At 37.7% G+C, this 263723-nt stretch overlaps 24 protein-coding genes and 2 long non-coding RNA genes across 45 annotated transcripts; 15 read left to right on the plus strand and 11 right to left on the minus strand.

Annotated features, from left to right (window-relative positions):
• Positions 1-19776: 19776 nt before the first annotated feature.
• LOC118435062 lies at positions 19777-21516 on the plus strand. The gene is made up of 2 exons (XR_004834465.1): positions 19777-20115; positions 20199-21516. It is a non-coding gene; the product is annotated as an uncharacterized LOC118435062 (long non-coding RNA).
• LOC110863178 lies at positions 21309-27456 on the minus strand. Of its 2 annotated transcripts, none has more exons than XM_022112428.2 (10): positions 26952-27456; positions 26775-26874; positions 23341-23423; positions 23117-23260; positions 22643-22773; positions 22336-22561; positions 22122-22273; positions 21919-22054; positions 21708-21849; positions 21309-21625 (listed from the first exon to the last, which is right to left on the minus strand). In XM_022112428.2, exons 1-10 carry the CDS (start codon positions 27206-27208, stop codon positions 21566-21568), a joined length of 1431 nt encoding a protein of 476 aa, XP_021968120.1. In that variant the 5' UTR covers positions 27209-27456; the 3' UTR covers positions 21309-21565. The 2 variants fall into 2 exon arrangements, with proteins under 2 accessions (XP_021968120.1, XP_021968118.1); XM_022112426.2 differs by having other exon boundaries at positions 22336-22576.
• Positions 27457-29199: 1743 nt separating this feature from the next.
• Positions 29200-34618, minus strand: LOC110860275 (apoptotic chromatin condensation inducer in the nucleus). Of its 5 annotated transcripts, XR_002548938.2 has the most exons (17): positions 34149-34617; positions 34001-34085; positions 33393-33473; positions 33190-33301; positions 32633-33104; positions 32466-32530; positions 32084-32372; positions 31990-32006; positions 31709-31895; positions 31186-31408; positions 30898-31095; positions 30622-30810; positions 30345-30515; positions 30111-30270; positions 29891-30009; positions 29466-29821; positions 29200-29377 (listed from the first exon to the last, which is right to left on the minus strand). XR_002548938.2 is itself a non-coding variant. In XM_022109334.2 (16 exons), the coding sequence occupies exons 1-16, from the start codon at positions 34196-34198 to the stop codon at positions 29735-29737; spliced, it is 2502 nt and encodes an 833-aa protein (XP_021965026.1). In that variant the 5' UTR covers positions 34199-34618; the 3' UTR covers positions 29200-29734. The 5 variants fall into 5 exon arrangements, 4 of the variants coding, with proteins under 4 accessions (XP_021965026.1, XP_035706065.1, XP_021965022.1 ...); XM_022109334.2 differs by having other exon boundaries at positions 29200-29821; positions 32633-33101; positions 34149-34618; XM_035850172.1 differs by having other exon boundaries at positions 29200-29821; positions 30916-31095; positions 34149-34618.
• Positions 34619-35984: 1366 nt separating this feature from the next.
• On the plus strand, positions 35985-44506 carry LOC110853850 (oxysterol-binding protein-related protein 6). 3 transcript variants are annotated; one of them, XM_022102199.2, is made up of 19 exons: positions 35985-36231; positions 36421-37716; positions 38223-38462; positions 38571-38669; positions 38922-39267; positions 39345-39541; positions 39612-39771; positions 39965-40165; positions 40281-40373; positions 40442-40483; positions 42405-42526; positions 42607-42634; positions 42708-42781; positions 42850-43029; positions 43133-43215; positions 43287-43348; positions 43417-43525; positions 43604-43744; positions 43839-44506. In XM_022102199.2, the coding sequence occupies exons 2-19, from the start codon at positions 37666-37668 to the stop codon at positions 43942-43944; spliced, it is 2334 nt and encodes a 777-aa protein (XP_021957891.1). In that variant the 5' UTR covers positions 35985-36231; positions 36421-37665; the 3' UTR covers positions 43945-44506. The 3 variants fall into 3 exon arrangements, with proteins under 3 accessions (XP_021957891.1, XP_035704226.1, XP_035704228.1); XM_035848333.1 differs by having other exon boundaries at positions 40052-40165; XM_035848335.1 differs by having other exon boundaries at positions 35986-36231; positions 36421-37224.
• On the minus strand, positions 40478-42266 carry LOC118434553. The gene is made up of 4 exons (XM_035848338.1): positions 42246-42266; positions 42009-42177; positions 41348-41955; positions 40478-41281 (listed from the first exon to the last, which is right to left on the minus strand). The coding sequence occupies exons 1-4, from the start codon at positions 42249-42251 to the stop codon at positions 40547-40549; spliced, it is 1518 nt and encodes a 505-aa protein (XP_035704231.1). The 5' UTR covers positions 42252-42266; the 3' UTR covers positions 40478-40546.
• LOC110853861 (39S ribosomal protein L14, mitochondrial) lies at positions 44411-45540 on the minus strand. Its single transcript, XM_022102211.2, has 3 exons — positions 45392-45540; positions 44884-45105; positions 44411-44807 (listed from the first exon to the last, which is right to left on the minus strand). The coding sequence occupies exons 2-3, from the start codon at positions 45098-45100 to the stop codon at positions 44554-44556; spliced, it is 471 nt and encodes a 156-aa protein (XP_021957903.1). The 5' UTR covers positions 45101-45105; positions 45392-45540; the 3' UTR covers positions 44411-44553.
• LOC110859650 (ATP synthase subunit delta, mitochondrial) lies at positions 45541-46520 on the plus strand. The gene is made up of 3 exons (XM_022108622.2): positions 45541-45747; positions 45835-46027; positions 46139-46520. Exons 1-3 carry the CDS (start codon positions 45634-45636, stop codon positions 46309-46311), a joined length of 480 nt encoding a protein of 159 aa, XP_021964314.1. The 5' UTR covers positions 45541-45633; the 3' UTR covers positions 46312-46520.
• A 1085-nt stretch (positions 46521-47605) lies between these two features.
• On the plus strand, positions 47606-48863 carry LOC110842508 (protein C8orf37-like). The gene is made up of 4 exons (XM_022088264.2): positions 47606-47801; positions 47914-48000; positions 48105-48421; positions 48490-48863. The coding sequence occupies exons 2-4, from the start codon at positions 47941-47943 to the stop codon at positions 48770-48772; spliced, it is 660 nt and encodes a 219-aa protein (XP_021943956.1). The 5' UTR covers positions 47606-47801; positions 47914-47940; the 3' UTR covers positions 48773-48863.
• Positions 48864-49203: 340 nt separating this feature from the next.
• Positions 49204-52936, plus strand: LOC110863264 (tRNA(His) guanylyltransferase). Of its 3 annotated transcripts, XM_022112524.2 has the most exons (8): positions 49206-49418; positions 49646-49965; positions 50040-50634; positions 50705-51721; positions 51828-51994; positions 52096-52258; positions 52317-52414; positions 52491-52936. In XM_022112524.2, the coding sequence occupies exons 4-8, from the start codon at positions 51517-51519 to the stop codon at positions 52848-52850; spliced, it is 993 nt and encodes a 330-aa protein (XP_021968216.1). In that variant the 5' UTR covers positions 49206-49418; positions 49646-49965; positions 50040-50634; positions 50705-51516; the 3' UTR covers positions 52851-52936. The 3 variants fall into 3 exon arrangements, with proteins under 3 accessions (XP_021968215.1, XP_021968216.1, XP_035702808.1); XM_022112523.2 differs by lacking the exons at positions 51828-51994; positions 52096-52258; positions 52317-52414; positions 52491-52936 and having other exon boundaries at positions 49204-49418; positions 50705-51307; XM_035846915.1 differs by lacking the exons at positions 49206-49418; positions 51828-51994; positions 52096-52258; positions 52317-52414; positions 52491-52936 and having other exon boundaries at positions 49624-49965; positions 50705-51307.
• A 275-nt stretch (positions 52937-53211) lies between these two features.
• LOC110842361 (actin-related protein 3) lies at positions 53212-56276 on the plus strand. The gene is made up of 12 exons (XM_022088094.2): positions 53212-53372; positions 53454-53665; positions 53744-53889; positions 53997-54031; positions 54095-54251; positions 54351-54450; positions 54533-54590; positions 54667-54769; positions 54992-55134; positions 55217-55507; positions 55583-55666; positions 55751-56276. Exons 2-12 carry the CDS (start codon positions 53622-53624, stop codon positions 55844-55846), a joined length of 1257 nt encoding a protein of 418 aa, XP_021943786.1. The 5' UTR covers positions 53212-53372; positions 53454-53621; the 3' UTR covers positions 55847-56276.
• An 8-nt stretch (positions 56277-56284) lies between these two features.
• LOC110842360 (probable Na(+)/H(+) antiporter nhx-9) lies at positions 56285-70757 on the minus strand. 3 transcript variants are annotated; one of them, XM_022088092.2, is made up of 22 exons: positions 69868-70757; positions 68072-68743; positions 63052-63315; positions 62741-62937; positions 61911-62167; positions 61470-61621; positions 61319-61384; positions 61033-61247; positions 60752-60828; positions 60622-60634; positions 59977-60047; positions 59682-59888; positions 59398-59563; positions 59245-59319; positions 59113-59172; positions 58984-59026; positions 58793-58897; positions 58073-58300; positions 57692-57730; positions 57470-57616; positions 57317-57398; positions 56285-57240 (listed from the first exon to the last, which is right to left on the minus strand). In XM_022088092.2, exons 2-22 carry the CDS (start codon positions 68424-68426, stop codon positions 56877-56879), a joined length of 3183 nt encoding a protein of 1060 aa, XP_021943784.1. In that variant the 5' UTR covers positions 68427-68743; positions 69868-70757; the 3' UTR covers positions 56285-56876. The 3 variants fall into 3 exon arrangements, with proteins under 3 accessions (XP_021943784.1, XP_035702799.1, XP_021943785.1); XM_035846906.1 differs by lacking the exon at positions 69868-70757 and adding an exon at positions 68998-69159; XM_022088093.2 differs by lacking the exon at positions 58073-58300 and having other exon boundaries at positions 69868-70756.
• Positions 70758-75486: 4729 nt separating this feature from the next.
• LOC110852329 (kelch-like protein diablo) lies at positions 75487-80865 on the minus strand. Of its 2 annotated transcripts, none has more exons than XM_022100372.2 (15): positions 80182-80865; positions 79455-79730; positions 79215-79377; positions 79027-79141; positions 78914-78944; positions 78570-78841; positions 78230-78493; positions 77913-78129; positions 77755-77825; positions 77592-77684; positions 77418-77529; positions 77217-77332; positions 77053-77123; positions 76824-76985; positions 75487-76750 (listed from the first exon to the last, which is right to left on the minus strand). In XM_022100372.2, the coding sequence occupies exons 2-15, from the start codon at positions 79588-79590 to the stop codon at positions 76648-76650; spliced, it is 1926 nt and encodes a 641-aa protein (XP_021956064.1). In that variant the 5' UTR covers positions 79591-79730; positions 80182-80865; the 3' UTR covers positions 75487-76647. The 2 variants fall into 2 exon arrangements, with proteins under 2 accessions (XP_021956064.1, XP_021956071.1); XM_022100379.2 differs by lacking the exon at positions 80182-80865 and adding an exon at positions 79788-80078.
• A 921-nt stretch (positions 80866-81786) lies between these two features.
• Positions 81787-92812, plus strand: LOC110841833 (motile sperm domain-containing protein 2). Its single transcript, XM_022087530.2, has 13 exons — positions 81787-84417; positions 84858-84979; positions 85041-85062; positions 86991-87168; positions 87990-88059; positions 88132-88191; positions 88307-88340; positions 90064-90293; positions 90894-91008; positions 91129-91253; positions 91338-91565; positions 92103-92255; positions 92420-92812. Exons 1-13 carry the CDS (start codon positions 84333-84335, stop codon positions 92636-92638), a joined length of 1641 nt encoding a protein of 546 aa, XP_021943222.1. The 5' UTR covers positions 81787-84332; the 3' UTR covers positions 92639-92812.
• A 676-nt stretch (positions 92813-93488) lies between these two features.
• Positions 93489-122599, minus strand: LOC110863116 (Krueppel-like factor 6). Its single transcript, XM_022112358.2, has 7 exons — positions 118764-122599; positions 103023-103380; positions 102669-102893; positions 102538-102597; positions 99957-99986; positions 99810-99869; positions 93489-99675 (listed from the first exon to the last, which is right to left on the minus strand). The coding sequence occupies exons 1-7, from the start codon at positions 118863-118865 to the stop codon at positions 99584-99586; spliced, it is 927 nt and encodes a 308-aa protein (XP_021968050.1). The 5' UTR covers positions 118866-122599; the 3' UTR covers positions 93489-99583.
• Positions 122600-125776: 3177 nt separating this feature from the next.
• LOC110862404 (neuroguidin) lies at positions 125777-127379 on the plus strand. Its single transcript, XM_022111605.2, has 6 exons — positions 125777-126136; positions 126217-126331; positions 126416-126570; positions 126642-126732; positions 126798-126972; positions 127062-127379. Exons 1-6 carry the CDS (start codon positions 125942-125944, stop codon positions 127267-127269), a joined length of 939 nt encoding a protein of 312 aa, XP_021967297.1. The 5' UTR covers positions 125777-125941; the 3' UTR covers positions 127270-127379.
• Positions 127300-130553, minus strand: LOC110862393. Its single transcript, XM_022111597.2, has 9 exons — positions 130360-130553; positions 129789-130271; positions 129210-129718; positions 128895-129113; positions 128662-128806; positions 128448-128571; positions 128187-128370; positions 127871-128086; positions 127300-127777 (listed from the first exon to the last, which is right to left on the minus strand). Exons 1-9 carry the CDS (start codon positions 130403-130405, stop codon positions 127439-127441), a joined length of 2265 nt encoding a protein of 754 aa, XP_021967289.1. The 5' UTR covers positions 130406-130553; the 3' UTR covers positions 127300-127438.
• Positions 130554-130676: 123 nt separating this feature from the next.
• LOC110863678 (zinc finger protein 665) lies at positions 130677-134880 on the plus strand. Of its 2 annotated transcripts, none has more exons than XM_022113040.2 (12): positions 130677-130896; positions 130975-132058; positions 132147-132390; positions 132479-132534; positions 132619-132789; positions 132886-133238; positions 133323-133476; positions 133552-133785; positions 133879-134094; positions 134160-134258; positions 134337-134440; positions 134523-134880. In XM_022113040.2, the coding sequence occupies exons 2-12, from the start codon at positions 131264-131266 to the stop codon at positions 134623-134625; spliced, it is 2529 nt and encodes an 842-aa protein (XP_021968732.1). In that variant the 5' UTR covers positions 130677-130896; positions 130975-131263; the 3' UTR covers positions 134626-134880. The 2 variants fall into 2 exon arrangements, with proteins under 2 accessions (XP_021968732.1, XP_021968733.1); XM_022113041.2 differs by having other exon boundaries at positions 130677-130892.
• Positions 134881-136678: 1798 nt separating this feature from the next.
• LOC110846787 (venom dipeptidyl peptidase 4) lies at positions 136679-140339 on the minus strand. The gene is made up of 16 exons (XM_022093631.2): positions 140203-140339; positions 139912-140134; positions 139734-139840; positions 139395-139519; positions 139099-139310; positions 138862-139013; positions 138704-138795; positions 138518-138635; positions 138248-138456; positions 137994-138180; positions 137736-137917; positions 137402-137667; positions 137229-137324; positions 136996-137166; positions 136900-136934; positions 136679-136830 (listed from the first exon to the last, which is right to left on the minus strand). Exons 1-16 carry the CDS (start codon positions 140224-140226, stop codon positions 136738-136740), a joined length of 2292 nt encoding a protein of 763 aa, XP_021949323.2. The 5' UTR covers positions 140227-140339; the 3' UTR covers positions 136679-136737.
• A 138-nt stretch (positions 140340-140477) lies between these two features.
• On the plus strand, positions 140478-155001 carry LOC110842517 (transient receptor potential cation channel subfamily A member 1). 2 transcript variants are annotated; one of them, XM_035853517.1, is made up of 34 exons: positions 140478-141570; positions 141723-141970; positions 142046-142176; positions 142238-142285; positions 142528-142544; positions 142860-142952; positions 143046-143112; positions 143227-143256; positions 144492-144514; positions 144621-144740; positions 144923-145039; positions 145265-145316; positions 145436-145584; positions 146512-146667; positions 146746-146840; positions 146905-147017; positions 147085-147118; positions 147194-147223; positions 148995-149097; positions 149192-149254; positions 149353-149459; positions 149537-149681; positions 149753-149860; positions 149958-150017; positions 150095-150304; positions 150384-150535; positions 150664-150798; positions 150877-151003; positions 151094-151147; positions 151226-151391; positions 151537-151670; positions 151809-151959; positions 154295-154425; positions 154596-155001. In XM_035853517.1, exons 1-34 carry the CDS (start codon positions 141430-141432, stop codon positions 154758-154760), a joined length of 3675 nt encoding a protein of 1224 aa, XP_035709410.1. In that variant the 5' UTR covers positions 140478-141429; the 3' UTR covers positions 154761-155001. The 2 variants fall into 2 exon arrangements, with proteins under 2 accessions (XP_035709410.1, XP_035709414.1); XM_035853521.1 differs by having other exon boundaries at positions 146596-146667.
• Positions 154990-166882, minus strand: LOC110857288 (neuroligin-4, X-linked). The gene is made up of 16 exons (XM_022105909.2): positions 166216-166882; positions 165932-166069; positions 163923-164067; positions 162210-162344; positions 161948-161998; positions 161669-161754; positions 161271-161375; positions 158953-159106; positions 157334-157407; positions 157136-157249; positions 156968-157060; positions 156802-156818; positions 156618-156652; positions 155643-155775; positions 155292-155417; positions 154990-155110 (listed from the first exon to the last, which is right to left on the minus strand). The coding sequence occupies exons 1-16, from the start codon at positions 166423-166425 to the stop codon at positions 155059-155061; spliced, it is 1668 nt and encodes a 555-aa protein (XP_021961601.1). The 5' UTR covers positions 166426-166882; the 3' UTR covers positions 154990-155058.
• A 3161-nt stretch (positions 166883-170043) lies between these two features.
• On the plus strand, positions 170044-184261 carry LOC110860543. The gene is made up of 12 exons (XM_022109606.2): positions 170044-171774; positions 174243-174419; positions 174550-174596; positions 175463-175518; positions 175798-175826; positions 176123-176185; positions 177614-177736; positions 179111-179158; positions 179734-179850; positions 180089-180246; positions 180338-180410; positions 181125-184261. Exons 1-11 carry the CDS (start codon positions 171660-171662, stop codon positions 180386-180388), a joined length of 984 nt encoding a protein of 327 aa, XP_021965298.2. The 5' UTR covers positions 170044-171659; the 3' UTR covers positions 180389-180410; positions 181125-184261.
• Positions 184262-184560: 299 nt separating this feature from the next.
• Positions 184561-193387, plus strand: LOC110848343 (solute carrier family 15 member 2). 3 transcript variants are annotated; one of them, XM_035846355.1, is made up of 25 exons: positions 184561-184963; positions 185334-185383; positions 186694-186772; positions 188782-188923; positions 188985-189071; positions 189168-189201; positions 189420-189440; positions 189507-189528; positions 189602-189739; positions 189816-189845; positions 189917-189946; positions 190339-190421; positions 190798-190945; positions 191010-191035; positions 191110-191121; positions 191186-191251; positions 191323-191346; positions 191442-191490; positions 191575-191672; positions 191743-192086; positions 192167-192298; positions 192376-192567; positions 192625-192703; positions 192835-192942; positions 193013-193387. In XM_035846355.1, exons 1-25 carry the CDS (start codon positions 184894-184896, stop codon positions 193196-193198), a joined length of 2250 nt encoding a protein of 749 aa, XP_035702248.1. In that variant the 5' UTR covers positions 184561-184893; the 3' UTR covers positions 193199-193387. The 3 variants fall into 3 exon arrangements, with proteins under 3 accessions (XP_035702248.1, XP_035702244.1, XP_021951230.1); XM_035846351.1 differs by lacking the exon at positions 190339-190421 and adding an exon at positions 190013-190095 and having other exon boundaries at positions 184563-184963; XM_022095538.2 differs by lacking the exons at positions 184561-184963; positions 185334-185383; positions 190339-190421 and adding exons at positions 186146-186576; positions 190013-190095.
• Positions 193388-193762: 375 nt separating this feature from the next.
• On the plus strand, positions 193763-198357 carry LOC110848335 (peptide transporter family 1). 2 transcript variants are annotated; one of them, XM_022095525.2, is made up of 18 exons: positions 193770-194223; positions 194305-194500; positions 194579-194608; positions 195181-195289; positions 195358-195421; positions 195508-195616; positions 195690-195788; positions 195873-195955; positions 196040-196141; positions 196228-196290; positions 196357-196440; positions 196498-196668; positions 196734-197095; positions 197171-197326; positions 197395-197551; positions 197610-197735; positions 197799-197906; positions 197971-198357. In XM_022095525.2, the coding sequence occupies exons 1-18, from the start codon at positions 194164-194166 to the stop codon at positions 198100-198102; spliced, it is 2211 nt and encodes a 736-aa protein (XP_021951217.1). In that variant the 5' UTR covers positions 193770-194163; the 3' UTR covers positions 198103-198357. The 2 variants fall into 2 exon arrangements, with proteins under 2 accessions (XP_035702259.1, XP_021951217.1); XM_035846366.1 differs by lacking the exons at positions 197799-197906; positions 197971-198357 and having other exon boundaries at positions 193763-194223; positions 197381-197551; positions 197610-197730.
• A 325-nt stretch (positions 198358-198682) lies between these two features.
• On the plus strand, positions 198683-200454 carry LOC118433902. Of its 2 annotated transcripts, none has more exons than XM_035846381.1 (6): positions 198683-198837; positions 198924-199097; positions 199166-199201; positions 199273-199324; positions 199810-199875; positions 199939-200454. In XM_035846381.1, the coding sequence occupies exons 1-6, from the start codon at positions 198787-198789 to the stop codon at positions 200295-200297; spliced, it is 738 nt and encodes a 245-aa protein (XP_035702274.1). In that variant the 5' UTR covers positions 198683-198786; the 3' UTR covers positions 200298-200454. The 2 variants fall into 2 exon arrangements, with proteins under 2 accessions (XP_035702274.1, XP_035702276.1); XM_035846383.1 differs by having other exon boundaries at positions 199944-200454.
• LOC110857937 (Krueppel homolog 1) lies at positions 200349-215993 on the minus strand. Of its 2 annotated transcripts, none has more exons than XM_022106547.2 (9): positions 215098-215993; positions 204536-205543; positions 204118-204452; positions 203663-203770; positions 203393-203563; positions 203286-203300; positions 203153-203198; positions 202983-203076; positions 200349-202903 (listed from the first exon to the last, which is right to left on the minus strand). In XM_022106547.2, exons 2-9 carry the CDS (start codon positions 205450-205452, stop codon positions 202661-202663), a joined length of 1929 nt encoding a protein of 642 aa, XP_021962239.1. In that variant the 5' UTR covers positions 205453-205543; positions 215098-215993; the 3' UTR covers positions 200349-202660. The 2 variants fall into 2 exon arrangements, with proteins under 2 accessions (XP_021962239.1, XP_021962243.1); XM_022106551.2 differs by lacking the exon at positions 215098-215993 and adding an exon at positions 210646-211072.
• Positions 215994-216016: 23 nt separating this feature from the next.
• Positions 216017-217566, plus strand: LOC118433904. Its single transcript, XR_004833661.1, has 2 exons — positions 216017-217196; positions 217318-217566. It is a non-coding gene; the product is annotated as an uncharacterized LOC118433904 (long non-coding RNA).
• The last annotated feature ends 46157 nt before the right edge of the window (positions 217567-263723 follow it).

Genomic DNA, 263723 nt, shown 5'->3' on the forward strand with positions numbered 1-263723 from the left:
AAGGCGATGTGCAGCGTGCAGCGTGGGTGAATTGCCATAATCAGCAGACAAATGCCAAGAATTTTTAGTTTGTTAGAAAACGGGTGTAATAATTAGCTAACTTGTAGATAAAATTATTAGCGATGAGGAAAAATGACACGAAATAGGTAGAAGTCTGCGGAAATTAATGCGATTTATTCTGCAAAAGATCCATTTACTTCCTCTAAAACTAAACCATTGCATGCATGCAAGAAAATTTGGACAATAAGTTAGTAAATAAAGAAATTGCATTTCCTCAGCACCAATAAATTCCCGTGCATTTGTTTTGTTGACAGTTCCTAAAAGTCCCAAAGGTTGTTTCAGTCCTGTTAGCTCAATCTCGGCATTCAATTTGGGATACGCATAGTCAACATCATCCGTTTGCTTCGCAGTATCAATAGCTCCATTTTGTTCTGAGCATGATCTATGTACATATGTATTGGATATAAAAACTTTTTCGAGCGTTTTTTCAAGCACTTTATCGAGCAATATATATGTGCATACATATTGATACGTATGAAATCACGAATTCTAGCAAAAAATGGCCCATTTGTTCAGGACTGTAATAGCTTTAATTGGAAATATCGACTGGATGTGGTGTAAAATGTGAGAATGACGGTGATATTACACATTTTCGGATTAAATATAATTGCTTCGAGGTATCAATAAAAGTTGACAGATCTTTTATTTCGATGTCTCACACTTCCCGATTCAACCTGAACTATTTGCCAACATCCTGGGTGACACGATCTTTTCTCTGGCGTGACACGAGAAATATCTCTCCAATTCCGTGGCTCATGGCTTTTAAGCCAGCATTATTGTGTTGCGCCATTGAGCGAGTGAATGTGTCGCTCTTTCTTCTTTCACGGAATCTCGAGCAACACAAAGATGAAAGTTTAAGCCAAGTCAGCAAGACTAAAAGTCTTTTACCCCAACCGGATTGTACTTATTGTGAGCTTTCTCTCGCCCCATTCTTACCCTGTCCAGTTTGGATACTAGCAAGTGCATCCTTTACTCTTACTAGTGTAGCAGAAAGTATATATCAGTAATTGCACACATATTTATGTGCATTTATATACATTATGTATATTTACATATTTATGTATTATTTAGTTATTTAGTTACTTGCCGGAACAAATTTCATCAGTACAATTCGCAAGCATTTCTGCACGTTTCCTCGTAAAAATCACAGTGAGAAATCCATGCAGTATGCACTAACTGATTGGAACCAGGATACTGTGAAACTGTGAAATGCGAACCTGTACTTGTAGCGAGAGGACGAGGGAGAGGATGATCGGGGAGTGAGTGTGAGAAGAAGGCCCAGATGCTTTCACTCACATCTTTTGACTTTTCTTCCTTGATTTTCTGCTCACTGAGTCCACGAAATAAGTGACTGGAAATCTCCCTCTCTCTCCATTTCCGTCTCCCCCTCTCTTTCTCTCTCTTTATTAAAACAGAGTGGATCGAACCACTTACGCCACCGCCGCCACGCCAGCAGAACCTCCGCAATTCCACACCACTCTCTTCCTCCAAAACACCAAGGATCATGATGATGACGACGATGATTATGTTCGGGTTATACTACACACTTTCTCGGAGGAGAGAAAATCCGATTTCAGTCGTGTCAGTCATTTTCAATCCAATCCCCTCATAAAATACGATTGATGCAGCACAAAATAAATCCTTTCCGTCTTACTTTTTCATCGCGGTCGTAATTCTACTCAAATTCATATTTGCTTTACAGAGCGATTTTTTATTGTGGTGCAATTTCTTTGAAATGATTGGAGCTTTATATTGAGCATGCTTACGAACGAATCATTTGTGACTTGGAGGAAGAATAAAATATATCCGATTCATAAAATATATGTCTTGTACATATTATATTCTCTGCTGAATCAATTTTACTCATTCGTCTTGTCATATGAATAAAATTTACTTTTCCCAGCGATTTTATTCCTTTCGGACAATCCATTAAAATTAAAATGAAGCATTAAAATTTTAATGTGCAAATATAATATAATCAGCCATGTTCTGTTTAGTAATTCAATTGGACGATCGCATAATAAAATTCAATTGCATTGTTTAATTTTATGCAAAAGGTGCCAACTCGCTGCCATTTTTCATGCTACATACTTGTGCACTCAGGGCATATTGTAAAACACATGAAATCCGTGTTTTTATAACTTGTCTTACTATGCAATGCTAAATGCTTTCCAATGTAATTACAAGACAAGAACATAATTTCTTATTCTCAAGAGAGAGAGAGAGATGTACTTTATGTATTATTGCTCACGGTCATAATCTCCTCTTGCGAGTTTAGTGCTTTACATATGTATGTACACAGCATGAAAGAGACAGGGAGTTAGTTAGTTGGCCAGTATGCAATAAAAGTATAATAGCGCGATAAATTATTGAACACAACAATTTCCGCTTAATCATTATTAGTTTCTTCTAATAAGTACTTTAAAGGTTGAGATTGTAAATTGCACATCAACTTTAAAATAATGTCAATGAAGCAAATTAATTACATGCTGTTCAAATATGTGTAGATGAAGGGACCAAGAAAAATTGAACCCTACGAATATGTAAGTGCTCACTTGAAGTAAGTTTATGCTGATGACGAACCTTATCAATTTAGGAATTCAAAAATCCCCTTCATTTTATACATATATGAAAATACTAGAAACTGCCGCTGGGAGACGACACGCCTTTGGCCTGGTTGGCGTTTGGTAGATTTCAAATAATATAATAATTAGCCAAATGGTTGGTGAACAGGAATAAGGTGGATGCATGTAGGAGCAGGGACCACAAGAAAGAGTGAAATGTTGGTAATTAACGCAGCCATAAATTCCAACTAGAATGGATTTTACTCCCCCCTTTCCATGTTGAATTTTCTTTATGAAAGAGGAAAAATTACGCTGTTCATTGTGCTATTGTTTTTGGTTTTGGGGCATTTTTTTATCAAATTTAAATGCGAGAAATTCTGTCTGTACACAAAACAAGGAGCAGATATACCCTCCTTCATTTGCCTTCAGTATCTCGTAAATCATATTAATATCATTCACCCAGAATTCATCACCATCATTGAAATGCAGAGCAGAGAAGTGGAGACGACTTCTCCTAAATTGAAGACTTTACGATAACAACAGCAGCAACAACACAACTGGATTTTTCGGCAGCATCATTGTAATTTCATTAGTTGGAAAATCTGTCCCCTCCAATTCTCTTGCGACTTGAAGACCATTAAAGATTCTTTAAAACAGGGTGAATTTACATTTTTAGGGTTTTATCGACTTTCCTCTCATTTTAATACCTTTGTAGCTAATCATGTGCAAAAGAGCCGCTCAGTGCATCCACAACGAATTGCATATTCAGGCAAAATTACAAAACCATTTGCAATTTTAATTTACACACATATTTACTTGCAAATTTTTCTTTACAACTCAACGGTTTTCATTGAACTTTTATTATCAATTCATTGAACGGTTTTTTTGGTTCGACTTTGTCATTTAGTTTAAACGTAAATCATTGATTGACTGAATAGTCTCTAAATAAAAAGCTTACACATCTCTCAAGAGTAAGCTAATGTAATTATACTAAAAGTGAAATAAATCCGTCACCCGTAATGTCGTTGATGCTGGTGCTGATACCATGTGCACATATTCAAAGCTGGAAAGTCGATATAACATAACGACCCTTTTTCTGGCTCGGAGAAGGACTAATATTTATTCAAAAGCTAGACTCGTTTCTGATCAACATAATTAAACGGTTTAAAAATGTAGATAAACGATCCATTAGTTGTATTAAAAGTGATCCAAGTGGCAAACAAGACCACGCTGGATTTGTTTTGTTGTCCAAATTGGCTCGTATATTGCATTAGTTTGGGTGGAAGGGGTCCACAATTACTTAATTTGATGGCTTCATGGTTCGATTACCATGGATGATGGCACTGGCTGCAGGAGGCGTGAGACATGGTGAAAGTATGACTCTTTAATGGAAATCAGGTTTTTCAAATTAAACCACGATTAAATATATTCTAAACCATTGATAGAATTGATGTTGCTGCGGACGCATTGAGTTCTAATGCCAATAAACAAATTATTAGCAATAAAAATATTCCACAGCAATGACTTACATATATTCATACATTTAAATTATTATATAGTTTTGGAGAGATCGGTATGATCTCGTATTTCTTTACAGAGTGAGAGGAGTAGAATGAGTAGATGAACGAAAACTGCTCCACTAAAAATGGTCACGAAGAAAGAAGAGTTGTTGTGAATGTGCCTCATTGTGTTGATTAGGGGATTGATTATTGATTAGTTAATGGAAATGTTTTTTCCGAGTCATTCCCTTCTTATTTACTTTCCCCTGCTGTGAACACAAATTGCTATACAATGATTCCTAAATATCTTAAGTGTTTCCTGCCTTTATCATCCTCTTCCACTTTAGAAACCGTTTCTGTAACGCCAACGCAGTCCCAACAACTGAATCATTCGTCTCCTTAAATTAATCTCTTTCGGACATCAACCTCCATTTCTCCAGCCCACGTAAATGCAAACAGTGTATGCATATGTACATATATATGCATGTGCATGTAGCTATTAAGTGAGCGACGGTTCATACGGAATTGAATATTTAATATATGCATTCTACCGTTTGAAACTTGGCTTAATTGACAAATTTTAACACTCTTTTCCAAAAATTATTATTACTTCGCCCAAATCACGGAAATTGAATTATTTGTTTACATTATCCAATGATGAGAATCGTATTTTCTCAAATACTGACTTAGCTGTTGACAAAACTGTTGTAGTGAAACTTCTTGTTTCACGCTGTGTCCTTACAGCGTAGATAAAATCACAGTTTGGGGATCGTCTCATCTCGCAGCCTTGTAAGTATTGTTGGTGTTTGCATTAGGAAATGGTCAATTGGAGATAAGATAGCATAATGGGAGTACGATTACAGGTGTATTCTTCCCGTTCGTGATTGATTACCCATGTTTTTCATTGTAATAATATTCATTTAAATTTTTGATGAGTCACCGAATCCCGGGATTTCGTCTGCTGGTTAAAAAGTTTGGCTTATCCTTCTTACACAAGTAAGTAGACGCCATCGTCGACGTCCTGGTTGTTCCTCACAGCAGCAGTTCATCAATATAGATTCTTTAATGCACGGGCTAATAATATTTTTATAATAAAGTATTAAATATGTAGGGTCACCCCAGCGCACATATGTAAGGAGATATATGAGCCCTATTTTTAGAAAAAGTCCCGTAGCTGCACACTTTGCATTATTATTTATTACCATTTCCATTGTGCATTGAGAGCAACGAGAGACTTTTGTCCACACCAACGCAACTCCCACATGACCATTAATTCAATTCATGGATTAATACACAGTGTTGTTGGCTGTTTGGCAGAGTCACTTTGGTTTTAGAGTTTCTGGGGGTGATGGGGGCACAGAATGTTGGTGGTGGTAGTGACTTTACTCTTTTGTCACCCTGTCGTCTCGTCACATACAGTGTCGTTCGGCTAATGTAATGAATATAGCTCGCTCGAAGCAGTGAACTCGCGTCATAATAATCCTCGCGTGCATTGTCGCATTTATAATGGGAGATGGATGTGATGAAAGTAGTGAAAAGTAGCTCAGTTTCGAATGTGTCAGTCAGTTGATGCATTTCGCATTGGAATTGGATTGACTAGTTTCTGAGCTTGGTGTGTACCAAACTACAAATTCATCTGTCCTACTCTTCGTGGTAAAAGCGTTAAGAACGTGATTAAATTGGAAACGAGAGGGACACGACAAATGGGGTTTTGATGTCCGATTAATCCACCACGATGATGATCCGCATTACTACTTTTCATAAAAGGTTTTGTCTTGTAGGAAGAGAGCAGCTGTGAAAAGTTGAACTTGATACCTTTCCTCATGTTCATGGAGCTGTCTATTGTGTGCAACATAATAATAACAAGTCGTTGCTGTACAATGCAACAACAATTTTGACTTATTGAGCTTACACGTAACACGAACTTTTCAGCCTTGACTTGACTTTAAACTCGGGCAGAGATAATTGACATTAAACATGATGACGAGACGATGAAAGCCTTTTCTACAATGTTCACGTATTTGATAATAATGCCTCCAGGCTGCTCAAAATTCGAATCGCTAACTAAACTAGAAGGATTTAAGGAAATTACTGATGATTTGATGCTGATAATTAGACGTGCTTCTGACTAAAGTTACCGGCTCATTCCAACTCAATTAGACGTTTTATTTTTATTTTTTGTCCTATTCTTACTTCCAGAAACATTCACACACAAGCTCACGACTACGTCAGCCATTAAATGCATAAGCAATAATAAACATTAATACATAATTCTAAAAGATTATAAAAGATGAAAACCTAGATACATATGTGCAAATGTGCTAGCAGCCATTTTGTGAATCGATTAAAAAGCATAATTCCTTTTGGGAGGAAGATATTTTCATTTTATTAAAACCGAATCAATTTAATTCAATACCAATTATCAGTTATAGAAACTTAGATACGGAAGAAAGAGACATTTGAGATTACGTCGCTGATGAGAGTTGAACGAGATTCTCCCGAGAGTGAGAAGCACTCTCGAGATTAAAGGATTGATGCATGTGGCTTCCAAAATCATAAATTGAGAAAAACAAACACCGAGGGTGTAGTACATATATAGTACAAGGTAAATAAATAGAATGTGGGATATCATACTTGAAGATGACTCGTCGTTGAGCTGTTGACATCAAGAACAAATGTACAAACTAGTAAAAGATGAAATGAATCTTATGTATATTTCCCATCCTTGTTTTTGGCTACATGGCTGAGTTGACTTGTTGTTTGTGGTAGTGCATGATCCTACTTCTGTGCAGAGAAAGATACAGAAAGAAGAAACAAACCAAAGCTCTGGCTCATTTATTTCCAATTCAAACAAACTTCTCGTCGTCTCTCTCTCAAGTGTCTCGAGTAAACTTTACTCTTGTCATATCATATCTCCATCTGAGCGACTGAGTGACTGAGTGAAAAGCACCACAAGTTTTCCAAGATTTTGCCCTAAAATCGGGAAAAAAGTAGTGAAACACGTCGATCCTTTAATGGAGTGATTTTTTTCCTTCTTGGACATAATGATGGAGCAGTGTGTTGGTTGTGGGTAGGAGGAAGGAGACGTGTTAATAGAATGGAATGATAGGAGCAGCAACTTCGAGGCTGGGAATGTGAGACTTGTTGATGTTTTTAGATAAGGGTTGGCCACTGAGGGATGAAATGAGTGAAGGAGGATTAATAAATCATTTTCGGAGGCGCACCGGAAACCTAAAGTCCCGGGTGACATGTCGGCTCAGCTTCCTACAGCTGGAAAAACTCAACTGTTGTGAATGATTTTCTCTACTAATTTTACAACAAGACACACATTGTACAATAATATGGCTATCTTTTTCAACTTCTCGACAAATAATGCCCGTTCAGCGTTTCCAGTTACCACCAAGTTGTTGAGATGAAGAAAACGCGTATGTGCATACGTACATATGTACAAAATCTCATCTTATGCATATATCGTATATCATACATTTGTACGGCCTGTGGCAGTCTTTTCTATCTTTTCGAAGAAACTAATATGTACGTTTCTGGTTGTACATATATTGCTACATTTGCTTAAATATGTTTAAGTATGTCGCGTATGTACGTGGTTAGTTTCGTTAGTTGCGCCTTCTTCCTTCCTCCTCGATGCTGGCTGGCACATTTGAAGACATGAAAATTTCTCGGCGTTCTTCTCGTCTTCTTCTCACTGTGCGATCCAGGTTAGACCTGCCAAAATGCTATTTATAATGAACTATGACATGTTTTGCTTGTTACTTTGTATCATTTATTACTGCTAAGAGAGTTTGGGTTGTTTCAGTGTCTGGGCTTTTTCTTTCCTGCTCTTGTGGTGGTGTTATTCGAGCCCTTTTGTCACTATCCATGCATTCTATTAGAGACACCTAATTACTAACTGCCTGCACCAACACCACGAACGACGCGACCGTCGAAGTAATGACAGACTTTTACCAAATGTGCTTTTCCACGACGACGACGACGACGACTCGCACATACGTGGGAGATGGATAAATGATTCCTTCCTCCTCCTGCTTTTATTTTATTGCGATGGGGCACTTGGAGTTCACGGGAAGCTTGTCAGTACAATTACGGACACTAACATTGACACTGGTTAAGTGCGTCTTCTGCTGGGCAAAGCTGGGTGGGGGTGGATTAGTACAGCCATGTATGCAGCATGGTGCTAATGTAATGAGCTGACCGCTAATGCTACAGAAGCCTTATTTTATATTTATCCTGTGGCGTGACACCATGTACATAAATTATTAATGGCCAAAAGAATTGAAATTTAGTCCCCGTTGTTGTTTGAGCTTAACTGCAAGATGTTTTTATCTTCTCCATTGTCATCAAAATGTATTTCTTATTATTTTACACACCAGATTGAAAGACAAAACCCCAGAGAGAACTTTAAAACAGAGAGAGGGAGGTATCCATTTAATCTGTGTAGCAGTTGAAGCCTGAAAATGTAATAAAAATTGTAGCTTTTGTTTTACTGGATTATAATGGTGCAGGACTTGACAATTTTATTACACCGGCAAGACCAAAATCTACCTAATGGAGCCATGCCCATCACACCAGAGTCCATTCCAAAATTCGGATCACGCTTTATTATCATTTATATACTTTCCACTTCATGAAGAGAAATTCTAGCTGATGGAAAGTGTACGTCTTGTTAAGCAGATTGGCTTGGCCTTTGTCTTGTTTGTGACTATAAAACTTTGTTTGACGAGGCGATGGCTTAAGTTGATTTGATAGCGGTTGGATGCTCATTTCTGGTGTCAAGGATGGGAGATTGGAGAGGATTTTATTTCTTTCCTTCATCCAAACATTCAATTATTTACCTTTACCTGCATTATGGGTTTGACATAATGGCGCCTAATGAAATCAACAACGTGATCATGACTGTCTTCACTCCCCAACAACTCCCCAATATGTGTACGTGTCTGCCCACCAAGAAATGCCAGAAAATCAGAGAACAAGACTCTAATAATAAAGCTGCGTCTCGGCGACTATAATCCGGTTTTCGGATTTCAGAGCTATGTATGTACATGTACACACAATCGACGTGTTGTACGCTCGACGTAACTATTCAACATAACTCCAATTTAAGTACCCCGACCCAAGGAGATGCCAGACACTTAAGTATCTCAACCACAATTAAAAGCTTGTTAGGACACTGCACATGATCCGAGCAGGACTTGACACCACAGCCCAAGTAAAAGTATAATGTAACGTAAAACAAGGAGGCGAGAAGGCTATAATGATTTAGTACCGCGTTGGTTGGTTGGACGATGGCGCCGTCGAAGAAGAAATGCAGCTTTCTGGTGTTGCTGGTGACACGAAAAAGTCAACAAAGTGTATCCAGTCAAGGAAGAGGGATACCTGTTAAGCGTTTCAGGTTACTCTTAGGTGGGACAATCAGGCGCCCGGAGTCAAATGTCAAGACGTTTTGGGACGTTAATTGGTCCCTCAATCATTTCCTAATACAGGGGGTGGAGAAAGAGAGTCAACCATATTCCCCTCAATTTTTATACTCGCCCATTATTCCATTCCCCAGTTTACCTCTTTATTACCTCGTAAAGAACATTTACACTTACCAAATTTACTAATTCTTTCTCTCTCCCTCCAACAACAACCGGAACAAAAAATGCTTGAGTTATTGTTTATGCCTTTAAAGAAAGAAAGCTCACAACTACCCTGCGTATGGTATGCGCAATAACGTATGCACGCTAGAAGAAAGAACGAAGAAATATGTGTTTTACTACATACATATTTTCTCGACAAATAAACATTCGTGGTACAACACGAGCAATCTGTCAAAATAAAATGGCCAATCATCACATCATCAGTGCAACACATCACACACAAGCGAGCCAAATTAGTCCATAAATTCTCAGATATATCCAGTCTGGTGAAATTGTATCAATCACGAGTGACATGGAAAGTGGTGGGAATGGTTGTTTTATGCTCCGAATTGCATGACAACGACAAAAACGGTCCAGCTACCAGGGCCAATTACATGTACATACATGCATACCTATAACCACCATACAGATTTTAATGAATGCTTGAACAATGCAAACTCGTAATAATTTTACTTTGGGTGATAACATCAATTTCCTTCCATTAGGTTTAGGCTAGGCGGATTATGTACATACGTACGTGGAAAACACTGTTCCTTTTCTTTCCCACTCAATTTCACCTGGATGTTTTAGACTTTTCTCTTTAGACGATGTTCACTTGCTATAAAACATGCTAAATTCTACACCTTCCCCTCCAATCAATTATTGTGTAATCTAACCATGCTACCATGGCATAGCCTGCGTGAAAATGGCGGTTTTCTAACATGCAATCTTTTGTTTCTAATGGCCACTTTCTCTGACTCGATCAAATTCTATACTCCCCTTTTATTGAGAAACCAAGATTCCTAAACTTTTTAGCTCGTTTCCGTGGAGTGAATGTATTAGGATTATGTAATGTAACATTACATAATCCTAATACATTCACTCCACGGAAACGAGCTAAAAAGTTTAGGAATCTTGTTGAGAAACCATTGAAGAAAGAAATAGAGAAAAATACTTAATACGATTTCCAAAGTTGAATGCACTACAATGTGAAATTATTATTTATTATTTCGATGCAGGGACCAAGCCCCCAGATTCAACTCAATTGCGTAACAACTCAACAAAAAATTATGTTTTATGCTCACGGCATCCATATTTTATTCTTAATGTTCTTACAAAAGTGTAATGTCAAAGTTTAGAGATAAGTTAACTCAATATGCAAGAATGGCAATAATAATGAAGTATAATGGATCCCCAAATTAAAAAGTAGAGCCATTCGTACAACATTATTGCAGGTGAGTGAGGGCCATAATTTCAACGGATATTCCAGGAAAACCTCCCCCATCTCTTTTCGTAGTTTCTTAAATATGTGGTTATATACAATTCATCGCTTACTCGCATTTTCTAGTCTCAAATGGGTTAAATGATATTACACATTCACTTTTGTACTGCACATGTTATTATGTATTTTTATTATATTCTTATCATTCTACATGTGCTCAAGTCATAAGAGCAAAACTACATATGTATGTACATGTGTCTGGGCAATAAGCTGGCTGAAATTTCTATGTTGTAGATACGAATGCACATACATACATGCGTATATACGTACATATGTGCAGCTCTGACTTAACGATTGAATCAGAACTCTCATCAACTTAAAGTTTGGGTGTTTGGAGTAATGTGAAAAATAATGATGTCTGTGATTGTATTGTTTAGTAATTGTAACTACTGAAAATATGAGCTTTTTAAATGCTAATGGGTGAGAGCGAGTTGGATTTGAGTTGCTGTATCCTATCCTTCAGATAAAGGTCGTTACGAACGCTAAGAACTGAAATGAGGAGGAGAAGGATGGGAGCGACCAGACATCCAACTCTTTTTAAGAAAAGGAGCTGAAAACGAGAGATAAAAAGGTAAATGTAGATTAGTATGCATATGAGTGAGTGCTAATAATCATGTAAGTAACTCACAGAGAATTGGGCCATTATTGTTTATGTTCGAGTGTTAAATGAGAAGGGTCATTTGGGTGGTCAACTATCATCACAGGCTTCTCATCCTCTGCATTTTATGCCCTCGTCGGTCTACTCAAACGAGACATGGCTGCTGGGGGAAGCTGGGCAAGAGATTTTTAAAACCTTGTTCTTACTCATGTCTATCAAAATGCTAATGTTTGCTGTTTAACTGCGTTAAAAACAGTGTAACGATTACCTGCACGGTCTCGTCTCTGCCTTGCTCATTGATTTTGAAAAAATATTCTCTACAACCAGAGAGAGAGAGGAGTCGTGCAAAACTTTCTCATAACCCGAACTGAACCGTATTCGAGTGATTGAAGGATTCCATTCCATTTAAACTCTGATTTTACACACGTACAAATACTCATTTTGTAATGCGTGTGTAAAACATCAAAACTGGTGAGCATAACCAATGTCGCCTAATGTGGTACTAAAAATGTTGAAGAGTGACATGGTTTGGCTGAGAAATTTTTAATGCTCACTGCAACATGACAGCAGACAATCCCAACCTTTCACGGAAATTTTTGGACCCGTCACCAGTAAAATAAGTCAGGCGTCATCAAATGGAAACAACAGGGTTAACTACCAACTTAATTTTGGCCAGATATTTAGTAAAGCGACAGTTTATTTTGAAACAATTTTCAAATTCCTTGTTCAGTGTCCATTAAATTGCATAGATAATTGACATCTCATGTAAACTATGAACTTTGAGAATTGGACCAAGAAAATTGGTGCAAAAGTGGATTACGGAACTGAAAAGTCATCCACTGCCTGTGTAACTAAATATGCATAATAATAGAACTGAAACAACAGATTATTAACCTATAATCGACTTGTGTAATTAAATTGTAAATATCTACGAGAATAACTGGTCCCATCGGGAAAACAACGAAATGCAATATCTATACATAACTTTATACGGACAGACATTTCATAGAAATTGTGGTCGTATGAACCATTTACTTAGCCGTGGTTTCTGAAAATGGTGACATACTTAAAGTAAAGTTGTCTTACATAAATAGTAAAAGATCATATTTTTATGATGTCGCCATCCAGCCAAGCAAAAATTTATGAGACAAAGACCAATCATCCAAGTAGACCTTTTCTAAATTTATATGTAGCTCCGCATATATCCAAGAAAACCTAACTCAGAAGGGACTTGTGTTGATTGCTTGCCACTATGTACATGTCAGAGACATGATATTGATTTCGTATGCAACGTCGTCAGGTCAGTCTGTGTCGGTGGGTTCGTAGGTATGAGAACAAACCCAAGATTTCCATCAGAGTCTTGGGCGAATCTCGTAAGTGGACGGGGACATAGTTGACAGAATGTGCTAAGTAACAGACAATAAATAGATAAATATGGACAATAATATGCTTCCTAGAAAGTAAGCCAAATCCCCAAACCAATAAAAGCCTCGAAGCGCATTGCATTCCCTCAATCTCGAGGGAAGCAGTATCTTTTGGAGTCAGGTGCTTTTAAGCTCTGACCACGAAACATCTTGTCGTCTTTATTTCAAAATTACTACAAATTACTTTTATATGGGTTGACTCCATTTAATTTTACCTCTTACTTTCCTCCGTTGCTGTTACTCAGTAACTATACGTCGCTGTAAAGTAGGTAACTTTTCACTTATGTGATGATTTTCACTGCCTACTCATAAAATCATGACGTTATATTTGTCAGTTGTGGTTTGTCGGGTAAGTGCCAAGACTCTCCATTGTTAGACCACTACTTTCTACATTAACATACTTTGATGGCAATAAAACTTTTACACGTCACTGATCGATTTCACACAACTATTTATTCATGAGCAGTAGTCCATAGGAATAAATGTACTATCGGCGTCTCTTCAAAAGTGCATATGCCTTCTAATAAATAACGCAAAGCAAACAATGTAATGATGAGCTTTGAAATAATAATAAGTGCACTGAGACTGAGTCAAAAGGGTTCTAACTGAAAATTATAGAGTTTAATATCTGTAATTTTCCACAACTTGCTTTAGATCACGGTTCACCTATGGTTGTGATAAACGTAATCTGATCAATTTCATTGGTAAGGAAAAACAAGTTCGTTTAGCAAAATGGATGTACATACGGCGTGCATGCAGTAAAGTGGGATTTGTTGAAACGATAGAGATTTAAGATCCGATGATTGTGGAAGATATCATAATTATTGCATTGAGATGAATTTAACAGATCACGCACACCTTTTCTTATTATTTGTAAATTGTAGTTAAAAGCAGTTGAGCATCATTTTCTAGATTAAACTTACAAAAAATATTTTACTAAAAGTTTTAAGCAATCTTAAAGTTGGGGATCCTTGACAAAAAGTGCATTGGATTAGCTGAAAGGTCGTTACGAATTTGATAAATGGTGTACACACTCACAATTCGCGTATGGAAATGGGCACATTTCATACATCCACCGTGGACCAATAATCACAATCACTACGTACGTACATAGGTCTTTATACGCTAGTGCGGCCTATATGTACTGATGATTATTTTTGTTTAATTTTTGTCATGCATCATCATTAGAGAGGTATTATTATTCATTCTAAGAATGATTGTTCCTTGCGAGAGAAAATATTTTGCGTCTGCGTCTGCCAATGTTGATAAATGATTGGCCAAGATAACTCTGTGGGGAACTTGGAACTACTGTTGTTTATCGTATCACACCTTTCATCCTGGTGGGTTTGCCAGAGCTTATGAAACAGTAGGAGAGGCATTTATGAGACGATGGTTTGCATCCAAATGATGCTCGTCCTTATTTACTACTAATCCTAAGGAGCAACACTACTACTCTTAAATACTTATTGCAATGATCATTTTAAGGCTAAGAATAGCTGGAGAGATGAGTCAAGAAGATTCATCAGAAAAACAATGAGTTGTTGCAACCCGGTAAATCAGTCATCATCATTCCATGGTAAAATGCTAGTTAATGTATGCCCAAACTGTGTAGGGTTAAGCAAGTTGGGGCTGATTTGGTTATATGTGGAAGGAAAAGATTTGAAACTGTCAATGGAAGGCAGCTCATCTCATTAGTCATCTTCAAGGGTTGATTGACGTGGATAAGAGATATCAAGATGGGCCCACCTAATTGGGACCCAGAGCATATTGTATGGGGAGCAAAGCCAAATATTATGGTTAGTTAAGCAAATGTTTCATCTACAAAGTGTTTGATGAGATTGAATATTGAATGTGGCATGTCAACTGCCTTTCTCGTCAGATCATCAGACTACAATGTTCCACACAGATAGTTAGCAATCATTATGCAGTTGTTGACAATTGGTATTCACAGATTTATCGATCCGTTCACATCCACTCACCAGCTTTCTTGATTTATCTCACACGACGCACCATAACAATATCGTGTTGTTTAAGGCACATGTACATAAACTTGAAATATGTGGTCACACATTTATATATTTGAGAATTCTCTATATAAATATGAAGCAGTTTCCAATTTTACTTTTGAATACATTTTGAAAATTTAAGTTCCGTTTTTCAAATTTCTTGGAAACTTTTCTTGAATGCTCAGCACAGATTACTGATATGTGCATCAACTGCAATGCCAGTATAGACATAATTCAATCCAAAGGCCGTCGTATCGCTATAAATGAGAGGTCAAATACAAATACTAAAAAGCATAGCTGGGTGATGATGCATGATGAATGAATGAACACAAGTGTTAAAAACGATCCTCAAACATTGGACTGAAAGAAAATATCAAAATTTTACAACTGCTTGTGTGTACCACGAAACCCACGGATTCATACTTTTGTTCAACTGGAGTAGGATTTGGGATTAACATCAAGATTTTTTTTTCAAGTCAGCTTATAAGATGGAATCCGTGAGTTTAGAGATTTAGTAATCCGACAAGATTTGGTGGAAAAATATATCGTAAAATTAAATATTTTAGATGGAAGTCAGGCTGAAGGGAAATGTCGATTTTTCAATACAGTTTTTCTCAACAATTAGACAATGATGCTCATACGAGGACGAATACGAGGAGGCAAGAATTGGAATCTCAATTGGTCAATCGGATAGAAATTTAGCTGACTGTGGTTGCCTTTGATAATGAGAAAATAGTTGGTGGACCACGTGGCCAAGTTGTCGAGTCAGTCAAATCTGAATTCTCACGGTCGCCCTTCGGAAGTGCCCCGCTGAGGTTGTCCCAGTGTCCGCAAACAAGGGAAGGAAACCAACGACTTCATCCAGACACAAATACCAAGTTGACTTTCTCGAATTCTCCGTGTGCTTTGCTTTTGTCCGGGCTGAAATTCCTTCCTCTTTTATGTACGACCATTGTCCCTTTCTCCTCCGTCATCCGTCCCATCTTAAATACGAACCCATTATGGACGCTGGGCAGTAATAACCATGGAATTGACCTCACACCTCGGCATTTTAGTGTCAATATTTGGAAAATACCAGCTAAGTAGCTCAACCTCTCAATTCATATGATAAATCTTTTCACTTTTCGTTCCCATGATCTTACCCAACTTGCTCGCCAACAAAAGCGAACAATTTTGGGGACGGGGCCTGTGGTAAAGAATCAAACTGCTACCACCTCACCGTGTACTCGTCCATCCCATCTCTTGTTAACTTTGACAGCGTTTTTCACCTTGTTCGCCCTGGAAATCTCTAAATCTTGTATTTTGCTGACAGCGAGAAAAGAAAACTGCTCAATGGCCGTCTTCATACAATGTTCAAAATGTATGAATTTTGGTTAACAAGAGCAAAAAAAATTGAGTCTGTTTAAACGCCAATTGTGCCAAATCTTTATGGCACAATTTAACATTGCGTTTTGTATTTTGTATGAAAGTAAGTAAGACTTTTATGCTGGCCTAGCTCGACAAATGTTTCCTGCTTCTTATTAAAATTTCTCAATTTTCCCTCGTTTTACAGGATGCGAAATAGTCGATGCTTTTCGAAAACTTCTTCCTGCAATTCTTATATAAATGTATGTTAGATATAAGTATAAATCGTAAACGGGAGCAGGATTTATTATTCGGAATAATGCGAGTAGTGAGATTATCGCTATTGAAAACAAGTAATCCCGTATTTGTTCACGTATAAATAGTTTGTATTTATTTCTGTATCCCTGATTTGCTGACATTGACAAGTAAAGAAAAAAAGTTAAGCAGTGGGTTTATACGGGAATTATCACATTCAAATGGCAATCCACATTTTCAGATTACCAATTCGTCAATGGACGAGATTTTGGTGGTCCTTCATTCTTTTAGTCTTGGTCTGGGCGTACAATGGTTGTTGATAACCACGAAGGAAGCAGTTTTGGCATCACACAAAACAGTTTCAGAGCAAAAGACGAGCACAGAAAGGAGCAGCGTGGTTGATTTAAGTGAATCATTGTTATGAGATTGTTGAAGGTATTAACTAATTCCCTTCCAACACTTGGGGCAGTCCGGATCTTTGTGTTCTTTTCTGCTCCTGCGGCTGCTGCTGCTACCACCATCTCCATCCCTCTGAATCCCTTTATTAAGGTGCCTGACGTCCTGTGAGTGGGGGAGGTGGAGAAACTATGCGACATTATTATGCTCACTATTATTGTTGTCAAGAGTAGGCTGAATGGATTAAAGGTGACATTGATGTGAGCAGTCAGGTGCAGGCATTAGCTACGGAAAATCGTGTGTGGCAAACCTCCTTGTTTGCACTGGCTTTCCTAACCGTCATAATCTGATTACCTCATTTGTCACATCTGACTGCAATCCATCCACGCTGCGTCTAAGGGACCCTACCCCGAAAGAGAGGGAGAGATATTCTTCTTCCTTGGTGTGTATAATGTAATTGAAGAAAATGGGTCCATAGTGAATAGTGCCCTTAGCAGGGAAATCTGTCACACATTGAACCATATTTTCCCATACGTGTAGCCCGTTGCAGGCCTTAAAAGCAGACCTTTAGGAAGGAAACCATTAGATATTATGTTGATTTGTATGTTTACATTCCAAGTATCGAATTCAGAGGATACTGTTTGGCTTTTTGGTGGGACATGTCGCACTACTGTTGTTACCTGTGGACAAGAACTCCTTTGAGATTTTCACGGTTAAATGTTTGCATACCATTGTTCTTTCGTAACGGTGAATTTTATACGGTGTGGCGGATGGCGTGTACCTACGTACGTACTAGGCTGTAGTAGTAGTAAAAACATTTACTCGTTCAACAATCCACCGTGTCCAATTTTTCTTTTAAAATTATAAACACCAAAGGGTCTCAGTTAATAAGATCAGCTGAATACTATAGATTTTTCTTAGTTTAACATTCTGAACAAAAGCTTTTACTTCCATATAATCTCCGTAAATGGATTACACTTCCTTAATTGATGTAACGTTTCAATATTTAACATCCAGATCCCAAAATTTTTATAAATTCAATTAATCTCTGATTTTATCAGTGTGAAATGGGCATAAAAAGCATTCATACATACATAAATACATACGTTTGAAGCTTATACTCGATTGATCCTGTTGGAAAGATATGGTTTGAAATTAGGAAAACCGTAGAAATTACCTTCGCTGCCATGAAATAGCTTAAAATAACAAAATGCTATTTATCAGGAGTGACATTTCAGCCAGCGAGTGACAAAATCCCTGTGTCAAATTTTGTTTTTGACAAAAATAATAACTGACACAAGAAATGTTTGCAGAGAGGAAGCAAAAGGCTCGCGAATGCCATGAAACGATACTTCCTTCCTCCTTCGTGCAGTAAATGTATGCGACACGACGAATAGGTTTGAATAGATCTCGCACCTGGATATACAACTTGAGCAAGCAAATCATATTATTTAATTCAATGGGAACGCATGATGGTGAACAAAGAATATCCGCGTACTTATGTATGTACATAGCCAATGTAAGTAGGAGACGGGTGTTAGCAGCAGCAACACTGATATTGCTTAAGTAGACACATGTACTACAACGCAAATAGGCGAGAGAGAGACGACCATACACATTTTTTGGCATCAATATGAGACACAGAAAAGAATGGGTAATGGATGAATCCATCCACTTTATATGCCTGCATTTGAATCCATTGAATAAAGGACTGACTGAACATGTCACCGTCGTCACAGTTGGTTAACGTGTTGTTGTACATCAGCCATTCTTGTTTTCCATCCTCTGACACAAAAATGTTAAACACGATTTTTATTTATCTCACACTAAAACTTACACACAAAGCGTCTATGTACATACATACAGACGTCTGCAAATTGAGTCGATGTCCTTGCTTGACATTACTCTTTTTTATTGCCAGATTGCAAATCACCTTCTCATATCAGAAACAAATGTACGTACTTAATAACGCAGTACTTAACATGATAATAATTTGTACTATTTTATGTAAATTTACGTGTCGTACTCATCCATAATCGCACGATGAGAGTTCAGTTTAAAAAAAATCACGATTTAAAAAATGTTATATACGTCTCCAAATTTTTACTTCTAGTTGATCACTGGGCAAAGAGTATCATATTTACATGCGCATTTAGACTATAATACGGCGCCTATAATTTTTTGCCCCAGATAAAAATTTTATGAGTTGTGGTATGCGAGAGGATCAGAGACAGACGGAGAGAGAGACCACTGCCTGTGAGTCAGCAGCAGACCATATTTACTCGATCTCGATGTGAGATTGTTGGCGTATGCCCTTTTGCTGCCATGAAAGACAAAGAATTTGAAAGATGAATTATGTGCAAGATGAAGAATTTCGGGAATTTTTGAACATGCCATTCCTGGTCATTCTAATCATTCGTTGAGCATCCCCATATACTCAGGAAGACCTGACGCATAGCTTTAGACCTGTGAAAGGAAGACCTGTCTCCAGGCTGGTATTCAGCAGATATGTTCGTATTGTATTAAATGTTGCACGTATAAATGACTTTTGGGTGCAATTATTCGTCCGCCTTTTCATATCCTCTGTTTCAAGCAAAAAAGGTGGATTGACTGACGTATGTATATAAGATTTTAAAAGGTATTGGCTCTGCGTTTCTGCTTGTGAATAGGAGCAGACGCATAAAATATTGAGAACATTGACAATTCCGTGTTGGTGGGTTGGTTGATGTTTTGTTCTGAAATGTTGATCGCGATTGTTCTCGCATTCGTGATCCTATAAAATTCGTAAGCTCGCACCCATGAGCCATTTCATTTCAGTCAGATCTGTCATCATGTCATGTCATTCTCATGTCATACACGCCTCCAGTCTGCCTTTTCAAACTGTTTCAGTTATTAATTATTTGTGCGATTGAAATTTCATGAAGCGGAAATCGTGTGTGACATTTCTGCATGTCTTGAAACGGCGTGTCACACTCGGAGCTCCCTTTTACGACTTGCAATGCAACAACTGATGGGTATTCCGCTGTAAATAATGCAATTGGAAAATCATAACAGGTTAGTTAATCTATGCATTTTGATACAAAATTAAAGACCCTTTCTACTCCGATACCACTCTCTCATTGTATGTGTTTTGTTAGACGAACTAGATACAGCTCCAGTCAAGTTGAATATTCGAATAAACGTTATGATTTATCAAATTGGTGGAATATATACGCATAACGGTGGCATGCTTCAAATTTTGTAGAGGATATGTAAATTTTATGATGTAATTATTCACTAAAGAACTTATGAAGACAACAATTTAACTGATATCTGATATCCAACTGATATCCATTAACACTCGAATAAAGGTTGACTTGACTTGAATTTAAGATACGAAGCGTGGAATATGTAATAAACAAAACTAACGATATCCATGAATTCAACCTTCAACTACGCATTGCAATTTGTAAAATTTGTAAAGTAATTTTTAAGGCGCAAGTGGCTTCCAACTACATAAAACAAATCTCATAATTTTGTAAGAGGCACAGTATCGCCCTGAAAGCGTAGCCTCAGCAGACATCTCTCGCCGCCGAGTCGTAACTTTTGGAGCAACATTCACACTCGGCTTTGTCTTCAAGAATGCTACGTACATATAATACGATAATTCATAAAATATTAACTAAATTCTTCGGAAAATATCATGTCAGAACTCAAAGATGCGTTTAAGATATAGTGACGCCATGCAATTTCTTAATTCTTATATATGTAAATATACGCCACTACTAGTACAGATAATTAGCCTTTTCACAGCTTAAAGAATTATTCTCATAGTACAGATTTCATTTTGTTTGCAGAAGTGTGAACATGGGTGTCATTTAATGGACCAGAGTTTTAATTGAAATCACATAACTAAATATATTGAAATTCCATAACTTGAATTTCGAGTACTTTAAATACGTTCGAACCATCCCTATAACTGAATCCGTCAGACACGTATTTTCATAACTTTTAAATTCATTTATTTAATCGAATTAAAGCACTGTAAATTCAAGTTATGCGATTTCAATATATTTAGTTATGTGATTTCAATTAAAAGTCTGGTGGATTAAAAATAACCCTGTGAACATGTCCAAAATTTACCAACTAAATAATTTGGTGGAACAAATAGTAAAACATTTTGTAAATTCTGTTACTTTGAATGGTTGTGAATGTACAGTATATACATATATTTGTAACTTTGCAATAAAATACAGTGTCCAACTGGATAACAAATTATTCTTTTTATTTGCATATAAGATATCAACGTCACTCATTGAACATGAACACTATAACAACTTTGTGACAATATTATAACACGGAGAATTTTATAAAGCTAGTAATAAATACTTTCATGCATTGCAGATAAATCTGACATATTTACCATATTCACCGCTTGTGACAAGCTTATAGTATGTAATGGGTGCATTACGAATATCAACGTTATGAAATGCAACAACCCAGTCAACTAATGATTTTTTTCAGACTAATTTGACACATTTATTTGTATGTGCTCCACTGCATTGCCATTTTCCTTGTTGAGCGCCTGAAATTTCAAGCAACGATATTTAAATACGGCTCGACAATCAAAAATAATAGTAGAAAAATAAGGTAAAACTAGAACGTACATTTTGATACATCAACTCCAGCTCTTCGTGCATATATTTGCTGACCAGAACGTCCAGCATTTCCTTCGAAGAGATTATTTCTTTGCTAATGCGGATTGACAAATATGCACCGTCATTATAAGTCGTCATGCACGCGTTGCAACTGAAAATTTCAATAATAACCATTAGTCATTATTGTGCTATGAGATTAGTGAGATTATTCGATACGCACCCAGTGGTATAACCTAGAGATAATGTGGGGTAGGAATGATCCACTTCCTGACCTAAAAGGTAAACCGGCGTTATAGAGCCCGGTATGCTGGTGAGGACGGCAGGAGGAAGATTTTTCTCCCCCCAGTCAGTATACACTGTGAGAATAGTTAACAACATTGATCAAAATTTGTACTCGATGCAATTTGGACTAAATGTGATTACCAGAAAGTGAAGGTGCAGGAAGTAGATACATCGGTTTAAAAATTTGCCACATTATTCCGTGCAGACCGCTGATGTAGCTGTAACGTACACCATCTTCAAATTTTTTCATTGCGAGTGGGTCACCCAGTGGCATTTCTGAGTGTAGCCAGCCTCTGCAATTGAAGATAATTGTTAAAATAATCGGATACGACGGTTGTGTGCTTAAAAAACATACACGTGATTACAAGTCCCCTTATCAGGTCGATTTGGATATGGCGTTGGAATGATCATTCGGACTGAGGCTGGACTTTTCTTTCCAGTACTTTGAAAAAATTTGTAGAACGCTCCGGATAAAACCCCAGCCAAAACGGTAGGGAAAATGCATTTTTGTGCTCTTCGGACTGCGCGAAGTTTCTCCATTGGGAAGTTTGTATAGCATGTAAATGCTGGACCTCCGATTGCTGCGGATGCACAAACTGTCAATAATCTTAGCATAGCTTTCAAAATTTGGCACGACCTCCCTTCTCTCCCTCATTCCATACCTTTGGGTCGAAATCCTTTACGAATTCTCGCCAGTCGAAAGGCCTTTAATGCTGTCCAAGGAAAGTTATACCACGCATACGCCCAGTGCGCAAAAGAAAATGGTCTGACTGGAGATGTTTGCAAATTTGACCTGAAAGTTGAAGGTCTTATCAACTGAGAATCAAGATTAAATTGTTGAAATTACTTTGTAGTATGACTTGTGTTGCAAATTATTACAGTTGTGTCTACACATATTAAGTATTAGGAATAATATGCATTGTAAGTGCGACAGTTCATCCCAGTTTTTCTCTTAAACTCGAATTATTAACTAAAATGTTTTGTACACACTTTTAAGCTTTTGAAGCAAAAAAATGTATGCTTGGAAAAATAAAATTTTTCTCTTGCACGCTGAGTTAAACATTAACTAAAACTTATAAGTACAAAATAAATACAGCTAAAAGTAGATTGAGAGGAAAATAAATGATCTCACTGACCATCCTTTGTCGCAAAACTCTTCCAACAGACTCATGAAAGATACGCCGTCCCCAATGATATGATGAATTTTAAGAACTACGGCAGTGCGATTTCCTGCCAAATGAATAAGTTTTATGTTCCACAAAGGAGTTCCAGGAGAAAATCTATTTGAGAAAATAGACCAAAAATACAAATTCATCAATGTCACTTTTCAAATCCTTTATGCTTGGTGATAAAAACTTACCCTTCAGATACCCACGATGGTAATACTTCATTAAGCTCATCTTCTGATAGAATTCCTCCAACTTCCGCAAATTGCTCCTCTTCCTGTAAGCAAAAAGGTTAAAACTTGTAAAGTCTTCATTGACTGAACTACTATTTTCCAAATTAGCACTACCATACATACACATAGCACATTCAAACTGTCAATATTATGCTGACGAGTCTATTTATTTAGGCGGTGACCGTGACGTTCTATTGACACTTTCTATTGTGGTCGATGTCGATGTTAACAGTGCTGACCGGCCAAGTGATTATTATGAAATCACAATTTTAATAGCTAATCCTACAGAAAGTAATCTAGCAAAATAATCTCTGAAGCGTCATATTTATAATATGACGCGTGTATTGGTTTTCATGATTGAGATAAAGATGTATGCAAAATTTATTAATGTTAATCCGTACAAATATTAGTAGATTTATCGTTGCTAATTTATAAAGTTTGTTAGATTTTCGTTTGCATCAGCTTTCGTTTCGCATGCACAAATTTTAAAGGAAGTTATTGTCAAGAGATGCAACGTGTAAATAATAAGTATAAGGAACTATGCACTGTTCATAATAATGTACATGATAATATTTGAACGCTTCATAGTGTTTATAAATTTTGTTTGATATTTTTAAAAATTATGAATTCATATCGGTCATGTTAGAGATCAGACGATTTACTATGCCAATAATTTCTAGCACTTCATTGGAAACACAAATGTATGTATCTATTGTACTGAAATTTTTGAAAATACTGCCGAGGAAAGACAACTAACAAGGGACACTCACGACCTGTCGTTTGAGTCCAGGGTACCGACTATGTTTTTTAGAATCTACTAGGACCCCAGATGAAGGATCCATTCATATTTCCGTGTTAAACTCATATTTGGCGCCATGGCGTGGCGCTAAACTTAAAAATTTGCAATTTCGACCAGTTTCAAACCCTCATAACTTTAGTAGTTTATGTCGGATTTTCAAAATTTTATGCTTGAAATGATCGTAGAAGTCGAAATTTTAGAGAAAAAAATAAAAATAAAAAATTTCTAATTTTTGAAATATTTTTAGCATTTTTTCGACGAACCCCCATTTTTAAGAAAATTACGAAATTTTGCGAAAACTTAAAAGCAATAATTTTGGAAAAAATTTCATGGGATAAGAAAGTTGAACTCCTTGTCATGATTTTTGCCAAAAATTTTGAAAATCCGTCCAGGATTTCAAAAGTTATGGCGGTTTCAAAAATAAAAACATTCAAATTTGGCGAATTTGGCGCCACGGCACGACGCCAAATATAAGTTTTACACGGAAATAAGAATGAATCCTTCATCTGGGGTCCTAGTAGATTCTAAAAAACATAGTCGGTACCCTGGACTCAAACGACAGGTCGTGAGTGTCCCTTGTAAGACAAGATGCCACACAAGTAATAATGAACTTCCTGTCTTCCTTGATAAATTGGATAACTTATTTATCTTGATGTATCTGATATTATTCGAAGCCTACGAGACAGGTACAAAAAACTGCCCACGCGACTTTGACAATTCGCTGCAATATAATATCGCTTAATCATGTATGATTCCCTTACATTATGCAAACTGAGCACATAAAATTAATAATTATCCGCTTAATACTGCAATTATATAATTTTTATGGTGCAATTGAAATTTACGCAGTAATCGTACTGGAGTAAATAAACAAATAAATTAGATAAACGGCAGCATAACTATTAAATTGGACTTTAAACTAATCATCAAATTTCGGACTTCCAGTAGAACCTGGATTCTGGATAGTAAAGAAAATTGTCAAACAATGAGGCATTGTCTCGTCCTTAGGTTAGGTATTCAGTGATTTGTTTAGCAATCTATCAATAAATATGTCAGAGTGACATTGACATGCGTGCAGGTAAACATCAACGGTCACCATTTAACCACTCAATAAGTGCCATTTATGTACGTATCTGTATTATTATTATTTAATGGAAAATGTGCAATTTGTGTATGAGCGGCTTGACCAGTGTTTATTTTATTGATGAGTCCATTTCGTAATAAGACGTATACAGGTCGGCTAGAGACCAATGTTGTGACCATGATCTCCAATTAACAGACTCGTACATATGTACGTCTATTATACTTGGTTTGGTAATATCGAAATGTGGTGGACTGCCTCTTTTTTGTCGAAAATTGTTATGAAATAAATATATGAAGCCCAAAATTTAATAATCAAGAATGGTAACACCCAAACCCAACTAGATCTAATGTATGTATTAGTAAAGAGGAAAAATTTCTACAAATATTATGACTCACAAATTGTGAGTCACAATTGTATATACTTAGATAGTCAGAATTAATTAATTGAGATTATATAAACATTACTAGAAAAATAATATTAATGAACATTGGTCGATATCTCCGTAATCAACGGTGGTCTAAATGTCAAAATTACATTTTGTCGGCAAAGGGGACAAATTGTGTGAAGGAAATAAGTTTAGCATTCGTTATATGGCGAGAATCATTCATTATGTTCTTAGCTCCTTGGATTAACCATTGCTCCATTTCTCACGATACGGATATTCACACAACAACAATAAGATGCGGCTTATCCAACCATCAGATGAAACATCGAAAGAAGAATGCAGTGCTAAATAGTTGCATTATTTAACAATTGTTGAAAATACATTGTGTTTCCTTGTTCTTTGCATTCACCAAATTACATAAGCATACAAACATGTGTATGCATTCACGCTGAGTAATTTGAACATTGCATTTAGTGAGTGAGCAAAGTAATTGATTTAAACTTGAAAATGTTTAATGCTAATGCATCCCTTCTTGCTCATATTTATAAACAAGCAAGTTTGGAAGCTATAGTTTTTAGTAGAAAAGCATACTTAAATTGATCTCAGTAAGTTCAATATTTGCCGACGATTCCATCCAAGAAAAAAATCCAAGTAAGTGAGTGTGCAAGCTTGCAGATTTGATTTGGTCGACCTTGGCCAATATCATGCCGGTCTGCTTGTATTATAGGCCAAAGACATGACTGGCAGTCTAACAACAATTTGTGGAAAATGCAGACAATGCTGAGATATAATTTATGGTTAGTTGGCGCAACATCGTGTGGCGAATGTAATGCATTTATTTTTCTATGAATTTTCGCCAACAATGCCACTATTTTTCAATTCTGTTAAAAACTGACACATTTTTTCTAGTTGATCTAAATTATTACCTACCAGTTATTACAGTTAAATGCAGTTATTGCAAAGTAGAAACATTAGGAAGTAGTATGCTATGACTTTACATTTTACTAATTAATTGTTGAACTAATAAATTATGACTTCAAGTTTCAGTCCGTCAAAAATGAATAATTGTGCATATAATAAATATAAATGGTTACACGAGTTGTAGGAACTAAACACATTGCACACACCTGAATTTCCACGTGACGCCAGAACCAATACCCCATGAATACATACGGTCTGGAACGCATTTTGAAAAAGTGAGGCTTATCCAACACATTTTTGGTGAACCTATAGGAAATTAATTAACATGATAATGAAGTTACGATTATTTAGATTATTTACGAGTTTTGTGTCTTGATTAGTACCTCTCTTTAAGCGTATTTAGGGTTGCAGGACCATTTAAAATGATTGAGCTTATCACCGACTTTCGTGCCCTGCCATAATAATCATCACCGGTAAATACCAAGTCCCGGGAATCTAAGGACGCTACAATATCTGGTCTTGTCAGATAAGCTATTAAATTGACACAAAGACGCCATACTGCCAATGGAGTCAGCACTAGAACGTACACAGGAAGTACTAAAATTATTATAAAAATCCAAAACACCAAAGGAATAAACATGGCTTGGGTGTGATTGATTATTCCTGGACGTGCGTCATAATTATATTTCTACACGTTCGGCGTAGAAGAACAGTTATTTTTCAAATTACTGGCAGTTCCATTTCACAAGTGCATCTAAAATCCAGGTTTTTCTAAGATTTTGACGACATGATGAAAACCGCGGGCACCGGGATGGCGTATATTTATTTATTATATGGCGTCTACAAACTAAGGCTCAGATGCAATTACGTACAACCACGCCGTCAACTGCTCACTCTCTTATGTAACAACAATCTTGGGATATCAGCAGATCACAACTAACGTGAATATCAATGTGCAGCCACAATACTTTCACTTGACACATCTCATTCACAATTTTATTTCCATTGTGTGCTATATGGCGCACAAGCCCTAGCGAAGAATCGCCAGTTTATATATATTCATGCAATTAATGAATTGTAGTTATTCATCCGTCCCTTCGCATTAAATATCCAAATTCAACCCACATGCATACACAGACAAAACGGCTAATGTTGGTCATACGTGTGGTCTCAATGGGATTATCCATAGCAAGAAAGTGAAGATCTAACGCTAAATGAATGGGTCAAAACTATTCCAAACAGAGCCATAAGCAAAAAAAAGCAAAAGTGCACATGGCTCGAAGCAATTTATATACGTGGTGCAGGCAACATCACGTTTAATGAAGGAAAGGGGTCAGTCTTGTTTGTTATTATTATATGTAGTTGTATTATTATTATATGTTTATTACTGTTGGTGAGGTTGACTCCTCACGAGCAACTTGCTTGCGTCGGTACGCATTGCCCACGCTGCACCCAACAACGGTCTCCAAGCCAAGAACGTGCTGTCAATTATTTGCCACTTCAGATTGGACTATTGTCTAATGAAAATGAGAAGTTTGAATAATCAGTTATGCATACTGTGCATTAACGGACTCGTGGATGCTTTTGTGAATTTATGTGCACTTTATCATTTGAACGAATTGGACATCCACTTCCTCTTAATTAAGAATTCAATTTGAAACATATAATAGGTCAAATTACCAAAATTAGAAATTTGTTGCACGCTACATGGGACGATATGCTGAACGTAATTTTGTATATTCAATCAATGCGTCTCAAAAAATATATGTCGTAAGTGATATTAGCCAAAATTCTGCACTTGCTTATGATTTTTTTATGCTGTGATTTGGATGACATATTTAAGAGAAGACCACGGGAAGACACAGCTTGTATGATGAGTCAACATGAGGGTAGTCAAGGCCGTATGTAGACCACTTGACATCAACTTTGGGGTGCAGCTATAACGCGTCCTTAGCAATAAATAGTTAAGGACGAATCAGAATGTGGGTTATTTTACTCATTTTGTAGATCAGTCGCACAGCACATGATGGTTGAATTAAAAAATAATAATATTGATTAACGAGGTGTACGCAATTTTTTTTACTCCAATATGATATTTATTATGTATGAGGATGACTAGAATAAAAAAAAGTTTCAGGTTTGAAAAATATTTAACTGAATTTGGATTTCGGGAACTGAACACCGATAAAAAATAACATTTCTGAAACCCGGTGGTATTGCTGCTTTTTGGAGACAGATCTGGTCAGTGGTGGTTTATTTCGTTTACTAATTTTAATTTTAATTGTCGTCCAAAGCTGTTATGGTTCGTTTTAACTTGGACTATCGTCCATTACTTTTTGTCCAATTCAATTCAAAATTAGTTCGGCACCAGTGTTACCTTTAGAGTATTCACTATGGTACTATGTACAAATTCATGGCTAGGAAGGAACAGGGTTGTGATCTATGCGTTTGATGTAAGACGCATAGTACGGAATCAGTACTACTGACTGATGCATGGATGGATTACATTAGCGTACGTAGAAAATGGCATATCCAGTATACTTTGCTTGAAACATAATTTGCAATATTGTCATATAATAACGAGAGCTATCTTCGACATGTGAAAGGAATAAGACGATTAGCGGCGTGCGCTTATTGATATTACTAAGGAATCACTTTATTGGTAGTTCCGAACAACTCTACATGTCTCATCAATTCATGAACTGTATTTTCAATACTTTCTCAAGGTATTCATTGAACCACTCACTCAACTCAATGCATGGGTATGATTGATTGGTGTTAAAACTGACAGTAGTGTGGCATAACATTGCTGAGAAAGTTGACATAACAAAAAATAACACATTTAAATTTTGATAATTCGCATTCATACGACATCTACAAATAGGTAATCGTCTCACTCGATTCCAGCCAGTCATATTATAATATGGGAACAATTTCCCTTGGAAAAGCAGGATCCGCTCTTGAAATCCGTTGACAGCTCCCTCGAGTACCTGTAAAAACCTAAAAGAAACCTAGAACGATAAATGATCTTTTGTGAAGTGAGCCTAACCCAGGAAACGTGGATACATGCAGGAAAAGATAGGTTAAGGGATGGGATTGGGATGAGTAATGGAAATGGAGGGGGTGTAAATTCTTTAATGTTGCAATGTTTAGCATGCATGTTGGCTTAACGGGGGCGTATCTTGTTCATTTCTGCTAAACGTCTCTCTCTCTCTATCATTCTCTTTCTTCGCAATTCCTCTTTCTCTGCAATCTGCAAAAAACGTTACTCCATTAGTATTATCATAAAGTTTCTAAATTCATTTGATTAGAAAATGCGTACCTGAGCAGGAGTAAGAGGTAACCAGTAAATAGATGGGATAGCCACTGTTTTTCTAAACAGTTCATCCAAGGCTTTGCCCAACGGTTCGTTATCTTTTGCCTGTCCTCGAGATCTCCGCCCTGAAGTATGACGAGTTTTATGTGAATTTTTAATTTTGGTAATAGGTCATCAATCAATTATATTCAAACTTGTTTAATGCGAATTTTATATCTAGACTTACCATTTTGAGGAGAGCGGGAATGTCGCCTGCGGTTAAGAGGAGACTCAGATCTTCGAGATCTTTTCCGATCCCTACTTGTTGATTTGCTCCTCCTCCTTTTGGGGGAGGGAATTTGCCGCTTTCCCATATCCCATTCTCGAACTGGCAAATTTTCAGCCGTCTGCACCAGAATTTAAAAAAACTTTGTTTAGATGAAAAACGAGAAACAGTTTGATTATTATTAAAATTACGTACCACAGGCTTTTCTATAACAGCAGGCTTGATTTCACCAGCATCACGAGCTTTGTACTCGACTAATGTTTCTTCTGTAGTATAGTCAACCTGTAATGCTTTTGGATTTGATGGGGGCCAGTTTACTCCATGTAGGGCCGCCCTTGTTTCAAAGGCGTCTTCTTGTTTTTCGTACTGCAGAGGTAAATAAATATTTAATTATGATACGCCTAATATAAATACCCAGCCACATTACATTATAGACATAAGCATTTTCAATTTAAAAAAAAACATAACTCACCTTCGCAATACATTTTGACTTTATCTTATCCACCCACAAATCTTCCAAGGTTCCAGTGCGCTGAAGCAGTTCCCTTAGTTGTGGAAGGGTGAATGGTCTTGTCAAATTTGACACTAAAATGATTTCTGATGGAGGATTTCTAGCAGGTGATAAATCTTTATCGACATCGTTATCGTTCTGAGTTGATATCTATAATGAACATAATCCGAATTTCGTTTCATTAGAATCATAAGACAACAGGTCAGTGAGAGTAATATAATAAAGTAGTAAAATTACCATTGGAACTAGACTAACCCTCCTTGTAATTGTAATGTTCTCCATTTTCATAGATGTTACTGCACCTTCTTCTGACTCAATAGAAAACGTTCTAGTGAAACGAACATCTTGTTCGTCTTGTGTTTCTGGTGGAGATTTATCCGGCTTGTCTTCTTTAAATTCAACAGCAGGAGAAAGTCGGACATTTGGAAACCATTCCTGAAATTCAAAAACTCTTTTATGAATATTCATGGTTCACATAAAGGATCTTATAAAAAATAAGTGATACTGCAATATTGCATTACATACCGACATAAGTTCGGAATTAATATTTTCGGCTGCTTTAATGTCAATTTCCCTCTTCCATTTATTTTCTTGAGGTTTAGAAATATGTCTGTTTTTTATACGAAGCACTCTTCTTGTCCAGTAAAATTTGGGAGGTTCGCTCTGAAGTTTTTCTTCCTCACCATAGTCCAACATTTCTTCGTCTTCTATTGGGGCAGACAATACCATGTCATTCCTTGCTGTAACCCTATGCACATATTAACATTGTAAATGGTTATCAATTATCCTAATTTCTTGAATTTTTATCAAGCAATGGCTATGTACAGTACATCGAAATGTCATGGGTGGGCCAGGGGGTCTGGAGACCCTAAAATCGTATTATATCTAGTGCTTGTTCATTAGCCCCATGTTATAATTTCGATATTCAAGGGGTCCGTCGACCCCCTTGACCCCCCTCATTTCGTTGTATGAAGTAGTACATAATGTACTACTTCAGTAGCATACTAGTCTGACAAAGTGGAATTAAGATAAATTGTACACGACTTACTTTTGTTCCGGTTTAGTGTCTATTTTATTTTCCAAAGACTTTGTCGAGGAATCAATTTTTGTACATTCAATGTCGGCATTCTCTTCGTTAGCAACAGCCGTTATTGCGTCTACCACAGACGTTTCTCCATTTTTTTGATGACTATCTTCATCTTCCTTTGGTTGCTCATCATGTTGTTCTACAGCGGCTGCAAATAAATCAACAAAGCACATAATTAATTATGTTTGATTTTTAGTATCTTTAAAATCCGTAATGATTCGATGATGGGACAATCAACTTACGTTCTTTTTCAAGGGATCTAAGTTTTAAACAACAAAATAATCAGTAATCATGTACTTGAAAAAAACAATGCATAGTTTAGTAAACATGTCTTACGGGGATCTAGATCTGGAAGTGGACCTAGACCGGGATGCCACAGATTCTGTCTTATCTTCTTCCTCAACAGTAGCAACAGTTTCCATTTCAGCCTCATTAGTTTCAACAGTTTTTTCTATTACTTTTTTGATTGGCGATGGTGTTTTGACAGAATCATCAATTTTATTCTCAAATTTCTCAGCCAACTTTTTTACATTCCCATTACTTCCAAGTGGTAGTTGTCTTTCATTGACTTCATTATCGTCGCTCGGCGGGGAATGCTGTTCTTCCTCTGGTTCTGGCTTGGCATCTGGTAAGGAGAAAATGAAGTATTAATTGGTTATCAAGTACAAATTAGTAACACATTATTGCTAATTGCATATTAACAATTTAATAACATTACCTTCTGTATAAGGCTTCTCGGTATTTCGTTCACGGTGGTCTGATTCTGGGGAATTAGATCTCGATCTAAAGTGGGTGCAAAAAATTAGCATAGTAATGATATATATTTATACAACAACGATATATCAAACATTTAATCTAACAAGGTCAGCTGAATACAAGTCATACCTTGACACGGATCGTGATCTTGACGATGAAGACGAAGAAGCCGGAGACTCTGCTTTTGGCGACGCATCAATCGGTTTTTGTGCAACAACTTTTTCCACCATGTCTACAGATTTTTCAGGAGATGGTTTTGATGCTTCCACAATCTTGCTAGACTCGGCCTTTTTAGCTAAATTCTCTAGCTGCCGTTGTCGAGTGGTCTTGAAAGGTTGTACAACTTGGGGAGGCGTAGGCGTTTCAGATTTTCTGACAGGGCTCGCTCGCAAAGCTGGCGGCGGTGTCGAAGGGACTTGTTCTTTACTAATGGGTGGGGTTTCTTTTGCACTATTATTTTCAAACTTTTTGGCAAGTTGCTTTACTTTCCCTGAACTAAGTTCCTCCGTGCTGCTGTTTAAATCCTTGTCCTCTGCAGCTGAGCTTTCGCCTCCTTCGTCAGCACTTGGTGCACTTGTTTCCGATTCACGTCTCGCTTCTTCTATGAAAATAATATGAACGTTTTGTAGCAATATTTAATCTGATACTCAGCTCCAATTGTAAAACGTGTTCATTAAATCGCATACCTTCTAAAAGCAACTTTTTCGCGACTTTCTGTGAATGAAATAACTCTGCTTGAGATGCAAAATAGTCTCTTAAAAATGGATTTTTTTCTGCCAACAGTTGTTTTTCTTGCATCTGATAAAATTACATTTCAAACTTATTATTTATAAATCCTATCACATACAATGTTTTTACTTTAACAATTTGCACTTGTCGTTTTCCTTACCGATATGCTCGGAAGCTCATCCTCGTCTAATACGGGTGGGGCGGCTACAACCGGCTCTTTTTGTTCATGTTGAACAATATACTGTGAAATATGTAAATAAGTTCTAATTATGAGAATTTATGAACTAAATATAAGCAAATATATACGTATAATATATGACCAACATAAACAAAGCAACAGACTTATACCTATTGAGTTTTTATTTTATTTTTAAGGGTACGAAAAATAAAATTAACTGAAAAGAAGTTGGTTGGGGTTGTATATAAACTAAACAATAATTCAATCTCGTGGTGGGCACACGTGGACTTTTGAAGAATACGGTGTAAACTAAACTATACAATAAAAACTAAAGGTTGAAATCCGAAGTACAAATATAGGTATTCAATAACATTTGTTCGACTCGAGAGATGAGCGTGATTTGTGAACCAAGTGGAGTGTGCAAATGTGCAGTAAAAGTCGACAGAACAAAATTGAGCTTCTACCGCTGGAACCAAAATTGTTGACAGCGAGAGAGCGAGAATTTGTTAGAGTTGAGATTTGAGAGGAGAACGAGATTGAATAACATAACGAATGGTCAATTAATATCGTCAGCTTTTAAATGTGCTCACATTTCGAAGACGATCCGCCAGATCCTTCTTGGTGCCAGACTTTGAGAGGCTTCGTTTCTCCAGCTCCTCCTTCAAGTCTACCACACTATTTTTCGGAATATGATAGATAAACTTAACCCTTTTAAAATTCTCTACTTTGTTAGCTTACCGAAGGCTGGACAGCAGCTTGTCCCCAACCATGGGGTCTTTCGATGACATTTTTGCACTTTTATTTCCCAGCAATAAGTTCAGAATATATAAAAGAACCAATTAACAAAGGTGAGTATTGGCCATACACTTATCGCGACTCGTAAAGTCAATGTTCGCTTCGCCTCTCCATAACATTTGACATGGTGTTGATGTGTTGTGTGGACAACGCTTATTAAACCGCCCTACACAAACCGTAAATGTATTCCAAATATTGGTTATTATGCAGCCACCTTCTATGAAGTTTTATTACTTGTAGAACAAGCGTAGTCTATTTCGTTAGTCTAATCTACTAACGATACAGGTAGACCCATGATATTATTGTTACAATTTACCCGATTTTAATAATCTTTTTCCTGTTAAATAAGGCCGTGAAGCGGGGTCTCTTCTGAGAAGAGGACAATTTATATACATACTTCTTATGGGTTTCTAACTTGTTCATTCAAAAAGGTGCATGGTGGTGGTAGTCAGATATCTGGTATAGCGTGTGTTGGTATAAATCGTGAAGTACAATTTAGTACAAACACGCTGTATGCAATGTAAGCCAGTTGGCGAATTTTGAAGTTTTACTCTATGCGACGCCAGCATTGAGATCGAATGTTTTCATACGAAGAATCAGTTATTAAACTTTGTAATTAAATAATTGTAATACAATTATTGCATTTATGCAGCATATCTTTCCGAAAAAAATTTGATCATTTGAAAATCTTTGAGTATATGCTGAAGATGATAAACTTTCCAAATCAACAACCCTGAAATCAGTAGTACTGATTTCAGGAACTGGAATGCATCACTGATAGTACTGATTCAGTACTATCAGTGATGTATTCCCAAATAAATATATGCATGCAGGCAAAATTAAGTATTTCAGTACTCAATTAAAAATTAGGCGGATTTGGGGAACATTGTGCATACATAATTTCATTGACAATTCAATTCAATATCGATAAATGTGTTTCGTTTTGGTTGGCTTGGTCCTTGAAATGGGCTTGCCATTTCACAATTTTAGAAAATTATAGCTCATGATCTATTTAATTGGGATGCAATTGAAGAGAAATAATATGCGAAGGAAATATAATTTTTATGAATATTTCATGCATGCAGGCTCAACGAGTTGTAAATATAATAATAAAAGGCCTTAATAATAGTAATGGATGAAAAAGAAGTTATCACTATGACACAATCACATATCATTTCAATACTTCAAGGTATGCTAGAGTAATGTTTTAGTTGAAATAACAAAGGTTGTTTATGCTACTAAATAAGAACTAGATTTTCGCATGATCTGTGATATTGATAGATGGAATTACGTATGCATAACATAAAATTCAATTAAATTCATTCATTCTTGTTTATATATTTTCTAGTTTAGTTGATTTTGCTGTGCGAGTCTCAAGCACCATTTGCCCTAGTACCACATATAGTACATATATATGTACGTTAATTGTTGTTGAAGGACTTTTACAACATGCATGCTACACACTTAAATGCATTGTAATAACGGTTTGAGAATGCATATTACTTGAATGAAACTCAATAATATAAAAATTATATTATCGCCAGACCATTTATTTAGTATATGAAGCACATTTTTTTCGTAAATTCGTAATTATTCACATACACCAAATCCTCAGTGTCCATCGCATCTAAAATACTTAATTTCTAAAGTCTAAAGGTCGCTGCATTCATTGGCATACGGAGAACTTTGATTTAGCCAATGGTTCTCACAACTCGAAAGAGGATGAGACTTGTGTAAGTTTTTTGTGGATGTTAAATTCTATCGAGTTTTTCTGCAGTATAACATAAACCAACAGCAGGGTTGCTTGGTTGTACTCGCGATTTGTTCCTACAAATCAGCAAAACTGTTCTGCAATGCGGAACTTTTTGGCATAAATCAAATGCAACTATAATTTGTATTGGTTTGGTTTGACTGGAAATCGGTCCTCCAATTATAATTGCAGCAAAATAAAATAATGTATCAGTTTCCCTTAGTTTAAAATAGTCATTTTGGTCTCAGCAGAGCTCTCAGATCGATCAAATTAACGGTAAAATCTTACATAACAAGGAATTTTGCTAATTGAATTAAACGTTGCTACTTGGCTAATCAAATTAGAGAATATGGGGTTAATATCTATTTAACCAAGTGCTAATATTTAAAATTCACAAGTCGTTAGATTAGGCTAATATAAATCATCATCAGAAGCAATACTTATATTTATGTGTCATGTTGATAGATAAAGACGATTATTAACCACCGGACCCTGAGATATAAGGATCCCTCCACACTTGCCACCAATGACTGACAGATAACAGACAACCGGAAATCCATTAAAACGTCTGCATGTATTGGAGAGAGAGCGAGAAAGGTGTAGTGAAAGCAGTAACAGGCGTCGATTGCGTGCAATTTATAATTTAAACCATGACATGATTCATGGTAGACAGAGGAAATTAAGCAACACGCCGTGGCTTATTATGAATAGTGATGATACCCAGCATCGAATATTTTGCCTTCAAATTTTCATCAATCAACTTAAACATTGTGCTCAAAGTTTGAACATCAAATTTGACTGATCCATGCTTCACTTTTAAATGCTCAAGTTACAGCAAAAGTTTGTCAGGTTCTGTTACAACAACAGTGACTATGCAGAGTGTGGTAATAGTATTACTACTACGATGAGTTATACATTTATCTACAACTAATTCACAACAAAAGATAATCACCACTTGGTTTACTCGTCACACGTAATCATAACCTTCATCATTACCTGTCAAACTCGCTGTATTATGCTCTCTCTGCGTATTATCAAAATCAAAGTGCAACAAGTTTTTGCTCAGCTTTGACCTTAATTTCGTTGAGAAAAAACGGCTCGGTTTTATTATCTGATTTATCGTCCCAAGTCCATTTGAGCACTCCAAAATAGATATCAACAAGTTTGATTGCCTGCCTGTTGGAGTCATAGGATTTCTCCGGTCAGACTATTATAATCATTAAGTTGTTCAAGAATCGACATAAATTTTCGTTTCGTCATAAATCCAAGGTTCAAGTCAATACTATACGGGCTATAATTAAAACAGTTTGTGATTTTCCGAATGTGATAAAATAATGTTTAAAAAACATTTATAATTTTAATAATCGTCATTGTGTATTTTATGTGTGAACGTTAATGGTTTTTATCTAATTACTTTATGCTGAATTGTAGTCGATTGTGTGAAGCTACAGTCAAAGGCACAATTTTTTGTGAAGTTTTGTAGCTTAGAAAAATTTACTGATATACTCAAAAACTTTAAACCTGAGAATTACACTTAACTAATCTAATAATAATTATTACTGCAAAAATACACGAATACCGATTCCTATTAATAACTAAATAAGTACACGTCCTCGTCTTCCTAAGTAGCAATAATTATTTTTATGTCCACAACCGTGTGCGGTAGTTTGTTCATATTGTCTGTCAGAAGTGGACAAGCACTGTTCGGCAATGTCATTCCATTCGAACGCCATGAGCTCAAGACATCACGAGTCTGACGATGTAAGCGGCAGGAATTTTGTAGCTTTATTTCATTTCATTTATTTGCTCTTTGTATGACAGGTAGAGCTTGATAAGTATCTATCAAGTAATTTTGCATTACAAGAGCCCGATTAATTGACACCAACGATGTCCATTAATCGTATATATTTTCTATGGTTAGATATAGAACACATAATAGTATGCATTCGTCCCCTTGCAAAGTTTGCATTAAACCGAACCTAAGAACATAACTTGTCCATGTTATTCATTTGTTCACGTTGGTTATGGATATTCTTTTTCAATAATAGAATTTCTTACTAGAATTATTTTACAAGTAAAAACCTGGCGTGTTTTCTGTAAGTCGTACACGCCATGCCGAATTAAACAATTTTGAACCATAAAACTTAAAAATCTAAAAGTTAAAATTCTTGCTGGTTTGTTATGGTAGTCAATGAAATAACGCTTATTTTGCATAGTTTGTAGTACTTATTTTTGACTTTGAATTAAACTGACCCTGATTTATTTAGGAGGGAAGTTGTGATAGCAGCAGTACTGGGGTGGTTGTGAGCGGAGGGGGGGCCTCCGTGCCACCTCCTTCGAACCCCCCTCTCCCCCCACCACGTGGAAAAGCGAAGAAGAGGTCGGGGAGGTCAGATTGGGAGATTCTCGAGGGATTGAAGGAGGGGCAGACGTATGACCGCATTCCAAAAAAATTCGAGGGATTCATCCTCAAAAAACGGAAATGGCCCTTGAAAGGCTACCACAAGGTACTGTCTAGGCTATCACTTCATTTATGCACCATACACGGTTCATTTCAATGTTCCTGATAATCTACTGTAGAATGGATCATCACGAGGTATTTTTTTCCTTTTCAGAGATATTTCATGTTGGAAAAGGGGGTGATAGTCTATGGAAAAAGTGGATGGGACATTGCACGGGGTAAAATTCATGGGAGTCTGGATACTGGATTATCCGTAAGTTTAATGATACTTATAGCCCCTATAGAATATAGGTCTAAAACAGGTATAATAGAGTGACTCATAACCAAATAAATGGTATCCTATATATACACGAATATTTAAATAAGAGTAACCCACTCTTATTTACCCTATGTATTCTGAGTAGATTTATCCGATCCAAAGTATGCAAGCTCTTAAATTGTACCGAATTTCCCCATAAAGCGATATACAAACTTACCCAAACGATTCTAATGATTTTATAAACAGGTTATAACGACGAAACCTCGAGATGGTCGAGTAGACATTGACGCTGAAGATTGTATCTACCATTTGAAAATCAAACCCAAAGAGACGTACATGGAATGGCTGGAACAATTAAAGCAACATCGATTGTACAGGCAACATGTACTTTCATTCAAGGACTTGTCGTCCCCAGTGGAAGATATCGTGTCCCCAACAACGCCTTCAGGAGATGGAAAAGACATCGACAAGGAATTAAATTTACTTTCCAAGGATTTGAGTCACCTTCAAGGAATTCTTGATGCTATTCCTCATTCCAAAAAGGATAAAGATGATGACAATAAGCGGGATTATCTCGTTCTTGCAAAAGAGGGTATATCTCTCACAAATTATTAACTTTCAAATTAGCCAGATTATTTCTAACTATTAACATATTCCATTTAATTTCAGTTCTGGTTAACCTTAATAACGTTCGAGGGATGCTTAGAACTATGGGAAATAATGATGGAGGATCTACAACTTTGCGTTTAGCATTAAATCAAGCACTGCAACAGAACGCAGAGTTAAAGTCGAGACTCGCGAGAATTCATCGAGACTCTGCATTTGAAACTTCCAACTTTTCAATCGCTCCAGCAAATTCGGACACTGTAATAATAATAAAAATATGCCATTTTTACTATGAAGTGTTTAGATAAGATTTGTGCATTTCATGTACAGATGAAGTCATACAGCAGCTCAATGTCAAACTCAGAATACTATGACGCTATGGACAACAACAAGGATGACCGAACATCTTCGGACGAAGAAAGTTTCTCGTCTGAAGGAGAAGGTGAAGCTGACTCAATTAACAGCGAAACATCCGAAAATTCTAAGTTTGGTAAGTTCTTTTTATCCTAATTCAAGCTTTCCATAACATACATACTTACATATAACACATGTATCACTTTATAAGTACGTTTTTCATTTGCAAAATTTGCTATAAAACACTCTTCTTAACACCTAATAACACACGCATGAGCACGATATAATCGTTTGAAATTTGATTTTTGCTTTGCACCCGTTTTGCATAGATCAATCTACAGCCAATTCACACGGTTCCGAAATAAAGTCAATATCTGGCGCCAGTAGTAGTAATGGTGCTTCTGACTTACCAATAGAGCCCATTGTTCGGGAAGAACGAAGGACAAAGTTGCCCGTTGCGGCACCATCTGGTTCTGAAGTTCCTTCGTTATGGGGGATTCTTCGAAAAAACATTGGAAAGGATTTGTCCCGTAAGATTCATCAGTTGTATCATACAAAGTTTATCATCCAAACAAACAATACAGAACAGAATGACATTATTATGTAATCACCATTGAAAAGTTATGTTTTTTTATAATTTTTAAGGTATTTCCATGCCTGTAGCCTTAAACGAACCACTAGGAGTTTTGCAAAGGATGTGTGAAGAATTGGAATACAGCGAACTTCTGGATAATGCTAGTAAGAAGATCAAGCATTGGTGTTTGTCAGAGTGCACCATATATAAACGAAATCAATGTTATAATTAGGTAAAGAAAGTGATCCCATAGAGCGGATGGCCATGATTGCAGGTAAGTGAAGAATAAAGCAATTTTTATTTAATAACAATGTTTAGCATAAAATAGATCAACTAATTACATGAGAAATTTCCAAATGAGCTCCCCTTTATCATCCTTGGCCACAATGGGGATATCTATTGCCAATACTTCTCCGTACATATAACCAAATACTTCATTCAACAATACTTCTGAAAATGAATCATCAAAATGCTGATACTTCTGACACAAGAAAATAATATCATGACCGTTGATCTTCAGTCCAAGCATCTGGGCGAATAGTGACGAGATGTGTCCAAGTGTTTCAATGCGGTGTGCTTGTATTTTCATTTCTTCATGGATATTTTTCTCATCCACTGAGAATCTCGTATAAGAGTTGTTATCCTTTATTAGATCAGCACGGGGGTGAGCAAATTGATAAATCCGTTTTATTTGGCTCTTATCGAACCCAGTCAGCCCTGTCTTCTTGGATCTTTTATGGCCTATTGATGCAACACCCCTCCCCCTCTCCATCCCATATCTTAGCCCGGAATATATTTCTCCAGTGTTGTTGTCGCGAGCAAGGTATGAACTGGGCAGTTTTGGGTAGGAAACTGTTGGAACCAGGGACTGTGGCAGAATTGTCGTAGACTTTTTCTCACCCGTGATTTTAAATATAAACTTGTTTAGTTCAAGTACTTTTCGCAACTTTTCGAAAAAGTCCTTTTGAAATCCATCACTATTCCGAAAGATAATCTCTTGATTGATGAATTTCACCCGATCTTCCACATGACAGACGGAGTTGTGCATCATTGTCATCATACTCATGGCCACCTGCATGAATAACAGAACATGGTGATATTAATGACAATATTTCATGCATAACAATTTTCATCATACCTTGTTATGATGATTTCCTTCCCCTGCCAACAAACTTTCCGTCGAATAATTCAGGTTTTGGAACGAGCGGAGATCAGCCTTTTTGTTCAACTCCATATAGTTGTAGACGGAGATCGCGTGCGTCTTAGCAGTTGCAGATTTAGAATACTTATTCAATTCCTTGTCCGTATAACCATTAATTTTTGAAACCTGTGGGTGTATGATCGCGACGGTGGTGGTATTACTTGTAATATCTTGAACGAAGTAGATTTGGCTACTGGAATGGGTCACACAGTAGTTCCATTTTGGCGACTTCTCATCTATCCAACAGAAATCAACTTGGCATTTGTAAACATCATTCCCTCTTGGACATTTTTTAAAGGGGGTGGGGTCATGGAATCCCAATCTGGAGCGCTTTATATCCCATAAAACGGGGAGAATGACTCCCTTGAACATTGTTGTGATGGGATTCTCTTTTAGCGATTCCATAGCCTGTTTGAAACCAGGATCTTGGACCATGTCTTCATCTTTCCCCTCAAATGAAATCCGTGCCTTAACTGCATCCCTTACTGCCTTTAAACGTGAGGTTGGGACATCAGTACCAGAAGTCGATTGAACAGCTTTGCCAGCTACAAGCATAATTTATTATTACAAATCACATTGTATGCTTTTACAAACGTACCCAACTTTGCATCCCTTTCGTCAACTTTCTTGACAAAGATACCCAATAGTTGGGTCGTTGTTGTTTGGGACAATCCGCCCTCATCGATTATCTTCTTCAACTTCTGTGTCGACATTTCCTCATATTCCTCCTCGTCAGAGTCGGAGGGTTGCTCTAATTCAATGCTCCGCTGCAATGAAAATTAATTAAATGTAATTATCAATAGGAAATATATATATTTAAATGTGGAACACTTACCTTCATTGTGGTATAACAATTTTTATTAATTATTACTAAATTTGAAATTAATTAATACGAGAACTAAGAACTATGAGGGGGATGGAGAGAGGAACGAGTGAGCGAGCCAGCATTTTCTGAGTGAAAGTCAATGAAGTTTATTGAACTCTCTTCCTGCAGCATTTGCAGTTTCCGGCTATGCTACCGCATACTACCGGTCCCACAAACCGTTCAACCCGCTTCATGGGGAGACATTTGAGTGTGTTCGTGAGGACAAAGGATTTCGATTTATAAGTGAACAGGTATACGGGTGTACTATCCATGCATATTATGAGAAGTATATATGGAATGAACAATTAACTGTACAATTTCCCCATTATAGGTGTCCCATCATCCACCAGTGAGTGCAGGTAAGAAATATATACTTCCGACGTATTATAAAAGTCATTATCAGCAAAATTTGTCACTGTAATTTTAAAATAGGTCATGCGGAAGGGCGAGGCTGGATGTTCTGGGAAGAAATTCAACCAAAGACTAAGTTTTGGGGAAAGTCAATGGTAAACTATTAAGAAATTACAAAAAAATTGTGTCATGTCATGGATCATCAAAAATTAATTTTATATAGGAAATTCAACCAATAGGAGAAAATCACATTATTCTTCCAAAGTGGGGTGAACATTATTCATACAATAAAGCCACGACGTGTGTGCATAACGTTTTTTCGCCTCCGAGTCGATGGGTTGATTTATATGGCGAAGTTGTTATTGCTTCTGGTTCGATTACTTGTAACCTTACATTTGTCAAGGTATTATATATATTTTCAATTAATTACTCAGTTTATACATATATAATTGACATTTGGATATATATGCACTTAACATGATTTTTAACTGGTTTTCGACGCATAGGTTTCCTATTGGTCAGCCAAGAAAAATGAAGTTTTTGGAACTATTGTGAATAGCGAAGGGGTTACATTACGAAATCTTTATGGGTAAGTTTTTTTAAAATATTTTTTATATTGTTCTTTTGCAAAATTGAACCCAAGGTTATCCGAATATTTAGACATTGGAATGAAGCGTTCTATGTAGGACAATCACCTAACGCTAGATGCATTTGGAGATTAGGTTGGTTTATTTACGTTGCGCAGTGGTGAAGTGGCCCAGTTAATATATTGCCTTTTGATTTTAAATAGCTAATATGCCAGACGACCATAACCGATATTATGGATTTTCGCGATTCGCGATTGAATTAAATGAATTGACTCCTCAACTTCGAGAAAGACTTCCAATTACAGATACTCGGTAAGTTTTTTAAAGTGTTCTTCCATGTCACTGCTTTCTGTCATCCTAAACTTTAATATTAATTATTGCATACTATAGATTTAGACCAGATCAACGTCTTCTTGAAGAAGGGAATCTGAGTGAAGCAGAAGCCATGAAACTTCAAATAGAGCAGATGCAGAGAGATCGACGAAAACAAAGAGAGGAAGAAAACAAACCAATTGTCCCGTCCTGGTTTAGGTATGTTCGCAGTTCGGTCCAGATACGAAAATTGCTTTAGTATTGCTTTAGTACATGATCTGTATTAAGATTGTTATTTTTACATCTTTTCCAGAAAATCAAATAATAACAGCCGTAGTGGGGACGAGCAATGGGAATTTACCGGAGAATATTGGGAACTACGGAAGAACGGCTTCAGGAAAATAGAACCTTTGTGGTAAACTATTGTACATTGAGTACCTGGTCTAATTTTAGTGTTTACGAAAAGAAAAAAATGATACTTGTATCTGTAGCTTCCTATTCATCAATTCGATGATAATTATTCAACGTATTTTAGTCTGTAGGCTGCCTTCCAACAGTTTTTTGACGAAATTATCAGTGTTCCTTTCTATGTAATGCGCAAATCTTAAAATTGGGAAAGGACTGAAAATAGTTGAATTATGTGACTATCCCAATGAATATTAAACATGATTTCAATGTGATTAAAGAAGAGAAGTGCCTCTGGAATTCAGTACCGATAAAAAAAGTGAACGCCTTTATATAGATTATAGGGTACCCTTTTAAACAGAATGGCGAGTATACATATATATAATTTATAGGTTGTGCAAAACTGTCCAATAGGTGCTCTTTCTGTGGTATTGAATATTATGTATTGCATGAAAATGTAACTTGTATTTGTGGTTGCTGTCCATTGAAGGAGGAAAAAGAGTCTTTATTATTTGTAGAAACATGGCTTACTTAAATTATATTACAAACGAACAATAAACTATTGACGATCAAATTGAAACGAAGGCCTTCATGAAAATACATAATTCTGTCATATCATCTGGCTATACAAATCTTGATGCTATCGCTAAAACTTTGGTATAATCTGCGCCTTTTGCAATGGTTTTTTCCTTTAATACTTTGCGTAGAAGCATAGGAATTGGGGCAAGGATTCGAGTACCAAGAGGTGTTCCATTGTCATCAATAAATACAATATTATTGGTATCACTGCGAGGAATACCATGCCTCTGATGTTTCTTTACTCCAACCACAATTGCTTTCTTCATCTCTCCTTTCACCGTACACAATACTTTGTCTCCTGAATTATACAATGAGTTTACAGTTAACATTACCTGTAAATGTTCATGCTATGATTGAATGATTTGTTCACATACCTATCGTAGCAATAGCTTTTTTATTGTAAACGTGGATAATCTTTGGAGGTCTCCCTTCTGCCATGGCCTGCTTTCCAATCGCACTATTATCAACGCATCGGACTCTAGCTAACTTGCGTAACTCTAAAAGTGAGTTCGTCATGTGAATTTGTCTACTGCCGGCAATTGAGGATAGTGGAAATTTGATGTGGAGAGAAAGGCGGAGAAAGGTACTCATTTTGTCTGAAAATTCAACCAGATAATTATGTTCTGTACTACGTAGTAATCGCACTACATCAGCCTACGTCACCCTAGCCTATATTGTCTGGTCCCCATTGCATGGATAATGAAATGTTGAGAAACATGCAAATTTACGTTTACTTTTAAAGCATACCAAAAAAAGTCGTACAACTTAAAGATTATAATTATTTGGTATATTTGAAACATCTATTGGCCGCACAAGTATATACATGAAAATACAATATGGTAAGTTACACAAAATAACAGGAGGATTAATTAAATTACTTACCAAGAGTACGAAGCAGCACACCGACAAGACTGATAAAATTGTATTACTTTCCCTAAATGGAACTTTCCCCGTGTTTTGGTTGAATTTTGAGCTGAATCTCATTCTGCTCCGCTACGATTCGTAGCATGTGATTCTCTCATCCTGTAAAACCTCCCCGTGTTCAACTCGCTCACTCTCACTCTCGCCGCCCGTTCATCACTAAATAATTTCGGAACTCGGAAATTAAAAAAAAATCACTGAAAATGTTTCTGAGCAGGGTGGGAACGAGGACGTCCGCCTCCCTTCAGGTCATCCGCAGGGGGTATGCTGCAGCCACGGGGAACGAAATGGCATTCACGTTTGCCGCACCCTACCAGGTTAACAATATATAAACTCTGGAACAATTTTCTCTGTCGTTGAATACTTTCGAATTATTTTTAAACATTTTGAAAATGTGTTATTAGGTTTACTACAATAAAGCTAACATTAAGCAAGTAGACGTTCCTTCATTCTCCGGAGCATTTGGTATTCTTCCAAACCATGTACCCACCTTGGCTGTTTTGAAACCTGGAGTTCTCTCTGTGACCGAAGGCGACAGTTCAATCAAAAAGTTTTTTGTCTCTTCGGGATCCATCACAGTCAATGAAGACTCGTCGGGTATGTTTCAGAAAAGTGTGGATAATGTTACAAGGAAATAATGTGCAATGCATGCATAACAGAATATGTTATGGATATTATCCATTTATTTATTTTTTCCCTTGTCCATAGTCCAAATCTTGGCCGAGGAAGCCGTACCTTTGGACATGATTGATGCCTCTGCAGCCCAACAAGAACTCACAGCCGCACAGCAGGAGCTTTCCCGAGCAACGGGGGATAAGGAGAAAGCATCAGCGCAAATTGCTGTCGAAGTTGCAGAAGCGTTGGTTGCTGCCACAAAATAGGAGTTAAATTGTAAAAGTAACGTCTAAATTATATAAAATCGAAAATACTGTTTCAAACTATAGTGTACTACGGTTAGCATTAATGAATGAATAGTCAGTTTCATTGGATATGATGCAATTGAGTCAATTTAACTCATTGTATTACATAAACATCAACACCTTGTCAATATAATAACAATAAAAAATGTGAAATGTAGAAACACTGTCAATGTGAGACTTTTGCAAGTGCTTCTTGGAGATAGCAGGCATAGAAAAGTCAAGACTGCTCACTCCTCAACAACATTGTCCCAAAGTGAGAAAATGCATATCAATTTGACGGATATTTGTATATATATATAGCCTTTTTCGTCCAAATTATACACTGGCATAGACACTTTTCGGCTCGAATTAGTTTTTGGTAAGTACTAAAAGTAAATGGAAAAAACCTACAGTGCAGACTCCATATAGCCCGAGTCAGGGACATAGTCCCTGACTCAATGAGTCAGAGCCCGCTTCTAATTTTTTTTCCGAATTGACCGATATAATATCACCAACTTCCGTGTTGTGGTTGTGGATGGTTAAAAGTTTGTTAGATATAGTTTCTACCATTTGGTACCAAATTTTTGAATTAGTTACAAATCATGTGCCTTAACCACCATGACCAGTGGGCTTCTTTAACATCCTGGAGTTCTAAGCTGTATGCATGTGCTATCCAGCAGTGTTTTTCACTTTCACTGTTTTTCACTCCATATCAAATTTCAGCTCGATATAACGATTTGGAAAATCAGTATGGGTCACCCCATATGGTCACTCTGGTTGCACTTTTAACTTCACACTTTTAACTTCATATTCTTTAATTAGAAGCCATTAAGTATCATTGTGCCGGATTTCGTCTTTTTCAAGCAATTTCTAAAAATCGATATGGGTCACCCCATAGGGTCTCTCTAGATTAAAATTATACCAATATCATATCATATTCTTTGATTAAAACCCATAAGCAACCTCTCCACCAAATTTCAGTTCGATATGATGATTTTTAAAAATCGGTATTAATGGGTCACCCCATAGGGTCACTCAAGATGAAAATTTTTCCAACTTGAAGTCATTTTTATCTAGTAGAAGCCATTAGCAACCTCTGTACCAAATTTAAACTCTCTACAACAATTTTGAAATTTTGGTGCATACCACCCACTCCAATGACCCCCACCTGTCAACCACTGGACCAATTTCGCCCATCTTCGAACTCGTTTCCTAACTTTGTCCAATATGCATATGGTATAAATTTCAAGTTAATCGGTTCAGCCGTTTTGGCTCTATCGTGCCGGACAGACAGACAGACGGACGGACGGACGGACATGACGGTTCCATAAGCCCTGACTCGGGCTAAAAATTCGTAGTTAGTAGTAGGTTGGGAAAACCTGACTGGAGTCGGCTAGCGTTGAGGTAGTCGAGCATTGTCATGACAATAAAAAGTCACAACACGCATCCATTCGCCTCATCATCTACAACATGTGAGTTTCCGATCTGTTTTAGGTATCTTTGGCTTGGTCGGCTTTCACTTTCTTGTGCATAACTATCCAAAATAAATCTTTAAAAATGTTGATATCGGTATTTGTTTGATAGATTTGAAGTATTAAAATATCATGTAAAATGGCTGGGGTGTCGTTAGGGGGTCCAAAGCCGGAAGAAATTGACGCTTTACTTGACCAAGTAAGTATATTTATTCTATTATTGATCCTTAAATCAAGACCAACATGCAGCCACATAAACATCAATATCAGGCCAATGAACCTCCTTATTTTTCTCAATTCCAGCTTGACCTTGACCTTAAAGTGGAGAAAATGTTCTTGAAAAGCCCGGAAGCAAAACGATTGTCAGAACTGCCCCCCAAGGATTGTTCCTGCACGACAAAACATCCGACGGATTGGAAAGAAGTTGATGAAATGTTGAAAGACTTCAAATTTGAGGATAATAATCCATTTTCAAAGGAAAAAAATAAACCATGGGCCCGACAAAAGATTCCCATTCCATCAAGTGTTGCTGATGACGAGAAACGATCCAAAAAATGTTTTACAGTCTACTTGTCAGGAAGTTATGAAGTGATGGGACTTTGCATTCCTGGTGCTGAAAAGTAATAAATTTAATCGTAGCTGAATCTTGGAGTTATATAAATAATCAATTACTTTTCATATAATTCAGGCCATGTGACAATCTAAAATGCCTTCGATGTGACTTTGCTGTCGTTACGTTTGACAACTTCGCTTGGCATCAATCGACGGATTATTTATTCCTACGAAATCACATGCCTGACTTTGAAAAATTAGCATCAAAACTCTGTAAGAAGAAAGGTTCGAGAGCATATAGCTGTCAATGTCGTCACGTCACCGTCAACAACTTTACGAATGTTTTGTCCCGTCCTGACGTTAGGTGGGTTTGTGGCCGGCATCCCAACTCATCATTAGAAAATAATGACGCTTCTTAAAATTCAAAGACTTCCTGTTTTTCGTTTGTTTTAAAGTTGCATAATTGAATCATTATTATTACAATAAAATGATTTTAATACCTTCTTTTAACCAATTGAGCAATGAGAAACGTCTCATTCCAATTCCATACACATGTACAATTGTACACATCTGTAAAGCATGGAGGCAAAGCGAGATTATTATTGAGATTTATACTAATCTCACTTTGCCTCCATCCAACAGTGAGACAACATTAGAACAAACTTACTTGCGTGCACATGCTTTGTTTCTTACGGTATTATTGTGTTAAGCAAATTGTAAATTATTGCAATTACTATAATAATTAATCAACGAAATCAGGATTATTCAGGGTGGTGATCAGGAGAAAGTTGAGGAGGGAAAGGTGCAAGTACAACGTCAGAAGGCGCTAGTTTTTTTGATAGTGCATGTGCACACATGCATTTTTCGTTTCCTTTCTTTGCACAGGTTGTAGGCAGCGAAGCTCATAAAAGACAGCACCAGCAGAAGATAGCTGAAAATTTAATTTGTACTATACGCACATCAAGTCAATTGTTAATTTTGCTGGAGTTCAAGTGACTAATTAAACACAAAAGGACAAATAGGCCGGGGTCTCATTATTTACACCAAACTAATTACAAGAACAAGGTAACATTTTTTTTATTTGAGTGCACTATTGTCTAGGTTTAACCTAGACTATCTCATCCTCAGCACGCTGTGGATAGTACCGTGACCTTTAAGTAAACCTAGACAAAGTTCGCTATAATATTAAATAGTTTTACTGTACTTGTTTATTCGATCGGTGAGGGGATTAAATCAATGATTTTGTCTAGTATTGGAGACGATTAATTTCATTTCATTTCATCGGAATTTAGTTCATGATGGCCAGAACTGGGACGAAGCGGAAGATTAGCGAAAGTAGTCAGAGTTCCAAGAATGAAGGTACAACTTCGGTTTCGTCAAATAAAAATGCAGGAAGCAGTAGGGCCGATAACAATACTGGGATTGCTGAACGTGGACAAACGGCTGGTGGGACAGAAACAACAGAAAATAGTACAAAAACGAACAGTGGGCCGGATCATACCGACCCAGCAGAAACAAATGACGAGGGCGAGTTTTATGTGGAGTCGATTCGAGATATGAAAATTGAAAACGGAAAGCGTTACTTCCTCGTCAAGTGGTCCGGATATGACGAGTAACGTTCAACTTTATTAAATTTAAAGAAAACGAGAAAAAATACAAATATTTTTACTTTTGATTTTAATGTAGAAAAGACAATTCTTGGGAGCCTGAGGAGAACATGCAGGGCAGTCAAAAACTCATATCAGAATATACATCACGACTAAAGCAATTAAACTCACAAAAAGAACAAGCAGCGAAAAAGAAACAAAATTCTATTGAGATTGTCGCAAAGAAGCCAAAATTGGAATATGTTGCAACTGTTGACTTGACTGATGTACAAAGTAGTACAAAGAAAGCATCAAGCACTGTTGTCTCTCGTACTAACGTAGTAGCTAAGCTGAAACCTCAGATTCAGGTTCTTGGTAGCTTGGGACAAAATATAAAGTTGTTATCTTTCCAAAACAACGACTTGGTCAAGTCAGTTCAGCAGACAGGCAATAAGCAGAATGCCCGTCATTTGCAACCCCTGCGCCGTAATAATATCACAGTGATTCCTTCTCCTTCAACTCCTCTCTTGATGCAGCCGAAAAATCAACCAACCTCTGCCGTTATATCGAAACAACAAAATGACAATTTCAGTGAGCCGCAAATGTTGTCACTCGTATACAATTTTCTACTTTGGATCAACAATAATTTTCAGTTGCTCCAGTTTAATATTGAGAACAGTCAGGATCAATTACATGTAAGAAATCTGCTGATTGTATTATAATTTGAACTTTCTATTTCTAATGTAGAACTATTTTCAATTTTAGAAGCTGGTCGTCACTGAAGATATTAAAGGACTTCACCCCCTTATTTTGTATGGTATTATACAAGCTGAGGACAAGAATAGGTACTGCTTTGTTCAATTTGAGGAACACAACTATATTGACTGCGTTACTCCCGTCAATCTCTGCAGAAGAATCCCCGGAATTGATGGTTTCATCAAAAATCAAATCGACATTGCGAGAAATATGAAATAGGCAGGCGTTGTAGGTGGCTAGAAATATTATTGAAAATTCTCTATTTAGAACTTTGAAATGGAATGCTTCCGATTGTGAGTACTTTTTATACTGGTCTTAGTTTATGAAAATTCATTTTTCACATTTTGTGGTGTAACGACTCCGTTACTTGTATATTACATTCACAGATAATATATTACTTAGGTGGCAATCATTCCATGAAATGTTAGTTTATGTTGAAACAAAAATGTAACAACAGAAATGTTGTTAGTTGGTACAATTTTTCCTATGAAAAACTTCTGGTGAAAAGACTTATGAATTATGCATTCACCACTTTCTATTTATTTATTTATATTTAGTTAGATTTATTTGTTGGTCAAATAAAGATAATAAATGTTTCAATGATAAAAAAAATTCATTCTCATTATTCTGACTCTGTTAAATGCATAAAACTCATAATCACGTAACATATCAACCATTGAGGAATCAATGACGGGAAGGTTGGTTACAAAAGTTTCTTATTTCACATGTGCACATAAAATTGTGAGATTTTGTTTTGTAACATTTTGGGATTTTAATTCTGAGTGATATGAGTAGTATAAGTTAGGGTCCCTCCCAGTGGAATGAATTGCTTGGAAATATTTCTTAGTAGCTGGTTTTCAAACAAGTTTATCATTCCATCGGTAGTTACGAATCTTGTTCAGGTTAGATATTTTCATCCGACCTGCAATATGGCCCATTCCAAGTGGGAATACGTGAGGAAGTTCGAGACCAACAACGATAAGCTGCTCCCCGGTACTTGGGCCGTTGCGAGAATTGATGGAAGAGGTAAGTAAATAAAACTATTTATTTTAATATTCATGACCTTTAATAAAGCGCGAGACGTTCTAACTTTTACTTTATCGCACCTTCAACACCTCTGGATTTTGTACAGGCTTTCACAAATTTGCAAAAACTCATAAATGGACACGTCCAAATGATCTCCGTGGGATCAACTTAATGAACCATGCCGCAAAGGTGGTGCTGAACGAGTTCGAGGACATTATTTTGGGATATGGACAAAGTGATGAATATTCATTTGTTTTCCGTCGAGAAACCGAAGTATGTACGTCAGCTATTTATATAATAAACCATAGTATGCATATTATAATACTTATTTGCTTTCCTAATTAATGACCAAATTCGATTGATTAATTGTGTAGGTTTTTGAGCGTCGTGAAACAAAGATAATTACGACACTTGTATCGAAATTTGCATCAGCTTACGTATTCCACTGGTCCAAGTATTTTCCTGATGAGCAACTCCTATATCCTCCGTCCTTTGATGGGCGTATAGTTTTATACCCTACAGATGTCAGTTTAAGAGGTATACATAAATTATACACGTAGTAAGCGGTGTTGGCGTTGAATTACTTTATCCATAGATTACCTTTGTTGGCGTCAAGCGGACTGTCACATTAACAATTTGTACAACACAACATTCTGGAATTTAGTTCTTAAAGGAAATCTAACAAATAATGAGGTAATCACATTGTTCCTTCACATAATAATGGGCAATTTTACATAATTTAATTAATTACATAATTATCAATGTTCAGGCTGAAAAAAGACTTTCCGGAACTTTGTCAGGGGACAAAAATGAAATATTGTTTTCTCAGTTTGGAATCAACTACAATGAAGAACCAGAAGTTTTTAGAAAAGGGACCGTTCTGGTGCAGAAGGAAAAGTCTCCAAAAATGCCACGAAAACATTACATGCAGCAAAAAGATAAGGCAGCGGATCATCAGAAACAAGCTTCTTCAGCAGAAGATCAACAGTCCAAACTAACAAAAATTGAAGAACGAATGGAATCTATTACTGAATTAAATTGTGATATTATAGGACAAAAGTTTTGGGACGACTACCCGCACTTAATTAATCCCAATGCAACAAAGTCTAAATCACAGCCAGCCAGATAATAAACAATTTAATCTTATTTATAATTTTGTAAGTGTAACTTTCTTTTTTATCGATCCTATAAAATAAAAGCAATTCATTTTCAGGATTAGTATCGCCTCGCCCCATTTTCTCTCTCCATCCGTTGCTTCCATCAATTTCTCATGTCTCAATTAAATCTCATGTTTTGCTTAATGAAATTATGCAGCATGTATTCAATTATTAAGTTCCACGACATTTATTCCGCTGACATGGTGAAACCACATCCCGATTCCGATAATACATTTCGTGGTGGATAATGTGATATGTACATATAGGAAGGAGTAATACTGACGAGGCTTGGTTTTTGGTTTACTTTTACGCCTCTTGCGAGTTGAACCGAAAGCTGGGATGAGCAATGCAGCTAATAGTTCACTGTGTGAGTCAAAGCACAATTGTTTATCCATCCCTGCCCATAAAGTGAAGTGCTGGTTGTTGGGATTCATCTATTGGGATCGTCATTCGTCACATAAATTTGACATTTGTGTTTAAAAAATTCCTACAAGGTATGACATCAATTTTCAATCTCCTCGTGTTCATAGATTTGAATCGTTGGTAGTTGTATTGTAAAGTATACACGTATGCAGGAAAACCGGGTTGATACTTGATCTGTCATCTGTCATCCAACCCGAATCGGGTTTTTCCTTAATACCCGGCCGGTGTAAGCTCTACTTCTCTGAGGGGGTAGTAAAACACGTAGGTTATTACACCGTGCAAAAATAAGGACCCGACGTCTGAAGGACAATTCTTGCGATATGGCAGGAAGACTTCCGGCGTGTGTTATCGACGTGGGGACGGGGTAAATTAGTTTTTATTACAAGATTACAGAAATTTGTCTAGTTATTTTTTGGGAAATATGTTTTTACGTATTTCACAGGTATACGAAACTTGGATTTGCTGGGAATAAGGAACCACAGTTCATTTTCCCATCCGCCATTGGGATTAAGGAAACGGCCAAAGTGGGGGATCAAAATAGTAGGAGGCTAACCAAGGGAGTCGAGGACTTGGACTTTTATATTGGAGGTAAGATAATCATGGTTGTAATGGGAATTGGAGTAAGGTTTTGTTGTTGTAAAAAAAGAAATGATGGTGTTTTCACACTCAATAATTTATTTTTATAATTTATTCAGATGAAGCTTTCGAAAATCCTGGTTATGCTGTTAAGGTATCCAACCGATAATCTTTCTTATATATATGTGTGAATTAAATGACACCCGTTTTATTCTAGTATCCTGTTCGACATGGTCTGGTAGAAGACTGGGATTTGATGGAGAAATTCTTGGAGCAATGTATATTCAAATATCTACGGGCTGAACCTGAAGATCATTATTTCCTTCTCACCGAACCTCCACTAAACACACCAGAAAATCGGGAATATACTGCGGGTAATAATACTACTGGCGGAAATAATCCTAAATACATAATATATACTCATTTGGGTAATGTGTGGTACTGATGTTCATATTTATAATTTCTTTTAACAGAAATTTTATTTGAGTCGTTCAACGTGCCAGGCCTTTACATTGCTGTGCAAGCCGTTCTTGCACTTGCTGCTTCTTGGACTTCACGTCCAATGGAAAGCAGGTAACTGATTTTTATACATTCTTTTGCGAAATTAAATTGACCTTTAGTATTTAAATTATTTACATTTTGGGTTTCTTTAAAGGACCCTGACTGGTGTTGTTATCGATAGTGGTGATGGTGTGACCCACGTTATTCCCGTGGTACGAAAAAGACATGACATGAATACTGGGTATTTAACCTGTCCTATCATAACTTGTTTTTGTCATTTATTTTTAGGCTGAAGGCTACGTTATTGGAAGCTGTATCAAGCACATTCCCATTGCTGGAAGGAATATTACTTACTTTATTCAATCTTTGCTTCGTGAACGAGAACTTGGAGGTACGACACATTTGTTGCGTTTGGACACTAATTCCATTTCGTCATCAACGCTAATCAGTTTTGTTAATAACAACTATACACAAAATCATGACACTACAATTGTATTAAGCTGAATTCCTACCTCGTCCTCAAGAACGTTCTTGCGTCCCTGCATCCATAAGTTTAGCAGCTCGATAAAGTTTTACTTGTGTTAAGCTTAGAACATATGGTTCTTTCTTCTAGTTCCCCCTGAACAGTCATTGGAAACAGCAAAGGCGATAAAAGAGAGACACTGCTACATTTGTCCTGACATTGCAAAGGAATTTGCAAAGTATGATAGTGATCCAGCAAAGTGGATGAAAAAATATGAGGGCATTAATTCCGTTGTAAGTGCAAAAAAAACACCTGCGTATTAAAATAACAAAATAGTTTTGGTCACATTTACACTTCTTCATTGTTTTCCTTCAGACGAAACAGCCTTTCTCTGTCGACGTTGGATATGAACGATTTATGGGACCTGAAATTTTCTTCCACCCGGAGTTTGCCAATCCCGATTTTGTAACCCCGATCTCGGAGATTGTTGATAACGTTATACAAAACTGCCCAATAGATGTCCGTAGACCTTTATACCAAAGTATTGTTTTATCTGGAGGCTCTACAATGTTTAGGGACTTTGGACGACGTCTCCAACGAGATATTAAACGGCAGGTAGATGGACGGCTCAAGTTAAGTGAAAGCCTTAGTGGAGGAAGAATAAAGGTAACATTTAACATTCGAAGATTAATATGAGCGATATAATATAAGCCTTATTAAAATATTTTAATATTTTTTCAGCCTAAAGCAATGGATGTTCAAGTCATTTCACATCATATGCAACGATACGCAGTGTGGTTCGGAGGCAGTATGCTTGCATCCACGGTATTTGAATTTATGTTTATTTGTCAATCTTCTTGAGATTAAGCAAACTATTAATTCTAACGGTAACATTAATAATTCTTTTAGCCCGAATTTTATCAAGTCTGTCACACAAAGGCAGCATATGAAGAGTATGGTCCCAGTATTTGTCGACACAATCCGGTGTTTGGAAACATGACATAATCTATTGTGGGAAAAGCTGTATTCCCAAATCTTGCTCAAATTTCTGTAGTTATGAGCTGGGGTTAAATTTCTTCTAAACGACGATGCTGTGCCGTATACCAATGATTTTGATTAATGCACCTTTTTATAACTTTAGATAGATGTAATGTGCTTTAATCAATTTTGATCAAAAATAGTGATAATAACTTACTCTTGACATTCAATTTTGTTAATTTAATATTCGCTTGTCTTCTTTTCTGCATTTTAAGACTATCCACTTTGTAATGTTTTAAACGCATTAAAACTTGTATTATTTATGGGTTAGAAATTAGATTAGATTATATAAGTATTAATTAAAGTGCATAAATTATGTATAAAGTATGCCTTTTCCAAGTGTAGGAATAGAATAATAAAATTTCTCAAAATATTGGCTAATAAACAATTCAAGCCACTTCGGTATTCGGTTTTATTACATATTTTATTGATCATCGTCATTTTATTACTTTCATGATTTTCCAGAATATTTTAAAAATTGCACGTACTTATTTCGAATAATATTCCGAATTTTCAACAGACAACGCTGTTAAAAACTTGATTGGCTACGAGAAATTTACGAAGTTTTAGTATTAGATAATTTTTTAATTGTGATTTTTACAAGTTTTTGTCTGTTAAACTCTTTAAAAACATATGGCACACTTATTGGTCACAGTTAATTTACAAATTCAAAAACATATATACATTTGTTAGAACGGGTTATCATAAGTTATGATTAAATTAAACCAGTTGGTCTTCGTCAATCACTTAAAAGTAAAGGTCGGCCGATTAAAATATTTTGGTCAATATGTAAGAAGATTTTAATTTTATGCAGGTTATTAAATTTTGCTCTAAACACCTTATGATGAAGTGGCTTCGATATGGAAGTAGCTAAAACATTAAAAGTACAATCACTTCATCCGATATGAAAATAGAAGTACACGAAAGGATGCAGACTATATATGAAGTACCCCTGTTGCAAAAAAATATTATATGAACCCTATCACATGAATAAAATTTAAAGTTTAGTCTGAGAGCTTGAAACGTCTCCCTCTTCTATTTTCTCTAGTGACGATGGAGATTTCATGGAATGAGAGGGCGATGTTGGTGGTGGTCCCCCTCCGTCTCTTTTCCTACCTTCCCTCCCACTGCTATGCTCCCCCTCGGCAAAGTCCTTCTCAGTCTCTTCTGCGACTTCTGGGATGGGTGTGGGCAAAAACGCAGAATCTCTTCGACGAGTTGGCCCCTCTCGAACGGGGGACGTCATTTCCACCGAAGTCGACGCCATGTCGTGCCCCATCGGCCCACCACTTCCATCCGACCCTATCGAATGTCTCGGAGAGTCCAAACGACTTTGCTGCAAACTTTGAAGAGAGCCTCGTCTGTGGAATAGTTCAAATTACGCATTAAACAATCCAATTAAATTGATTCAGAATATGCATTTTAAAGTGGTGTTACCTGGACCCTGCAGTGGAACTAATACTATCACGTTTAAAAATCCCCATGACGCTTGGCATCTTTGGCTGACCCCCAATCCCACCTGCAGTGGTTCAGCCATTTATAGTCTCACCTCATGATAATGATAGCTAACTGTACAAATATGAAGCTCACCCAAAAATGTATTTGTTGGCGAATTATAAGCCAAATACTCCTTGTTTGATGACCACGCTGGAAACTCGCTTTGTTTCATTGGAAAAACTTCCGTGTCATGCTCATCATCTCGCTTCCAGGGCAGCTCCATGTGCGTGGGAGATGACCCTATGCAAATTAATTAATTAGTATTAATGCTAAACCATAATGTATGAATAAGGGAATTTTAAAAGGAAGGCATACCATCTTCCTCGCGAGTCATTCTTCTTGCTGGAGACACCCCTGGAGAGAGAAACAAGCAAGTAATGAAAAGTCAAGCACATTTCAAATAGCATTTTCAAGTTAACGGTTTGAACGTTTTTTACATGCGGATTATTAGTCATTTTAGTTGGATTCACTGGATTCATTAATAATTTTCTAGTAGTGCTAATTTTAGATCCACAGGAAAACTTATTGAGGGTGTTACGAATAGAATCGCAATTAATCAGAAAAAGCAAAGGCATGCAAGTCTCTAACTTGGTTAAGTTAAATCAATGCGACTGGCAATTATTATTTCCAAGCAGAGTAAGAGTTTGCTCATTGAACAGTGCATTTTAGCCAAGACAAGTACAAAGTCACATTTACTGAATCTATTATTGGCAAGGTTTTGAGCAGCGTCTCTTCGCCAGGGTAAGGTGATTTCAGCCACGGTCGGGCTGTCGTCATAGTCCGAGAGACGTGAATGGCGTCTGGCAGTGTGGCGGTGGATGGGCTGCGCCATGTGGGGGTACTCACGCTCCAGGTACGATTTCACGCTCGCCCCACTCGTTTGCGACCAACGACGCTCACTCCAATCACGCCGAGAGTCGCCGGCTGTGTAAGGTGGGCAATTTAGGACACAAATTATGGTACACAAATGCACACACTAACGACTAACAGGACAAGTGCAATACAATCAACCATGCATAAATAATCAAACACACACTGCAGCAACTACTTCAACTACTGAAGAGCAAGTGATACAAAAACAGAGTGCAGAGGTACTCGTTACGAAGGTAATATTTTGTAAGGTCTCTATTTGTGCTCTGTGCAAGAGTCAAGCAAATCAGCATTTACGATACGAGAGGAAGAGTAATTTTAACGAGAAAGTGGTGCAGACAGTTTACTCTGTTTGCCAGTGGTAAATATGTACGAATTAAGCATCCAAAAGAGAAAATAATTCGAAAAATGAATCCAATACGTAGCTACTGTAATTCACCATATAGTAAAACTGTAAAAGTTACAGTCCATTGCACACATTTAGGAAATTATGTACCATGGGAGATATCGCGTTTAATATGAAATAAAACATGACATGAGACTTACTAGAGCCTCCTCCAGCAATAAAATAAATCCCCACATCCCCGTCCTTGTCATCATTGGATCTTTGCATTCGCTCGTCGGCAAGAGAAAATGCAGGATTATCATATTCTGCGAAATGGCAGTATCAATTGTATTCTGTCGCTGTGCGTATAAATTCATTGTGACTGGAAATTTTTCAATAACTAACTACTTACCTTCACCAAATGTAATTCGTCCATTACTAACAATGTTGCCATCCTGAAATAATGTTGAAATTACAAATATGCATTAATACATACATAAACCTCATATTTAGCTTTTTTCTAATATCTTTTTATGCTCACATTGTTCACAACTCCAGGCCGGCGAACTTTATTTTGCTTCTGAAGCCGTTCACTAACCATCTGTATGCACATTTTAAAAATATAGTGAATTTTTTATATGGTTTAGGGAAATCTTAATTCATTTTCACTGACCCTTTTAAAGTTCATGGGTTGACGATAATTGACTTGCTGATGCAATTCGGTAGCTAGATCCTGGTCATGTACAGCCTATAATCATGCACAATTATAATTTATAATTACAATATATCACAATGTGCATGCACATAGAGTTATGAATGTATTTACATGTCTGCTGTATGAGAGACGACGATGTCGACGATAAGGTTTGTACAGTTCTTCTGATAAAAGATGATGAATTTTAGCATCAGACATGTCCTTTCGTGATAAATTGTACTCCAGCTCTTGTAAATCAAGATTCCATGTACTAGCGTCGTTTTGAAGGTTTCCAGAACTATGGAAAACACGTTAAAGATTTTAGTTATCGATTATGTATGTTAATGTATATATGGTATACACATATGTATACATACGCATATGTATATGCGCGTATTACTGAAATATTCACTAACCTTCCTTGCATTCGAATCAATTGTGCAATAGACTCTGGGCTGAGTTTATTAGGATTAAAGCCATTATTTTGCTGAGGATTTCTGTTCATCATATCCATCGCGTCACGCATGGCAAGTTTCGAAAATGTTTCCAGAATTTTGGGCTCTGCTCCTTTCAAATCTCGAATAAGGCAAGGACGAATGTACTGATTGTCAAACTGTTTGAATCTGTGACAAAGCAAATAATATTATTCCCTGCTAAATCGAAGGTTATGGTTATTAAAGCCACCAGCCACGCAATGAGTAAGCCACGCACTTGTTTCGCAAATTATAATGTCCAACTTGGCCAACCAGACTTTCCAGCACAGCCATTGTGTGATCCATTAACTATTTAAAATAAATTCCAAATTTACTATTTAATCATATCATTCCTATACAGAGATACGTATGTCCTTATTAATTACTATAATTTTGTCCCATCATAAATGCTTTCATAAATCATAATTCACGTGTTAATTTTCATTTCATTTCGTTACGTTTGGCATACAATATTTTTTGACTAATTATGAATCTAAATTATATGGTTTCACCTGATTCGCTGACACTGAGACCTACTATGCATGCCTATTTATTCTTAACCACCCTTGGGATGAAATTTTATGTTACTCTAAGGTTAAAACAAAATCTTCCCAAATCAAGGTGTATGGTTTTAAGTCAGAACCAGGGCATATACGTATCTACACACTCTTGAAGGCTATTTAGTTGGGGACTTCTGCACAAATAAGTGCAAAAAGCTTGGTAGCTAATAACTTGAATTTGTATAGAAATTAAAGTCATCTAAAAATTTGGTAATGCCATGTTAAACTTATGGCAAATATGATATGATATCCTAAGTTATGTCTATATTCAGAGGTTGAATCTACAGTACTGAGGTTATCAAAACTGAAAAATGCAATCATACCCGTTCGTGGATCCTGAAAAATAAATAAAAACATGCTAATTAGAAATCTTCACAAATTGTACAGCACGTGTAATGTAATGAGATTTGAGTCAAGTCATTTAATTATTCAATCTCAATTATTTGTTTTTACCTTTCATTCATAGTTGGTTCCCTTTTTGTAGCACGTTGTACTTTTAGCCATTGGACCAATGGTTTAATAGTGATGCCCTGCATTTCATAAAATTATTTAGGCAACAACAGTCTTGGAATAATAATCGGATAATTGGAGTACAAAAAATTGTCTATCTCGTGTACGTACGTAATCATCATTACAACGTAAAAGTCAAGAAGTATTTGTTTTTTGTCTTCGTCATTTGGCATTTTATTTTTGATTGTCATACCACACGCGACAGTAAATGTGACTCTGCATACCTGGACAAAAACCGTAAAGTAGATGACAGTGATGGTCGTGGTAATGAACATTTTTCGCAATCTGTCATCGCAATTCACGGCGTCTTCTTCAATCAATAAAACCAAAGCAAACGCTACTGCACCTCGGAGCCCACCATACGATATTACAAACTGATCCACTCTTCCTAGTTTGTGCAATCGGAATTTGTTTGCAAGTGCGGACAAGCTTAGAGTTCCTGATTATTTTATAAAGAAAGTCAATCAATATCGACCAATTCGCTTTCTACAAAAACCACTTTTCACTCACCTATAATTCTGTATACTGTGCAAAATATAATGGTTGCTGCAATAAACCAGGAATTCCACTCATGCTCTGAAATTAACATGAATAAAATGAGATGATGAGTTTTGTAGATGCATTTATTGCTTGCTCATGTTATTATTTACAAAAAACTTACCATCATGAATTGTGGAAACTCCAAGGAACATAAAGATAATTGTCTCCGAAGAACTGCTAAGCATTTTCATCGCATATTTCACAGTTGTGTGAGACTTTTGGGAGATGTTTGCCTCGACGTAATTTTTCATAGTAATTCCACAAAATGTTACACTAGTAAAGAAACAATAAAGACTATAAAAAACTATAATAAACTTCTCCCTTTAACTCAAACAATCTAAAGCATACTTTTCAAGTTTGCTTTCATTTGTGTTTACGTACATCATTTTGCACTTAGAATATGAAATATAGGAATATCATCCCTTTATGACCTTGAATGCTATTTCATATGCATGCGAACAACGTCGTAGGTAATTGGTCTTGGACATGGAGCGTGATGTACAAAGGTAGTTGACTAATGGTTAATCGTATTCTTTCATCAAAAGCATGTAGAAGGACTTACGCTAAAATTCCAGACATGTGGAACGTTTCTGCACACAAATAAGCGAGGTAGGCCATGACGAAAATGAAAATTGGCTCAATCACGCGGACATGGTTGGTAAACCTGGTCACAAATCCAGTAAGAAATCCCCAGATTATTCCAATAGCTGTTCCCCCAAATGCTACAACTGGAAATGACGCGCATCCTTTTACCACTTCCACCACGGTAACTTTGTCCGCCCCCATTTTCGCGTAATCTTCAAACATGTGGTACAGGACCTGAAACAATCATTTACTGTAATTCTTTGTACATTAACATCCATAATTGTTTAACACATTTCCACATACCCATCGAATTACACTAACCTTGCTAACCTTTGCACAACTATTTTTAACGAAAATTACACAAGTTTAAAACTAAGATCTATAAAAAGCATGCATGCATGTATTGTATAATACATAAAAACAATATGTATAATACAGATCGAGGATCTAACGAACTGGATCTATGGTGTGAAGTCAGAGTAGAAAATCGTAAATATTGAACTGATTTTCTGCATTTTTAATTAGCATTTACGTAATGCTTAGCTAAAATAAAACCGGTTACAATTAATATAACCAGTTTACTAAAAATAACTATATTGTATAAGTAACGCTGAAAATTTGACCAAGCCTGCCAATATTTACCAAGTACTTACGCCTGGACGTGTTATTTATGTATATTTATATATGTACTTCTTACTAGAACTTTGACAGAGTTTGGTCTGAACGACATGAAAGTAACATGTTTTTTTATGATTTTTATCAGTAAGTACTTATTCATAGTAGGAAGATACATAATTGTCTGCTTACCACAGTGACTGCATCGTTTAACAATGATTCTCCGAATACAACAATGTACAGCACTTCATTCACGTGAATTTCTTCAAACACAGCCAAAACAGCGACAGGATCCACAGCGGAGATTAAGGCACTAAATAACAATGTTTGAAGAAGTGGAAGTTCAATTCCAAATCCGATCCAGTATCCAACGCCCCAAAGTGAAAGTCCTGAAGGAAAGACAAAATTTATGTAAATGAAACAAACAAAGAGAAAGTCCTGAAGGAAAATCATAATGAATTGCATTTTCTACCCAAAAATAAAAAGAAAAATGCGAGTCTTACCAATGGTGAAAGTATTCCATAATGTACCCACTACAGCCATTAATAAAATGGTTCCCAAATTATCGAAAAACAGCCGGTTGGGCATGAAATATCCAGCATCCAAAATAATTGGCGGAAGCATGTAGTTAAAAAAGGTTTTTGGTGTCAAGGGAGAAACATGGACACTGTTCGTGTGAAAAAGGAGGAGCCCGATAACAACTCCCACCACAATTAGTAAACAGGATTCTGGGAAGATATGACTCAATTTTGGCGTCATATGAAACCCTGTAAAAGTTAAAATTTCAAATTAGTTGGGTAATTTTATAATAAATTTATTAGTAATGAGCACCCAATGAGAAATTCGTAACACAATTATGCAACGGGTGGTGAAAAGATGCATATCTATGCATCTTTTATTTATAAATTAATAATTTACTTATTAATTGTCAATCATTCATAGTTTTATTTTCCGATGATGTAGTTTTTGATGATCACTCAGATCACACTTATCCACAAGTTCGACCTTTCTTCGTGCACACTTAAACTGTACTCATATATTTAGTTTACAACAATCATATCTTTCTGAGAATTTTAGATGTCATTTTGGAAATGATTTAATGTTTTATCATTCATGGGCACGCCACAATTACAATCAATGTCCACTCTAATCTCCATTAGACAATATGCAATAAGTGGAAGACATTGGGTCACGGTTCTCAACAAGGCTACCTAAGCACACAATATGTTAATGAATGCTCCTGAATTCCATCGAAAAATCTTAGCGTGTAATTGGCACTTTTGGCTGTCGTGATACGTGATGATAAGGCAAGGCAGCGCTAATTGATAACGAATAGGCCAGACCACTTAATAGTAGCCTCTGAGTCTCCGGAGGTAAATATTTCCATTCCTTATCCTACAAAATAATGTGTAATTGAACCATCATTATTTCCCATGCATGTGATCTGATAAAGCTCGACACTGTGCAGGTCATTTATTTGATAGATTTTTTTCTCTGCATTTCTGACGTAAATAGAATTTAGTCAGACATTTAGATGCTAAATGCAAATTCGTAGAATCTGCCTCTTCATCAGGTATGCAAATATGTATTCAACTATTTAATAGTTTTATATACATAATGATTCCATGATTTTATCCATTCAGTTTATATGCACATGCACGAATCGTCACTTCACCTTCTTGTTGGTGGTTGTCAGCAGGTCACTTGACTGCTTAAGAAATGATGTTATGCATATTGTTTAATTCATCCTAGCCCAACAGATTATTACGAATGGCTGTGTTTATGACTACAAGTCCGAATCCCAAACATCATTTGTCACTTTTATCACGCTGTCCGTCGCTCGTAAATGGTTTTGAAGTTGACTAGATTCTATCCCATGCATTCAATGTGAATGTGCTTCTTGCAATTGACGCGTCACTCGTCTTAGAAAAAAAAACCTTACAATATGCCGAAAAGTCTTGTACGTGTGTAGACAGGAGCCAAACCCTTTGCCTTTTTGCACTTGTATGAGTGAAGAGAACGCGGACTACCTGCGGCGTTAATCTGATATTACTAGACGCAATCCCATCTTGACCTAAATATGATTTCGTTGTCATCAGAATAATACTACACCACCGCACGGCTCCAATATCAATATTGCTAAATTTGACGAAGAATTTCAAAACAAACTTGGAAATACACATAGCATGAAAGCATCGGAGGTGGAACATTGAGGCCGTATTAGTTCCTGACAGAAGACTTAATCAAAGCTGACAAAACCAACAATTCATATTGATTCGTCACTTTAACGTCATTAGGCAGATACCCAAAGTACACCCGTATTATGTTCCACAGAAGTAACCATTTTTATGCTCTCTCTACGTCTACATGAATGCAACAAGAGAAGAGTTTAGGCCTTGTTTAACTTCAAGGGCATGTTGATTTACGTGTTTGGTATTTTTTTCGGAGGAAATGTGCACGGCTATGCATTGTTAATTACCTGTAAAAAATTGCTTGCGCTTCTCGTTTATACGTATGTAACGTGGACAATAATTTGCTACAGAGCAGATACATATGTACGTACTACGTACATAACTTTCCGGTCGGAAGCTTCATCAATGATGTATATGATTTAGAAGAGTGAGCGTGCATTTTACTTACAACTCTTACAAATGATGATTGTTTGTTTAAAATCTATTATGAATTATTAGTGTTTATCTTGTGACAAATTTTCAAGCGACGCTTTAATTATATTTTGCTTATGTGTGTGATTTAATCTGTTAATTGCCGTGCAGTTAAACTAAAGTTGATTTCATTTTTGTATTTCAACAAAATAATAGCAGATTATCGGACCCATAAAAATCATAAAATCTACTAATGAAAATGAATGCAATATTTTCTTGCATACGTACTCATGTGTATCATCTGCCTGCAAAGACGAGGTCAATAACTTGGTTAAATCTAAACTCGTTTGTCGGAAGTGAAGATAATTCATGAGTCATTACATAGTTGATTACGTGCATCGGGAGAACCATCACAAGATCTTCTTGGGTGCACAGAACTGTCTTTGAAACACCTTCCAACATATCTAGCACCGCATCTGAATTTTTTTTTGTGTGAGGAGTATGTACGACCAAAGTCATACTTGTAGAAAACTTTTTGAAGGAATGGTGTCAAAAATGGTGTCAAAATTAAAAAATGGAAAACACGTCACTCAAAATAGTGATTTATGCCAAATGCATTTTTTATTATGATGCTAAATAAGTTCTGGTCATTTCTGCGTATTTTTATTATCGTGGTGGTGGTTCGAGTTGATTGCCTTTCGCCCCCTCCTTCAATTTTCCTTGTACTATGTGTACGTTTCCATCCACTGGCGAACTAAACTCATTACTTTCATAGATAGCAAGGACACCAAATTATTTATTCCCTTTGCATTAATTGCATCAGATGTAAATATTTTGCCGTTTACAAAGTAGCTAACCTTAGACCTTAACGAAAGCGCTATAGTCAAGTATGGCCAGAGTAGCAGGTTGATCTATTTAGAATGGGACCAGTGTAGCAGTTTCTTATAATCAATAAAAAAAGACCTGCTTTGGCAATTCGACTGGTGCATGGAGGGGAGAAAATGACACAGTCAGTTACATTGGACTTGAAGAGATGCAACGTGGCAGGAAGGATTTTGAAATGGAATTGATGAACAGATCTCTTAACTTTAAATTGGATGCACTATTTGCATTTTTTTTACTTACCTCAGAGAAAAATTTTATGGTGGATAATGCTGTAATATATTATTACAGATAACTTTTTGAAAATCGAGTACCATGTTAAATTTAATGATCTGAGATATAAATGCAATTGTCAAGAACGTATACGTACACATATTTATAAACATTAGTTCAAACATTAGCATGCAACTATTAAATTAACGTCGACTCTATTAAATGGATACTTGGACAAGAGACATGTATGAGCGAAGTTTGCAGTCAGTCATTAGCAGCAGGTTTTATGGGCTGTGTAATTCATTTTAAGGTATTAAATCCACGTTTTGTAGATTATTTATAGCTCCGACAATGCAAAAAGCTTTTAATGCGGTACTTCTTATGCATTGACATCAGAAGAATAGAAAAATGCATCTTTATCTAGTGCATACACATATGAAGAGTCTCATGTTTGACAATTTGGTAAGTCATTAATACATAAGTATGTATTTCGTTCGAGACATCTTCAAGAAAACGGGTGTTAAATTTAAATTATCCTCATTAATGACCGGCTGTATTGTCTTGCGAAATAATATGGCAACATGTAATTGCTAAAAAAATGTAATAATCCTTTGGAATGGAATAATTCTGTCTCTGTCTGGACAGAACATCAAATACTTTTAATTTCATTAAAATATTTCCTGTTAATAGTTTTTCTGGTCGTTATCCTGCAAAACATGGAACGTGTGGGAATAGACTATGGGGAAAAAGTGTAAAATTCGCATTCCAATGCCATCACTAAACAGGTCCCTATAAAAAATACATTGCGGTAATCCCTGGATTTGCTTCTGGTCACCACAATGAGGCACTTATGCGTGTATCACCGCAAACATCCTTGTAAGAATCGTAACCAAGAAATAGGATTTGGTTTCTAAAGTAGCCCGACAGCTGCACACGTTACTAAACATTCATTTACAGTGTCTTCATTTCATTTTAGTTTCTTTAATATAATTTTGACAAATTAATTGTGCAATGTCTCACTCCATGCCAGTTGTAGCAACTTACTACAGTATGTAACAAAAGTATAGCTACGATGACATATTTTTTATCTCGACATGATGCCGTAATATTTCAACTTTGAAACTCCGTACAAAAATGTCAAAACTATCTACCGACAATTTCCTCGTCGCCGATTTTTAATGTCGCAGATAGGTCAAAGGTCAGGATTATTTTTCTAAAAAAATTTGAGGCGTCGAAAAAAAAACTTCGTGGATAATTTTTTTTGAAACTTGCAATATTTTTTACTGGATACGGCATGCGGTTTGAAGAATAATGAGCTTTGTTTGGACCGTGTACGATTTTTTTGACGCCCACAGGAATTTTTCGCCAAAAAGAGATTGAAGGTCTAAAATCGCCGCCTCCAACCTGTCCTGGGCGAAAAATTCCTGTGGGCGCCAAAAAAATCGTACACGGTCCGACCAAAGCTCATTATTCTTCAAAACGCATGCCGCATCCAGTAAAAAATATTGCAAAGTTCAAAAAAAATTATCCACGAAGTTTTTTTTTCGACGCCTCAAATTTTTTTAGAAAAATAATCCTGACCTTTGACCTATCTGCGACATTAAAAATCGGCGACGAGGAAATTGTCGGTAGATAGTTTTGACATTTTTGTACGGAGTTTCAAGGTTGAAATATTACGGCATCATGTCGAGATAAAAAATATGTCATCGTAGCTATACTTTTGTTACATACTGTACATATAAATGCCTACTTCTATGATGTATAATACCAGATTATCTTGCATGCATACAGAATGAGGGATCCAATGTTAAATATGTACACTTACCAATTTTGGCTAAACTGGCACAAAATATCCATAGTGCGATGATAAATGGTGTTTCAACTCCTTCGAAATCAACTTTGGCAATTTGAATTCCATGTGCGTGTTCAGAACCTTCCGCATTTGTGCTATGACCCGGAATGTCCTCCAAAGGTTTGGCATTTAAATGGTGTGAACGGAGAATATCGGATGAGAAATCGGGGGTGGACAACCCACTTGCTTTTCCGGTTGTCGATTTTATGTATATGCTCACCAAGTAGTAGCCCACAAAGAGCCAAAAGTAGCGTCGGCGATTTATTCTGGGTGGATCGGGGTTCCGGTTTGGCTTGGAAGCAGGTTTCGATATCACAGACGATGACATTTTTATTTTTTATCACTTTTTGTTAAGATTAAAATTATTCCAAGCTTAAATGCTTGTACGTTCAGTCGTTCTATTGACTTAGCAAGACAGCTTTTCACCTCCTTCCTTGATGAATATATTAGATGACTCGCTTGGCTCTTCACATCACGACAAAACTGCCAATTTAGTCACGTTTTCTTATGCCAAGGGTTCTTTGTAAATCAAACAATTCTCGGTGACATTGAAACTCGTAGCCACAAACTTCCACGTTTCATTCACTTTTGCTCTCACGTCGTTCACAAATATGTAGTAGCAGTTGGACCAAAGGTATAGATAACCTGAAACATTTATACATAAATTCGAATTATTTATCAAGAAATTAGAATAAATATGTTCTATTTTACACTCACAGCTCAACTAATGCATGTAAGAATAAGAACAATGTCAAATAAAATTCTAGTAGTCTATAGCCAACTTAATTGTTTTTCATTCGAGCCATGTTTTCAATGCGTGCAATGATAAATATTATAATAATAACAACTTAAAATAAGTATCTAGTGACACTAAAAAATAATATGCATAATGATTTTACCACAAGTTGCGTACTGGTCAAATGTCAAAGTCAATGTTATCAGAACATTAGCACATTCCTGTAAACCATGTGCTTCTGTACAAACTACTACCTATTTAAGTGAACGGATTCTTGCGTTTAGAAACTTTAAATTAGCGTTAAAGCTCAATTATGATACACTGCATGCCTATTCTTGTTAACGCGACTGCATATCCTGAGCCTTTTTCTCGACATTGCAACTGCCTGCACTATGCACACCTTCAAGCGAATTTCCACTGCTTCAAGTGTGCAAAATGTTCACACAGCATGCACAACAAACAACTTTGTTCTCTGCAAGGCAGCAACCTACTCATTCATCGTGAAGCAAAAGTAATACAGGGCACCGCTCACTGAATGAAGGCTCATTGTTTCACACGGTTGATTCCTCTCTATTTCTTTAAAGTTTTTCTTATGGCGAGATAAACTTCACTCCTTGTGAAGAATTTATACGTTGAGCACAAAGCACGTGAAGGTGGAATGATCAAGTCTTCCACATAAGTATACACATGCATACGAATGTAGGCATGAACAAAATTGACACTGCTTCGTGTCTATCGGATCAAATCAACAAAACTTTGAGTTACAAAAGAGTCAAGATCAAATATTATTTGTGCGAAAGTCAGCCATCTTTTGTATAAATAGCCACATATCCTGTCATTTTCTGCTTCAACGAGTTATGAGATTTATAATTTTTGAAAATTGAATAATCTTTGGTATCGGAATTCTTTGTAGGCCAGCCCGTTACAAGAAATTATTGACCGTGGGCATTGCGTGTAAGTACCGTGCATACATATGTATGTATAACCGATCGAGAGGAAATTGAGACAGTTTACAATTTTGTTGATTTCTTACCTTCTTTGTTTGATCTGTTTATTACACTTTAAAACACGAAATAAACTTTATTGGGCGAACGATTTGACAAAGTACATATTTGACACAATCCTCATTGCAATAACTTATCGCAACTTTTATGCAAGCTGATCAATTAGATTGATTAAATAATTTTTGTGGTGAGCAATTTTTCAGTCCCAGATTTTTCCGCCGTATGAACAACATGTATTTACCACTCTTCTTACAATGTTCATCCAGCTCAATCGAAAGTCAATAACAAATAATACAAATGCCGATTAGATTATCCAACAGCACACAATGCTAATACTTGATTGAACTCATTCATCGGATGCCCCATGTAATAATCGCAGTAATAACAAATTTAAATTTAATTGAGGCTTGTTATAACATTAAACCGTAAACTTATGGTATGTGGAATTTTGATGTGGTCAAATTTTTTGTCCGTAGAAAGAAAGAGATATGTGTAACCACGAAAAATGTGAACCACAAGGCGGATATTTGTCTTGTTCGATTCTTTTAACTGTGTCATACATCAATTCTTGCTGTTAAGCCCCCATTATTGTTATTAATTTAATTCACTTTAAGCAGTAATAATGGTATCTCGTAGCATCACTGAAAAGGAGGGTAGTTTTTACATTGAATATGTTCCGGATGCTCCTTTTCACTACGATTGGTTTAAAAAATGTCTACATTTATCACTTTCTATTCTGCACGACAATTTCGCGTTGGTACGTCTGGGAGTTTTGCTTCTTAAAAAATGAACCGTTTTTAACTTTGCAAGTGGCAATGCAATTGCAATTCCTTCAATTCCTTCAAGCGTGATATCTGTGAGATGAATGCTCAGCCAACTGCAGCACAAGACTGAATCCTCGCCACTCCTAACTCGCCAGCAGCACTGAAACTGATTCATGAATTACTGCATGCTTACCTGGCCAACGTGTGTGTGCATCATTTGTACCACATACATACCTGTCTTGTGCTCTCATATCCTCTCCTGCCGTATTTTTCCGTAACAACTTTGACCACAACTTCAAAATAAACCTACCATTGCTATTTTAAGATTTCAAAGTAATTTTGTCTAACAATGTAATTATTCTTTCTTAAAGTGGTACTTATTCCAACGGGTTTCTTGAGATCTACATAAACTACAGTGCAGTGGTCACATCTAGTCTCACTTTTCCCTCCCCGTGTCCCGAGTATATGAGCATGAAATGATCTAACTTCTGATAAATTTTATCGGAAGCAAACTTTTTCCATGAGCTCAATTTTAGAAAACAATCATGGAATTAAGTAGATGGGGTTGGAATGAATTCTAAATACTGACATTTGCTCCGCATAAATACAATTGCGTACAGAATGCAAAATTAAGTCTCAAACACTATAATTATGTCCGACTATGATTCCACCTTTTAAAATTTGCCTGGATGATGATGGATGATGGAAACTCTCCATATTCAAGCATATTTTTACTGAATTAACCACTTCACCCCTGAGCGACGCATATTTTCATACCTTTCACCCCTAGCAACGTGGAATTTTTTCTTCCCTTGACCCCGGAATTTTCACCTACTGCATGACGTTAATTACTAGGAGATGAATTGAAAAATGGTGTTCCCACCGGAATTATTCTGGACAGTTTTTTTATGAAAGTTGATACGAATAACCATTTGGGAACGGATTTTGAGTTGTAATTTGCATTTGTGCATTTTTTCGAGCACTAATGTTTATAGCCGAAAATAGCCAACACGCCGAATTTTAAAAGTGATTGTAATTGCATGGAAAGTTAAACAAACATTGAGTAATACTTACATAATAGTACGTAAATTCGAAAAAATCGATTATCGCGCCTCAAGCGCCCCAAAAGCCGATTTGGGAGGGAAAATTAAACTTCGCAAATCTTGCTTTCAATTCGTTATATAGGCTATAATTAATTTAGTGGTTACACTAAAACATGTAAAAATTGTTTCTTGTACATCTAGCTTGCATAAAATTTACGCACACTTTGGGAGGGAAGACCAAAAGTTCTTGAAATGAGTTTAAATTGACAGCAGCGGGAGTGATTAATTGTAGCATCAACTTTTCTAAGCCAGCCTTTGGTGAATAGAACTCAAACCTAAGCGGGAAAATTAAATGCTATTAATTCCGGGCAGTCGCTTAATTTTCCCGCCCAAAGAGATTTCACCAAGTCCAGATGCGTAATAATTAATTTTGACGTATTTTGTCCGACTGGCAATATTATTTGTAGCCTATAATATTAATTTCATACAATTCACCGAACGTTTAGTTTTCCCGCCAAAAACGCCCGTTGGTGCGTTCCAAATCCGAGAGAAACAATTTCTCTAATCTTATCGGATAGCGCTGTTGAAATAGGTGACGAAAATCCCATCAAACAGGAATTTTCAAAACAGGGCGTATAGGCTAGAAATAGCCACATGGCTATAAATTGTTTTTGCCATCATTTATAACACTGATTCCGAAGAGGCAATTCATCTTCCCGTCCAAAAAAGGGTTATTGTCTCAAAACTATACTTTCCTGGACTTAGAAGGGCAATGACCTAATTTTTTTTCGAATACGACACATAGTCGTAGGCCGGCGTGAACGGAAAATACGCCACATAGTCGTATCCGTTGTCAAGGGTCAATACGACACATCGTCGTATTCCGGTGCCAAGGGAACTTACGCCACATGGTCGTATTCGGTGTAAAGGTCAAATACGCCACATAGTCGTTATAGGGGCGAAGTGGTTAAAAAAGCGTATGCATGTGTGTATAGCCAAACCAAATACATGGGCAGAAAAATATTCTGCCTGTAAACGCTATATAGTGATTATTGTCATGTCTGAACTGTGACAATGCGACACGGAAGGGAATCAGGAACACCCTCTGGCTACAAATAACAACTACCTTTTCCAATGTAATTGTACAAGAATGCATTTGCACAATCCAAATCACCGTAAACCATCAACCGTGCAGTATTCTTGCCTTGTTGAAGCATGCAACTAGATAAATTAAGTTGAGGGAACTGATGCTCTATGTATGTGCATATAAATATAAGTCAGACTAATCAGGTAATGATGAATTGGCTTCGCCAAATATATACAGATATACATACATTTGCATACGCATAATTAATAAATAGTACGAAATGCATTCTTAACATGCATTTCATGTATTTTGTGGCATTACTGAAAGATATGCGTAAATATATGTCGTTTAACGTCGGATTTAGATTATTATGTAAGTGTTTTATTGATTTGCATTGTTAAACTTGAATCATGCCACCACCGGCACGTTATATAAATAAAAGTAACAACAGATAAAAAGCAAATTGATATAACGCTGTAAATTTGATATAGAAATGTCCTCATTTTTGTAATATTGTTGAGTTCTTGTTACACACTTTTCTCAATCTGTTTCAAAGTACCATTGATGATGCTGGTACATATGTAGCTTCTGTCGAACATGATTATAAATCTTAACTGATGATTACTTGAAATGGCATTTGAAAGGCGATTAAGCTGAGCAAAATGCTACGACTTTGTTAAAAATATTTTGTAGTTCATAATATGATAATTGTGCCAATAGCAGCAGAAAAATTGAGTTAGATCCAGATAGTGGATCGTCGTTTATCATTATTTATGCAAAGTATCCGAACATAATCAATCAACAATGTTAATCAATACCGAACACATAAGTACATACCTAAATCTTATAATCGACAGACCTATCCATCAACTGAACAGTTTAGTTTTATGTATGTATCTATGTATGCATGTTTTTCGCAAAACAATTGAATTGTGCCAGTCAGCTTTGCACATATGAAAACACGTAATTCATAAACTACGATGAGTTTATTTAAAGCACGTGCATATGAAACGACGACGATGGAGTTCAAACAACTCGTTCTGATCTTATTTATTATTATTCTGCTGTCAGGATGCACGGAATCTCATCATTTCATTACTCTTCAACAAATTAGTTACACATATTAGATGTACATACATGCATCGAAAGTTCTTCGGGTCCACTAAACATGGATGTATTATTCCACCAGGATTTTATTCTATACTATCTACGACGTAACGAAATATGTATTTCCGTCGTGTTCAATTAAATGTTTTAAGCCCGAACGATGTAATATTTTGCTGTATGAACTAATTTATTACACATATAACGTTACGGAACATTCATTCCGTTGATGGTTATAGATACATAGATATATTCCGGTTGGGATTTTCATACGTGATACCAATTATGCAAGGAGACGAAAACAATACAAAATATCATTGATGCGAGATAGACAAAAGACCTTATTTATTCTTATTCTTATGATTACATGCACAAACGAGTCTGGTGTTGATAATCTTGCCGAGTGAATGCTCACAGTCGGCATCAAGGTTGACAATCTTAAACAATTGGGGATGGACATGATGAAAACCAGAAATTTCCATGAGACTCAACAAAACAACTTAAATAATAGTATCACTGGCAAGAATAAGCAAACAGCGATTTGGTGAGACCTAAACAACAGGTTGATTGGATCGAGCATATGCATAAAATGCGATAGTGAGCTCTAATCTTGCCTTTCACTACTTTGGTTTGGTGAATTCATATTCTTACTGATTGGAATAAGGTCCATTCTTCAATTCATTCGTTATTGATTGGATGTCTAAGCCGTATTTCTAATAGCTCAGAGTAATAAATGTCAAATGTAGACCAATGCATCATTTCAATGTCCCTCCGTTTTTACAAACGAATCGCAGCTAGAAGGATATGGCAGAATTACGAGTCAGTCGACCAACCTCAAGTGCCTCACCCTCTCTGACCAATAATTGTAGCAGAAAATGAAAGGATGAATGGGTTGATCTCTTTCATTGTTTTGTGATCGTTGGCTATAGATAGTTGGTTAGTTGGTTGGCAGTCGCATGTGTGTGCAGGTGGTGGTACCCTTACATCAATTACGTGTCGATGTCAGGTTGTCGAGCTCCTTGAGATCTTGTGTTATATAATAATTTACTACATTTCATGTCTTGCAGAGACGACCTTTACTTCACAAACATGTGTATTTGATCTGTGTAGGTACATATCTAGCCAACTTTATTGGTTGCTATTCAATAATGGGTTATTAACTATGGTGAGTGCATGCATGGATACCAACAATGCCATATTCTTGAAGGGTTGGCTGGAATTCTTTGTCTCAAGTGTTTGCCATCCACATTATTATTATTCATAAAGATTGCCATTGATTAATTGAAATTAGAGTGAGTTGTGTGCGACAAGGTGATTGAGATACTTTCAATGGACTCTCGATTAGTCATTGGCTTGTAATTTAGATACATGTGTATACCGATCGTATCACACAAGTAAAGGTTTAAATTTAACCTTGCAATTAAAGAGAGAAAATAATTGTCAGGCGATATGATGTGATATTACATAAATCTCAAATCAATCCAGCACGTCTTGAGATCCGGCCAAAGAAGCCTACGTGCACCGAGAGTCAACAGGAACGCACGAAATATGTATGGATCTGGAATTTTGTTAAAGTATTTGGTCTACATGCTTGATTGATTGATTATTAAAATATTCAGCGGCGAAATTAATCACGTACATCGTTGGAGGTCGAGTAATTAATGCAATAAATGTTGATTATTTAATAACGTAATTAGTCAAGCATCATCAACTTATTAATTAACCAAGAACCAGTACAACTAGATCGTTCACAACAAAAAAGTCAAATGATCCCTTTTCTTAGATGATTATATATTTATATAGAATCTAATTACAAATATGTTAACTATACTCTTATTAGAATACCGATAGAACAATTTCAATAATTCAAAAGTATACCTTAATTATTGGATTATGTACATATCTTATATTCCATTAATCTTGCCTTTATTCGATATCGATAGGCGTAGATTATAGACACATCAGGTACCGTTGTAACTCTTCGCCACTGTATGAGAAGGACGATTCAACGCGCTTATTAGATCAACTAAACATTCATACAGCAGCGTAACACAAAGTTAGCACCATTTGTTCTTTTGAAAGCACTCAATAATTCACTTTTGCATACAATAACCAAACCTCAGTTTAACTATTCCTAAATCAAGATAAAATATGAAAAATGCCTCCTCTCTGCAGGCAGGAAGAAAGTTGTCAGCAGAGGGAGAGAACAAGATTAAATGATTTAACGTACAGCATGATTATTTACATAATTACGAGAAATACATAAACGTCGGATCACATCATCACGGGCACGCACTTGAATGTCGCACGTATACAAGGGCATTAATTCCGAGTAATTATCGGCGGTCATGTACGTCCTACATACTTAACGAGAAATGGTCTAATTAAAATAGAGTCAGCACACATGACCATGTTCAATTCGAAATGAGAGAAAATGGCCATTTTAATTTCCTGAGCACGTATATCCTAGTCTAGAACCACATTCGCCAAAGAGCTGCTGGCTGGCTCATACGAGTATGGAAGATATCCATCCATCACAGCTCTAATGCAGCTTAGGTAAATAACAAATCGAGTGAGATGTGATACGTGACGACTCGAACGTCCACGGGGTGGAATAATGCCAATCTTATTGTCAGATCTTTTGGATTGTCGGAAAGAACCGTCTGGCAGAGGATCCAATGATCCGGAGCGAGACATAGCAGAAGATGCTTGAAGTTGTTGAAATGGAAACAGCCCTCGCCTGTTTCGTCCATCAGCTATTGGTGAAAATATGTCTTCCAGCTTTTCTCCAAATTCTAACATCAGTTGTGGTCAGGAGTACTCATTAGGTGAATTTGATGTTTTCAATGGAAGGGAAATTCTTGCTACATGGAGGCCATGCCGTTCTATTTGCATACTACATGAAACGTGCCACCTGTAGACAACAATGTACATGACCTTAAGGGCTATAAAATTTAATCATATCTACAGATTTATCATTAACTCACCGATCAGTTCTTGGATTATACTTTTCAACCGTTTTTAGAAAGTGAACTCCATCGAATCCCCCAACACAATAGATTCGTCCATTAGATGTTGCCACACCGAAGCTACTTCTTGGAATGCTCATGTTGCTGATTTTTGACCATTGTCCACACATGGTATCGTATCTTAAACAATATACATAATTGACGAACACATTTTAACAAGGAAAACTAGTCGTACGTGTAATAATACCTCTCTGCTGTTCTTAGCCATATTTTGCCATCGCATCCGCCAATACTGTACACAAAGCAATCTACAACAGCCTGGCAAATAGAAAACATTAGTAAATGAAAGTTCCGTTATTTTTTTTTTGCTGCTGAATTTTATTCTGAAATATGTGCATGTATTGCTAATACCGAATTGTGGAAAGCCCTATCCTCATGCATAGGAGCCAGTGTTGTCCAAGTATTGGTTAGCAAATCAAGTTTTTCCACAGTGTTAAGAAAATCATCATCCGTTTCATGTTTTCCACCTACAGCCAACAAGGAGTAATACATGTACATACATATAATCCTGTAACGATACCACTCTTTAAAGAGATTGTATTTAAAAATTACCCATTCCACCCATTGCAAAAAGTTCTCCGTTAAATCCTGCAACTGCCAAATGTGCCCTGCGTTGCTTCATCGGTATCGATTCTTGCCAACAGTCTTCTTTCTCATCGTAGACCTGCAAATATTCGAATATAATTACGAGTCCATTTTCGGTCATTTCCGAATGTGTACGCGTACCCAAACTAAATTTTCATTTTGCTTAGAACTTCTTCCACCGATGACAAACAAACGTGAATTTACAAAAGCAGCTGCGCAACCATGAAGTGAAACCTTAAGAAAACATTGATTGATGTACAGTTGTCTAGTTGTATGTATGCATACTTGTTCTGACTCAACTTACTGGTAAGGGTGATAAAGTCTCCCACCGATTTTGAAGGATATCATACCGCTCGACAATATTTAGTGGAAATCCTAAAATAGCGGTAATAGAAACGAATGCAAAAGTCTGATTGTAGGAAAACATGGAAACTATGGATGGTATCGAGTTTTTGTACTTACCACAATCTTGTCCACCTACAACATACATTTTATAATTTTGACTGGCGACAGCACCGTAAAATCTACATTGTTTCATGGTAGGTATCACGGCGACGTCGGAAAAATCCTTTCCTGTCCCATTTTCGAATGGAATGCTACATTTCCATATGCCCATCATGAAACACTCTACGTTGCTTAGACTCTGTCCTTGAGACTCGCCACCTACTGCCAAAATGACCTACAAATTACAAATAACAAATTTTATTATTTTATTGCCTAAATATTCGTAGTATGCATATTCATTAACCGACAATATTGGCTTAATAAAATATAATTACATTCTGCTGATTATAGTATCTTGCCACATGATGCCGTGGTAGTGTTTCATCCAATTCAGACGTATCATCAAATTTTCTGGACAGAACATTCGTTAAAGAGTCCCGAATTTCTTTTTCTAGATCCAAATTTCCAGCTATTGCAGGATTATGAATAACTTCAATCAACACTTGAGGAGCAATTTCTTCCAGATTCAGTTTTCCTATCAACTCTCGCATGAATGTCTTCCTTTCAGCCAGATCGTGATTTGCCCACTCGAGTAGACCCTAAAAATTAAAAACCAGTCAAACTCATTAATATAATATTATTGGTTGTACGATGTTTTTATATTTTTGTAATTACGTTCAGCAATTGTCCATCATTATCACAAGCAAGAAATGGAACATCTAGAAACCCAATCAAGTATTCGACAGAAATGTGAAGAAATTCTTCTCCTTGCATTACATCACGAAAATGGTCTACAGCATACAACTTTGCCGTTTCAGCTAAATCTAGATGGGACCTTAGTAGAGCCATCACATAAATCCCAAGGCAAGTCGAGGCGCTCAAATTATTCGTAAGCCACCACAGACACAAATTTCGCAGTGAGGGCAGTTGTAGAAGATCTGCAGCATCTAATAAAAACGATTGAAACTTGATATTTAGCTTAATCGGCAAACAAACCTTAGCCTACTTATTCTCCTTACCTAGTAGGCCATCCACGATTGTTTCATCCATCTGAAATTGACGACGATTTTTAGCGTCACGTTACTATTATGCTCCAGTTTAAGAAGTTACACAATTCCCTTAAATCAAGTACCTGTATTTTCCCCGTATAAATAAAGTTTAGTACTGCTGCCAGAACTTGTGGTTGCATATCGTGAAACTTGACGTGCCCATTTTTAGCCTCCCGAAATCCGCAGCTAAACATTTTTCTACACATTGTGAAATTTATTGTTTTTAAATATGTTCCCGAACTGTATTATTGTGGAGGACATAAAATAATACCGAAAGTATGGCGAAGCAGCAGCAAGAACGATTTTATGAGCTGCATATTTCTCCAAAGTGGGTGTTTCTCCAACACAGATGGTCACATCGCAGAGAGACTCGTCATCCCTCATCGACTTGAGCGTACGCAATAGGGAGTACGACATTTGGGAGTCGCACAGCTCTGTCGTTAATTTATGTATGTACAATTAATCAATGCCATTTAATATAGATAGTTGGTAGTTACATAAGTCTACGTACCTCCATTGATGTTGGGCGTTTCTTCGTCAGATCCATCGGAAATTTCTGGCCTATTTTTCTGAGGAGATATTCGACACAAACAGGTCTTGCAGTCACCCATCTTCTGAGCCCGCGACCACCGGTTGTTAGTACTCATGCTTTCACTCGTCTGGGGGTGCAAGTGCTCAGACTAATTTTTGCATGTGCTACATTTTGAATGTCCAGTCATTCATTGCTGACCGGATTGCCTTCTCCAACTTGCGATTGTTAGGTATATATGTTGTAGAAGAGTAATAACTGAAAAAGGAAATAATGGATAAGTGTATATTGAATAAATTTTGTAATTAACCCTACCTGTCCAAGTCCATCTCACTTATCTTATGTTCAGGAAAATAAGTATGCACTTTATACCAATATTCCATGAAATATATACATAATTACAAGTCAGGAATATTTTTTTGTATTTTCAGATGTTTTGGTTTGTTTTGTGAGTCTGATATTGATTTCTCACTTTCCTGCCATCATCTCATATTGGTGACCAACATGAGAAACCTCTCATTTTTAACCACTCTCGCCTCATAGTTGTATATCTAGTATACATAGTTGTATAATAACATGTTATAAAAATAATTATTTGACATTTTACGGCTCATTTCATGGCATTTCACATAAAATCCTTGAACACAGCTTCAAGGTCAAGGGAATACAGAATGGATATTGAGAGTTGTTTAACTGTAATGGGTCTCACCTGGATTAATTTGCAGTAATGGAGTCACTTGGGTTCAACCTTGCTATGATTTAACCTGTTGTCACTTGTACGTTGATAATGATATGTAATGATAATGAATGACCCCGTCCTTGACACACAAACGATGCTGACCACCTTCTGTCTCCCCCAGACACACCCTGTGCAAACCACACCTGGACCTAGGAGACGATCTGACCTGACCACCGTCTCACTCTGACCACCTCCCTCCACGAACAACTGACGACTTTCCCCCAGAACTTGCACCACGACCACAACAGGACCCAGGACGACGAGGAATACGAGGAATCGGAGTGGTCCCGTCGCACACCAAGCGAGCACCTCGCTCGGCCTCCTTTCCCATTTACCCGATTTCGGATTTAGGTCAATCAATTTCTCAACCACCACCGCTGCCTCTCTCCACACAAAGCAGTTTCCTCCACCAGGCCAGGAAATGCATAGCTCACTCGCACAAGATGAGCCATTTGGTTGTACATTCAGTAGATTCTCCTGATATTGATATGTGCATGTTGCTAACGTGTAAAGTTCGTGTTGTATACACGAATGAATGCCACCGTTTAACCTTCCGTGCGTGGATATTGTCCTGGTACGAACATTGCAGTGGTTGTGTGGGACAAGGGGGTTTTAGCTAATGGAGAAATGCAGCTTTTCTCCACTAAATGTCAAACAGCCATCTGCTCCGAGAAACACACCACATGTGCATATACCTCTTCATCATTTCATGGTTTATATTCCGCCTATTTCTGGAGTTTTGTAGTGATAAATAGCGCATCTGTGAGTCGAGTTGGTTGTGTTAACAGCAGCTCTTAAGGAAAGGTTGCAATATAGCATCGTTAATAAAGATAAAAGCCTCATAAATAAAAGCTTGGTTCATTTCCATGATAAAATGCTTTTAGTGCATGCCGTACATTTCCGGAAATCATTTATTATTTAGTTCACTCAAATTAAATCTTGTGCAGTCGTCCAGCGTTGAGTCGAGAATAGGCCATTCTATGCAGATAGCCTTGACTGGTCGATCTGATCTCGTTAACCAACTCAATTGATGATTTGGTAAATACTAGTCTCACTTGTATTGATTTACTGCATATGTATATGACTCCGTGTGTATACTACGTGACAGACATGCCCAACGTAAACCTTGAGAGATTTACACACATCGTATAAGTTAACATTACATATCGCAAGAAGAAGCACATGAATCGCCTTATTTCATGATTGAGTCAAATGCAAACATAATGCCCAAAAATGCTGGTGATTTATTTTATTCTAAGGGAGATTTTACTTCCACGATGCGTGCTGTAAATATATTGAAGTGATTATAGTTGGTTATCACGTGTGTATTTACACATCACACATATATCTTCATTAAGCGTTATAGTTATTTTGGTCGCATGCTATCAAGATATGTATTTATATAAGTAACACAATATTTAAATGGAACCGTATTGTGAAATAAGTATGTATCTCTAGAACAGTAAATTGTAAGGGACATCATACACATAATATTAACCAATCCCAAAAGCTGTTGCTGTCGCATATGTTGCAGTATATTTTTATAGGTTGAAATAGGAACATAAAATCATTACTCATGGCTTTATGCACACACATAGCTCCCCGAATAAAACCAAGCTTCTACGAACCACGAATGTATTCGTACGAAATTACAAAACAAACAGTCAATATCAATCCACATCCAAAGTTCACTGGAGCCCGATTCGTTCCATTTGATGGACAGTCAGTTAGTCGTATTGTTAATATAGAGCATTAAGTTTTTTGGTGAGAGCATTTATCAACGAGTTGAACAAACACAATAATGTGTGTCTATCGAGTCATGATGACGCGTTGCATACGTACATGAACTGATACAAAGCAGTACAAATATTATTGTCCCTACTTCTTATTCCATTTACAGATTCATTCAGTATTCAAAGTTCTGTATTATCTAGAGTTTCGTTGCAACTTAATGTCAGAGAAGTGATAATGACAGAATCTTACATACCATTAAAGTCGAAAGTGTGTTCAAGTTAAAGTCCAGCATTCCAATGGTGAAATATTTATTACTATCTCTGTCAAACACTACGATAGCTCTGGTTTGTTGCCTGTCTTTCGCAGACCAGCCTTATCTGTAGTATTTAATTTTACAACAGTTCAACTCAAGTGCTATCAAATGGGCGCTACAAACCTCGTGTGATAAGTACGTCAAGTGTTGCAATTTGTGCAATTAGATTAATGATCTGTACATATACGTGATGCATGAATTGAACTAATTTTGTCAATGGTATCGAGGAACCGTCAAATTATCATCGCACCTCTGAATAATTACGGTGTATTACTGTATCAACATTCTACTTGATCAAGTGTTTTAAAGTTGTAGAAGTGAGCTTGTGGGTTAATCAAAAATTTAATGCTCTTCTTGCATGTGATCGTCTCCATGTGTGAATCAATCAGGGGAACGTAAAACAGAAATCAATCAATCAATCAGTATATATCTGTGATTATCTCTTAGCTTGTGGACAGAAAATCCTGTTCTGAACACAGTACAAGCGTGAATCACTGACCAATTAATCTTGCTCAACAACTCAACATCTACCGGTTAAGGAATTATTTTTAGGAACTCGATTGCTCAAGGAGAAAATCTCAGTAATTCTGACATCCGCGTCTGCCAAACACTGTCCATAAAATAAATCCTTCCCACCCTCAAAGTGTAGTGCTTATATATATAACTTAACAAACCATTTTGGGGGGAGTCTAGCTGGAAGGATAAATTCCTAGTTTGGAACTCGGTCTATGTAACCACAACCGCAGAAGAATAGACAGTTGGATATTATGTCTACGATTTGTACTCCTATTTGACCTCGTCCTCTTTTTCATCAAGCCGGAGAAAGGAGTAGTAGGACTGCCATTTTCTTGTAAGATAACCAGAGGCAGAGACAAGAAAGGAATTTTACGCCGTGTTTCCGTGCTCGTCGTATCGATCTTATGATAGGAGTGGATTCCCATCCCTTGAACCAACCATCCTCCAAGGCTGTCCACCATTGTGAAAGGAAGATATGAACCACCACTCCTCCATCCCGGTGGAAAATACAGTCTTTCATGCAGATGTAGATAGATTGTAGAAGCAACGTTGTGTCTACCAGAACTTAATACGAGAGCTGCGTTGGGTTGGGAGAAAGTGTAGAAAACTGCCATACACACACACAGACAGACAGAAGAGGTCCCAGAATACTCAACTTTTGGGAACTTGTGCCAAATTTCTCTCTCCCGAGTACCAAAATACATCAGACTTTGAATGCAAGAGAGAGAGAAATATGTAGAGAAAGCCAACGCACATTTAACTGCCAGCCACTACCAACTATTACATTTTGCCCGTTCCACTTTCCCCGTCCGACTACAAAAAGCAACCTTCACCACCACCACCAGTCGTCGTCGTCCATTGCTTTCTCCTCCAGTTCAACGTGTTCAACAACTGATTCTGCTGGAGTGGAGTGAAACTAAACTCTCACCAGCCCAGACTTTCTCGAGAAACACGCCAAGCGGAGCAGGAGACAACATTCTGAACAAACTTCACTCGCATTCCATGTTCATGTCATTATATTAAAAGTTGGAAAACGAGACCGAGATCCGCTGCTTCTTGATTTCTCGAGGAGGAGCTTCCCATACACACACACACGATACATTGCCCACTATTTTACAACTTGGCTTTGTACAAATTGCTTATTTTCCTTTTTACGATCGAGGATCACCCTTGACAGATACTGTGCTCAAACGGAGTCCGACTTAGCGGAATGCCTGCCTTAGGTCTTTAAATCTACATTCATGAATTCCAAAGCGTCTTTCGTCGATAGAATTTATTAGACGTAAAGGATGTGATTGACTCGACTTGCAACTACAAAGAGTATTTCTTGCTATATATGTACACGACTGAAAAAAGCAAGCTGAACCAATTGCCGTTGATAGAAACCTTTCAACAATATTAAAACGTGGAAACTTCTTATTGTTAACTCTGAAAAGCCTTTTTTCAAGCTAATATTTCTACTTCTTCGTCGTCTTCTGAAAAATTCATTTTAAAATCAGGCTTATCATAATAATACTATTACAACTGTTGCTTGAAACAAAGTGAAGCTGACGCCAAGATGGAAGAAATTAATGCCGTCACTCCGCAACAGATTGCAACACTCAGGAAAAATTTCGATGACAAAGTTGCCTCTCAGTCGCCAGGTTGGTTGAATTGAAGATGCCCAAATTTATTTTCGGAGACAAAATGAGTCTCTTTGTGCCTATCTTTAACTTTCCCTCGAAATTACTACCACAGTTGAGTTGCATGCATCAGAGAGAATCAGTTTCTCGTGGATCATGTTGCTTTTGTGGGAGAATTATCAGACGAGTTTTCCCTCATGCGTCCTTCAGATCTAATAATTTCTTTATGCTACTAAATATGCTACTTGGGAGCCCATTTCGCTCATATATTCAAATAACAGCAAAGCTGAACAGCTTTTCTCTTCTGCGAAACACAATTTATTTATTTATATTTTGGTTCTCCACCCACCGTGCGCAAATCAGAGTTGACGAATGAATTTTCCTTTCAAGTACAAGGACTTTGGAGAGAAATGAATGTTGTAATGTTGATGTTATATATTTATTCTATTGAAAATAAATAGGTTTTCATCCTAATGACCTGGAGCGCGTGAAATCGGATGAAATGTGGATGCGAAGGTTCATAGCACATGCCGAATCCAATATGGACACAGCCAGCACACTTCTGTACGAATGCTGTCAATGGGTATGCCCTTCAATTATGTGATGATACGGTTCGAACTAAAGTTTGATCATTTATGTTTCAGAGAAAAGACTTTGGAACAAACGGTAAGTCTTTTCAATCAATCTCGCAAATTAATTTCAGTCCTTCTAAATATTTTCATGGGCATTCAACTTTTTATCAGAGGGACGAACTGTACTGTGACTGAGATTTTTTATTTCATCATTTCATTCAATGAAGAATTAATCCTTGCCCATCTGAATACTTGCATAACTCTGCATTCTTGGAGAAATTGGCCGTCATTCTTTTTAGATATATAAATATTATGGGGCATTTTTATTTTTTCAATTTTTTTCAAATTCGCTGATTGTCTCTTATAGACTTGCATAGATAGACCAAGGGATGCTCATTTTAAGCAACATTATACACGCTGACTTTGCTTCATTCACGAGATTGTTTGTGGGAATGGGGAAATCGATGATCACATACATGCAGGAGTAGCACGACTAGTTGGTGGAAGCGAGACTTGTTTCCGTACAAGACCTGGCGTCTTATCGCTGCACCAGTGAGAGATGTCACAGGGAGTCAGCCAATATCAATAATAGAGCACTGTATCCTAACTTTCTCCTTTCTGACACAAAAGTCTGAAGCTAAAGTCAAAATAAGACGGACGAGTCAGACGGAAGTAGAGAACCTCTCTCTCTCTTTCTCCCCACTAGTATTCAGTCATCTTCATCTCATTATGCTACATATGCTGTCTTTATCTTCAGACATATACGTATTCCTTATTGATTCTGACATAAGGAAAAAATTTAATATTTTCGATGATTTCTACATACGACGGACTAAAATTGGTTCCTAAAAATTGGATCTGTGACTTGTTTCATAGACTTTTGTCTTCTAAACGCATTGACGTCTATGCCACTTTCACATTGAGTACTTGTTGGTACATACTTATATATTTCCAGAATTGAGTTCCAAAATTATTGCAAGCACGACAAGTTGACATTAATCCAAAAAAGAGATGTGCACATTTGTCATCCATTGATCATCATCATATAAATACATACATATAACATTCCAGTTTTCAGATCGATATTATTTTTCTCCTAGAAAGTTGAGTCTACCGGAAGCACTACTATATATGCATATAGCACTGGGAGAATTATACATAGAATTTTATCATAAACTCCGTCCGGAGGTCACATCCTCGACTGGAGTAGTTAACTCGATATGTCAGTGCTCTCATCTCATAAATCCCTTTCAACCCATTGAAAGCTTGCTGATGGAAAAGTGTTGTGGGATCATACGTCTTTGCTGGGGTATGGTATTGATGTTTCCACGCATTGTTGCCTCCTGAATGGGGAAGATTCTGCCAGAATTAAGGTAAATTAGAACCTCTTGTGCTATCGTCAAATAGCAGAGTACAGCGGAGTTAATGAGATGAGAGTGCCTACTTTACAATTGAGAAAGCATTCTTTTGGTGTAGTATTATGCATTTGCGTGCATTCATACATGTGCGCTATGTGTATGTACATAAGTAGTAAGTTGCTAATAACTCCACTTATGTATATTGAACACAATGAAGGAAAGCGTTGAAAAGAGTAAATATAGGGTTTGATTCTGAAGAGTAAAACTTTCAAAAACTATTGATGATGACTGGCTATTTTCCTCATAAAGGGTTAGATTTGAGGGCTTATGTCGGTCTGCCTTGTTGAGCTATTCAAGGTTCCAAAAACAGGATAATGTTAAAGCATTGTGAGATGGGATCTAGCTGCATATTTTATGATATTTTATATTCGAAACGTGGACAAAAAATCACATAAAAACAAATCAGTTTGGAATTGCTCTCCTTTATCTAAAAAATAGTTTTGGTCATCTGTGATCAAACGATATGCATGCATACATATATTTAATGATCTATTATCCATAATACTAATCGACATGCACATTTTGTAAAATCCAACCAGGAGAAAGTCAATTTATACATCAGATCTAGAACTTAAGAGATCTCTTAATTTAATGTTTTCATTAGAGTTGGACGACACCAAGATTCCAAGGGACCTGTTGGAGAAGGGAGTCTTATTTATCAGGGGGAAGGACAAGTGGGGGAAAAAACTCCTTGTTTTTAAGGCCCAGAACCACACCAAAGGCAGCGTGGAGATTGAACAGCTCCAAAAACTTGTGGTTTACGCTTTTGAGAGTATTGAAAAGTAAGTGAAAGTATTGGTTGCCTATTTTTTCTTCAGTTACATTCTCAGCCGAAAATACAAAATCGTGATGTTGTCTGGTAGGCAATACGTTCCGTAGATAAATAGTTGAGCACGATGCAGGGAATTGCTTTTACTTGGTGTTCTTCTACGAGTACATTGTAAACTTTTGCAATAATACAAGAGAATATTGCAATATTTCCACTTGTTTCCTCCTCCCAACGAGCTCACCCGCTGCTCAACTACTTCCCTTTCTCTCCAAATACTATTAGATACAGTTGACTCTTTTTTCTCGCTCTACTTTCTCCATCCTGTCATGTCCGCCTGCTAAAGTCCTCCATTATGTTATCCCTGTGTGCCGAGGCTTAAGCCCAGCCTTCCTCTAAATATACCCAGCCAGACTGTGTCCTTTCTTGTTTGCCTAGAAAGTCTGCACTATAGAGATGTCGGGTAGAAGAAAATTCTCTGTGAATTGAAATAAGCTTATTGAGTCTGCCTCTGGCTAAAAACAAGAATATGAACATCATATATATATTTCGATATGAAAAGTTTAGTAGTATCAGATGATGATATGACGGTCAAAGGGCAGCTTTATTGGTGGTTTAGCATTTCATATTGCTAAAAATCGTATCGTTAAAAATTGATTTTGGGTGGATATTTTCGTATTAGACAATCTACTCAAAGCTTTGAATAATGTAAACCTTGATTGGTGATACCAACATGGGTTAATTAAAAATAGACATATCGATTAAATAAATTTCTCAAATAAACATGATCTTTATCCATTTAGGATTGAATTCATTTCATAATTTTTTATCCTTCAGAGAATCTAATAGCGATCAGATTTCCATAATATTCGACATGACAAATACCGGCTGGAATAACATGGACATGGTAAAATACTTCAACATAACTGATCGCTTAAGATGAACGATAGCTTATCCATCATTTTATTGTTGTTTTTAGGATTTTGTTAGATACCTGATCACATTGCTTAAAACATATTACCCGTATTTTGTGAACTATGTAAGAATTTTCTGCATTTTGAATGAACTTTTAATCCGATACTGAAAGCTTTGAGGAGATATTCGATCTGAAATACTAACGAAAGGACTGAAACAAGTTTTAATTCGAATTTCAGCTGATTATCCTGTCCATGCCGTGGCTTTTAAATGGTATGTACTATTTACTGGAGTTTATTCAAATGTCGCAAATCATCAGAGATAACACACGTTCAATAAAAATGTAAGCTATTCTAACATTAAGGAGAACAAGTTGTGTAGCATCAACTAACGCATCACGATGCCCTTTGAATATGTTGTAGTCTCCCATGAATGAACAAGAACCCTGAAGTAGTTTGATGCCATGGCCACATTTGCGCCCGCCACCCACTCAAAGGTGTCCAAAAAACGGAGAAAGTAGCGCTTTCACTCATTCAAATCCACGCCAAACATTCAATTTTACTCGAATTTTGAAATTCCGTACACCATTAAACTCCCAGATAGTTTTTTTATATCCAACATAAAACTAAACATTTTTGAAATTTTTCGTATTTTTAAAATTTAAAATTCTGAATGCGTTCTTGTAGTAGTAAACAACGCAAATTATGTCTTCGAAATAATCATTAAAAAGTTGAGTAAGATGTTGGATATAAGAAAACAACTCTCTGGGAGTATAATGGTACGGATTTTCAAAATCCGAGTAAAATTGGATTTTTGGCGTGGATTTGAGTGAGTGAAAGCTGGAGTGAAAGCGGTTTTTTGGGTACCTTTGAGTCGGTGTGGCGGGCGCAAATGTGGCCATAGAATCAAACCACTTGGGGGTTCTTGTACACTCATGGGGCACTACAACTTATCCAAAGCGCATCGAAATCCGTGAGTTGATAGTACACAACCTCTCCTCCTTAGCACTTTCTCCGTTTTTTGGGCGTGTCTGAGTGGGTGTGGTGAGGGCTAATGTGGCCATGGAATCAAACCACTTGGGGGTTCTTGTTCATTCATAGGTCACTATAACATAACCAAAGGGCATCGAGATCCGTGAGTTAATAGGACACAACCTCTCCTTCGAAGTTAATTAGTACCAAGATAGATTAAACAGGTAAAGATCGGCAATGACGAATGAAGGTTGGCATAAATTAAAAGAGGAGAGTTGTCAGTTGTCAGTGCCAGTCAGACGGGAGAAGGAAATTTACTAAGGACACGATCAATAGCGATGCCCTTCTCAATATGCATTAGATTCAAAAGCGAGAAAGCGCTTCCACAAAGGGATGAATAAAATCTGAAAATCGTCACCACTAGCTAGAGCCTTAAAAATCAAGCACCATTGAAGTATATGTACCAAGCAGAATTTCAAACATTTCACTGATCCGCATTGGCAGCTAAAAATGTACAACGAGGTTCTCTGGGTTCTGGTGAAGTAGGTGCATGCAAAAGCACGATAGATAGCGAATTAGATCAGAGTCAGCTTGTGTACGTAGATGGGAAACGAAGAGACCAGGTTTCCCATGAAAATTCAGTCTCATTAGATCCACCAAAGCCGACGGAAATGGAGTTCCAATTTCTGCTCTGGAAAGTGGTAGTGATGGATTTTGTCAAGCAGATAGTATGAAGTTGAGTATATATTACGATATCATAAAGCATATGAAAGAGAAAGCGAAAAGGCGACGAGAGAGGAGTGAGTGACTAATATTATTGCCTTGATCTATACAAAGACACGCGACGTCGTCGCAATCCATCTCACTTTCCTTTTAAATAATGTGCGATGCATATCGACCATAGCGCTTTCTAAAGTTTTGATTTTGTCCCTTGTGGGTGGAAGATCAATACGGAGGGCGATGTTGTAAATATACATGTCGCACTATAGCAAGGCAACTTTTATCTTTCTATATAAAAAATACAGCGGCCTGGAAGATAATCAAGACGTGGCTTCCCGAAAAATTCGTAGACAGAGTCAAGTTCCAGGACAAAAAGACACTGAAGGACTATATAGACCTTGATAATCAGCTTGCCGAATGGGGTGGAACCGACAACTATGTGTTCAAGTTTGAGCCGGCTAAAAAATCCAGGCGAAATGTTAACAATAACTCAATGAATGTAAACGGGATGGAAACAAAAGCAAAGAACAATAAGGTGAGACGGCATTTTTCATGCATTGTATGTACATTAAAGTGTGTATCCCTCAAATTGGGATGTCAACCTCGAGATCTGTTTGCATAGTTTAACATGCAAATCAGATTTGTACGAAATTCGGGTTTACATGTGAAAGTATACAAACGGATTTCGAAGTTGGCATCCCTACACTCCTGATGAAAAAGAGTTATTTATTTTCAGAGCATCTGCTAAATTAATATGTCATTCTTTAGATATGTAGTTGTAATAAGTTGTAGAATTGCTATGTGGTAGTACGGAATACCAGATAAATTGATCACCGATCTTAAGTTAATTTGATATTTCTAGAAACTGGTTCCTAAGATACTCGTAGTCTCAGTTAATTGAGTTAGTGCTAATTGGCATTAGTTTGTTATCTGAAAGTCTCGTTAACCAGTTGCTTTTCTCAATCAATAGAAACAGTTAAAATCATACTTAAATAATTGTTTTGCATCAGATGAAAAATAATTTTATACTGTTGAGAAATGATGGGGAGAATTATGGTCCACATTAAAAACAACAAAAAGGGTACTCAAACACTCATGGTTTCTCATCCAAGTAATCTTAAAACTTTTAATGTAGGCCCAATTTTCAGGAAATGGAAGAACAAGTACCGAAGTCCATCAGATTGATTACTCCGACCTCAGTCCTGACAGAGCTTCTGGTGGTGGCACACCAATTCCGAATTCCAGCTCAAGTACGACCCCAAATAGCAGTAAAATTTAAAACCTTGATCCGAATTACACATAAAACAGACCGTCTGGACATTGCTTACATATATCAAACTAATCCTGAATTGATCCATTGCCTTTATTAGACAACTGCCTAGTAGATGTCGAAGATCGCGTTGTGTTCCGACCCAGCGAATCCGCCGATGATCAATATATTGCTCAGCTAACTGTAAAAAATATATCACCAAATGGAGATGCGCTTATTATTAAGGTAAGACAGGTGTCATTCTGGTTCGGAAATTAACGGAAATCCGTGCAGACAACTAAATATGTAAATTGCATTTCCATTTTATAGATTAAGACCACGTCTCCAGAACGGTATCGAGTAAAGCCCATAATATTTATACTGAATCGAAATGCAAAAGGATGTGTTAGCATTGAAACCCACTCGGGAGTCTCAGCCACGACAATGACCAAGGACCGATTTCAAGTACAAGTTGCTATAATTCCTCAAAATATGTTGCCCTCTACAGAAAGCAAGTCTAGCAGCATAAACACTAATGACTTGGGACACAATTTTCGGGTAAGTTAATTCTGAAATTAATTGGTCAAGTCTTCACCTTTGAAAATGTAGCGTGGCCGAGCGAGAGTAAAAAGGGCAAGGTCCCTTGAGTTCAGAACCCTTCCATTTATTTTGTAGTTTTGTGCTGCTTTGATGCCGTAGAGATATCTAAGCCGTCGAGAAAGTTAATGGTACATGGGCTACACCATTTCGCATGGCTTTTGGCCAAGTGATCGAATCAGAGTCCGGGAGAAAATCTTGAGCTCGTAGACCTCAACTCAAAGAGCAGCAGACAGAGCTTCTTCGTAGAGAGGCGTTTATTTGAGTTGAACCCGTTTTTGGCTCGAATTTCTCGCCTTTCTCCGTCCCCTTTGTAATACATCGATGCAAATTAAATTTTGTGAAGCTGTATTATTTCCGCTCAATTTATTAAATTTAAACAAGCCATCAGCAGGATGAGTCTGTTCATTTCACAAGGATCGATAAGCTTTCTCCTACATTGTTGTCCTCGTTAGTCCACACATAACACATTTTTCTCGAATTCTCCAATTTTTACAGCAAATACTGCACAGTGGGACACAATTTGAGACGTACAGGGTAAATGTTGCTGTTGACGCACGACCAGGAGATACGGGACCGGGAGCTGCTGGGAACTCGATTGCTCTTAATGATGAAAGACTCCGACGCGGGTTGGAAGACTTGGAGAGAAAGGTATGTTCAACTTTCTTTTCAATTGAGAAGGATAGAAAAGAGGAGGATGTGCTTGATGGCATTCATTATTTTCGGGATTTTTTTTTGTCTTTTGTCCTTCCTTTTGTCCTTCTCACACCCGCCTTGAGTTCTCCACTATAAATTGGGTTTGAACTTGTTTCAAGATTACGGACTCTGTGGCCAAACAAGTAACGGCAAAAATTGATCGAATCGAGCGAATGCTGATGATTGCGGGTGCTGTGATTGTGATTCTACTTCTCTGTCTTTCTATTTACCTTTGGAGATTGGCAGGAGATTGTTCAAAAAGTTGTGGTGGTGGACTTTCTTCTCCCAGTTGGAACACTGTTTCCGGAGATGGGACCTGTGCACCTGGAACCATTTAAAGGGCAAAGTAGCATAATTATTAAGTAGTTTGGTGCTTTGTTGCCTTTGCGTATGGATGAACTTATTTACACATGGTTGCAATAAAAGTGGTGATAAAGTGTGACATATGTATTATTCAAAAGTAATAATCAATTATCAATAAAGAATTGCACACTCCAGAACAAAAACTAAAATCGTTGACCTTTTGGAACCATATCCGTTTTATTAATGGCACTGTGTTATGTCATGTCATATGTATAATTACATCCACGAGATAGGAACTGACGTTCCTGGTGGGGTCCGTGTTCTCCAAGCTGCATCATAAGTACTTGGTGTAAAAAACCATCCCGACGTTTGCTAATGGATAATTCATGAGATGAGATAATGCAATCTTCGTGTAGCTGTCTCACGCCGAGTCAGGAAGGCGGCGTGTCATGCCAAAATATAGTTAATATAAGCGCACACATATAGTTCGGAGCAACTAGGTAGCTGTGTGCATGGCACTGTTTTTCGGAATTTGCATAAATATGTGCAGTACAATAAAGAATTTTCCGGAATGTGAATGTGCACAATTTATATTCCACGCAACAAATAATTTGAATGCCCACTTGACGACTGATGAAACCATATGCCCATGAGAGGGACGACAACTGAAAACATGAAATATGGATATTGAATTGTGTGGGACACATGATGATGATAAGCAATAATAACTTTGCTCGTATGATGTGTATGCAAATGTCGTACTTTCCCACTCACTACAATGACTAACAAATTTTTTGCCATGTGACGTATGACTGCGAATAATAAATATTTTTTTGCATGAGTTAAATTTATTAAATAAATGTCATCAAAACCATTGAACAATTATTAACTGCATTATTTTTTACTTTATTGACTACTTTGAAGACAACATGACTCAATGCAATTTGTCCTTAGGTTAAACTACGGCTATCTGAGAAAGTAAATATGAAACAATAATATTACGTGGAAAACAATACTGCTTGGTTTTACAAAAACTACGGCGTAAGTTAACTTTTAATTAATGACAATGAAAAACGTTCTTCTTGGTTAGATTTTGGGCACTCTATGTTATAAAACAACAGTCGGAAGTATGACTTGAGATATTGATTACTCATCGGAACTTCTTACACACATAGAAATCATTCTTTCTTTCAATTTCCGATGTCCATCGTCGATGTTGTATCAATAATTTAAAAAAGTTATTATTGCAGTTGCATAACAAGCAGAATTCAGTAACACGTAACAGCATTAATCATCCGTCATTCAAACAACCAACCAACACGCTAGTGATCCAAAATTCAACAATTAGAATCGACAAATATATCAGTAGGACTTAACTCACTCCTTGCCACAAATAGCAATTGGATGTCTCTAGTAAGGTACACATTATTAAATGCTATTAAGTATTCATAGTATGAGAAAATCCACGCAAAAGTTTTGTAAGGATTTCACTCGGAATTACATATATCAATTTAGCACTGAGTACAGCAACACACTAATTATTTTTAAAATTCACACATTTTATTTTTTCTCTAACTCTTACATGCCAATAAAATTTTCCCGATTTTTCAAACTTTAAATTAATGAAAATTGCACTTTCTTTAAAGTACAACTCAATGCAGACCACTTAATTATCCTATTTAGTTAATCACTTAATCATACATACTATTTTTTTAATTTATGCCGAACACACTTTTATTCACTGCATATGTATCTGAACATGAGGGTTCTAGTCGAAACTATGCGTCACTTGAACACTATTATTATTTAATTTGCTGCAAATGAGAGACCAAATCTGCAGAATGATCTTCTCATTTGCGCATTCAAAACATACATAAAACTGCAAAACAAATTTTTCACTATTCGACAAATTGGTACGTACGTACAAGACGACGAAGCGATTGCCAGGTTGAACGATTTAGTTAGACTATTCAAATGGTTTTTTAGATTTTACTACATAGGTTTTCAACCACATTTTGTAATATTTTTCGAATTGTGGTTTCAAGAATCGAATATTTATATCTACTACAACTCACATGCTTAAAGAATAATTATAATGCGAATAACGTATGTCGGATCAACCGTATTCAGTAATCTAATAAAAGGTCGTCGCGTAATATACCAGGTAAGATTTTGCTTTCTACACTTCTAAGGATTTCCAAGAAAAATATAATTTTGTTCAAGCACCATTCATCAGCATCAGGCCCACTTGACACAAGCCAACGATGTCGCAATTTCGCAATCAACAAAAAACAAACTACATGTATTCATTTATTTATGTAAGTTATTAACTTTTCCGGTTATTAGAACAAATAAGTTTCAGACAACTTTTGTCGACACCATGTACTTCTTTGCTAAATTCTAATTAATTTAGTACCGACCATACCTTACTTAATTAAATCCTATATATCATAACAAGAATATCCTATTCTTGTCACCAGCTATTTCCAATAACTGAACATGCAGATAATTATAAACTGAGAAAATCTTGGTAAAAAAATGAGATAACAAAGTCATAAAACTAACCTGGAATGCCACTGCACAAATTACATATGTATCCTGGTTTCGAGTATACTAACCGAACAATTAAAGCATGTATCAATACAGGATGAATCAAATTACAGTGTCACCAAAGAAAGCATCCTAGATTAGACCTGCATAAATTTTATCGAAGGATTTAGAATGCTCTTTGAGAACTAAAAAAATGCCAACTTGCTTTAAAAAATTGTCCATTCTAAAAGGTTGATATGATTCAAATTATGCATAGCAATAATAATAATTTTATGAGAATTGTGAATTCGGTTTGATACTCCAAACTAAAGTGCGATTTTTTCTGAAAGAACTGCATCGGTCCTGAACAGAGAATAATGTTCTGCTCGTCATTTCATAATGCTAGTACCTACATTAATTTGAAGCATTGTTGGACAATGGGGTACTGTTTGCACATACGCTACATACATTTGTTGGGAGCATATTTTACTGCCAGCTTTCCATCCTAATAATCTCTCTACTCTTAACCTTTTACTTTTACCAATTACACTGAATAGAAGCGCTTACGCCTGATAGTACTGACAATAAAGGTTATACTGTTATTATATGTAATTTGATATTAGCTAAATAAAGATTGTCTAGAGCCAATAGGCCACCAAAAAAATGGGATAAGGTTTTCTTCACGTAATGTAGAAAGTCAATGCGGATATGCTTTTTGAGATCAATACAATGGTACGTTTAGTGGTTCTGGCTAAGCGAACCGGCAAATGGCAACAAAGTATAAAGTGGATTGTCTCATCACCAATAAATGTTACCGGAAATCACATATTATTACTTCTAAAAATCCGTCTAAAAGTTCACGAAATATTCAAAGGGATGATTCAAAAATAAGAAATTCGTTCAACGGTCGATATCATGAATAGAAAAATAAACTCTGAGCTCTAAATTTATAAGTGCAAGCGACAAAGGGTATGATCTGGACTATGAAATCATGGGATTTAAAAATTCCCTAATGGTCAAAGGTGGGAGTAAATTTTAGTCAACCCTATTTTTGTCAAAATTTCATTATACACATAAGCCTCTGATATTTTTATATATTTTCAAATTCTGAGTCTCAGAGATCATTGCATAAGTTTCCATATGTTACTCGAGACTTATCTAATTGTTATCTCTTTTAGTAAGGAGCATTTCTCCAACTTTCACACCGACACCTTATGTCGAGATCAGACCAATGGTGTTGGAACCGTGCAGCATATCCAGCATCAACTTCATTGACCGTACATATATAGAAATATCTGAGGCATGTCTTTCAAGAAATATTGGCACAAAAAGTGACACTCAGCATAATTATATTATTTACTAGTATATGCATGCACACTTTTTTTTACATCCAACCAAACCCATTAAGCATTTTGTTTTGTAGGACACTACCGAATAGGAAATCAATTTAAAAAATGATACCATTCGCCAATAATTTGATTAAAGTATAGCTGCGAATCACAATAACAACGCTCGTGCCCTTATTATAAATTCAGTTGATTGAATATTTCCAGTATCATTAAAACTATGTACTTTCAATTTACGAGACAGATATACACCTAAGCACTAGGAATTTGGAGAAACTATGATGGTTATAACCTAACTATACACGTACATACATATATGCATTAATTATTTATGTAATGACTGATTTGTTGAGGACTGATTATCAATTTTTGTCGTCTCATCTTTCAAAAATGTGTTACCTAAACTAATTGTTCTCGCAATTTCGGTGAATAATTTTATAAATGAATGGCGTCTATGCAGTAACAAGTAGATAAGTGGCTGCATAATACATGATAGTCCTTTTTATAATTTTATACATAATTTAAGCCCAATCAAAAAATACAAACACACTTTAGCAAACTTGCACATACACATTTTTTAATATAAAAGCACCGTTCTACATTTATGCACAACTTGTCAGATATACAATTCACGTGTAATATTTCTGCTGTTTCATCAAAGAAGAAACCCAACATGAAATAAATATGTTGGTTGCAAGTAAGTGTGTTGTTCAATTCGTCCATGTTAATACATAAGTCCATAGTAGCAATTTCATTTGTTTTCGCATACATAGTTAACCAAACCTAATTGACAAAACATGCCGTTGAAATTACTTGAAAGACTTAACATGGGAAAGTTTATTGGAAACGAAGTAAGGACTCATGTTACATAATAAAAATTTTAGTTATTGTTATTTTGTCAAAATTCGTAGTTTAATACCAATAACTTGACTACGCAGACCTGAAACGTTATGAAATTCCTATTTTGATGAATAAGCTAAAATTTATTTGTTAAGCTACGATACTGTTTCTCAGCGTAGTATTACATATATATTTACGAATGGCAGTGAAATAAGTAGGATTGGCAAGAGTTTCAGTAACCCTTATTTTCAATTTGTTAACCAGAGAAGAGCCAGTATGTAGAACGCAGAAAAGTCTTTTCTTGCATAAATCTCAGCATGTCTGTTAGGTATTTATATATTTATTTGCATATTTGTATGTAGTCGTAGAATATCGCCAGTAAAATTATAAGCTTAAATGATGCATGAGAAGCATTATGTTGAACATTCTGTTTGTTAGCAGTGATTGCTAATTTGTTCAGCCCTGAAGCCACTTCTTCTGTCATCTTCCGCTCTGTTCTTCCTCTGTTCTGTGGTGAACAATATTGTGCACATCTTTCTATTTACTAACGTAAGACTCCCATTAGCCTCACACTTGGGAATCTTACCCCTTAAATGTGTGTATTTACAAAAGATGGGGAAGACGTAAAAGCAAACTGAGCTCGCCCAAGAAATTTTTGCTATGGCATGTACAGATAAACCACTCGGATTTTGGATAGCGTATTGGATAAGCTATCTGCGAAATATGGGGCACGCCCTGACTGCCCTGGTAAACTTTTCAAACGTTCCAAATAATGAATTAGAATCATATATTTAGTAAAATGACTTGTTTGGTTTAATTTTTACAATGAACTAGTAAATTTATAAATTTAAGAAAAGATCGTAAAACATGGGCACAATTTAAAAAATTTTGGTTAGGTTGAATTTCATAAGTCAAATTTATATTTTCTATAAAAGCGTATATGTATATGAAAAACAACAAAAGATGCAAGATCACTTCGGAGTTAGTTATTTTTCGCTCATTGTCGGGCGCATTTACTGACGTATGCAATGGTACATTTAGAAATAAATAATAAATGTATTCATACCAGAAATGGAGTGCCGTGTTGTATTTGAAACGAAGGTATCAGGCGCATCGGTTTCGGATCACGGAATTATTGTGTGATTTTAAACTAGGCGTGTTCACCAGGGTTTGCAGACTTTGGAGTATTTTTTTTCAGACTACTTACCCGTTGGACATTCACGATGGTTGAAAAAACCGATGTCTGAAGTGATGTACATAATTTTAATACATTATGATTTAGTCGTTGAAAACCCAAACGAAATAGATGCAACTGATGATGTTGATAATTTATGTCATGCATATAGATATGCATACGAAATAAGCATGGTTGTAATATTTCGTATGGGGAAAATTTTAATTTTAACGAGATAGCAAACAATAAAAATAAATGAAATCAAGGATTTAACTAAAACATGTTCAAAAATAAGTCCTGGTGATTTATTTTAAAGTATGATAAATAGTCAGCATTTAAGTCACAACGGAATGAGAAAGGTGTTTGTAGGAACCAATTTAGAGTTTCAGAAACAAAACCAAAACCGACCAAACAAACATTGCACAAGTAAATTAATGATAATATTTGTCTATCCTTTCTAAATCTTAAAAGCCGGCTAAAAGTTGACGAGTGTAGTCTCAGGATGTATAATAAAAAAATTGTCTACGCAAAAAGAATCATTATTTGTAAGCATTTGACTTTGATTGAAGTTCTGCATAATAAATATTCTAGTCTAGAATTCAGTACTACTGGTGCAGATATTGGAAGGCAAGAAGTATTGTAATTGATGTCGTTTTTTTTGCCTCCTCCATTGATTTGCTTGACGCACTTGAACAGAACAATATGGTTTTCTTGAGAACCACCCACCACCGTTTTCTTCTGAAGCCTCCTCCTTTTCCTACTCTTACGATACAATACATTGAACTTGAACTACATGGACTTTCTATTCTGGAATGGAAAATTCAAGAAGACGTTTTGACTTGTTTGGCGAACTTCTCATCAGTTCTTCAAGGCTGAGAGTACTTTGCTACACAGACGCCACTGCTTAGTTCCGCGGCGTGGTAGGTAATGGTACCCAGTGGGTAATGCCTCGAATTAAAAAAATTACTACGTTTATAAGTGTAACTAGGACAAAGTTCTTCAATCTTGTGGCGACTGGTCCACGTTGCGTCGGATGATGATGATGAGAACAATGAATTGACCAGAATGTTTTGCTTAGGCGAAAATTTACATCATTGATGTCGTTTCATATGTAATGCCAAGTGATCCGATCTTGAGAAACATCTGGCGCAAGAAATATCTGGGCATTTGAATGGTTTAGCTCCTATGAAATAGCAAATTACATTCGTTCATTTATCAATTTTGTACCACTTTCAACCCTTGTACATAAATATGTACCCATATCCTGGATGAAATCTTAACCTAAAAAACTTAATATTGACCAATTGTTGTCTTTACCTGTGTGCTTCCGGTAGTGTCGTGTCAACTCATCACTCCTCGCAAACCTCCATGAACACCCTACGTTACAAAAAATTATAATGAGCTTAATTGTTCTTCAACTGAACCAGAAGGCCATAGGTCATCGGTTCTTTGATCTTGACTTACCAGACCACTTGCAAGCGTAGGGTTTTTCTCCTGCGTAATGTGAAAAAGGACTAGATTAAAATTTCACTCTTCACATGGTTTTTATAAAATATTAAAGCATGAGGCATGTGACAGGGATAAATCTATAATATGTACACACACATTCCCTCCACTTGTTCTGTAACATAAACCATTTGTAAAAATTCGTGCTCAGATTAACTTTTCCGCACGAAAATAGCACTATTAAGAAGGCAAAGTACATAGAAATGCTATATTCAGCTTTAGCCAAGTAAGCGTATTCTACCCAACAGTAAACTCAGAAGTCAGCAAATTCAGCCAGGGTAAAAGTGGATCAATACCTACTCGGAACGGAATCAATAAAGATATAACGGAACGAGAGGCAATGCTACACCATACGGGTTTCGTTATTCTCCATTCAAACATTCAAAAATAATTCATAGTAAATGTTGCAATTTACGGTTTTAGGGAAACTAACGACCGATAAGAAAAATCGAAATCCTGCAAAAATGATTTCACAAGAGTTTGCTCCAGAATTGTTGAACGAGCGTGGTATTTAATGACTTCTCATAAAGAGCCTTTTCGCCATAATCCAAAAGATATTAAAAAAATATCAATACGAGCCGAGATGTGTATAATCGCGGATTACAATTGAGTTGTAAGGATTTATAAAGCAAAGCAATTTTAGGTGAATGTTTCTGGAAGGTGCATGCATGGCAGATATTTCTACGTGCGTAGGTACGAAACTTGAGAGTCGTCATATTTAATATATTTGAGAAAGCAAATATTCATCTATCGTTCTCCCACTAATAACTCTAATGGTAGCGCTCAAATTTGTAAATATGGTTTCAAGGAGAGGCCCATAGAACTTCAAGGAAGTCACTTAGCACGAATGGCACACATTTACTTTTGCTTGAAATTTGCTACGAGAGAGAGAGAGAGTAAACTAATAACGTTCAAGCATAATGTCACTTTACATTATTTTATTACTACGAACCAGCAGTGTGTAATGGCAGCAGGTGTGCTTATTTCTGGCCAAGGGTTAGCCTGGCTCTAACCCTTGAACTTAATTACGCCACTTGTATAAAATGCATGCTTATGTATTTCTGTTCACTTCAAGCACATACCGCTACCCACAATTCGAGAGTTCAAAGCAAATTTTATTCTAAGAACAGAACAGAATAAGCCAAATTTAATTAAACATTTATGAATTATTGAAATTCTTAGTACTAAATAATTCTATATTAATCTCTCTCCGGTCTAGGAAAAAAGTCGTTTGATAACCTTATCTTGTACAAACTTCGATATTCATGAATTTGCGGAACACAAGTCGTATAGCTGCATAAATTTAATATTGCTAAACTGAAGCCATGTTGTGATATCGTGTAGAAGAAAAAGGGAAACAAATGGAACGCAAAAGTTTTTCGCAGTTTAAGATATTTCTAAATATACATTTTTGCACGTCTCCGCATTGTACAACTTCAAATCTGAATACAAACTGAATCTGATTTTTGGTAAACGGTAACTGATGGCGTAAGTCAAAAGTGAAAGTCAACATTAGTTTGCGGAACTTTTATTAGCTCACTCTGACTGATCGTGAGTTTAATGCGCAAAAGCTATGCTTGTCTCATGCCAAAGTTAGACGGAAGACGGGGCAGAGTTAAGTGCAACAAAAATCGATACGATACTACATTTTGTGGACGATTCCAATTTGCAACTATTAACTGGCCAGTTTACACTGACTTTGCAAAACCGAGTTGGTAAATTGGATAGGATAACATAATATTGCGAATGCTAAAAGGTTTCAAACTTTCTAAAAACTTGAGCAATTACTACGAGACTTAAAAGAGTTAGTATGTATGCTTTAATTCTCATCGTAACGTAACATGAATTATAATTCCACTCACTCACTCTCTCAGTTTCCTACTTTTCATTACAATTATTTGATTTTGCTTAGTATTCAGCAATTCATAATCAGTATTAGTAGGTGAGTAGGGCACAATGGAACAGGGTAGTGACTGGTAAGAATTTGCATGTCGTTACGTCACCATGTCTGGATAAAATCAGTGTGATGCTAAATATTGGTATTGTTATTAAAATATAAAATTATACACCATCCACAAAATGCTAATTATTTCACGTGAGCCATGAAATAATGCAGCCGTCCCATGAGCGAGATGTGGTATGTATAAACTTTGGTTTCGAATGGTCGCATGTGCTTCACGAGACTCTAATTAAATTAACCTCGTTTGCAACCAGTTCTTAGCAGTTCATGGTGATATACTGAAAGCTGACAACGCTCAAATCAGTGTTTGAATCGATGTTTGAATCATATTACTCAGCACGTTCCGTAGAAGTTGACGGAAACTACAAGAGAATGTGTACAGTATTAACCGGATGAGCTGGCAGTAACTAAAAAAATCGGATAGTTGATGCATTTAGCTCGAGTGGACAACACAAGCATATCATTCGGCATGAAAGATTGATTCTTGAATACATGCTCATAAAAAGAAAGCTAATTTGAAAGTGGAGAAAGCTGGCAAAATTTATAAATAAAGTTTAAGGAAATAATTCTGGTTCTTGCCTGTGTGAGTTCTTTCATGAGCTTTGAGATGTGAGCTCTTTGTGTACATCTTCTTGCAACCTGCGATACATAGTATAATTCAGGTCATTGTCATACATGCATATTTATGTATCTGTCATGTGTAGTCTTACCAGGGTACATGCATCGGTGATTTCTGCGCTTCTCTGAACAGTCTTCCGGTTTGCTACTAATTTTGACTCTTGATATTGATGATAACGACTTATTGCTACCTGTCGAACTAACGCTGGAACTACTACTACTGCTACTACTGCTCACACTGCTAGTGCTACTAATAATATTACTAGTACTGGAGGCTAGAATCAGTGCAGGGGGTCGATGGAACAACAAGGTGGGTTCTGAAAAATAAAAAAAGTATAAGGACGCAATTATAGTTAATGATGTCGTACCATTTACTACATATTAATTAACGACTTGTTTGCTTGTCGTTAAAATGAATGAGTTTAAAGTAAAATTCCATAGCTTACCTGAGAATCGTTTGTTCCGTCGCACGGAATGAAGCATGACGCCGCCATTTATGATCACATCGGCGTCCACGTCCGTTAGCTCGTTGGTGGAAGGTGAGGAACAGCCGGAGCTGAGAACGTCCAACGAGTCATTACTGTCGCTAAAGTCGAGGAGGCCCCTCTGGAGGAAGTCCGTTGGGGAGTCTGTGACCCTCAGGGGCACGTCCTCCTCGTCACTCAGCTTACTGGGGGACGACGAAGACATGGAGTTGCGGACGGAGTTTGACGTCTCTTTGCCGCAGTCGGCTAAGGACGGATTTGAATGACGACATCTTGGATATGGATCTTCCTTCAGACAACGCTCAAGTTCGTAACAGGCCTGCAGAAAATGAGAAAATATGAGAAATTGTATTTTGGAATATATTTCATGCCTTTCATCTCAGCCATAAAAATGTTTCACCCAATGAGAAAATGTCATTCGTAAGTATTTGTCATGTATCGTGTCAACCTCATTGTTTCGCTTCGTATCATTAAATATTTATGTATGTAGGTTATTTTTATGCATTTATTATCAGAAAGTTCCTAGGTTGGGATTAGTTTGATGGTCCCACTCTCCCATTAAACAATATTAAACAAGCTTAAAACGAGAGAAACTTCAAATAAAAGCATGCGTTTTCTACATAGCAATTTCCACAGAATTGCAATTTCACGTCAGAGTTGAGGAAAGTATTTACGTCTTCGTGTTAACTAAACTTGAATAAAACAGCGGCGCCACGAATTTCTCCATTACACGACAAACATGTCACTGCGTTTCAGAGCTAAAATAGTGATATGTTTGCTAAGTTGTCAGAAATAAAGCCACAATGTATGTACATAAGACACGACTGGTTAGTGCGGTTGTGGGGTCGAAGTTTGAGCTTGCAAATAATGACCTCTCCCGATAAAGCTACTAAATCATAAGTTTAGTTTTTTTTATGAAACCAATGTTCAACAACTACTGTTTTCTTCTGGATTTGAAACTCATAAATTTAAAAAATACAGGAAACATGCAACCAGCTTAACATGTATATTTATAAATCGAAACGTGTAATATGGCGCACGTTGTAAAAACGTGATTGCAACAAGGTTATACCAATTATTGACTCTCTGTAATATTACAATAACTTATAATTCTAATTGCACGACAAATGCCACAAGCACACGACATACATGTACACATGTAAATATCCGCAGCTCGTGGGCATCAGACGGACGGTTGTGAAAATATATTTCTTCCTGCTTACATTGCAAAAATATTGTGGCGAGTTTGGCGTAAGATATTTTTTTTCTTGCACGGGGATCATTTATAATCTAATTTCTGGCTCAAAGAGTGGCGGCGATGGAGTCAAGATCCTAGAGCTTTCTTTCCACCCATGCTCCGCCATCGACGTGTTCTCCCTTTTCGACTCTGCCTCTAAGGTAAAAGTTTGATGCGTGCGCTGGCTTAATAATAAATGGTGGTCTGGATTGCAAAGTTTGCAGCATGAATCCATTGTCGTAAGCTGACCTTTTCCATCTCACCCAACAGCTAAATTCTTTCCAAACTGTTCCCAATCCTTCTCTGTGCCAGTCATCACATTCCACTTAACGGACGACTCTCCGATTCGCATCAACAGTGCTCCTCAGAGTAACTTGGGTATTACTAGATCATCATCATGCATAATACATGCACCCCATCGCAAACTACAACTACGAACTCCAACAAAGGAATGGAGAAAAAAAGAATTTCATTTGGGGAAAGTCGGGTAGTTTTACAGAGTGCGAGAGTGCATTAAAGTTTACTTATTCGTACCCTAAGCAAAATTTAGTGGGTTTTCCTATTACTGGAGTAAAAGCAGGAAAAACTGTCTGTTATTTCTGAATATGCTATCAGGCATGAATGCATGGCGTGTGGTTGGTTGGTCGGTGGAGTGAATGCAAGGATCAGAATGGATGGAGAGTTGAGCAAAGGGAAAGTTTGTTGAGTAATAATGCAGCGACGACGACGAGGTAGCGATCTAAACTGGGAAGTCCACCAGACCAACAACCAGAAGTACAACCAAGAGTAAAAGTAACATTCTCGACTACACATTTCGAAGGAAGGAGCAGGCAGCAGCGGGTGTACACTTCACACAACTGCTCCGGAGCCATGCCTCCATATATACTTGTGCTGTCCCTATACGCCGACCCGTATCGACCCACGAGAAGGGAGTGAGTGAGGTCGATATCAAGTTTCTGCAGACGATATGGCACACATTTTCTCCTACAGCCAAATTCGCTTTCTCCACTTCCTCCACCTCCCACAAGCAGCGATGTAGTATGGAGCTTGACTACTTGGCGGAATATGGCGAATGCCCAATCAAGCCACACAGTTATGCTTACCGTCTAGTAGCAAAAATCAAATGGCTGGCAAAATACAAGTTTATATCGTCACTCATCCAAAAACACCAAGTTAATCTAGATCCATGGCTCGTCAGTTTATGCTTTAGTCGCTTTCTCTGCCCAAGCTTTCTTCTCAACTTTGGTGGCACAGATAATCGAGCATCATTAGTTGTTTGTATAATGTGAATATGTGTCAACCCAACAAAACAACAAGCCAGATTCGCTCAGCTTTGTTGGCTAATCATGGACAGTTCGCCATCGAAGCATATTATAGTAGATTCCGGGTATATGAGAACAGTGTTGGCTGCTGTATAGTAAAAATACATTTTGCCTGCTAGAGAGCCAAGTAAACGTTTCACTTTTTACTTTTGCACCGTTGAATGAACTAAAAATAGAAGGACCTTTCCTTCGCCACCAACCAACGAAATTGCATACCCAATCAACCTACGTGTAGTTTCCAACTAATACCATGCCAATTTTTGGTGGTCGGTGGTTTTGGATTTCTTCCTCCGTCGGGTGGTGCATATACATAATTCGAGTAATAATCGGTTACATCCATGTAGTTGCTACATTCACAGGGCACGCAAATCCTCCACCGCATAATTATATTTTTTCAATTGAGGGAATCCATGTGTTATGAAATTATAATGTTGCTGAATGTCGTATATACTGTAATAATGTCTGTACATGCGGAATAAGTAAATTGAGTTTTCTCAAACAAATACGATTGAAATCTAAGGCAAAAACGACAAGCGAGAGAGTGAGTAATTAAGTAGGGTCAAATTATAATTCAACCTTTGCCATATTCGACATTTTCTTGGCTAGATTTGCAATTCCATATATTTTGTATAATATTATTGTTATATTCTTCTTATTGTTATCTATGTATATATTCAGACATTATGAACACCAGGATTACCGAGAAGAATGAATTTAATGTATTCGTATTTCATGTTTAAGTAGATTTGTTGAATAAACTCTGCAATGAATGACTTAACTAGAATTCGTAAATAGAGCGAGCTGAGGAGTTGTGTTTTAAAGTACATAATTTCTTTTCCGGTTCTTCTTCCGTAATGGATTTGAAAACCATTACGTCGACGATCCATGTCAGACTTTAATTCTTAATTTAAAACATAAACAGAAACTCGGTTAGCTATAGATTCATGTGGAATTCGAACCATATCTTTCTTAAGATTAGTCTAAAGTGATGCTGTGCCACATCTGGAGTTCAACATTGCTGCAAACAAATGTATTCAACACTTGCATTTAAAAAAACTGTCAGCTCAGAAATGTTGCTTCTTCATTTACAAGAAGCAGAACTCAATTTTTCCTGTTTGCAAGCCAACTCGTCGGGTTGGAGCTGTTGAGGAAGGGCAATGAGTAATCTCGCATCTTCCTGTTTCCATCCTTCCTTTTTTCCTCCAAACTTTGTAAAGAAACTAATGTCTACTTCCATTTAGATTAGAAAGGGATTCCGATTTAGTCAACAGCAACTTCTACTTGGGAAGGGTGGCCTTTCTTGAAAATCTCTCTCAGAAGCCACCACGGACTTTAAAACGTCAGATCACTTGCTTTCTTTAATCTCAGGAATCCAGTCAACATGGCCCGTCTTCAATATCCCTGCTTCGCATAAGGCATTAACGGAACAATTAAACAATCGCTGTTTGGAATGTACGAGTAAATTATGGAATGTTTTCGTTATCATAAATGGTCCAAAGTGCATCGGCAGACTCTGCAGCGCATTTCATGAACACTGAACACTGCTCTATCTCAACATTAACCAATGACAATATTAGACCCAAAGGAAGTGCTTGAAGGCTGAATAGGATGGATAAAACCGTTTCAGAATGATAAATTACGTACTTAATACTCATAAGGTTTTTCATAAAATTATTTTCTCACGTTCTTCACCATTGCACAACCCTCATTTTGTTATTCTGACTGAAGGCATTAATTTATGGCCATTTTGTGGAACTTGTGTTGTGTTCATTTGAGTATTAGTTCCAGTCGCTGGAAATATTCGATGCCATTTGACTGAGAAGGCAGATAAGATAAACTATTAAACACAAAGAGTATTACTGAAATGATTGTGTTGCTGATTGGTGACTGGAATTTATGTTCATGCATTTTAACTGTATGCATTTATTCCGCTTATGCAATTGTTCAAACTAACAAACACTTATTTTGAGACCTTGAATCATTAAAGCGCACCTCGTCAATATTTGCATTGCTCTAGTAGTCTCTAAAATATTAAATTTAGTGCATTACACATTGACTGACAATTCTTGCTTCTGCATTTTCAAAAATGTTTACTAAACCCGATATATTAATATATTGATGCCCTTTCAAGTCTCAACTTGGAAATTATGAGATGACAAACACACCTTGGAGTAATGCAACCACGCATAATTTGAGTTCACTAAATACGATATGTTCAAATGGTTTTCCATCAAATGCAAATCTCTGCTTGCGTAATAGTAGTAAAGAGTACAAAAAATATGCTCATATTTTTAAATTAGCCACTTGCCTTAATTGCTATTCATTATACTTTTCAACGTATGAATCCGTGATGTGAGACCAAACTACTAACAACTTGCATTAATTCCAACATCTCCACACAATTGTTAAGAGAGACGAAGTCATTTTCTCATTTAGAAAATGGATCATTATATAAATAGATCAACCACAATGTGAACTAAGTTCAAAGTTTCGTTGAATGGAGTACCACAGATTGACCCTTGATGACACGACCATCCAACCACGAAAAAGTATGCGGCGAAATTTATGTGCGAATACATATTTATTATTATTACCGCGTCATTTTTTATAGTGAACAATAAGATTTCTAAACATCCACAAGAGAATTTAACAGTTTCAACGATGATGCAGTAAAAGTAAAAACCTACAGTGCAGACTTGATATAGCCCGAGTCAGGCCAAGTTGTGGTTATCATCCAATCCGACTTTTTTGCACGAAATTTCATCGTAAATGAATATTAATAAATTTAAAATAAAAACTAATGTTTCCAATTTAAATTCACATTCTTACATTAGTAACAATTGACAGCATATGTAACAAATTGCGGTTCGTTACGACGATTAAAACAAATCCGTATGGGTCACCCAATAGGGTCTCTCCAGATGAAAATTGTTCCTATTTGAATTCATATTTTTCATTAGGAGCCATTATCATCTTATCTACTAAATTTCAGCTCTATTTGATGAATTTGAAAAATTGGTACGGGTCACCCCATAGGGTCTGTCCAGATGAAAATGTGTCTAATTTCAATTCATACTCTTCCGTTAGCAGCCATTAGCAATCCCCACACAAAATTTCAGCTCAATTGGATGAGTTTTATAAATCAGAATGGGTCACCCCCTAGGGTCCCTCTAGATGAAAATTTTTGAAATTTTACTTTATATTCCGTCATTATAAACCATTAGCAACCTCTGTACCAAATTTCAGCTTTCTACGACAATTTTGATCTTTTGGTGCACAATACCCCTCCCACTCCGATGACCCCCACCGGTCAACCACTTGACCGATTTCACCCATCTTCGAACTTAACTCCTCATTTGACCCATACTACATTTGTGCAAAATTTCAAGTCGATCGGATTTGTTTAACGGCAGTTATCGCAAACCAGACAGACGGACAGACAGACAGACGGACATGACGGGTACATAAGCCCTGACTCGGGCTAAAAAGTAGCCAAAACTACAAATCTAGATAAAACAACCTCTTCTCAAAACCATTCTCTTAATTTCCGTATGTATTTCGTAGTCAGTTATTGTACGAGAAACTCCTCCTCCTTATCAGAGAAAAATTGAAGTAGACTTTGGGGGAAAGATAACATTCTACCAAATTACATTCATCAATATTGGTCTCATGATTCCGAAAAAGTCCCAAAAGACCAAGGGGGACCAAATTACGAGCGTCGGGCCTGTAGTATATGGTTGATCAGTCAGTATATACATAGGTACATACATAATGGTAGTGTAGATCGTATCTTCTTGATCCAATGTTAATCCTACGTCTAAAATTCTGCATCTGACAATGTTCATTCCCATCCTGACGATAATAATAATAATGCATAACAATGCACAAAATGTCTGGAACACAATCAGCAACTTTTGATTTCCCCCTTTCACCATGGGACAAAACTATATTTGGTCGCACTTGGTTTTGGTGTACGTGCGCGTGGTACGCGATCCTCATTGTTGCAGAAGGATCTGTCATTCCTCCGTTTCATTTATTCTCCCAAGATGTTTACAAAACTGCATCGTCGTTTCTCGCGTGGCATGCTCATTCCATACACTTTTAGGAAGAGTCATGCACCTCGGGAACGTGTGCCACCATAATATCCATCCGGCAAAATATTTCCCTTTTTCAACAGCAATCTGCAACACATCTGCTGATCAACCTTTGGATACATGCATCAGTGATGTATGTGTGCTGCTACTCTTATGTATTTGGCTGGGGTCCCCTTTTTCCGTGTTATTGAAAGTACTTAATTGGTACGCAATGCTGAAAAGAATCGATTTTCAGAACAGCGCAGATTAGATATACTGACTGACAATCACCTAACTAAATTCAATGAGCCGCTCCATAAAGAGAATTATTATTATGTTTCATTGTATTGACATAAGCAGAGAACAGCTCACTGGGCATTTAACTATGTACCATTCAATTCGATGCAATTAAGCTGCAGCCTGGAATTAGTTACGAATGTGACTGAATCGTTGTAGCCGTGCTTAATAACATTTATGGCGTGGGTAAATTGCTTTTTGCTCCTGCTTTTATGGTACGTATGAAAGAGCAACAATTGCATTTCTCCGCATATTATGGTGTGGATGTGGGATGGCTGTGTAGTTTTATTTTTGGAATATTTACCATGTGTTGTTCTCAATTTCCATCTACACATGTACTAAAACATACTCTTGAGATCTGTAAATGGGATTTGGTGTCCCGTTGCCATACATATGTACATATCTATTTGCGCGATAAGACCAAAAATCAAACTGGGCCCAACGGCATGGAAAAATCACAGCTAATTTATTTCAATAATGTAAATTTGTTGGAGCGAGAGGGAGAGAGTTGTCATAATTTATTATGCAGTCTTTCATGTGTAGGAAAGTTTAGAAATGCAAATGTTCGTGTAAAAGGTGTGAAGGCTGGAGGGTCCTTGTAGTATATGCAACTTGGATGAGGCAATGAATCAAAAGTCAACAACATTTGGAGGGATTACATCCAATGACATCAGGTGGTGGGGTGGAAATTTTGGGATTATAATGAAAGGATGACTTGAACTTTGGCTGGAGGGAAGGGTTCCCAATTTCCCAAATCCATTCCAACCTGGAGAGGAAGTACGTATACATTCCTGCACATGAGCATCCTATTCACAGGCTCAAGTCAATTTGACAATGGAATAGATTCGTATGTCACAGGTGCTATTCATATGCACCGTTCACCTTTAACACCACATGTCATTTGTCGATTCCAACTCAACCCTCACATCATAGGACGCCACTACAAGAGCTCAACTTTTATCGTAGAAATGCAGGTAAAAGATTTTATTTGATGTAACTATGCGTGGCTTTAAGAATTCGAATTGACTGCATAGCCTCGTCCATATGAGTATAAGGAAATTCATTGTGTGGGCAGCACAAGTGTTGTAAATACGACGAGGTATAGGTCGTCACTTCGTCAGCTAGGAGGGAGGGCAATGTAATATCCGGGAAATACTGAAAATATTATTCAATCCACCCATGAAATAGCAAAGTTGTGGTTGAAACTTAAAAACCAGACGGAAGTGGTGATTATAATGACGCTGCTATCTCCCCACACGCAGCATTATCACAGTTTCATATTTCCATATTTTTCATAAATCAAAAAATAATTCCTGATTCAATGCTTTGTGTATTTATGTATAAACATATAAACCAAACATACGCAATGCTGGCATTTCTAAACTTACGTAACAAAATAATACTCTTATGTATATGTACAAGTCACTCATACTCATTTTGTGACACATATTTAAAGCATAACATATTTAAAGTATTTTTTATCTTAGGGATCTGTACATGCATTAAAATTTTCAATTATCATGAATATTTATAAACAAGTAAAGTTGAAAATACGGTTGAAAATGGCCCTGTACTATTACTGCCTATTGACTAACTAAGGATTTCCTAAGACGAGATGATGTGTATCCAAAGTTTAATCAACCCGTCGGCCGGCACCATATTCAGCAAACACAGCAGACCTCCCTTGCATTGCATTGTATGTTCATCGCCATATAATTACCTTATACACATCGCAGCTAGCTAGACGACGAAACATTGTAAAACTGCATCTTTCTTCGTTTTGGCCAGGATTGCGGTTTATTACAACGTCTACAGGCGACTGGATGCAACTTGTATAGTTTTTTTCCTTACAAGTTTAGTTTTTTGCCATCCCATCACTTTTCAATGCACTCATCCATCCTCCATAACTACACATTTGGATCTCTACAACTGCTTTAATGTCCATGAAATAAATGCTGCACAGTGGATGTGGCTCCTACTGCATAGCATATATATTCCTATATCCGTTCCTGATATTCTGCATTCTCTCTCATCCTACAACTATAACCATGTACATACATATATCCCGTGCTAAATAACTTGGCTTTCGCTTTCGTAGTCGGTGCCGAATAATTTGTCGCACTGGTCTTGCCAGCCATGTAGCTTGGTGATGCTAACCAAACCATCGTTCCTTCTATCCATGGTTTATTTAAGGAGACCGGAAAGATGTGTTTAGGCCCGATGTGCACCCCATTTGCATCCATCCATCTCCCATCCTTTCTAATACTAGGCAAAGATTCGTTTTCTCAGTCCACATCGCGCTTGTAATCTACAGCCTCGAATCTTTTAGTTGAGACATGCTTAGATTACTAAATACCCTCCTCCCAACCAGAGTTTATTTTCTCTCGGCTGATGGAATATACATTTTTTTATTCCTTCTTGTGTTTCTTCTAAGATCAATGCGAGCGTCAAGTGTACTTTGTAATGAATGAGATTAAATGTAAAGTCGTCGTAGAGAGAGCAAGGCGTGTGGTGCAGCAGAGTATTAATAAGTACTGGTCATTTTCACAAAGACGAACATATATGCACATTCCAGGCACAGAAACTTAAGTAACATAAACTTTTAAAAGCCGAGTTTACTTAATGGCATCATCATATAGTCTCCCCTCTTTCCAAGAATATTGATCCGAGGTGGAGGGAGTTCTGTAAAGTAAGCTAATAGCCAACCAAGCAAAACTTTGTCCACTAAATATTACACTCACTCTGCTATCCGTTGAGTCATTCATATTCATTGTGACGACGATGGTTTAAATTTACTCAAGTGATTGCAAGAATGGCTGACAAGTATTTTTTATTACATCCATGTAAAGATTATTATCTTGTCAAGACGATACTGACCAGAGAATAAATGACGTGGTAGAAAAAATTCCAAGTTACTCCATTACATGAGTCCAGTCGCAGTCAAAACAGTATTTGCAAACACGATGTGCTGAATATGAGGTCTGGTAATATTACACTAGCTGAACTCTAAGGCAAGAAGGCTTAGGTGTAAAAAAAGTCTGATGTGTCGCATCTACACTTTATGTATTAAGTATGTGGGGTTTTTGTGCCCTAAATTTTCAATGAAATTGTTTTTTAGATTCCACCCACGACGCATGACAAGTATTGTTCTGCAATGAATGTGGATATCCTCCTCCAAGTGAAATCTGGCATATGTCCCAGGAAGATCATCTATTTATTGCATCTTGTGTATATGCATGCATATACTTGTTCCTAAGGTCTGGAGGAAAATTGCGGAAATGGGATATGATCATATACGACGGGAGGGAAATTGTAGGTACATAGATACACAAGTACGATATATATCGGCGTTGGTTTCAGAGATGAAGAGAACTTACATGCCAAAGCAGAGACACAAACAATCAGCAGAATTTGCCCACGGCAATCTCCGACTGAGGATGGTGAATGGTGAAGCAACGGCCAGACCAAACCAGCTCGAGCAAAAAGACTCGAAAATTACCTTGTTTTCAATTGCTCTGAGAAATTAAGTAGGAAGAAAATAGTCTACTTCTTTTCGAGAGAGATGGAATCTATGTCTGAAATGGTGAACATGGTGCAAAAAAACTTTCATGCAATTAACAAATTGTTCGAGTGCAGAACCATCCACATTTTGATTACGAGCAAATTGAGACGAAATATAAATATATTTCTATCCAATTTTATTTAAAGACTTGTGAGTACTATTGACAACAAGTTTTACAAATTACAAAAAAATGTGCTGTCTGGGAGTTGGTACCTGACTAGACGAATACAGTAAATACAGGCGAATAAATGTGATTGAGAGACGAATTTAATTTGATGAGTTGATTTAAAGCAATTTTAGTTGAAATAAAAATTAGACTTGCCATCGGGGTCTCACCACATTCCATTCCAAGCTATGTATATCATGAACTTGATGGAGTTTCATTCGTTATTTTGCTTTCAAGCCAATCCAGAAACCCGAATCCAAATTCCACCACAAACAACAACTCAATGTACATACTTTTCGTAGCTCACTCGCATTATTGCGTCCCATTAATTACATGGTCGGTCGGAATATGTAACATATCCAAGTGAGTAAACGACTTATCCTATTCAACGTATAGTCATAATATAAGGACTCTACGTTATATTTATTATCACAGTGTTCTCATTTCTTAAATTCGCATTGAGGTGGTGCATGTTGCAGCAAAATGGAGTCCAAAAATCTGACCTTCTTGGCCAGGTTTTGATCTCATGCCTGCTGCACGCATATTGTTTGAGCATACCAAACTCTAGTAAAAACATGTTGTATTCGTATGTGGTCCCGTGACGGTGTGGTAAACCTTTGGTCACAATAATATCTTATCCAAGTAAAAAAAGTTATGGTTTTAATAATGACAATGGAAGACAATGATGCTATATCACAACAAACAAAACAGCAGCTTCCCTCTGGATAAGCAATTAACGATCCCATTTTCATATTATTATGATCAAAGCTGACGTATCGTGTCCAAAGCCATTGCGGTTTTGGACGAGGAAAATGAAATGAATTCCATCCTTCCAGTTATAGCGCGGTGGTCACATTAATTAAACAAAGTGTTCGTTATACTTTACCACTTTTTCCTGCAACAATACTGTAAATAAAACAACTGGGCCCCATGCAGAGGGAAAGAGAGAGCGAGAACGGTGTGTAATGCTTTTCCCGAAACTAGAGCAAACAGTTCCAAGGAAATAATTGTGGATAATGAGAGACCATTGGCATATTGGAGAATGTCTGTTTTCACGGAGTTAGACAATGAGACGAGACAATCACTACCTTGATTGACAACTTTATTGATTACTACTCCAACCCGAAACAATGAATTGCAGTTCTTTCTAGTTTTAAACACCATTATATACCAATTTCCATGCTGACCTTTTACAAACTCTTCGTCAGCAAGAATCAATACCACGAGACGACTAATATGCAATTAAGGACTGTTATTATTAGTAGTAGTTTATAAAGCTATCAACGTAATGATCTTTCCTTTCCAAACTATGCTTATAATAGAACCAGAGGTGAGAATGCACCACTTAACCGGGGGTGGAATACGTAATTTTTGCCAGAATATGGAAAGTGTCAGGATTCCGAACTACATACGTACTTATGCCCATGAGTAGAACGATATAGAGCGATATCATATTTTAAATGTTTCTTAAAAACGTAATTTAATTAGTCGATTTTAAATAAAAATGAATAATGTACAATTGATGAAACGACCTTGCTGTGGTAGTAAATATTTATACCTGTCCACCTGTCCAAGTTTCTATTTTACTCACCACACCTGTTTCAAAAATATTAATACAACAAAGTGAGTAAGGAAGGGGACAACAATAGCACGAAATGATTTAGGAAGATGAATCATTTTAACCCGCTTATGTGTATAAAAGGTATTCCAACATGGGCTTCTTCTCTTCCACAAGTTCGAACTTGTACTGTAAGTGTGTATCTATATGTAAGTACACAAATACCGATCGAGATTATTATTGTGGTGATCCTTAGTTGAAGCGTATTAAATACATCTTTAAAATCGAGGCATATGACATATGAACATGTACATATGAAAAGTTATCATTTAGTTAAAATCCTCTTTGATTAGATTTGAAATCAGAGTTGCATAAAAAATTTTGATGCTATTTCTGAATTTGTGATGCATAAATCAAAGCAAAACTCGGATAGTCCTCTGATCTTAAGTACCACAAATAAGGGTAATAATCTTATGGCCTTTAGAAAGACGTTGCTAACAAGGGAAGGTCCCCGACTGCTTATCGTGTCCAGGGTACCCACTATGTTTTTAGAATCTACTAGGACCCCATATTAAGGATTCATTCATATTTCCGTGTAAAACTCATATTTGGCGTTGTGCGGTGGCGCCAAATTCGCCAAATTTGAATGTTTTTATTTTTGAAACCGCCATAACTTTTGAAATCCTGGACGGATTTTCAAAATTTTTGGCAAAACTCATGACAAGGACTTCAACTTTCGTATCCCCTGACATTTATCGAAAAATTATCACTTTTAACTTTTCATAAAATTTCGTAATTTTCTTAGAAAGGGGGGTTCGTCGAAAAAATGCTAAAAATATCTCAAAAATTATTATTTTTTTATTTTTATTTTTTTCTCTAAAATTTCGACTTTTGTGATCATTTTAAGCATAAAATTTTGAAAATCAGACATAAACTGCAAAAGTTATGGGGGTTTGAAATTGGTCGAAAATGCAAATTTTTAAATTTGGCGCCACGCCATGGCGCCAAATATGAGTTTTACACGGAAATATGAATGAATCCTTCATCTGAAGTCCTGGTAGATTCTAAAAAACATAGTGGGTACCCAGAACACGATAAGCAGTCGGGGACCTTCCCTTGTAAGAAGTTGGAGGATTCTGAGCCGAAACCTTTATTTTTTCAATCCCTTCCTTTCACTACTTACTGCAACTGTCGTCGTCGTGGGATATAATAGGATCGAATTCAAAATTTATAGTCCAGACTAACAAAATTCTGGGTGAGAAAGGAAACAATGTGACCATTTCAAAGGGTATTTTAGAATTTGGTGGTGGAGAATAATTTTTATATTCCACTGCTTTCATCAGAGTAAAATCCCAGGATAAGAAATTTGTGATATATGGTGACACTTATGTGACCTGGCACAATAGTACTCGGATTTGTAAAAACATTCCGAGCTTCTCAATGGTATTTTTACTTAAAATCTACAATCCTTGTTGGACTCTGGTCATACCACGTTTTATAATGTCACCGATACGGCTTGTCCAGATTTACAATCCACCCGTGCATATACACGTATCTATATCTACTTATGTACAACTAAACAGTAGCTATCATGAAATCCACTCAACTCGTATACGTTTACTTTATCATGATTTCCTCCAACTCAGTAGTTGTCCTACAATAAACAATGATAATAATGCTGGTCTACACGGTGTTCCTCCCCCAACTGTGTGAACGTGACATAACAATGATGGCAATACCTTGAGAAAATTTGGCACAGGAAGTTCAGTAGCACCGCAATGCGGGAATATGCTTGTTGTTCTCATTACATGCACATTACATTTGTTTGTAGTAATAGTTGTGAATCGTTCAGGAGAATAGAATTGTACACATCTGGCTATGAAAGTACAGAAAAATTTCTTCGCTTCCAATATGCCACACCTAATTTGAAGCTGTCAATTATATTTTCGAGCTCTTGTCACAAAGGATTTTATATGAAATGAAGGCAATTAATAAAGGCAATCGGGGGGATCCAGGATATTATATTTAGGACACGATTTGGAATGCATGCATGAATATACTGCAAATAAAAACATGCAATATTATTTTGGCTTGGCATTACTAAAGGGAGTAATAAGTGCCTATTAATAGTTACGTCATTCGGCCTCTGCCTGCATACTATATAATTTAAATATTGTCGTCCTTGCTCCAAGTATTGATTGTAGATGAGAAAGTGGAAATATAATTCGTGTAAACACTAAACAGTGAGTGACTGAGTGATCATCAAAGTAAGTGCTAGTTTCGTACTGGTGGTACTCTGGAATTATGGCCACATAACTCCGCTTTAATCTATGCTTCGTTAAAATACCTGAAAGCGCAAGGACATGTGGAATAAATATATCAGTGACACAATAATACGATTTTTTGCACTATTGACTATATTTTGCTATGCACAGACTACGAAGCCACGATAAATCCTCACACAGAGAGTAAAGCTATCTATTTAAGTAAGTATATGGACATATTTGCAAAGTGACAGACAGATATATTTAAAAAATGTTTATTATTGTGACTGATTCCGAATGAAGCATGTCAACTCTGTTGTGGCCCTCGTCCGCCATGCTATTAAAGCGAGGCTGCTGGTAAATGGACAAAATATGAGTCATTTCTAATTTATCATTTTATTATAACCTTTTAACGAGGATGTGATATCATCCATATGTACATATGTACATACACATGGAGATATGTAGTGGTATTAAGGAGGATGAAAATCAACTACCTCAACATCATCATTCCCAACAGTCAGGCACAAACCAGTCCGTACGAAACATATAAATAAAACCACCCACCACACCAAAAGGAACATAACCGATGGCAGCCCTGTCTGAATTTCCCATGTACGAAAGATATGTACAGTTCATTTTATATTTTATTGCTCTTGTTGCGGGAATCGGTGTAATCGGTCTATATAAAAATTGCATCCATTTTCTTACATTTCCTTGAACTGTACATACTTTACCAACGCATAGTAAAGCCGGCCGGATGTGGATTTATTTAGGAAACAAGAAAGTATTCCAAAACACGCAGTAATACAATGAGAAAGCTTTTACTTTTAGGAAATTTGGGAATATGTCGGGAACATAGGAAAATGGAAACCGAGATTCAGGTGCGCATCTGGCCAGCGCAAACAAATTACATAAAAAGGAACAAACAATGTGTGATGTGTGAGTAATCGCTGATCGCGATGATTCATTCATTTGTATGCACTTTGCGTGAAGATCACGTCACATTAAAAGTTGTATCTAAAAGTCGTAACTATTTTTTGTTATTATTATTGCAAATTATGTTTGTCCATCACTTCGAGAGATACGTCGTCGTAGTAGAGATTTTTTGTCGCGATATTATCGCAATATGTGCAAGTCTTATGAGGAGAACGCATCTGGTTGGGAATGGAGAGAGCATATGTCGGATAAAGGGGATTTACTGGATAGAGTTAAACCCTTACCTGAATATATCCATCTTCTAGAGAAGCTTGAGACAACAAATATCCAGTATCATGAATTGCTTGCAGCTCATACAGGATCCCCACACTTGGTAATATATCCATTTTGATGGAGAACTGGATCCTTGTCCTATTTTCAAACTATGGACCACTAACTATTTTCTAGCTTGGTTGTCGCAACTGGGCAGTGAAACGATCACAATGAGATTTAATTGGTTTTATGACGAAGAGTTGTTGAACTGGAGATTTTGAATACACTGAAAGGCGTGTATATGTAAATACGTATATATTTAGAATGTGTATACGCAACTAATATTTTCTTCTGGTCTACGATAACCCCAGTTTATCCTGGCTGGCGATGAATAACAATCAATCTGGTCTAGTCAAATCAAACCAGAGACGTCTTGAAGGTTATCTCTCAAAAGGCAGAGGTGCATAATTTAGTTCCAGTCGTGTGTGTGTACAGATTTTGGTTAACACATTTATGTATACGTATATATATCCGATCCGTGTGTGTATATGGCAAATTCCGGACTTGATTGCAGTTGTATGTCAATTAGCACACTTGAGCCACTTGACGAGACTATTCTTCTGTGCTGAATTTATTTGCAGCCTCTCCAACTTTTGATGATGGGAGTAAGTAAATATTGTATTGTTGTGTTCCGCTCTGAGCACTTACTACTCACTTCCAACTCATAAATCGGAGAGAGAGAGAGATGAGATAGAGCTGTGCAACTTTTCCACCTTCAAGTTTATGCATTCAGGTTTACAATCACCATCATCAGGACGATTACACATGTATCGCAAATTAAACACCACGACGATGGTGATAATGCAGAGCAGGCATTAATACAGCAACACTCGAGTAAGCAAGGAATAAGTGTGGTGTGGTATCTGTCCCTGGATTTATTTTCGAGATAATAAGTTGGCTTTGTAATCTCTCCAAACTTTGAAATTTAAATGCAAACTCTCGTCTGGGCTATGTGTGGGTGGTGGTGATGAGGTTGTACAGATTCCGTATGAAGTATTTAGTTAGACGGAGGATGATGAAGTCAGCAAGAAGGTTTGTAGTAGTAGTAGTCGTCGTCGTTCGTAGTAAGAAGTGGATCTTGCGATGAGAGATAGTCTTTAACTTTTATGGCTGATTATGCAATTCTCTTCTCTCCTTCTTCTTCTCACGTCTTCTACGCTTCCAGATATATGTACGCTATTACAATGAGTTTATGAACACTGGCGTGGATTCGCCGGGAGCAGCAGAATAGTGCTTGTATTGATTTTCAAAAATTAAAATGTTTCACGTGTGCTCAGCGAATCTTGCAATCATTTATTCATGATCACGGGGCTTTCGGTGTATATGCACTATCATGCATACATCCAATTTGGCATTCTGTCAGCCTGGATTCAAAGTCTGCTGTTGCTATTACCAAGAAATCACACAAATTTCTTACAATCTCAAAAATATTACGTCCAAAAACTGTCTGATGCACACAGCACACTCACACACACAAAGATTTTATGGTGAACACGGCCGTTGGTGTTAAGATGGTTCTGATTTTTGATGAGTTTGTCTTCTACACCTCATCCACATCCTCGTCAATCAGAGCAAAAAATGCACAGAAAATTCCACTTTCGTAGCGGATGTAGAAATCAATCTTTGCTGCATCAGATCGTCATCAAAGGAGTAAACGTGCAAGGAGTACCGGTAACCGGCAGCACATGATCCCGTCCAAAAATGGATTGATCGGGTTGAGAATTTGACTACGATCTTCTCAAACAGATTTCAATGTCTGTTCTGAATTGATGGGGAGTTTCTATTTATGCAGCTTTGGTATTGCAGTCGTGTTAAATTTAGACTGAATTTGGAAAATTTTTGAAGAGTCGCAAATTTTTGCAAACTTTTTTTACCCACGCTATGTACGTTACTTCACAAGCACATTGTGGAGAGCAACAGACAACCAAGATTTTAGTGGGTGAGAGAAAGGGTATTTTCACTGATGACAGACTCCAGTACGGTCTTGATTAGGTTTAAGAAATATCAAGTATCATCTGGACACGCTTCACTCCGCTTTAGGATGACTAGTTCTCCTCATTATGATTATTATCCCAGAGAAGAGAACAATCCAGCAGAATTGGAAGTCAAGACATTACCACTGCTGCAGCTGTCAACTGTTATTGGATGGATGAGAAGGTCTGCTGTCTTGGAGGAGGATTGGACTGTATTGATTATGACAGCTTTTTGGAGCCTGAGACTTGTGGTTGACTTGTGGTGTTTAAGAAGTAAGCTGCTTTCTTAAGGATGTTGTTTTCTTCTTTAACCGTATTTAAACTGGCTCAAAACCCAAATTCATTCACTCGTATTACTCACAAGGATATAATGTGACGACGATGATGATGACGGAATAAACAGAATTGGGAACGAACAACACAGCGATGATAAACTCAAGAATTTTTCCACTATGTAAATAGGTACTCTTCTGCGGCAGTAATGGTAGTATGTAGATGGTCGTTTATGGTAGAGCACACGATGAATGATGATGACTAATTAGTTTTCACACATTCGTTCGAACCAGCTCAAATACAAATGCAGTTGAATTGCATTTTAGCTACGAGTAAATTATGACGCTCTTATGTACGGTCGTTTGTTGCAGCCGTGATAACCAAGTATGTATGTAGTAGATAAACTATGAACAATGTACATATGCGACTGACTGACGGTCTGATTGTATTAGTTGGAGAGTAATATAACACTCGTGAGAATTGGCCCGTGCTTATTATATATACGACGTTAGGCAATTTGCCATTTAAATCGATACACTACACCACATTGATTGTACTTTTGCAGACCTTATTACCACCAACAACAACTAGTCAACTATGGTATCATATGTATCATATCACTACTTGGCTCTACTGCTCATTCATTTTCTGCCCTTATTCAGTTGGTTTGGTGAAGGAACTCGATCTGACTGACTCAATTGCATAGTGAAGCTCAACTTGAATCGTAATAATCGCACACATTCAAACTTCCATTCCCAGCACGTGACTTTTATATTTTCTTCAAACTCTAATGAGTCAAGTATTACAGAAAAGTAAATACATGTAGGTTTTAGGCGTATAGTAATGCATATGGCAATTATTATTATTATTACTTCATGCCGTAATGTCAAATGTTGCTAATCATCACCGACTGTTCAACTTGTCATTAAATAATAGTTATGTATGCATGTATGTAGCAGAACTATGCTTCCATTTGTGTTATCAATTATTGAATGGTTCAAGTACTCATTTACGCATTCGTGTCATGATATCATCCACTGAACGAAACACTGAAAAGTGGATGTATGTGTCAGCACGATTTCCTTTTCATTGGAATTTACTCGTATGCACAGAATGAGAGAACTTTTATCCTGTGCGATCCACTTTAGCCAAGTTCAAAGGCTTTTATTTATTTCTACCTTGGACGAGGAGAGAGAGAGGTGTATCGGTATCATCAATATTTAGACTGCAGCTCACTCACTCACTCACTTGTCTGTCTCAACTTGTTATTAATATTCATGTGCAGCACCCTGCGTTATTATTATGCAGATGCAGTTAGCCGGGTTGGTCCGCAATTACGTGTTACACAGCAGAACAGCGGCTGCTTTGGTGGAATTCCGTGAACAAATTGTTGGAGAAAGCACGGGTCGGACAGGGGAAGTCTGATGGTAAAAATCCGGCAAAGCGCTTTCACTTACAACCGGCACAATTCTAGCAGTTTGCTTGGCGTTGCTCTCTTATTAGCAGAGGAGGAATCGTGTGGGGTTCGTGAGTCAGTTGAGACTCAAACTGAACTGACGAGAGTGAGAGCGAGTTGTTCTGATGCTGGTGTTGTGGGGCTATAGAATCTCTGCTGCCTGTTTCTACTGGTCCGACTCAGTGAAGTTTGCTATTAGAGGGACGCCAGATAGAGAACCGTTCGTTCGTTCGTCGAGGAGTAGTAGGAGTAACTTTACTTGGGAAAAATAAGCCAGAGTACGTACGACGACGACCAGTATATCGGTCGCACTTAACTTTACGAACACTGCAGCATCGTAACATTGCATTGCATTCACCTAGTAGCTCTGCAGCAATGCCTGCCTGGTTTTCTTCTTTAACGATGAAACTTGGAGGAACAGAACAGCACGGGCAGCAGGGTCGTTATTTGGCTCATAAGCAGACATCGAAAGAAGCGAGATCTCTCTCTCTCTGGCAACTATCTGGCTTGAATTCTCTGTAGAACTGCGAGGTACACGACGGAGCAAGCGTCAGTGAGTGGTCCCAAAGCTGCGATTCGACATTCCCTCACTGCCTGGTGCAAGTTTGCATATACATCTATGCCTCCAGTCTTGCTGGCTTTGGTTGAGGCATTACATCATACTTAATTTTGTCCAGGTACATGTAATGTACACATGGATGCAATGAGGGCATGATTTCATTAGTCTTACTGCCAAGCGAGTCGGGATGAGCAAATAAATAAATAAATAAATAAACGGCATTGGAATGCTAGTTGTTTTCTTAGGATGGATGAAAGCTTAACGTATTTATGTATGGTGAATGCATGGGAATGAATATTTATAAATTTTGTTAATTTTATTACACTCGACCCAATCTTATCAAATAGTTTGCAACCAACTGCTTTGCTGTCAGAATGTTACACATTACTTTCCTCGTTTTACAAAGTCTGGCTATAGGATTTTATTAAATCAAAACAGCAAACTCTAATCACCAGCCGTAGATGAGTTTGAGGTAACGATCTGCTTTTCTCAACCCGTATAGTGTTTCCGTAGTCATTGGAGTTATCCACGGGGAAAGAAGCTCGTCGTTGGTTGGTACTGTTTTCCTACTTTCTTAATCTCTCGCTCTTCTTATTTGTGTGTAAGCAAGGAGAGAATGAGCAAATGCTAACTGTAGAATGAGTCTGCTCTAACGAGCAAATTAGGGCACAGGGGAAAGCAAACGAAACTTTCTCTTTCCTACGACGGAGAGCTTCTTCCTTGAGCTTTCAACATTTGAACTCTCAACTTTGCCAGGAGGAGGAAAGATGGAAATAATAATAAGTGGACATCTCCTGCTAAAACTTGGTTGTGGCATTTTTCATTTCCCGACATTCCTTCCTTCCTTCTCTTTGCCACAAGTTTTCTAATTCTCTTCCTCATAACAACTTTATAAATGCAAAAATATTCATCAGGTTTCCTTTTGTGAACATGCTACATATGTACCAAACACCCAACGATGAATGTTGCGTCAACAAGTTACGAGTAAAATATTTCTGGCCTAAATATATAGTATTCACCACGGTTGAAATAAATGGTTTTGTGGTGACCAAGTAAAATCACGAAGCAAACTAAGCCTTGCTGAAAGACAAAGCTGACGGAAGGAAAATCACAGAAAAAAGAAAGGGGTTGGGCAAGAATAAGACAGTGGACATCCCACCCTCCTCAGTTGTCAGTTGTATTTCTTTCAGATTATATTACATTGGGGAATTCTCCACAATATAAGTCACCGGTAAGCGAATAAGAGAGAGAGAGCAACCGGAATTGTCGATGTCAACCCCAGTGCTATATTCTCTGACAGTCTCATCATCACCTCCTTCCACACGACCTACGTTTCCTTCTCCAGAAAACAATCCAGAATTCAGAGATCTTTAACGGAGAACTTTTGACATTTCCCTTTCTTTTTCAAACCCATGAATTTCCAATTTATTCCTATTGGCAATCATGCCTTATGCAGTAACAGAAAATTGACAATTCCAGCGCACAATTTCCTGAGAATGAAATTAAAGAAAATGGTTTAAACCAACGGCAGTGACACTTCATAGCCAGACAATATTTTTTATATATATTAAGCATATTTTTTCAGCAAGGTATTAAATAAATAACCTTAAAAATGCACTAGCAATGACTCCACTTTTACATACTTAAATTAGGGGTTTAAAAATATATATGTATATACTTTTCATCAAAATATTGTCTATGTATGTTATGACAGAAAATATTTTCATTACACATATTTAAAAACCCCATACTAACCAACACTCTGTAGAAAGTGGATCTCTTCCGTTTTTACGTACGTATAGCGGAAGACGTGAGGATGATGTGATGTTATCCTCTGCCTTCCCATCTCCAATATCAGTCTTGAAAATCTTTCCTTAACTCTGACAGACGTCCATTTTCTACTTAATTCCACATGCAACTCACGCACAAGTCTTTGGACTCCCTCTCCACGTCCCCCCGTCATGTCGGAACTTTCTTCATCGCCACCACATACCGAACCACACCACCATCAACATTACAATCTCAGACCTTTTCCACCCATTATATTACTCCTCATCTCTCTTTTTTTGAGAATTCGGGCATATTACATATAAAATTATTCGACAAGATCAACTAACAGCGGCATTATTATTGTCGAAATAGATTCTATTTTCTGTCGATGATTACACACATGATAATAATATGGGGCCCTCACTTCATTCAGGTTAGGGTGAAAATTCCTCTTCCAGCACTATTGTACGTACTGGTGACGACATGACGTCATGACAATAAATTGTTTAGCAAATACGATTCCTTTCTACCCAGTCTGTTGAAATAACATACAATGATGACTTCCGGTTGGTTGCAGACGTTTCGAATCGTTCATCTCCTCATGACATCAGCATTTCTTCATCCATCACCAATTTTCTCTGCATGGCTGCCTTTTGCAACGCGTCACTTTCCTGATTCTCACCAACAGTCCTTTGGAGGAATGTAAATGCAACATTTTCATAGAAATATTTTTCGCTTTCTCTCCTTCCCCAGATGCTTGTAAAGTACATAAGATTCCTACTGGTAAATTCGGAGGATGAATTCCTGTTATTTCACCGTCATTGCATATAAAATAGAGTTTTTAGCCTGGAGAAAGTTAGGCTGGAATGGAGAAAGTTGTGTGTTGGATGCATACATAAGAGTTGATGCTGATAGTCAGATCCAGTTGTCCAACGCATAGAGTGAGCAGTGGTGGTAATCTGTAATTCAAACTTACTCGTGGAATTCCTCGTTGCAGTACGAGAATTTAAAGTTTATTTCTTGTGATAATTTGATAATCATAACAATTAATAATTGTTTATCGCTAATAATTGAAAACTAACTTTGTGGGGATTTGCTATTTTTTACATTAAATCTGATATGAGTGTGTCCGTGGAAGAGGAGAATGGAGCCGCCGTTGAGAAGGGGACCATTAGGGCGATGGAAATCAGCTTAGGAGACGTAGATAAGACCAAAGCCATTTTTGACGAGGTTTCTCATAGAACAAAAGACTGTGCGGCACTGGTGGCAGCTTTAGCACACAAAGTAAAGGGGAAAGAAATGACGACGGCAAAGGTTAGCAATTATAACTTGTAACCTTTTACCAATTCCCTTTATCATTTGTATTTAATTGACATTGCATGGCCACATTTCAGGGTATAAGTTTTCTGGAAATGAAAAATCACTTGCTTCTTCAGTACCTTCTTGGGTTAGGTGGGGTTGTGATGACAAAATTGACGGGGAATAGTTTGAGAGATGGTTGTTTTGTTGGTAAGCCGTAAATAAGAAAGATAACATTATCAGAATTGATAATTTCAAACTGCATCCTGTTGTAATAATTTATTTTCAAAACAGACCAGCTTGTCGAACTTAGAGTTATACTGGAGAAGATTAAACCAATTGACAATAAGTTAAAATATCAGATTGATAAGCTTATTCGGAACGCATCTGATAAACAGCCAGAATCCGACCCCTTGATGCATAAAGCTAATTTGGACAATTTAAATCCGGTAAGAAAAATTGAACACTTGTAATTTTGTTTAGCTTAACCTATAATTTCTGACTTGTATACAATTTGCAGGACGACAGTGATGTCGAAGATCAGGATAATGAGAGACCAAGCGGCAAAAAAGACGTATATATGCCCCCGAAAGTTGCAGCTCAACCTTATGGTAACACTTAACATTATCTTATTTCTACTTACATTCTGGGTATAATTGTAATGTTTTTCTTTAAGACGAAGAAGACGAAACTCCTGCCAAACAAATGGAAAAAGTGAGAAAGAAATCCATTAACCGTCTTCTAATTCGTGAATTACAAGAGGAATTCTTGGAGACCCCAACCGAGATATTTAACAAAGGCGAAGGATTCTCCTCGGATCACTTATCTCGACATACCAAAGACAAACAACGGTACTATTCCTAGTTTTCTAAATCTCGTATTTATACTACTCATTAGTTAAACAAACCAATAACTTTATGACTTCACAATTGATTTTCAGATACGAAGAAACATATTTAACTCGGCTGCCAGAAACTAAGAAAGATAAGCATATTGCCAGAGCAATTTCGACTATGGGCGTTCTTGGAGATGAAATAACTGATTTTCGACCTAGAAAATCCTCTGCAGCTTCTGCTGGCAAGAAGAAATCACTGAAACGAAAAAAATCTACCAGCGGAGGCAGTAAGAAAAGGTTTAGGAAAAAGTAGCACTATACACAAATTCGTAAAAGTTTTATATACATTTTAATCAATTTTATTGATTAAGAACATAATGTCACTTCTGAAATAAAATATACAATAAGTTCGTGTTAACCACATTGGTAATAATAATTCTTATACAACTCTCTCTTATAAATACCTTGTCGGCAGTACAACATTATATAGTTATATATGAAGCTGGTGGTTGGCAAATAGGTTCACAAGTTCCATCATTAACGCCCAGCGAAGGATTATTAACATTTGGGTTTGACAAGGTAGTGGCATCACCTGTTCCAGCTCGAACTTGCGACTGAATCGCTCCGTTGGAACTTGTGTAAAGAGTCGAATATTGCCGAGGGGTTACTAACGTACTTGGCAGGGCAGACTTGGAAGATGTTGTCGCACTTTCATTCTCCAGATCTTTGAAGCTGGCATAAATTTCACCACTGACATCCCGCTCTATTACTCGAGCAATTAAGGCTTCATTTATAAAAAATATAAGGTCAATCTGCGCGATCTGAAATTAGTGATAATTACTTGTAAGTTCTGATTTATGATTGTTTTATAAGTGTAACAGTTTCAACTCTGAAGTTTACTGTAGGACGTTTACCTGAATTACAGCCTGATCATGAAGCACTGCAGCACATCGGTACGGAACAGCTTTTTTATTTACAAATATTGGTCTTTTTCCTTTGTTAATGATAACAAATCTTCCCATTCTTTTTAACCTTATTATAGCTTGCTTTCTAGAAATTTTGTTGCTAGAACCCTCTTCCGAGAGGTCCGCATCAACTTTACAATCCTTAGTACTTCTTCCTAGAATTATCTGTATGAATTCATCAATAACAATTTTAGTTTAATTAATTTAATCTATAATTAATACTTACTTCCATCCATATAATTAACTAAGTATAGAATAGACAAACCTCTCTGGAAGTCATTCCATAGTATACTTCTTTTCCCCTCAATAGTGCAAATGTCTTTCCATCAAAATCAGTAGGAAGAGGGGGTAGTTTATTGTTCTTCATTCCATCTTCAATGATTTGTCCAGTGATAACTTGCCAAGCATTTATCTCATCGTCAAGAAGACGAAGTTTCTTCTTCAAGTTTCTGAGAATTAACATACCAGTGTTAATAGAGATATTACTAGCAAAATTATGTACATTTCTCAAATACAACATACATACCTTTCTTCACTTGCCAACTCCATCAAAACAGATTCACTGTCGATGTCTTCATGAATGTCATAGTGACTTTCACAAACACAATCTTCATAGTCTTCAAAAGTTTGGCCAGGATTGTATTCCAGTGCTGCAAGATAAGGTTTGCATCATTTTTATTAAGAAACATTCGAATAAAATTAAAACTAAATTAAACTGATGAATTAATTAGGGTATGTACGATTTTGATGCGGAAGAAGATAGTAGTCCTTCATATCGAGCCAATGCATTAACAATCTTCTTGCGGTTCGATGCTTACTAAAAATATGAGGATTATTTTCAAGAATCTCTTGAAATATTTTGATATCTGGGTTGCAATCCGAGTCCTAAGTAAGAATTACAAAATAATTTTTACAAAAATCACTCATTAATATGGCGATTTGCATGTTAATATTACAAAAAAATAAAGCTTACAACTTTAACAGATGAAACAAGATATTCTTCCTCTGGACTAAAGACAGATTGGTGATAAATTTTTGATTTGACGTCTGGATGAATGACATTAATTGCATTTTGTGACACTAGACTAGCCTTCTCATTGTACAACAACCTTTTCCACCGTTCCTGAATATCTCTCAAGGAAAAAAAGCAAGAAAATCTGACTCCATAATAGATGCTCTCCAAGTCGTTTTTCTAGAAAAACAAAGCAGAAAACATTCCTTAAATTATGCAACCATTGTTTTAAAAAACATAGCTTGAGTAACTAATTATTATTGAAAATATACTCACAACTCTCATGTTGACCATCAATCTTAAATCATCTGTTGGCCTCCAAACTCCATTATCGCTCAAATGAAATTTAATGAGCTTATCACCATCGGGTTCACTTTCTCCACTAAAGTCGTCAAATGTATCCCTTCTTTCATTTCCAAGCTTTTTTCTTCTCGTGTACCTTCTTTTGCCAGTTAAGGGGTCAATGTTGTCAATTAATGATTCCTTTTCCCTTTTATATCCTTTTGAATATGGCTTCCGAAAGCCAGCCATTGGAGGCTTACCCCCACTAGCTACTTGTGATGTACGAATCACGGATGGGTAAATCCAAGGCGAATTCTCTTGTACTTGATGTGAAACACTAACGATGCCAGTTGCACTAAGAATATCGTGTTTAAAGATACTGGTCGACATTCGGCTAGAAACCCTAACTTCACCAGGATGAGTACTATAATCCCCTTCAGAAACCATTTTTTTGCGTTTATAAGGTCCAACACTGCCCACTGGTCTTCCAGGTTTCCGTTTAGCTTGGTAGCAAAATAAGCATTAATCACTCCTTCAATATGCTTTAAAACATTTAAGAAAATTGAAGCTTACTTGATGAATCTTTTCCACAGGATGATGAGAACGACCCTTTTCCGGATCTTTTACTAAAAAATGTGTTGATATTAGTAGTAGGAGGAGGAGTCATTTCCATGTCTTCGTCGTCGTCGTCCTCTTCTTCTTCCACGCCTTGCTGAGGAGTAGTTGGCTTGCTGGCAGGACCAACTACGTAGGTTGATGTTCCATTATTATTACCAGTTCCAGCTCGTCGAATGAGGAGGGTAGACGCTGGCGGGGGTGTCAAGAATACTTCATCCTTTTTAGTAATTCCATCGCCGCCTTGACCACTACTCGATTTTTGGACTTGCTCGTTTCCTTCAGCTGATGTACTGGATGGCGTCGTTCCTGGTACGGAACCAGTGTCACCGGTCTTTTCTGAATCTGCTTTATCGTCCCCACAAATCACAGACTTTATTGCTGACGTTTCTGTACTTGCTGGCAATGGCTTAATTGTATCGACAGCTGAATTGGATTTTTCTGCGAACAGTTCAAATTGAATAAATCCGGAGTAAAATGCAAAACAAACAAAATTTAAATTAAATCATCAATTATTGCAATAACATACCACTGTTTCCTTGTTCTGTCGCCGCCACTTTTTGTTTTTCTTCCATTATTGCTTATACAATGTGATAATGAGTCTGGCAAGTATTATTTAATTTTGAAGTAAATATCACTCGTTTTATTTTTTTTCTAAAATTTGGCAAAATTGTAACTTCAATAATTTTACTAGACGAAAACCAAACAGACAAGGGATGCAGGATAGATTGAGTTTGGTGGGAGTTGGCTCGGGTTGGCTGGCTCTCGTGTCACCTGACTCGTGGAATGTGTGGACATTTTCAATCTCAACTTACAGCCCAACTCACAACTGTAAACAAACCTGCAGCCCTTCATATTCGTGTAATTGATAACTCTCCAGCAAGAAATACTTGTCGTAATTTTAGCAATTTTGTACACCCCCAGCTTTGTCCGTGAGTGGGTTGTGACCAAGGTACTCTGTCAGACAGTAGATTGAAGGTAGACAATACACGTAAAAGACAGTGGTTTTAAGTGGAGAAAGAAACGATCAATCGATTTTCAAATTTTATACAACATACGATCGTAGGTAATGATTTACACAATTTAAGAATGATGTCACATGATGACAATTCTAAATCCGTCATATTTTGTTTTTTGTTTTCAGATTGCATGTTAAAATTTGTAGGAAGGGTGTATAGTCAGCTAATAGTGAATAACTGGAACACTGGAAGAGTGGCAGTTTTTTAATTCGTGTGGCAGGACAAGTGAAGAAACACAATAATTATTTAAAAATGTGTAGCTGTATATGACATTTTCAGCGTAGTGTTAAGTAGCCCATCTCGGTTATCGGTTAAGATTGAAGATTGGATCAACCGTAACATTGGAATTTTGGGCTACACTACGCAATATAGAATATCGAATTTTCAATCACTATTAAATTAGCATAAATCAAGATGGATTCCACCGCTGGCTGCCCCATTTGTGGGTCGGGGATATCATCATCTATAGAAGACTTAGAAGCTCATCTTGCTGCACATACAAAACAGGATTTGATTCATTCACTTCTTCGGCAACGGCAAAATTTTGGAGGAGTGACTGCAAAATCCAATTCTAGGAAGTCTCCGTCTCCAGATTCCGTTGAAAGCGAACCTATTTCTACGAGTATCACGTCAACTTCGCCTGATTCGGACAGCGCAATTGTTCAGTATGATTATGACGCTTCACTTTCACAAGATGCAAATTCCCAGGACAGTATATCTTGCTCTGCAGCCTATACTTTTCAGCAACTCCCACACCACTCTAGATCTCTTGCCAATTTACAACCCCTGACCTCAGAAAGTCCCAAGACTAATAATAATCACAATAACAATACACCAGCTCAACTTGACGATTTCCCTGTTGAACTCCCACTTCCATACGGCCTTGTTCAATTGGGAACATTTTCAGTACCATTTCATTTTAATCTTCATAATGACACGCATAGTGAGAGTGACGTAATCAGTGGTTCTTGTGCGTCAACGGCAGTTTGCGATTTGATATCCACAACAACGCATGAAATTACCAGTCGTATCAATGCAGAAGGAGAGGGTTCGTGTGAAGAGGTAATTTTGGGTTCGAATTATCCAGAGAACTCGTTGACTGTCTCATCTGACCAATCCGACCAGGATTCTCAGCGGAAGGAGTTGGTACAAGAAGAATCAGACAATGCAACGTCCCAAACTTCAATCATTAAGTATATCATTGACCAGGCATGTGCATTTACTAATTATCACTGATATCAATTCGTCTGACAAATCAAAAACAATTTAGTTAATCCGTTTCCCTTTGCTTTTATAGAGTGCGAAAACTTGCAATGAACTGCCTGGGCAGAACTTGGTCCTTCCTGATGGCCGTACAATTCCCGTGTATTCTTCGTTTACACAAATGCATGTTGTTAACAAAGAAGAAAGGCAACAGCTTCATCATGAAAATCCAAAAATAATCGTAGCGGATGAAATCGGTATGAATGTAATAACAGACGGAATCACTGGAACCACAATTTCGCTCAATCTCATGACTGATGAAGAAATTCCCCCACGAGGTTCGCTTAGCTAATTCTTATAAGTTGCGGCATTTATAATTATAAGCAATTAATATGAATCTGAATGTTGTGAAATATAATTTACTAGGTGAAATTTCTGAGTTCGAAGAAAGCAATACTTCCTCACTCGTATCAGAGGACGCTGTAAGTTTGAAATTCCTTAAAAAAATTTGTTCACATGCCATGACCATTCTATTTATCACGGTAACATATAATTATGACACTTAGAAAACTCTTGTAAAACGAAATTTACGAAATTCATCATCCCCATTTTCCAAAAAGAAGCCTGTTCAGCGGTCAAGACAGGTCATGAACCAGAATAACCGAGCCAACCGAAGGAAAGCTACCAACATAGAAGGGAGGCATCAATTCTTATGTTACGAATGCCCAACAGTGCAGGTTATACATAATATTTAGTACTTACGCATATCCGATACCAATCAATCAATAAAATTTTAAATTTCAAAATCATATACAATGATGATTTTATTTCAGAAATTCAAGAGTTTGTTTGAACTAATTGGCCACAAGGTCAAACTTCATCCATCGGTACCTGAACAGTTTTCAGACAATACTGCGTCTTCGTCTCAACCCTTGTCAACTCAACTGCTTTCCCCAACCATAATGGAATATGCAATGCCCATCTCTAATCCTACGGTGAAAATAGCTGCCAAGGAGTTCTTTTGTGTCTACTGTAACACCACATTTGACAACAAGGTAGCTCTTGCCAGACACATGGAAACTGATCATGGCGACAAGCCTTTACAGCCCAATATATTTGAATGTAATACATGTGGTAAAACATTCCAAGCCCGAACAAATCTTCGGAAACATTTGTTAGTGCACAAGTAAGGAAATTTTTCATTTTAAATTTTTTATTGATGTCAAATAATTTTAACTTCCTTATTAAACTTACTAAATTGTGACTATAGGGAACGGAAACATGTGTGCCAGACTTGTTTCAAGGGATTCACGTCAAACTTTAAATTGGTTGAACACGCAAGGGTGCATGCGAAGCTGTATCCTTTCAAGTGCGAGAAATGTGAAAAGGCTTATAGAACTCAAAGTTTGCTGAATCATCACATGGTAAGAAAACAAAAACTATTTTACCTGCAACGTTATAAGCTCAATTTCGCCTAATTTTCACATTTCCGTTACTAGAAAACCGTTCATGTTCCTGAATCAGAGAGACCCGTTAAGCCAAAAGTTGAATTTTACTGTGGCGTATGTCACAAGATATTACGTTCCAAGCGTAGCTACTTTTGTCATGCTAAAAGCCATCATGCTACGCCCAAGAAATGTCCATATTGCTGTGAAACGTTTAGTCGGCAAAGTGTGCTCGTTCGTCACATTCGTGTCACTCATGACCCACAATACGAATCATCGGAGAATAAGGTTAGTCTACGAATATTCTATTTGCCATGATGTTATTTCTTTCAATGACCAATCAAGAGAAGTGTTACCATTGTGTGACTTATTCAAAAATAGGACTGTCCGGTTTGTCAGAAGAAAATGCATCCAAATTCAATGATTAAGCACATGCGAATTCACGCAAATGAGAAGAATTATTCATGTCAAGTTTGTTCCAAGAAATTTCGAACGTACGCCAACCTTTCTTCACATTCATGGAGTCACACAAATGTGGATAAGCCCTTTAAGTGCAGGATCTGTTCCAAGTCATATCTTTTCCAACGAACCCTTGAGGTTTGTGTTTAACCTAAAGCTAAGCATTTTGTTTATGTGTCGTAAACCATTTTTTTTTCTTTCAGCATCACATGATGGTTCATAAACGTCGAACTCTCCATTTCACGTGCAATGAATGTGGTGTCAGATTTACAAATAAAGTTAACATGAAAAGACATTTGGATGTAAGACTGAAATTTTTGTAAATTTTATGTAAATTTTGTAAATTTTTGTGTTTATTAATCTTTATGGTCATATATTAGGAACACTATTCTGAAAAGAAATTCAAGTGTACAACCTGTGGCAAGTCGTTTCAACGAAATTATTATCTGTTGGAGCATGAACGAATCCACACTGGACTTAAACCGTAAATATCTATATTGAACATTGAACATATACATATTTATTTTTATTTCATAGATAATTTGATGTGCATTTCTACTTTTCAGATTCCTCTGTAATATTTGTGGGAAGGCATCTACCACAAAATCCAATCATCGGGCACATTTGAAGATTCATGACGCTAGGGACGCAACAAGTCAAGAAGGATAATTAATATAAATTAATGTAAATTAATTTCGAATTTGGGTGAAGGTTAATCGCTCGCTGTAAATCTTCAAGTTTAAAGCTACTAGTCTTTTGAACAAGTTGATTTTTTGTGTTTTTAACTCTGTGAAACGTTGACGCACCAAAACCATTTTCGTTATGTTATAGATTGGTGTTATACATAACTTGTCGGTTACCGGTTTAGCTATTACAATTTAATTTCGCAAAAAAATAAATGTCGCCATCTTCAGAATATGTAAATTTCCAAATTTTGTTTTGTCCATTTATCCATTTGTCCAGTCATTCTCTAATCTAGCACAATAATTCAGACCTAGACCTACATTGTACAACATTTCCAGGAAACCATCCTTTTTTATAACTACTAACACTACTTAGGATCGTTTATTGCAACAGGTCACGGAAAGTTACATTCTGACACACGTGTAATCATCACGTTAGACATAATGAAAGTAATTATCGACTAATGACATGATGTGTGACAAAATTATTGAAGGCAACCACGCAATAGAGTCGTTCAATTCCCTGGCGTCTATAAGGAGATCGCGAGTGAAGAAGAGGAGGCCTCTCCTTGTGATACTGCATAGTGCATACAGTTTGTTGTCAAGGAATTAGGGCGCAGGAGTCGATTTTCTTGACGAATCTTCCAAAATAACAACTTGCGTCAATGCTTGTCGTATCAAATAATAAAACTCTGCCAATCATATGACCTTCTAAGTTCCAGAGAGTTCCATCCACAAGTTGTTTGGGTGAGGACATTCGACTTTCCAAAAACTTGAAGCATTACAATTTGATTGACAGCAAGTAATATCCTCGTATGAAAATAGTACTCTAGTAACTTACTAATAGTAAGTGATACTTGACTTATCATGCGAAGTGATTCAAGGATATCATGATTATTAGCTTAATAGATATCGATCTTTTCTTCACTTACACGTAATTTGCATGCATATGCAATATCGTAAATAGGTGCATTCGAGAATATTGTCTCTCCTTTCTCGTCATCAGATAATCAGATAATAACAACGATAATGCGTTATGTTTGCCTGGACAAATTGCAAATATGTGACAGCCATTATAACGTAGTGCTTGGCTTCCGCCCTGTTTGGTTGTTCGTGTCAAGGTTTGATACTGCTGTCTGCAGAGTTTGCACTGTCATTACGTCATTACAAGAAGTCCTCTGTCTATTATTAATTTATCAACAGTAGGATCAGTCGCACAATGGAGTCAGACAACAGAACTTGTTGATTATTTATTCACTTTATTTCAAAATATAAATATCTACAAATACCTATTTTTGTCATGAGTGAATTTAGTGGTGAGCGATATTTGTAGAATTTAAACTTATTATCTGCATAAATATTTACATGGGCCCATCTACAGCACAGCCTTGTGCTCCATAAGAAAATCGTAGTGCAGTTTTTCAAGCAGTTTTTCATGTGGTGATTGGTGGTACTGAAATAAGTCATTATGGATTTTGAATTGTTCCTTCATTTCACCACATGTACCTACCTATTCCCAAGGTCTATTTTACCTATGCAAACTGTCTAATTTAAAACTTGGACATCAAAATACTCTTGCTTTCTAGGCTTAATAGTTTCGAACAGAACGTGTTTGTGGTTTTACTTACATATACTTACGTATGATAAACTCATACTATCCACGTTGTAGTACAAAATTTTCTGCCTACTTAGTCACTCGTGTAAACCTTTGTATATTTAGTTTCAACGAGACATTTTGAAGACTAATAAAATGAAGAAAAGAGTTGGACCCCTAACGGATGCCCAGAAGGTAATCCTGTGTTGTGGGGGTTACGGTGAGGAGGACTTGGGGTCTCCTTCCCCGTCCTATGGATGTTTCAGCTTCGGACTATCAGGCGACTCACAGGACATGATCTCATCCCACGACTTCACGACCAAAGGAGTTGAGAGACACAAATCTCCACTCATGGGTAAAGTTGCAGATGCCGTCTGCCTTTTGACAAAGAGTCCCTTTCGCATTCTGAGGGTAAGGTAACTTTACAATAGTTAAACCGACTACATTTTCCTGTTTCATACAAAAATATACTATATTTTATTGATTTCTAAAAAAACGCACTGGCTAAAAATTACAATTCTGATTTAAAAAATGTTCCAAAGTATGATATAAGTGAGGACGGACGGATCCTAATCCATGATTCTCATCTGGATACGACTAAGAAATGATAATTAAATTTCAGTTAACAATAGTTTAAGCTTTATAGAATAATTTAGTAAGGTTAACCTGTTGCTGAAAAATAATGTCCCCCAATTCTAAAGCTGAAATTTTAATAATTTTATAATATTTTATTTCCTTTACATATTTATTTATAAATTTTACCTCTGGATAAATACATGGATTGCTGGTAATGAACATTGTCGTCTGCGTTGCCATGGACAAGTAAAAAGTGCTTGTTTTTAAAATTTTGTATAAAATTTGTCACATCAGATTCGTTGTAGGATTTCAAGTTTTCTTGTGGTAAACCCATGTAGCGTTCGGTATAAATTGTATCTGTGTTGTCATACTTGGATTATTTTAAATGTAAGTGGATATATTGAGGGTTTTCAAATTACCATAGAACCCCCAGTTGGTTACAGGAGCCACAGAAATCCCACATTTAAAAATATTTTTTAAATCTTTGCCCATTACCATTGAAGTTACAAACCCTCCTAAAGATAAAATTGAAGTTCTTAATATTATCCTTTGCGGACTTATTTTTAGAAGAGTTGGTTTCTTTAATTTTTACCATAACTCCATCCCCATATGGCCACTTTTTCAGGGTTTACAAATGGAAGAGCTTTTAAAATATATTCTGCCCCTTTAATCTGATCTTCAACCTCCACAGTTCCAAAGCGCTTATAAATTTCGAAGATAAAATCGTCAGACTTATTTTTTCCACCAGAACCCCGTCCATCTATTGATCCATAAATTATATTTTTTGACGAAACCAAAGAGATTCCCCAATCAACAGAAAATCTGTCATTTAAACGGGTAGAGCCTGGACCACCATAGCTAGATATTTGCATAAATAAATGAAAAATTATATGGCGAATAATTTTAATTAACGCATTCAAACCTACACATCAATCAGCAATGGATATTTTCGTCCAGAATCAAAATCAAACGGAAGGAATAATTTAATCTCAACGGAATAATCGTTTTCAGTCTTAAAACTCAGTCTCTTTGTAATAGGAAATTGCACATTGTCCATGTTTCCCTTTAATTTTTTGTTACTTTCCAATGTAAATATTTCCGTTAGGGGCTAAAATAATTAAAAGTACGTATGTATCATAGAGTAAAAAAAATAACAATAAATTAATTAACAATTTACTAAATACCTCCGTTTGAAAAATTCTAACGACTGGAACATCTTCAAATCCATTTAAGCAAACTTGGACAAAATACTCTCCACTTTTTTTATCCATGGAAACTTCATTACTTTTGCATTTGATGACTTTATTGCAAGTTAAGCATTTTGTTTTTGTAGCAGTTTGTTTGTGTAGATTGTCATCGGCTGTAAAGTAGCTGTGGGAATTATGTTATAAAACCATTAGTTTTTGGATTATTTTTTTAATTACAAAAAAATGCTCACATGTCTCCATTGGAAACGGCTAAAATTTTATCAACAGAAAAATCTCCACGTGATAAAACCTTGACGACTGAATTTTTGCTGAATTGAACTACATGCTTGTATGAATATTTTGACTGCTTCGTTGTTTCTATTGTCACAAAATTGGACTCTGAGATTTCATAAATTTCTTTAACATCAAGCCATCCTGATGTTTGTTCTTGTGTGTGTATCTGTAAAGAACGACTCTTGGTCAACATTGTGCTAAAATTATTGCATAAAAAACAAGTTTACCACATCGCAAATAGCATTCAAATCGCATAGCAAAACCCACGAATTATTTTGATAGCGATTGAGAATTTGGACTAATAGATTTTTATCGCTTGTCCATTGCACTGATCCAATGTAATGGCTGGGAAATAAATAAATGTAAGATATAAAATAAAATAAATAAAATATGAATGAGAATATCTCAATTACTCTTCTGGAATGTAGGCTCTAGGCAATTGTAGCATTTTTGATGCTTTATTACTGTAAATAGAGACCGTTGCCGTAGGATTCTGTCTGCCGGACTAGAAAATTACGCAAAAATAAAATCCTTTAAATTTAATTAAACATGTGCCACCAAAAAAAGCTACCTTTGGATAAGGAATTGCCTCAATTACTGGATACTGAAATCCTCCATAAACTGGGAATTGAATCAAATCGACTTGAGTGTCATTGAATGTAACAAATGCTAAATTTTCGTCGTCATGAAGATACACTGCTTCGTTTGTATTAAACATTTCCTCTAAAAAAATTGACATTCGTTGTTAATTATAGCGATTTTAAATAAAAATCGTACAAGTAACTATACTGTAATTTTTTTTACGAACCCTCATATACCCAATCGGCAACCCCATTATAAATTAAGTGACTCCCGTCAAAAGTGATTCGTTCAACATTTCCATGAATATTTTTCAGCAAGTAAACATCATTTGCATGGACAAATACAAGAGCATCTTTTGATGTTGACCATTTTACGAGTTGTATTCGTCGTGAAAGGTCATCATTGTTTGATAAAGTTGTTGAAATCGGAATTAATTCTCTGAAAAAATTGGCGTCGAAATAATAATAAAATAATAAAAATGTTCAAATGTTCATTAAAAAAATATTAAGGATTACTAGGTACCTAGTTTCCAAATCAATCACAGAATAAAGTGCGTATACGCTATGACGATAAATTTTTTGCGGATCGTATGACACAAGAAGATATTTTTTCGATGGGGAAAAATCACAACGAAATGGGCGGTATTGCTACAACATGAGCGTCGTTTTAGGTTTTCATGAAAATGAATATTCATAAATCCAGGAGGTCCACCTCTCACTGTGTCACTCTCCGAATTGAATATGCGAATGAACTCCATGTGTGGTTTGATGCGTGATCCCATTTGACGGCCTCTGGCACACCCCCAAAGGCCGAAACCCCGTTCGAGTGACACAGTGAGAGGTGATCCTCCAAGGAACTCACCAATTTGACGATAAATTCTTGATTTGAAACAATAATTTTTGTTGTTTTTGTTTCCATAGAAAATGTTACAAAATCACCATTGGTATTAAAAAATTGGAGTGTTGTTGCTGATAGAAAAAAAATACGTTTCGATTAGAAAAATTGTAATCGAATTAGTGAAATTAAAAGAAAAACTCACAATCGACAAAACTTCCATTGAAACCTTTTGCATAAAACTTCCCTCCCAAAACATCGTCTAAAGTAATTGACTCATTTCTAAAATCTAAAGCTGTTAGTTTCTCATTGTGAAAGTGCCTTTCGTTGTCATTATTATTATGATTGAAAAATAAGAAAATTGTTGCCATTGTTATTAAAAATATTAAAAAAAGATAGAGCCATGTTCGTCGCGGACGATGTCGCACCTACGTACAAATAAATTAATATAAATAATTAGCATGCTAATTAATTTTTAATTAAACAGTTTTGATACCTTGTAATTCCCCTCAAAGTCCATGATTAAAAAACTTTCTATTTATATTTTTGTTACTCCCGCGTTGTCAAGGTTACCATTGTTTACGGATATTATTCATACATACGGAAAAATGTATGCAAAATTAGTAAAAGTGTAAACAAATAATATTGCATACGAGTAATTAATAATTACGATTTAAAAATTGAAACGAGTCATATTTATTTATTTTTACATAGATTTAAACCTTTAACGTCAGCCATTCGCTAAAAAAAGTCAGTGAAATTGACGGTGTAATAAAATGACAATGCCATGACATTTTTATAGAATTTTCATTTGTTCTAGGCGTAATAAGTTTGTACAACAAGTTGACTAAGGAATGTCTCAATCGACAGTATTGTTATATTTATAGAGTTTAATTGAGTTTATATTGTTGAAAGTAAAATGTATTGTGTGAGCAGTCCTATAAAATATGCCTACATATATGTTCTACTGCGCCAGGAGTACTGCATCTCAAATCTCATAATTACAACAATGCTTATTGTAATATAGAGAAATCCGTTTGTTGAACGAACTGCTAACTCTGCATGCGTATTATAAATAACTGTCAAACACCTCGAAGTCCGATTTCATATTAGTTAAGCTATCGCTAAAAACGTTACTCAAAGTTGTAAATTCAGATCAAAGTTGTAAATTCAGATCTGCCTTCTAGAAAGTAAAAGAAGAGTACAAATCTGTAACTTTGATATGTCTTGCTCCAAAATCAGTAGCTCAGGAGCAATCGTTGCGTCTGCATCTTCTGTGAGATCCTTGGCTTGTGACATGAACTGTTCCTCATATTTATTTCTCCACGTCAGCTTTCACCGTCTCATTGCATTCCGCTTCCTCACGCAAAACAAATCTCAACTCAATTGAGTCAAGATTACTATTAATAATTATTATAGTATAACATAGAGCAATTATTACTACATAATTAACCATATATAAATAACCATACATAATTAACCATAACTATAACAACTTTAAATTTTTCAAACACATTGCCAAATTCGAAAATCGTTCAAACCGACAGAGTTATTTGTGTGCGCATTTTGGATTTATGGGCCAAATCACCAAAAACTGCAGTAAAATCAAAAGACGAATGTATGCTGTCTATACGTTATCATATTTTCTCTTTTTAAAGCCACTAATAAATAAATGGTAGTCTATAACCTTCTGCTTTTAGATTAAGGAAAAATTATATTTAAAATGGCAAGTTCCAAGTCCAGTTCTACCATGAAAATTCAAGGGCTTAAAACTTATATTCAGTCTGATGTGGGAACAAAGCTTAAAAACATTGTGAAAGCAATCTCGCTAAAGCGACAACCTTCTGTCACTGAACTTGTGGAGGTATTATACCAATCGCAAGTATTTTATTGGGCATATCATAAATAAAAAATAAGATAAAATAATACAAGCTATATTATTTATGCTGCTCCTATTAAGCAACTTAATTTAAAAACAATAAAACAGTATACAGTAATGACAATTGAAATATACAGATTGCAGAACAAGGAAATGTTGCTGAATTCACACGCTTGGTCACAGAGGATCCCTCCAAACTTGACATTCGAGACGGTAGAGGAAGAGCTTCGGTGCATCAGGCAACCATTCGTAATCACGTTAAGATCTTGGAGGTTGTGGAAAGATTCAACGGAAATCTGGATCTCACCGACAATTCTGGAAATAGTTGCATTCACTTGGCCGTGGAAGCTGATGCGTTGGACGCATTGGAATTTCTTCTATCACAGTAAGAATTTATAATTGTTAAATTATTATGGACACACAGAGAATGGATGTATGGAGTGATTTATTGTGGGTACAGTGGAGCAGATACCAAGAAGCTAAATGCAAATCAGCAATCGTGTTTACACCTTGCTGCAGAAATGAACAAAATTGCAGCACTTGAAGTTATGGCAAAATTTAGAACGATTCTGGACCCGAATTTACCTGGAGGTAATAGACAATTACTTGGAATGCTTACTCGATAGAGTTTAAAGTTTAAAAAAATTCTCAGAAAATGGAAGGACAGCACTTTCGGCGGCAGCGATCAACGACAATGAAGGTATTTTCATTGATTTACTAGGGATAGAACACTTTATTATATTAGGAAGTTTAGAAGCATATGTAATCAATATTGGATTTGATGTCTGAATGTATGCCAAAATTGATGATGACATGAAATTCTTATTTACTCGTTCCAATTCTAAACAAATAATCCCTAAAAAGTGGATATCATAAGTGAAAGTGCTTATATGCGTTTGTTTCACTTCTTTCTGCTGGATCAATACACGTAACATGGAACAGAGTGCATGAAAATATTGGTAAGTACTTTCTCCCTGTCGATTTCCCTAAGATCACAGTTCAAAGAGGTTGTCCATCTTGTTATTATGGTAACTAATAGAAAATTATTTAATGGATTCTTGATCTTGACATGTAAATATGCTTAGAAGTTAAATCACCATACATATTTCGCTTATTTTATTTTGTCAACAGTTTTTGCTAGCATTCCTCCGCTCTTCTATTTATTGCACGTACTTAAGAAACGAATATATCTTCCATAACATACAAGAACCACACTTTTTGGCTTTAAATCAATATATGTACTAAGAATGAATTAAGAGATATACCAATTGCAGTTGTATGATATCGGAGCCTGTCCCCGAAGACCTTGTAAACATGGTTTTTTTCCGATTCACGAAGCGGCCAAGCATGCTTCGTCAAGATCAATGGCGAGTAGTTCTAAATGTCATATTTAACTTTGCTTAACTAACTTACATGTGAAAGTCAGTGAAGCATTCTAACCAATATTATTGGTTATTTAGGAGATTTTGCTCTCTTGGGGCGAAGCTCAAGGAAGTTGTTCTCGCGAGGAAATGATTTCATTTTTCGGTGAGACGACACAAATAATACGAAAAATCGAAATTAATTTGCAACTTTTATGCATACTTAAAGTTGGTCTAAAAGTTCTGCCTTTATTAATTTTTGTTGTAAATGACATGACAGATGCTGAAGGAAATGTCCCACTTCATTCAGGTTCTAATACATCAATACTTCTATTATTTAATTTCATACACTATGAATGATGCTTCACAGCTTACAAAATTTTATGTATCATTTTGGTTAAACAATTACTTTTTCTAAATTTATGATTAAAAAACCTACAGTGCAGACTCCATATAGCCCGAGTCAGGGACATAGTCCCTGACTCAATAAGTCAGAGCCCGCTTCTAAATTCTTTTCCGAACTGACCGACATAATATCACCAACTTCCGTGTTGTGGATGGTTAAAAGTTTGTTAGATAGTTTCTATTATTTGGTACCAAATTTTTGAATTAGTTACAAATCATGTGCCTTGACCACCATGACCAGTGGCTTCTTTAACAACCTGAAGTTCTAAGCTTTATGTATGTGCTATTCAGCCTCCAAATCAAATTTCAGCTCGATATAACGATTTTTAAAAATCAGTATGGGTCACCCCATACTGATTGCACTCTGGTCACTTTGGTCTGGTTGCACTTTGTTCACTTTTAACTTCATATTCTTTAATTAGCAGTCATTAAGTATCATTGTGCCGGATTTCATCTTTTTAAAACAATTTCTAAAAATAGGTATGGGTCACCCCATAGGGGCGTTCCAGATAAAAATTTTACCAATATCATATCATATTCTTTCATTAAGACCCATAAGCAACCTCTCCACCAAATTTCAGTTCGATATGATGGTTTTGAAAAATCTGTATGGGTCACCCCATAGGGTCACTCATGATGAAAATTTTTCCAACCTGAAGTTATTTTTTTCTATTAGGAGCCATTAGCAACCTCTGTACCAAATTTCAGCTCTCTACAACAATTTTGAAATTTTGGTGCATAAGACCCCACCCACTCCGATGACCCCCACCGGTCAACCACTGGACCGATTTCGCCCATCTTCGAACTCGTTTCCTAACTTTGTCCAATATGCATATGGTAAAAATTTCAAGTCAATCGGTTCAGCCGTTTTGGCTCTATCGTGCCGGACAGACAGACAGACAGACAGACGGACGGACATGACGGTTCCATAAGCCCTGACTCGGGCTAAAAATTGGATTGGGTTTTATTAGATTATCTTATCTATGTACAATTAAATCCTTGTGCTTTATATTTAAATAATTTCCCCAGTCGCAATCTACCTTTATGATTTGTTCACTACTAAAGTCTTAATTGTTGCATATCCCTTTCCATTGTTCCGGGAGTAATCAATACATACATGTGTACATATATTTATTTCAGCGGTTCACGGTGGCGACTTAAAGGTATGAAAATATAAACGTGCCAAATAAAAAAAAATGGTATGGTACGAAATGTCATGAAATGTCAGAAATGAGATCATGTTTGTCTCATTAACTTGCATGAACCAAGGCTGTGGAACTGTGCCTGCGTTCAGGAGCAAAAATTTCTACTCAACAACATGATCTGTCAACTCCAGTTCACTTGGCGTGTTCTCAGGGATCCATGGAAATCATCAAGCTAATGTTTCAAGTAAGCATTCTTGTATGTAAATTACAGATGTTCATTTTAGGCGATTATTTGCGAAGTTTCATCGAACTTTCTCAGTGTATCATGGTCACGTTGAGTAGTTGATTATAGTACTGCGAAGTAATTATACAAATGTTTCTCCATTTGTTTTGGGATTTCGCTGCTAATTTGTTTTTTGTTTTCAGCTTCAACCGGAAGAGAAGGAGACTTGTTTGAAATCCTGTGACGTGCAACGCAGGGCTCCTTTGCATTACGCTAGCATGTTTGATCATTACAACTTGGTCGAGTACCTCATTGAACAAGTAATGCGTCGTACGATCCACGATAATTATCTTAAATAGGATCACATGCATATATGTACATATCTATCTACGAATTTGTTACTATTCCTGTCGCAAATTGCCCTGGTTTATTCTGCACTTAATTTTTGATTGATCTAACGAACCTTAGTAATTTATACCCCTTGAAAATCATTAATTATTTTAGTATGTTGGTTTGCTTCAATCATGAGCTTAAATTTTTCCAAGGGAGCTATAGTGAACGCACTTGACAAAGAAAAACGCACCCCGTTACACTTGGGTAAGCACCATGAACATTAATAATTAACATTAGCTTTAGTGCTCGCTGGGTTGTAGATTAGTCATTTAATCCCCATATATTTTTCGTTTCATATTAATCATGCATTTGTAATTAAAAAGCTGCATCAAGGAACGGATGGAGAACTGTCAAGAGTCTTATTCGATTTGGGGCAAATATCACCCTTAAGGACAATGAAATGCGAAATGTGCTTCATACTATCGTCATCAATGGAGGAGACTTGGATAAAATTTTGGATGAAGAGATTTACGTATGCAATTAATTTTTTGCAAACAGATTTTCTTTGCCCAGCACATTTCATATTATTGAGGATGAGTACATCAGTGGTTTTTGTGGGACATTGTCCCAATTTATGCCTTAAAGGAACATCTACGTAAATGTGTAATTTTTTGAAATGATAGTTGCACGATTATTTCGTGAGTAAATTGCATATGTGCTTATTTGCATCTTTATCTCCACAGTTTATTTTTTTGTTAGAAATCTATCCATCTTATGCAGATTTCACCTAAAGCAGTAAGTTGAGAAAAGTAGTATAGGCAATACGTTATTTATTATTTTTTCATAGTTGCCTAATTGGAATTGACTAGAAATGAGGTTACACACATACATAGGAAAATTACTTAACAGTATCAAGAACGGATATGTTTATTTGTCCTTATATTTTTTTCTGTACTGGAAAATAAATCATTATAAGTCTGGCCTGTTTAATTATACTGCCACGTGATTTGCAACGTGCAGATTGTGGCAGTAAGTATTCGCAACGTGAGGGGCCGTACATAAAGCATGCGATCGATTTTTAGAGAATTTTAACCCCTATCCCGCTGGTGTGACATAAATGCCCCATGTTATAATTAACTTGAGTATGTCCCCCCTCTCAAATCAATCACATGCTTTTTACGCCGTCCCTGACTATTTCGAAGTGGAAATAAGTGCAATCCATTTCTCTCGATCCATTTGGATCGGAAATTTAGCTCATTCTCAGTATGCTTAACCCACCTTATATCAATTTCTAAAGATGTATCCTAGAGAATATCTATGCACATTACATAGTCAGCTAATTTCATAGCAATATTCTATTTAACACAATGTACTTGGTAGAATTTCACACAAATGACGGCCAACTCAATAATTACTAACTCGGTATGAATATATGAATCTTTTATTACGAACTTGATAGGAATCCAAAAAGCATTCATTACATCCAGAATCAATAGTGGTTGGACAATCGTCAGTGATGATGCACATTTTGATGAAATTTCAGACTGATTTCATCGGCATACTAGAAGAGAAAGACAAAAATGGATATACGCCACTCCACTATGCTTCGAAACTCGTATGACATGATACTCATATCTAAATAGGTAACAAAGGGGTCTCAAAATATTTATATCAAATTGTATCATGGACACAGGGTCATATTAAAACTGCGGCGAAGTTGTTGCAATTGGGATCAAGCATCGTGACAAAGAATAATGACGGGGAAAATGTGTTCCACATTGCCTGCAGGTTTATCAAAGTTCATAGATTTTGCCAAAGATGTGATAACTACCGAGACATTTAATACTCCTAGATATGGACGTCTCCAAATTATTCAACGAATTTTGCGGTTGGAAGGACATAATTCGGTGATTAATGCTTCAAATTCAGCCGGGCAAACCCCTTTGCACATTTCGTCTTTTTCAGGTAAGTAGCCAAACGATTTGACCATTTTAAGATACAAGTACATATGCTAAAAATCACATAACTCAAGGGCACGTTAGAGTGGTACAAGCTCTAATCAAGAAGTAAGCGGAGCATTATTTTGTTTATGCAAATATGTGAACCTATCAATCATTGAAATAACTTTTATGACGAATTAGGGGAGCACTCTTACATCGTGACCATTCACAGTGAGTTTTTTTGCGGAATTTATAATTCCATGTTTGGGGGGGGGGGGGTTTATGAAATTTCAAAAAGTCTCAAATTCCCCCCAAAACCACACCCACTTTGAAGAGAATTTAATGCTGATTAAAAAAAGCTATTATACATGTCTCATTCATAATTCATATCATTCTCACGGGAAAAAATAAAACGTGGCGAAGAAACGGAATTTTTGGCCAAAACGCATGATTCGACAACTTAAAATGGCTGGGAAATTTTTAAATCGAAAAAGCAGCCTACGGCCTATACGTCGTAGGTGTGCGGTCGAATTGCATAATTTTTTTGGTATAACGACAATTTGGTATAATTTGATTTTGTATAATATTGTTGGTATAATTTAAGGGAACCATTTGGTATAATGAAACTCAGGGATAATTCTATTAGGGATAATTATATTTTAAGCTTTAAAGGGACCATAATTCATTTCATTCCTTCTTTCCTTGGATTCTACATTCATTCGAATTGAATTCAGTCCACAGTCAGATTCACAACCATGTCCACTGAAAACGCTACCACGACAAAGTCTCTCGTACAATGCTGTGGAGGGTTAGCATTTACGCATAAATACTACATACGTGGAAATCCATTAAAATTTTACTAAATGAACAAAGCCATTGGAATTTGGAAATCGAAAAATTAAAATCTGGGCAAGCCGAGCCACAGCATAAAAACAGGGACCTGGATAACCAACTCCTCTTGATTGTAGAATCATAAGTACAACACTGATTTTGACACTTTCGACTATCTCAAGGGTGTTGGAAAATGCCTTCACAAGTAAATTACTGTTTAAAATTTAATTTAAAATTTAATTTTGATTTTCGTATTATTATCCCTTTTTTAATTATCCCTTATATACCCTTATACCAATTTGTTTTATGCCAAAAAAAATTATACCATATTGCATTATCCCTAAAAAATTATGCAATTCGACCTACAACCACGTCGTAAACTACCTCATAGGTGAATCTAATGACGTAACATTTTCAACATTGTGGGGCATAGATTTTAGGAAAACATCACGCAAAGTTGGGTGGAATTCAGGTGACGAAAATCAAAAAATTAATTGGATCAATTTTTCAAATCAGTTGGACTTGTTCCATTCTCACGTTTCATTCAAGTGTAGACATTAAATAAAGGGAACATTTTTTATTGGATTTTTACGTTCTTAGAATTGTCTGAAACGTGTAGAAATCCAATAAAAATTTTCCCTTTATTTAATGTCTACACTTGAATGAAACGTGAGAATGGAACAAATCCAACTGATTTGAAAAATTGATCCAATTAATTGTTTGATTCCCGTCACCTGAATTCCACCCAACTTTGCGTGATGTTTTCCAAAAATCTATGCCCCACAATGTTGAAAATGTTGCGTCATTAGATTCACCTACGAGGGTAGTTTATGACGTATAGGTCGTTGGCTGCTACTTTTTCGATTTAAAAATTTCCCAGCCATTTTAAGTTGTCGAAATTGTCGTTTTGGCAAAAAATTTCGTGTCTTCGCCACGTTTTATTTTTTCCCTTGAGAATGATAGAAGTTAGGAGGCATGCAGCATTAAATTCTCTTCAAAGTGGGCGTGGTTTTGGAGAGAATTTGAGACTTTTTTTTGAAATTTCATAAAAACCCCCAAAACACCACACCCCCTTTCAAAAACCACAATAACCCATATTTTTATGCTCCCCCACCCGCATGGGTCCATTTTAGACCTTAAAATATTTTATTCGTTTTTGTTTTCAAAACAGTTCAACGATTCTGCACGGTGCATGTGCCAAGGGCCACCGAGAAACTATTAAACTAATCCTTAATGTCCACTCCCAGCTTCTCGATCAGACGGATAAAGACGGGGTAATAAGTTGGAATCAGAACATCCGTTCTCATCTCTTGAAGTCAGTTCAGTTGTTGATAAAATACTGTAAAATATTTGCTTGTGAAATTATAGAACACACCGCTTCACGTGGCATCCATGGAATGCCAGCCAACGGCAGTTGAGCTTCTATTAACGGTAGAATTTATTAGCAGCAAATATTTAGTCGAGATACACATGTAAATAATGTTATATATCGTGGCATGTAAATATGCATGAATCGAATGTTCAAACAGATGAACTGCGCTCTGACATACAATTTCAACGGCTTTAGCGCTATCGACTTTGCGCTCCAAAACAAATTTACATCCGTTGCTCTTGTAATGGTAACGCACAGAACAAGGTACTTATCAAAGAGCATGAAACGCAGAATATGTCGGCTGAAAGTTGTGACACATTTTCTCAACCTGATTCCTTCAGGGGGGATGAAGTGCTCTCTATGACTGCGGGAAAGCACTCGTCCATAATGTTGGCATTGATAGGAACGATGCCCCAGGTAGTCACTGCTCTTCTGGATCGGTACATTACCAAATCAGATGCCAAGTCCGACTCGGAGCAGTACCATGTACACATTCATACATCCTATTTTACGGATTAAATTAATCTAAATTTCATGCTTGATATACTGCACACTAGATCAAATACGATTTCAAATGGTTATCGCTGCCAACACCCGAGAACGCTTTCGAGCAACCGAAACACAAATTCTGGAATCACGAGACCAAATATTTGCCCATTCTTAATGTAAGGCCAATCATTATATATTGCATTTTATGCTTCATGGTCATTCACTCAATTATGTCGTCAATGACATTGTAATGTTTCCTATGACTTGTTACAGGGAATGGTTTCTTACGGGAGGGTGGAGCTCCTTTCGCACGATCTATCCCAAAAATATCTAGTAATTCAACTTCATAATCCTTGTATTTATACACGAGTCCTATGCAAACTGTGGAATATTGATTGAAATAATTGCAGCACATGAAGTGGAATGGATACGGGCGATTTGTTCATGTCACTCAACTTGTTCTATATCTCATCTTTCTGGTTGTTTTGACCTCGTACGCTTCTCATAATTCGAAATCAAAGAGCGAGGACAGCAGCATGTCCATCTTGTCAAGCTCATTGAAAACCAGAGCTGGAAATTTACGTAATGATTCTTCCAATTTAACCAAGGATGATGCATGGGTATTACTTACTGGATTTATGAATAAACAGTCTTGATATTTTTCGTCTTGATTGTAATTCTTCCATTTACTTTGAGTAGGAAACAACTTTGATGGGAACAGCTCACACGTATTCCATTTGGGAGGCGGTGAAAGCCGTTTTGATTTTCTCCATAGCGTTGATCTGCCTACTTAGAGAAGGGATCAACATTTGGAGACAAAAGTGGAATTATATTCTCAACTCGTCAAACTGGTGAGAATTTTGCAGTCTAGATGGCGACTTTCTCCATTAGGTGAAAGTCAAGCGAGTGAAAGCGAAGCAGTCGGAAATTATTTTGATCGGATTAATATCTATAATCATTGTCATCATTATCTTTGCAGGGTATTTTGGGTCATGAATGTTGCTTGCTTGGTCATGACCGTGTCTAAGTTGACCGAAACAGAGGACTTTATTAACCCCAGTGCATCATTGGCAACGTTTCTTAGCTGGTTTTATCTCCTATTATTTCTCCAAAGGTATACCCTAACACTTGAAATAATTTTTCTGTTTAAAATGTCTAGCAAGTATGTAATATTAGTACTAATTCTGTTTAGATTCGACGGAGTAGGAATTTACATAGTAATGTTCTCAGAAATACTTCATACACTTCTCAGAGTCCTTATGATTTTCTCAATTCTGATCGTTGCGTTCGGTTTGGCATTTTATATCTTACTCTCAGAGGTAAACATGTTTTAGTTTGTGCATATAAATTGTATTCAATCCAATTCCGAAAACATGGCATTCAAGCATAGTAAATAATTTGATTTGTAGGCAAATCACAAAGCCTTCAGTGAAATTCCGATTTCCTTAATGAGGACATTCTCGGTAGTAACAAAACATAACTATCTGCATTTAGAATATTATGTAGCAGACAAATAATAAAGTTTGAAATAATAACAATAGATGATGTTGGGAGATATGGATTTCCTCAATACTTTTGTTTATCCTCGATATTGTGAGGACGTTGGAACAAGCTATTCTACTAATGGTTCTGCTGTCAAAGGATTTTCTGATGAAAACTCGTCCCCCCGTGAATGCGGAAAAAATGATAGAACGCTTCCCCACCCAGGTATGCACAATGTTATGATTACATATAAATTATGGATGTGTAGGTAATACAGTAATAATATTGCAGCAAAATAATTGGTTAACAACAAAAAACACCAAATTGCGTTTACATGTCATTAATTTTTGAACTTAATCTTTTTCCACAGTCTCGTCGTTTCTAATCCTTGCAATGTTTATAATTTTGATGCCAATTTTGCTGATGAACTTACTTATCGGCCTTGCTGTGGGTGATATTGAGTCTGTTCGCAGAAATGCGCAACTTAAAAGGCTGGCAATGCAGGTTATTTCTCATATATTCTAACTTACATGCATACATATATAGCTCCTAATTACACTATTTCTTCACAGCCAAATAAATTCTGAGCACATTTTCTATCAAATGTCACCAACAATTGTAAAAAAAACTTTCATAAATTAGGTTTATCTTCACACATCATTGGAGAAAACGCTGCCCGACTTCATCCTCAGGGACAAAAAAGAAGTTATCGAATACCCAAATGCACGGAAGGCTCGACTTGGATTGATTGATCACTTTTTCAAGTATTTCCAACCGAAATCTGCTCATAAAGGTGGGTCATATATCATCCGCATGTAAACGACGGACTCCATTAGTCCAAGTGTCGAGTTAATTTCCATGTCCGCTGCTACTGCTCCTGCGGTTCGCGACAACTCGCTGTCCTTTACTCCCACTTCTTCAGCCATACATACACTTTAGCATATGCATGTGTAGCTACTGTTCGTAGAAGTTATTCCAAGTTAGAAGTTATATCTACACACGGTGTTCCTGCCTTTGCCAAACAAACAGCCATCATCTCATAAAGCTGCACGTGAATCATTTTGTCTTTACCATTTAATAAAATAGAGACGTATCCAATTAAAGAGTAGTCACACTTAATGGGAAAACCAACTCGGTTTGCAGTACGTACGTACGTCATCCGTAGCTCGTACATATAATCTTAGGATTGATTGCTTGATGGAAATTTCCATCTTTGAACTAACAATTTCTTTTACAGCCTTTAATCCCTTTCCAAAACGGTACACGACTCTAATTGAATTGGAGATGGTAACAAACCGAGATTTCACCATCAACTTGCTCAAGAGTGAGCGAGGTAGAGACACAGAGACAGCGAGAGTAGAAAGGATAAAGGGAAACTGTAAAACAGAATCTACAATGAGATGTGATGTACCGTTTTGTCGAACTTTCCTTGATTTTAAGACAGATTGGAAAGGCAAAGATGGTTGCCGGACTTCTTGAGAGAAGAATTTAGAGGATGCATTTGAAGATGAGGAGAAATTTCAGGAAGTAACTTTGTCTGCTAGATCGATGTGGGCTACATTTCCAGAAATATGGGATCCGTACATACATGAGATTTTCTTTGATCCTTTGATTCTCATCTCACCCAGCAAAGTAATCCACATATACATGCGTACGAGTCGTCGTCGTCGTACGTATGTATAATACTTATACGTACATACCAATCCAATCGTGAATCCTGATGTTGGAGGAGAAAGTTAAAGCAATGCAAGGTGGCTGTGTGGCGATGTGGTTGGTGGGAAAGTCTATGGCGATTCTTCCTCACGCTCTCTATTGCAATTTAATATGGCTTGCCACAACACTACGCCATCCACCCAGGCCATCATTCCCATCTTCACCAGAGGCAGAACCAACTCTCTCCGTCTCATTCTTTATCTCTGCCATTTCTTTTGTGAACTTAAGTTAGTGAGGAACTCAGGATACGATTATGGCCTTTGTCTTAGTTTTCTTTCCTCCTTCTCTTCATGTGCCGAAAAGTCTTGGCAGTTTAGGACCCTTACTTCATATCCTGCTACTCGTCGCTCCGAGTTGAAATCTTACTTTGGATTTGGAATTCGATGGAGTGTGCGGTCGGATGGAGGACGAGATTTTGTGACCAGGGAGAGGGAAAGAATGAAACAAAGAAAAGACTTTATTCCTTGTGATCCAATATTCCAAACCATTTAAACACAGACCTTTTACTCTTATTGAAAATATAAGGATAAACTTCCGCTCGCTTCTTTTTCTCCTTTTACTATGCATGTACCATTACTAAATACGCTGGGAACTATATTTCTCCGCTATAAATGCTGCGCCATAAGGACACTAAGCTATTACGAGGCATTATTGCCCATTTTAAGCTTAATCTCGGCCAAAGTACTAGGGCCCAATTTAGGGTGAAAGATTACATAGCTCTCGTCGGCGACAATGAGACAACGGGTTTCGCCTTTCTTTTCAACTTTTACTTTCACCGGATTTTTACGTCTCGACATATTCGGCTCAAAAATTTCATCCAAGTACATACCTAAAAGGCTGCACATACACGCATATAAATAATATGTCCCTGTTTTTCCCATCCCACCGTTTACGCGTTACGTTTTAAACATGGCAAATCATGAAAATCGTAATGTTTTGTAAAATTTATTAGACGGGGTTGCCGAGTATCGTCAACCCACTAAACAGTCAACTCCACTCAGCCCTCGGTTTAGTTTGTAACTCAACAAACCTTGACAAAATAAACGTTAGCCGGGTAGAAAATGGAGAACGAGGCAATTGGATGAAAATGATACCAGTTTTGAAGCCATTGAATGAGTAGAACCGTTTTCAAAAGAGAGCTGAATGATTATTACCTGCTCGAGGGTTGCTTGGATGGAAGGCAGGCAGCAGTGGCTGGTGCCCTGGAGAGCTAATTCGGAACAGTGAGCAGGAGAAAGCAAATGAGATTCATTTGTGGGGCTTATAATAAGTCGTGAGAGAGAGAGAGAAAGTGTGTGTGTGTGTTGGTGGTGTAGTCGACATGAGCAATTGTGGATAATTCAACCTTTCTCCCCGTCGTACTTTGTCAGTACAATAATATCATTATTTTGGTTTTGTATTGTTCATGTTCACAGAAGATACGGAAGAAGCTGACGAGGAGCTTTCAGACGATTTAATGTCGGCAGTCACTCAGAGTAACCAAGCCATCGCTGATATATCTGGTCGGTTGGAGAATCTGGAAACGTTATTACGCCTAGTGTGCCATGTGAGTTTCTCATTCACCATAAATTATTTCCTCGTCTCATGAATTGTATATGTATGTATACATGTAAATAGTCCAAGAATTGACACACAAATATGTATGTATATGTATCTACGTGAAGTGAATTTTAATAATAATGCCTTGTACATATGTATGAATCCTGAAAATCACAGAAAATGGAGTTGTCCACCGACACGGATTTTATTGATGAAGGGACAATCGTCGATGATTCGAGTCCAATGTCGGACGTGAGGACGAGATTCAAACGAGGTGTTACCTTGCGACTCACCAAACCTCGACCTCCACCACCACAACGAAGTGACTCGGCTGCTATATAGATTTTTTCCCGAAAAATTTGCATACCGGCATTATGACGTCAATTTTTGGCATCCAAATATTATCTATGTCAGCCCCCGTTTAGTAATTAATGAGTTAACTTTATGATCAACAAAATTGTGGGTGTATTAAAATATGTACGTAATCCTTAAACTTATGATACACACATTTGAAACGATGCACCATGGGTAGTCTCACTTCTAGTGCAAGCAAATAAATATGCATTATTAGTTTTAAATAGAATGGTTGAGTATTTATTGGTCATTTGAACGTGGGCGATGGACAGGATAAACTGATTACTTAGAGTTCTTCTTTGGTCTTTCCAATATTGGGGACTTCAGTCTCCCAGAACCTGCAACCAAGATACCAATCAAATTGAGTAAGATGAGCGAGGGGGTGGTGGGCGGTGGTAAAGTGGCATTGCGTGAACCGGCCACAGTAATAGATTTAAAGTTCAAGTGATAATTAATTAAGTGATAAAAGTCCAATGTGAAGCCATAAAGAAGACGAAAAATGCTACGAGTCTCACTCACTTGAGGATATTCGAGCGAAAATCTTTTTGCAAGGATATCTTCCTTCCAATCAAGCAGACGGTTTGATCCTTCGCGTTAAACTTGGGCCACGTCTCTCCAAATGAAGACCCACTTGGGGTTGGGTTACTACATATTCCAGCAAACATTTCCTTTAATTTTTCCACAATCTCGATAACACTGCTCGTAGTTTCATAACTTATTGAGAGATTCTGGCTTGAAAGTTTTGAAATCTTAAAAATTGTGGCATAATAATGTCAACTCAAATTGAACCTTCCAGGTATGTACCCTGGACAATGTATTTTATGGAACAAAAGTCCAAATACAATTTCAAGTGCCCTCCTCAATACTTACCTAGTCCTCACAAAATTCAACAACAAAGGCAGGAAAGTTTTGGTAGCAAAGTCTTTGTCATCTTGCGGGAGTCGCACATTTTCTCCTAAAATCTGGGTGAAAATGTAAAATAGGACGTCCCCATGGGCAATCACTGAAACGAAAAAAGCAAAAGTGTGGACATGATGATATTAATGCAGTCAACTGAATGTAGAATATGTCATGAAGCCGAAGCTGACAGTTCTGAATGTCAGCTGAAAGAGGGTGGGCGTTGTTTTATGCATTGTACATGCATATGAATGTGTATATGTATAAAAGAATAAACGAGTATTTCCTCTTGAATATGGTTCATCAATTTTAAAGTAGGCATCTCTACATTCGCAAAAGAAATTTTGTCCTTTTATGATGTAAAAGGTCACGTTACATGCACAGATGTTGTCGCACGCTTGACATTTTAAAGTCTAAAAGTATCTTTCACAAGTTACATAAAACATATTAGTTGGCAATTGAGGGTAACGTGTGCGCGTCTGTGTCTATCAATGTCACCTCTGTTCTACTGTCAATAAAAATAGTACTGCTTCTGTTATTTGCCCGTGCAAATAAGCCACGAGCAAAACAAGATCAGTCCTATATTCTGGACACATTTCCTTTTATGTTGCTCCTGCCGAAGTCATCTTTCAGGGGAGACGTTAAAATAGTGAAACTTAACTTTTCGCTTTTCTATGTTGCTATATCGAATGTAATTCAATCTTTGCAATATAAGAGCATCATGCTAAATACGTTTAAGGTTATATATTATCTTTCTACTTTGCACAAATAATTGGGTTATGTATAGCATTGTAGTATGCACAATAGAGCTTACTTCAGTTCTTCGATATTGCTTACTTGCTGCCGAAATCAAATGACTTTCAATATTACTATTTTTAACTTCACTTTAGAATCTCACTTGTAAATCGTATTTCCAAGTCAATTTCCAAGCATAATTCATTTTCTTACTTTTTGTAGTTGAATCTCCTATCACATCCATAATACTGCAAAAATAAGAGTACATAATTCTTTTACTTGAGAAAAAGTTTTCTTTGTCCAGGTTCTCGATTTACTCGAACAAACTACTAAACAATAACTGACTATTCGGAAATGCTAAGATAGCATCCCTTTTAATTGGCGTGGTAGTCGTTACCTGTGTGATCCATAATACTGCAAAAATAAGAGTACATAATTATTTTACGTAAGAAAAACTTTTCTTTGTACAGATTCTCGATTTACTCAAACACACTACTAAACAATAACTGACTATTCGGAAATGCTAAGATAGCATCCCTTTTAATTGGTGTGGTAGTCGTTACCTGAAGCACATAGTAGTAAACAGGAATGCTGTTATTTGATAGCATCCCTGCATATTTTGATGAAAATCTTGTGAACAGCATGTCCGTCAGAAGCTATTAGAATTTCAGACATTTGCCCATCAAAAGTTGTTACGGTATTGTTATAAATTTCCAAGCCAAAAATTTAACCTCGACATATCTGGGTGTAAACTCGTCCTCATTTTCCACATCAATGTTTGTGAAGTAACGCTTTTTAATTGCTCTTGTGATAGGAAAAAGTTTACTCTCAAATTCAGAGATCACCTGTTAATAAACACATCGCGTACAAATATTAGCCCAGCAATATCGCGTATCCAGTTTTATAAATATTTATATTGAGTAATATACCGGCAGTAACCTGGGGATACGTTGGTCGATAAAGTTTCCATCATATTTACCATCGCTAAACGAGTTCAGTGTAACTGTTCAACATGACAAAATTATACAAAACATTAGTAAAAGTAAAAGTAGACGCTGTTGGCATTTGCAGATCGATTTGGTATGTTACTTAAAAGGGAAAGGACCACTATCCTAAAGGATGCCCATAATCAGAAACAGCTTAAATACCCTTCTCGTTTGTATTCGCTGTCACTAGCATTTCCACTGACACATCATCTTATGCTCAAAATTTTTGTTTAGGCCTACTTGGTCTTGTTATCTCTTGTAATATGATTTTAATGGTATTTCCAATGTCATTTGACGTAGACAAAAGCATAGTTAATTTCCTTAATTCGATCTGACATTTTCAGATGGGAAATGCAAAACAAGCTTTTTAGACTTTTCATCCTAGCTTTAACAGAAATTATCATTTGAAAATCTTGATTTTAGGCATGAAATTGGAATTTTTATGTCAATCAGTTCTTTTGTGTGCCTATGTAGAAAGGATGAGCTATAATATGTAAGTACTCGCAGTTTATGGTACTGCTGTATTCTCCCTCGATCTCATCTCAGGTATTACCGACATGCTTTACATTGATTACCGTTGAAAATGTAATCAATCATCGGTGTCACAACGTCAGAAAGGAGGGAGTGTTTGCTCAGAGCTCACGATGTGGTGAGGAACAGATTACGGCGCCAAAAGTTGCTGACCGTCTGGAACCTTCAATGAATGCATAGTTAAGGTCGATGGGACCAAAAAATGTGATTATAAAATTTTGTTGCGCCGCCACACCCCCTCTTGGGAGTTAACCCCCCTTCTGGGAGTGGCTCGGAACTTCTTATATTTTCCGAATCAGCAACTAATCCTGGTCTTAATTCCCAAGTTTGATAGATCTAAGAGTTAATCTGGCTGAGCTACAGCCATAAATGTACCCAAAAAATAGGCGTTGTCAGGCTAATTTGAGAGGATGTTTCTTGTTTGTTTTGGGAAAGCAGTCAAGCGCGGAGTCTGTCCCCTGACGAAAAACGAAAAATACTAATTTTCAAACTTTGGAAAATCGTGCTTCCATTGAAATTTTCGAGACCAGTTAAGATTTTTGTACTTTTTTTATTTTCTGACAAAATGCGTTAAGCCACATTTCTCTTCTAGTTTCTTCACACCAAGTAAAACGTTCATAAAAGATTGGTATCAGAAAACTCCGGAAGCAAGATTTTCGAAAGTTTGAAAATTGTGGAAATTTTCCGTGGGGGCAAATTCGCCCAGTTGATACCCCTCAAAGTAGTGTGAAAATGCATGTTTTTGGATACATCTATGGCTCAGTTATATTAGATCTACCAAACTTGGGATCTAAGACTTGAATTATGACCAGCATTAGTTGCTGATTCGGCGAATATAAGAAGTTACTGGCCACTCCCACTAGGGGGATAACTTCCCCTAGAGGGGATGTAGCACCAAAAATTTCCAGAATCACTTTCTCTGGGATCCACTGACCTTGAATATATATTCATTGAAGGTCTCAGACGGTCAATGACTTTTGGCACCATAATTCCGTCTATCGAGACATTGTGGAGCAGTATGTACAACTTACGCGGAACGTAGAAAGCGCCTTCATGTCGTGCAAGTCCCATTAAAATCGGCACTTTTGCTGCCACTTTGCCACTTTGTAGCAACTCTTGAGGAGAGCTGCTGAATAAAACATTGTCAAACGAAGGGCTGAACCAACGTGGGAAGCTGAAGAATGACTGTAAATAAATTAAGAATAAGTGTGAATCAGACATCAATCCTTTTGACATGATTCTACACGTTTATCCAACAATATATAAACAAAGCTTCCTTGGTCAATGATCTGGATGGTTTGTGTTGAAAATCAACAGTAATAAAAGTGACGACGATTTTTTATTTCCGTATAGTTCTCCTTTAGTTGCTTTTCAAAACAATTTAAATCGCATTTATCAAGGTCTGTCTGTTTTGTACTCCATCTTGGTTACGTTAGCTCTAATTTAGCTGTTGTGAGTATCTCTAGAGGCTCAATCTACAAATGTATGCAGTGGATGAAAGACGATTGTAAAATTTATTCGTTGAAAAGTTTTGTCAGTAATTCAAAATCTAAAGTAAGAAATGGAAATCTGTCTTTCAGTGTCTCATCCAGCCCTTCCAGAAAAAGTGAGTCGCTCTCGACAACGTCTCACTATTTCCGTAGTGGCACATGGCAAAGTAGACAAACTTCTAAAAAATTCTCTAATCCCATGTCGCATTGTGTGAAGGAAAGCTGCAATGGAAACCAACCTGCAGTTGTGTCATGCTGGATTTGCTTTCTTTCTATTGCCTGTTAGTGACTACACAATCTCGCTTGCAAATTTCCCTAAAACATGTGCTGAATACTTGACACAACTCTCTCAAAGTTTTGCTCTTCCATTCCGTACATACTCTTTTTTCTATTTCTATCTATAAAAAAATGAAGTATGTGAAATTTGTTCTTTAGCTGGAAAAAATCGGTTAAATATGAAGTTCTCTGCAGAGATTTCAGCGCAATTTAAAGAGAATTTATCTCGTAGGAGGAGGAGGTGATTCATTCACCATTGGCGAAGGATGAATGTACCTGGCTTAGCTAAAACCGTGCTGCCTGTTTCACTCCGCCATAACTCATCCGACTGTCAGAACGATACACATAAACCATATCTATCCCGGTCCATGACTCTGAACGAATTTATTTTCACTCCAATAATCTCACAAAGCAATTCTATTCAATAGGAAATCTTGGAGTTTACTTTTCATGCCCACACACACCCCATCACAACCACCGCAACCATCATATATTATTGCTTTGGTTTGCTCTCCTCCCAAAGAATTTGCAATATTCGACGAATCGTGATCCTCCACTCTCTCTCCCATTATTGGTAATACATACAAAACGGCCCATTCACCATGGGAGAAGCACTTATGAAATGTTCGTTTGTTATGTGGACATCAATAATGGTTTGGTTGCTGTGTTGCCTGCCAAATTTACCAATGAAGCTTAAAACTTTAATTCAAACTTGACTCTGGTAGTATTTTATACATCTCAATCCTGTCTGGCCTCCTCCTCCTGGGTTTGTAAATGTCCAAGTCGGATTTCAATATCAGTACTCCGACCATCACTTTCCTTCATCCTGTCTGCCTGATCAATATCTCGGATTCTTAATCTCCATCCTCACACCACTGCCGCACTACTTTCTCTTCACTTTGGCTGTCCCTTTCGGATCTTCTTCTGTCTATTGGTCGAGTGGAGGAGCTGCATGCGCTGGATAAGTGAGTGATGCGATATGCGAATATATAGATAGGACATGGACGGAATGAGAATGAACCAAAATTAGCATAAATTTCCATAACCCTGGAAAGTATCTAATTCCATGATTTAGTGCGTTATAATGCTCCACTGTATCGTTATCCCATGAAATTCATGGGACACAACACTCGCAATGGTAGCGTCAACTCTTAAAGTTTATTCTCGCTCAATGTTCCATTCATGGTGGTGTTATCCTCCTGAATAACCTAAAATAAGTCGCCACCAAGGACTTATTGAGATTCACAGCCGAAAGCAATTCGGTGTGTTACATTTGTCAACATTTCACTTGTCCCTCACTTTTAAGTCCTTTATTGTGTCCTATTTGTACATTTTAGTCGCTAAAATTTAGTGAATCAAAAATGTTACACACGGGAGGGTCTTTTAGTTGCTGGGTTAAGCAATGGTGGTGACATGTGCTCTGTCACGTTACCACCTCGTCAAAATATTTATACCATCAGATTTAATAATTCTGACACATACTGATACATATTTACATATATGTCAAACTGTAAAGTGATAGCAATTTGATCAAAAGCTACAAATTTAACTAGAATTATCGTAAATATTAAAAGGTGACTTACAAACATGTTATTCACTTCTTTCACCAACTTCTCTGCGTCCTGTTTTCGCAAGCACTCCACCAATTCCCCAAAATCTTCGTATGTGCAGTCAAATCTTGACACAAGCTACAAAAATAAACCCACAGATAAGATCAACTAAAGTTTACCTGGAATAATTGGCATCATACCCCAAAAATCAACCCGTAATTTATACTAATCGATTTGCGAAACTTACCATCAAAGTTTTCTTAATTTAATTTGTAATATTGGTTAGAATGACAATGCATTTGATCGAATAAGTATGTACAAGTCTAAGCCAAAGTTAATTTTACTTAACCTAATTATTTTCATAAGTTGGGAAGTGATACAAACTATGAACGTATATGTAATGTACATAGGCCAAGTATAGACAAACTCACCTCTCGAGCAGACTCAACAGGGTTCGATTGGAAATATTGGCTATTGAGTGGAGTCCCACCAATTGCTATCACGTTTCTAAACAGCCCTGGAAAACATTACTCGTTTTATTTAACGTCACTCAGTAACCTCAAGGCATTGATAAAGGGGGAAAGTAAAGTTTTAGACTTGTGAATAATATATGAGAAATAAGAAGTCGTATGGGAAAGCTATTTGCATTCCACATAGATAGAAGTATCTACGTACACATGTACATATGCATATCAAACCATGTAACTTACCCTTAGCAGTGGGTGTCAATGTTAGCAAGGTGGCTGAGGCCGCACCCGCACCTAAAATTAATCATTGTCGTGGAGAGAGAGCGCTTTTGCTTAATTGCAATTAAAATCAAATAAGAGATAATTTACAATGAAAGCAAACTTCTTGCTCTCGCCAGTTTGTGACAGAGATGAACCTTTTGTGTGAGAGTTCGTCGCTCCCAGCCCAAAATTGCCCAATCTTTGTTTTCATTACAAAAACAAGAAAGCTTTCCTTCTTACCCACCTTCGCCCAACAGAGTAATTTTCTCAGGATCACCACCAAATGACGCTACATGACGCTTCACCCACTCCAAGGCCAGAATTTGATCAAACAGTCCGTAGTTCCCCGTGCTCTCCTTGCTCTCCGTGCTTAGAAAACCTAATTAGAATGGAAATTGCATATCAAACAAATTGTCCTCATCTCACAAAATTGAACTACCAACTAACGTTATGCCACATCAGCCAAGCAAGGCCAAAAGAAGGTAGCAAAGAAAACCAGCAAAACGTCGCAGATCACTGGTCAGGCTCTTAACTAGTCTTAAGACCTTTAGCAACAACAACCAACCACGTCAAGGCAACTGTGGTGAAAGTATCCCATGAACGCAAGTTGGTACCTACTTGTGGCCAGAGTGAAAGTTACGTAACTTTCACTTTAGCCATTCCTTCTTGGACTACAACACACCAGTTGAGCCATCTCTGCCGTAACCATTATGTAACACATTGCTCCAACTAAAGACGGTGAATATTCATAATCTACCCGTATAATTAGGCAACATACACAAGTGAACATTTGAAATAACGTGTATACTACAGTAAATACCATCACAATGCATCTCGAATCAGTACATAGATATATAAGTAAATGTCTTAATATTCTATCTAGAAAATTCTTGCATTTAAATTCCTAATCAGTATAATTTTTATCTTTCAATAAAAATAATGCAGACTGGCAAGGAAAATTAAATGTTGAGAAATAATGAAAATAGCAAACGTATGTATTAAATATCTTGCAAAAATCGTCAAGCCAAGCAAAATATAAAGGCAAGTAAAATAATAATTTGATGATTAAGTAAACGCTGTGCAGTTCAACTAAGCAAGAAATACCACACATGAAGCGTAGCATAAAAAATTTAAGCCACGACCGCACTGCAACGCTTCTGAAGGCAAGGAAACATAATAATAAAAAGGAAGGAGAAAGAGAAACGTGTTATTTGTCTTGTACGGATAAGCAACACAGATAGACCACAACATTTCTATTTACAAACAGAAACAGAACCACCACACACACGGACCAAATTCCGCATTACACCGCCACCGGGTTTTGACTTGGACACGAAAAATGAGGGTGAAAGTAATCTTTTATTTTTCCTCCAAGTCTTCATACAAAAAGTTATACGTCCACAAACACTCGGACAATTCTTTTGCTTTCTTCCCATTATTCTTTATCAAATATCAAGGCTTTTTTGTTGCATTTATTTTGTTACACAAAATGTTGTTTTTTTGCGAAAAAATGGGTTACGTGGTGTGTAAAAATAAACCAAGAAATACGTAATTTGAGATAAATTAAAGTGGAATCAGAGTGTGTTAGATGACAAGAGGGAGTCCTCAACTTTCGTCTAATTTTACCTTAAGCCATATATCTCACGTATGGAACTTTGACATTACATTAACTTCTCCAGCCAGCAGGGTAGTATCGTGAAGTGAGTTTAGTGTCACTCGGGCAGAGCAAGTAATTGTGAAAGAAAGCGAGATAACATGTAAAAAGTGGACGAGAAACGAGCAGCATTATCTACGCGGATAAGAATTACAAAAACAGTTTGATTATGCACGCAGTAAAACAAAGCATGTTTATAACTTTCACTCAACTGTGACTTTCCCTGAAGCGAAAGTTACTAACTAGCTAACTAACTATTTTAGTTTTAGATTACAAGTGTTATGACAATTTATTTAGTTTTACCAAAAACAGAGAGGCGATAGTTGAAACTGACGACCACCACATCTTCATCCATCAGGTAATCTGGACCATACATGAGTGATGACGACGATCCAGTTGTGAAGCCACCTCCGTGGATGAAAACCAAAACAGGCTTCAATTTGTCCACCTTCATTTAAAAGAGAATTATTATCAATTTTGGCATGATAACTTATCACTCGTCGCCATCGTGGCGAATGCAACGCATGCAATCATTTGCGATCATTTTCATACTCTCTGAATTGCATTAATTAATTATTTAATACTGCTCACATGCATACACATCACGTATCAAATTGCAAAAAGATGAACAAGTTTGCAAAACTAATCACATTAAGGGCCTTAAAAGTGATATATGCAAGTGTTGAAAAATGCATCACGTACATCCAAACTGACATTTGTACAAATGTAGCCCAGAGATGTTCTGATGTTCATTTGCAGCCAGAATACGTCGTGGTATAAATTCGCTCTCAAAATCCTCAAGATGCATACTATTTGACATGAGTGGGAACTGGAAAGCAGTATGACTATCAAATGTTGAAATATTTTCCACATTCATAAAATTTATATTCTGCTTGCCACTAAACATATATGTTTAATTTATGCAAAACAGTCTACGACTCCGAGCTGCTCTCCGTAAAGAATTTTTCATAGGAACGTCGAATATAACAAACTCCTCCGAACTTGAATATTGCTTCAAGGAAAATCCATCTCTAACAGAGCACGTTGGGATCTTCTTGAAAGTAATATGCACGTCTATGCAAGTTTTAAGGAGATACGTACATACATATTACGTTTACTTTCTCCCAACTTTACATCTTACTCTCAATACGCCATGTAGTAATAATATTAGTAGAACCAGAATTTCCTATGCATCCAGAGAAGATTAGCCAATAGAATTCTAAATACGTGAACTTCAAAGGATGAACAAGATGTCCTCTAATTATAAAAATAAGATACAGCAATTGAGCCATTTCCATCATTAGCATTTCTTATCCATTCCCACAGTATTAGTTCAAACTGTACTTTTGTATAAGATGAAAGTCAGTGCGTCCTTCGCCATTTTACAATAAACATAAATCTTGTGCCCGACCTTCTCTGATTATAAATCCGTTGGTTCATCGTCATAAGTTTAGTGGTTTAAATTGCACGTTATCATAAGTTTAACTGACTGAAAATTTTGAACTGTGCAAGTTGTTGAATGAATTTGTTCAATGTCCATTAAACGAAATCACCAGTTATCTGCACGACATGAGGAGCCAAGAGGCCTCCTACAATGTTGAAGAGTGTCCACGAGGGGAATATCTGAATGGCTTTAAAAGTCAGATACTTTGGTTAAAGTCCGTAGTGGAGAAAGTTGGAGCTCGTTTTATTCCATTTCCTTTTAGATTATGGGAAAACTTTTTCCAATGACCGTATGACCATGAATGTGGGATGAAGGCATCTAATCTTTTCCAGAGAGAATTCCACCACCATTTAGCTCTCAAACCTGTTCCTTCTCTCGTCCTCCCTTTTCTCTCATGCTTCCTGTCAGCGAATGCCAATGCAGTGCAAAGTCCGGCTCTCTCTCTCTGGTTGGACGTTACACAACCGCCTCGACGTATTCTCCTTGGAATGCACTAGTCAAAACCAAACAACATTCGGACAATTTCTCCCTGTCATCCATTTTCTTGGATCAAATTTCAAATTTTTGATTCAGCTTTCACCAAAGTTTACCGGAGCGTGGGTAAGAAGGTGTGAGGAGTGCCCAGCGTCGAAAAAAACTCATTTCAGACTCACTGGTCCGTTGTCATGTCGACGTTTGCTTGCTATTGGACAGTAAGGAATAACTGATCGCAGGTTTAAATTGAATTTCACCCCGCTCCCAATGTAATCAAGTGGGCACGTGATTTTCGCGCGAAAATATCCTGCGATCATTTATTCCATAATGACCAATACTTTTCTTATTCTACTCGATGCCGTGAACTATTCGAGCACGAAATGCCATTGCTTACATCAGGTGAGTAGACATTAAGGGACAAGCAATCCTCTTTCCCAATAACGCTGTTGGTTCCAATGTGAAGTTGGGGACAGGGTTGACCGTCCAAGGTTGCATCCATTATTCCTTCCCATGCTGGGATCGGTACTGGTTCCTAGTAATTAATTTGTATTTTTATTTGCATTCAGTAATATATTTCTTAACAGGCGTAATTAAATTAATGGATTATTTATAATTTCTACAAAGTTATGTTTACAGATTTGCCTCGATCTATATGTAATTTAGATAGGGATGCGTCACCTTAAATCTCAGTGACCCCGTGGGGGCTTGAGCATATCTGATTCCTTTGAATGCATAGTATTTGATCTGTTGTGAACTTGTGGTTTCCTCTAAACCACGAATCTTGCCGATTTTTGTTTGAATGACAGTCGCATCTGTTCTCACTATGAGAATGTTGCACAAGATGAGGATGTAGGGGACATAACGCTTAACTAGAGTTTGGACCCACATTTTTCAGGGGCCTTCTTATTCCTTTGCTTCTGCTGCTCTTTTGACCAGAAACAATTTTTCTTCCCACAATCACCAATTTACTCTTCCAATTCACAAAAGCAACGCCCGGTTTGGTGGGCTCTTGAACAACCAACTTCTGGCTGACACTTCACTTCAATACCAGTCACTCGCATCTGTCCCTTTATTCGCTCGGAAGTAGTGGGAGAAGGAAACTGCTACCACCACCCACAATCTCTAACTTCACGTCGTGATGAAAAGTCCAATAAGTCCGAGTTGGCAAGATGCAGATAAAAATAACCGTATTTTTTTATAATATTACTACTCCAGTGTCAACCTCAATTCCAAATATGAATTCGAGCTCTTGTGGTATTTACAGATTTCTAGAAAAATTTAATATTCGAAAACTTCACGTTCACTCTCAGTCAGATTCAATGTCTGAAACTCTGTATCTGGACTTGCCTGCGAATTTTGACTGCTCCAACAAGAATTGGGATTCACAAGTGAAAAAGAGCTGAGAGAAGAGGCACCAAACAAAGCCATTGACCCGGCAAGCGGACACAATGTGGTGAATGAGAATTGGCATGCTTAAGGAGAAAATGTAAGAATGGAAAATATTTTGCAATACAATTTCAAGTGAGGTTCAAACTTACAACACAAGCACACCTAATCGCGTTCAAGTTGAAGGTCAACAACAAAAACTTGTTCTTTTAACATTTAAGCACAATATTCTTTGGGGCTGATGGGGCAAGTTTCCATGAAGTCTGGAATACACCTCACGCACCACACACTTGCCTGCCGTATATGCATACATGTACATACATACAAGTTATTAGACGTATGGAAACTCATTGAGGTGAATCATATCACTGAATCCACACTTTATGTAGTCAACATTATATTTATTAGCGAATCTTCACTCACATAAGAAGCCATATTAAGCGTGTGGTTTGAAACCTTTATGAAATACGACAAAAAAGTTCTAATTGAATGGTTTAAAACTTGCAAATGTTTAAATAATAATACATTTTATCACGTGTTGAGTGAAATTAACTCGTACTTATTCTAATAAGCGTAAGGTGGCGAATTTCAAATACGCTGCATGGAAGCAGATGGAGTGCACATAAAGTTTTGCTGCCAGATTGTGATTTCAATATTCTCCCGTTCGAGAGTATTATTTTGTCATGGTGAAGATCATTAAATGAAGTCGGAGATAACCCAAAATCCCAAAAAAGGAATATCCCTACATGCAAGCTACTCATGTCCAACGAAACCAGCAGAATTAAATGTAGTATCATTCCAGCCGTCTTTTTACTCCTTTTAAAAATCTGATCTGTATTGCATTCGTCGTCGTCTACTATCAAGTAAAGTATGGCTCTGAAAGTCCTCGCAGTATGTTTTTAATGATGTGCAGTTTGGCTCGGCTTTCTCTTTGTTCGTGAATCCAAATCTTGGCATATAAGCTGATACATAGGAAAAACCGACACAAACAAAATTGCGATACTACTGCGAAAGAAGTATTTTTTTGTACAACAAAGCCTTTCACCTCGTGCATGCTTCCTTTATAGAAACAGCCTGCCGCTCACAATTGTGTTCTAAATGACTTTTGTTTCCAGTCGTCCACAGCTCACAAAGATGTTTGTTCCTTATTGTTATTGTTTTACTTTTCTTAAGGTCTCAACAAATATCCTGCTCAATCCTTCCCCTTATTACCAAATATTAAAGTGCTTGGACCCTAACAAGACGGAGCTTTAAGTTGACGAGTTCATCCAATCTCTACAAACAATTTTTATGATCACTTCCGAAAGTAGCAAACAGTACTAAAAGCAGCAATTTACTTTTCCTAAAACGGTGGAATTGTTAGTGATTATGTGTTATCTGCCGTGATTATCCACCAGAGAGAACTGTGGGTTCTCGTATTTGCATTGCTTGCAAACACGTATAAAAAATTTACCACGTATGTATCCAAATATTCTACGTATGTATGTACGTATTTATCAGCGTTTACTTTCCTGCGGTCGAAAAAATGAATGAGACACAATAATTACCTTATCCAACCTTATCTAAAGTTATTCGTGAATAAACCATTTTCTTTTCTTTTTTGTTTTTAATATTTGCATGCTTCTCATGATTGCCGTGTGGTGTGTGTTTTTCTACCAATTCTACAAATCACAGGATTGGATAGACTAAAATTACAATGCCCAAGTCGCCTAAAACAAGGAGTGGAGTTCATAAATTGCTTTTCATGAACGAGGAGGCAGCTCTTGGATGACTGTGTGGTTGGAGAATAGGCAGTCCTCAACTTTTAACTCCATGTGATGGAGGAGGAAGTCGTGCATGAAGATTAAACTCGAGTATTTCTAGCAAAAGACATTTTGTCCCTATTTTTCTATATTATTTACCGGCGCGCATATAGTTGTAATAAAAATACTGATAGTACAAGCACGCTATCATACCAATCCATTGTGTAAATTGTGTTTGCTCAAAGTTCCCCGTTATGCGCTACCTATTTTGCACCCACACATACGCAGTGCAATACAGGGAAAGTTACACATACCACTTTCACTCCCTAATATGCCAGCAGCGACATAGGTACGGAATAAATGCATTTACGTGTTCAATGCAAATCACGTACAACAACCCGTATAGCATAATGTAAATACATACGCTCTACTATAATTTCCAGCAGTAAATATTCTTACTAAAAGCCAGTTTTATGCATACCTAATACTAACGCCGAACATGGGATTAGGCGATTGTTTGAAATGGAGTGAACCCGTTTTATAAAGTTTCTGATTCAGTTTGGCTACTGCATGCTAAGAGAAAGTAGAAAAGGCTGAAGCTTTCTCAAGTCAAGCCTCGTGGATAAAGTTGCGAGGGTTTAAGGGAAAGTAGCGTCCGGAGGACGTGGACGGTGAACGCTCTTTGCATAGCAAGCATAAATGTATGATATTGGAGGAGAAGAATGACTGAAACATTGGATAAATGCCACCACGGTCGTCGTGCTGCTGCATTTGTGGGGCTATTAGACATAGACGAATAGTAAACCGAGAGTGACTCTCCTTGTCAATATCCAATGCTGTCACAATTTACGAGTTATATCATTTCATTGGGACGGTTTGCGCGGCGGGTCGATAAGGCCGATCCTAAACCTTGACGCAGCTGCATACCGATTTCCAAACTTGACGGAAAACTCGGGTTCTTTCCCTCTTCACGAGCGAATTCTAACTCGTCGATCCCCTTTTCCCTTGTATACGACGGGATGCATTAAGCCCGTGCTAGTCAAGTAGGAAAACCAGTTTACAAAATGTTGCCCATGGTTTCACTTTTTTCCTCCAAGTATTTCTGTATGAATCCATTACATAGCTTATGGCGTTGCCTCTCTGTATCAGATATCCGTTTTCCACACTTGTAAGATTCATACAACTTTCTGAATATTAAACTTTTTCGTCACTCTGCTTTCTAGTGTTGGTAGGCTGTTTAATAAAATTATATTTCCATCCCATTTTACAAATGATTCCATAACAGCGAAGGTCGCAGCTATTAACACAGTTGCCATCCTAACTTTTAAATATCTAGAATGGGGGATCTCCGTTCCAGTTGATTCGTACTCGCAGGAGAGAATAGACACACATATTACGAGACGGTGTGTTCCTCGACAGAGAGAATGGATCCGCTTCCACCGTCGTCATGAGTGTGGCACATTCACCAAATTCCGGGTTGGCTACGAATTCTGCTCTGGTTTCCTTAACTCTCTCCGTATTCCTTTCCCCTGCTCCTCGCTTCCCATATTTACGTACCGCTTTCTCCCTGTCCGCTGCTGAGGCAATAACGGGCAGAGTTCCACCACCAAATACGAACTCCATCCAGCCCAGTAACATAGCAAACCCACGGACAGGCTGCCAGGCAGCCAGTATCCTCCCGATAGCAGTCGACTCGACTTCTTTCCCCTCTTCCTCTCTCTCTCTCCGTTTCTTTCTTCGTGGGCGGCCCGGCATTGCATTCTTCTGTCCGTAACATAACAACAATCAGATTCTTCCAGGCACACGCGTTACTTACTTTTATACTTATATCGCTCCAGTTGTCTGCCAGAGATTGAGGGTCTCTGTGCTTGGTGGAGATTACCTTTCGTCAACATGAGTACATGTTGCTACTCTACTAAACGTAAGCTTGTGTCTTAATCTCACATCATCAAAAATAATTTGGATGGTGGCTTGTCTTGGTTCAACAAATAGTCACGGAGAAATCAGGACTTGGATTTTCATCAATAAGTACGTTCTCGTTTGTTTACTGTACGCAAACTTACTCGTCATTTCTGTAGGATTTGGTTCCTGTGATTGTCAGAGAGAGAGAAAAGGAGTTATCCTTTCGGGGCATTTTGCTGTCAACGGGTACAACAAATAAATAAGACCTTTATCAGCAAGTGAAATATCGAGTATGGTTTATTCTGCTGGATTCTTTGCCAAATCTCGTCACCAAGCAACCACTTGAATTGACGCTGAGTCGACGTGACGCATGTACCACTCTGAAGTTCGGATGGCAAGTTATTGCCAACAAACTGTTTGCAACTGACTGCTGATTGAGTCAGTCGGAGGAAATGTAACACTGCTCGTGGTTGACAGTTGGAGGCGTGGAATGCAAGGGAAGAAAAATGGGAACACCTCCAACGAGAATAAGAAAATACTTGACTTTCTCCTAAAGTAATCATCATAAACCCTTCAGCCTCCATACACCATTGACGCTTCGATGATAATGAAATCAAGTCAAATTGAGTCGAGTGAGAGTGACTAATGTGAAGGTGACTGGTACTGGTGTGCATTTACTGCACGGTAATAATCCTCATCATGTAGCTCCCATAAACTAATCCATGAGCTTTCCAACAGTAGCACACGTACGCTAGCACCATTGGATGGTGGCACCCATCCAGAAACTCCACGTGAAGTGGTGACTTTTTTTTCCTTTGTGACCGTAGTGAGGCAACTCAACTGCCGTCACACCACAACAAATACGGAAGGGAAGCACCGTTCTTCCCTCCCATTTATACTCTTCAGCTGGTCATGCTCTGAAATATGTTCACTTCACACTTTGCCAGTGACGAGGATCTAGACCAGTTGTGAAGCCAGCATGTCTCGTTTGTTTATGAATGCAGCAATAAATACTTGTAAATTACACCAAACATAAAAACGACCACGGAACGAGACAGTTCCAAGTGCAAGTCGTCGTCGTCGGAGAACGCGATGGTGTCTTCCGCCACCCTCGCTATTTTCTTCTCGACAACATTCTACTACCTGTTTATTTGCTCCACACTTGTCTCCGGGAATGTCGAGGTGCAGACAGGGGGGACGGAAATTTGTAAGTTAAATTACTTCCCTCAAATTATCTCGCACTTCTCTCATACTGCTTTAATGCCAAACACGCTGACACCCCCTTCTCCCTCATCCAGATTTACTCTCACTGTGGTCTCAACCCCGCTCATAGCTTTTGTCCCTTGTACGTACCAGCTAGTGTTGCAAGGTTGATATTTTCAGACTGTTTTGAGAAAGTCGTACGTACGTACGTATATTGTTTCGTGAAATAAATGTATGCCTACTTTGGTGAAAGTTTTGCTCGGCTGTGTTTAGCCTCTGCCGCAACAACCACAGCAAAGGAAGCATTCTTCGTCCATGTCTAAACGCATAATGTCACGGAGGAACGAGGGAGCGAGCTTTTGCTATAAATGTCACTGGCTAAGAAGTACGTATTTGACTCGGAGTGGGTGGATATCACCAACGTGCAGCAGGAGCGTCTCAGCGCGATACATGCATATAAATAATGGGGAAGAGACTTCATTATGTGTTTGCAGTGTTTCACTATTTATCTAGACGTTGAAGTGTTTTGCATACTCGTACATCTCTTATCATTTCGGAAACAGTGGAGCTAACTGCCCATTCTTTCGTGGAGAAAGCACGGTTTCTCTCTAATCAATTCTGATTACGACAGACTTATTATCCTTGTCGCTACAAACGTCGCTACGTGCATGCTTAGTTTATGCTCGAGAGTTAATCACTGAATGAGTTTTAAGCAGCTCTGTTGGGACTCTTTGGCGTCATTTTATGCGTCGTGTCTCGACCAACATTATTCAGCAGCGAGAGGAAGGAATATACAGTTGAGGAATTATTTGATGGGAAATGTTGGAATTTTTCAACTGACGTCATATAACAGTACGCATATACTTGCTGTTAGTTGTGTAAGACGGATTATCTTTGTTCCGTAGACTGGTTCGCCATTTTATGATGATGTGTAGAAGCAAATCTGTTTTGATGGTAGTTGTTAGACCGTGAAAGCAATCTTAAGAGATTTTGCTCTGCTGTGCTTAAGTAAAAGCATATTTTGTGGTCTGTGGCTTACGTAAGAACTAAAGTATTCAGGTGTAGTATGAAGATATGATTTTATCTCCACCAGAAAATCAGACGAGGGTACAGTTATTTTTCACCACTTGAACTTTCACCAAGAATACAAGAGAAATTCCCGATTTATTTAAACTGAAACAGAGTTGTGAAAATTTTGTAGCTGATTTGCTTACATACGCATTTTAAAATGATGTATAACAAATACACAAATTGCTTCCAGTCCATAAAACTGAATAAAACAGCAAGCATACTACATGTACACGTATTATTCAGTGATATTTCAAATTCGTCCGTGTTTCCATTACAAGATAACTTTGTCATCGTTCTCACAGAGAAAGTATCCGCTTGAGGATTATTTTCCACAAATTCTATGCATAAACTTTAATTGTACGGTGATGCATGAAGGAACACACCAACTTCATTTCAGTTCTACTGGCTTCTCCTCCTCGCGTACATATATCTTTTCTTGTATATCTTTGGATGCCGTCGTGTGGCTACCAGCAGCACGGAAATAATCAACAGCAGTTTCGAAAAGTACGAGATCCAGTTGTGCCTATGTTGAATGTATGCATGGAGAAAGGGTTGCTGACTGGGCGAAGGGGTGTCGTAAACAAAAACCCGTCATGCCAAGTCATTGCTGCTTTTCCATAACGATTTCCTGTCCACTCCCATCCTCAAGTATATAGTTTTGTTATGCATCAGTGGGAGCAACACGAGACATGCGAGAAGACATTGCATCCGACCAACACTTACTTCCCATCCAGCCAACCGACGGCCCGGCGGACTGTATTCCCAACAAGTACACGTCTTGAAAGCCTTAAAAGCTTCCTCTTGAAACCATGTCCATGTTAAAATGTTCACAAGTTGGGAAGACAAAAGCACAGTTGCCCATCCATCCGTCCACACGCCGGGTAGGAAGGATTTTGGAGAGAGCAAGCAAAAGCTCTTTCACAAGGCTTTAATTTGTGCATCCAACTCGCTTAAGAGCGCTGTGCCTTTCACTCACCAAATCTTCCTCCGTATGTATCCGCTAACCGACCTTGATAACTTCCGCTCGGGAGCTTACATGTCACATCAAAGAATTGTTCACTAAGCACTTTCTGTTAGTTTTAGCTCCTTTCCAGTGACAAGACCACGTTGATGTGTGCATATCAGACAGGAGTAAAAAGAACAAACTCTTTCTGAGTGCTCCACTTGAAACTTTAGTATGTTTTGATTTTTGATTTCATCGAATTCTCCGCCCACCTTTTAGTTTGACTACTTCGAGCAACCTCTCAAATCCACTTGCTTATTTAGCACTTGACTATGTACCACTACAAAATTATTCACTCAGCAATTACAATGTTAATTAAGGCGTAAAGACTGTTGAGTGACCTAAGCTAAAATGCATGGAAGAAGTTGAATGACACATGTCTCACTTTTATTTTTCAGTTGAATTGGCAACTCTGTGCAAAGGACACTACCCAACACAAATGCACCGAAAGATTGATGGAGCTGTAATTCAGAGTCTGAATGACAAAAATCTAGATTGCGTTATAACGTTTAGTGCCGAATATGTCAGCCAAAGATTTCTCATCCGATTTACCGAGTTCAACATGGAGTGTGGAGGTTGGTCATTTCTTATTTATACGTTTATTAACTAATATATGCACTGGCTATTTCTTGCGTTTCACATAAAAGCCCATCTTATTGCGGACTACTTATTGGGAAAACTAACCCTTCACTATTTAATTTGCAGACCGTCTTCATATTTACGACAGTGCGAATGCCATTGGTGCAACACGGGTGAGTGTTTTTCATGCTAAATTAATACCACCGGTTCGTGCTGAACTGTTTTAACGGTAAATGTAAGCACTTTGGCCCGAAGAAAGTCAATGGATCATTGTAACACTTGAGAATATGTATCTCAGGATTGCATGTCAACTCTAATGAAAATTAAACGACGTGATGCGTGAATTTCTACTATTAAATATACTTACCACGGAGAAATGAATAATATGGTAATTGGACAATAAACTGAGGCTTTTTGAACTCCCTAATCTAGCAATACTTTGAAAATATTCATGAGAAACGAGGGTTTCTGAACTTTTGCAGCGCAGCTCATACATATTTAATTAATGCCAAAAACGTCGGTCCACTACAGTGCACCAAATAAGCAGGTGAATGTATGCATGTATGTGGTAGTTTAAAATCGCGAGATTTAAAATTTGACCGCAATGATGTAATGACGTAGTGCAGAGGAGAAACAAAGGGAGAAAGCAATGAATTGATAAATGATTTCGATAAATCCACTGTCTACAGTTTAATCTTCTCATCTTGAAATTCACTTTCGAATCGATCCATCATTTTCAATTTGAATGTCCATTCCATTCAACTGTCAGAGTCAGACACTGCCGTGCAGCAGACGTGGAAGACAAAAGAGGAGTTTCGAGTCTAGATATTGTTTTAGATTCAAATATTCTATACCAACATTCACCAAACTCATCCATCCAACCAACAGTGAACCCCACTTCACTCCACTCCTCAGCAGTCCTCCAACGTTGTTGGTGATTTTCTAGAATTTGAATGGGTTAAATAAAGTTGAAACAAATTGAATGTTACATTCCATTTCATAAATAATACTTTTTGTTCACAAGTCTTTTACTTTCCAGGCGGAGCTTTCCTGCCGTTTCCTCGGTCCTGATAGCATCGTGCCCATAAAAACAAGATAAGTTTCAACCCAACGGGCGTATGCAAAACAAAATAATAATATGTACAATCATGAGAAATCAGCTAAACTTGTCGTCAAATTGAAATAATAACAGTGACTAAGTTGCTTTCTTTATATATTTGTTCTATTCAGTCATATGACACCAAAATTCGTGTACATACGTACGAATCCAATTTAAGCTAATTCCTGATGTTGTACGGATGGCTATTTGCATATGTCCATTTACAGAATTTCTATTTGACTGTGTAATTTGGAAATTTTGTTGAATTATTTTACAGGTCATTATGTTACACTAAAGTTTACAGGTAAGAGTATCGTGAGATATATCAATAAGCAAGACTTCAATGATAAGGTGCAGGTCAGGTTTTAATTTAAAAGTGAAAGCACTCAAACCAAGCGGTAATTACAATCGAGGACGCCATGAATTTATGAGCAGTCATAAAAACTCACTCTTTGATATTAAATGCACTTGTCTTGAAATAGACCACTTACACAACAACCTTATCATTGGAGGCTTCTACAGGGTGTAGCCTTTACTCCAATTATCATTGAGTGTGTCACTGTCATCGCTAGTCTCAAGCTTTGTTTTTTAACCTTTCAGCCGACAGCTGGGGGACGGAAACCAACAAATTTACAATGGTCATTACCGCATTCAAGGACCCCAGTGAGTTATTTCACTAGTTTTACTCTCAACTAATCGTGCCGAATTTTATTACATTTTTGGCTCCATTATCATTTGCTTTTATTATAAAAATAGCATAATACATGTTTAAGGTGAAAAATATAATTCGGGTGATTAGTTGAACGGATTAGCTAAATGGTTGATAAATATGCATTATTAGTTTATCATTAGAGCTAAACATATGAAAGGAACTGATAATAAGCTGGTGGTGGGAAAAGAAATCAAAGGATTACAAGGGAATGGGAGATTGAGAGGGCGGATATAAATGATGAGCGTCATTCATTAATGTCACGTGGAGATAATCGCTCTCAATGCTGAATGAAAATAGATGCAGAACAGAAGAGAATAAATGAGACTTCTCAGCTCACTCTTTGCCCATTATGATCATTAACAGTGGAATAAATTACCTGCGCCCTCACCCAGATCTCTAGTGCTTGTTTTCTCTCTTACGAAGAAAACACGAGGGTGGGAAATTTTAACAGTCTGACGCGTTCTTATGTACACATAGTTAATCATAGATTAAACACTGTATTTTGTTGCACACGTCCCTGTGAATAATAATAATCTTTGCTATTCGACATATGCACAAAATTCTACATAAAATAGAAAGTATAATTTTTCCACCCGTGACTGCAAATGAAGCATATGATAAACCCGAAGAAAACTGGTGTGTGAAACTTTCATAACTCAAATAAAGAACGAGTAGTACTCTTTCCATAACTAACGACAAAACATTCAGGGAGGGAGAACTGCATGCAGGGCGAGAACAGAGCACAAAGAGAAATTTGATTTATTGAGCAAAGTTTTATGTTTGATAGAAAGCTCCGGGTTTCCCACGACCAACACGGACTTGATATAAATGAGAAGCCAACAAAATTTAAGAAAAATTGTAATGTATCCAGCTAAGCTACTAAATGGCAGTTTGCCTGCCGAGTTAAACTTGCAACATGCACGTATCAATCGTTGTCTGGAATTCAGCTCCACTTTCACTTTTCCCAATGCACAAGCAGCAACATATTTTGGCCTACACGTGGAAGGAGAGTGAGTGGAAAAGTGATGAAAATGCAGTAATTCTGCTGTTTTCATACAAAAGCAATAATCTATTATACATGCAGAAATATTCTGTATACACTTGGTACGAGGGATGCGGATGAGACAAGCAGACTCTGGATTCAGAATCCGTTGTCCAGGTTGAATGGTAAATGTAACATGGGAAAACCATGCGGAGAAAGCAGTAGGGACCGGAAGAGGAAGAGACATTTTTGTGTCTTCGTGTGGGCAGTCTGCAATATTTTATTCCGTGTGATGATGTTGTTGTGATGTTGCAAAGCCCAGCTGGGATGAATATATGAATGCATTTCCGTTCTGAGACTCTTGTGATGAATAACACACATTTTTTCTGTCACTCAGGCCAAGGATGTAGAGATGGGTTCGTGTGCGGAAACGACATGTGCATTACCAATCGCATTTTGTGCGATAAAACTCCAAACTGTTTGGACGGGTCGGACGAGCTGAGATCTGCCAACTGTACGAGTAAGTTCCAATTTCTCTTGTCCCTTAGATAACGTCAACCATAATCCTTATACATTTCCGAGAAAACTCGCAGCATTCCCATTTTTCTGACTTGTCCTCATGCTCTACCTATCATCCTGGATTCCTTTCTTACGCCAAAATCCTGCCGCCAGGTCACAAAGGTTGAGGTTATAGAGAAAGTTGGAATATTCAATTTTGTATTTCACTCTCGCTTTCTCCATCCCTCACTCGCTTTCTCCTAGGAGTTTCTGGAAATGTACACCCTTTCATCCAATTCTGCACTTTTACTTTTACTTTTAACTCAGTTCTACACATTTGCTCATGAAAAGTGGTCCAATGTCCTTTCCTGTTTATGGTATGCCCATAAAAATGTAAATTTCAAGGTGTAGACCGATCGAAACTGTCGAGCTTAGTCCACCACAAATTCTACCACAATTCCACCATCTGAGGAAAAATATTTGGTGCTCAATCAAGATTTGGCTTACTCTCAATTTCTCGTTTATCGCTTTTCCTACTTTCACAACTACACCACCGCGTAACCCCACGAGTTAAAAGAATCGACCTCAATGATCGATACTCATTCCAAGACTTTTAAGGAACCTGTGTAAAAAAAATAAGAAGAAAAAAGTTCGGCATGACTTGCATGCTCATTCCCTCGTTCCTAATCCTGCTCCTGATATTTCCTCTACCTCCCCACCAACTACTTTCACTACTTTCACTCTACTTCATGACCAGGAGAACCTGGGATCAGCGATGGACTGAGAAGTGAGTAGTGTAAAATAAAAGTGAGCAAGACGTGGACTGAGAGTGTGGATCCCTCGCACAATTTTAGTAGCTATTTGGACGATTGTTTCTGAAACTCAAGCTCACAGAACCTCGACACTGAGAGAATAGACGGGATGAATTCTGGATGAAATTGGTTACCGCTTGTCCATACCTATGATGTGGTGGAAAGCCGAAACCAGTTAGTCATTAAAATCGTGGATTGCTTACATTCCATTTTCTCCCCAACTTTCCTCACACCGTGCCAACCAACCAGCCATCATTTCTGTCAATCACCATTCATTTTGTAGGTTCCAACTGCTTTCGTGAAACAGAATCATTTTTCACTCTTATACACTAAGCACATATTACCAAAAAAATATTTTCTAATAATCCGTCCTATCGAACAATGGTACATACCTATGCGCAAATTGTTAACGAATCATGCCGTATTCAACCCTAGCAAGTATTTATTGCTAATAATACATTACCAATTACTTGACAAATTTCCAATTAAGCCCAAATTTTATGACGGGCTATAAAATCTCAGTGTTCATGACGAGATATCATTCTGTCAACAACCCAGCAATTAAGTGACCTCATTTATCGCAGGCAATTTTCTGGACATGTTAAGCTCCATCGACTCCCCTGCAGAAATTGGTAAGTCTAGTTATTAATTTTTTGTTTATTATTATATTTCTGGGATAAGGTGAAATATATCATAACAGAATAGCGTAACCAAATATCATAAAAATAAGAATTATTGTGCAGGCTTAGGAGTACAATAAGTAGTTCTGGGTCCGAATGTATATTTCACCCAAGGATGCTTCTTCATGTCTTCGTACCATTGAACATGGTAAAAACATTTGTCCCATGAATGGAAATGTGCTTTAATTTTTCATCCACTTCTGGAGACACGGCAGTGATGTAGTTAGATTTTTGCCCCAGTTTTTTATTAAGCATTGTTATTTTCATGCCAGTCTCACCACCGACTCCATTGACTATATATGAAGCACAACATCAATTCATTACTATGTAATTAGATAATTAATCGATATTACTCACGTCTTTTGTAATGGACTAACACACAATAAGGACTTTGCCAATCCATGGCTGCTTTAAAATTTTCGTCCTTTGTGCCCCCTTCGAATCTAATTCTCTGTAATTAAGGTTCGGTTATATTATAAGTACTCATTGGAATTAATGATAATTTGTATATTATTTTATTTTTCCAGGAATCCTTGGTGGGCTCATGGTGATATCAATGGTGATAGTCATTACTTGCTTCTGTTATTGCACTCGACATCGACGCAGAACTCCTCCCCAGTCTCCAGACATTTACAATCATGGAAGTAAGATCAATTTATTTATTTATACGCAAATTTTAAGAGTAATTTGTAAAAATATAATAGTTTTTGGCCCATAAAGTGGTCCCATCCATTTTTTCATAATTTTTTCTTACTTTATATTTCACAACGACGCAGTGGTTGAAAGGATTGTAAATCTTGCACAATCTTACGAACCACTTTGATGCAATAATCGGCTTACTCTTACTCACGGACTTAAATTCTGTGAATTATATTTTATTAGAGAGTCGCAGTGAAGCTTCTGGTTCGAATGGAGCCGGAACTATGATAACGTTAAGTGACAAGCCAAGTTTTCACCACAACTTGCACCATCACCAGCAAAATACGTTGGAAAGTCTTCGCAAGAAGACGGGAAACTCTTTAAACTTGCATCTCCCTGCGGTAATTATGTTTCTTTAATCGAGAGCATGAGTAAAGATGCCGTAAAGTAATTACCGAATCAATTTTGAAATTTGATTTTAATCATAAACAGGTCCAAGGGTACACCAGGACGCGCCTTCGCCAATGCTATATGGGAAACTAAATCCTCCACGTTCTCACACGACGTAAGGGGCATTTTCTTCTCCATAATAATAATGCATATGTGCACATTAAGTATTAAGCATCAAGTATTTTATTGCTTATCTCACCGGAAGAACCCAGTTGTCTTTCCGGGCTGGAGAATAGTTAGCTGCTTGCCGTCGTTGGATAGGGCTGCCAGAGCTTTCTTGTCTTGACTGGAAATAAATTATACAGCTCAAATCTTTTCAGTATCTTTCCCTCTTCAAACTCGAAACTAATTCGCGAGTGAAAAAGTAATACGTACATTTCCTTTGCTCTCCTCCCCACGGGGAAAGCTCGGTGGAATAAAAGTTGAACTGCGGAGAGAAGGAGAAAATGACGCTGATTTCAGTTCAACTTTCACAAAACGTTAAGACGCTCATTCATATCTGCCACAACTCAAGTTCACTGTTTCCCTTCTTTTCCTTGATAACATTTGGCTCCAACTATGCAACTATCTGAACGAACTCTCCGTAGTTTCAGACTGTTCCATATTTAGTTTCTTACTTACTTTTCCTCTTTCTTTCTGATTATAAGTCTCCAACATTTCGAAATACATAATAATTATTCGTAAAAACAGACTCTTCTTGCACCCGAGTGGTAAACTTTTGATTGTATTTGACTTGAATGGAGGAGCTTTGACATTAAATTCATGAGAAGGACAGTGGTTACGTAACTTGAAATTATGAAATTTTAATTCACTCATTTCTGTCTTTCAGCGAAATCTCACCAAGTCAGAACAAGGAAGAGTGGTTCGTGTAACTAACATCGCATTTGTTGCTGTTGCTGAACAAATAATTCCAGTCAACTTGCACCGTTTCAAAGTCACGGTTTTGGATTATTATGACAAGTCCTTGTCGTCATCTCAAGGATTACTTCTTCACTATGTCCTATGATTCAGATTCAGTAGCAGCAAAATTAGGATTTAATAAACATAGTTTCGCATATACCTCAAGAAAGGATGATCGCCGTTCTTCCATGCTTTTCAACCCCACCGTCGCAATTACCATCACCGTTTCTTCTGAACAACTTCAAACCAACGAAATTTCTGAAAACTAACCCACAGACAAATAATGACCGAGTTTTCGCCAACGTCCTCCTTACAACATCAAAAGAAATTATTTTATATGAAACAATCAAAACTCAAGAGGACTCGAGGGGAAAAGTGAAGAAAATTCAGGTAACAACCGCCGAGTCCAAGGGACACATTTGTTGGTTCGGCTGGATATACGTACTTATATCCATACACGTACGTATATGAACTCGGTGTGCTGTAATTTGTGGGAAAAGTGTTTAAAAAGAGATTTGTGAAATTGTTCGAGATCTTGATTGAGTGTAACAACGACCGTGGGATGAAAGTGTGGAAGAGGCACCGCAGGGAGAGATTACAAAAACTTTTTCATCAGACTGCTTCATGTACCCAAAGCAGTCTGCCTTCGTCTCGACGACGTTTTATATAACTTTGTGTACACCGTAAATTTAGCATAGAGTTAGAAATAATTGTGTCGAGTATTTATGTTTATGGGCCAGCGTACAATATATAACGTGTATGCATGCACTGTTGGCGACAGGTCATCATATACATAACGCCAGCCAGTGGTAGTTGGGTAGACCCTTGATCAAAATGGAGGTTGGTATGCACTAATTAATCGAGAATTAAACAAGAGGAGGTGATTAGTGTTACTTGATACCACCATGCCACTTGTATTTCACAGAGCAAGGAAATTAGTATCCTTCGCTAAAATGAGCTAATGATGCTCCGCGGAAGAGAAAGAGACGGCAACCTCAAAGAAAGCTAAAGTATGTAGACTGAAACTGCAATTGATTACTTTCCAGTTCTCTGATAAATTGCCCAACCCAAACATAATCAACACACAGAACTTCCAATTGCTGGTAATAAGTTTAAGAATCTATTACTTATTTGCGCTAGGTCTTCTTGGGTCGTTTGCTAAATTTCTCCACTTTCAAACTTTTTTCACATTCAACTTTAACATGAACGTCTCCCAAGTGCTTCCAAACCTGAACCAAATTGAATTGTTATTGATGTCTGGATACCAGATTTCATGAGAATGTTGAGAATAATGGCATTTCATTTATTTCAGAGAGTTTATCGATTAAGGTTCATCTCTCAAATTTTTGCATAACACGAAACGCGATTGTTTCAATTAAATTCTGTTTTTTTGGAATTATCTCTCTGGAATTCTACCCATATTCTAAAAATCAGTTGTGTGCATATTTACAAGATGCATGAATTATAAAACGGACCTGAGAGATACATATTTCCGTTTGAATTATAATTCACTTTGCAGTAATAATTCCACAAACAAGGCAACATTTCTAAAACCTCCAAAGTGATGGTTCTCACTGGCTTTTAGTTAAATAAGAAGTGCTCGAAAGACACACTTTGTGAAAGTTCAGCAGCAGAAAACGAAGACATTGTCTTCATTTGTATCTCCATTTTGCTTCCTAATGATACTCGATTGGCCCAATTGGTAGGACTCACTTATTCACAATTCTGTTGTTCATACGTATTTACATGCCTACTCAAGTTCCCCCAAAATTTTCCCTGAGAATCCAAACAATTAATACAGAATTACAAAATATATAGGCCACGCCACAATAACATGATGAGCTCTGTTTTGTATAAAAGTATGTGTGTTGTACGTATTATTGTACATATTTATGTATGTAGATCGTTGATGAGTGTAGAATTGTGTCAGTTGTAGTCACAAAAATTGTATATAGTTGCATTGACTGAGAAATCATGAGAACTATTTCTAAATAATTGCGTCATTCTCTACTCCGCGCATGCATGCATTGTGCATACGCAGTTTAAGACTTTTTTTTAATAATTAGACCCACGCTACATATAATTATACAATTTTTAGCAAATTCCACTAATCAGAACGTAGTCATTCTTGTTACGGTACAGTTCGAATGAAGGAAAATGCACACATTGTTGGAAGTAGCAAGTAAGCAGTACGTAAATGTGCAATGTACAATAATACTATTTTATCTATCGAATCAGGATTTATATATGTGTATGTATAATGGAACTGCCATTGAAATTAGTCCACACGTGTATAATCATTCATAGTCATCGTCTAAATACAAGAATATAGATTTAGGGCCTACATATGTAAATAGTTGTCTCTGTTACATATTATTATCACTAATTAATAACTTATTACTTCCACCATGGGAATAAATACCTTGTAACGGCACAAATTTGTTCTATGGAAAATGTCATGCCCATATCGGCGACATATCTGGTGATTTTTACATAAAGATCGTATCAATTTAGCAACATCAGCTATAAATGAAATGGTGCAGGCAAATACGAAAAAAATGATAGTCTAATTTTTAATTGTGTACATATTATATTTTATATTTAAATTGTTTGTTATGATATTGTTGTTTAATCCCACGTCACTATTAAACTAAAATATGTACGAATCCATTGTAGAACCATATCCTGTGAAAACTAAAATATCAACTTAAACGAGCAGCTAATGTCAGATCAGACCCTCATCTCATCCATATCCCTCAAAGTACATGAAAATTTCTGCGAAAAAAATTATTCGCTTAAATGATATTCTAAACCGTTACGTAGTACGTACATACGTCTGTATAATTAAATGGTTAACTAACGAATATCAAAGAATATCAAATCAAAATCCATGAAAAATCACCGCATATATAACTAAAAAATTCCTATGCCCCAAGTTGAGGTTATTTGAAAATTATGTGAACCATAATAGCTTTAGTATTTAATGAGAATGTCTTTCTTGAGAATTGAAAACAATTGATACATTTCATTTTTTACAACCATTAATAAAAAAGTTTTTCAAAATTATGAACATTGCAGATTTTTATTACTGTTTATTAACAAGCAGTTACCTCATTGCTGAACATTGGTTAAATTAGAAAATCACTACTCCTATTTATGTACACAATCAAGTTCAAATGAATTGTTTGCAGCGCATGCACATTATTCATGGAGATAATAATTATTAATGTATGTATTCTCACATGTGGACGCATTGTTATTCTGCATTCGTGCTGAAACCATAAACTTGTTGAAACAGATCTCTCCTGTTCGAGAAGGACATAAAATTCGTTGAAATTAGGAGCAGGCGTGTTGGTTGGCAGTACAATTCGCAAGCACTATCCATAACGGAGTTGGATTTTCTATTGATACTTAACTTTCCTCGATGGCGTTCATTGTTTGCTGTCATTAAACACAGTGCGTATAAACATTAGTTGAAAAAAAATCCCGTTTGAAAGTGGTCAGTAAGAATAATGGCACTTGCGTTAAAACATAAAATGTCACCACATCGTATCTAGTACAATATATGTACATATGTAAATGTTACAATATTTAAATCTGGAAGCATAGTGAGCCTTTACAAATCCGAAGAATCATAATTTCGAGGGTACAAAGCAGTACTGAATTTGTTACAACCAGGATAAATAGACAACTCGAGGATGACCAAGTTTGAGTTTGAGAAGGATAATAATCCATGTGGGAACCAGAAGGCTGGGGAATCTTATTGCGGTAAGAGTCTGGAACACAGCTTTAACAGATTGACGCAATAAAATGTTACAATGTTTTGATTTATTTTGGGTTTGTTCCTTAAATAAAACCGAACATGTAACATGAAAGATTGGCTAAATCCTACATATTTTTGATTTAAAATTTCTACCGAATAAGATTTTTCCAACAGTTTGATTTGCTTAAATTAAAGTTCTTTTATTGCATATTGTAATCTCGACTGCCTATTTCTGTGTACATAAATACACATGTCTTTCACTATTACTTAAACTATTCTGTAATTCTGCAGCGTTTCATGCATCACGTAATGGGCTATTATCCAGGAATGATTACACAAGCGCTTAAACCATAATTACAATTTTCTTCCTTACAGGTACAGACACATTTTATCTCAAGGATGTCGAAACGGATTCCACGTCAAAGGTTAATTAGTCAATGCGTTTTGTCTTGACCATATTTTTAACATGAAATTATACAATACCGAAAAAACTGTGGTTACCTATCATGCCTAACACAAACGTGTGCATAATGTATTTGATACACGTTGACATGCAACATCCAATGAAATATTTCATTTGTAAAATCCATTTCGTACATAAATATACCTATCGTTCGTGCATATAGTCTAAGCATGCATGGTGCCGCATTTAATTTTTTTCTGCCTTGTACATCTTATGACAATAGAATTGAATTGATGGCACATTCAAGAGTAAGAGATCGCCAAACGAACGACACCGGGGTTTCAGCTAAGCTGTGCATTAAATATTGCATACTTAATTAAGCATATATGTATCTACATATGTATGTATTGAATAGCGTGAATGCATTATTTTGCCGCATCGCCTGTATCTAGCAGTATTAGCTATTGATGGACTATTATGATGCACAAGGATGGATGTGTAAATGAAGACTTTAAAACTTTTTACGTGTGCATGTTCATCGTGATTGTTTCCTTTTCTACGCAGCCCATGCATTCTGAGAGAGTTAGTAACCTTTACCTACCTTCATCAACAATGTCGTATTTATACTGTGCTCATACTATCACCACGTAATATATTAACATGAATGGGAATATCTATGCTATTGATTTACCTTCCACTGTAATATGCTTGACATGCACACCTGACACCAACCTGATAGACAGAATCTTACAATCTTTCAAATTCTAAACGCATCCCGAGTGGTGCCTACAGCTTCGAAATATTGTTGTATTTATCTGCACTCGACGATATTTGTACATACGCCGTGGTTGCAGTAGTCGTAGGCAAAATATTATTGAGCACTAGACACAGAATTGACAAACAGGTTTAATTTAGTTTATACAATGCATTCAAATGCATAACGCAGTGTGTATTTACTCAGAGACCTGTTCGATTGTGGTCAAAAGTGTGGGCTTCTGTTTCAACTCTGGCATCAAGTTTTCATGCACGTACTCGTAAAATCGGGAGCATCACAAAATGTTTTCTTTTAATTTGTTGGAGGACAAATTTAGTTATTAGTTGTGTTCTTCAAGAGTGAAATATATGTAGGTGTACAAGTTAACTGTGCAGTATTTAAGAAATCTATGTGAAAGGTTGCATTTATAAAATAATTACTACGCCATGGATGAACAAAAGGTAAATCACGGTAACGAATAGTTCAGAGGATATAATTAGTTTAATTAAGTTATGGCTTGGTGTATTTAAGGCATAGATTTATTTATTGACACTGTTTTTCTTGTAACTAATTTCTAGAAACTTCGTTACCCAAAACAAGTCTGGTTTATCCTAGCAAATGAATTTTGCGAACGATTCTCCTACTATGGCATGAAAGGTAAGCACTATATTTTATTACCTATTGTTTAAGCAATGTCGTGTCACAATTGATATTTTATAATCCATGTTTTTTAACGAATCAAAAAGATTGCTAGTTTAGCACTCAATGTCATAATTTATCTATTTTTAAGGTGACAACTGTGTTTATTATATGAAATTGCAAAGCCGAATATAACATCTAAATGACAAGCGTCAAATAAATGAATGGGGTCATTGTAATTTATGGCACACACACACCCAACAATAATAGTCGGCAAAATATTAGCAATGTCTCATTTTCCTTGTTGTATTAAATTGCCTTAATCGGAGCGCTTGGAATGCGAACCTGCTTTCAAAATCCCGTTGTACACAGCTATGTATGTCTATACAGATACATAGATTTGGGTTGAATGAAAGTGAATCTGTTCATATGCAATGTCCAACAACAGCACCTTGCGACTTTGTTCCTTATTTAGCCTATGAATGTCTATTTCGAGTGACACAAAGCTTTCTGTCAATGATTTGACTGGATTTAGAGTGGTCAAATATTTTAGTGCTTAAATAGAATGCAAGGAATTTTTCTACTGAATATGGACTGGTCGGTGAAGTTAAGTGTCAAGCTATTTTAACCTATAAAAACTGAATGCACGGATCAAATGCAACGAAACTTTTGTGGAATATTAACGATGAATATACCAAAGTTTTTTAATCCTTCAATTGTCCAAATACCTCTTCCGTAGCGGTGGAGAGAAGACTTTGTCGAGGACCTCACATGAGCGCTTTGCCACTCGTTTCACCAACTTCTATGATGATTTTCTCTATAACACGCCGAAATTTTTTGAAATTTCTTCGTGTTCTTTTTTTCACAGTATATTGTTTATAAATTAATGCCCAAAATCTTTCAATGGGTCGACACTGAGGTACGTTTGGAGCGTTGTCCTTTTTCTTGAGAAATCAGTTTTTTCCCCTCGATGGTACCCTGTCACTATTTTGGCATTCTAGCACGTACCCATGTTATACCAGAATAAAACGCGTTTGTTTCTGATAGAGGGGGTCAATCTCTTGACGATACATTCTTTGAAATAAATTCCAAAGTTCATATTCTTGGTTTAAACGAATGGATTTGAGACACTCCCATTTTTGTTGCTCGCCAGCCAATTTATGCATTTCATTGGAAATTGTCCTTGGTTTTGAATTTATATTTCGAACGAAGGTCATTTTTACTTCTGCATGAGTTGAACTTTACACGATTGACGTTTCGAGGTCAACGGGGCAGTAGTTTTCATCATCCGCGACGACAAAATTCTGGGAGTCGATTTTAACATTTTCTCAACAAGTTTTGCACAAATTGTTTTAGCCCCTGATTTTTTATCTTCATTGTATTTTAACGCGGTTATAATGTTACAAGTTTTGAAGCCCAACTTATTGGCTTTGATCTTGCGAATGTAGGTTTTTGAACTTTTTAGTTGTCTGGGTGCAACCCTTACCGATCAGTTCGGGTTTTCTGTAGGAGTTTTTTCATGTTTCTCGTCAGTGTTTTTTACTTCTGGCGGACAGGTCGGCAAGGTCAAATTTTATATTTTGCATTTTCACGATCCTTATATCTGTATAGTGTATGATGAATTTTATCTGGTGCATCCCTGGAAAAGTGGGGTGGTCACGAGCCTTTTCCCGATCCGAGAAAATCACTTTTTTGCACGAGTGGCAAACTAATTTTTCCACCTCCTCTACATTTTGTGCTGTCATTTTCTAACGAAAAGAGATAATCAAATTCTGTTTTCGGTTTTAGAAAGCTTATCCAATTTGCCAAATTTTGTGATTTTTACATATGCAAAATTAACTGTTAACTGGTTGAACCAATAGGGGGAACCCTGACACTTAACTTCACCGACCAGTCCATAAGCTATTTTTCCTGTGTTATGATACGAATATATTGCATGATTTCAAAAATTATGAAGGGGAACTTTAGGCGGCGTAGCTTAAATGGGTATTACGTCGTGATAACTATTTATTTTTTTGCTGATACAGCCGTCCTCACCATCTACCTCGTCAACGTATTGGCGTATAGTCCTGATTCCGCTACGAAACTTTATCATATTTTTAGCGGCTTCTGCTACTTTACACCTCTTTTTGGGGCGATGATCGCTGACTCTTTTTTGGGGAAGTTCAGGTATGACATTTTTTAAATCCGAATAAGGATTCTCCATAAAAATATTAAATTGGTGTTGCAGAACTATACTTTATCTTTCAATTGTGTATTCACTGGGAAATGTCATCCTTTCTCTGGCTGCAACTCCACCACTAAATCTTCCAGACAGGTAATTTTAGTTCGATGACATACCTTCTCGTAATAATACCATCGGTAATTATCTATAGTAAAAACTAATTACACAACTTTTGAACCATATTTACAGGACCTTCAGTCTCATAGGACTAGGGTTGATTGCGGTATGACTTCAGTCTCTTAAGATAGAAAAAATGTGTATAAAATTCCCCAATCGACATTGCGAATTAGTTTCTCTTGACAATATGTGCCTATTGCATAATAATGTACATATGTAAATAATGCATGGCGCAAAGATGCAGGAAATGTGTTTGGGGAATTTCTGTTCCAGGTTGACTTTAATTTTACTTTAAGATGCTAACTTTATGTCTCTTCTAAATAGATCGGAACGGGTGGTATCAAGGTAATCTCCTGAATTAAATCTGGTGATGCAAAATAATATGAGGCTATTGTTCTGCACTCTTTTTAGCCCTGTGTTAGTTCATTCGGTGGTAATTTAAAAAATGTTTATTTTTAATTTTACGTGTCTAGACTCTCATATCATAATTTTTACCAACTCTATAGGTGACCAATTCATACTTCCACAGCAAGAGCGACACTTGGGACAATTTTTTAGCATATTTTATTTTTCAATCAATGCCGGAAGTCTCATAAGCACATTTGTCACACCAATTTTCCGAAAAGACATTGCTTGTTTTGAAAGTGAGATCCTATCCGTAGATACATACGCATATGTATAAATAACTGGAATCATGTATTTATTATCATATACTTTAAGGTGATACTTGCTATCCACTGGCATTCGGAGGTACACACAAATAAAATGCTTTTTAATCCAATTTACGTAATTCAGAGGTTAAAAGTTTATTAACTCTGCAGTTCCAGCTGCCCTTATGATTGCTGCCCTTGGTATGTGTTCATCCTTTGTTGGCTAATGTTGACGACTTTCTCTCAAAATATATCTTTGCCATGCAGTCATATTTATTATTGGCAAGCCATGGTACAGAATAACAAAAACTGACGGCAACATTGTGATGAAAGTCAGCAGATGTATTGTTGTGAGTTTAAATTTGAAAAACACTTTTAGCAGATTTTTTCAACTACCCGAATAATAATCAATTTTCCTGTATACAACTATTCAATTAACCTAACCTTACCATTTTTACCTTCGCTACGCTACTTATTTTGGGTATTCCTTAGTAGTTGCAAGTCTTGTTAATTAACTACATTTACATACACGTGCTATTGCGATAAACACTTTTTTATTGTATCAGTTATTTACTTCTTTGCTTCATATATAGCCATATTTATCCTGGGAAGACCCATGTATACGCTAACCAAACCTGCAGGGAATCTAGTTCTGCTTGTCATTAAATGCGTCTCGGTAAGATTTACGAGCTTGATGTATGTAGTTTGAAGTTGTGTTGCGATTTACATTTTCTACTTAATTTCTGGAGTCCTTTAAACCAAGAAATCATATATCCATTTATTCGTATTTATGCAGTAAGCAATTACGACGTGGTTGATCCATATTTAAAGAAAGCAGAGAATTATGAGTGGATTCGTGATTTCTTGAAGCTTTTTAAGTACATATCCTTACGAAAAAAGAATCTTGTCATTCTAGTTTGACTGGCCAATCGCGTAGGCTTGTCATTCACTTTTATTTTATCACTAACCTACTACAAATCTTATGACGCTTGAAATGAGTAATTTTAGGATGTGTGAAAAAGTCCTGTGAACATAAAATGTTCCTTTTTTAGCACGCCATCTCAAGAAAGAGGAAACTCGCAGCAACTGGCGACAAACGCGAACACTTTCTTGATTATGCTGATGATAAATTTGATAAAAAGTTACTCAATGATGTCAAAGCATTATTACGGATTTTATTTTTATACATTCCGCTCCCAGGTTAGAAAAAAATCTAAAATCTTTTTTCAGAAAAAGATTAATACTGCTTGCAATGTTTTTTAAGCGTACTGGTCACTATTCGATCAGCAGGTACAATTTTTTTAAAAATAAGTAATATGCTCGACACGACATGCATCTAAAAGTCTTGTTCATTTAATACGCAGGGATCTCGATGGGTACCTCAATTCAAATAAATTAGTAAAAAACAATTAAAAATAAAACGAGCTCACTTAAAAATAGACCTTACAAGCAACTCGAATGGACGGAAAATTTTTTGGGTATCTAATTAAACCAGACCAGATGCAGGTATATATTTGTTATCATAAAATGTCACATATTAAATAGAAACGAGAATTACTAAAATAATTTTAAAATAGGTGGTAAACCCATTCCTAATTTTGGTAAGTCTAATTTTAATCAGTTTCTGACCATTATTTTTCGTCAGTCTCAAAATGAAAATAATTTATACTATTATTTTTATTATTTTTATTGTTAGGCCCTAATTCCAATATTCGATAAAGTGATATATCCAACGCTAAGGAGAGGTGATATCAAAACGAGATAATAACAGAACGAAATTATATGTTTGCTATAAACACTCATTTGTTATAAATGCTATGAATTTGAAGGAAACATTTTAACCAGGCCATTACAGCGTCTTACAACGGGTGGAATTCTAGCAGGCATTGCATTCATCATCTCCGGCATTTTGGAGCTGCATCTTGAAGTATGACAATATTGCTGTCTAATTTGTGTCATTATCTTAATCATTAATTTCATTAATTTCTATTGTGTAGCCAACATACGCGGTCACCTTGGGTCCATCCGAATCTCAAGTTCATTTCATCAACACTTTGCCATGCAATTTGAATCTGACCTTCAATGGAGAATTGGGGTCAAGAGGAATAGAATCCTTCGATATGTCAATTCTTTCCAAAATCTCGGCCGGCAAATATGACGGGAAAGTCGAGGCTATTGGTGAATGTGATTTGCTCAAGAACAATGTGACATTCTCATTCATTGCAGAGGAACAAAAAGCATTTACCTACATGATAAAAGTGGTGAATGGGTCTATTGAAATGCAACGGGACAAGTCTGAGGATGAGCTGGAAAAGTCAAAGGAAGGAAACCCAAAATTAAAGTACAACCACTTTGATTCGTCAATATGAGATATGTAAAGCTGTTCATTTTCTAAAGCTGAACCCATTCGACTTCTTGTAGGGTGATTATTTCTGGAATGCTGGAAGAAGTAAATTTAAATGCAACGTTATTACTCATCAACGAAAAACAAGTTGCAAAGCATATAAATCTGCAAAATGATACTTCCACCGTCTTTCTCATAGATCCCAATATGTGAGTTTTTCTTACTAATTTTTCATGCAAAGTTTGCTGGTAATAATTTGTGAGATTCTTTGTGTGGCTGTCTACAGGTATCATTTTAAACTGTTTATTCCATCAAATGAGACTGTCAATCGACTGGAACAGTCGGTAAATATTAGTGGCACAATTGACCTTCATCTTGGGGGTAACTATATCTTGACTCTGAGCAAGGACCTGGCATCAGGACAGATTTCCACTAAAAGTTACACCATTACTGAACCAAACTCCGTTCACATGTTGTGGTAACTGCCATTTATTACTTATTTATTACTATATTTTACTATACTAATTAAATATAGGTTACTGCCACAATACATTGTCATTACAATCAGTGAAGTAATGTTCTCTGTCACTGGATTAGAATTCTCATTTTCCCAGGCAAGTGAAATTCTTTACTACAATGACTTCTTACTCGTCAATTAAAAAAGCTTGAAATTAAGACATGAAACAGACATAGAACTGTTTTAAATCTCCTGTAATAATTCGCACAATTATTTATCTTTTTCCAGGCTCCTGTAAGTATGAAGGCTGTCATACAGGCTGCCTGGCTACTCACTGTTGCATTTGGAAATATCATTGTCGTATTCATAGCAGAGTTTATTAAGTTTGACAAGCAGGTATGTACGTCTAATTAATACGTAAGATTAGTAACTCGTTGATGTACCGACTTTTTCATGTTTTGCACAGTCCAAAGAGTTTTTCTTATTTGCGGGATTGATGTTCGCTGATATGACGATATTTGGAATCATGGCATATTTTTACAAGCCCATAGACATCAATGCGAACGAAGGGGAAGAAGATGAATCCAGGTCCAACATACCAATGCAACCTCCAAATGTTTTTGACAACTCTACATTTCGGAAGGAAGAGTAGTACAGAAGTGCAACAATAAGTACCTGACTTCGCCACCTACATAAAATTACATGGATTTCGTATTACATATTATTTAGAAACTCGATATATATGTAGACTACCAGAAAACACATTTTGCATTTTTTTAATTGTAATACGTTATAAATAAACCTGATATAATAATGGTCGATGACAAAGAAAAAACAGAAATTAGCATTCCAAAAGTAATTTCTATTCCGGAGATGAAACGAGACAATTAGGAGATCATAATAATAATCGTAACAAGGAATAATGAAGGAGTTGTTTTCATAACAAATGCAGGAGGACAATGCGAAGAGCACGCGTCATGTCGTGGCATTCACCGTGTGTGTGTGTTGTATTTATAAGGTCTGCAATACCTACAAAAGCATTTCCATGAAGCCAATTCGTGTTCAGATCCTGTTGATTCTAATAAATGGCACCGAGTTAAGTATTATGGTTATCGTTCGCGTAAGCTATGTTAATTACGGCGTCTATCGCATTCAGCTAAATGTGGTTTGGTTTGCATAATGAGTTGAAACTACAAAACCATTCATCTTCTACTCAAATGTCAGTCGTAACTTGTACAATTACACAAGTGAACAGCAGTTTTACTAATAATTTAACTTCTTCGGAAGTTATGATTATTCATAGTTAGTTTGTAACTATTTATTTAAAATTGACGGAATTAGGCGAATTGTATTTTAATTTGGTATGCACTGAAAATAGTGTTGTCGTTTTCAAATAGGGAGATTAAATACCAACTCCCAAGCCAGTCAGACATAGGATTCCAAAAGGTCAGAAAGTGATTCACTAATGTGATTGAGAAAGATGTTGCAATTTTTATTGATCCGAGTGACAGCAATTTCAGTGACGTGATGTGAGGGAGTAATAAGTTCTGTATGACTGCATTGTTATAGAAGTAGCCTCACTCTCGACAACATCTTCTCAACTTTTCAAGTGACAATATGAGTCAACTCGACATATCAAATCTTTCTGGATTGCGGATCTCCCCATCCAACGAAGATGTAAGTTCAATATTATTTGGAAATTTAATTAATTTCGTACACAGTCAAAAGACCAAGTTTGAATATTACTTTTTCTAATAGGATTTGGAAAAGGATCCAAACGAAAAGAAAATTAAATATCCGAAATCTGTGTTTTTTATAATCGCCACAGAGTTAAGTGAAAGGTTTTCGTATTATGGAATGCGAGCAGTGTTAACGATTTACATGAGAAATATGCTCAATTTTAATGAAGACAAGGCAACTACATTTTACCACACGTTTCTTCTCATGTGCTACGGTATTCCGTTCTCTGTTCCTACTTTTCAAATTAATGGAACAATAAGGAATCTCAAATATTTAAAAAAATATTTTTCAGGTCTTCCCATTGTGTGGGGGATAATTGCAGGTTTATGCTTCTCATCATTTGCCCCATTCCACATTTCCTCATCCTAACTTTTGCTCAGTTTTTTCTTAGGAGTGGTTTTGACTATGCTTTCTCCTTTTACAGCAAGCTATTGGTAATTCATTCCTGATAATAAGCAAGGTAGCATCATTTGCATGCCCGTTTTTGAGCTATAGGCAATCAAAGCCTATGTAGGTACAACGAGAAGTTAAAATGCACATTCTACTTCAAATTGAGAAAATACTTAAAACGTGGCAGAATTATAAACAATTAATTTACTAGCCTATGAAAAGCTGAATAAAAGAAAGGAGTAGAAAATAAAAACTTCTGGGTACTATCGAACAATGAGAATATTTTAATATTCCAGTACATTATAGTAAAAATGCTGTAAAACATGCATGTTATGTTTTGACTAAATCAAGATCTTAAATATAGGATGAGCGTGTTCCCTAATGTCCAGAAATATTTCTGGCTTGACATTCTAAGGACTTAAGCATAGTCAAACCCCCCCTTTATTATTTGTAAACATCCTAATGATTTGGACAAAATCTAAGATTGGGCAATTGTATTTGTAGACTCATTCTGGGGAAAATATACAACGATTTGGATCGTCTCCTTGATATTTGCCTTGGGAAATGTTATCTTAACTCTGTCATCAATTCCACCACTGAATTTGCCAGCCATGTTAGCCAACTTATTTACTCTTGATGTATACAAGTCCAATACAGTCATCAATTACGAATTCTTTTCAGACCACTAACAATGATTGGACTATTTCTAATGGCATTAGGCACCTCGGGAATGAAACCATGCGTTGTAATTGCGCAAATTCTTATTGCATTTAATTAAGTGATACGTCGATTGTTCTGGATTAAGATACGTATTTGCTTTACATGATTTAGGCGCCCTTCGGAGGAGAGCAATTTAAGTTACCAGCACAGGCTAAATACCTTCAACAATTTTTTTCCGTCTTTTTCTTTGCTGTGACAGTGGGAAATATGATATCAACAAGTATGTAATTAACTCTAAAAACCATACAAATCTATTAACCAATTTATTATTTCACTACAAAAATATTTTGCAGTCATTACTCCCGTTTTTCGACGAGACATCCAATGCTTTGGAATCGGTTGTTACCCTTTAGCTTTTGGCGTACCATCCGTCACAATGCTGTTTGCTGTTGGTATATAACGCCGTAACAAAATAATATGCAGCTTATTGATGGCAACTCTTCGGTAACTATTTGTTTCGTGATGTGCTTGCATAGGTGTATTTGTGTCTGGGAAGTCTCTCTATAAAATTAACCCACCAGCGGGCAACATGCTCGTAAAGGTCGTTCGATGTATCACGGTACGTTTTTACATAATCCATGAAACCATGAGACATCTTATTTGGACATCTTATTATATGTGACATGAATAATATCTTACATAGCATGCCTTAGTGAATAAGAAATACTCGGATCAAGAAAAATCGAACTGGTTGGATTATGCTGATGATAAATTTGATGCAGGACTCATCAATGACATTAAAATGGTGATATTAAATAATAACAGCCTAAATTATGCTGCATAATAAATATCAAACTAATAATAATTGTATTGTAAATGTTAAAATATCAGCTTCTCCGAGTTCTGGTTTACTACATCCCCATCCCAATGTTCTTTGCCCTGTATGAGCAATTGGTATGTATTTTTATATGCAAGAATTCTATTCATATCCAGGTATTCACTTTATATGTACGTAATCAGGGGTCACGATGGACGCTGATGGCCACCAGAATGGACGGGCGCATTGGAAACTCAAGTTTTATTATAAAGCCAGATCAAATGCAGGTTTGACAAAAATTTATGGACATAATTACTGTATGCCTTTTAATATGGAAATTATAGGTCAGCAATGCAATCCTCATGTTCATCTTCATCCCAATCTTCCAAGCACTCGTCTACCCATTATTTAGGAAATGCAGGCTTCTTAAGCGTCCACTTCAACGAATGGGAGTGGGTGGATTCATTGCAGCTTTGTCGTTCTTTGTCGCAGGCATTATAGAATTGCAAATTGAGGTAAATTCAAATTTTACGTCAATCCATTTTGACGTCATTGCAAAATATAGAGTAACTCATTATAGAAAAACCATTACATACCGCCATCTCCATCCGAAACGCATCTAAAATTTGTGAATACACTTCCGTGTCCGGTGTTGATGACTAATAATTTGGAGCTCGATAATAGCACACTTGTCATTGGACCAGAAAACGCTCAAATTGTCACTTTCGTTAATACCAACCGGTTGGGCATGACATTGACACTGAATGAAAGTTGCGACAGCCTCGCGTCAATCAACAACCGGAAATGGGTGGGAGAAGTTCCACTGATGCTAGGGTCTCTTCAAGCTGTTTTCATATTTGTAAAAAATAACACGTTGGTTGCGTCAATATCAGCGACGAAGGAGGATTTTGTGAAATCAAACGAGGGGAATGCGAAAGTGCGGTATGTGTGCAGTCACATTATGGTAGACGTTACGAAGGTTGTCTGTAATTTGGTAACAATATTTTCATACAATAGGATCGTGATAAATGGAATATCTAACAATAACATCCCACCACTGGAAATGATAACCTTAAAATCTTTGCGTGGGGATGCAGCAACGTATGATATGAATGTGATTAAAGGATCCAATGATTTTAGCTACACTTCCGTATCTGAATTGCCTCCTGGAGAGTAAGGAATTATTTTCTATCCGTCATATTTAACGAGTACTAATTAACCAGGTAGCGTCGTGTATGCAGGTACTCTGTTGTCAACAATTTTTTACAAAATATTTCCCACATCGGAAATTCTGGTCATTCTTCATGGGCTGAGGTTGGAAATGTGGACGTGCACACTGGAGGCAGCTACCTTTACGTTGTACATCCGAGTTATGGAAATTTGTCAGATTCTTTCAAGGTATCTAAAATGAATTAAAAATGGTGTTAGTTTCTAAATTGTCGTAATATTTTTATAGCTACAAATGATCGTGATCAACACACCGAATGAAATTCACATGCTATGGCTAATTCCTCAATATGTTCTAATGGCGTGGGCGGAAATTCTTTTCATTGTGTCTGGAATGGAATTCTCGTTTACTCAAGTATTGGTCAATTACGGAACAAAATTCATGTTTTGATACAACTTTAAATATTTGAATTAATAGGCACCGAAATCAATGAAGTCTGTCTTACAATCTTTGTGGCATCTGATGAACGCATTTGGAAATGTAATTGTCATTCTGTCTGCCCAAGCTAAACATTCCCATTCTCAGGTTGGTATTTAACATGGGCTAATATAAATTACCACTAGCTGTAAAATATCTTTTTGTTTTGTAGGCAACTGAATTTTTTGAATTTGCTGGAGCCATGCTAATTGACATCATCATTTTCTGCCTACTTGCTATGCGGTATAAATACGTAGAAGGGACCACGGGCTCGATAAAAGATCGCAATGACAACAAAGAATGACGACGCGTCTGAAATTAAGAAAAGCGTAATCTTGTAAAACCTTATCATTCTGCATCGTCACACACAAACGCTACTTCGCTAATAAGTAAATATTCTAATTAAAAATCCAAGTAAATATTTTAAGCTTTTAACAACATGCATTCATTTTTAATATTGTAGTAAATAAATTAACGAATATCGCAATGTCGTATAAGCCTCATATAATTTTATTCTAATTGAAATAAATTAACCCATAAAATGGGTGAGTTGAAGTCATCGGCACTGATTACATATACATACTGCAAATTTAGACGCATTGATGCAAACAAAATAAATATTGGGCACACTTGTCACTAGCCTTAATGTTGAGCTTCAGTGATCCATTTTTCATATTACCGAGAATCTTCAGCTCTCTACCAATGCGCAATGAAAAGTTTGCTTAACTGGCACCGAGATGCGGTGCAATTTTTATAATAATAGTAATATTAGTCCATTCAAAAATAAGAGTATTCAATCATTTCCATAATTTGAGTGTTTATCTGCATGTGCCAACTTTGACATTGAGACCTTCAACTCGAATAAAGTAAACTATTAAACTGAATGCATCAGCAAAATCTGACATTGAATCGTTTGATATAAAACAAAACACTGGTCAATATTTTCCCCCATTTGCTGAGGCTGTTTAACAATAGCAAAGTCAGAAGAATGTGTGCAAAAATCAGACAATTTTTCTCTCTTGTGGCAATCATCATCTTGGTAATAATACTTAAATACTCCTGAATAAATAGGAAACGTTCTTATTTACAACACCTTGGATATCATTATAAATATTTATCTAAAAGGTGACCAGCAGTGCACGAGCTGAAGATGAGGAGGCAGGAGACGGAGATGCACCACCAAAATCTTGCTACAAATATACAACTGACTTTATGAAATCGACTACGCTGACTTTGTTGAAATGTCTCGGAGAAAAATTTAAGCCGAAGGACTTCAGCGAATATATAACTCGGTCTTGGGTAATTAAATTATTAAATGCTCTCGTTTTTAGTAATATTAATATCAGAACATTTAATCATATTTCCAGTGCATCTTAAAATGTGTTCTTAAAGAGATGGGGACGGTAAATTTGAAATAACTCAAATAAATACTCTAACAAGTCTTTATCATGATTTTGTTTAATCCCATTTACAGCTAACCCCAGATGGAAAATTTGATGATATTGCAAGTGCATTTTACTTTGAAGGTAAGAATTTAATACATAGCTCCTAAATGCATAAATACGTACGATTTGAGTCAGTTATTGAATGTCACAACGAAGTACTTTAAAACCAGGTAAACGATGATAGAAAGTAAAATTTATAACCTGTTATAGTTTCCTGTAATTCTCTCATAATGCACACTTTAGCTTGTATTTAGACTTTCACGTGTCCTGTATGTAGCATGAGAAATCCGAATTGTTGTGCAGAGTCAAAAACATTGAAAAATGCATGGGTAACTCGTATCTTAAAGAAATGAAACGTTTACTTCCTTGATCATCCTGGTTTTCCCCACTCTTTTACATTTTACATTAAATGTATGCGAAACCCCAAGAGGTTTGAGGATGGAGTAATTTTCATTTTCAAATCTTATTAGCAACATGCTATTTAACAAATATTGATGGTTACGACACATTCTTTATGTTAAAAGCATTGATCAATACTCAATGACAAGGTTTTCTCTTGTTTGTAGAAAATTTTTCTAGTGAAGTTCAACAAGGACTGTTGCCAAATGTTCAGGGTTGCTTTGGATTTTCAGGTACTACGGAAATGCGACTTATTATTCGTTTCAAGACTTTGAATCCTAATCATATATTTCCAGAACAGTTAAATGACAAGGATTATTTTTGCAAGACGTACGAACCTTTCATTTCGTGTTTGGTGAAAGCATTGATCGCTCAAGTGTTGCCATATTCTATCAACTGCTATGTTGGTCCAGGACTCGCGATCGTTCTCGATGTACTTAAACACCTTGCTCCTGACCCCGTCCTGCAAAGTGACGCTAACGAGCTGAGCCGTCGCCTTAGAAGACCAAAACCTGTCCTTTGCTATAACAAAGACTGTACACAATTTTACAAAATTGAAAAAAGCAACGGGACATCTACATTTATTTTATTTGACAAAAATATGACTGAGGTAACGAGGCAGCTTAGGAAACCAACGACAACCACAAGTTTATAAGACATTATTGTATGAATGAAAATGAATAATTTATCCACGACGCTGACAAAGTTGTAACATAAAGGATCGTTTATTTTCCTTTGTTCCAATCGTGATTACCAAAAATATTCACACGACATTTTTCACTTGAAGACTAAAAATAAATATACAAATTCTATTTGGAGTCTCATTCAATTGAGGAATTATCACATTCCTCTGCTGAGGTTATTTTCACTGGAATCCAGCAGTTTACAAAGTTTCGAATTGTTATAAAAGGTGCGCAGCACCATTCAATTTGCAACAGTAAACATATTTAATAAAGAACCTGCTTATTTTGTGTGATTTCATGAACTCATGAATTTCGGGCAAAGTTTAAAGCATGAACATAGGAAAATTATATCCAATTACTTCTCCATATCCATAAACAAATACAATACATATGGCCACATGCGTATAACTGTGCTTGTGTTTTTTTAATCAAGGGTTGAAGAAGCACGTTTAGAAACTCTGTACACACAGGTTTACATTGCAATCATTCAAAATATAAAGTACGCAATTAGTTCGATTAGGACACGGCAGTTGGATAAAAGAATTTAAAAACGTGCACATCGATATCATAGAATACGTACATACAACTTTTTAGAATAGATATTGGGTGATTTGTAAACGTTAACAGCAAACATTATGGCATTAAAATGGCACACTCATTAAATTATATCACCGAATTTAACAATATAGTCGAAAGAATTATAACACTCATTAATGGACAGATCCGACACCAACTCATCTCTGAGAGTATTCTCTTCAATTACCAAATAAACGTATAACTGTGCAATACAAGAACCTTGCTACGTACATACGTAAGATAAATTTGTTACCGGTATCCAGCACACAGTGAGCAGTGCAACAATGAGTAAAATAGGAATTACATAACTATGTATAACTACGAATTACGTTTAGAATTTCCAATCGTTAATGTGTTTTGAAGAACACTGATCGTGGTCCAAAATGTGTGAATTTCTTTCCTTGCCACACTTTCTCCTCGTATCCGTACAATTTTTTGCATTCGTTAAGCGTATTCTGAACCATGTCAAGAACAAACCAACCAATGTATACATGGATAAATATACATACATACATAGATCCATTAAACACTACTCCACTAAACATGCTATATTTCGAGTAGGACACACCCACTAACTCTCGTAAATATTTCTCTAATATTTTTTACAAGATTCGAAAACATTTATCACGTTTATAAGATGAAAAGGTCACGAATTATCAAGTACATGGGTAGTTTTTATATGAGGATAAAGTGTTACATCTAGATAAATTTGCAAACTCTGATGTTGCAAAAAGAGATCAAGGTGTGTTTTAAATAAATATTTTTGTATAATAAAAACAAAATTTTTGGTATTGAGACATTTGAGCAGTTTTTGAAACGGAGTTATAAACTTTGTAAGACAGCCCATTTTTTGGTCTCCTCCATTTGTGCTTTTTCCATCTTTTTTTATTTAAATTTATGAATTTGGATGGTGGTTTAATTTGTATTGAATTTAAATCATCTTGTTTCAGCTACAGTCATCTCATCTAATAATCCCATCTCTAATAAATAGGTTGCTTGTTGTGTATGAAGTATATAGTGATCTCGACCTGATATGCAATTTATGCAGAGGAATATTTAAAAACAAAACCGCAAAACGTGTTCTAAATCGGTTCAAAACGGAGAAGACCCAAATCACGGACATACATATTTTAAGTACGATGCGTTTCACTTGTAATAATTAACTTGTCTTGTTAATGGACTATATATAATACCAATTCAAAGTAAATTCACAGGTCTTTAACCAATGGATGATTTTAAGCGTAGCATTTGGAGTTTGTATATTCTAGCCCAATGAAATATTTACGTAAAATATATATATGGAAACAACAATGACGGTTACAATAAGCTATGTACATACACCGGGGCAAAATACGTATATGACACGTTTATATGTATATAGGGGCCTTCTCTAAAGTGATAATATCTACAGGTACTGGATAATGGCAATATACTCAACGAATCTACTGTAATTCGTATAATTGAGCTGCGATGAGATGCAATCCAGTTGCAGCGTCGTTTCTGGTTCAAGGTACCACGAGTATTTCCGTTGAATGAAGCCTGTCACCCAACTACTTTTCTAATGCCACAATTCAGGTCATTTTGGTCATTCAATTGAGAGTGAAAGTGCGTTGATCAGTTCATTTCTAACTACACGAACGAAATTCTATATGTCTGATCAACTACCATGTCCAGCTACCATGCCATCCGAAAAACATAATAAATTTATATATATGACCATTCTTCTATGTCACTGCCCTTGTCCAATGTCCAATCTAGACTACGTGGGTGACGGAGAGTTGACGGACAGGGAGCTAATGTGAAGTGCCGGTGACAAAGGGGAATCGGGTGCAAAACTTGAGTTGGAAGATGGTGGTCGAGAGTGCTCAATTTTGATGTGTCTTTCATCTCCAAAGTCCGACATTGACATGATGGAGGTGGGAGTGGAAACAGACCCCATTTGATCCGACAGTGAGGATGACGACGAACTATTCCTTAAATGTGTCCGTAAATGCCTTGTTATCTGGATATAGAAAGTTGAATAATTAGGAAATATGATTTTAAATAATATACATGGGTTATATCTGGGAGATAAAACTTACCATGTCTCTCCTGCATGCAGAGTAAGCACAGGTGGGACATTTGTATGGTTTTTCACCAGTATGAGTCCTTTGATGAGTACTTAAATGATCAGATCTGCATAAAATTTGAGCATTATTATACATCAAATTATATAAAAATGACTACATGAAGTCATGGCACTTTTATTTACCTGGAAAATACTTGCCCACACACCTTGCACGTGTAAGGTTTGATTCCTGTGATTAAACAACGGTTCAAATAAAAATTGTGATGCCCACAAAATTAATGTTAAAAATATTTATAATTAATAAATGCACTCTTACCTGTATGTAGTCGGACTGTAAGTTAATAAAACAAATTTTATAGATATTTGGATATGCTGGTAAAATAAATATAAACATTGGCTCAATAAACAAAATGATGAACTTACCATGTCTTGTGAGCATATCGCTCCTTGCAAATGACCGGTTACAAATTTCACAAGGATAGCTCTTGTTGGGGTCATGGGGCTTGCTCTTGTGTCGCGATGCCATGTGTTTTGCCAACCGGTCATGTAAGGAGAACATCTGCCCACAGACCGGACACACAAAAGCAAGATCGGCTAAAAATTTAAAAATTATTTGTCCAGGTGAGATTTATTTAATTGTGAGCTTATATCTAAAGAAATACGCCGATGAAATAAGCACAAATTTTGAATTACCTCCTGGAGGCATTTCTTCAACCACTGGAGACACGTCAAGATTGTAGCGAAGAGCAACCGAGTTTCTGGTGGTTGGAGATGCGATATCTCCCCGAATTACTGATACACCTGCAAGTTTATATTTTTCAGATTTACATAATCCACTATTAAAGGGGCAAAACCACTTTATGGAAACGTGTACTCGTCAAATTGTCTGTATGTCTTTCGAACGGTGGAAATTTTTGATTTAGAATTTATTAAAAGTGATTAAATGATGGGGCATCATTGGAATGATCTAGTAAATGGGACGCAGAGGGCTAGTATGGTCTAACTTTGGGTCATAATACATATGTGCATATTTCCAGATAACTTTCACCAGCCAAGTCGTTCCCTGTGGTTTTACCCCTTTTGCAATATCTCTTAATACGGTTGTTGATCGGAACACGGAAGTTAATTATGTAGTTGTTGAGACGTACCTGGGGAATGACATGGAGACGGATGATGCTGTTGCAGAGCCAGACTAGAAATATACCGGGTTGCCGTAAGACTTTCGCAACTTGTGCTGCTGCTAAATCGCTCCCTGCTTCCTTTCATTGATAAATCTAATGGCGAATCTTGTGGCGATGATTGTTCCGATTCGAGAGAACCCCCTTTGCATGGAATTGTGAGAGGGTGTGGTATTGGCTTTTTGAGACGAGGATGCATTCCTGGTTGACTTGGGCCCATTGACTTCATTGAATTGATTGACAGATCTGTAGGTTCAACTTTGGGCAGATCTGGAACAATAGGGAGATCGGAGTCTGAGTGGCACCTGGAAATAAATACAACTATTTTTAGCAAATACATAAAGACTTGGCAAAAAAAACATGCATTTATATATGCAGCGCACTATACCTTCTGCGGTACAATTCGGCGAGGAAACCCTGTTGAAAAGACTGGTCTACGTTGAATAGCGGGGACGGAGATAGCGGAGTATTTGGGGTCAGGGGTGAAACTGGCGACGAAGGGACTCCAAAGAGGCACCGACTCTGCTCAATGCTGGCAGAGGGTGGTGGAAGCATAGTTAGGCTAGGATGGACTCTAGCCATCAACCGATTTTGACTGTCCATCTTGGGCGAGGGGGTGAGTGCTGCTGATGGCGGAAGATAGGAAGGTGGCGAGTCTTGGATTCTCAACGGACTAATCGTGATACGAGGAGAGTCGAGAACAACCTGAGGAGAATCGTAGGATGACAAGGATGACGGGGAAGGACCAGGACTGAAGACTTCTTCCTCCTCGGAAATTGCGCTACATAAGTACCGCTCACGATCTGTGCTATCAAAGCGAAACACCTCGCATGGGAATGAGGATGACGATGAGGACGCCGAGGTTCCTCCACTTGTCATGTGAGGATGTGTTGGTCGTCCACCAGATGAACTTACAAGTGACCCATGCAGCGTTGGAGTATGAGGTTGGGACGTTGTTGCTCCACTGAAAGAAATATTGGTCCCAAAAATGGGCGATTTTGGTAGCGCTGAAATCCTGATGACTCCGGTGTCAAGTCTGTTAGGCGTAGAAGCAAAACCAGGTGATGCTTTGGCCAAGACGGACTCCACATGCATGTGTTCCTCAAATGACAAGCCTCTAGTGAGGGTTGTGGGGTGATGATGAGGATGTGCGTACGTTGGAGAATGCTGTCGTTGCTGTTGTTGTTGGTCACCACCAACGGTAGGAACGCATTGGTTATCGGTTGTGAGCCGGCTGACAACCTTACGCTGGGCTTTCCGGAATTTGGAGTGGATTAATTCAGCATCCTCCTCCCCGAGGTCCATATCACATCCAATAAGTGTTTTACTGTCTTCGTTAAGATGAACGTTGAACAGGAAAACAGCACGATGTTACCATGCGGTAACATTTGCATATCTGTAACACATGAGATAAATCCATACGTAAATATAAAAACAAATTAGAATCGAGTAAAATTAAGGTCTCGTGCAATTCTATGCTTAATATACTGTGGCGGACACACGGCTGAAAACCCGGGTTTTAGTAAGAATATTAACCAAGAATTTTATTGATGTACTTTGAAGCATGATGTTTAGCTCATAAACAAAATCAGCACAAAATATACAACTTGAATTGACTGCTCAGAGAACTGAATAAATCCCGACTAAATAAGTGTCTAAAAATTGTTTCGCTTGATTTACTTTATTGAACTTTAGGTAAAACAAAGTAAAACTTGGTCGGAATACCCCAAATCCCGTCATCCCTGATTCTGTTTACTTTTCATAACCAAGAAGGATTAGTAATTATGATTATGTGCGTAGGTGTTTGTACGTACGTACGATGTGCGCACTTCAAGTGGTGGGACAAAATAAGTGTGCCGAAAAATGTCATGATCAGAGTTTTTGAATGTCAAGCAATGTTTGCACATCAAGTTTTGACATTTAAGTATATTATTTGACCTTTTACTCATCTTGTTCAATGCACACCGGAAGATTGTATTTATTGCAAAAATCTATAAAACAGTTGTGAGTGTATACGTATGTAGGTAGCCAACATCAAGGAAAATTTATCGTTATTAAATATGAAAATCCAAGTTAACAAGGTGGAGAATTGCTATGAACTTTGATCTATCCTGGAGAAAAACATTCCATTAGTATGCTACGTCCAATTACCAACACTTTCATGATAAATAAAACCAAGTTTTTTCGACTCAAATGATATCAAAAAGATGGATTCCCGATACAAGTTGTGCTCGGGTGATCAGTGTATCGTAGCGACGAAGAAGATAGCTAAACTATGTACATAACAAAACCGACTGAAGAGTAATTTATTGAAGCGCACAAAGAGCAGCCAGACAGCAACCAAAGCAAAATCAAACTTCCTCTCAAAGTCTTTCATCACATTTGTCTTGATAATCTACGGAATGGAATATATTTGAAACCCCATCGGGTTACCTGGAAGCAGCAAATTTCAGCCCCGACGCAAATGAAAAGATCTGCAAAAGTTCCACAGCGAAAATTCATGTTCATTGCCAAAGGGACATTTGCCACATTCCTTTCAGTGTAACTTTCTCTTTTCGCTGGGTGCACAAATATGAACAAGTGGAAACGTGGGAAAGCAGGCGAGTCTCCACTCCACCAACACCAAACCCACACCAACCGACCCTGCTCTTCTTTCCCAACAAACCTTATAACCCTATGACAACTATCTCTCTCTGGGCTGCATATAAATACGTATGTGTGTGTACCTTTGACGTAAATCGTTGTCATAGCGTTGTATCTTACAGCATCTCCTCCTGGCTCATTTTAATCCCATCCTGCAGAAGAAAGTTTTCCCTTTCCGGTGTATAACCCTCATATCCTTCGCACCAGAAAAGGATGATGTCACCAGAAAAATTAGGCCCGTCTCATTTTCTTAATTTGATCTCAACTTCGACTTTTAACGAAGCAACCTGTTTGCCAATTTGCCAGCCAATTAAGAATGAGCTTTGACATGTACGGAACTTTAATACGCACTAAGACGCTTTCCCCAGTGATAAGTACTTTGATTTGAGGTGAAATCATGGAAAGGTATGACAGACAGAAGGTATTAAGTTATTCGAGCTTGGGCGGCTAAGCAGGCAGAAAAGGCGCCGAGACGGAGAAGGAGGATGGCAGTGATAAGGTAAAGGGAATGTGCCTTATACATAAGTTCGAGGAACTCAGCCCAGGCTGGGAGATCGATATTGAGGAGGTGGGAGAGAGGAGGAGGTCAGAGCCTAGCCTTGAAATTCTCGCCCTTGCTTGCAGAAAAGTTACCAACATTCCGAGATCGATACCCGACATTATATGTAACGGGGTCCTCCTGCCTGCATGTTGGCCCATTACTTTCTACGTGTGAACCAAGTAGTCGGACGAATTCCACACGTCCCGTGATGTGTACCTGATATTCCACACACAAACACACGGGTTGAGAATTTAAGTGCTTTCACCATGTGTGTCATCCCCGATGACGAGCGTTATTACAGTTTCATAAAATGCACAGTGTTTATGCTCTGGCATTTTTACATAATCTCCAGCAATTTGAAATTTGGTTAGGCATTTCACGTTAATTTAGAAATGGACTAACTTGATTAATGAGCAGTTGACCTTTTGTAAACTCGCTAAATGGAAATCAACACATAATTCAATTTTTTTCAAGAGCATCAAGATGACGGGAATTTGCTTTCGTTTTGTCAACAACCTTTTACCAAAATTCCGCATTTTTAAAAACGTATTTTCTCCTAAGACCCAATAACACCTTAGGCACGGTTATTACTGGACTCATAAAATCGCATTATCTCGTCAACCTAGGGAACATTTTTATAATGTGTACCAAGCTGCTGAACCCATGACAAGTAATGGCAACGCATTAATTTCATTGCCCTTCTCCAAGGTGAAAATTGTCGTCAGTGAGTTGAAACAAAGTGGAGATCTTGCTCATGAGGGCTTTGTAAACAAAGAGATTTTCGTTATAAAACTAATAATTCTGACCGCTTATTTAAGCCTCTTGTAAACCCTGTGGGAAATATTTTACCTCAAGTTCACCTTCTCTCATTTTTTTCCATTTCTCTCTCTCTCTGCATGTTGTGCAAGCGACCTTTCCGAGATTGAAGAGAGCCACAAGTACATATCGTCCGTGTCACCGTGATCATAAGTTTCTTGACATAACCTTGAGTACTAAGCACGTAGGATACGACACTGGCTTACACACGACGTCAACCTTGCACTCGGCGACAAAAGGACGGAACAAATTACACACGGATACTGCCATTGATTATTGAGGAGTAGTACTCCCACTTCCACACGTAGGACTAATTACCAAGAGCGACAGAAAGTTGAGACTTTCAAAACATTGCCCGAAACTTCACAGCGAAATATTGGACACACTATGAATAAATGATACATTGCGAAGAGACCAGAGCTATGTACATAATGAGCCAATTCATCCCGTCATGAATACGACTTGATGGTATGGAATTCACCATACTTATCTTAATCAAGTGTTGACGAATGTGGTGGTTTAATCAATTTCATCACCACCATATTACATACCAATCTAATTACTTTTTCATCTTATAAGATACACCTACTTACTTTTCGCCATTTTCTTTGCAAAAATCTTGAATTGCAAAAAGCCGACTATCGTAATGTACAAGTTCAAAGAAAAACTGAAAGCACTGATGAAAAAAACGAATCCCGTCGAATGTTGAATGTGAGTTCCTGGAAAGGAGATTACTAAGCCAAAGCATTGCATGTACATGCATAACCTTTCAGCGCGACATATTACTGGGACTTTTAGGAAATTGTATAGAAAGTGACATGGGATGTGAAAGATATGATTCAGAGAAAGTTGTATGGTTTTGTAATTACTGATGATCTGGTTGAAAAGCATTTCCTCCGTCGAGACAATAAAGCATGTCCGTCCGACGTGAAGGACGAAGAAAGCTTCCCAAAAGCGTCTGACGGCGGAGAAGGTTTTCGAGTCTCCACCGACCTGGCTGTGTGGCGTACGTACGTCCGTATGCATGTAGTAGTGGGAGATAAGTAATGGTGGAGGCTTCCCCGAATCCTGGTCCTAACCAGTCTCTCTCTTCTCTCTCTGACGTCAAACCCGGGCTTTTTACGAGCAATCGATGTGTACTGTGCCAGCATATCAAGAAGAAGCAGGCCTCGAGTGGCGGAGTGAAGTGGGGAAAGAGAGGCATTATGTTAAAGTACATACAAGACTTTCTCATGGGTCATCGTCGCAAAAGCCGGGCTCGTGTGCGTCATTTTCACGGGAAAAGGTAAACACGGGGCAGATTAGGAGAGAACATTGTGCAGACCACCACCACATATTCCCTCCGAACGCCACACGCTGCCTGCTCCACCCACGCCGCACTTTATATAACACAACAACGTCGCCCCGTCCCTCCACCAATGCCATCCCCGCTCTCGTGCACTTGCTGAATTATGATTGTTTTCCATTTTTTGGCTTTAGAAACACAAACAGTTCTTCATCCTGTTGTGGTATTCGAGCCAAACTCGTGCATGGAAATCAATGCCACTCTTCCAGCCTGGCATATGCTTTCCTTACGTGTGTGCCCTATGCATTGCGCAGAGTAAAAATAAAATATATGGAATACGACAGAATTTCTAAATGAGCAAGAGTTAATGGAACGGAATGAATATTTTGACAACCAATTAAAACTCAGAATTAACATTAACATGTTATATAAACATGCATCTTGTCGTAATACTAAGTGTGTCAACTCTGCCCCCACACTACCCACAGTCAATTTGAGTTTCATGTAACTTTCCATTTAAAACTTTCTCCAATTAGTAAAAATGATGAGTTAAAAATTTGAAGAATATTTAGTAGGACGGAGAAATCGATCAAGAAGACATTAACAACATTTGAGTTAAAACATTTACAAATCTGACTAAAATAGCGAGATTCTTCTTCCATGAAAACAAGCCTCCACAATACAATCCCAAACAAGAAGGATGCAATAACGTAACAGGAAATTGCTTTCTATTGTGTAAATTACTATTCGTAGTAACATTTTTATTACTCCGGTCGTCCCGACTACGACAACACGGGAACGGGGACACGTGAACGAGCAGTCGGGGGAGTCAAGATTGTGAAATTGGCTACTTCCACAACAAGATAAAATATGACGGCTGAAAATATGATACGATTGTTGTTATTGGTGCAGGTTTAATACCCAGTGACTGAGTTTTATTATGTGCTCAAAGTTTTGTGTGCGATGGATTGGCAAGCCATACGATATCCAGGTCACTGGAGTAAATAGCCATGGCAATTCGCCAGTTTCATTATCAAATTAAATTTGGAGTCAGGAGGAAACCAAACAAAAATGAATGAATGAATGAATGCATGGCCAAACTAAATAATACACAACAACCTGCCACACCATTTTCATATGTGTTCATTAAATAAAGTTCAATGTCCTAACATGCTTAGAATTTTGTAAACACGAATGGATTTTGTATGCGTACCTGAACCATTGTTGACTCGACATGGTGCGCTCGGATGACTTGAGCGAAAATAGCAACATCCTCGTCAAAAGGAGTTCGAATCGTAAAATCACTGGTAATTTGCAGAGATGAGTGAAAGTATGTACGTACTTTTATGTGGGATGACTCGAAGTCATACTATACAATATTTGTGGTAAACGTATCTCAATCTCTGTTTGTACATGGACTATTTGTTGTACTGTGCTGCGTCTGCAGAAAGAGGGAAAGTATTGGAGGGCCAGCCCGTGAAATGGAAATTAAGTGTGGTTGGTAGTAAGAGAAAAGGTGAGGGAGACGACGTGTGAAGCAACTTACGGACTAGCCGCAGTGTCAGTCACATTGGTCTCGACTCTCGAGTGCAGGTACTGGGCGATGCTTCGCTCTCCCAAGTTCAGGTTCGACTAAAGTGCAAGCAAGAGCAGTCTTACTTCTCCAGTCCTCGTACTTCTTGTGACATGCTTTCTCCACACAAATTGCTCCTCGCCCAGCCAGCCAGGCCACTTTTGCATGAGCCATGCAGCACGAGAAAGAAGCAGCAGTTCAGGAATTACTTTCTCTCGCAGAATTCGCTCGTCTCTTCTTTTCTGCGAGTAGCCACGCTATCCCCAACTCTGCCAGACATACGTTCATGGAAAAGGCAAATGCAGTGTGTGCCATGCGAGCGAAACAACGCAAAAGAAATGGCCCAGTAGGAGTAGCGATATGCTATGCTGGCTTCTCGCGTATCCGACTGAGGAGCTTTAGCTGAGCTTTCCTCTCCAGTCGTCGTCGTCGCATAGGAATGCATGGATGAAACTTGTAGGTTATTTGCCAATATGTTGGTGAAGCAGAAGGAGATGAAAGAAAAGAGAGCAACGCCATGCAGAGTATCCAGTTCCAGCAGGAGTATCATGAAAAAGTCTCAACTCTCCGCCACGCCATGTAACCAACTCTCCTACAATCAGTCTCCATCGGCCCTTCTCGGGACAATCCGTCCCAATTTACTCGCGTCTTTTCACGACAAATTTTTTACTTTATGCAAAGAACAAACACTTTGAATTACTGGCCGAGATTTTTGCTACTTACTTAAACACATCCTAGATGAAAGAGTGGAAATGTGGGTATACATATTGATATGGATTACGTATGTAATTATTCTGACATTCAAGATTCTTGTGGACTCTTTTGAAACAGATGTGGCAAAAAATTTGAATTACTTAATAAGGACATTATTACGTAATATGTATGTAATATAATGTCCATCCTAGCCTTCAATCATCATTTCTTTTTTTTTGCTCTTTATTCCTACGAGCCAGACTTCAACTCAACAGCTTTTTGTGAGATGGGAAAAATGATACGTCATGAAACAAATCTGAAGATGTCGAATTTGTGCTTTGACCTTTTGGATCGGTACACTCCTCGACATTATTTGTTTACTTATGTAGCTCCATTAGGATGGATGGAGAGTGGTGCGTGGTGTGACGTCTGATTTCACCTGTAACCAAATAGTCGTATGGAAGATCAATTTCCATAGTGCTCCTATCATTGGGAGTATCTTGGAGGATGGTTGAGTTTGAATTCTCAGAAATCCCAGCTCACTCCCAGCTTATGTGTAGGCATACATAAGTGCACACGTACATCCAATATTGCTAATCAAATCTTTCATACGTTCGCTTGTCTACGGGCCTATCAATCAATTCAAATTTGCAACACAATTTGCATTCAAGAGTTCCTTCGCACTATCGACAGGGGCCAAAGTCTTATGGTGTCCACACAATAATGCAATTCCTTCAGATTTGTCTCTCCCTTCCATCTCTTTTTTCCAACTTACACACACTCACTCACTCAGGCGATGTGCGACGTACGCAAGGAAGAGAACTCGTGCGGCTTTATATATTGGGTGCAGAGAGAACGATGAGATGATGTCGAATAGTCAGTCAACCCCAAGATGACGAGCATACGTACGTAAAGTATATGCCATTATTGCCTGCTTAATAAGTCTCAGAGTTGAGTATACGCATTGCACCAAGCAACTTATCTAGTTGCAATTCATTAATAATACATGGAATTTCTATTTTAGGCACTGTCTCGTTTCAGTGTGTGCAGCATGTGTGTGTGAGCGAGAGAAAGAAAAGATGAGACTAGAAAGATAAAGAAGGTGCAGGTAATAAGTAGTTGTAGCCTCCTACGAATCTCCAATTATAGAAGAATAGTGTGGTCTCCTCTCCTTTACATACGTATGAACATACATGCACGTCAAGGCTTATACTTTGGAATGCCATCTCAGTTGAAAAAAAAGTTTTTTGGGAGCTTGGAGCGATTTCTATTGTAATGCTTTGATGTTTGATGGAATGACCACCGTATAATGGATGCCTTGTTATGAAGCCGTTCCTTCACGTTGTCTGAAGACGTTGACTACGTATTCGTATGAGTGAACGAACACCCTCGCCTCCCGCATAATATATGAGCTATAAATGGAGTTAAACCTTAGAGTTGTTGTTACATTATAAATAATAATAATAAAAAAAGAAGAGTGAGCAGTAGTACGTACTTATTTTCTACAGATAGCTGCCTGCGACTACATGCAAGTCTCATTATTATTAGATCCACTACTACTGCTCCTGCCTGGAAGGAATCTTCAAGCAGAGATTTGAGCTCAGATTGTACATATTTTAAACGGTGTGGTGTGTGCTATCAAGTACCCCATTTCCCAGAACTTTTTCTCCAAAGTGTACAAACAGGAGAATTTGCTGCATTCCATCGTGAAGAAGGTAGGTAGGAAACCCAGATTTGTTATATATTAACGTACGTATGAGTTGTTGGGGGATTAAGAAAAGGATTCTTCCGAGAGCGAGTTTGTGAGAGAGATGAGAATTAACTGTGAAGGATGCAGATAAATAATGAAGTAGGATGAACACACATGAACTATGAAATTGCCTACACGACGGAGGTAGGTGGAGGTCGTAGTTGTTGTTGTGAACCTAAACTACACCAAGAGGTTTAATAGTTGATGGTGGTGGAGCATGTATGTTATTGTGCAGAGTTGTCTTCAATTCTAGTTCGAATTCCGCTGGGATTGGAAATTGAACATCCTTGTGTTAATGATGCGATTGAATGCCAGAGACCAAGAAGGAGGAGAAGGAGAAGAAAAGTGGTCAACCAACTAGAATAAAAACAAGAAAAGTAAGTTGGGCTCAACCACTCACTCACTCGATCGTGGACCAAAGTAAAAGAAGAGCAATCAGAGAGAGATAAATGCCGACCGCCGAATAACAGGTAAGCAACGCAACACCACACGAGATGAGGAGGAGATATCTTCTTCGTCGTCTTCTTATTCTTCTTCTCGAGAGAGAGAGATGAGAAACATTGGTCAAACAGGTTGGTGTAGAGCGAGGTGGTTGTAGATTATTATACTGGAATGCCAGGGGCAAGGCGAGGTGCGGGTGGTGGCTAGCCACAATATAGTGGGTGGGTTAATTGCAACGGCCCACGGCTGGCTCACCTTAAGGTCACATCTTCGTCCTTGCTCAAATACCTCCACTCGTCCTCATCATCGGAAAAACAAGAAGAGAAACAAACCCCTTGAATTCCACAAGCCAGATCTTATACGTACTTTGCTCGGGATACTGAATACAAGAGATGAGCGACCAGATTCCAATCCAACAGGTAGAGTAATAAGTGGCAAGCATTTATGAACAAGTGGTGGTACATAGTTTGGCGTAGTAGACGGGGCTGGTTTCGTATTTGCCAGTGCTATCGACAGAGAAGCGATTATTATGATTTTCTTGCGATCTGCTATCAGATCATGCATCATATGACGATAAATAAATAAGTGTGATATGTGCTCACATTGATTGCTTTGCTTTCGTTTCCCATCATCCATCCATCTTTTACATGAATGCACACATCTCACATGTATAATACGCATGCATGCAAATTGAGAACTTGTATATTGCACTAGATTCTAATATGCTTGCTCAAAGTGGAGCATTTGTCTTACACCCTCTTCTTTGCTCTCGCTTTGCAAACTACGTTTCATGCAATAACGATTACGGAGAGTTCAGGAATTTTCATGCATTTTACGAATAATGTAAATGACAATTATACAAAAATCCTCCCACATTTTACGATTGAATAATCTTCAGACTCGTAATAGACCAGAGTATACATAAATTCAGATGGAGTGCTTCGTCCACCCACCTAGGCGCCCGCCGATAAGACATTATTTAATGAGTGTGATCGATCTACGGGATATCCACGCAGATTATTATCTCATTAGGCGCCTATTCATGATGGCCAAGGCAGGTTATTCTTGTCATATTTATATTTCCAAATCATGTACATCTAACAACGCCGTTAGCTAAAATTGTTAATCACAAATAATTTACATATTTTTGCAAGTTGGTCAGAATCGAAACGTGCACAAGTGGTAGCAAAAATGTCAGTGGAGCTTACCTCTTATCAGCGTCATTTTAAGGATAGGAAATATAACGAAACGTGATCAGTAGCAAATTATCAAGTTCTTCAAGTCCACAAAGCACGAAAAGTTTCGTCAAGTACTTCCCATCAAATGTATGCAGAGAGTAACTTGATATTTCATACAAGACGAATAATCAAACACTTGAGGCGATTTTTAAGTATCTGTTCAGCCTTCGCAACTGATTTTCACTAACAACATGCAGCACTCACATGTATAATGTTCTCAATTACACACTCCTTGTCGACCAAGAAAAGCAAACGCAGTAAAGTTTAACCGGGTCCAGTAACTTTAATCCGTGTTCGATACACACAAAATGGAAATCAGGCCAATGTGCGGTAACAACGATCACTTTCAATCCTCTCGTTGGACGCGTCCTCCTCCTCCTCCGATGTTTATGACGTGATGGGAGAAGAATTAGGTAAGTGCGAGGAGTATCAAATCCCTTCCAACGACGCACTACCACCAAGCACAAGAAGAAATACAATACTTGTCTCAGTCAACACCAAAAACCTTACACTGCCGTCAAGACAGTTTGAGCAGCAGCAGCCTCTTAATATTCTCAGCTCTTCTCTCTCTCTCTCTACTGATCACACAAGAGTATGTAATTGTTTGCAAATAAGAGCAGTTTCAGCCAAATCCTAGGCGACAGTTTGGTTGACACGGGCAGATCTCCCAGAATTTAAATCACCTCACAACAACACAACATGCAAATGTCTGGTCTGATCAGATTAAGTGATGCTGAACAAGAGAATTTTTACGTAGTCGTCGTCGTCGTCGTTGAGTCACTTGTAGAGTTTCTTTGGAGGAGTCCGGGTTCCAAAAACTCTTCACTGGGAGAGAGACTGCAGTAAACAAGTGTACGATGGGGAACAAGGTATCTTGCTTGGTTCGGTTGTTAAACAGTCGGATGTCTTGATGATAATGGGATGCCGAAGAGAAGAGTTGATGAAGAGGAGATTGGAGAGAGAAGTGGAATGTGTGCTTTTTGCCACCCTCACTCTTTAACTTGCCAACTGATCTGAGAATCTGATGGGCCGTGGTATATATAAAAACCTCAACTTGTTACAAGGAACCACGTATTTATGTCCACACGAAACAGTAACACATTCAATGATCTAACTCTCTTACAACCATGCTTTTCGTGTGTAACGAGCTCTCTGGTAAAAGTTAAGTAAGTGTGGTGGAGATATTTAGTTACTTTGGTTGAGACAAGGAGCCCCTTAATAATTCCTACTTACTAAATACTACTTATTTTCCTATTACACATTTCGTAGTAGGAGTTTGTTGCTTTACTTATCACTCACCCACCACCACCTTGGAAGGTGAGCAGGTATTCATCCACTTTTCTTTATTTCTTCAACCTGACACTCCACAAAATGTCCGACGGTCCGACAGGCTCTCAAGTGTATGAGATCTTATATGGCCTGCGGGTAAGGCGATTGTTCCAACTATTTAACCAATTACTTATTTGAGCAAGAAAGTACGAGATAGTTTCACTCGAAACACAAATCCGAAGATTTCAAACCTTGAGAAGAAGCGTGTTGCTTTGGATGAATCCAATCTGAAGACTGACGCTCTGACAAAATTATCCCACATACAACCATAAGATCACCCGCATTCCTACAATTCCCTCCGCATATTGACCTGAAGTCCTTTTTCCTACTTGGGTAGTAGGTGCATATGGATGAGCAAAAAGGGGGTGTCTTATACCCCGCCGAAATGGAGGGTGGCTTAGGCGTACAATAAAAAATAGGACCCTCCCTCGGTCGGGAGGATCAACAGGTTTAAGCAGTTTTGGAGCAAACCACCCAAAGTAAGTGTAGGGGAATCAGGCCTTGTCGACGTGGGAAAACATCTTGGGCAGAGATTGTGCCCCTTCAATCCCTGGTAAGCATCAATGAAGAAGATGTGACGAGGGGAGAGTGTGAACAATGCCCACCGTTTCAGTGACTTTCGTGGGAACGACCCGCACTTTCGCATCTCCTTTTGAGCAAACTGTCCCACGACTCTCAGACCCGTCTACCTGCCTCCCTCCCTACCCGCATCCCACCCGATTCCTTCACATCACTCCCAGGTAAGTTTGAGCATGTGACGGTATGCGAAGACTGACAATGCAGCCACTGGTGATAAAGCACCTCCTTAATTACGCATCAGCTCAGCACAACTTTCCCTTTCTAAAGTCTTGTTTTGTCCAGATTTGCCACCACCACCACCACCCTACGCATTTCTACCCCTTCTCCCTTCCATTCAAAGCGAGATGAACAAGAAATCATGAAAATTCCCACACCGTCCAATCTTTTGTTTGAAGTCATTGCACAATGTCGCTTCCTCATTCGTTTCTTGAAATGTGTCGATCTATACATAGAGATAAAATACGGTAATGTTTTCAATTTGGTGAGAAACTGGACAAAATAAAGTCGGATTCATTTTCAGTACTTTTCCTACAAAATTACGATCCGTACATATGTACATGTGTATTCTATGTATCTCGTCTGCATTGTCTGGTGGCATGAGGTCTTATGGTTAATAAATTGCCAGAAATCCAGACAAGTACACGAGACGTGTGGTTTTCATCTCGTCAATAACAAAGTCTAAAGTATTATGGTCGCCAAACAATTCCTCAAGAACAATTAACTCTGACTGACATTGTGGAAGAAAATGAAATCAGTTCTGGCAAGAGAACAAAATCCTTTCGAGTTTTAATATTGTGCTCCAACCAAAGCATCCTTTAAATCCACCCACACGCATTCCCACGGGATTTTAGCTACATAAAATTTTTGTGATTGCTGCTATTCTCATCCACTTCTGTTCGAGCATATCATCGGCACATCATCGTTGTTGCTGCTTGATTTTTTTGCACATGGGTCTGGCAACAGTGATACACAGTACGAGCTATAGAGTGATTTTGATCTTGAAAAAATGGGAACAGTGTACAAGCGACCGTTAGTTGTTTGAACATTGCCATTTTACAAAGGAGGTGTCAGCGTGAGCGTCAGCACCAGACCCGACAAAGTAAAGAAATTAATTAAAGTAGTAAACACAAAGTGTTTCACAGTTTTATGTAGAATCAACAAGTCCAACAAAATGGATTTGAGATTCTCAGATGATGTGAACACAAAGCTTTCAAATGTCTTGTGTGTGTTAGTCTTGTGCAAACTCATGCCTCCATGGTTCAACACCAAATACATACGTTACTGTCAAATAACTTCACCTCTCCTTTCCTATGACCTTTCCATGCCATTTCCACGCTGGTGGATTATTGTGCAGCAAATTATGTATCCACATGTACAAAAACGACGACGCAATTTCACTCGAGACTGGGCAAAAATGTGTGTAGATGGATGCCCGGACAAAGGATATTTTTCACATTGTGGGTTTTTTTTGAGTGAACACTGAGCAGGGACCTGTACTTTATAAATACACCGAAATCTCATCTCAATCTGTGAGAGACAATCGACTAATATTTTTATGGGACCCAACCATTTTTGGCCACCTTCGCCCAACGCCGAGGTTGTTTGAGAAAATAACAAAAAGTCGCAAACGTAACATTCTTTGATGAGAATCTGCTCCCACGCAAAGTCATGAAGCTTCACATGCTCATTTGGCGAGAGGGTATTACACACATACGAAGTACTGCAGGAAAAGAATCACTCAGCAGTAAAACCAACCAGCTCATAACTAACCAACCAAAGCCGAACCAAAACCAAAACCACACGGGAACTTTTACACTTGGATTGTGTGTGAGGAGATCAGGAAACGAAATTTGAAGCATTTGGCAAAGAGGAGGTGGTGGCGTGGAGTCAGTCTCACAGTCTTCTGCCTGCATCATCTCTCTCTCTGTACGTCTCATTATTCTCCCTCGCCGCCTCCACCTTGCCAAGACTCAGACATTTTTCCACGGCAAAGTGTCATTTCAATTTCTATTCTTAAAACTCAGCCTGGGAAGACAAACAAACTCCACACATCGTTCGGTGAAATAATTCTGCAGATAATGATAAGTGATGCTGCTTGGGCCCACGGAGGAGAGTCGTCGAGTTAATTATTCCAATGTGACTGAACCCATCCTTTGGAGTAGCCCCACCATCTAATCTTATCAGCTTGGATGAAGAGGAGGAAGGTATTCGGATCCTACATGCTGTCGTATAATTAGCGGAGCACATACAAGTCGGCCTGAAATTCGGATTATTCTCGCTGTCAATCAATTGCAAGGTTTTTTCAGTTTTCGCAGTCTCACAGACGTCGGTCCAACTCCATTAGTCATTATTACCAAAGTTAAAATACGTGGCATTTTTATGCTTAAAGGAATTCTAATTTAGTAGAAATGCCGTTGCTTGTTCGAGTGAGACGTTGTGCATTATCATATATCACATGTATTCTGACAAAGAAAGGAGGCTGAAAAAAGGGACAATTTGGCAATCGCATTCGAAACATTTTGGGGCAACGTTGGATTTTTTACTTTTTAATTCATTTTGTCGCTTTTTGTGATATCGATAAGTTCATCATCTAAATAGATAAATACCACACTGAAACCCATGGGCAGCAGCTACATATATCTAAAGAAAATGAAAATGGCATAACAACACCGGTGAATCAATCTCTAACGTTCAGCTTCTTACGAATGGATAGAACAAATAAGTTGAGACTAACAAAGGATTTTCAGGCAATGCGCAATGCAACCATAAAAATACTTCAATACGACTTCACCACAAGACTACCACAGATAAGAACCCACATCTCAACTTTTGTTAAAAAGTGGCATCATTACACCACATGCGATGATCATCAGTAAGAGGGTGGGGTCAGTTCATTTCTTCACCTACACCACCACAGCACAACTCAACTCAGCTTCCCTTCTTGTAAATTACTCTGAACGTTAAAATTGACCTGAATTCTTTCTAAACCAAATAGACATGGTATGATAAAACCAAGTTCGTCCAAATTTATCCCCTCTAAATACTCGGTTCCTTTAGGTTCCCATAATATAAGGGCATACGCGGTAGTCCATCCGTACTTTCTTAAGAAAATCGGTTGACGAACCTTTATTTCATGTATTGCATTCAGTCCTCATTTTTGATAGTATTTATAAACGTAAATATTAATCATCTAAACATTAAGCACCCCGTGTTAATATCTACTCGCATCTCGAAATCAAACATATTTGCTTCAAACTGGATTTATTTTGTTCAATAAGTCCTTTATTAACCAGTTTGGTGGGCTACATCGTTGATCAAGTCGGCCCCATTAAAACTATCCAACCAATATCCCAAGGTTAAAGCGAGGGAGAGAAACAACAAAAGATTTTCGTCTCGTTTTTGTCCATTTACATCATGAGACTCCCTGATCTCGAACGCACTACAACTTTCAGTTTCGTATGTAAAAACGGGTGAATGTGTCCAATTAAATAATCTAAGATATATAATTATTAAAATATAATTGATTAGGGAAATATTGAATCTTAACTTGAAGTAGGAAATTTGAGACATTTATTGAAACAGGCATAATGATGAGACAGAAATAAAATACAAAAGTTGGCATAAAAGTGGTGCCGACGAGGGTGCCGTCACCTATCGCGTCGTGAGAACACTACTTCAAGAAGAAAATGCTTATCTTCCAATAAAGATGGTGGCACCATTTGAGACTTTGTTGACCGATTGCCTTTCCTAAAGTTTTTCATACGTACCCACAAATCGTTAGATGCATACTTTCTCCTACACAACCCCCACTTTTCCGGGTAAAAGATGGCATTCACATCTCCAACTTTCACTCCACGAAATCCTGTTCTCATATTCCTCTGTGATGCTTATAAAATAATACGTAATGGGTTTTTGCGACTTACTTATTTTGGGAATCTTTATTCTTCGTCCTCCGCCTAAGTCATTTCGACACTCGTACATTTCGTAAATACATTTTGTGTCAGGCACCCCACGGCAAAGCATAGTTCCTAATAATGTGTGACACTTGTGACAACATGCTTATTGTAACACATTACAAGGAGCTGGAATCCAGGAAAAGTTGTATCTGCTTAAGTGCATGGTGGGTAATGGAAATCAGTGCCTTGCGAGACGGAGGAGGATGTCACCCTCAATTTTAAACTATTGCTCGTCCTATCCAGCCCATGGATGGACGAAACACACGTAGAGTCCCTCTGAGACAATTCATTAGCTGCATGACAATGGGACGTCCGTTGTTTGTATCTCCTTCGTGACAGTTTGTTTTGTACACACGGGCGCATAGATGACATTGAATGGTGAGATCGCAGCGATGGTGGAATGGAATATATATATCACACGACGTCCTCTGCACGTATATTTTACATGCAGACATGCATTATTATTCCTTTCTTCCTTGATTCCTCTCAAATCTCTCTCAACCCTCGGAAGCCTCACAGACACCATTCTTCAATGTGTCCCTTCTTCTTCCTCCTCCACCGACCCACCGACCGACGGACCCACGGAACCTACCACGGTCTCCTCCTGAAATCTCTTTCATGTCACAGCAAGCCAGCCAACCAACCTAATGTGCTCCATCTCTCCGGAATTCAAAATGAGTGGGACATTATATTACAGGTCGTGGAGCTGCTATCCACGTTCCTCCACTTTCGCTAAGAAGAAAGTGTACAACGGGAGTGGCCCCTGTTTAATTTTATTGCTTTTTATTTGACTTAAAATGAATCTTTACATTTATCATAGTGTCACATCGTTAACTGTTGTTACGTTCCATTAAGCCATTCGAGTGCAGGAGTAAAGCTTTCCTTCGCAGTGGTAAATTGCTGCCATTTAAATGGAATATTATTATTAGAGTTATTTTCCCATCTCCAACAACCCACCCATCTACCCAGCCACCACCTGTTCTTATACATTTTAATACATGTAGTGAGTGATTGCATGGATTAAGGAGTTAAGTTTTCCATTGTGCAGAGGAACACTCTGCCTTCTTTCGTAATAAATTGTGCTGATGACTGTTACACTATCCTCGCTTTCCGAGATAAAAATGTCTTCTTTAAATCATCTAAGCATTAGTGAGCTGCATGAGTAAATATGTGTACCTGTTTTGACTGCAGAGCTTTCCGTGACAATTGCGTCATTAGAGAGAAATACAATTTTTAGACTTTCTCAGTTTTAACCAAACTCCTAGTACGATGACATCTTGAATTTTCATATATTTATTTGTCTGCCTCTGAACTTGAGGGTAAAGTTTGGCTTAAAGGAGTAGTATTTAGTGGCCTGTTGGTCCTTGGAAGACTGCCTGCTTGCTGTCTTGAATCAGAGAGAAAGATCCGAAATAGCTTTAAGATCCACCTGTGACAAATTTTACGATCCCATAAATTCAGCTCCGGAAATGATGGAGTCAATAAATGCACTTCCTTCTTCGCCGTAAAGACGAAGAAGTGATTTTGGTGGAAAGTACATGCCATTCGGAAAGGTGCTGCACATCCAAATCCTGCAATCAAGGTGGGCAACTCAAATCAAGTGCTGTCTCTCTTCAGACAGAAAAGCAACCAAAACCTCAGCCTATCAATTTCACTTTCTCCGGCAAACATTATTATATCCAGCGTCCCTTTACTCCTGCCGTCTTGTGTAAATGTCCTGGTTATAGCAAGTTGGTGACTCTGCTACATGCATTTACTCGTGTATATTAGTTGGATTAGATCTGCTTGGTCACGAACGAACATACGCAGCGAAGGACATCGGCAATTAAGAGTAAATCCCGAGGTTTAGTTTTGGGGCTAGAAGAGAAATTCGTTTTTACGTTGGTCGTGAACAATTCTCAAAGTAAACTTTATCTTTGGATTAAGGAAGCTGAATTAAATTGATTTAAAAAGTTATTTTGAGCGGAAGTAAAGGAAACTTGTGCCCCTTGTTAACAAAATAGCTGTGCGTAATGAGAGAGCATATGTACGTCCGTCCGTCCATAAGTAGGAGTACGTAAATTGTTGAAATAAGTCACGAAGCAGCATTATTGTGAGGAGGCGGAGGAGACGAAGACGCCGGGAATGAGCTGCTGTGGTAGGAGTATAGTTGAGATAAAAGTTGGCAAATCTCTGCCATTTCTACGGACTGAGTCGTGTCATGAATCATCGTGGATGTACGTAGCAAAGTCCCATTACGAGCCATATCATTTGAGACGCTTTCCGGAATTCCACCCAGGAACTAATGAAGCACATCTTTGGTTAGTTGGGATGCCACTACGACTACTCACAGCTTCAAATCAAACTCCTCGGTCCAACCAGCAGCAGACACAGATCACCTTCACCATCCCTCACCATCCTGCCAAACCACAACCACCCACCATCATGCACCATTACTACGACTCTGCAAACTTTAAGTTTCAAAAAGTGTATTTCCGAACGTGTTCCTTGCTTGCTCATGAACTCAGTTATCTCTTGGCTGTGGCATGCACGAGCCTAAAGAAAGTAGACTCAGGCGTAGTCGTCATAGTCGTCACATCATCCTTTTCACTTTCTCTCCAAAACTTTATTTTTCTCGCATTATTTCCATCCACGAGCGACGGACTATACCACAGACGACTCAACCATGGAACAAGACCAAAAAAGCAAGGCAGGCAACAACCATGTTGAGCAAAGATATTTCATCCTTCGTATCGGACAACTTTATAACAAACTTTATTTTCTCCTCGTTTGTTTGCCTGCGTTCTTGCTGCTACCTCCTATCCACTGCTGCCTGCCTGCCTGCCTACGCCAACGGTGAAAAGTTAAGTAGGAAGATGTGATATATCAAAGGAGCAGGGGAAGAAGAATAAGCTCAACACACACGCTTCTATCGTATGTTAAATGTATGGAGAGAGCAAAAAGCATGCACGCGCTGGATATATTTAAGTAACACCACGACGACGACCACGATAGACCCCCGCTTTATGTAACCAGAAGTAATTTATAACTTGTGATAACCCCAAAACAGTGTTATTTTCCAGCATTATACCTTCTTTTCTATCACGAGTCTAATCTCACTTTCCCAAGTCGTAAGTAATGGTAAATATAGGGATTGTCCTCCAGAGTCTCGACTCTTGTGATGTATGCACCGTCGGTTATCTACCCATTACAGAGCAAATAAACATCTCAAACGAAATTAAATGATAAACTCGAATTTGTACATCCCATTCTTTATAAATTCTTCTCCCACTTCATGCCATTACCAGGATTATGATTACGAAATGTAAATTTCATAATCAAACTAAACAAGATTACACTACTTAATAAGTAAGTGCTCATAAGAAATTAATGCAAACGTCGTAAAAATGTAAGAGGTTTCGCAATGCTGGAAAATTATTGCGAAATTATTTCTCCAAGTTTATTTACACAATTTAAATCGTCACTGGCTAACAACGTTACCATTTTTTGTAATTGGGTCCCTCTTTCATGCATAAACCCAGCTTTGTGCGTTTCTTTCATAATATTAAAATACGTGAATATGTTTCTCCAAATCTTAAAAAATCAGACGAAGCGAACTGGATGAATAATTTTGAGGGATAATGGAGATCTTGAAAATCCCAATGTTTTGCTCCGACTGTCATCGTCCATTAAATTTGAAGTGAGTGGAGGCAGGAGAGAAGTGTATGTAGTTTTCCTGATGAAGTTTCTAATTTTGAAGTGAGAGGCGGGTGCGCATTAGTCGAGGAGGAGGAGAAGGATGGAACATGGCTACAACTGAATCTAATATCACTTAACAAAGGAGAAGCATCCTATTTCTAATGGTGCCGGCTTAATTTGTTTCCTCCGAAATAAATGCTTATTGTGCCCTTCTCTCATCAACAAGCCCCTTTGTCCTAATAAGAGCAGACTATCCAATTCCAGCAGCGCATTTATGTATGATGAAGTACTTTATTTCATGCGATTGTTAGGACGAGGACGACAAGATTCTGCTGTGAATGTATGTACTCTGCATTATACACAGTCAGTCGTGTTTCACTTTCCTTTCCGTAATGCAATAGCATCTCATTCGTAAATGAGACAAGAGAATCATTGCTTAGAGTTTCCTATCATGAAGATGAGCACAACAACGACACACTTTGTTCCAGCCCTGTTAGTGGAGATGAGAGTGGATGACATGATGCTATTGGGCAGGATTTGGAGGATGAAGTGAAGTGCTCGATTTGAAAACTGCAAACAAGCCAAATGTATATACTTATGTACAAACGTATAGGTACACTTGTATCTACGACGGCCGTCCTCCTCCTATTGTGGGAGAGAGCGAGAGAGTCTCAAATAAAATTGACAATGGATTAGACGACCTGATTCCTCCCTGTCCGTGTCACTCTTCCTACACAAACTCGTCATCTCAAGTGATTCACAAAACATCAACACACGAGAACTGAGTAAACATGTTGGTCCACTCTTCCCTACCTCCAGTAGTCAGTCCAGTAGGAAAGAATCGGAAGGATTTCCAAAGTGCTAACTAACTAAGAATCAACTGGTACGTATGTACATTCGTAGCTGTATGCAGCATAAGAAAAGAGGATAGTTCATTATTGTGCAATATTGTACACATCGCACAACTTGGATTTAAATCTCTGCATAAATCTTTAATCGTGTAAATCAAGCAGATTGAATGAATTTCTGCCCAAGCAGTTTTTGACATATTTAGGAGTCCAACTGTCTCTCTGTACTTGTGGCGGAAAGACGGAAGAAGAACGGAGACATGGGATGCAAAAAGGCTGCTGGGGTTCAAACAATCTTGCAGGACGGCAGAGTAGCTGGAATTTGGTGGAGAATGGAATTCTTACATGGGAACAAGGGTAAAGGACGTCCCTGATGACGGGAATTTAATCCGATGAGGATCAAAATGGAACTTTGTTTTTAAACTTGACTCCCGCTGGTCGACTACTTTCTCCACGCCACTTCTCCCTTGTCTTCCAGGCCCAAGTCTGCACAAAAGAGGATCAAATGGTATAAACCTAAGAATCCCAGAAGTTTGTTCAATCCCAGGAGCATTTGGATCTCGTCCCTTGCTTGATACTTTCTCACCGCAAACCAGCAGCGTCCAACTACACAAAACAACCCTTCAAAGTGTGCGACTAAATTCTATACACAATCAAGCCAACAACAACAACTGCTTACATGCACGTAGTTATATTGCTATGTACGAGCCACGACGACTATCTAATACTCCTTTTTGTGTCAAAGATTTAGCCTAAAACAAAGACTTTCGCTTTCTTTCCTCACAAAGCTGTCTGCTACGAAACATGGTAGCTAAACTAGAATAATGCCGTGAACATCCTTTCTCTTTTTCTCATGTCCTCATTTAATGACATGGCTCGTCTCGAATTAGCTCTGCTGAGCTCAGCCAATAAGACACAGAACCAGACTCGATCTCATGACACGGTTTAGCGAAAATTGTGCAAAATGGGAGCTATTAGTTCTGCTCTATCGAATTTTAACTAAAAGTCGTCAAGCAAAACTTTGTTAGCTTCTCCAACCAATTGTCGTGTGGCGCACCATCCCACCAACCACCATAGTTTCTCCTGATTATGATTACTTTCGTCCGCCTCCTTTGCTTAGCAATTTGTGCTCAATTAAATTGCTCACAGCCAAATTAATGAAAACACGGAGGTGCACTTGAAATATAATTTCTTCGTTACAGGGGTTTCATCCAGCCTGGGTGGGATACGTTCTTGGCTTATCTCACAGAGTTTGCGGTGTATGTACAGGAACGTCGCATTTATTCTCCATCTTATAATAAACTATAAACTCATGTCGTCCTCGGATGGGTAGTCGTCTGGCCGTTCGTTACAACAAGTCTTAAGTAATAATAAGTAAGGATATGCATAGAAAATATAGAAGGCGAGGTTCTGGAGTTGTTGGAGTGAGTGGGAATAAATGCCCTCGAGGCCTTTGTTGTAACTTACCAATCAAATTGCAGACTTAAACAAGTTTCTTGAGCAAGTTTTCCAACCACGGTGGTGTTATCTTGAGAAATAATGTAATGTAAATGATACACGCCTCTAGCAAAATATTTTATCATGACAAAGGACTCAGAAATGGTTCATTAGATTTCGCTGTACGGTTAGGAAGGTCGGCTCAAAGTAGAAGTTATGTGGTGACATGCTGTCTTGCCTGTCTTGGAGCTGGGGAAAGCTGCAATCATCAAGTGAATGTGATGTGGTAGGCCTTGTTGTTTGGCCCTTTACTTACATTTTCCTATCCCCCTGTCAAGAGATTTCGTGCCTTCCTGGAAGTGTAGGATGACGTTGGATTAATCCAAGGTAAACTAAACTAATAACGCTGGGGAATTCTACATAACTGACTGAGAGACGATTCGCAGGAAGGATTTTCACTTTTTACACCAAGTTATTAAATACCAACCCTTATTTCATGCCGAAACTAGGCATAAAATTTATGCTCGAGTGGTGATTCAATTCTTCCACCAACAATTAAAAATGTATTTCTTCATAACTCATTGTTCCTCTTTTTTAATTTAGCATACCGCAAAATTACATGTTTGGAAGGAATAGATAAACTTTCTGTAAAGTAGTTCTACATAATGGAATTCCTTGTATTTAATAGCAACAAGAACATAATTTGTCAAGTTTCATAGACCAAAACTACTTTTGGTATGATTGGCTTCTAGCTTTCCAAAGTTCAGAGATTGGATTATGTGTACATTCGAAGTTTCGAAGGCAGGCTCGCCGTTTCACTTCACTTTACGCATAACCAACTTTTTTTTCTTTCTGTTTTCTTTTCTTTCACAACAATGGGCTCTGGAAAAGAAAGAGGCTGGTTTTATCTCTATCACAACATTTCGCTATGACTGAACTTGCTGCTCAAAGATAATAATGGAAACGAGATGGAGCATATAGGAGGAAAGTTCAGGGGTGGCATCAAAGGGAAGAGAGAACAACTAATGAGATGACCTGATCAAAGATAATAATATCCTCTCTGTTCGTCTGCTTGTCTGTCTGTGGAGGACATGAGTTACTTTTCCTTCCTTCGCCGTGAGGGTACAGGACAGCGCATCCGTCTAACTGGGGAAAGATACGGTTCAAAGAAAAAGAAAGCTTATCAGTGATCAGGCAGTCGAACCAGCTACACAAAATAAGTAAAAATAGCAATTGCGGCGTCTACTTATGTACGTACATATGATGGCGCAGTAAAATTACACATAAGTAACAAGATAAATAATGACGAAAGCTTAGTACATCTATCAGACTGACTATTAAACATTGAGCATGGCTAACTAAATGAAGCAATAATAATTATATTCACCTGCATTCTGAAAATATCACAATTCTTATTTTAAACAATTTTACAAGCTTAATATTATTCGAATATGGAATAAATTAATCCACATAGATCGTTGACAATGATTGGAAGATGTTTAAAGTTGATAATGTCAGTCTTCCGAATTGGCAAGAGTCCCTCAACCTTTCCCTGACTTATGTAGGAATCCTAAGTTAGGATTAGTTGTGATATTTATTAACACTATGCCGATATGTTCTTATTCGTCTACATGTATTTATACATATATGGCATATATTGAGACAAAGTTCTGTCCTGGTTCGAGGGATCTCTCTCGTGAAGCAACAGCAGAGTAAGTTCAGGGAACTTTTAACCGGCAAAATTTGTACAAAGCCCACTTAGAACCCGGGAGATTTTTTATTCCAGGCAGCAGGCTCGAACCGGGTGAACGTGTGCATTTAAGTCTTATATGAACAACACGGGTAGGGTTTTGTCGGGTACCCTCCGACTGACTCGGTCCTAGTGAAAGTCCTGTTTTTTTCCTAAAGGAGTCAACAAATCATTGCATGTAAAGACTTTAATGTTCTTCCATAGGTCGATTTCCATCAGGTAGCCCACCATGAGAATAAGAAGCAAATAATTATGCATAACCTCATCAGACCTTAGATAAGCATTTGCATTTTGATAACGGGAGCACTGGATGGTGTTCGCCACCCCAACTGCTACTACCCGGGTGAACCTGGTTGGATCGATATGTGAGGAGAATGGGGAGAGTGGATGGATGTGCGGTGGGAGAAAATGTTGAAAAGGACGGACTGACTGGACTGATCCCCGGGTGGTGTTCAGTTCAGTAGTAGGGACATTTCCTTCATCATCATCACCACGACCATCCTCGTCCTCCAACAGTCTCAACACCGAGCCATACACATACCAGTCACCTGGAAGCACCCACACTTTCTCCACACACGCTTTCACACACCATCTCAGCTCAGGCTTTGATAACCACCAACGGCAACATCGTCATGCATTGTTCCGGTCCCCATAACTTTAGCCAACATAGCGAAAATAAATAAAAAAAACAAACAAAACTTTGCCGGCCAATTTCTTTATCCAATTGTTCCTGCAACTTTTACTCCCAGCCATAAATTCAGGAGTGCCGGTTTACATCAAGAGTTTGAATATTTGAGCAAAATAACCGTCCAGAATTGACAACACGTTGCGTGTAAATCAATTATTTCTCTGCGAATGAAACTCGCACGTTTACTCGAGAAACGGGAAGGCGTTCCTATCGTAAGTTGTTCTTCCTCACAAATTTATTTCCAATTTAGTCATTATTTCACATGTATTTTTAACTAATTTTCCATTTAGTAAATAATATGCTTGTGTAATATACTAGTGAACAGGAACTTCACGACCGACCTCATGAAAAGTCTCAATTGACCCCACGTGGAATGGATATGAAGTTATTTCATTTCCGACAATCGTTATCACTCCTTCCTCGTTCGACAAAGTAAGTTTCCTTTATACAAACTTTTAGTATTAATAACTGCAAAGAGTTTATTTACATATATACATGTCACACATTTTACTCTTTTTTTGTATGCTTTAAGAAAAATAAAACTTGTATTTTGCCAGTGAAAGGTTATTACTTTTATTTTGTTTAAGTTTATAATTTTGATTTTTCTCAACTTTTTCAAAAGTTTCACGAGGGATGTTGAACAGAAAATGCATCTGGTTGTCTGCAATCACAAATTGCATACTGCATCACGGCAAATTATTCAATTGGTGGGGAAGGAAGGAGCTTGTCTGCATGTGCCATTACGCATTACACACTGTGGGAGCACGAACATACTCCCGGAAGGGAATAGAGAACAATGGAAGGAGCACAGAGACCCTGATGATGCCTGGCTGCAGAGCTGCAGGGTGTAGAATATTAAGTAACGTCATTACGTCATCCTCCATTTACCTACAATAATGGAAAAGGGTTACATGCACAAAATCCGAGGAGGGTACGTACGGAGCAGTTGTCTCATTATTCACACAACCAGACTCGTTCTCCATACATGCATACATACGCACCAGGATATGAATGAATCATTGAGAGACGAGTCCTGATCCCCGATTCATCATGGGAAAATTAGTATAATGTGGCATTTTAACTTTAATTATTGTTCACAACACCTCCACCACACAGTACATTCGACAGGTCATTAAACGCCAGCTAGGGTTTGGAGTTTTTAGTGCGTGTGCATAGAACTCGAATTGGAATAACTCTGCAGCAATATAATTAAATTGAGGATACAATTAAATTCTTCAAAGTGGTCAATATAAATAAAATGCAATAACGCAGTTGTATTTATTGATTTTGTTTAGTAAAAGAAACAAGAGGGGAGCAAATCAAGAGTTCGTATATCCACAAAACAGTCGCAGCAAACGAAATGGACATTGCTCATTATATCAAACTCTCCTTTTTACGCACCACTACTTTCCTTACGGTTCCCAGGCTTATGTTGTGGCGAGGTATGTACGTATGCACTAGCAAATTCTTATGAAAGTCGTTCCACACAAACTGCGATCAGGAGTAGTGGAGGAGGAGGATGGGCAAACCGACTCCGGCATTAATGTCTTATTATTAAACTATCGAAAATTTTGTTTTAATGACACCCTGCCAATAGCATTATGCATTTTCTTTCTATTCTGCCGTCCAAAATACAAAACCACACAAACAATCGAACGCATACATACATTTCATAAACGTTCTAAATCAATTTTTATTGGTGCATTAATAAATTAAATATCATGTCTCATGTCGACAGTCAGTGGTAAACACGCATAGTCCTTCTTGAGTAGATAATAGCAGGCAGACAAGCAGGAGACAGTGGAGAAAGAGAGCAAACTGTGAACCACCGCCACCACTGCCCACTCAGCCCCGATGAAAGCTGAATGTCGTAATATAACTCTGCATTCATAACATATTGCGTTTTCTTAACCGGCCTCCTTCATTTTGCACTTTGGTCAGAAATCGAAATTCTTGCCCGAAAAAAATAGTAATATATCCCAGACCGTGTTTCCATATTGAATTAAATTTAAAAAGGGACTAGATTTTATGCTAAGAACTTGATTTTCCGGTTGGTTATGACACAATGCAAGACGATGGATTAAAATTGGCGTTTCTGTTGAGCGGGCAGTTGGCCAATAATTCTCCATTCCGATCAGTGGATGGATTTTGGTTAGTTTAGTTATTCCACCATTGTATCGATCAGGCGTTTATTTAATTTTCATTTCGTCCACTCATCAACCCAGTCACCAGCTACATGCATGACATGACAAGCCAACGAAGCAATGCCATTGCTCTGCACTAATACCAATGACATCGTCCACTGCAAATAATGTAATTACTACAAACGAACGATAAATCGCCCTTTACTTATTTCTTATTTTTGTACTGACCATTCTATTACTTGTCACGTTATCAACTATAAAAGAAACGCACCTGCAGACAGACTTAATATTTTGTTGATGTTAGAGAGAACTGTTTTCAATTAAGCTATGGATAATAAGGAGCCAATCCATAATCCATGTATAGCAATAAATAAGAATATTTTCATGCAATGTGTTTTCTAGTTAAAGTGTGAAAATATTAAAGTAATTCAGTTTAGCAAGAAGTATGTATAAATGAGTAGGAAGTAAAAATCAGACAATAATTTATGGCATCAATAGGCATTGAATGGTTCGATTGTAAGTATACCACAAACACCCGGGAGACAGATTTTCATCAAGCCGTGCAACCAGCGTGAGTTGTTCGTTGCAATCGTTCTTGCTTCTTCTCACTCGGAAGGAAGTATTGCAGATAAAATGTGAGACATCCAACATTATGGCACAAATTGCCACAATCCCGCAAAATGTAATTAGCTCAGTTAGACATGCCCATCGATTTCCATTAGGCAGGATCAACTCAGGAAAAAATGGTTCACATGGGTTAGCAGCAGGGGTGTAATTCTAGTATTTGTTTGCCTGGTGAGAAGTTGGTGAAACCAACCAAACCAAATCGTCCGCAGCTCTTGTTCCTACATTCTGCTCTCTTCTCTTATGTACATACACATGTGTAGAAAAGGATGGACAATCCATATAAATAATGTCAGCTTAATATACTATCCAGCACGAATAATGCACACTACAAAAATCCAAAGTGTGCTTCAACTGGCAGGTTTACATTGGTCAAGATTAAGGATACTGGAGAATTCAAGTGCCACTCGGTGCAGTTTTGAAGTTGATATTGACAAAGGCTTAGACAAAGCCTTGGTTGTTGTGCATGCAACTAAAAAGTGTGTGAGAAATATTGATAAAATCATTACCGCACCGCAGGAGAAGAGGCAGCCGAGTTGATTTACTATATACGACTCACAAGAACAGACAGACAAACTGAGACCATGCACATTACCGACTCCATTACAACGTTGTAATGCAGGCAGGCAGGCTTTCTCTTCATAAAAACCATGCCGTCAGTTGACATGAATACAAGCCTTTAAGACTCTGCTCAGGTTTAGTAGATACAGTTCATGTGCTCATTTATATGAAAATACACCTAAATTGTCAATATCCAGCTACATTTAATACTGCAGCTTGGGTCAGATTGATTTCTATCTTTTTATGCGGCTTACTTCTTAGTATATCGATTATTGGATGTTACTGCTTTTCTTGTGGAATGTGTGGTATGCATAATCAAACTGTGAGAGTTCAAGATCCCTGCTGATTTCGGGATCACTCATTTACTTGAAACAATTCATTTGTTTGTTAATCGTGGAAAGTTTAATTTTGGATGTCGGAATACGTTGTACATATGTAGTAAATTTTACATATATTCCGACTGATAATGCACTCTTATTCGATGCATTATCCCGAATTAAGTATGCTAAACAATGTTTCGTTATGAAAGCAGTTGTTTCTATTGAACGTGGAAATCCTCCCAGTAATCTTCACAAACGGCTACAAAGGAAATGGTCACGGCTTTATTTTATTTTACGATAATTGAGCAGGAGCAACGGCGTGAATATGTGGCATGCCAAAGGGAAATTAGCGGAAAGGGTTGCCCTCTCTCACCTAACTTAACCTGCGATCTGCTTCCACATATTGCTGCTGGGCTCCCAATGAGAAACCTTCATTTGTGTGTGCATTCAATCTGAAGCTGATTAATTGTAATTTCTTCACGGGGGAAAATCGGCGGTGGGACAACTTCATTCTCTGACACGAGCAAAGTTGAATCATTTGTGTATTAAAGGTGAATGACAATAAAATTTAGCAGCAGAAATTCAGCAAGGTTATCCATAAATTGAGAAAGCATTGTCATGTACGGTATGCCTGACAGGATGTTGAGAAATAAGCCACTTGTTCGTGCTTCGAATATTAGCGTGTGAACTGAAAAGTGCGCAGTTGTCTGTTCACTTCTTGTTCTTTATGAATTAATATGAATCATCATACTGTGTACAGAAAGGGGAATCATTCGCAAGGGTGCCAGTTATGATTATTCGCTGAATAAATTTATCTACATATGCACAACAATTTTAGGAGGAAACCCAAATTTAGAATGAGATGAAATCTAACATGGTATAAATAAATATGTGGAATAAGGGCGAAAGCCATATTTCATAAATGCGTATACCTATGGCATCTTGGCAAACATGACTTTCTCCAGTTTTTTCTCTTTGGGATAGCAATATTAAGTTAAAGGTTGGATTTTTCATCAACAAACGAACCTCACATACATAAATATTTCGTACCAAATACCAAATGTCGGTTAAATTCTAGAAAATGAAATTCTGAGATTCTATTTATGCAATATAGATATGTGGTATAAAATAAAATGGGGCAAAAGTGGATGCTTGTACATAAGTGTAGGTTTTAGGTGAAATGTGACTGATCATTTCACATTGCTTCCTTTGATCCTTTGGAATCAAGTAGTTGCTATTTCCCAAGGTTGATTCCTTGATCCTTATCCTGAAAGTGTATACAAAAGTCGGAGCATTGTGTGGCCAGTTGGGGTAGCTGCTGCTGTGTACAAGGTATATAAATATATATGTCATACAACTGTGAAACTGGTGAAATCCCAGTTGTCTGAATTGCTTTGGAATTGTGGAGCTGTGAGAAGGAAATGGTAGATTTGAGAGCTCAAGTGCAAAGCATTCGCAGTTCTCTCCCTGTTGTTGTACATATATAATATTGGATCTTTCTTGAATTGGGCGTAATGTTGGGTTGTTATTAGGGTGCAGGGAACTGAGTGAGTGGGATCGATTTTCCCCTCCGACCAAACTTCTGAACATTATTGTAAGCTGAAGTGCACATAACGGGGAGAAATAGGGATGCGGGTCGTCGGAGTAGTGGCGTCTCCATTGGCAACCGTTTTCAAGCATTCATCCCTGGAGAGGAATAAGATCTAACGTCGTCGTCGTCTTCCACTCCACGACTACCTCCTTCGCTCCACTTTCCTCCCCCTCTTTATCCTGCCGTTTATATAAAAATATGACTTTTACTTCCCCCCACCTACCACACCGGCTTCCATCCCGACTCCAACACTGACGGACGTATGTACACACAGCACATCTTGATTATTCCCTGTCAAGTCCACTACACTCCTCAAATAAGGGATGCAGTAGAAGGTGTAGACAAACTCAAATGGACTTTGTTTCACAAACTCTTGCTATCAAAGGTCTATGAGCAACTTTTCCAAAGTGAATACGTATGCATGCTGCTGTTGTGTCTATTGCACACTCTAGTTCACTATCAACATCATCGGAATTTCAGTTTTCGACCACTTCACGTTCACTTTCCGAGGAGAAATATACCACTTTGAAAAAGAATCCATTTCTAGACACAAAGTCAGCCAAGCATGGACGAGTTATTCTCATGTCTGTCGACTTCCTTTACTTTCTTTCTCTTCTGGCACCATCTCAGAGTGAGAGAGATGGACGTTTTACAAATGGAATCTACAATAATGGCGCACATACAAATACAGCGTGTGGAGCCAGCAGGACTGCTCAATATATTCTCGCGTCCAACTTTCCCTGTCACCTTTTTCCTACTTTCACCTGGTATCGCCGTGTTGATATAGCAATGAACCAAAACAAAGAGCATGTGCGTAGCATCATGTTTTATTTCAAAATATTTGTATATGTAGCTTTAGCACATATGAGTAGTGAGTAGAGTAATATGGAGTAGGACATATTTATACATCTATTTAAGTTCCATCCAATAAGGACCTTGTTTGCCAAACATACATGATCCTTGAAAAATACCGCTGCCGCTTTGGTTGGAAGGTCCGTAGGATTGGCAGGGCTTGATAAAATGAGGGAGACTGGATATATGTATGCAATACGGCACAGGGCCAAACCATCGGTGGCTATATAACTTGTGGATAGAATTGAATGATCTGGTCGTGATTTTCAGTTTAATTGTATAAATATAGGGCGCAGATTCATACGTACATCTACGTACACACATCGCCATTCAACAATAGTAATAATTATACCTGCTTCCATCCATGTTCGCTGTTATCCATCCATCCAACAAACTGATATGCCTCTGCCTGCTCACAAGGAGAAGGTTCCATTCAATGTTATCAAATGTCGGCACGCGTCAACAGATGCCCTCTTCCTCTCTGGCATCCACAAATAACACAATCAGCATGTCTTGTATAAAGTTGGTTCTCATTTCTGTCATAGTTGGTTTACAAAACAGGTTATTACGATGCTGCGATAGTGAGCAAAAGGGGAAGTGAAGGGACAAAAGAAGAGACCAGAGATGATATTGAATAGAATTGGCATCAGTCCCAAACCCCATCAACAAATCCTCCACGTTCTCAACCAACTTGCTGGTCTCTCTTTCATTGCCAGTGCCAAACACGCCGGCCAGAAAGAAACATACTTTTCACAAGGGTTCGTGTGCAGTCCTTGCTGTAAACGTATTGTTTATTGTAGTTGCCCTCATCTCAAACCAAGGTTTTTTCCCTTCTCGTCCTTGATGCATTTCTACATACATTTATGTTTCATTAGGGCTCAAAAAAATTTGAGACCGAATAGGAAAAAACAAACTTGTACACACTTCTCCCTCGCAAGAATGCAATATTTAGTGAAACTCGATGTGCCATCGTGAATGTACGTACATCTGTATGATGATCCAATAGTTATAATAAAGGGGGGAATGCAGCTCAACTATTATTGACAACCGTTGAGGGAACGGAGAAGTGGTGTGAATGTTCGGAATTGAAAGTGAAAGAAAACCCTGAGATCAGAACAGGCCATGGGATACTTCTTCTGCAGCTGGCACAAACTACACCACACACACACAGCTATTTTTCCCAGCCGGACCATCCCACTTATCTTTGGACACAGGCTATTTCACTTACTATATAAGTTTATACGCCTTCATATCTGTTGGGGAAAGCAACATGGGTTATAGGATGTTGGGGAATAGAAATGCCATGAGTTTAGTTTGGCTGGATATTTATTCCTGTGAAATGCAATGCTTTCTTTCTTTCCTCCTTTTGCTCGAGTAAGTGCAGCGTATATCATAACGACGGGGCATACAATTGACTCAACTGCCCTTCATTCAAAGTAAACGGTGTTTCACTTCAAAGGAAATGCTCTGCTTTCTCACATGGGCGAGTAAAATGATGATACTGGAGTTTCTCCCAGTTTTTACTGCTATTCTACACATATCATTTATCCCCATAAATTCCGCCTGCTTCAGCATCTTTCATCTCCTGCTTTATTCCCTCCTCCTCCACCCCTGGCAAAGGAGAGAGAAATAACCACTTTCTCGAGTTATCTACTACTGACTCCACTTACTACACTTGAGATCCATCTTATGTAGTAGTTAACTGAAGGTGGTTCAAGCACTCCTTCCACGGGTAGCTTTTATTTCAACACTTTCCCTATTTTCCTATTTTTCTTTCCTAGGCAAGATTGGAAAGGTTTTACTTACTGCTCCGGCCTGGTTTCAAATTACGGCATTTCATAAATTACTGAATTTCTTAAAGAATAACTTACCATAGGCGATGACATATTTATTTACTGGCTGACTCGGCTCGTGTGAGTTCATACGTTCATGTACGTCCATATGTCTTGTGATCCTGAGGAACTGCATTCAAAATAATTACTTTTGTTTGTAGGGCTTCCTATTCATGTTTCGAAGGTTGTGTCGCATGCATGAATATTCCAAACACGAGTAATGAAATTACACCGACTTTCTTGTACGCGAACTACTCGAAAATATTACTTTCTTTTGGTACTCATCCATTTTTTCTCTGTATGCATGCAACAAATTTCCATACGTCAGGTGGCAAATCCTGCTACTGAGCAGTAAAACATAGGAAATTCATTTTCATTGGTGTGTGGTGTGGTATGGAATATTACATTTTGTTGTAAAATAATGTTCTCCTAGCAAACTACTATTTCACAACAACCGCAGCTTGAATTTTGATGAGCTTTTCTCAAAGAAAAATAAACGAGGCTGTGCCGTGCATATTTTCACTTGCAATTTCTCCACCAAAGTGCCTACAACAAACCACCAACCTTAAGCTGTGTACCACCACTATCACCATGTCGAGAGTTGGACCCTAGCTTCTGCCAGGACTCGAAACTAAACGAGAGGTCATAAAGAAGAAGCAGGAGGAGTTGAGTTGGAGAGTGGGAATTCAACAGTAAAAATAACATGAGACAGGAGAGGCGGAGGCGAAGGATCTTATTCAAATTTTCGGGAGGATGAGGCTAGATGAGCGAATGCGAAATTGAAGTTATGCCCAACCACGAAGGAGAAAGAAGAAGCAAAAGGCGTCGTATTTACATTGAATAATGTCACTCGAGCCAGACCGCACTCCTTCCGCACCCTTTTCCCCCGGCCTTCCTTGCTTCACTGTTGATTTAAACAATGCATTAAAGTGCTTGAAAGCAGTTTGAATTCGATCAAGTTGCTAAGCTGAAAGTACTCTGGAGATGGATGGCATTATTATTATGGTGCATGGGAGATAGGCAGATCGAAGTAGCCCCGGCTCCCTTCATCCTCATCATAACCCTCGATACGTAATAAAAAAGAACTTGACAAGGGAGATAGAGAGAGAGGACGACACAGCCAACATGCATGCATATCTACATGCATATGAACATACGTGCTACATAATCCTAGTTCTCTCTCTCTCTCTGGTCGACTTGTTGATTTCCTAACAACTCTGGTTGGTTTTTGGACTCGACAAATTCAAACTAATTCAAAGTTTGTGTGTGTGGGGGGTGTTTTCATTAGTTTGCATATTCACATCACTGTTGAAAAGCTTCACCACAGAAACTTCCTTCCTTTTGCCAATAATAGAATTCTATCCTCTCAAGTTGGAAGTAGGAGCAGGATGTTGGAGAGTTGGGATAGAAAATTGGAATCCATTTTGTAAAACACACAACCAAGTCAACACTCGATGCGAGGCAGGAGAGGAGAGAGTGAGTGCATCACAAAGCGCTTCTGTCTGCAATTCCTTCTTTTCTACGATTCAAAATTCGAATCGAATTTGGTGAGGGAACTGCTAAACTCAGATTAGAACTCTGTATGAAGCTGCTCTGCTCATTCAGGAGCCCCTCTCTTTCTCTACTCTTGAGCTTTGTCAGCTTCCACTTGGGTCCATCCGAGAGATGAAAATAAGCTGGAGCACATACGGCCAACTCAACTGAAGGGAAAGGAGGAAGGGAGTCGAGAGAGGACGACGCGTATAGAAAAATCGACAGCGCTATATGGATTTCCATTTAGATTTACTAGAGGGGAGTCTAATCCTTTCCCGTGATTTTCTCTTGCCAAACTGGAATTCTAGAATTTTGAGATGAAAATGTAGAGTAGATGAATTCTCGAACCGTATACATGCACACACAGCGTTCATACGTTTAGCCTTGCGTGTGCACGATCATGATGATACACAAAACTAGGCAGGGATGCAGTCATGCATATTTCAACCCAGGGCTAATTTCGTATTTGCACTACATAATATGCCCGATTTTGAGCGAAATTTACAAGGCTGGGGTGGATCTGAGCGATGGGGTGTATACTTGGAGCAGATCTGACTATCTCGTTAGTTGAGTGAATCGACCATTTGCATTTTAAAGTAATGAATAACTCTCTCGCTCGCTCCTTCAGATCCTCGGTTCCGAAGCAGTCCCAGTACTTTCATGCACATGAACTGCTTCCTCGTCATTCGATGCCCGCTGTAATAATAGTTCTCTGACCACCGAAAGTTATTATGCTGAAGATAAAATTGTGTGTAAATTTCGGTACTGCGCTGAGAAGTTGCTGAGAGTCCAACGACGGGGTAAAGTTTCGAACAAAGTTATGAAATAATAGGAGAGCTTTATGCATTGTCACTGTTTAAATAGTTTGATTACTTAAACACAGCACAGGATTAGTTAGCTGAGTGTTAATTGCGCACTCCCGTCATTCGTCATCTCAATAATAAGAACAAATTGGCATTCGTCCGACGCAGAATAAGCAAATTCAATATTTGAGAAATTTCTACAGAATCTCAATTAGTTATTAGCAGCTAACCCTTAATAATAAATATGTAAAATACAAGTATTTAGAATCGTGATGGTCTGTAACTGAAAATTTGTAACCGGGACATATTTAGATATGTAGGAACACTTATAAAGGATTTACTTTCCTGTGGATCCGAGTACTGTTAGTTTGCTTACAAGAGCCTCGCATAAGCTGAGATGCAAGGTTCGCTCTCGCATCCATGTGAATAATAATGTTGAGATTGATTTTGGGCTCGTGAATAAAAAAAGGAGTAGTCAGAGTGTTTTGATGGTCGAGACATTTGGGGTGATTATGGCATCCGCTCTCTCTCTCTCTCTCTCTGGGAAGATTAGCATTCCTCAAGAACTTAATAATTCATGAAGATGAATATTGTTATGGAAGACTTGTGTCAATGCACGAGAGCGATGCGGTGAAATGTATACGAGTGAAACAATATGGTACTTGAGACGGGGAGCTGTGAATTCGGAGATTTCATTGGGCATTCCTCTGTAAACAGGTGCCATCGTAATGTACGCAGATGCAGATGCCCAGGAAAAGGAGAGACTTTCACTAAAAAGGAGACGGGCCAGCCAGCTTGGAGCCCAGAATTTCCCAAACCCTCGCTGTTGCTCACTTTTACTCTCCTCGCTCGCTCTCCCTCTCACGACGACGACTCCTTGGGTGAAAGTTACCTCTTTAGGCCAACACCTCCGCCACCTCCCCTCACCCGGCTACTCCAGATACTTGTTGTTCCCCTTCCACCACCATTCCGGCAGAGCAGTTTCATACTTCAAAATTTCAATCCAGAATAGAATTCAAACAGGGAAATTTCAAAGTAATTTACTTTTTGATTTTAAACCCAGAAGAATAAAACTTTAAACCAGTAGTAGATAAATTGCGTTTGCTCCTCACTTTTAATATTAACCTACTTGTGATTTGATACTTTTCAGTGCATTGTGAACTGTGGGAATATTGTGACTGACTTTGTGAGGCATTATTGCAACCTGGATATTCTGGAGTTTGAACGTTTGGAAGTGACCGAAGATGGAAATATCGTTATTATTATATTTCGATCTCTTCTGTGGACCTCGAGGTATACGGATATTCCTAAGACACGCGGTATATCGTTACCATTCCAGACTTCACGGAAGGCCTTGATGTGGAAATACTTCAAAGGGGCACGATTTTTCAACCTGGATATTGGTTGGTTATCACCTCTGGAGTTCCCGGAAATGACTGGAAGTTGTCGTTACCCTCTCAGTCTTCACTGTAGGCCTTGACGTGTAATACAATTCGTAAGGCACGCGGTGAATGCTAAATGGGGTAATTATGATCGTCATTATCGTTTGAGGTAAGTATTGCTCTAGTTTTTCAAGTAATTATTTAAAAAAACAGGCAACCTTCGAATATAGACAGACACAACAACTGTCAACTTGTCTCAGAGACATGCCGTAATGACTACATTAACATAAAATAATCTTAAGGCGAAGGTAAAAGGGCCTTCCCCAATGTTCTTTTGTTTTGTACAATGCAACACCAACCATTAACACTTAACGGATCAACACGAATTTTAAGTAAAGTCCCAATAGATATCTTTGATCTTTTTTTCGGCAAGTAGGCATCGCCAATTCTTAAGCATGAATCAGCTATCAAAGTCCTCAAAAAGATATAATCCAGGGGCATATATATTATGTCAGAAATTCATCATTAGCTGATCCACCAGCACAGTTTTTGCTCTGGAGGACTTTCTATCGTAAGTTGACAATGCAAAATAGTATTTGCGAGTTTTATAGCTAGTTTTGCTTGATAAAACTGCTAAAAAATTATAAAAGTAGGTAGCTGAGCTTGTATAACATAACGAAAATTAATCTGCCAGAGTCAAAAGTTATATAGATTAGATTGGTTAACTACTATATCATTGACGGACTTTCGCCAAAGTGAGTCCATTTTTGCCCAGATACGTGTGATTTATTCGTATCCTCATTTTTTTATAGCTTGATAGTAACATGCGACCTGTAGAATTTTACTTTAAACAATGATAAATTGTATAGATCAAAATACTCGTTTTATTTTTATAAATGTACAGTAGCAAGATAACATTTTGTTGATAAACCTTGATCCTAGTGCCGTTTGATTTGCACTTTATGCATATAGGTAATAGATATTTTATTATTTATTTACATTCTTTGACGTTCAAAACTTTTTTACTAATCAATCACACTTAAAAAGTTAAACAACTTAGGTAAAACAGCATCATTCCATCATCTGATCTAACTACGATCAAGTAAATATACGACGATTCGAATTCTCAGTGCCCGCTGGTTTTCAATAAATGTGGATAAACTTCCGGGAAGGAGATTGGGAATCCATAAATTATGATTTTCTGGGGGGCAACGGACGAGGAGAGAAGACGGAAACAATAATGTGCGGGCGAAGGAGGAAGCGTAAGAAGAGGGAAGGAATGGGCAGCAGTGGTGAACAATGTAATCATACTTGAGTCTCCAATGTAAATGTCCCAAGGGTTCCAATAGTTGACCAGAAAACGAATGACAGGGGCAGCATTACATCGTTTTTGATAAAGGAAAAGTCATGCACAGTTGAATTGGAGGATGGAAGACGTCGTGTAGAAGCTCCAGGGATGAGTCTGCTGATTCTGCAGACCTTTACTCTTTTCCAACTCTGCAATTACTGACGGATGTATAGAAATTATGGTAAAAGTTTCCTCCATTCCTTTCACAGACTTCACCCCGACTCAAAAAATTTACTGCCTGCACTAGATTCTCCAAGCAAAGAGCACGGCAAAGTTTCCGGGATGCATGATAAGTTTTGTACGAATATAGACATTTTCATCCCAAGTAACTCAAACTCCAACCTCTCCCAGATATCTGCGTACATACATTTTCACTCTCCTAATGGATACCAGATTCTGTCCTCTTTATCAATCAACCTCAAAAGTAGCCTTCGTACACCCATCATTACCAACCCTACTTCTGGTCAGTCAACATTTTATATATATTTAATGTCAATATGTCAAACATGTTCAAGAATTCCCTCGTTGCGTTACTCGCAATTTCTACTTCATTCGCTAAACAAACATTGTGAAAATGCTACAAAAAAAACTTTTGTGAGCGAAATAAAAATGTAGAAGAGTATTGATTTTCTTCAAAATCTGCTTTCACCACGTCGACATATCTGTACACATTTACGCATTTGTATTTAATGTAAATAAATGAGGCCGTGAAGTACTTATTTGAAGACTAATGGCGAATGGTTTGGCTGTTGTTGTGTGTTGTTGATCCGAAGGGTTAAAGAAAGCTCAGAGTTTGAATGTAAGTGAAGAAAAGTGGTGAAACAACTCGTCGGAAGATGAGGAATCATACAAGTTCGCTGGCGGAATGACCCCCCAAGGTATCATTTTCTCTACGTAGATTAAAACCACAACTCACTAAACCCTGATGATGCTTATAGCTGAGGAGGAGGAGGAGATATTCCTCACTCTCATTAATACTTCCCTTCCTTCCCTCCCTCTCTTTCTCTCCGTGTAGCACACTTTTCTCCCACCACTCACCAGCAGGATTGTTGTATAATGTGCGGCAGTACCTCATGCACCGTTAACAAATTTCCACAATTTCTCTCTTCGCCTCTTTTTCCTACACTTCCCCACACGTCCAGCACATATCACACCATTCCCATTAGTACATGCCGACCCACGGAGAGGAGTCTCGGCTGGGATCATCAAACACAGCCAGCCAGCAGCCAGGAGATGAACGAGGAGATCGCGAGGGATGCAAAAGCAACACTGCCGGCCGTAAAATAGTGAATTACTTTTACTGACTTTCTCCCCAAAATGAACTCTGGTCGTGATCACACAAAGAGAAATTATAACGTTTCTTCTTATTTTTCCAACTTCATCACTGCCATTCTTCCTGTCTCCTCTCCTTATTATCCGACAAATATATGGAATAAATGCTCCCATTATTATCATCTCGACTTTCCGCACCTCACAGATCTGTCATTTTTCCAGAACGTTCTTTTTTAGAAGTTCCCACTCATATGATTTTCATGTGGTATTGCATGGCTGCACAAAAACTAAATAAGCATGAGATACAACCAACTGTCAATATTGCTTTCATTGGTATGCATATTTTTTTATTGATTACTTGAATGAATCCAATACCTCCATCTCCGATGATTAACTCTTGTTAAGTTTTTCAGCCTGTTGAGTATGATTGCTAATACTGAGGAATGAAATGTGAATTTATTCAGATGAGTGGAATGTTGGTAAGTTCAATACTGTCGAATTCGTTATGAATAATGGGATGGATGGTTGCAGGCCGTGAAATTAATCGAGAACTAGACTCAAATATTTGAGATGGAATCCGAATCCATTTCATTTACTCTTTCATTCGATCCAATAATGTTGGCCGGGTTGCTGAAGCTTCGTACATACGTCCACCAGCCTTTTACCCTCTTCTTCGTCTTCATGATGACGATGATGATGATGATGGAATATTATTTGGAAGGCGAATTGTACTGACTGACGGAGTTGGTTTGGTTGGCTTGGTTGGTTGGTTGATGGCTGTTGCAGATGGAATGCGAGGACCAAAATTAATTTCAGATTTGATCTCCACATGCACAACGGAGAAAAGCAACAGCAGAATCTCAAGCGTCCGTCAACATCCGAAGCACAATAATATTCCAACCAGCCGTACGTTACGTCAAACTCAAGCTTTTCTGACTTTCTTGCGAGTCTAAACCGCTTTATGAAATTATGAAATTTTAGACATAGCACACTTTTTAGATTCCTCGTATACACGGCTAATATTTGTTTGCCTACTTTGGAGGATGTTTGTGAAATGAAATGCAAATATCTTAAGGGGCGATCAGTCGAATTTTAAATACTTTCACTATACACATAAACCACTACTTGTATTTAGTACGAGTCTTTCTCTCCCTTTCCTGTTCGTGGTTAAAAGAGGAATCAAATTGCTTCAAACAATGAAGAATTTTCTTTATGAGTTTAATTTATCGTTGCAACAGATTCCTTGACTTTCAGCCCTTAATTTATGAGTTCCTTCAAATATTTACATTCTGCAGGCAAACTTTACTTATTGATAGGTTATGTGTACATGGAATTAATCATCTGGTAAAGTCCACGTATAGTTACAGGTTTCTTATTTTGTTTTATAATAAACAGGACGAGTAATCTGAATGTGGTATCGAAATAGAAGACAGGATTTTGTTGAGAATTAAAATGACCGCAACGCACCATTATCTTGTACACATTTCTATCATACTGGATGCATGACGCTGAGGAGGAGTAGGAGTGGTGGTGATGTGGTGCCTCAAGCTTTGACTGAATACATGGTTCTACTCGTCATATCTGGTTTAATTAAAAAAGAAAGCTACTGAAGCTGATGATACCGTTCCCTGAAGCCAGGAGAGAGAGACATGGAATACAAATTTTGTCATGGCAGCCATGTTTACGAATCATCTTGGAAATTGTTCATACGTCGAATCCGGTGGTGATGGTGGTGGTTTCATCGTGCAGCATACATACATACCACCAGCCCAACACAAAGCCCTGGGAGCTATCCATCCCCAATCCGGTTTCAAATACATATAGCCACTCAACATAAATTGCGAAATATGAAGGATTGGTGAGAGACGAGCATACATATTTATATATGGTCCTCCTCCCAACTGCTCCCATTCCACGTACGTTGTACACACATGCATAAATAGGCTCCATGCAAACAATGTAATGTTATGCAAATCTTGTGAACCACAGAGAATTCTTCTCCAATCGAAATCCAGAGAGAAAGAGGAAGAGGAGAAAATTTGAAAAACTTTGAAATAAAAGAATACTTTTGGAATCCCTTCTCTTATTACCACTCGCACGTTGTGTGATGTATAAAATATCCAAATTTTTCATCTCGTGTATATATGTATGTACATTGCTACAACAAATCTACATACATACACAGAGCAGTTCATCGTAACTGCTGTGCTTCCTTACAACATCGCAGGGAATTTCTTACGGAATAAAACAAAAATTGTTGTGGTTGGTCTCTATTTTTATTTTACTGCTCTCCTTCTCTCCCACCAATTTGCTCAAAAAGAAAGGATGAGTAGCCGGGATGGCGTTACTTTGGACCTATTTTATCTTCGTCAGTTGGGGAGTATTTAGCTGCCCTGGAGTTGAGCTGCTCTCCTTTGTGGTATGTTGTAAAGAAAAGCTCTTGCAGGCAGACGACCCTGGATCCATGTACGTATGTACACACATACAATTCTGCCAGGACTGTGAGTTCTTCCTTGGTTGTCGTTGGGTTGGATGGTTGGATGGATGGAATGCAAGGATGAGAGTCTTCCTCACTTCGATGACGGGCTTCAAAGGGAACTTCAATTTCTGGAGCTGTTTCTCTGATGAAATTTCCCACTGAAAAATTTTACATTAGATCAAAGGGAGATCCATCACGGTCTCAGACACATTTCATACTACGCTTTCACATTCCATCTCAACACTCTGCCACAGAGCAGCACATTGCACTCACTCCAATTTTGCGTTTCCACCAAAACTTTCCAATTTCAGGAATCTCAACCCAACCGACCGACCCTCTCTGCTCGCCATGCCTCCATCGTCCTGGTCTCCTCGCCTAGTTCTGTAATGAACAAAGTGTCCATTCCGCACAGGCAGCTCTTGATCCGTAGCAGTCAAGTCCCTCATCACTTTACGCGGATGCATTCACTCGTCTCGTTGTCACGGACGAGCAATTTGGTTGCGGTGATATTCCTCCTCCCCAACTATTTGCATATGTCCTCCATAGCATGTGTATGACGTGACTAAAAACTCACTATGTGCTGTGATGGATGGATTCAAATTATTGATTCTGTCCAAGTGAGACCATTCCTACCCGTCGTATGTGATGCTGCTGCTATGTCTGGGTTATTAATTTCGCCTAGAATAATATATGCCCCATCATTGACACAATATTTTGCAGGCTTAAAAAGCACAAAATTTAATTTCGCTGCTTCATTCACTTTAACCCGCTTTCTCTTCATATTAACCATGGACAGGATTACTTATGAACATTTCCCCCGACAGGGCACTTTCTCTTTTGACAATTATTATTGTATCATTCTGTATATTAGTTAAATTAGCAGGAGAGAAGAAGAAATGAAATAATATTCCATCCTACAAAGAAGTCATAACACAATTTTACTCTTCACTTTCCGTAGTCTGGGACTTTTTAAACTCATTAATACGAATCTCACGAGGAGTTTATGCGAGCGATGGAAAGTAAAAGCAATCTGAACCTGAAAATTATAGCCATACCTAAAGCGACCGGGTTCAAATTTTATTCATGCCCGTTGGTCTCCTCTACATAAATACTGCTGCTGAGTGCGGGCGGAAATAGCATTTTATTCCCTACAACTCGAATCATTCCCTTAAAAGTGATCCGTGCGACAGTCAGATCAAAGAAACTCAAATGGATATCAATTCACACAGTCGGTCCCACGACGGAGAGAGAAAATGCCACATCAAATGGAATATGTTGGTCGGACATTTATATTGCTTTCATCATTCATTATTTCTACTGTTAACGGAAGATCAAATTGCAATTTGTGGGTTGGCTGGTGAAAAATAAAGTAGGACCAGTCAACCCACCGACAGTAAGTTATGCACACACGTACTTATGGAAATAGCACGAACGACTAAAATCTCACATCCCCAACAGTGCACTGGCTGACGGACTGATGTAAATGATACCTCTGCTCATTTATTGACTTGAGCATGAAACGCATGCACCAACGTTGGGCGTATATACGAACCAATCATTAAAATAAAAAGTGGAAGAGAATGGAACTTTCACCACCACCAAGTCAACCATCACAGGCCAGCCAGCCAGCCAACAACCTTGTTTAACCCGACTCTCCCATCCATCCACGTGTATGAACTTATTCATAGGTGCTTATGCAAGTGCAAACATTCTCGTCGGAGGTGGAGCAGTATGTTGTATGTACTTCTTCATAGCTCTTTACTTCATCCAGTCAGACTGCATGCAGTCTTATACGTACGTACGTACGTAGTTTGGTTCGTTAGGTGGGCTAAAAGTTTAATACCTTGATGTTGTAGCCGTAGCTTATTCAGCTGCATGTTGCCATTGTGGAGACCTGACAAAAGTTTGACTCTTCCTCTCGCTCCTTCCATCTCATGCATATGCATGTGAAGTTAGTTGGGTTTATACTTCAAATTATAAATAAACAGGACGTAAAGTGGGAGACTTTGAAGAGTCGTGTCACTCAATCCTTTGAACACTAAAGTCTGACTGAGGGGAAGTAAACGGATTCGGGGTGGGTGACATGGCCGAGCAACATTCTCTTGGCCTTAATATTGGAGAAAAATCACTTGGTGCTACATGTATGAATTGTCAAATGGTAAGGAGTGAATCTCGTCACAAAATAAATAAGAACATGACGGGAAAGAAATGAATAAAGTTAGTAAGGAAGAAGCTTATCAAGGTGATGCAATGTGTCGTGGTTTGAATGACACTAAGACTCAGAATTCATAAAAATTGGCATTCTGTCCAGAGACTGGATTTTAGACTTTAGCCCAGTAGCAAAGTCGCAATATGAAAGGAGAAAGTTGATATAAAAGAAATGACGACGTTGAAAAATTGGGCAAGTTCAACTCCTCAGCATCATCACCACCACCACCACCTCCACAGTTTTGGGCTGTTATGTATAATGTGTGAGAGAGTGGAAGGGTGCATTTTTGAGTAATATGCAAACTGTAAGAAGGTGGAATTACTGAGATATAGCAATTCATCTCAAGTTATAATATCAGAGCTCTTATTTTTAAAACGGGCTGAGAGCATATATCGAGGAAAGTGTTGCCAAAGAGAATGTCGTCGTCTATGGATCGAGAGACTTTGCCGTTAATACTTTCCTTTTACTTTGTACACGTTTGCTCCTGCTGATGAGATGGTTGGCTAAGTCAATCCACGACAGTTTTTCTCTCTCCCCAAGCACAGAAATGACACACTAAGGAGGCTCATTACGGGAAAGGATTAAAGTTCAGGCTTTTCTCTGCACATCTCCCAGAAGGACAACCGTCTGAAGATTACTCCCGAGTCAAAGCAAACGGAAGAGATGAGCTCTCTCTCTCTTCTCCAGCCAGCCAACTCTTCTCCCCTTCGTCCCATGTATAAAACACCCTCTTATTTCTCCTAACAACGTCTACACAGCCTCCTCCTGTTCACTACCATCATCAAGAGCGGTTTTAATGGCGTACCTTTTTTTAGCATGAAATAAGCCCGGCATTAGTTTTGATCTTGCTCTCCGTTTCTTGTGTGCAAGTCCACCAACCAACCCACCAAGAAGAAAGGAAGCAAAAGAAAGTTGCTCTTGCCAGCACCTTACCTTCTTCCTCTGACTTCCTTCCTCAAGTCCCCTCCTTACTCCTCACCAATCTCCCACCACCACCACCGGTCGTATTACGTCCTTGCATTTATATATCTACGTAAGCAGCTACATACATACGCAGTGTAGCCGATTTTTCGCCTCTGCACAAGTTGGAGATGTGTGTGAGTGTATGTAGGCTGCTGCTAGCTGGAAGAAAAAGAGATGGTTGTTGGGACTTTGGCCCACAAGGAGTTGGTGGATGGATGCAAGTTACGGTGATGTTATTTGAGGGGAGCAAGCAATGTCAGACCACTCACTCTCTCGTTCGTTCGTTCGTTCGTCTCAGGATTCTGTTTGGAAAAAGTTGGATGAGAGGGAAGGCAGGAAGAAAGGAAGAAAGAAAGAACCAAGAAAATATCGACCATCCACGTTCATCTTAGCATCCATTCAGGCATGATTCTCAAAAAGTGTCTCGAATCCAATCTACTAAGTCTTTTCCATTTCTCCTCCTGCCTACTTGAGAGAGAAAGGGAACCTCTTCTTCGTCTTATTTTCTCGTGTTGTGTGTGGGGAAGTTCAGTCAATGCAAGCAGGTTTTCAGAAGCAGGTTTTCCAAGCAGACTGGCTGAAGGAGTGAAAGAGTTTATACACATAATATCGTACTTTTGCTCGTCCTCCACTTTTTCTGCTTACATTAGAACATGTTTTGGATTCCCTCTCTCTCGTCTCCTCCAATATTGCATCATGAGAGTTGATGGGATGTGGGTTGGTCGGTTTGGTTTGTGTTCGGCTGGATGGCTGGCCAAAAAGGAGAAGACACAAGAAGGGATAGCAGACATTAGAAATATAAGAAATGGAACATCTTCCAAGAAGAAGAAGCTGTGTGGTGGTAATGGTGGCCATGTCCCTTTACGGATGGATGGACAGCAAAGAGGAAAATCGAACCAAAAGGTGCCTCTCCCACCTTCATCCAACGACTATCCACTCGTACTACTTACGACCACTGTATATGCACTCCTGATACATACGTAGGTGTAGCATCCTTCGTCTTCTTTGATGAGATGAGCTGAGCTCAGACGTGCAGATGAAACGAATAATGGAGAGAGCAATCCATCGAGCTGAAAGACAGGAAGTGCGGGAGAGAGTGCCTTCTCCTCAGAATCAAACCAACTTTCCCTTCAATTTTTAACTTTCACAGACACACCAGTCTTTGGGAACGATGGAGACAGAGAGAGAGAGGGAGAGTCAAATAGTAAATTCCTCGACTATACAGAGAATAATAAGAACCAAAGAAAAGTTGAATGTGTCATTGTCTCCTGTTCCGCTGCTGTCGTGTCACTCCATTGGGTTCACTACTTCTTTGAATTTCACTCTCCAAAATGCTCCAATTATTATTACGAGGTCCTCCTAATGGTGATTCCTTCTCCAATAAGATATCTGGCATGGTGAGCGAACGTGGCAGAAAGGGGAGACAACCTTTGACAGCAGACTTTTAATGTCGAAATCTAATTATTCCTTACTCTGCTGCTCGCTACCACTCATCTTTCTCCTGTCTCCTCCCGTTCTGGTTCAAAGAGAGGAAAAGAAGTCGTCGTGGTGGATGAAGAAGGGGCTGCTTTACATCAATCCATGTAATTGCACATAATGCCATCCATATGCGTGCCAACCAACTTGTTACCACTCCGCCATCATCACATTTTTCCATCTAGCAGAAATAAGTGTAATAAGAGTAACGAGAAAATAGAAATCCACACTTGATAGCATGGTGGCAAGTGGCTGGTTTAACGATTACAGAGAAATAAGGGTTTACGACATGGATGTGATGCATGCAGCACAGTTGGGAGAACGGGAGCGAGGAGGGAAGACGGAGAAGAAAGCATGGAGAGAATCACGAGCGGTATGGCATTGGATCCCCAGCAGAGTTTGAAAATGAATATAATGATAATCATGGTAATATTTGATGTTCAAGGAAGCATGGAGTAAAACTTGGCTGCGTTTCGTAATATATTTCGGCGTGAAAATAGAGATTGAAGAAGATGATGAGGAAAGGAACAACCGTTCTCAAATTGTGGAAGCAAACATGCATTAATGCCACTGCACTGCCCGGCCCCCTTTTCATAAATTGCATGATTAAAGGACCATTCTAGGAAATGGGAGACGCACCCTTCAATTTTGCAGCGCTCGAGAATCTTCTTTGTTCTTGAGGTGGGATTGTTTAAAGAAATCAAGTCGTGTGTGGTTGTCCCACTGCTCCATGAATGCAACCACTTTATGCTGGTGGAAAGGAGAGAGAGAGACCCTTTCTTTGGGTGGTGGTGGTGGTGGTGGGAGCAGAGCGAGGGGGGTGGGTTGGATGAATGCAACGTCTTTTGGAGAGGGGACTATCGGTGCAGCGGATGTACAGAGTAGTAGTTGTAGTAAGAGAAAGAGTGGGAGGTGGCGGTGCTCACTGTTCGACTATAACTTTCCTCTCTCTCTCTCAACAAAAGATCGATATTGGCACAGGTTCGAGGACAACGGGCTGCTTCCCTTGCTGCCTATGCTACTTTCTCTTCATCATCTTCAGCGGAACGGTGGTGGAGTGTAGCTAGTAGTCCTTTCCACGTTCTATACCGGCTTGTGCTCCTCTCTCTCTCTCCCTCTCCTGATGAAAGTGAGATGAAACCGAGAGGGGTCCAACTCCTGTAACAAATCTTGGTAAAGTTACACAAAGTGCAACACGCTGTGAATATTGGGCTCCTGGTCTATTTAAAACATGCAGTTTAAATTTTTGGTGTGAGTACTGAAATCTGAGTCGACCTTTAAAATTGTTGGGTAATATGTTTGTCCACGATCTTTTCACCAATAAGCCTTCTGCACATACACATTTATGCAATTTGAAATAATGATCAAAGTAAGGTGTGTGTAGCTGCAATACTTTCTAGTGAAGCAGCAAAAAGAGTTAGATTTCAAAGAGTCGTATCATTATTAGATTCTTGGCAGAGAGTAGCATCGTAACGACCTTTGTGCACTTTATATATTGTCCTCGTATGCATGTACTTAAGCATTTGTCCCAAGTTGAGCTCGTTGTAGCTTCGTCCAGGGCTGAGGTCGGAGTAGTTTTTGTTCATCAACATTTTAATTAGAAAGGGACAATCATTTGCAATCTAAGCAATACTTGATGATGCATTAAATCTCTGGTGGAAAACCCTTCTCGCTGCTCCCAGAGTTTCTGCTTTGTTGAGGCAAATCTCCTTTTCCCTTGCTTCTCAATTGATGCAAAAGCTGCAACCCTCGATCCCTTCTATGTATGTACATATTCTGTTTCTGCATCAAAACTCTCTCACACAAATGCAAGTCACAGATTTTATTTCATGCACCAGTATCTAGCCCAGCACGACCTCGTTTCTTGTTACGATTGAATATATGTATATCTGCCCAGACGGGAGGGGAGAGTTTGAAGTATAGATGATGCAATCTAAAGTGTACATGTGTCGTCGTGATGAAAATGATGATTCAAACCTAGTCATTATTTACACTCACAAACTCTTTTTTCACAACGCGTACAGAAAGTACATACATCATGAAAAAAAATGCATACAATTTTTTAATGACTAATAAAACGCAATCAAATAAACATGTCCGGATAAGACAGGCACCTTCACGATTTTGGACCACCAAGAATTTTACGAGGTTTCATGAATTGAAAGATTTATTTTAGATAAGATTTTAGTCACTTGGTTGTTCTGAGTCTGAACTAGAATTTGCATAGTACACACAAAAGCTGGTCGCATAACCCATTTGGCTCAACCTACGTATACTTTACTGTCATCATCAAGTCATCCACTCTGGTGATCCCGACAATATCTTATCCAGTTTCCCTTCTTTTTATGTCCCATCTACATGTTCACGTTTTTTTGTGAGTGGAATACTGATAAGCACCGAGTTGAGTGGAGCAGAAGCGAGTATTAAACATGATGGGACTTGCAAGACGAAGACGACACGAGGTCAACTCTCAATTAAAGCTCATGAGAGGGGTCTTTCCGACTGTGGGACACAGATACTTTGCGGCACACAGTCCCTTGAGGACGGACGGATTTTGAGCTATTTAGATTGAGACATATCTAGGATCACACAAAGTTGCGCGAGTTGAGGGGGTGACTGTGGTGGTATAATAATCATGACTTTGACTGATATTGCTCGAGTATAAAGCTAAAATGTTGCCATTTCAGAGCGTTTTGAAGAATATAAGAAAATAGATAAGCGCTACCACAGACAACGTTATAATGCAGTAAAATCCTGCTGAATGAGCAAAGGCTCACTTTCTACACACACATTGCTCCCTGCCTGCATACAGAGATGGGCCATTCTAAAAGGCACGCTTGCTTCCTCTCGTGGAGAATGTATACGTAATGCAAGTACGCTGCGTGAATTTATAGGGAATCTTTGGAGAAAGGAATTCAAAACCAGAGTTTAAATAACTCGGATTGCATTGCCATACTGCACGGGAGGAAGAAAGACCTGAACTTTCTCCATTTCAATCCACATGCGTTGTTACCCAAAAGAAGAAAACTAATTTCAAGTAAGGTAAGGACGAGAAATGTGGTTATTTAGGTGGGATGAAGAACATGAAAGTAGAAGAAGTTGGGTATAAAATAAGTGAAACGGCTCATAAAAATAAATTCCGCTCGCGTCAACTTCACTAACTTGCTTCTCTTGCGGAGCCAGACGGACTCTACGCTGCGTATGCATTAGGTACACACGATGTATGAAGAGAGGCATGTATACAGAGAGGAAGGGATGTCTTTCTTCCTGGTCGTGGGAAGCTGGATGCTCGAGCTGAGCTCCTTCATGTGAAACGACTTTAATGAAATTCTATCCCAGAAGAAATTGCTAGCCGTCAGCAAAGGTAGGAGCGTATATCGTATATGACGAATAAACGCCACCATCGTCGTCGTTGACCACTCTCCTCCTCCGAGTGAGTGGATAAACTTGCTTTCTCCTTCATCAGGTCGTGATGCCTTTCGATCCCATTTGCAATCTCCCTCGCTGCCCCAGTTCTGCTGTCTTGAAGACATTCTCTCAGGTCTCAATTACCTTCATTCGTGGTGCTTTAGACGCCCAAACGTTGTCATTAACTTCTCCACCTCATTAAGTTCCTTTAACGAATTTTTATCTTTCAAGTCAACCTGCCACTGTTTTCATTGCATTATCAATTACCTCACGGAAACAGAAGAGAAAGTCAACCTCAGTTTCCACCAACTCACAAATTTACCACCTGGCTGACTTTCCAACTGCTGCGTCTGCACTACCGGAAAATTCACTAGGAACTCAAGACGGTGGATGTCGTGGTGGGAGTTGCTTTCAAAAAAAGTCATCTTACTTATTCATATCCTGAAAAGGAAAAGGGGAAATTGCTATTTGTTCTGGGATTTCATCTTTTCAAAGTCTGAAAGAGAAGGGGAATTTATTCCCGTGAAATAAAATCATTAGCCAGTTTACCGAAATGATGTGCATCCGGTGGAAGTCCTCTCAAGACTCGTTTTTTAAGAAAAAGTTTTTTCTTTATCTTGCTGGTGCATTAAGCTCTGGGTGTGGTCATGTATTGAGTTTTCATCAGTTTGAGAAAAATATCTCTAATACATATGTAAGTATTGAAGCGTTTGCTAAATAGTATAGTGCTGATTGCGTAACCGTTGTGAAGGACATGAACCAGCGAGGATGACAATGGCAAAGTGGGGCCTGTGCCCCCCAGTTACTTAGTTGTGTATTACTTGGCATTTAGAGCGTGGTGGCGGAGCTAAGTATATATAGTGCCAACCCCGTCATGTGTCTTTTTTCTCTCCGACGTATTTTCTGCTTCAGTGTTAAATACAAAGCGTATCACCATAAGTCCTTGTATCATTAATCTTGGCATTCTATTACCAGAGGCATGGCCTGGAAACCAATTCATGAATCATAGTCACCATCCCAGGATGGTAAACTCCACATCTTCTCTTTGTCTTAAAGCTGTTACTTTCCCACGTAATACCTCCCAATTAATCTCTGCCTACTTACTTTGGTCTACAGCAAGAAAGCCAATGTTTTCCTCGATAGGCATCAAACCACACCACTATACCAACCACCCTGCCACACCACTTCCCCCCACCACCACCATAAAGCAACAGACCTGCTTCAACAGAGATCGCAGGATATTTTGGGTTGGACTTTACGATGCGGAAGAACTCCGCTCTTCTCATAGCATATTATTTTGGATATATTAAACTTCAACTTTATCGCGATCGTGGTTTGATTTCGAGCCCAAGATCACTCGGAGGTGCAAAAGCAAGACATTTATCAAGCAGAATCACTGACAGAGTAACTCGCAGAGTTGCTAACTTTTCTTAGATGGGAGATTACCCACATACTTCCACCAGTTCTGTATACGTATTTGTATATAGTGCATAACCAAGGCAGGAACTGACACTATCTGACAAACCTAGTGCTTCATCACTACTGCTGGCTGGCTACATACGCAGAAACTCTTCCACTGTGCAGAGTGAAAGTTGAAAAGATGATGATGCTGGTGGGAGAGTGAGGTTGTGGTGGCATGAAAAATTATAAGCCCTCAAGTAGGATGTCATAGCCCATTGGGCAATCCACATGCAATTTTGAATCTCAGTAAATTCAGATAAAACGCATGCAGAGGAGCATTTTATCAAAGGGAATTCATGTGGAACTTGTACGAGCACAACGTGATGGATACATCGTGGTCGTGCCAAGTAGAGCTTTCCCCTTCAAAACAATGTCTCTATCCATAAAATTGTGGTGGTGCTGAAGGCAGAGTCGAGGTCCACAGGCACACATTGAAAGAATTCATTGCTAGTTTTTCTCACAAAACATGTATGCATCCCACTATTTGTTCTGCTCCATGTGGGGGGTGGAACATCAAAAGATGCTTCTTGATGACTAATAAGAACGACTACTAACTCGCATGGTATTTAGTTTTTCTATATACATACTTCTTAAATGCATTATGTTCACGCTACACAATAAAGATCATATTTCTAAATGCAATGCATGGTTGAAAAGTGTACGATTTTTTAAACTGAGCTGAACTAAGTGTAATACCACCATACACAACATGGAACATTATCCCTATCCTTGGGATGTACATATGTATGTATGTATGTGGTACCCAAACCCCGTTAGAAAAAATCTGGGCATTCAATTCCTGGAGTACAATGAATATCTAGTTGGAAAGTACAAATACTCGAAAAGTTTTGTAATTGCATTATTGAAGCCATATTCCTACTTATTCAGGGCAGGATTAAAATCTTTCGCTATCCAACTTGGATTTGTACAATCAGCTAATTATATATATATCTGTGCGTACATTGCCACTTCTCTTGTGAAAAGTTGGCAATGAAAAGTTTTAACGAAGTAGGAGCGAGAAACTCGAGGAAAAATCAGTTAATGAGCTTCCTTGGGATATCGTCATATTATTCTGATGAATCAGACTCTCATACGCGTCGTCGTCTCCAAGCATCACAACCAACATGACGGTTGGGTTCTCATACTCTCGACACAATCACAACCAGTCTTATTATTACGCGAGAAACTAAATAGAAAATCCCATAACAAGAGAAGTCTAACAAATTCCTTCAAGTCACGTCCACGTCCATCCGAAATGTGAAAATCTTGTTAAAATCCAGGCTGACTGAACTGATTGAGTGAGCGAGCGGGTCTGGCGCTGGCCTCGCGACTGCATGAAAGGAAAGGAAATAGAGGACCAGAGGCGAAATACAATGTCATATCTGTTTCCGTGTTTGAATTATTATGACACAAAATCATTCCATGGAATATTTAACCTAAGGGATCCTGCCTCTTATTCCCTGCTCCACAACCACACACGCTGCAGACCAAATGAATCAAGCAAGAAGAAGAGGAGGCACGGAGACGACTTTGCCATGGATTTCATGTCGTGCATACTCTTTCCCCTCCTTTCCATTACAATTCGAATATTGGAAATGTAGATAATGCATGTCTAACAATTGCTAATACTTTTCAAACTATTTTACTATTTTCAAGTTTTGTAGCAAAATGTCAAAAATTGTAGACTTCGATTTATCTTTGAATGACAAATATTCGCACATAAATAAGTATATAACAAGATGAAAGATTTAAGTCAGTGTACTATAATTATAACAATCAGAACCTTAATTAACGAAACTATATATACTTGAAGAATTCGTGACTATCTGATGATAAATTATACGTATATCTCGCAATCAGTTGTTGGTTGAACAGCCCGATTGAATTCATAAATCACCCGAACCAGAACGAAGCTCAAACCACTTTTTTCGATTTCACGTCTCGTCACATAACATTCAGTTCTCCGTTCTCTCTCTATCTGTCTTCTAATTTCATAATTAACGCTGGTGGAGCTGGAGATTGGAGATTGGAATCCGACTTTAGCGAAATCTTGTTTCAATGGAATTCGGTGATGATGAAATATTCTGCACACACACGAGGATCCTGCGGTGAAAATCGTTTCCCTAAATGCTTAGTATGTTAGCGACGTGTGGTCACAACTGATGTGTTCTTCATGCATTTCCAATTGATCAGACATGTCACGCAAACTTCGTGACCACCGCTCAATAAGCACATACGTCAACCCAACATCACGATGCAAGCAAGGCGAACGAATCCAGAATTAAATATCCTTTCACCATACAATTTGTTTCCGCTAAAAGTATTTAACGTCTAGAATGTGGAACTCTTTAGGCATTCAGAGTGTAATTACACGAACGGTTTACTTCTTCTGGAGGTATTAATTTCCACCGGATCTTTTTGCCGTGGTTGATAATCTGCCAACTTTCATTCTACAATTTTTCTACGAGTATATGAATTCATCGATCCATGTAATATCATTCCTTTCCGGCTTTCTTTCCATCATACCAATTTTCCGGATGAGAAGTAACACAAGATGACAGACCAGAGAAACCATCATAATCTCGTCTTAGCCCTTTCCTGGATATTTGGGAGATTTCAACCAATATCGCCTTGCTTAAACCCTCCTCTCTCCCGCATGTGTGTATCCTTCGTGGGAATACGTGTGGAATCTTATTCATTTTTTTGCCAACTTGTCCGCACTCGCTGCGCTATTTCCACCAACCAATTGTACAGATACAGAGAGTGAGAGGTTCGGCCGACAAGTTTTTTTTCTAGAGACGGAATATGAGGATCTCAGACATGGGGGGATTGGAGGATGATGTGAGTTTGTGGGAAAGATGATGAATCTTTTGTGGAGGAAGCGTGTGGTGTGGATGAGTGAAAGGAGCAAAATAATTTATCGCGAATATATCAAGCAGCATTTTCCCTCGACCGCAATATTTCCTCAAAGACGGATGTCGGTCGGTAGATAGCCCTTCATGAAATGTGCATGCCGCTCGGATCTTTCTGAGATGGAAGCAATTAATAACTCGTAAAGGAAAAGACGATGAACGATTCATTTAGAATGGAATTGAACCGGTTTGGTGGTTGGTGGTGGTTGTGGTCGTCGGACTAGACGAGCAATATGCTCGTGGCCATACATGTATGTAGTTGCAGCATTACTTCTACTTCCACTGCTGCGTTAATTACCTCTTCAAAGGAACGGAGCGGTGCCTTAGAGTGTGTGTGGTGGTGGGATGGTGTGCATGTGAGGCAATCAGGAGGAAGGTGTAAGTATGAAGGACGAGATGAAATATTATGACAGTGAGACGGGGAAAAGCCTGAGAGGAGACTCCACCTTCCCAACCTTCGCACAACTCCCTTTCTCCGCCTTCACCTTGTACATGCTTCCACCACCACTTTCCCAGGAGCACCTGCTGGTCCATCAAATTTTCACTTGCCCGGCTTCACTGCCCGACACCACCACCAGCAGCCTCCTCAAAACGTCTTCGTCTCCTGCCTCCTCTCCAAAATTCAAAGAAATCCAGACAGAAAGTCAGCCACATTCCCCCCGTGTCATTCTCAAGCCCCCTCTTTCCCCCCTCCACTTCCTCTCCTGCTACTGACAACCCGTCGTCTTGCCAGAGGAGGTGGTCCAGAGCTAACTTTTTCCCCATCTCTTTATTATCACGAGGAAAGTCGTTTCCTGGTCCTAATAATCAGAGCAGCCTTAGCCTTATGTTTTGTGTATGCTATGCAAATATAGTAGACAGCGTCGTAATACATCACCAGCTAGATACATGTATTTACTACCTGCTTTAATTTCTTCAGTCAATGGACGATTTTATTTATGTATGGAACGTGATTATGATTTATGCACTATGGACCAAACGAGAATAAGATTCTTGAATGCTTTTAAGCATTTATGTCCCAGAAATAGATACATTCGGAGATAAGGTGATCATCGTGAACTGCATGGATGCAGCTAAAAAGTGTAGGAAGTCTGGTTTTACAACGTGCACATAAAAATATATTATACGTACTTATACTTACATATAATATCTGGGAGGAAAGCATCACTCCATACAATAAAAAGAAATCAATGTTAATGATTTGATCCATTTGAGTGGTATCTGGTCTGGTGAAAAGGAGAGTTGCAACAGTTGCCATTACAGCAATATGTTGAACCATAATGGGCCCGCTCCGAATGAAATATTCACGAGTCAACTCACTAAGAATTTAAATTTAATGTGCCATTACTGAAATATAGATTTGGAGAAAGTCAACACGCCGAAAAATGATATGGTGGCTCCCATTAAGGGGCGAGAGAAAGGGAGAAAGTGGCAAAAATCAGGAGACGCCGTCCTATTGCCCATTAAAGTAATGAGATGTAAGATGTGAAAAGAAAGTGAGATTGATTTTCATTCTATCCGTCCTCCGTCTGTCTCGCATGCATGACACACGAGAAAACCGCTGAGGTTGGACTCGCACAAAAATCGCTTACACACATTTTACTGCCTCTGCTCCTGGTGCCACGGAGAGCGAGACGTGTACGGAGAGAGAAAGCACAATGCTTGGCCGGGCTGGCTGAGGAAGGAAGGAAGGGAGGACGGAAAGAAGGAACGGCAAAGGGTATGGGCAAGTGTTGACACATTTATAAATACTTGGATGTCGTAAAAGTCCTCTTTCTGGTCCAGCCAGGGAAGGAGTACAAAGTGGATGAAGGAAGAAAAACACAGACCACGTCGTTCTTTAACGAAAGTAATTGCATTGCTTTCTCTCCTCTCGTTACTTTAACTTAACTTTAACCACGTTGGCATAGACCACGGTGCAAGAAGAGTCCCGGGTAAAGCACGAGGCCGCCTTGCTTAACCAAAATGGATTTCCTATCCAGTCTTATTCAACGACCAACAACAACTCCCATCTACTATTTACTTACTTTCTTTTTTCTTTCTACCAGCCCTGTGATTCTCTGGGCAAACCAAACACAGCTAAAACTTATATCCGCTGCTATTTTCTTCTAATTGTAGGTTCTCAGTGCAACAATGCAAAATTATTAAGAGTCTGCATACATAAACTTATTCATGAAGTTGAAGTCGTACGTCATAATATATGCAACCACCAAATCCATCCTTAAACTTTTGCCAATCTCATATTTTAACAAATGGAAGTTTCTCATTCCTTGCTTATGAAATTTCCTATTTTCATAAATTAATTCCTCATAAATTATCTTTTGATTTCAACATTCTCTTGCTCAGCAGCGCTCCTTCTTTTCTATCGACACGTTTCCACGACAATTTCTATGGAATAAATTAAAGTTTGGATTCGCTACTTCTTTACTTTGCGCACTCCTCTAATTTAACATTCTCTTCTTTGAAAGCTTTCCGCAGAGTTCACTAATTGATTGCTACAAAATTTTAGAATTACATACGTTTTTTATTCAATTTCAAAATGGAAAATTGTATATAGCTAAATATCAATTTTAAAAAATGTGTGAACAATGCATTGCTAGTTTTTTGGGGAGATATTCAATAATACAAATTCGAAAATTAAAATATTCAAGTGCTTATCAAAGTATTAAACCAAATGTGAATGAAATCCACACATAAAAGAGTTTGGAAACTTTATTAGAATTGTTTTTCTTATGCATTTAATTGTGAAAGTTTGGTACTACAGCAAAATGTTTTGTAAATGACATCGGGACCAATGTGGAAAAACAATGAGTTCGTATGCCTTGTAGCAGTACGTCTACTTTTGTGGCCCTGCCATGTCTATGTATTCGCATACGGTTCAAGATTGCAGTTACGAAGGGAAAGCATTTGAAAACTTTCCCTCGAACCAGAAATGTCCTTGCAGTCGTGAATTATGTTCTTAAACTTGCACAATCATCCTTGCCCAAATTCGGTCCGTTTATTCGCCTTTCATCTCCCAATATTTTTCTGGAAAGGGTGTTATGGGGATGAACCGTAGAATTAATGGAAAGCAAACACAGAGAATAGTACATGAATGAATAATACGGATGAATAAAACCGCCGGATTAGCATCCCGGTGTTATGGCGTGGAGAAAATTTTGTCTTCCGGGAACTCACTACACAAATCTTGAGTAAACAAATATAATATTTAATAATAATAATGTGCTTTAACTCAACACGCAATGTGATCCCACAGCCAAAACGGTGGCAGGGGATTTAATTAATTCTAAACGCTATATCCAGTATTTTTTGCCATGTTTTAATGGACATATGTAATAGTGCACTCAAAAGCACTCTTAAATACTTTACTCTTAAGCCTTTCCATAAAGGAGCCAACTTGAAGGGCGTAGTCCGTAAAACGCTATAACGTGTCTGCTGCGTTTAATTGTGTCCTTTCAATTTCGAAACGAGACCAATTGAATAAGATTCATTAAATCTTACTTGGATTAGATTTGTGTTTATTTACTGGTGTCGCAATTACTAAAAGTTTTTCAATTAGTTGTCCCTTGTTCGTTGTAGTAAATTAAATTAAATATCTCCCATTGTAGTTAGTGCATGTGCCAGTCAAATGCTTACGAGATTGAGGAGGCATCTTAAAAGTAACTCTGGTGAAACCCTGTTTATTTATCTACCAATCCATCTGCATGTAAAGTGATTTCAAACGTTTTTTGATTAATTTATTCTTATTTCCTCATCCCTCCGTACTGCTCAACTTTGTCAGAAGGAGGCAAATTAAAAGTAAAAGCAAAAGTTCCCTCTGCAGACTGATTCTAACTCTTGAAAAGTTTTAATTTGATTTTAAAGCTCACTCAACTGTGTGGCACGTAATGATATTTTTTACGAATTTCAATCAGTTGAGTCAAGTAACAACACACGTTTTGGAAAAATCCAGAGTAGCATCAATAATGAATGTGTGTATGTCTTACATACACTTGATTGTGAAATTAAAAACGATGTCATGCAAAGAATGTTCATAGCTGCCGTTAGATCTTTGCCTAAAAATATTATTATTACACATCCAAGGAAATTTAATAATTCACGCTTGAGCAATATGGTTTTATTTACATGTATGATTGGCTAGTTGGCATTGTCACCGTATGATTAAAGACTTTCCCCTCGCAGAGATACGAGAGGAAGATAAAGCAAAATCGAACGTTGGAGAAGATGCAAGGAAATCAGGTGAAAAAGGCGACACGAGGAGGAATTCAAATACTTTTTTCTTCACTTTCTCCAATAAGCCTCCAATTTCAATATGAAGACAAGAGTGAATATTTACACTGCTTTGAGCAACTTTCTTCCTCTTGGCCTTTCTCCAACGTGCGGACGAGGTGTGAGTGATTGGGGCGAAGGTGCATCGTCGTGCCACCACTGCTGCTGCTGGGAGATAGCTAAGTAGCTGTGAAGGGAGAGAGCATGTGGCTGACGTCCTGGCAGCAGCGTCCGGGCCGAGAAAGCAGGGGTTGCCATGGTCACCCCACTGCTCTCCCGGATATCTCGATGGATGGCTCCTTGCAACTTCACACACGACTTCCATGCCCAGAGTCACACTCGAAACATGAGCGAAACAAATTAAAAATTGCCTGCAAAAACTTTTTTAAGGGTCCAATTCTCTCCCAAGAAAGGAGGGAGAAAGGAATTTAGTCTGGAATTCTGGGTGGTGATTATGGTTGATATTATTTTATGGCATTTACTCTTTTCTGGGTAAAAGGATGATAAAGTGTTTGCAGTAATTACAATGCAAATTAAAGCATTTGATACAATAGTCTCCAAATGAGGGCTACGTGGTGTATTAAACTGATAAATTGCTCGAATAATTTCACTTTTCAGTTTTCAGCCCTCTATTTATTTTGCCTACGCTCTGCTCATAATTTTTCAATTGATCATGTATTATGTTGGCCAGCTACGTGTCTAAAATATTCACACAGATGAATTTCCAATTTAATTTGTGAGCAGTCAAGAGTGGAAAATGACCCATCACATTACCAGCTCCTCCACCACCACCACCAGCAGCGAAGAAAGCACGGAAGAAGAAGAAGACCCAGCTGCGAACCGGTTTGTCATCACCACCACCAACGGCTTGGAAAGCAATCGCTGGCTGGCA

This window comes from Folsomia candida, unplaced genomic scaffold (genome assembly GCF_002217175.1).
Source record: "Folsomia candida strain VU population unplaced genomic scaffold, ASM221717v1 Fcan01_Sc001, whole genome shotgun sequence".
Lineage (NCBI taxonomy): Eukaryota > Metazoa > Arthropoda > Collembola > Entomobryomorpha > Isotomidae > Folsomia > Folsomia candida.

Bases quoted from the DNA above. Each gene is read 5' to 3' on its own strand.
- LOC110863178 (XM_022112426.2), bottom strand. From the start codon at position 27,208: ATGTTTATTCCTTTGGTGTTTTGGATTTTTATAATAATTTTAGTACTT. The intron at 26,875-26,951 runs GTACTAATCAAG...AATTTCCTATAG, and splicing joins CTAAATACGCTTAAAGAGAG to GTTCACCAAAAATGTGTTGG. The intron at 22,774-23,116 runs GTCAGTGAGATC...TTCAACTTTCAG, and splicing joins GAGTTTTGCGACAAAGGATG to GTCAAATTTGCAAACATCTC.
- LOC110860275 (XM_022109330.2), bottom strand. From the start codon at position 34,198: ATGTCATCGAAAGACCCCATGGTTGGGGACAAGCTGCTGTCCAGCCTT. The intron at 33,302-33,392 runs GTAAGGAAAACG...TAATTTTATCAG, and splicing joins ATGAGCTTCCGAGCATATCG to ATGCAAGAAAAACAACTGTT. The intron at 33,105-33,189 runs GTATGCGATTTA...TTATTTTCATAG, and splicing joins GAAAAAGTTGCTTTTAGAAG to AAGAAGCGAGACGTGAATCG.
- LOC110853850 (XM_022102199.2), top strand. From the start codon at position 37,666: ATGTCATTCCATTCGAACGCCATGAGCTCAAGACATCACGAGTCTGAC. The intron at 38,670-38,921 runs GTAAGTTTAATG...TTTTATAAACAG, and splicing joins GTCTGGATACTGGATTATCC to GTTATAACGACGAAACCTCG. The intron at 39,772-39,964 runs GTAAGTTCTTTT...CGTTTTGCATAG, and splicing joins ATCCGAAAATTCTAAGTTTG to ATCAATCTACAGCCAATTCA.
- LOC118434553 (XM_035848338.1), bottom strand. The intron at 41,956-42,008 runs GTACGTTTGTAA...TTATGCTTGTAG, and splicing joins CGAAAGGGATGCAAAGTTGG to CTGGCAAAGCTGTTCAATCG. The intron at 41,282-41,347 runs GTATGATGAAAA...TTATTCATGCAG, and splicing joins AAGGAAATCATCATAACAAG to GTGGCCATGAGTATGATGAC.
- LOC110853861 (XM_022102211.2), bottom strand. From the start codon at position 45,100: ATGAGTACCTTTCTCCGCCTTTCTCTCCACATCAAATTTCCACTATCC. The intron at 44,808-44,883 runs GTATGTGAACAA...TGTATAATTCAG, and splicing joins AAAAGCTATTGCTACGATAG to GAGACAAAGTATTGTGTACG.
- LOC110859650 (XM_022108622.2), top strand. From the start codon at position 45,634: ATGTTTCTGAGCAGGGTGGGAACGAGGACGTCCGCCTCCCTTCAGGTC. The intron at 45,748-45,834 runs GTTAACAATATA...ATGTGTTATTAG, and splicing joins CGTTTGCCGCACCCTACCAG to GTTTACTACAATAAAGCTAA. The intron at 46,028-46,138 runs GTATGTTTCAGA...CCTTGTCCATAG, and splicing joins AGTCAATGAAGACTCGTCGG to TCCAAATCTTGGCCGAGGAA.
- LOC110842508 (XM_022088264.2), top strand. From the start codon at position 47,941: ATGGCTGGGGTGTCGTTAGGGGGTCCAAAGCCGGAAGAAATTGACGCT. The intron at 48,001-48,104 runs GTAAGTATATTT...TCTCAATTCCAG, and splicing joins TTGACGCTTTACTTGACCAA to CTTGACCTTGACCTTAAAGT. The intron at 48,422-48,489 runs GTAATAAATTTA...CATATAATTCAG, and splicing joins TGCATTCCTGGTGCTGAAAA to GCCATGTGACAATCTAAAAT.
- LOC110863264 (XM_022112523.2), top strand. From the start codon at position 49,649: ATGATGGCCAGAACTGGGACGAAGCGGAAGATTAGCGAAAGTAGTCAG. The intron at 49,966-50,039 runs GTAACGTTCAAC...ATTTTAATGTAG, and splicing joins AAGTGGTCCGGATATGACGA to AAAAGACAATTCTTGGGAGC. The intron at 50,635-50,704 runs GTAAGAAATCTG...TTTCAATTTTAG, and splicing joins ACAGTCAGGATCAATTACAT to AAGCTGGTCGTCACTGAAGA.
- LOC110842361 (XM_022088094.2), top strand. From the start codon at position 53,622: ATGGCAGGAAGACTTCCGGCGTGTGTTATCGACGTGGGGACGGG. The intron at 54,770-54,991 runs GTACGACACATT...TCTTTCTTCTAG, and splicing joins TCGTGAACGAGAACTTGGAG to TTCCCCCTGAACAGTCATTG. The intron at 55,508-55,582 runs GTAACATTTAAC...ATATTTTTTCAG, and splicing joins TTAGTGGAGGAAGAATAAAG to CCTAAAGCAATGGATGTTCA.
- LOC110842360 (XM_022088092.2), bottom strand. From the start codon at position 68,426: ATGTCATCGTCTGTGATATCGAAACCTGCTTCCAAGCCAAACCGGAAC. The intron at 59,889-59,976 runs GTGCGTGGCTTA...GCTTTGTCACAG, and splicing joins CATTATAATTTGCGAAACAA to ATTCAAACAGTTTGACAATC. The intron at 59,564-59,681 runs GTTAGTGAATAT...TGTTTTCCATAG, and splicing joins TTGATTCGAATGCAAGGAAG to TTCTGGAAACCTTCAAAACG.
- LOC110852329 (XM_022100372.2), bottom strand. From the start codon at position 79,590: ATGAGTACTAACAACCGGTGGTCGCGGGCTCAGAAGATGGGTGACTGC. The intron at 79,142-79,214 runs GTATTATTTTAT...CACAATGTGTAG, and splicing joins GCTGCTTCGCCATACTTTCG to AAAAATGTTTAGCTGCGGAT. The intron at 78,494-78,569 runs GTAATTACAAAA...TTTAATTTTTAG, and splicing joins ATGATGGACAATTGCTGAAC to GGTCTACTCGAGTGGGCAAA.
- LOC110841833 (XM_022087530.2), top strand. From the start codon at position 84,333: ATGGAAGAAATTAATGCCGTCACTCCGCAACAGATTGCAACACTCAGG. The intron at 84,980-85,040 runs GTATGCCCTTCA...TTTATGTTTCAG, and splicing joins TGTACGAATGCTGTCAATGG to AGAAAAGACTTTGGAACAAA. The intron at 88,060-88,131 runs GTAAAATACTTC...TGTTGTTTTTAG, and splicing joins GCTGGAATAACATGGACATG to GATTTTGTTAGATACCTGAT.
- LOC110863116 (XM_022112358.2), bottom strand. From the start codon at position 118,865: ATGGATATATTACCAAGTGTGGGGATCCTGTATGAGCTGCAAGCAATT. The intron at 102,894-103,022 runs GTAAGCTATGGA...TTTATTTTTCAG, and splicing joins ACGGAACAAACGATTCTCAG to AACCCACCTTGTTGTTCCAT. The intron at 99,987-102,537 runs GCAAGAACCAGA...CACATTACGCAG, and splicing joins TCATGAAAGAACTCACACAG to GAGAAAAACCCTACGCTTGC.
- LOC110862404 (XM_022111605.2), top strand. From the start codon at position 125,942: ATGAGTGTGTCCGTGGAAGAGGAGAATGGAGCCGCCGTTGAGAAGGGG. The intron at 126,332-126,415 runs GTAAGCCGTAAA...TTTTCAAAACAG, and splicing joins GAGAGATGGTTGTTTTGTTG to ACCAGCTTGTCGAACTTAGA. The intron at 126,973-127,061 runs GTACTATTCCTA...ATTGATTTTCAG, and splicing joins CATACCAAAGACAAACAACG to ATACGAAGAAACATATTTAA.
- LOC110862393 (XM_022111597.2), bottom strand. From the start codon at position 130,405: ATGGAAGAAAAACAAAAAGTGGCGGCGACAGAACAAGGAAACAGTG. The intron at 128,807-128,894 runs GTAAGCTTTATT...ATTCTTACTTAG, and splicing joins TTGTTTCATCTGTTAAAGTT to GACTCGGATTGCAACCCAGA. The intron at 127,778-127,870 runs GTAAACGTCCTA...CACTAATTTCAG, and splicing joins ATGATCAGGCTGTAATTCAG to ATCGCGCAGATTGACCTTAT.
- LOC110863678 (XM_022113040.2), top strand. From the start codon at position 131,264: ATGGATTCCACCGCTGGCTGCCCCATTTGTGGGTCGGGGATATCATCA. The intron at 132,391-132,478 runs GTTCGCTTAGCT...ATAATTTACTAG, and splicing joins TGAAGAAATTCCCCCACGAG to GTGAAATTTCTGAGTTCGAA. The intron at 132,535-132,618 runs GTAAGTTTGAAA...TATGACACTTAG, and splicing joins CACTCGTATCAGAGGACGCT to AAAACTCTTGTAAAACGAAA.
- LOC110846787 (XM_022093631.2), bottom strand. From the start codon at position 140,226: ATGGACTTTGAGGGGAATTACAAG. The intron at 138,636-138,703 runs GTAATTGAGATA...TTTATTTCCCAG, and splicing joins AGAGCCTACATTCCAGAAGA to CCATTACATTGGATCAGTGC. The intron at 136,831-136,899 runs GTTAACCTTACT...ATCATTTCTTAG, and splicing joins ACATTATTTTTCAGCAACAG to TCGTATCCAGATGAGAATCA.
- LOC110842517 (XM_035853517.1), top strand. From the start codon at position 141,430: ATGGCAAGTTCCAAGTCCAGTTCTACCATGAAAATTCAAGGGCTTAAA. The intron at 143,257-144,491 runs GTTCTAATACAT...TATTTATTTCAG, and splicing joins AAATGTCCCACTTCATTCAG to CGGTTCACGGTGGCGACTTA. The intron at 146,841-146,904 runs GTTTATCAAAGT...TAATACTCCTAG, and splicing joins GTGTTCCACATTGCCTGCAG to ATATGGACGTCTCCAAATTA.
- LOC110857288 (XM_022105909.2), bottom strand. From the start codon at position 166,425: ATGTGGGTCCAAACTCTAGTTAAGCGTTATGTCCCCTACATCCTCATC. The intron at 157,408-158,952 runs GTAAGTTGTACA...CATGTTGAACAG, and splicing joins AGGCGCTTTCTACGTTCCGC to TTACACTGAACTCGTTTAGC. The intron at 155,776-156,617 runs GTAAGAAAATGA...TTTTCGTTTCAG, and splicing joins AGGAGATTCAACTACAAAAA to TGATTGCCCATGGGGACGTC.
- LOC110860543 (XM_022109606.2), top strand. From the start codon at position 171,660: ATGGTGTCTTCCGCCACCCTCGCTATTTTCTTCTCGACAACATTCTAC. The intron at 174,597-175,462 runs GTGAGTGTTTTT...TTTACTTTCCAG, and splicing joins ATGCCATTGGTGCAACACGG to GCGGAGCTTTCCTGCCGTTT. The intron at 179,851-180,088 runs GTAAGATCAATT...ATATTTTATTAG, and splicing joins AGACATTTACAATCATGGAA to AGAGTCGCAGTGAAGCTTCT.
- LOC110848343 (XM_035846355.1), top strand. From the start codon at position 184,894: ATGACCAAGTTTGAGTTTGAGAAGGATAATAATCCATGTGGGAACCAG. The intron at 192,299-192,375 runs GTGAGTTTTTCT...GGCTGTCTACAG, and splicing joins TTTCTCATAGATCCCAATAT to GTATCATTTTAAACTGTTTA. The intron at 192,704-192,834 runs GCAAGTGAAATT...ATCTTTTTCCAG, and splicing joins TAGAATTCTCATTTTCCCAG to GCTCCTGTAAGTATGAAGGC.
- LOC110848335 (XM_022095525.2), top strand. From the start codon at position 194,164: ATGAGTCAACTCGACATATCAAATCTTTCTGGATTGCGGATCTCCCCA. The intron at 197,552-197,609 runs GTATCTAAAATG...ATATTTTTATAG, and splicing joins ATTTGTCAGATTCTTTCAAG to CTACAAATGATCGTGATCAA. The intron at 197,907-197,970 runs GTTGGTATTTAA...TTTGTTTTGTAG, and splicing joins CTAAACATTCCCATTCTCAG to GCAACTGAATTTTTTGAATT.
- LOC118433902 (XM_035846381.1), top strand. From the start codon at position 198,787: ATGTGTGCAAAAATCAGACAATTTTTCTCTCTTGTGGCAATCATCATC. The intron at 198,838-198,923 runs GTAATAATACTT...TTTATCTAAAAG, and splicing joins TTGTGGCAATCATCATCTTG to GTGACCAGCAGTGCACGAGC. The intron at 199,325-199,809 runs GTAAGAATTTAA...TCTTGTTTGTAG, and splicing joins AAGTGCATTTTACTTTGAAG to AAAATTTTTCTAGTGAAGTT.
- LOC110857937 (XM_022106547.2), bottom strand. From the start codon at position 205,452: ATGGACCTCGGGGAGGAGGATGCTGAATTAATCCACTCCAAATTCCGG. The intron at 203,077-203,152 runs GTAAATAAAAGT...AATTTTATGCAG, and splicing joins TGTGGGCAAGTATTTTCCAG to ATCTGATCATTTAAGTACTC. The intron at 202,904-202,982 runs GTAAGTTTTATC...TTCTATATCCAG, and splicing joins CTGCATGCAGGAGAGACATG to ATAACAAGGCATTTACGGAC.